The sequence below is a fragment of the Oncorhynchus clarkii genome, chromosome 18 (genome assembly GCF_045791955.1).
Source record: "Oncorhynchus clarkii lewisi isolate Uvic-CL-2024 chromosome 18, UVic_Ocla_1.0, whole genome shotgun sequence".
In the NCBI taxonomy this organism is placed as follows: domain Eukaryota; kingdom Metazoa; phylum Chordata; class Actinopteri; order Salmoniformes; family Salmonidae; genus Oncorhynchus; species Oncorhynchus clarkii.
This window is the reverse complement of record NC_092164.1, coordinates 23,987,046-24,275,403: the sequence shown is the minus strand read 5'-3', so window position 1 is coordinate 24,275,403 and position 288,358 is coordinate 23,987,046. Positions and strand designations below refer to the sequence as shown.

The following is a 288,358-nucleotide window of genomic DNA, read 5'->3' as shown; positions in this document are numbered from 1 at the left end:
AGAGATTGTATTTTGAGACGCAATCAGGTATTAGATTTTTTTGGGATGTGGGAACACTTGGGAACAGACTTACTAAATGAAACACATTTTTAGTTGAATTCCTGGTGATTTTACACTTCTGGGGTTGTTTTTCGTGGTTCAGGCTAGGCCCCTTAGTTCCAGTGAAGGGAATTCTTAACGCTACAGTATAAGTTACAAACATTCTAGATGATTCTGTGCTTCCAACTTTGTGGCAACAGTTTGGGAAAGGCGCTTTCCTGTTTCATCATGACAATGCCCCCATGCACAAAGCGATGTCCATACAGAAATGGTTTGTCGAGATCGGTCTGGGAGAATTTGACTGGCCTGCACCGAGCCCTGACCTCAACCCCCATCGAACACCTCTGGGATGAATTGGAACGCCGACTGCAAGCCAGACCTAATCTTCCAACATCAGTGCCTGACCTCAGTAATGCTTTTGTTGCTGAATTGATACAAGTACCCACAGCAATGTTCCACCATTTAGAGGAAAGCCTTCCCAGAATAGTGGCGGCTGTTATAACGACAAAGGGGAACCAACTCCATATTAATGCCCATGATTTTGGAATGAGATGTTTGACGAGCAGGTGTCCACATACTTTTGGTCAGGTAGTGTATATAAAAAAAAATAATTACTAAAAGTGTTGGGGGGGGGGGTCCAAAAGAAATAGCCCCAGCTCTAGGACAGGGGTCGACTTATAAAGTGAATGTACTCATCCATGATTCTTGCAAGGAATTTAACTATGGCGTTGTGTTTTGAATGGTGGTGGATAAAATGTCCTATAGGCCTACGCCTCATGACAATTTTTTTAGTAATAACTGATAATGCGCTCAATAAGTAAGAATAAGCTTGTTATTACTGGTCATAAGTGATAGGCACTGTTTGCTTCTTCCTGAGCTTTGTGTCTTAGAAGTGTTTTGCAACCCCAGCCCACAAAGCAAAGTAAGATGACCATCCCATTACTTCAGCATAAGAATGTGTGTGTATATACAGTTGAAGTCGGAAGTTTACGTACACCTTAGCCAAATACATTTAAACTCAGTTTTTCACAATTCCTGACATTTAATCCTCGTAAACATTCCCTGTCTTAGGTCAGTTAGGATCACCACTTTTATTTTAAGAATGTGAAATGTCAGAATAATAGTAAATAATTATTTATTTTAGCTTGTATTTCTTTCATCACATTCCCAGTGGGTCAGAAGTGTACATGCACTCAATTAGTATGTGGTAGCATTGCCTTTAAATTGTTTAACTTGGGTCCAACATTTTGGGTAGCCTTCCACAAGCTTCCCACAATAAGTTGTGTGAATTTTGGCCCATTCCTCCTGACAAAGCTGGTGTAACTGAGTCAGGTTTGTAGGCCTCCTTGCTCGCACACACTTTTTTTCAGTTCTACCCACACATTTTCTATAGGATTGAGGTCTTTTGATGGCCACTCCAATTACTTGACTTTGTTGTCCTTAAGCCAATTTTCCACAACTTTGGAAGTATGCTTGGGCTCATTGTCCATTTGGAAGACTCATTTGCGACCAAGCTTTAACATCCTGACTGATGTCTTGAGATGTTTCTTCAATATATCCACATCATTTCCCTTCCTCATGATGCCGTCTATTTTGTGAAGTGCACCATTCCCTCCTGCAGCAAAGCACCTCCACAACATGATGCTGCCAAACCTGTGCTTCACGGTTGGGATGGTGTTCTTCGGCTTGCAAGCCTCCCCCTTTTTCCTCCAAATATAACAATGGTCATTATGGCCAAACAGTTCAATTTTTGTTTCCTTAGACAAGAGGACATTTCTCCAAAAAGTACAATCTTTGTCCCCATGTGCAGTTGCAAACCGTAGTCTGGCTTTTTTATGGCCGTTTTGGAGCAGTGGCTTCTTCCTTGCTGAGCGGCCTTTCGGGTTATGTGGATATAGATACCTTTGTACCTGTCTCCTCCAGCATCTTCTCAAGGTCCTTTGCTGTTGTTCTGGGATTGATTTGAACTTTTCGCACCAAAGTACGTTCATCTCTAGGAAACGGAGCGCGTCTCCTTCCTGAGCGGTATGACGGCTGCATGGTCCCATGGTGTTTATACTTGCATACTATTGTTTGTACAGATGAACGTGATACCTTCAGGCATTTTGGGAATTGCTCCCAAGGATGAACCAGACTTGTGGAAGTCTACAAAAAAAAATTATGAGGTCTTGGCTGATTTTCTTTTGATTTTCCCATGATGTCAAGCAAAGAGGCACTGAGTTTGTAGGTAGGCCTTGAAATACATCCATAGGTACACCTCCAATTGACTCAAATTATAGCCAGTCAGAAGCTTATAAAGCCATGACATAATTTTCTGGAATTTTCCAAGCTGTTTAAAGGCACGGTCAACTTAGTGTCTGTAAACTTCCCAACTGACTGGAATTGTGATACAGTGAATTATACGTGAAATAATCTCTGTAAACAGTTGTTGGAAAAATTACTTGTCATACACACAGTAGATGTCCCAACCAACTTGCTAAAACCTATAGTTTTGTTAACAAGAAATTTGTGGAGTGGTTGAAAAACGAGTTTTAATGACTCCAACCTAAGTGTATGTAAACTTCCAACTTCAACTGTATCCTTCTGACATTTTGATTCTGTGGTCACGGAATGAGAAGTCCGTCTGCCTGACGGATGATGAATGGATGTGTAGGTGTCAACACTTCCTTATCCATAGGACCTAAATAAAGTCGAGGTGAGGTTTCCTAATACTACAAGACGGACTGCTTTTTATTCTTCTGTATGTCATTATTTCAGTACTAATGTATAAAATTTTATATTTAGCAGACAACTCTTATCGAGAGCGACTTAGAGGAGCAATTAGGGTTGAGTGCCTTGCACAAGTGCACATCAACAGATTTTTCACTTAGTCAGCTCTGGGATTCAAGCCAGCGACCTTTCGGTTACTGGCCCAACACTCTTAACTGCTAGGCTACCTGCCGCCCCTTCTTTGAAGAAGCATTTTTATCCTATAAGCTGTGTAATGTTTAACACCTCCATCAATGTTTGTCCTCTGGCATCATTGACATTTGAGTCATTAAGCAGACACTCTTATCCAGAGTGACTTATTTGTGAGGGGATACATTTTTGTACTGTTCCCCCCCCCCATGGGAATCAAACCTACAACCCTGGCTTTACAAGCGCCATGCTCTACCTCTGAGCCACACACGGTATTTCACTTTTCTAACCTTGTTGTTTTGTCTGTCTTTCTGTCTGTCTCTTTGTACTGTAGGTGTGACCCATGCGTCGGTTTGGGCAGCCTGTATCTCCTACCTGAGTGCCGCGGTGCCCCCAGCTCTGAGGACCTCTGCCCAGGGTATCCTCCAGGGTCTACACCTGGGGCTGGGACGGGGCTGTGGGGCCATGGTGGGGGGCGTCTTTGTCAACTATTTTGGTACGGCTGCGACAACAACGGCCCCTTTTGACAGTCCCATTTGAGTAATGAAATTTAGCAACTCTTGCCATACAGCCATGTTTTTATATTTTAACATGAGTTTGAGAACCAATGAGTTATGGTTTATTACATATTTATAAACTAAATAACCACTAATAAACTATGTATAAACCATTCATAACCCTATTAAATGACACCTTAAGTGTTAGCATTTATGTTTTTTGTGTATCTGTAAAGTGCGTCTTTCTTTTTCCAGGAGCTGCAGAGACGTTCAGAGGGATTGGAATGGCTTCCCTGGTGATACTCCTCATCTTCTCCTTCATTCAATGTCTGACTGGACAGAATGAGGAAAAGGGTGAGGGAGGGGAGAGAACCTCATTTTTATTTTTTTTACAGACCCTGTTCTGTATATATAGAATGGTTTAATGGATTGCTTCATATATTTCACTAAAACTAAAATATTTATACAACTGCAAACCACCCTTATTTTTCACAGTGTACCATACAATAATAACCTAAATTTGTATTCCCCTCAATAGAGGACAGGATGCTAGCAGAGAACATTCCGGTTCCTTCCAGTCCAGTTCCCATCGCTACCATAGATTTGATGCAGAGCCAGGTCAGAACTCTCCAAATTGTTGTACTCGTATACTGCTTCTTTCAGCGAAGCAATTTCCCATTGTGGGACAATGATATGTAATACTACTAATTACTACTACAACTACCAGGTTGGTGTGATGGTGCCCCGCCCTGACCCTAGACCCCCGGCTAAGAAGACCAAGCACCAGGAGGAGCAGGAGGATGTTAACAGACCGGCCTGGGTACTGAGTGGATCCCCCTGGGTCACCATAGCCTTCGCTGTCTGCCAGATCAGAGAGATGTACTGCATGGCTAAGAGTAGTCTACCCTCGGAGACACAGCCACTGCAGGTAGGATGATGGACGATAGTCCGTTTTTTTTTTTTTCCTTTTTTAAAGACGTGTCACATCTCAATGAGAACTCTTGTCCTCGGATGTGCAACTCGAAAGTTTAAGAATTTCAAGCCAATTCATGCTGTTTTTTTTTTAATAACCTTTTTTCAATATTTTATTTCAATGGGATTTATTTTTCTGTTCTTATATCGTACGATTAACAGTGACTATGTGAACTATTTCCCCCCCCACGCCTTCATGTGAACTAAAGAAAGGTGAGACTGTGTGTGCACTGTAGAGGTGAATTCGACACTGTCTTTGTGACGTGCTGTGGGGAATGTGGTCAAATGTCCTATGTGCCTGTGTTTGGTTTATTGCATGGTTTGGTTATATCTTTAGTGTATCCAAAACATTTTGTCACGATGGATCAGCCAATGATGTTCTATTATCTTGTCTGTTGCCAGGAGCAAAATGATCAGACCTCTTCTGAATACCAGGCAGTGGAGACTGAACACAGCACAGAGCAACAGGAGTCGCCACACCACCATAACGGTTCCCCAAGCAGTGTATCTAGCAAGGCCCACCCCGCAGAGCACCCCGAATCCCAGCCCTCTCCCCTACCAGACCAGGGGAACTCTGTGGCGCACCCTGCCTTTTTACCTGGTAATTTTGAGGCTTCACATCAACTGTCTAGTACAAACCCTTTCCGACAGTAGATTAAAGGCTTGAGTTGAGTTTAGAGACGGAGCAGGTACTTATATTGTCGCGGGTCTCCTTTTGGTTCCTGCGACATGTACAGCAGGGAAGAGGTACTCCACATCGATGACTGTGCTCTAAAAAAAAGTACAGCATGATTGCTTTCTGTGCGTGTGTCATCTGACATGGTGTAAATAGAATTTGATCTCGAAAGGGTCCAAAGGGATTGTTGCCTTCTAGAATGCAATGTATTTATTTCCTCTGTGTCTTCCTGCACGAGCTTCTGACAATCATGTTATTATTTTGACTCTTGGGATGAAATGATATGTGTATATACAATAAAAATGTATTTTGTAGATAAATCATTTAACTTTCACTGCTTTTTCTGGTGTCTCAATTATATTTTTGCTGTCTGTATTCCGCCATGTTTTTAAAAGCCCAAGAGTAGACACTTGGTGGCAGTAGTGTACCGTATTGACGTACTAACCCTAAGTGTGCGTGTTGTGTGAAGGTTGAGGTCAGGGTGTGCTTGCTGCTGATGGGAGTGCGTGGGAGGACAGTAATGGTGTTTTCTTCTGAAAATACACCACAATGCCATCTGCAACATCCCTTGTCTCGGCAGAAAATATAAGCTAATATTGATGTTGGAAAAGAGATTTAATTAATTGGACTTATTGTTTCCCCCAAATCGTCTTTGTTTTCAACACACAGAAATAAATAATGTAATTCATTATCATGATTAGTGTACTCTAAATAGTTATTACACTATAACAGTCTCAAGAGACAACACCTACCGTGGCAGCTGTCTTATCCAATATAGTTATGTTGTCTAAGGAATTAATCATTTGTAAATTTGACCTTAAGATTTCTCCATCAGCTGCACTCTATGAATCAGTTCATTTGAAGCTACCCCATGAATCAGTTCATTTGAAGCTACCCCATGAATCAATCAGTTCATTTGAAGCTACCCCATGAATCAATCAGTTCATTTGAAGCTACCCCATGAATCAGTTCATTTGAAGCTACCCCATGAATCAGTTCATTTGAAGCTACTCCATGAATCAATTCATTTGAAGCTACCCCATGAATCAGTTCATTTGAAGCTACCCCATGAATCAGTTCATTTGAAGCTACCCCATGAATCAGTTAATTTGAAGCTACCCCATGAATCAGTTCATTTGAAGCTACCCCATGAATCAGTTAATTTGAAGCTACCCCATGAATCAGTTAATTTGAAGGTACCCCATGAATCAGTTAATTTGAAAGTGCTCTATGAATCAGTTCATTTGAAAATCTAATAAAAAATGATATTCTCATGTTCTTTAATGATCTTATTGAGGCAAGCACCAGTATAATATTTGTTTACTCTTGACCACACGGACTCGCACATACATTAGTCCGCTGCAATGCCTTGTGGGTACGTATGGCTTTGCTGAAAGTGTTGAGTCATGGAATGGTCCTATTTATGCCTGTGGTGTGGACACTGACGTGATGGGACCAAACAGCTGCCATGTTCAGTAGGGCATCATGGGACTGTTGCAGCATCCTTTATTTACACAGTACACTGATAATGCTGCACTGATGAAATAGCTACACAATAGTCATGCTGATCATTGGAATGATAGGTGTGATATGGTGTAGGCCTAGGCGATCTTTTAAAAACACTCCAGGATAGTACAACATGTGCTATAGCGGAGAGGCAGTGAATTGATTATTGGAACGTTCCAACTGTGTTGGTTTCTCTCTGGCTGTACCATCGATGCCCTCTCCCTCCGCAGAAGCTACACTGCCTTTCCAATCCAAACTGCCTCAACTCCTAGCCTTTCATCCGAAGCCAAATAGAGATTCAATATCCATCTCTACCATCAATTTTAAATGTGGTGTTTGTTTCCTTTTGCTTTTTATGCGTTTTGAGATTATTTTATTTAACGAAAAGCGCTGTGCAAGTAAAATGTTTATTTGTATTATGTGTTTTGTGTATATTGTAGGCCTAGGACCTTTTGACAACATCTAGTAAATTTAAAATGCCTGTTTTTTGATTTCCAACGCAACTGATGCAGTTCTACACATGAGCGCTCATACAGTCAACAGGATTTAGATGGTGGAAAACGTTTTAAAACAGATTGAAAGCGATAGTCTAGGCCTACTAGCTGAATGTGTCAAATTAGAGCACAGATCGCTGCTCTCCGTTGCAGACAGTTTTGCTACGGTGTCTGTGTGCCCTATTAAGCATGACCCAGGATGCCCTGCAGAGTGAGGAAAAAGTGCCCTGTGTGACACAGTGCGAGCCTTTGTCTCTACCGTCGTCAATACAACCATACATAACGCCCACAGGGCCAGCCTCTCCGTGGGCTGATCAGTACAGCCCACAGCCCACAGCAGCCCCAGCCTTGGCCTGCAGGAGGCACAGCAGGGGAGCTCAGAGCCATGGTTACTCCCACCAATACCCTGTTGGGCAGCAAAGCCGTAGGATACAAGGAGCAAGAGCAGCGTGGAAGAGACGAATGACTTCACATCCGTTTAGGCCTAAGTACTGTAGTGGTTCATTGAGGTCTAAGCAGTTGATCTTTGACTTAAAACATTTCTGCACTTATATAATTAGTATGTCAGTTTCTTATCAAGTGCAGAGAAAGAGAGCGAGAAACAGACCCATCCTTTTGGTTTAAGTGCATATGATAAGTACTGTAAAGTACATGTGAGGCAGACTAAGTTGCTGAGGTTTTGTGATTGAGTCAGGGACTTGTTTTTGCGGGTGGGCGTGTGAGTAGGGGGGATCCTAATCCCTAGCGTCTGCTGTTGTTTTTCATGCCTGTTGGGTTGAGATCAAAAACTTAACGGCAATAATCATGCAAAATTGTCTGGCTTTCGCTTCAAAGAGAACACCAACATTAGTTTTACTCCTTTTCTTATTTGTGTAGTTTGTTTCATCACTTTCTACTAGTTTTTATAAAGGGAACTGGGTTATCTTTGATAGACTGAGGATACAATACAATGTCCCTGAAATAAATGATACATTTAAACTGTCATTTAAGAGCACATGAGTCTAGACTTGGCATCTGCATGAGGCGATAGTTAGAAATATCCCCCCCCTGCGTTAGCAGATTGAGCTCCAACACCATCAGAGCTGGTGTACAGTGGGGAAGATGTCCGAAGACTGGCAGAAGTGGAGAGCCTTTGTTGCTGCCCTATGAGCCAGCCCAGTCGTGATGGGGATAAGTGAGTGAGTGAGTGAGTGAGTGAGTGAGTGAGTGAGTGAGTGAGTGAGTGAGTACATTGGAAGATAATCTGACACACATTAGCTGGGCTAGGCGGTGGGCGGTAAGGGGGGTCTCTGGAACCTGCGTGATCGTAGGCCCACCCACATGGGTAAATCCCCCGGGGTTTAGAAATGTAATCTCGTTTCATTATGACTCTGAGAAGCCCACTACGGACCCTGAGTGTGGGTCGATCATTCCTAGCCTGCCTCTGTATTCGTCATTAGGTACCAGTTTGGTGTATCTGTTTTGTATAGACAGATTGCTATTTACTGGGAAAATTCACTGAATTTTCAGCTGCTCCATTTATGAACATTATAGATGCACAATCAACATAGTAACATTGATCTAATAATGTCCTGAAGGTATTTGTAGTAATTCTACCCCATAATTTCTAAGATTGTAGTACCTATTATTATTTTTTTCAGACAATCCCCACCCACACAAAAAACACCCACACACACACTTCCGCCCACACACACAGCACACTCTGCCACCCGCATACACACTTCCACCCACACTTAGCTCGCAGACACACGTTGACAAAGACATAAGATGCTCATGGCATCGAACACAGAAACACACACAAAGTAATGGGTTACACGTTACACACTGCTTAGGGTTCACCGACAAAATGTTATTTTTCACTTAATAACAAAATATTGAAAGTAAGCTATTCACTTTCCTAATGTAATCGTGTGTTAACACATCCATACGTGTTCATGTCTGTCAATATTGAATGGATCGTATTCTAAATGATGTGTTATATTCATGTCCTGCATCTTAACCATTTTGAGACCAGGAAGCTTCCTTTGTTGTGTGCGAGGTTGTTATCACAGGGTAAGGCGAGGGGATGACAAGCGCACACTTGCGTGCGTGTCGGTGAAATGTGTTTGTAATTGGTACAACAGTGAAAATGTTCAGAGCACTTTTAAAAAGAGCACGTATGTAAATCTGAAATACAGTACCGATAAAACAATCAGAGGCAAATGGAAAATATATATGTTCTCTCATCTCTAAAAGTGGACGTATTCAATGGAAGATATGTTATCTCATCTTTAAAAGTGGACATATTAAATGGAAAATATATAGCCTATATGTAACCCTGTAATAGGGTGCATGGCAGAAATGCCGGGTGTATTCGGAGAGTGTCTGTGTGGCCCTGCTGTCTCTGATGTAAGGCCCCCCAATCCGGTGTGTGTGTGTGTGTGTGTGTGTGTGTGTGTGTGTGTGTGTGTGTGTGTGTGTGTGTGTGTGTGTGTGTGTGTGTGTGTGTGTGTGCGTGCATGCGTGGGCTCTGACAGGTCAAGGCCATCCACAGACAGGATTAAAAGAGTGGGTGTGCTGCTGGAAACTATCTGGGCTGAACTTACCTGTTCCCTGTTACCCTCGCCCTGCCTGGCTGTATGGAAAACACATCTTTAAAACCACACAACAGCTGCTCCTATACTCTGTCTATGTCCCGAATGGCTACCTATTCCCTATTCCCCATAGGGCTCTGGTCAAAAGTAGTGCGATATATAGGGAATAGGGTGCCATTTGGGACGCATACTCTGACTCAATTACCTATCCTCATCATTAATCTTCTTCATAAAATATAACGTAGTAAACTACTGTAAATAGTAGCTAGTCGGTTTTTTTTATCTGTTCTCTGGTCTCATAGCTTCACAAGGATGGGAAATACAGTATATACTCCTCTACTCAATTATCCTGATAATTAATCTTCTTGTTAAAAAAAAAATAAACTTAGCAGCTAAAGTAGTGGCCTAGCACTGTAAATAGATACTCATAATTATACTTTTTCATTAAAAGCAGCTGAAAAAAGTAGCTCTGCAAATATAGACAGTAGTTAGTAGGTGTACCATGCTTCTGAGTCTCTTTTCTCATGAGTACAAGAAATGTGCGCTGAGAGTTTGTTCAGTAGCAGCGTGTGTAGATTCTAGATATTCTAGATCTATTTTTCAGGATAAAAACAAAGCCTCATCATCTCCCTAAGGCTGTACTGTGTGCTGTGGCTGCATGGCCTACTTGCCAGAAATAGCTCATTGATACAGAAGCAGATTGAGTTAATATAACAGTAAGCAGGAAGCTTTCTGTTGTGTCTCTAGAGAGAGCAAGCCTTCCTCCTTTCTATAATTTGTGATAATAATGTGAAAATATGAGTTTATATTCACAGGACAGTGAAGGACACAGAATGAACTTCTCATTCTGTGAGTTGATTATGTGTATTGTAGACAGTCCGCGCCCAAAGTAAAATGGGCAATGCACAAGTCTGAGAGTATATTTGGAAAGGGAGGACAAGGGGCTGGTGCCAGCCAAAGATTTGTGTGGGTGTGTGTAAGTCCTTAGAGAAATGTTTGTGGTTCCCATGCACACATAGGACAAAGTCCCCCTTCTCTCTCTGCCTATATTCCCACTTACTGCCTCAATTCTGAGAGTACTCTGATGGGTAAAACACAAGGAGACACTGAAGTGTCATGGCAAGAAACTCCAAATAAATGTGTGCGTAGAAACATCAATTTGCATATACTAATGTGTTTTATCCAAAGAGCGAAGGAGTAAAAAAAAAATGTAAATCAAGAAATTAAATGATCAAATAACCTAATTACATCATTGATGATATGAGACAATCCTTATTAGTCTATCTGAAATGTCAACAGTTTCACTTCTGTACAGTCATATAGCCTATAGGGCGTTTTAGGGTCTACTCTACTCTCAACTCACACAGTCCCAGTTGACCGGCGCTGCCTGCCTCTGCCACTGCTGAGATGTGGTGCTTGGTATTCCATGCAGAAGCCTCCCACGCCCCTGTCCGCCCACGCCAGGATTTGCGTCACGCAGGCGCGTGGGAGTGAGCACTGTAGCAACCGCGGAATATCCCAATTGCAATAGCCGAGGAGGAGGGGGGTAGGGTAGCAAGCAGGCAGCTCACATTCATCTAGTCTAGAGACGTTCAACACAATCTTATTTCTATTCAAGGAGGCGAAGGAGGGAAGGTAAACGTTGTCAAAGAACGCGAGGACTTTTTAGGCCAGAGAGCGCGCTTATTAGGAAATTAAAGAGCGTCTTTTGAATCTATCGATTTTTGTCCAGTTCATTCAGTTACAGTTTATGGCAGTTCAGGCTATACTGTAGTTGATACATTGAAACAACTAGATAAAGGAAACGAACGTGGTCCAACGTTCACCAGGTATGTAGCAATTAAAATACATAGTTGGAAGATGTTATTGGGCTATGACAATAATGTAACAAGTTGTAGCCTTGATACAATGTTGCAGCACTGTTCTATTATTGCCGACAATGGTATTTTTACTCGTCTTCCTGATGTGGATTTACTTGCAAGACCGGTTTTGAGTTACATTTAGTCTGGTGCTGGGTTACTGCATTTTGCGTTTACCTTTTTACGTTGTGTGTTTCGAAACTAATTTATTTTATTTTCTATTTAGCTCGATTGATTTGTGCAAGTATTCCATGCTCGTATTGTCTTGATTCGCCTGTGTGACTGTGATGTCTTGTGTGCCTCTTGATTTTTTCTCTGTTCTGTGGAAGGTTGAGTTTTATCAGGTTGCTTTGCATTTTTCCCCAGAGGTTCTGACAACAAGTAGTTGTAGGACTGCAAGTGCAGACCTGTCTTGAACTGAGGGATAGTGAATTAGCAGGTGGTGGTTGTGCAGTTGTTGGCGAACACTCTCTGAAATCACATTGATGATAAACAATCAAATTATTTTATTCACCTAACTAAAGGTCAATCAGCAATATCTAATTATTTGTGACATAGTCCTCTAACTTGCAAGAAATGCGTAGCTAACAATTCCTTGGCTAAAGCGAGTGGAGCCTATGTGTGTGAGAGAGATAGAGGCCACCTACGCATGCTGCAAAGGAGGATTGTGGCATGTGGTCCCATCAGTAACTAACAGGACTCTAACTGCTAACCGCCACTCTTCCTTCTGCAGCCCTAATACTGCAGAACTTACAAAGGAAACTCAGACAGAGTGGAGGGAGTGCCTCTTCCTCTCTGTCAGTCAGCCAGCCAGTCAGTCGCACACAAACACAAAGACACACACCCCCCCACTCCCCAAAACACACACACATACACCAGCACTCTCTTGTCAGGCAGAACCTCTTGCCCATCCCGTCTTGTGTTCTCTCTCCCAGGCATGGCGGCGGCGTTGCCCAGAACTCTGGGGGAGCTGCAGCTCTACCGAATCCTCCAGAGGGCCAACCTGCTGTACTACTACGAGGCCTTCATCCAGCAGGGAGGAGATGACGTGCAGCAGCTCTGTGAGGCCGGGGAGGAGGAGTTCCTAGAGATTATGGCTCTGGTGGGCATGGCCAGCAAGCCCCTGCACGTCCGGAGGCTCCAGAAATCCCTGCGAGACTGGGTCACCAATCCAACGTTGTTTAATCAGCCCCTGACATCTGTACCGGTGTGTAGTATACCAGTCTATAAGTTACCCGAGGGGTCACCCACGCCGGTCGGTGCGGAGCGAGGGGGTAACAGCAGCGCCCGTGGCGAGACCCATGTCAAAGTGCCCAAAATCATGGCTGCGACATGTCTGGATCCAGGAAAGCTGGATGTGGCCAGGGACAGAGTGTCAGGGGGGTCTCCGCTGCAGAGCGGCAGCGAGGGGCGCTTCTGGTCGGGTCACAGCAACGACAGCGAACAGAGCCTCTCTCCGTCCGACCGGGGGTCTCCGTCGTCCCCCCGAGAGGGTCTAGAGGCACTTGACGCTGCAGCTTTGCAGTCTGTCCTGGAGTGTGTAGACCGGATGACCCCGGCCCTGGCCAAGAGCGACCCCGCGGAGGTCAAAGAGCAGCTGAAGACCAATAAGAAACTTGCCAAGATGATTAGCCACATCTTTGATATGAGTGATGATGATCCAAGGAGAGAGGAGGAGGTCAGGAAGTATAGCGCCATCTACGGACGCTTCGACTCGAAGAGGAGGGACGGCAAACAACTGACGCTTCATGAGGTAGGGATAAGAGATGGGATCCTTTTTGCGGTACTAGGCTAGTCTGCTCAGTGGCGGGGCAATATAAAGTGACGAACCTCAGTTCCGCAAAAAAAGGTTAGAAAAACCACAAAAGGTAAATCATCTGAAGAAAATGCTTTGCTTCAGCCGTCTAAAAGTAGGTCGGCAGTAGTGGACGTTACAACGGAAGCGTTCACTGACAGAGTTGTGTATCAGCGGTTGTAGTTGACAACATGACTGTGTTCTGTCTTTCAGCTGACAGTGAACGAAGCAGCAGCCCAGCTGTGTATGAGAGACGTGGTGCTACTGACCCGTAGAGACGAGCTGTTTGGCCTGGCCAGGCAGATCTCCAGAGAGGTCACCTACAAATACACCTACAGGACCAGCAAGTAAGGGCCACTCTCCTCCACTGCACCTCACGCAACCTTGCTCGTTAGAGTTAACGATGCTAAGGGAAGCTGGGAAGCATGGGTGACTTATTTACTTGCTAAATACATTTTCTCCTCGTGGTTATTACTATGTAACTAATTACTGTAATGTGTTAAATTTTACAGACAAATTTTTAAGTTATGTAAATGATCACAAGTTATGATTAATGTCATGTTCAGACTAAGCTTTCCATATCTTTCAATGTTTCTCCGCATACAAACTGAATTTATTTTCTTCTCCACACTAGGTCTCGCTGCGGCGACAGAGACGAGCCGTCTCCTAAAAGAATAAAAACAGAAGAGAACCTCTTTGACATCCAGGAGGCTCTGCAGGCCATCCACATGAGACAGGGCATACTGAGGGAACAGCTAGCCTGTGCCAAGTCCAAAGGAGAGGAGATAGTTGGGAGAAACCTTCAGGTAACATGCCTGAAAAGTGGATTATAAAATGTAAACATGGGCCTCCCGAGTATCACAACAGGCCGTGATCGGGAGTCCCATAGGGCGGCGCACAATTGGCCCAGCGTCGTCCGGGTTAGGGGAGGGCTTTACTTGGCTCATCGCGCTCTAGCGACTCCTTGTGGTGGGACGGGCGCCTGCAGGCTGACCTCGGCTGTCAGGTGAACGGTGTTTCCTCCGACACATTGGTGCGGCTGGCTCGCAATGGGGAGCAAAAGGGGTTATATATATATTTTTTTAAATAAAGTAAACATTACAGAAGACACGTTTATTTTACACTGTCATTTCTGAAGCCATGTTTTTTGACAAGAGTAGGAGCAGTTGCTAACGAACTGTAAATGCATTGTGTTTTAACAGGTGCAGCTGGACCGTCTGTTAGCCAGACAGATGGAGATTCTCCATGATGCCGCGGTACAGGAGAGGTTACACGCTCTGGACTGGAGGATACCTGCAGGGGCTTTGAAGTACCACAGCGAGGCTCCAGGCACCAACGGCACGTCGGTAGACAAAAGCACAGAGCACCAAGGTAACGGTACTGTCCGTCTTCTGCGTCTCTCTTTGAAGTGCGCTCGTACATGAGTGCCGTCCTCGTGCTCCAAATTCACAGCTCTGTGAATCACCATTTCCAGCCTTCAAATCTTATTTTGTAAGTCAGGGAATAATTTTGTATCTGTTTTTTTTTTCTTCACACATGTCAAAGTCAGGCGGACTCATAGCTGTGTTAAGCCGTTAGCCAATCCTCGGGGACTCATCCCGCCTTCATCCTTTTCTCTCTCGCACGGCCCATACTCCTGACAGCTCATTATATTCATGTTACCCATAATTATCCCCTCTCTGCACCTGTCATTAACTCTCCCACGACTGTTTACTTCCCCCGCCATGTTGCTGCCCAGGGGCGTCTCTCTCTCTCTCTCTCTCTTTCTCTCTCTCTCTCTCATATCTCCCTCTCTCTCTCGCTCTCTTTCTCTCTCTCTTTGTCTCTCTCCTCTCTCATCCTGTCTCTCCTTCATAAGCCATTAAAAGCAACTTTATTCAAGTTGAATGAGAAGAAAAGTATAAAATAAATTTTTTTGGCACCGAGTGGCGTATAAACTCGGGCCCACAGCAAAGATTTTGAGAGACAGAATGTTAACGTCATTTTTTTAGATCAACTAAGCAGCTTCTTGGATGATACTGTAACAGCAGTGCCATTGGAATTGATTGTGTAGTATGGCAGCGTGCATCAATGGTTTATCCATGCCCTGATGTTTGTCTGTGTGTTTATGTGTATTTTCAGACGAGCGACCAATGAACTTGCGGGTGGCAAGTAAGAGTGTGGCGGAGGGGGAGCTTCCCCTGGGGAAGCAGCTAGCCAATGAGCTCAAACGTTACCATAACAACCATAACACAGATGAGGCCAAAGCACCAGCAACAGGTACAGCACCACTCAGGCAAATTTACATTCACTCTTGAGTCGCGTATGTATTAATATACATACACACTACAAACAGTGAGCGTTAGTAATGGTCTGTTGCATGCACACACCTGCCTGCATTCAAGCTACAGTGAAAAGGTATATGATCAGAAAACGCATTGCATGTTTTATTCTGAGGATATTTTCTTTGTGTTTTACCTTAGAAAATGGATCCTCGCATCAAGCGGCCAACCGCACTGACAGGAAGACCATTAAATCAGAACCAGAGGATTCCACATAGTGCCTCCCATCCTTCGTCTGTTTCCCCATCCGGTTTTAGTCTTCAGTCACTTTTTACAGTAAGCTTCTATCTCAGTCAAATCAATGGATACTAAAGCAAGCACAGCCACAGTAGAGCCTTAACAAACCAACGTTGCCTCAAAAAAAAGCATTTATTTTCTTTCATTTTGTCCTAAGGTTTTTTGCCAAAGCGTCAAGACTAGAGCATAGATTCAGTCACGGGGAAAACTGAACGGGGGATGTCCTTTCACAGGATAACTTTCATGCTGTATAGGTCTTTATGTATTTATTGATTGATGTACATGGTGTTATTTAAGAATGATGGGTAGGGATAGTAGCCTTGTACCACCATCCTGATCTCCTGAGCTTACACTCTGTTTCGCTACATGAATTTGAATGAAGTTAAGTGAAACAAGAGCGCAGCGGTCAGGATGGTGGATTAGGCTAAATGAAAAAAAATTGTATTCTTTTTACCCCCAAAGCTATTTTTGGCTTGTCGTGTTCGATCGGTGGGTGACTGATGTACTGTAAAGAATACAGTAGGATTCTGTTTTAACCAGAGGTGAAAAGAGAGAGCTATCTGTAGAGGAGAAATTATAGTTTGGCTTCCTGCTAATGTATGTAATGTATGTATTTATGAGTGGTACTGTAAATTAATCTGAGGCTGCAGAATATTTTGTGTATAGAACTCCAGTTAGAGTTCAGATCAGTGTTACGGGATAGGTTGGCCCGGGGACGGACTGGGAACAAAGATCAGCCCTGGCGTTTTGTTACTTTGAGGCCCCCACACCGGCCCATTTCTATCAAGGCCCCCATAACGGCCTATTTCTTTCTCCCTTATGGCCCCCATTATTAGCCAGATCATGATAATTATGCACAAAAAAAATTGTTTAGACAGGCCCACTAGGCAAAAAATTGAGCAGCCCATCTGGCATTTGCCCGAAATGGCCAGTCTGCCCCTGGATTGTCTAGACATGGAATGGGGCCTACAGTATGTCAATCAAATCGAGTTTCCTTGATAAGTCTGTCAAACACATGATCCTGTACTGTAAGAACGCACATTTGAACCTCAACACAACATTCATTGAGTTACCCATTTTATTGAGTAGGGCCCCTGGTCTGTTATTAGGGCTGGGAATTGCCAGGGACCTCACGATACAATATCACGATACCTAGGTGGCGATTCGATATGTATTGTGATTTGATACTGCAATTCTATTGCGATTCAATATTCCAAACACATTGTTCACCATGTCTGCTGCAGAGGGTCGAGAGAGCCATGAAAAAAGGTGTTTTGATCAGCAATGTGAATAAAAGTCCCAAAAGGATGTTGGCTCACCATTTTAAAAGACGGATAACAAGCTATATAGAAGGAAAAATACTGGAGTTTTTGCGCATATACAGCTAACAAGCACAAAAATGATATTGCGTTATTGGCCAAAAGAATATTGCGATATTGTCAAAAAATAATATCCCGATATGTAACTGTACCGATTTCTTCCCCTATCACTATCTGTTATATTGTTGCACTCCAGAATGTTGTCTTTTAATACATATGTCACTGTAGGATCGACAGGGCCAATTTGGCCTGTAGTATTACAATAATATTAGCCTAATCCCAAAAAGCAGGGTTTTGTCAGTGTAGTGTTGGTGTCAATCTCTATACAGTGTTTATGTGTGTAGAGCAAAAACCGAATAACTGTTGTTAGAGAAAACAAGTGAAAGTGTCTGGTATCATAAGATGTTCATGTTGCACAGCCTCGTAGTCTTAGATCCTAGCAGTGTTTCACCGGTGACCACCAATGTATAATTCAAGACGTTCGTATATTAGAATTAGCTCTCAGATGGTTGTTTAATGTTGTGTTACCAAATGTGTAAACCTGTCTTGCTCTAGAGTCTGGTCTTTTTCGGGGTCACCGCAGTCACAACAGTTTTGTAATAACAGTCTCTCTAGCTCAATAAGACTGCAACAAATGCAATACTTTTTGTAAGTGCTGTTTAAGTACTAAGTACATACTTTCTGGGCCCACTGTCTGTTCTGTTGTTCTGTGCTAGGTGACTTCCCCTGTCTTCTGTACTGGTTTGGTTTAATCAGTGTCATGTAATGTTCACAGATCAACGCATGTCCAGCAGTGTGATAGACAGTCAAGATGTTGATAGTACATTGATTCATATTCTTATCACTGTTATAGTCACCGAGTTAGTCCAGGCTTGCCTACACAGTAGATATGCACCTGTTTTTTTTTTAAACACTAATATATTTTATTTGTTATACAGCACATAAACATTATTAAACTTTATTTTTTATGGTGGTTGTTATTCTCATTCATGATATAATGTCTGATACAGAAAGAAAGAAAATGATATTTTCTATGTTGTCAGATTCTTACAAATATTTTATATTCATCTATTATTATTATGACCTGCGATAAAATAACATTTAGATTTTTTTTGTTATGATGTATTTTTTACAGCTAGACAGCTAAAATGTTCCATGGCAGAGAACCTACACTGGTATTTCTAAGGTGTAATAAGTGCTGACAGACAGACTGAAGGTGGTCCAGTCACAACACTTTCTCTTCTTAAAAAAAGAAAGGAATGATGAACCGCTGTCTGGGGTAAAGCATTTGCATCAGCGTCATATAAAAAATTCTGAAACTGCCCGATGACTCACTCTGCTCACACTGACGCAGGTCCTTTTCATACTTCACATCTCTCTCTCCTTCGCCCTCTCTCTCTCCATCTCTCACACACACACACTCTCCCTTGCTCTCGCTCCTCCCTCTACGCCTCTCATCTCTTTCTCACACACACAGATTTTCTCCTGAGATCAGGTCAACTCATCACTGAACACCCACACGTGTAGCTCCCTCCCATCCTCCCAGTCTCAGCCCTATGTGATGGCCTCCCAGCCAATGCAAGTCACTGATGTGTTGCCATGGCAATAGTGATTGTAGGCGGCGGCACTACAGGCAGTGGGAGGGAGCTCAGCCCGGCTGCTAAACTGCGTGGGTGTGATCTGGTGAACGCGCCATCACCCCCGTTTAACAAAGCATGAAACTAACTGTGCTTGAACAGAGGTGGGTATCAAGTGAATTATCCCCTCAGCTTCTCCAATAGTGCAACTAATAAAGGATTGATTAGTTAATTCTTTGTTTGTTTTTATTTTAACAGTTTTCATCAGAGTGTAAAGTCCAGGAGGTTGCTTTGTTAAAAGGGATAGTTCACCCAAATTACAGAATGACACATTTGTTTCCTTACCCCGTAATCAGTCAATGGACAAGGTTATGCTTTGGTTTTATTTCAGCAATGTTTCTCAAACTCGTGGCCCAATGTGGGGTCACCTCATTTGAAAATTAGGGTCGCGGGAGAAACTGGTTCATAGAACCAGGGTTACGCTAGAAGTGGTTGTAATAAACAGAGAGCTTTCTGTTTTCTTCCTACAAATGTGTCTCTATCTTTTGAACCGTTTACGCTACAAAATACTATTCTGTTTCCCTCTACAATGTCCACAAACCATGCAGGACTCATTAGAACAGAATGGACAAGACCAAGCACGAAATCAGACTGGGGGGTGGGAATGATCTGACGACCTGATGATCTTCTGAACTTCCCAATACTGTTCTGATGCATTTCAGTCACTTCACTTCACACATACTTCCTTCAGATTGAAATACTGTCAAAAGTACTGTCAGAATGATTTGTCAGGTGGAAATACTGTCAAAAGTACTGTCAAACTGACTAATAGACTGTCATAGCCCAAATGAAAAAAAGAAACATTGGCTGTTGATTACATCACCTTTTTCCACATGGTGGGGGTCACAATTTATTTTTATATCAATATTGAGTTGCGGTCCAAATTTTGGGAAATCCCTGGTGCACAGGGTAAGGAAACCAATATGTAATTTTGTAATTTGGGTAAACTATCCCATGACCTAATTGATTTTTTATTTTCTGCATGCATTTAATTGTCAGTGCTGATCTGTGATCGTCCTACTCGGCACCAACATCACATTGCTTTTTATTTTTTAAATGTTTTTTATGTGTATAGGCTGTGGAGAAGCTGGCATTGATGCTATTTCACTCATTGGCTGAAATATACATGTTGACCAGAAGGTGTCAGAATACAATAAAAAATGCTTTCATGAGCGAGATGAAAATTAGAGTACACAGAAAATAATTTCAAAGGATGGGTTTTAAACTTTTAGAAAGGTACATTATTCCTCTCTGGGCAATAGGCGGGATTAATGATTTGGGATGGTAGGCCTACAGCTGTCTGCACTATCAAATACGGGAAAGGTTTGAGAATGATTGGCCCATTTTAAGCTCAGATTCAGTTAACTTTTTAGTGAAAAGCAGCTTAATGTTCTCTACAAACAAATGGAACAACGAACTGGGCAAACATTGTTTATTCTGGTCATTGTACAAATGTGTTATACGGTGAACACTATACAAATCATTCCTACGGAATTGTTCTTAACTGCAGTATAGTATTACTATTCATGTAAGCATTGTTATTTGGGATATTAGTATTGACCGTGACCTTCACCCTCCTGTGATGTCATCTCCCAGGGCAGTAAAACGGGACACTTTCTCATGTTAAGTTGGCTATATCGCTCTCAGTATTCTACCGTTTGTACATGGCTGCTGTACACCTTTATTTTCTAGTTGAAAGTAAAGGCAATTAAAATTGAAACGTGCGTGGACATTCCTTGTCAAGTTACCACAAAATGCCACATGGGCAGACAGACATTACAGCAGAGAACAGACTACAGTTGACAGTGTAACAAGTGAAGTCGGTAATGCGGTATTTTATTATTATGCATGTGGTTCACGCTCTTTGGCATGGCATCTAAGTAATCTGTTTCATTGTAAAGAATATGCTAATACCATTTGTGTAGACGGCTACCCATTTGAGTGGTGTTATTTATTTGAGTGTGTATGGCTATTTATCACTGCACACGTCAATAAAACAACACAGGATTTTTGGGGGGGAATGCAATTACCGGTAGCCTACAATTCAATAACAAAAAATGCTGGTGTGTGTAGGCTACACGCCAACTGCCTACAAATAACCTAACGTAGCCAGGCATAAAATAAACTAGTGAAACCGTATAAATCCCCCACATTCTGGCCTTGACGAGAATAACAAAAGCACTGTCCGGGGAGTTTCTCTTCTGCATTGTTCCACCAATCCAGTAAATGTGGAGGAGGAGTTGAGATACAGTGTCCCTTTATTAAAATTCCGGATGGAAACAACTTCAGAGCGCAACCTAGCAAATAATCCGGCACAGTACACGCGCCATAATACCCATAAAATCTAGCAGTAAAACCCAGTTATGGTCTCAATCGTTTTTTCCTCATTAATTTTTGACTCTGGGATTTTAGAACTACTTCCTATAAGGTCTGTGTTTCGTGTAGGTTTACCCAGGCGTGACGTTTTGATGGCCATGTAATTCTCTCTCAGACATAGGGTGGTTTTGTCAGTATAGTCACCTCAATTTACTATAACAATTCAAAATGCTAATTATTAACAGAGAAGACCTCAGCAAGACTACACATTCCGGCAGGAATCTTCTGCACATCATCTCTAGCTGGCACTGTCAGCTACCGTTCACCAGCAAGATCAGAGACCTTTGTGCCCATCTATGAATGTATGTCCCCTTTCTCTGTCTTAGCTAGCCATTGACTACACTTTAGATAGCAGAGCAGTATATCAAAACAATCATTTTGTTTTACTAAGCCAAGATAATTGTTTGTACAGTATCTCGACTAGAGGTCGACCGATTATGATTTGTCAACGCCGAAACCGATTATTGGAGGACCAAAAAAGCCGATACCGATTAATCAGACAATTTTTATTTATTTATTTGTAATAATGACAATTACAACAATACTGAATTAACACTTAATTTAACTTAATATAATACATCAATAAAAATCAATTTAGCCTCAAATAAATAATGAAACATGTTCAATTTGGTTTAAATAATGCAAAAACAAAGTGTTGGAGAAGTAAAAGTGCAATATGTGCCATGTAAAAAAGCTAACGTTTGAGTTCCTTGCTCAGAACATGAGAACATATGAAAGTTGGTGGTTCCTTTTAACATGAGACTTCAATATTCCAAGGTAAGAGGTTTTAGGTTTTAGGTTGAAGTCATAAACAGCGCTGTGCTTGCGAAGAGCTGCTGGCAAAATGCACGAAAGTGCTGTTTGAATGAATGCTTACGAGCCTGCTGCTGCCTACCATCGCTCAGTCAGACTGCTCTATCAAATCAGACTTAATTATAACATAATAACACACAGAAATACGAGCCTTTGGTCATTAATATGGTCGAATCCGGAAACTATCATTTCAAAAACAAAACGTTTATTATTTCAGTGAAATACAGAACCATTCGGTATTTTATCTAACGGGTGGCATCCCTAAGTCTAAATATTCCTGTTACATTGCACAACCTTCAATGTTATGTCATAATTACGTGAAATTCTGGCAAATTAGTTCGCAATGAGCCAGGCTGCCCAAACTGTTGCATATACCCTGACTCTGCGTGCAATGAACGCAAGAGCACAATTTCACCTGGTTAATATTGCCTGCTAACCTGAATTTAATTTAGCTAAATATGCAGGTTTAAAAATATATACTTCTGTGTATTGATTTTAAGAAAGGCATTAGTGTTTATGGTTAGGTACAGTCGTGGAACAATTGTGCTTTTTTCGCAAATGCGCTTTTGTTAAATCATCCCCCAGCGTTGCATCGATTATATGCAACGCAGGACACGCTAGATAAACTAGTAATATCATCAAATTGATTGTTTTTTTATAAGATAAGTTTAATGCTAGCTAGCAACTTACCTTGACTACTACTGCATTCGCGTAACAGGCAGGCTCCTCGTGAGGCAGGTGGTTAGAGCGTTGGACTAGTTAACCGTAAGGTTGCAAGATTGAATCCCAGAGCTGACAAGGTAAAAATCTGTAGTTCTGCCCCTGAACAAGGCAGTTAACCCACCGTTCCTAGGCCGTCATTGAAAATAAGAATGTGTTCTTAACTGACTTGCCTAGTTAAATAAAGGTGTATATATATATTTTTTTAAATCAACTAAATTTGCGTCCATAAATACCGATTTCCGATTGTTATGAAAACTTGAAATCGGCCCTAATTAATCGGCCATTCCGATTAATCGGTCGACCTCTAATCTCAGTAGGGTTGAGATCAGGACTCTGAATGGGCCGCTCCAGAAGGCGTATTTTCTTCTGTTGAAGCCATTCTGTTGTTGATTTACTTCTGTGTTTTTGGTCGTTGTCCTGTTGCGTCATCCAACTTCTGTTGAGATTCAATTGGTGGACAGATAGCCTTACATTCTCCTGCAAAATGTCTTGATAAACTTGGGAATTCATTTTTCCGTTGATTATAGCCAACTGTCCGGGCCCTGAGGCAACAAAGCAGCTCCAAACCATGATGCCCCCTTCACCATACTTTACAATTGGGATAAAGTTTTGATGTTGGTGTGCTGTGCCTTTTTTTTCTCCACCCATAGTGTTGTGTGTTCCTTCCAAACAACTCAACTTTAGTTTAATCTGTCCACAGAATATTTTGCCAGTAGCGCTGTGGAACATCCAGATGCTCTTTTGCGAACTTCAGATGTGCAGCAATGTTTGTTTGGACAGCAGTGGCTCCTTCTGTGGTGTCCTCCCATAAACACCATTCTTGTGTAGTGTTTTACGTATTGTAGACTCCTCAACAGAGATGTTAGCATGTTCCAGAGATTTATTTAAGTCTTTAGCTGACATTCTAAGATTCTTATTAACCTCATGAGCATTCTGCGCTGTGCTCTTGCAGTCATCTTTGCAGGACGCCCACTCCTAGCGAGAGTAGCAACAGTGTTGAACTTTCTCCATTTATAGGCAATTTGTCTTTCTGATACTTTTGTCACCCTTTCCAGATTTTTGCAAGTCAACAATTCTTAATCTTGGGTCTTCTGAGATCTCTTTTGTCCGAGGCATGGTTCACATCAGGCAATGCTTCTTGTGAATATCAAACTCAATTTTTTATTTTTTTATTTATAGGGCAGGGCAGCTCTAACCAACATCTCCAATCTCGTTTCATTGATTGGATTCAAGGTTAGCTGAAGTCATTAGCCTAGGGGTTCACATACTTTTCCAACCTACACTGTGAATGTTTAAATGATGTATTCAATATAGACAAGAAAAATACAATCATTTGTGTTATTAGTTTAAGCAGACTGTGTTTGTCTGTTGTTGTGACTTAGATGAAGATCAGATCTAATTTTATGACCAATCCATGCAGAAATCCAGATGATTCCAAAGGGTTCACATACTTTTTCTTACCACTGTAGGTGTCAACACAATGTGAACGTCAGGTCCCAAACAGAGAAGAGTTACAAGGTGTGTTGAACGATAGTGTCCTGTCCTCCCAGGCTTCTGGCCTGGTGTAGGATCCGATAGGAGCAAGTAGTGGTATATTGGTGAGATTTTAATGGGTGTAAGGGTAGTTGGTAGGGCAATTTTCTTCCCTTTTCCTCATAAGTTTTCCCTTCCCTTTTTTGTGTCACAAAGTGTAATGAATTCACACTCTAGAACAGTAAGGGGAAACACATGGTTAGATAATGTACAGTAATAGGGAGGCCTCACACTCCAGTACAGTAGGTGGCGGTGTATGCACTTTTCAGTTGGTTGCAATCCTCCAATACAAATGTAAAGCAGAAGAAGGGCCCAAGCAACCAATGACAGAAGTCTGTTCAAGAACACCTGCTGTAAGGCAAAGAGGACCTGTACAAGGCAAAGAGGACCTGTACCCTGCTGACTAGACTGGAAGATGGCGGGGGTCAGTGATTAATATGTAAACCAGTTTGTCAATCCAGTTATTCCCTCTTTGTTCTCTGACACAATTGAACACAATGTTGTGTGTGGTTAGTTCCAGGAGCTTCATCTTTTGGAATATTTGGCCATTTTATGGATGTTCACAACAAGTTTGTGTCAGACTCCCTCAGGCAAACGGATGTGGGGGCCAAAGTCAGAGACACTGACCCAAATCGGGCACTCCCCCTCGTCCTGATGAACGAACAGCAGATGGAGTATGAAGGACTACAGATCCCTCTGTCTAGACCTCCAGTTCTGTTACCGGTAAGTACATTTGTATTTTTTAAGGAAGGTGCCTAAGAAACTGGGTGATATTTGTAGTTATAATTTCCTTTTTGTATTGTGGTAAGTGTTACAGTATTAGTAGTGGTGTAGGAAATTGTTGACACATCGTTGTGCATACTGGGGAGCTCTGATTCAGTGATTTCATCTGGGATAATGGACAGAGAACTGCATAGTTTTTCTTCTCCTTACCCACACCTGACTCCCCCTTTGGGTTATCCTGACTCAGTCTGAGGATGAGGGCCTTCAACTGTTGAATGACATGCTGAGGGAGAACAGCTTTGCGGGGAGAGGTCAGATTGGACTAAGCCTATGCATGGTCCATCTTCTCAGGTATGCTATAAGCATTATCACCTGTAGCCCAGCTGATGCAGCATAGTGGCTATAAATAAATAGGCTGATGCATTGGGTTGCCTATCTGCGTTTACCATGGGCATAATCATTAGCTAGATCTGAAATGTGATCTTTTAACTAGTGAACATTAATCAATACATGCTTTGTCCCTCCCAAAAATGCAGAAACACAGTGAATATAATGTAGGCCTACATGTTAGGATAACTTGAGGTAAAAGCCCCCCCTCCTGTTCTTCTCACAGAAACCACTTCATGTCACCATGCTCCTCGGAGCCAAATGCTGATGACGGGTAGCACTTTGCTGGGCAGATGGCATTGAAACCCCCTTGCTAGGCGAAAGGAGTTCCAATGATGGGCCTTAAGGTTATTATAGCTGGTAGTGGATGGTTGTCAAACTGAAAAACGGTCATTCAGACCAGCCTTCCTGATTTGAACTTTTGTAAACTACATTATGGATTTTGGAAAATGACCTATGTTTATGAAAATACAGTCATTGTTTTTAAATGCCAACCACAGCACCTTACATGCATTAAAGGGATGCTTCAGATTCTACATCAATTGGTTAATTGCAGATCCTGTTTATTTTTTTTAACCCATTGTTTAACGCCACTGTCCTCTTGTGCTTTTGTTTGCCTGCCTGGTCATGGTCAATGTGCATTTACCCTCAACACATGATTGTATCTTGTGCGCAGTGATCGGGTCGGTAGTGGCAGTGTTTTGAGATAATGTGACTGATCTGTGTGGTATTACAACATACATATCCACATGTATAGGCAGGTGTACATCGTTGGGTATTACTAATGTACACTGAGTGTATAAAATATTATGAACACCTGCTCTTTCCATGACACTGATCAGGTGAAAGCTATGATCTTTTATTGTCACTTGTTAAATCCACTTCATATGGGGAACCAAGTGAAATCTGTCCTGGAACATCAACTGTAACGTTTTCTCAAACATATTTCCCTAAATTGTTGACCACCTCTCTGCACGCTCAAAAAAGGAATAACGGCCTCCCGGGTGGCACAGTGGTCTAGTGCACTGCATCGCAGTGCTAGCTGTGCCACCAGAGACTCAGGGTTCGAGCAAAAGGATCTGCAGGTCCATGGGGCGACGCACAATTGGCCTAGCGTCGTCCGGGTAGGGAGGGTTTGGCCGGTAGGGATATCCTTGTCTCATCGCGCACTAGCGACTCCTGTGGCGGGCCGGGCGCAGTGCACGCTAACCAGGTCGCCAGGTGTACAGTGTTTCCTCCGACACATTGGTGTGGCTGGCTTCCGGGTTGGATACACGCTGTGTTAAGAAGCAGTGTGGCTTGGTTGGGTTGTGTATCGGAGAATGCATGGCTTTCGACCTTCGTCTCTCCCAAGCCTGTACGGGAGTTGTAGCGATGAGACAAGATAGTAACTACTAACAATTGGATACCATGAAATGGGGAGAAAAGGGGGTAAAAATCTATATATATATTAAATAAATAAATTACAAAAGGAACAACAGAGAGAGGAGGAGATGGAAACGCACTGTGGTGAGATATTCTGTATATCTCACCACAGTGCTAAAGGTAATGTCACCCAATTTAATTATGAAAATATAAAAAATGCCCTATTACTAGGCTACCTAAGCCATACTTGCACAATCAATGAACCAAAAGCATCGCCTAGGGCTATACGTTCTCTCCCAGACTTGTGGATAGAAATTTTGGACGTTAGCAAGTTGGGTACTACCAAAGCATGTCCAGAGTGAGGAGATTACCGTGACTCATGACATGGAATTTTACTGCCGACATCAAATCAAATCAAATTTTATTTGTCACATACACATGGTTAGCAGATGTTAATGCGAGTGTAGCGAAATGCTTGTGCTTCTAGTTCCGACAATGCAGTAATAACAAGTAATCTAACTAACAATTCCAAAACTACTGTCTTGTACACAGTGTAAGGGGATAAAGAATATGTACATAAGGATATATGAATGAGTGATGGTACAGAGCAGCATAGGCAAGATACAGTAGATGGTATCGAGTACAGTATGTATGACTCATGACTGCCGGTGTGGCAGTGAAAATGTCACCACAACAGCCCAAAGAGTGTTCCCAAAATGCAAATCTTCCATTAGAAAATGCCATAGAACAGTGTGAAAGAGGTAGCCAGACCTCTACCTTCCGGCCTGTAAACTTTGATATTACATTTTGCAATACAAGAGCCTCCACTATCCAAAGATGGCCATTAATGAGGTAGGGGGCCTTCCCTTGCAGGGAGGTGCCCAAAAAACATAGGGGTCATTGCCGCTCACAGGCGTTAAAGTTGTCAGTCAATGCGACTGATGCTGGACACAAATGGCGGAGACGCTCTACTAAATGGGAAGAGCGGCGAGTGTAACCATAAGCTCCAGGGCACGACAACACCGCTGCCGCTGACCTTAGACATAGAGGTGGGGTTTGGGTGCCAAGGTACCCAGGAGGAATCCAGGGCAAACTGAAGGCACGAACGGTGGACACAAATGGCGCATGTCGCCCACTCACTCGCTTTGCAGGCGTAGGGTAGACGGGCAAACACGGGCTAGAAAGAGAAATATTACATCTCCCTGCTTTCCAGCAGCACAAAGGCAACCAGATGAAAGCCCCAATGCACAATAGATTGTCCCATGTAACAGGCTAAAGGCTTGGAGACTGATTTTTGCGTAGGCTCAATGCGCACCCTCAAAACGACACAACCCTACTGTAACTGTCAAGGCCTTTGTAACAGGTGAGATACAGTAGCAGTTAACCCAATGTACCATCGGATTTATCTATTTCTTCTGCATCCGTAGATCGACCATCCGTTAGTCTGCGTGATTAACGGGGGCTAGGCTAGATTGGTAGCTTGGGGCCAGTTTTTTTTTGCAAAAGCTACTGTCGAGTCTGAATGGTTTGAGCTACAAACTATTGCAAGCTATATGTGAAAAGCTGAGAATTTCACAAAAATTCACGTTTTGCTTTATGACGCTCACAAGCTACACAAGAGTCATTAGATGGTAAGGAGTTCTTCTACATAGAAGATAATAGGAAGTCCCTTGACACAGTGTCTATAATACTGTAATAAGCTCACCGTTTCTATCACAAACTCAACTTTCTACACAGTCATTGATTAGTTGGATATTCATTTCCCAGTGAGCAAAACATTTCTGCACTTATTTTTGCTCTCTCTGACCTTATTTTGTTATTGATATTTGTCAATAAAAGTCATGAATGAAACTGTTTTATGTCAAATTGTTTTGTGTTCTACTTGTAGCCCTGGTTGTCCTGAAAGGTAAATGGTAAAACACTTAATTGTGAGGCTAAATGTAAGGGCTGGACATGCAGATAAATTCAAGTCTGTTCATTGAAAAGCCTATTTTTGCTCAGGTCTCAGGACTGAAAGGGTTAACTGGACCTTAGGAGATCTTACCTCTGTTTCCAAGGGATGATCTGTGTAGGTCACTCCACTACTCAAGAACTATACTGTGTCACCAAGCGGGGCATTTGCTTGAGATAGCTGCCAACGGAGTAGCTTAACTTCTTTGGGACTGGGGGGCAGTATTGAGTAGCTTGGATGAATAAGGTGCCCAGAGTAAACTGCCCGCTACTCAGGCCCAGAAGCTAGAATATGCATATTTGGATAGAAGACACTCTAAAGTTTCCAAAACTGTTAAAATAATATCTGTGAGTATAACAGAACTCATACGGCAGACAAAAATTCCAATATACTGTGTCTGTTGTCAGATTGCACTTCCTAAGGCTTCCACTAGATGTCAACAGTCTTTGGAACGTTGTTTCAGGCTTCTACTATGAAAGGGGAGCGAATAAGAGCTGTTTGAACCAGGGGTCTGGCAGAAAGCCTTTAGTTTAGTCACGCGCGCCGCCGTGAGCACGAGCTCTTTTCCCTTTCATTTCTAAAGGCAAAGGAATTGTCCGGTTGGAATATTATTGAAGATTTATGATAAAAACATCCTAAAGATTGATTATATACACGTTTGACATGTTTCTACAAACTGTAATGGAACTTTTTTGACTTTTCGTCTGGACTTAGTGCCCCGCCTTGTGCATTTGGAATAGTGAACTCAACTCGTGAACAAAAAGGAGGTATTTGGACATAAAGAGGAACTTTATCAAACAAAACAAACATTTATTGTCTAACATGGAGACCTGGGAGTGCCCAGTACATGAGGAGTGAGATGCCCAGTAGGTCAGGTGCTGCTGTGTACATCGTCCGAAGGCCAACCACCGCCATTCAGTTTCTGTCCCCGCATCTGTTTGTGGGGGTGGCTGCATCACCATCTGGGGCTGGCGACCAACTGCGTTACGCTGGTAGTGGGGCCATGGGTGTGTAGGGCTGGGCCGAGTGAGAGCAGCAATGTTCACGTGCACTTTGTTGTTCATCTCCACAAGAGGAGTAGCCATGTATGCCCAGCATCATGTTGGTGTGATGTTCTCTCAACTCAAAAAAATTGTGTGTGTGTATACACACATGCATACATACACACACAGTACCAGTCAAAAGTTTGGACACACCTACTCATTTAAGTGTTTTTCTTATTTTTTTTACTATTTTCTACATTGTAGAATAGTAGTGAAGACATCAAAATAATTAAATAACACATATAATAACACATAAAAAAATTCTAAAAATATATTTTTTACAAAATTTGTAATTCACATTTTCAAACAGTACATTTATATTTTCCAATGGGTTATACATTTGCGTGTGGTTTTTTTCACACCTGAGTAGCCTCGTTTCACTGCCAAAAATAAAATTAAACCATCTAGTGTTCAGCGAAATAACAACACGACGTCAAATTGTAACTGTTAGTAGGAAAGTAGGAAAGATCGGACCAAAAGTAAGTGTCCATATTTTATTGAAATATAACTGAACACTGAATACAAAAGAACAAGAGAAATAAATGAAAACCGAAACAGTTCTGTATGGTAAAACACAGACACAGAAAACAACTACCCACCACACATAGTGGGAAAACAGACTGCCTAAGTATGGTTCTCAATCAGAGACAACGATCGACAGCTGCCTCTGATTGGGAACCATACCAGGCCAAACACAGAAATACAAAACCTAGAATACACAACATAGAATTCCCACCCCAACTCACGCCCTGACCAAACTAAAATAGAGACATAAAAAAGGAACTAAGGTCAGGACGTGACACAAATACAGGTAGCCTAGTCAAATATTTAACATCCAATCACTTTAACCGTTACTCTCTCGCGGGAAACTTTCACTCTTGTGCAGACATTTAGAAACGAAACATGACAATTTGAAAAATAAGCCGTTGCTCCCGTGTATTTTCTGCATTGTGCAATGATAAGGGCAGCGACCATTGTAACGCTTTAACAACATACAGATGTGCGCTGGTTCTCAAGAGGCAAAGTATTGACACGTTTTTTTAAATTGAGAGACGAGCTTAAAGTTTTCTTTACTGACCATCATTTTCACTTGTCTGACCGCTTGCATGATGACGAGTTTCTCACACGACTGGCCTATCTGGGTGATGTTTTTTCTCACTTGATTGATCTGAATCTAGGATTACAGGGTCTCTGCAACTATATTCCATGTGCTGGACAAAATTGAGGCTATGATTAAGAAGTTGGAGCTCTTTTCAGTCTGCATAAACAAGGACAACACACAGGTCTTTCCATCATTATATGATTTTTTGTGTGCAAATGAACTCAAGCTTACGGACAATGTCAAATGTGAAATAGCGAAGCACCTGGGTGAGCTGGGTGCGCAATTACGTGGGTACTTTCCCGAAACGGACAATACAAACAACTGGATTCATTATCCCTTTCATGCCCTGCCTCCAGTCCACTTACCGATATCTGAACAAGAGAGCCTAATCAAAACTGCAACAAGCTGTTCTGTGAAAATTGAATTTAATCAGAAGCCACTGACAGATTTCTGGATAGGGCTGCGCTCAGAGTTTCTTGCCTTGGCAAATTTAGCTGTTAAGACACTGATGCCCTTTGCAACCACGTACCTATGTGAGAGTGGATTCTCGGCCCTCACTAGCATGAAAACTAAATACAGGCACAGACTGTGTGGAAAATGATTTAAGACTGGGACTCTCTAATACAAGCCAACATTGCAGAGTTATGTGCATCCTTTCAAGCACACCCTTTTCATTAACCTGTGGTGAGTTATTCACAATTTTTGATATATAAGTTTATACAAATAAGGTTTTATATGTAAGATGGCTAAAGAGCAACATTATTGATTATTGTTATTTTATTATTTGTGCCGTGTTCCTATATTAGCTCTTTGTCACATCCCACGAGCCGGGTTGTGACAAAAACTCACACTCATTCTTAAGTTTAATAAATGTATTGTGTAGTTTTTTTCCCAGGCCTATAATGATTGGTAAAAACAAAAATTGAGAGTGCGCTGAGCCTGGTGCTAGAGAGGGTACGCAGCTGGAGGTTTAATGTTTGAAGGGGTACGGGACAATAAAACATTTGGGAACCACTGCTTTAAGACATGAAGGTCAGTCAATCTGGAACATTCCAAGAACTTTTAAAGTTTCTTCAAGTGCAGTTGCAGAAACCATCAAGCTCTATGATTAAACTGGCTCTCATGAGGAATGCTACAGGAAAGGAAGACCCAGAGTGACCTCTGCTGCAGAGGATAAGTTTATTAAAGTTACCAGCCTCGGATATTGGCAATTAACTGCACCTTAGATTGCAGCCCAAATAAATGCTTCACAGAGTTCAAGTAACAGACACATCTTAACATAAACTGTTGAGAGGAGACTGCATGAATCAGACTTACTACTAAAGGACACCAATAAGAAGAAGAGACTTGCTTGGGCCAAGAAACACAAGCAATGGGCATTAGACTGATGGAAATCTGTCCTTTGGTCTGATGAGTCCAAATTTGAGATTTTGTGAGTCGCAGAGTAGGTGAACGGGTGATCTCTTCGTGTGTGGTTCCCAATGTGAAACGTGGAGGAAGAGGTGTGATGGTGTGGGGTTGCTGTGCTGGGGACACTGTCAGTGATTTATTTAGAATTCAAGGCACACATAACCAGCATGGCTACCACAGCGTTCTGCAGTGATGCGCCATCCCTTGTGGTTTGCGCTTAGTGGGATCATTTGTTTTTCAACAGGACAATGACCCAAAACACACCTCCAGGCTGTGTAAAGGCTATTTGACCAAGAAGGAAAGTGATGGAGTCCTGCATCAGATGACCTGGCCTCCACAATCCCCCGATCTCAACCCAATTGAGATGGTTTAGAGTGAGTTGGACCCCAGAGTGAATGAAAAGCAGCCAACAAGTTCTCAGCATATGTGGGAACTCCTTCAAGACTGTTGAAAAATCAGTCCAGGTGACAACCTAGTGAAGCTGGTTGAGAGAATGGCAAAAGATGGTTACTTTGAACAGTCGAAAACATAATATATTTTGATTTGTTTAACACTTTTTTGCATACTACATGATTCCATATGAGTTATTTCATAGTTTTGATGTCTTCACTATTAATCTACAATGTAGAAAACAGTAAAAAATGACTTTGGACTGGTACTGTATATATAGTGGCTTCTTCCTTGCTGAACGGCCTTTCAGGTTATGTCGATATAGGACTCGTTTTACTGTGGATATAGATACTTTTGTACCTGTTTCCTCCAGCATCTTCACAAGGTTCTTTGCTGTTATTCTGGGATTGATTTGCACTTTTCGCACCAAAGTACGTTCATCTGTAGGAGACAGAACGCGTCTCCTTCCTGAGCGGTATGACGGCTGCGTGGTCCCATGGGGTTTATACTTGCGTACTGTTGTTTGTACAGATGAACGTGGTACCTTCAGACGTTTGGAAATTACTCCCAAGGATGGACCAGACTTGTGGATGTCTCCAATTTGTTCTGATGTCTAGGCTGATTTCTTTTGATTTTCCCATGATGTCAAGCAAAGAGGCACTGCGTTTGAAGGTAAGCCTTGAAATACATTCACAAGTACACCTCCAATTGACTCAAATTATGTCAATTAGCCTATCAGAAGCTTCTAAAGCCATGCCATCATTTTCTGGAATTTCCCAAGCTGTTTAAAAGCACAGTCAACTTAGTGTATGTCAACTTCTGACCCACTGGAATTGTGATACAAGTTAAATAATAAGTTCAATAATCTGTCTGTAAATTTTTTGGGGAAAAATGACTTGTGTCATACACAAAGTAGATGTCCTAACCGACTTGCCAAAACTATAGTTGGTTAACAAGAAATGTGTGGAGTGGTTGAAAAACGAGTTTTAATGACTCCAGCCTAAGTGTATGTAAACTTCCGACTTCAACTGTAGGTTATGACTGATGGTTAGTTTATATAAGTGTTTTGAAACTTAGCATTTTCCCTTGAACATCCTGCTTCAGAGAATCTTCATAGTAATTTCCTATTTCCTATTTTTATATGTGGACCTGACAGAGACAGTGGAACATTTTGTGGTGTTTTGACAATTGAATGTTCAATATTTTGCCTTTGGAAATTAATTTAAAAATCTTTAATCATTGTAATGTCATTATTTCATAATGTTTTTAATGTAAAATAAATAAATAATCGAACACCGCGAATTTTTTTATCGAACCAAAACCAAAGCGACATCAAAAAGCAGTAATTGCTCAGCACTAGATGTCTGTCACATCAGAGAGGAAGAGGAAGAGAGAGCCCAACTCCACGGATAATCTGTCTCCCTCCAGCAGGTGGCGTTTTTCCAATGAAAGGATAGGCGGGAGCTAGACGGCCCGCCATGCTGATTTGTAGACAACGACTCCCATTGTCAGGGCGGCGGAGAGACATGTATCTTGTCAGTATATTCATAATCTTCGGTCACATTCACCTGGTACATTTGAAGCCATGATACACGGGAAATTAGCATGAATGACAGCCAACCAGACCAGCCAATCTGAGGATGATTTAAGTGCTAACAGGAGCCAATAGGAGTAGATTTGGGCGTGAATAGATGTTTCTTGTCCACTGGAAAACATTTAAGAATCGTGACTCTGACTGGACCATTCTTCACGACTAAAACCCAACGCATTTGGGATATATTGCTTCATATTTATTAAATATCTAGCTAGCTGAGTTATAAACCGTTCCACTATTTAGCTTGATAAGATTGAAATGCTACATTTTCGGTCTTCGGTAGTGCTCAAGGAGTTGTTTCAATCCAACCTGAAGCGCCCTTTGACAGGTATAGCCAGAAATACATCACCATCAGTCGCGTATTGCTTTAGCACCGCCTGTACAGATGTCAGATCTGTGCCCAAAGTAAAGTGTCTCCAGCATGCGGTTGGATGGAGAGATTCGCCATACACTACCAACGGCCACGGAACTCGGAAGCTCTCCACCAAGAGCGATGACGGTTCGGCCCCACCGCCAACGGACACCAAAAATGACACCGCCACCAGCAATGAAACCGCCACCAAGGAGGCAGCTGCCGAAAAGTGAGTACCGTTAGCTAGCCGGTACAGCTGATAAAGCTATTAAATTATACTTACCAGTGGGGATGTTCTATGCAGAATAATCACATGGACTGAGTCAAGCAAGCTAGATTGGTTTCTAATGAGCTGCAATACATTATGCAGGCCTTATTTGTCTACAGATGTTAACCTGACCTGTGTGTCCTGACAATTTCAGTTCTGAAGCGTCAAAGAGACCCATATTACATCAGTCCTGCACACCTGTGCAGCGTCTTTGCTTTTGGTGTTGATACAGCTAGGAGGCTGCATGCATAGATAGATAGGCCTCGCACCTCATGAAATTCATCACGCAGAAGGTTATGCATTAAATTCATTTAGAAGGTTATGCATTCATTTGGGATGTTATGAAATTATATTGTCTATGAAACAGCACCGTTATAATGTTATTATAACAGTAATAGCCTATAATAACATGACTTTAGAACAGTTCATATCTGGCATGAATAATTGTAAAGCCATGTATGCTCCTTCAGGCCTTAGCCTATATCAGAAAGGGATTTTCATTTTTTCATCAATGACACCTGGAGGTCGGTCATCAAGCGGTGATTTTTTTTATGTTTGCTGCAACTCTAGAGAAAGCTCTCCATCTGTTCTCTCTGTTGAGTGTCATTCTACATGAATACAGAACAGCCTCTGTCATTCTATAGTTTCTTGCAGGCTATATAGCATGGTAATAATGGCATGATAATAACAATTGTTGGGTGTTTCAACAACTTGTAAGTTCTGGACACATCGCTACATTGAAAATCTCCATTTGAGTTGGCATATCATGAGTATATTATCAGATAGTGAGTATTTGTTCTCGCCGTGTTAGGCCAGCTGATAAGGTAGGCTATTTATTTACTGCCCTCCTTTGCCAAAGGCAACTGTCCAATATTAGTGCTGTCCATGGTGGCAGGGACCACTTTGCTATTTAAAAAGACCTGTGTTAAGGGTAGGCTATTGAAGTCATTTGATCAAATCTCCTCTCAGCCAATCTTGCAGAGTCAGTCACTTTAGAATCCTAGAAGTCTATTACCATGGAGACAGTCTCAGATCTGCCACTGCAGACTGGGCAGAATGGTGCTTGCTGCATCGGAATGGGTAGCTTGGCATTTTGGATCTAGTGTGACAGTCAGTGGGGATTTGGGAATGGGGATGGACGTCATCTAGGGGGCTACCATTTTGGAATGGTAATGGATGTGGCTTTGCATAGGCTACAGTGTATAATCCCGATGACCGTCTCTTTGACAAAGGATCAGTTTCCTAGCATTTAGGCCTAGCTTTAATATGCTTGGTGGGATCTTAGGAATGGAGGGATCTTACACCCAATTTAGATGTGAAATCATTAGGCCATACCAACTAGTCTGATTGGGGTAATGTTAGTTTATTGCATAATTTCTCACTGCAAAAACATGACTCGCCTAACAATACACTGCTGCCAAAGCATTCCCATCCCCTTGTGCAGCTGTCACACGTGGGCATTGCTACTATTGCCCAAGTCAGTGGCTTTAATTTGAGCATCGTGTCATTGTCACCAATAACTCTTTGACCCTGGGAGAGCTGGTTACAGCGAACAGTAATACTGTAGCCCCAGAGAGGAACACGATAAGATAGTTCTCTCTCTAGACCCAGTTTCTAATCCTACATAACATTTGATGGCTCAATTTGATTCAATCTCCCACAGAGGGTTACAGGTATCCTATCCTAATCCTACTCAGTCAACTGTGTGCTGTGAATGGAGTCCCTCTTATGAGAAAAACAAAATAGTCACATGATAATGGGGACAGGAACTCCTGAGTTTACTCATGCATTTTACTGCAGATGGGTGTAGAGTCGGCCTAGGCTATTAATGCTGCCAGGAATAGGCTCGCTCTCTCCGTCACATCCAGTCAGTTTGATTTTTCACAGAAAACAAATGCATCTACTGGTAATGATATGCCTCATTGCCCACAGCTTAGCAGGCACCCTTCTTGTTTTATCCATAGTCAATTTGCTTTCAATGGTGTCAAACCAGCTTTAGTACATTATTGACAACAACAACATCCCGCGTCAGCTTAGGTTCAGTCACAGATACACAAACATTAGGCCTAGTCAGTCCAAATGGGTCCTCTGCTGGAAGGTAGCCAAGTCTATAGCTTTGTGCCTAGAGCAGAATTATCAATACACAGTCTGGTCAATTTAAAGGTTTTTCCTTTTCTGGTTTTGCCCTGGGTTGCATTGTGTTAACGTGTGCAGCTGCAGAATATTGTGAGTGAATAGAGATTGAGTCCTTCAGACACTGACTCAGATGGAGTTTTGTGGTTCCCTCCTGTCAACAGACTATTGGAGGTAGTGAAACCAGGCTGGTTTCAACATCTTGGAGGTAGTGAAACCAGGTTGATAAATTGGGTCGAATAAAAATGGTTGCCAAAATTACTCCATCAAGTTGGTTAATGTTTGTGTCAGGCGCAAACATATTCACCAGAGCTCTGCCTTGAAGTTGCAAGCATTTAGGCCTATGACCATGTGATTACTGTCATCTCAAGAATTACAGGCTAACCCACACATTAATTAAATAATTATATTTTGCATAGATTGTTCATTTCATTTGGTCACAGTTGAAGTAGTCACGCTGCCTTGTTTTTGCTTATTGAACTCAACTGAACTCCAGTGTATAAATAGCACAGTAGATGTAACACACTGACTGTAGGCATGTGCGGTTGGAGGCCGAGGGTTAGGCTATATGGCGAGCTCTGTGCAGGGCTTCCGACGAGGCACTCTCTCTACATGCTGCACACAGTTGAACTCACAAAGCTGCACGGAGATACAGGTCGAGGCAGTGGAGGGGGGAAGAGAGGGGAGGGAGGGAGGAAGGCCAGCTAAGTCTGGGTGAGAATTCATTAACGGAGCATCATCAGCACCAATCCAGATGTTTCACACCTCCTAGTAGCCTGCCTGTTGGGACTTCCTACTATCCTGGGTTGAGGGCAAGGGCTTGGAGACATGAAGCAGAGAGGGTGATGTCCATATGGGCAGTTTAGAACACAACACACATCCTCAGTTTAATGTTTTGTTTTACACTGTGCTTTGGGAAGGGTATAATAATTATTTTTTCAGGTTCTGCCATGCCATGGTTTTCACTGTTGTTCTGCGGTGTTGGATGTGTCCTAAATATTGAACTTGTGTGTTAATCCATGAATCTGTGTGTCTTATCAGTAGGCCGATCTGCTTGATGATGATGATGATGCACTACGTCACTTAGTTTGTTCTAATGCCACTCACTCACTCTGCATATTTTCTCTCCTTTTTCGTTTGATCCGCATGCTTTGCCTTGGTGTGTAAGTATATGTCTCAATTTATTAATTCATTCTCGTGTAGATGTACTGTGGTGTTTCCAGGCTAAGCCTTGCGGCTGCTGAGTGCTCTCTCTTCAATTCTCTACCTCGAAGTGTCCTCAGCCTCTACAAGCGACCGCGCTTGACTTCCCCAGCTGTCCCATCGGACATTCCTCTCTGGCAGGCATCAGCAATCAGAAATGACTCCAGAAATGGACCAAGGACCACAATCAAATAGGCCTTATCAAATCATTTGTCATGGAAATGATAAAGGATCGTAATCATTTAAGAGTAGGAGTCAAAACAAACGAATACGGCTTAAACAACCTCCAAACTGGAAGAGATCCTTTTAAACAACAACAAACTGAAAGATACAGTGCAGTGTCCGGAGTCTGAGTCATTCCTGGGTAGCTGATGAGGGCATTTGACCCTCTACCAAAGTTCTTTTTATCCGTTTTTAAACGTTGTGACGTCTTCTTAATCGCTAGGGCAGGCTACGGAGCTGGGTTACTATAGCTCTATTGCCTGTCTGTCCCATGATGCATTGCGGGACTGACTGAGCCTGAGCTCCCACCCACCTCCCTCAGAGATCCTATGGTGGATCATGATGAAATACATACATCTCGTTTAGGCCTAACGACAGTATTCCACCTATCTATCTACCTCTAACATACTGTACTAACTCTCCTCTCCCAGAGTGAGTGGAACGGATTTGGAGTTGCTATGCATAATACCTGTCAGTAAATGGGCCAATGACTCACTTCAAGCCCCCGAGTATTAGCTAAAACTTGACACTATAATTTGTAACTGATATGCATGTATTTAAATTGACATAAAACTATCAAAGTCTACCTTATTTATGATTGAAGATCCATGCAAACAAGATATTGTCTATAAAAAATTCTCTAAACTCTCCTTGAAGACTGGTGTTTTGGAAGCAGGGTTCAAACCCTTTCCTTAAATCTGGGGCTGTAACGTGAAATACTCACCACCTCTCCTCTACAGTATTATAGCTAGTTAATCCCGGCCCCCTGCTGCTGTTCCCCATTGCCTTTAGAGAACCCTGGCCGTTCCTCACTCTCTGTGTGTGTGTGTGTTTGTGTGTGTTTGTGTGTGTTTGTGTGTGTGTGTGTGTGTGTGTGTGTGTGTTTGTGTGTGTGTGTGTGTGTGTGTGTGTGTGTGTGTGTGTGTGTGTGTGTGTGTGTGTGTGTGTGTGTGTGTGTGTGTGTGTGTGTGTGTGTGTGTGTGTGTGTGTGTGTGTGTGTGTGCGCGCGTGCGTCAGGAGAAGGCAGGCAGGCATCCTGCCCAGTCTGGAGGATCTACTCTTCTACACCATCGCCGGGGGCGCTGAAAAAATCCCAGCTCACAAATTCACCACAGTGAGTGTCAGACCAGAGCCAAGCAGGCAGCCACATGGTTGGGCCAGATGGATGGTAGTATAGCAATGGTGCCTGCTGTGTCATGGTTACTGCCACAGCCTTATACGGTGTATCTGAATATAATGCTTGTTACTACTCTGGCTGTACCAGGAAGCAATAGCTCACTCATGTATGGCCCCTTGCTCGGGGTGACATTTATAGAATTAGATTCTTGTCAGATTAGAATTCATTCTATTTCTATGGTGAAATGTTGATCTCCTGCTATCTGGCATGGAAGAGCAGTTTATTCAATAGGCCTTATTAGTCTTGACATTTACATTGGATCCTTCAAGAAATATAGCGTAATATGCCATTCAATTGTCAAGTTATAACCTTGTTTATAAGCATTACAAACATAATAAATATTTGTAAATGTAATAAACATGATAATCGTCAGCCCCCTGACACGAGCCATGCTTTCTGCAGGCGCTGAAAGCCACAGGGCTTCGGACCGGAGACCCCCGGCTGAAGGAATGTATGGAGAACCTGAAAGTCATCATGAAGACCACGTCAGACGGAAACCTGGACCGACACCTCTTCAAGAAGTAAGACAGTCTAGTACTGGGATGTAGAACAGACGCTAGAAGTAATGTTTACCTAGACGTCTTCAAGAAGTAAGACACTCTAGAGCTGGGTTCTATATATAACAGGTTAGTTCCAGAACACTCTAGACACTCGACCTAGAATAGAAGGCTTTAGGGGTCTTTTGATATGTCAAGCACCGGTCATCATTTAGTCATTTGTATGCCTCCTTTATTTGAACACAGTTCGTGTAAGGCCATAACTTATTCAGGTTCCTTAGAAGTATTTGCTCAATGCATTTCAAGTCATGAATTATTCATAGTAGTTCAGGCTTTATAAGGACGCATGTCATAGCCTAGTCCTTTCAGACTGCCAAGGTCATATCAATCCCGTTCATTTTAAAATATCCTTGTTACAAAAATAATGAATGGCAATTTGTCAAGAGACTCATCTCTACGATCACAAGAACTGTCCTTTCCAGATCAGCTGATATTTGCTTTAAAAAGATTGTTCCTGTTTACATCCCAAGGACATACCATGTGACATAGCACACATAGCCCAGTGACCGCTTGAGAAACCACTCTGTAGGCAAGCCACCCTGCAGGATACAGATCACAAGACAACACACTAGGAGCTAAACAAACATGCTAGGAGCTGTAGTAGCTTTGACTGGAAGCCATCTGGGAGGCAACGATTTATAGGCAAGAGAAACCTATACAGTAAACACACCAGTGGGCGCATACAGTAGCAGGGATAGGACAGGGTAAATAGATATCTGATTCTATACGGTAGCAGGGATAGGACAGGGTAAATAGATATCTGATTTTATACGGTAGCAGGGATAGGACAGGGTAAATAGATATCTGATTTTATACTTTAGCAGGGATAGGACAGGGTAAATAGATATCTGATTTTATACAGTAGCAGGGATAGGACAGGGTAAATAGATATCTGATTTTATACAGTAGCAGGGATAGGACAGGGTAAATAGATATCTGATTTCATACAGTAGCAGGGATAGGACAGGGTAAATAGATATCTGATGTCATATAACATCTTATACAAATCTGAGCTAATTCCTCACCGTTTTCTATTCCCTGTATCATATGTACAATAACAATGTAGTAATATATTCCATTTAGCAGATGCTTTGATCCAAAGCGACTTGCATGCATAGAGTTTCTTATCGGTGGCCCCAGCGGGTATTGAACCCGTGAGTGACCCTGGCATTGCAAGTGCCTTGCTCTTCCAACTGAAGCACACAGGACTCCATGTGTTACACTAGTCATAAGGAGACTCTGGTACCTGACATAAACACCATTGTCTCCTTTTCTCTCCCAGGTGTGTCCAGAGCAACATCGTGCTGCTCACCCAGGCCTTCAGGAAGAAGTTTGTTATCCCCGACTTTGTGTCCTTTGCCTCCGAAATCGACGCTCTCTATGAGAATGCCAAAAACCTGGGAGGGGGACAGGTGAGTGAGGGAGAGGCCCCGGGGTCAGTGAGACTGCATGGTGATGGTGGTGATGATCATTTCCTGATTAAATGCCCTTGGGGAATGGTAAGTGTTGATATGTTGCCTTCTTTTTTGTTGCGTAGGTGGCTGACTACATTCCCCAGCTGGCAAGGTTCAGCCCGGACCTCTGGGCCGTGTCCATATGCACTGTGGATGGACAAAGGTACAGCAGCTATAGTCATGTTTCACATGCAGTAAACATGTAGTAGCCTACATTTGTGTTTCTACAGTTAAGATGGAACACTTTCCATTTGGATGTACAGTATAGTGTTCCTGTCAAACTGCTTACAGCAGCATTGTGACAATGGCATACACTGTAAAGTAGCTAATTAGTTACCCTACATAATGAGACATTCTTTCGTATTGTTTACATTTTCCTTTGCTTATTGCCTTTATCTCCTGGTCCTCTCCCCCCACTCATCCCCTCTCTCCATCCCTTCTGCTCTCTCTCCATCCCCTTCTCTCTCTCCATCCCTTCTGCTCTCTCTCCATCCCTTCTGCTCTCTCTCCATCCCTTCTCTCTCTCCATCCCTTCTCTTTCTCCATACCCTTCTCTCTCTCCATACCCTTCTCTCTCTCCATACCCTTCTCTCTCTCCATACCCTTCTCTCTCCATACCCTTCTCTCTCTCCATCCCTTCTGCTCTCTCTCCATCCCCTGCTCTCTCTCCATCCCTTCTGCTCTCTCTCCATCCCTTCTGCTCTCTCTCCATCCCTTCTGCTCTCTCTCCATCCCTTCTGCTCTTTCTCCATCCCTTCTGCTCTCTCTCCATCCCTTCTGCTCTCTCTCCATCCCTTCTGCTCTCTCTCCATCCCTTCTGCTCTCTCTCCATCCCTTCTGCTCTCTCTCCATCCCCTTCTCTCTCTCCATCCCTTCTCTCTCTCCATCCCTTCTGCTCTCTCCATCCCTTCTGCTCTCTCCATCCCTTCTCTCTCTCCATCCCTTCTGCTCTCTCTCCATCCCTTCTGCTCTCTCCATCCCTTCTGCTCTCTCTCCATCCCTTCTGCTCTCTCTCCATCCCTTCTGCTCTCTCCATCCCTTCTGCTCTCTCTCCATCCCTTCTGCTCTCTCTCTATCCCTTCTGCTCTCTCCATCCCTTCTGCTCTCTCTCTCCATCCCCTTTGCTCTCTCTCCATCCCCTTCTCTCTCTCCATCCCTTCTGCTCTCTCTCCATCCCTTCTGCTCTCTCTCCATCCCTTCTGCTCTTTCTCCATCCCCTTCTGCTCTCTCCATCCCCTTCTTTAGACACACAGCGGGTGACACCAAAGTCCCGTTCTGCCTACAGTCGTGTGTAAAGCCTCTGAAGTACGCCATCGCCGTGAACGACCATGGGACAGAGTATGTGCACCGTTTCATTGGCAAAGAGCCCAGCGGTCTGCGCTTCAACAAACTATTCCTTAACGAGGAAGGTGAGGGTCACACGTATAAAGATATAAAATACTAGAGTGGCTGGTGTCATAAAACCTACAGAGCTCCAGAATGAGATTCTGTAATTCTATGGGCGCAGGCAGCACCGGTTTGTCTGGAGCCCCCCTGCTCGCTGTTTGGCTGTTCATTTCACACGCAGAACGCAGAACAGAGGTGTTCGTTACAATGTAGTGCTGCTCAGGTGGTCCTATTTTACTTCAAACCTAGCATACCCTGTGAAAAGATTTTGTCCTTTCATAGAATCATTTATATATTGTATACATACATTGGACAAGGCAGTTGTCCGGGTTGATTGAGAGAACGTAGTCCCTCTGGGTGGGTTGTCATGTGATTCAATGCAAGGTGATCCAGCCTGTGGTGCAGTCTGTTGCCATGGTACTGTTATGTAATCTTAATGAGAGGTGTTGGTGCAGCCGGATAGAATCAGTACAGAATCAGTACAATGTCCACACGCTCTACTCCATCTGCAATAGTCTACATAGACCTGGAGAATAACACCAACCTCATGTATCATATTTTTGATAAGATCCTAGTTTAAAGCTGGAATCCGTACTCTGTGAAACGGCCACGTCCGCTTGCGATATTACAACAACAAAGAAGTTACTTCAAACAACGAACACAGTTTCATTCCCTCTGTCATCGTATGCAATGTGATCTTTTTTTTTGCCACTCGGTTTCATCAACGAAACGAAAGCAATGACAAGTGTCAATGTTTCACTTCCTGTGGATTCACATATGAAGCGCATGCAGAAGCTATATGGATATATGTCAAGCTCTCTCAAATCAAGCCTTGTCTGTTTCAAATCAAATCGAGGCAATGTAACTCATTGCTCTGATTGCTGTGTTGGTTGGCAAATGATGCTATCTGAGCCCTGTAGATTGTGACTCGGGTTTAGTACAGGGTTTCAGTAAATCCCAGTTCGGTTTTCGGTTTTGATGCACTCTCTCCCATTGGTCATGTTATCTAATCCGTTTATACAAACTGCTAGCAGTGGTAGGAATGTTGTTTCTTCCTGGTTTTTTTTGTGTGATTGCATAAGAAGATTGAAAGGGTTTAGGGGAAGGAAAGGGGAAGTGGCATAACACAAGAGACCTACAGTACAGCTAGTACTGGGCTGTGAGTTCATGGCTGTGTTCCTCAATATCACTAGTAATGGTCTTTAGACTACAAAAGGCAGCCGTGGTCCCATCAGCATTCATTCATTATCCATCTGATTTGTTATTCTGCTCCTTTCCTCACTTCAAGTTCAAAGTTAAATCAAAGTTGCATGATCTTTGGGCATATTTGCCTCTCACATTGAATGTGTGGAGTAGTGTGTGGTGATTGTGAAGAAAATGTAACCATGCTGTGTATTGAACGTATACTCTGTCCACTGCATTTGTAAACGTGTTGTAACGTAACATACACTGATTTCCACAGATAAACCACATAACCCTATGGTTAACGCCGGCGCTATCGTGTGCACGTCCCTCCTAAAGGTAAACAACGTTTGAAGTTCAGATAATAATGTATGTTTTTTTTGGAGGGGGAAACATTGGTTTCAAAAAGAAACGCTGACCCATGCCTTTGTTCAGTACTGTGGGTAGTTGTACCAATACTAGGCTACATAATACATGAGGTCAATTCTGTACGTACCTTGTTACCTCTGGAGTGACAAAGTTGCATTGAATTACATTTGAAATACATGAAATAACAGGGGGGGGGGGGACTGCATTGCTTTAGTCAGATTACCAGCTTGCACTGTATTGTATATGGAGAGATTAAGACTATAGATCATCCTGCTGAAAGGGGATTTGTTTGGTGAAAGCATCAGTGAGCTGCCTGCCTCTCAGTTATGCACACAGACAGCACTAGCGTGTCAGGCAACGGGCCTCAGATTGGTCTAACCAGCCCAGCCATATAGATAAAGCCATACATTTAATCATGGGTAAAACTGCTTTGGTATATGAATGAAAGATCAACATGTGGGTGTGTTCTGTGCGTCCATCGCCTGCTTAAATCTTGTGTTTTTGACCAGGCAGAGGCAAAGCTAACCAGGCTGGCTATTGGCTGAGAGGAGTAGAACATCTTTGCTATTGGCTATTAGTCAGGAAGTGATGTTAGAAATGGCTTACTGTACGGGAGCAGTGCACCCTCTGCTGCTGAAACTGTGATCAATTCTCTGTGTGTTTATTATGAGATATTGTAGGGTAAAACGCATTCACCTCCAACGCATTGTAGGTGCCTCGCTGAAGACTAGAACCAAGAGGTGACACATACATGTACGTCGTGTGCATAAGTCTTCTGTAGTGTTGTTACTACATAACCCAGCACCAGCCCATTTATCATATCAACGTGAGGAACTACGTTTGTTTCATACTAAACTTTCAACAGTCACATACCGCGAAAAGAAGTCATTTGGACAGAGTTTGTATCGTAAGCTTAGTTTGTATTCATTGTATTCAGAGAAATACTACTGTTAGATCTTCTCTCTTTTTTTCTCTGCAGAAACAAGGTTTCATCTCCAATAATTAGTAGCTCCAACCTACTGCAGATACTTTTTATCTTACTGTATGTAGCAAAAGCCCATATCTATAGCTCCAGGGGCTAATTCAACTGTCTGCCTTAGATGAAGACAGTTGTAGGCACTAGCTTACCACCTTCAAAACAAGACTAGCACTTTGTTCCATATTTCAACGTAACATGGCACATGGACCCAGATAGATGAGGCCTGGCTACTCATCAATCTCAACCGCAACCAAGCCAAGTTACTGAATGAAGCCTTGAGTTTTCCTGTCTGGTTTGATTTGGGGTTGAACTCTGATGGAAAGGTGCCGTATGGTTATCCTGTCTAAGAGTTTATAGGAGTAACACCTATACGGAATAACAACTCTATAGTAATTAGTGTTAACGATTTATTTTATTGATACTTGTATCATACTGTACACTATGTACTCAATATGGTACATAGTACAGTACATAAAATATTACACCTAATGATATACAGATGTAGGATCTTAATTTGAGCCGGTTTGCAACAGCAGGAAAATAATCCTGCAGCAACAGGAAATTATTATGTGAATTATAATTCATGGAATTGTTTTTGTAGGGGTTGATACAGTTTTTGTTCTGGCAAATCAAGTCTTGACATTTTAAAGTGGAAATGACGAACTTTAGAAGCCTTTTTAAACCTTTAATACACTACAAATTTGCATTTTTCCGGCAGTGAGTGATAAAAGTAAGATCCTACATCTGTAGCCTATTAGTAATTTGGTTATTTGGATGGCAGTCATTTGACTTGACAGGGTAATGATGTGGTATCTTTCTACTTCAAATCTTCATTATAACCTTAAACCAGTCACTGTATAGGTTGCTAATGGTGAGCTCAATAATCAATCCACTGATTGGATGCCCCCACATTCTAATTCTAATCTAATGTATTCAGTAATATAGACCAGATCTGTCTCTCAGAGTGTGGTTCCCGTATGGTAAATCTGGGACTAAACTATGGGAACGTTGTAATGTATTTTTGAAGCCTCGTTTGTGGTTTATTTGTTGTTGCATATTTTACAGCATTAAGATCTGTGGGAAATTATGACCACTGCCACAGGTCAATGACGTTGGTAATTGTTTTACTTAAATTATTTCCCCCATTGAACAACATCTGAATTTGTTAAAATAAGCTACAGTTGTAGTAGTTGCTATTTGTCACCTGCATTTTACAAACGGTTTACAAACTGCTTATAACCTGGATAATAAACAAAGGCAAAAAAACAACATGTTTTTCAAAATCATGATAGTACAAACATGCCATTTAGTTTTTAGATGATCGATTATTTGTGTTTTAGTGTTTGAATGTATTTAACTGGTTTATTTGCACTATTTGTATTATTAGAGTTAAATTAAACGTTTCCTTTCTGTAGTACCTCCTCTCCTCAGCTTACACTACATATCCCAGAAGTCAGTGTGTTCCACAATATTAAGGGAGGACATCACTAATTAATCTGCACATATAGATCCATAACCTTCTACATCACACAGGATCAGCCACACACTAGCAAACATCACTAACTTTCAACAGACACTCAGACACCCCTACAGTACATAGGCTACTTGCACTACTACAGATTAACTTCACGTATGCCTAGGACTAAATGTATTTTCTTTAGGGTACATACTGTTTTTGTCTAATGATTATTGCTAGGTTTTGTAATGATGTTGGTAATTTGATCTAGGAATCATTTGAATTTGTCATAAGGTATTCCCACTAGCTAGGCAATATACAATATACTGTACATCTAATGAATGTAGTCATTCATACTTATGTGATCTTCTGTTTCTCTTTTAGCAAGGGGCAAGCAACGCTGAGAAATTTGATTATGTAAGTACCGCTACCCAGTTCTTTGATGTTTAGACCGACGCTGCGCTGACTGTTTGAGATGATCGTCTTTGTTATGATGGGTACACTTTGACCTTTTGGACTTTGTATTGCAGGTCATGAACTTCATGAACAAGCTGGCAGGAAACGAGTATGTGGGTTTCAGCAATGCCACGTGAGTTCTCAAGATGAAGAACTGGGGTTGTGGTTTGGTTCATTACCTTGGGCTTACCACCATTGGCCAGGTGCCATGCCTTAGTTATTCATCAGTGTTGTTTTCATCAATCACATTTTTAGTACGATTATCAGTTTCAGACAGTACTTTATTCTGCTTTAGAATAACATCACAAAAACAACAACCATAGAGATAAATCTTGACCTGGACAACATCAAAAACCATAGGGGAAGTAGGGGTGCCTAATTCATACAATTCTCAAAAGTAGTCAACTGTAGTCCTGTGTTAGCAGACCGATATAGCTAGCGGTTTTTGTTGCACCGCCATCGCCCCCACCCCCAAACGCGGCTATGTCAACAACAAATAGCGGCTATGTCAACAACACAAATAGCTTTACTGGTTTGGGAAGTAGATTTGGATTCCAAATTGGAATTGAACTTAGTTGAAACAGAACTCGGATCTCTGAATGTTCCGGTTAACTAACAACACAACTCTCTGCACCCAGATTCCAGTCAGAGAGGGAGTCTGGAGATCGGAACTTTGCTATTGGCTACTACCTGAAGGAGAAGAAGGTTGGCGACAGCTGAAACAAGCGCACACATTGTACATCAATCAAATGTACCTTTCCTAGATCACTGAAGACATTTTTACTAGGCGTTGTCTGACTGTCAAATCAAATCAGTGTTGTTTCTTTCTAGTGCTTTCCAGAGGGGACAGACATGACCTCTATTTTAGACCTCTACTTCCAGGTGAGTATTTTTTTTTATTTGGCAGCAGCTACTCTTCCTGGGGTCCAAACACATTAAGGCACTTACATCACACATAAAACAAAAAGATAAAACAGTATTCACATAACATTATTACACCACTACATATCTACAGTACAAAATGTCTAATACCACCATGCAACAATATTACAATGTGCGTGTGGGCTAGCGTGTGTGTGTGTATTGCGGGTCTGTACCTGTGTGTGAGTCGCTTCACAGTCCCTGCTGTTCCATAAGGTGTATTTTCATCCGTTTTTTAAAATCTGATTCTACATCAGTTACCTGACTTGGAATAGAGTTCCATGTAGTCATGGCTCTATGTAGTACTGTGCGCCTCCCATAGTCTGTTCTGGACTTGGGGGTTGTGAAGAGACCTCTGTTGGCATGTCTTGTGGGGTATGCATGGGTGTCTGAGCTGTGTGCTAGTAGTTTAAAACAGACAGCTCGGTGCATTCAGCTTGTCAACACTTCTTACAGAACCAAGTAGTGATGGAAGTCAATCTCTCCTCCACTTTGAGCCGTGAGAGATTTACATGTATATTATTGATGTTAGCGTTCTGTGTACATTTAAAGGCTAGCCGTGCTTCCCTTTTCTGAGCCAATTGTAATTTTCTTAAATCCCTATTTGTGGCACCTGACCACACGACTGAAAAGTAGTCAGGTGCCTGTAGGACCTGCCTTGTTGATAATGTTATTAAGAAGGCAGAGTAGCGCTTTATTATGGACAGACTTCTCCCCATCTTAGCTACTGTTGTATCAGCATGTTTTGACCATGACGTTTTACAATCCAGGGTAACTCCAAGCAGTTTAGTCACTTCAACTTTCTCAGTTTCCACATGATTCGTTGCAAGATTTAGGGTTTAGTGAATGATTTGTCCCAAATACAATGCTTATAGTTTTTGAAATATTTAGGACTAACTTATTCCTTGCCACCCATTCTGAAACTAACTGCAGCTCATTGTTAAGTGTTGCAGTGATTTCACTCGCTTTAGTAGCTGACGTGTATAGTGTTGAGTCATCTGTATACATAGACAACACTGGCTGTGATGACAGTGTATGTATGTATGGTGAATTGGTGTGGGAATCGAGTGAGGATTTTTTTCTGAGCATGGTTCAAGTTTGAAGCTGTATCATTTCAATGGAGAAACATCCTGTTTGTGTTTTTCTCACTCTGTCAGCTGTTATTCCCGATGGTATATTAACAGTTTTCTATTCTACTCTAGCTGTGCTCCATCGAGGTGACCTGTGAAAGCGCTAGCGTCATGGCGGCCACCCTGGCCAACGGCGGCTTCTGTCCAATCACAGGCGAGCGCGTGCTGGGCCCGGAGGCGGTACGGAACACCCTGAGCCTCATGCACTCATGCGGCATGTACGACTTCTCGGGACAGTTCGCTTTCCACGTGAGTCTCCCAAGTTCCTTCCTTCAATACTTGTATTTGTTGATACGACAGAGACCATGTACAACAGACTTTGCACCAGATTTGAGTTAGAATTCCCATTTCCAGTCCCCTTATTTTCCTAGCCCCCCCCTAGTTTAGCATTGTTTCTTACTGTCTGTCTGGCCTGCTGCTCTTTGTCGTTGTTCCCACTGTGTCTCCAGTCTGCCACCGTTTAAGCATTACACATTACACTGCACTTCCTACCCCATGATGTTTGTCCATCCACTGCTGTTCATTTATTGCTGTCATGTTTTGACACTGTTGTCTGCACTCCCTGTTAACCTCTTCCTCTATGCTGTCTGGCAGGTTGGACTTCCAGCTAAGTCGGGCGTGGCAGGGGGCATCCTGCTGGTGGTGCCCAACGTCATGGGTATCATGTGCTGGTCCCCTCCACTGGACAAGCTGGGTAACAGTGTACGAGGAATCCAGTTCTGCACGGTACGAGAAACTGACAGTTTTCACTCTGTTGTCTCTCTGTCAGTGATCTAATTCATTGATTGATTGATGATTAGAAAACCAGCAGAAAGCCTGACAGGGATTTGCTCTGGTTCCAGGATCTGGTGTCCCTTTGCAACTTCCACAACTACGACAACCTGAAGCACTTTGTCAAGAAGCTGGATCCTCGCAGGGAGGGCGGAGACCAAAGGGTGAGTCGAGTTTTACTGGGAGCCTCTCGCTCCTTCTCCGCTCTTTTTCTACTTCCCTATGTTCACCAAGGTGCCTCCATGTACATGTAGCCCACGTATTCCCTTGAAAAGGCTGTCGTTGGACTGTGTTTATTTTTTAAAGCAACAGTGCCATCCACTGGAAGATGCTGATAGTGCTAAAGGAAAGTGGTTGACGTGCAAACTGACCCCAGCTGCCTCTCTGTTGTCTTTCAGGTGAAGTCGGTCATCAATCTTCTCTTTGCTGCGTACACTGGCGATGTGTCTGCACTGAGGAGGTACACAGCACTGCATTATCTCCATGTTGGCCAACAAGGCCTTGACAATAAGCCATGAAAGGAAATATGTCATGTTTTGACATCTTTGGAGAGTAAATTCCAAATCTGTCCCTGTGTCAGACCGAGACCTTGTGAGGTTTCCCTGTGTGTCTACTTGGGGACTAGAGGTGGTGTGTGCGCTATTTTGGCTGCTGTACTGTGCTCATCACTGTCCTTCTGTGGAATGTGTCCAGGTTTGCTCTGTCTTCCATGGACATGGAGCAGAGGGACTATGACTCCAGGACAGCCCTCCATGTGGCTGCAGCAGAGGGACATGTGGAGGTGGTCAAGTTCCTGTTGGAGGCATGCAGGGTCAACCCTGTTCCCAAAGACAGGTGAGTTTAGATTCAATGGCCCCCAAAGACCACCCAGTGTCTGTCAATGTAGCTGAGGTTCAATGTCTCCAATGGACGAGAAGACGTATTTACAACCAGTGTCTTGTCTGTAACCAGTTTTCCATCCCACTTTTTTTATGAGAGTACATGTCGGATAAGAAATGTCACGACAGGCCGAATGAAGACAGCAAATGTGTCAGGAAGCTTTACAAATGTCAACAAACCAAAAAATGCACACATTTTATTTATGCAGATTTGAGAATATTTGTATGAAAATCTGTCGCCAATTGGATGGAAACGTAGCTCATGTAAAACGTGTCCATTTAAGAGCCGTGTTTACAATGTCTCTTGTCTGTTCCATCAAGGTGGGGTAACACACCGATGGAAGAGGCTGTGCACTTTGGACACCACGACGTTGTGACCATGCTCCAGGACTACAACAACAAGTACAGTCCACCGGGGGGCGCCACTGAGGACAAAGAGAAGGAGATATCGGAGAAGAACATTGACGGCCTACTATGAGCCAATTAATACTCTTATCTATCCATAGAAATGAAATAACTAGAACGGACGTTCCCATTGAAATTATATATATACATGTGATCTGAGTGGCTTGGTTCTTTCCAGTCATTCTATTTCTATGGCCCCATTAACTATCTGGAAGACTTACTGTAAGTGTGTGGTCCATTTGTCACGTCAGTGGTAGGTCACGTCAGTGGTAGGTCACGTCAGTGGTAGGTCACGTATACTGTCGATAGTACTGTATTTTTGATTTTGTATAAAAGTATTGTATTTCTGTCATTTGAAAGACGACAATGTGTTTAAAATATATATATATATTGACCTTTGACTTTTTCCCAGATGTTTTTAGTTTTTTGGGTTGTTTCCTTTCGCTTCGCTTTTTTTATGTCGTACTGCGCAATTCTCCCTCAGTGTGTGTCGGCACTATGTGGAATGTATTTTCTACATTTTAAGTGCACAAAACATTTCTCTTTATGTACAACAGTGTGTAAAACCTGAACGTATGCATAAGATAACGTGTACATTTATGTATTGTGTATATCCCTGAAATTAATATAATATCAGAGGTAGATGGATTTAGTGTAAATACTATTTTATCTGTAGTGAAAACAAGTGACTCTCACTGGCACAGCTTTTGAAGTTAATGGGTAAAAATGGGTCCACACACTGTGCATTAGGCTTAAGTTTGTCTCCATTGATGAGGCAGAATGCATGACATAAACTATTCCACATGTTCACAGATCTAGGGAGCCTGGTTGCAAATCTGTTTGTGCTGTATATGACACTGGCTATTCAGTTGGCTATACAGGCCAGAGAGATCTGGGACCAGGTTATCTGTGATTTAAGACCGCTGGTCTTTTGATTTAAGCCCAGGAGCTTCATATGAATTCAAAGTATGGCATTATGTGGAATGAGTTTGGTTTTGTTGGTTTGCTATTCGACAGCTAGACATTTTTGGACCTTTTTCTCCAAAATAACAAAAACATTTTTTTTTGTTCTATAATCTTATTTTAATTTGGAGTAGAAAGGGGGTTATTTATTTAGGTTTCAGCCAAAGCTTTCCTGATAATAAAGTCTAGTCGGCGACTTAAAAAAACAGAGGATATCACACGCCTCAGGAGCAATACAATACAATTCAACCAGCAGCCAGACATGTTTCCCACCTGTGCTAAGTCAAATTTTAGGGCAAAACATAAAACCCTTCGAAAACATTGATTTATCACTTCATGGATACAGCCATGTGAATGGTGTTACTATTATGATTTGTTACACGTTTTATTTATTTGTCAGATGTATTTTTTTACATTGATTTTATCATCAGTTATAGACAGTGCATTACACTTTAATGAATGTTTTTGGTTCAGAACAACTCCACAAAGGTGGACTTTAAATCTCGCCATACTCACCCAAATGCCTCGTTTGGGTAGAGATAAAATAGTTATCCTTATGGGCCTATATGAAAGCAGAACACTAAGACGATCCTACACACAGCTAATGGAGCACTTTTATGCAGAGATGCGCATATTGATTGTTTAACTGTTTAGAGTGTAAAAGTGTAAAATAACGTAAGGGTATACTTGAAAAATCAAGTTAGTTTGGTGAGAACTAGTCTGTGTGTATTTGTTTGTGTCATTGACTATGGGAGGGACAGCGACGACAAATCTGGTAATGACAGAGGACATTGCCATCAAAATCTCAATTGCCATCAAAATCCCTACTCAATTGTGCTAAAAGTACCAAGGCAACCTGTGATTTGATGAACGGATATATTTTTATTGACTAACTCATCTCAAGTGTTCAGTGTTGCATTCATTGGATTTGACTTGACTTGGTCTCCCCAGTCCCTGTTGCACAGGAAGCCTCGTGCGTATGAGTGTTTATTGTTCCCCTGTGTAGGTGCAGGTCATCTTCAACATTAGCTAATTATTTTGAATGTACCACAGGTGTATACTGATGTCATCAGTTTGTTTGTTTTCATTCAAGTGTATCCGCTTCAGCTGAGTGTTGCAGGCAAGGGAGAAATATTTATTTCAATGATCAAACAATGAATAAATATATAACTTTAAATATGGATATCTCCCTTTACTCCCACTCTATATTCTTGAATAAAGGCATGTGAAGACTTGGGTATCTTCATTAATTAATTCCATAAATGTTACAAATCATCACCAAATTTACACCAAAGTATGAATTGTTTCCAGCACAGTTCCTACTGTCATTTTATTTACAGCGGCAGTTTATAATTTCATATATTTAAAACTTGTGTCTGAAAGAATTGTATTGTCTAAAGAGATAGCCTTGAATTGTACACAGCATCTCCCTCACTCTATCTTGGTTCTTGCAGGTGGCTGTGATCTCCTCAGACCAATTGACAGTACGCCCAGAACATTGCTCTGGGAACCAAAAGGAGTATCTCAGTTTCAAGTTCCGAGCCTTGAGAGAAGAAGCCTTGTCAGTCACATGCAGGAACCAGCGTTAATAATGAATAATGTAAATCATGCTTATATGACTTGTTTGTGTAGCAGTATATAATGACTGAAAGGAACGCCCTTTTCAGAGTTTTCATCAAGCTTGGAATGAGTTTGTGAACCTCAAAGGGAATACAGTTGAAGGTTTGTGTTCAAAAGTGATTGATGACTTATTTTATGTGTCACGTAGTTATGCTAATTTATGTACATCCGGTCCTGATGTTCTCACGCTATGGAGTGAATGCCTATGTAACCTGTTAAGGGTAAAGCATGTGTTTGCATTAAGGCTGTCCTGGTGATTGATGTATTGTTGAACTGTGGAATGTGTTTTCACATTCCACAGTATGGCAATGTTCTAGTGAGAATGGAGTATGGCAATGTTCTAGTGAGCTTATGTCTCTGCTGTTTAGTGATCTTGTACATGGTCAGTATAAGTAAAAGAGCTGTGAACACTACGTGCGACAAGAAACCTCAAGAGATTAACCACAGAAGACTCTAAAGAAGAAAGAAATAAAACATGACCAACTATCGATGTATTGTGTCCTTCGTGTCATGAACACAATGCCAAAGCCATTCTTTGTGAGGCTCCTGATTGTTTTAATGGTGGAGTGGATATCAGTGACAGACATATGGGTTACATTTTCCAACCAGACGATTCAACGGTGAAGATTTTCTTTCTGTCACGTTCTGACCCTAGTTATTGTGTTATTTGTTTGTTTTAGTTGGTCAGGACATGAGTTGGGTGGGCAGTCTATGTTTTGTGTTTCTAGGTTGGTTTTCTGTGTTCGGCCTAGTATGGTTCTCAATCAGAGGCAGGTGTCGTTAGTTGTCTCTGATTGAGAATCATATTTAGGTATCCTGGGTTTCACTGTTGTTTTGTTGGTGATTGTTTCCATGTCTGTTTTTCACCACACGGTACTGTTTCGGTTTTGTCATTTCACGTATTAGTTTATTGTTTTTGTATTTCATAGTGTTCAGTGTTTTTGTTATTAAAAACGAAATGGACACTTACCACGCTGCATTTTGGTCCGTTCCCTACTACACCTCTTCAGACGAAGAGGAGGAAAACCCTTACAGAATCACCCACCAACCTAGGACCTGGCGGCGTGATAACAGACAGCGGCAGCAGCAGCAGCGGCCAGCATCACAAGACTCCTGGACATGGGAGGAGATTTTGAACAGAGAAGGACCCTGGGAACAGGCTGGGGAATATCGCCGCACCAAAGCAGAGCTGGAGGCAGCGAAAGCTGAGCGGCGGCGATATGAGGAGGCAGCGCGACAGGTACGAGAGGCAGCCCCCCCCCAACACAAGGAGTGTGGCTAAGCCAGGTAGCAGACCTGAGCTCACTCCTCGTGCTTATTATAAACAGCGCGTTACTGGTAAGGCACCGTGTTATGCGGTTAAGCGTACGGTGTCGCCAGTACGTGCCCATAGCCCGGTGCGCTATAGGGAAGCCCCCCGAAACGGCGTATGGTGCCTGCTCAGCATGTCTGGTCGCCGGTACGCCGTTTCGGTCCAGGGTATCCTGCGCTGGCTCTGCATGCTGTGTCTCCGGGGCGCTGGGAGGGTGCAGTGCCTCCTATGCCTGCGCTCCGCTCGTGCCGGGCAAATGTGCGAGTGGAGCCTAAGGGAGAGGTGCACGTAGTAGGCACTAGATCTCCAGTGCTTACCCACAGCCCGGGTTCAACCTGTGCCTGTGTAGCCGGTGCTATACTACACCGCTGTAACTCTGCGTTGTGTGTGGTTGATAGAGACCATAAACGTGGACTTTGGAGATCAGGTAGTTTTAATCAAGCAGAATTGACTCTCTGCATCTTGCATCTGCATCCAAAAGGAAATAAAACATTTGTAGAGCACATCTGTTCTGAGAATCGTCGCCTCTTTCTCTCTCAGTGCATCAAAATGATTTTAAATACAAAAATTAATACACTCTCTCCTTATTATACATAACATATTTTACATTGATAAAACCACATACCTGCATCCAAAAGGAAATAAAACATTTGTAGAGCACATCTGTTCTGAGAATCGTCGCCTCTTTCTACAACAGATGCACAATAGGAGGGACTGGGATCATTCGAGGAGCTAGCCATCGTTCACACATACAATAGCCTGCTAATACCTTAGCTAGCTATTAACCACATGTTGAATTCAGAATATTGATATCGTCCTAAAAAGTACAATTACAAGTGCATCTTAACAATACCATTGTAAGGAAGTGCTATTTCTTATGCAGGTGACCAGCCTACTGCTATTACATTGCTATAACTGAGACAACGTATTTTCACAGTAAAACATGTTAGGTCCCATACAGGATAGCTCCCACACCCACACACACAGCACACACACATTACACACACTAACTGCCGAGGACACACAGATAAGACATACACCCACACATTGGGAGGAAGAGACAGCCTTGACTTGCAGAAACCAGCGCACACACCTAATCTCCTTTTTAGCTGAACATTGTGTGACAAAGAACAAGACTCAGAGGGATGACGGACGGCCCAACAGGGCCAATCCAAGAAGACTACACCTCAGCCTGAACCAACCCGAAGACCCGATCTCCTAGAATCAACCTACTTTCTGTTCTGTATATGAGACATGTGCACTCTGTTATCTGCGCTTCTTTTCTGCTGGTTCCTTAAGAACCGAATGAAATGGCCCGTATACGTTGTACCAGATATCTTTACTCATAATTAAACTGTCACTTGTCATACAATAGACCACCTTGTCTGAATCGATCCTTGACCGGCTCACCCTCCTACATATCCCATTATTAACACCATCCATTTATGAGTAACCTCTAAATATACATCATTATTCATGAACAAAACATTGTGTGTATGACTTTGTACTTAAAAGAATCAAACTTTTCTGAAGACAGAAAAAGCGTGCCTACCTCTCTCAGTGCATCAAAATGATTTGAGCACGAGCACGCCGGGCAAAACGTAAGTACACACTCCCCTTCTCCCAGGATGCAGGCATGCATAACAAATCAACACAACATATTGATATATGAACCTGGTGAAATTCACATAGTACTTCAACAACTGTTACACCTGCACTCTGGAGGGTCCGGGCTAGAGTAGTTATCCAGCCTGGGGGAGTGGTGCCAAGGCTGCTCACCAGAGCTCCAGTGCTCCCCTACAGCCCAATCCTTCAGGTGCCTCCTCCTAACACCAAGCCTCCTGGAGGTCTCCCCAGCCTGGTGGGTCCTGTGGCAGCCCCACGCACCAGGCTGTCTCTCTGTCTCCTCCCTACAGGTGCTCCCGTCTGTCCAGAGCTGCTAGAGTCTCCCGTCTGTCCAGAGCTGCTAGAGTCTCCCGTCTGTCCAGAGCTGCTAGAGTCTCCCGTCTGTCCAGAGCTGCTAGAGTCTCCCGTCTGTCCAGAGCCGCCAAAGTCTCCCGTCTGTCCAGAGCCGCCAGAGTCTCCCGTCTGTCCAGAGCAGCCAGAGCCGCCAGTCAGCATGGAGCCGCCAGTCAGCCAGAAGCCGCCAGTCAGCTGCCAGAGCCGCCAGTCAGACAATCAGCTGCCAGAGTCGCCAGTCAGACAGTCAGCTGCCAGAGTCGCCAGTCAGACAGTCAGCTGCCAGAGTCGCCAGTCAGACAGTCAGCTGCCAGAGTCGCCAGTCAGCCAGGAGCTGCCAGAGTCGCCAGTCAGTCAGGAGCTGCCAGAGTCGCCAGTCAGTCAGGAGCTGCCAGAGTCGCCAGTCAGCCAGGAGCTGCCAGAGTCGCCAGTCAGCCAGGAGCTGCCAGAGTCGCCAGTCAGCCAGGAGCTGCCAGAGTCGCCAGTCAGCCAGGAGCTGCCAGAGTCGCCAGTCAGCCAGGAGCTGCCAGAGTCGCCAGTCAGCCAGGAGCTGCCAGAGTCGCCAGTCAGCCAGGAGCTGCCAGAGTCGCCAGTCAGCCAGGAGCTGCCAGAGTCGCCAGTCAGCCAGGAGCTGCCAGAGTCGCCAGTCAGCCAGGAGCTGCCAGAGTCGCCAGTCAGCCAGGAGCTGCCAGAGTCGCCAGTCAGCCAGGAGCTGCCAGAGTCGCCAGTCAGCCAGGAGCTGCCAGAGTCGCCAGTCAGCCAGGAGCTGCCAGAGTCGCCAGTCAGCCAGGAGCTGCCAGAGTCGCCAGTCAGCCAGGAGCTGCCAGAGTCAGCCAGTCAGCTGCCAGAGTCAGCCAGTCAGCTGCCAGAGTCAGCAGTCAGCTGCCAGAGTCAGCCAGTCAGCTGCCAGAGTCGCCAGTCAGCTGCCAGAGTCGCCAGTCAGCTGCCAGAGTCGCCAGTCAGCTGCCAGAGTCGCCAGTCAGCTGCCAGAGTCGCCAGTCAGCCCGGAGCTGCCAGAGTCGCCAGTCAGCCCGGAGCTGCCAGAGTCGCCAGTCAGCCCGGAGCTGCCAGAGTCGCCAGTCAGCCCGGAGCTGCCAGAGTCGCCAGTCAGCCCGGAGCTGCCAGAGTCGCCAGTCAGCCAGGAGCTGCCAGAGCCGTCAACCAGCCTGAGCTACCCCTCAGTCCTGAGCTACCCCTCAGTCCTGAGCTGCCCCTCAGTCCTGAGCTGCCCCTCAGTCCTGAGCTGCCCCTCAGTCCGGAGCAGCCCCTCAGTCCGGAGGAGTTTGTTAAGTCCGGAGGTGTCCCTCAGTCCTGTGGGCCTATTTATTAGGGTTTCCAGGTCAGGGTCAGCGGCAAGAGTCGCTGTTTCTAGGAGGCCACAGAGGCGGACTAAGACTATGGTGTAGTGGGGTCCACGTCCAGCGCCAGAGCCGGAAGTGAGTTGAGTGGGCATTCTATGTTTTGTGTTTCTCGGTTGGTCTTCTGTGTTCGGCCTAGTATGGTTCTCAATTAGAGGCAGGTGTCGTTAGTTGTCTCTGATTTGAGAATCATACTTAGGTAGCCTGGGTTTCACTGTTGTTTTGTGGGTGATTGTTTCCGTGTCTGTGTTTTTCACCACACGGTACTGTTTCGGTTTTGTCATTTCCCGTATTCATTTATTGTTTTTGTATTTCATAGTGTTCAGTGTTTTTGTTATTAAAAACGATATGGACACTTACCACGCTGCGTTTTGGTCCGAACCTTGGAGGAGGAAAACCCTTAAATTTTCTCCTACGTTGCGGATGAGAGAATGGCTTAAGATAAGACTTGCTCTATGTCAGATCGAACTGGCCCTCCGTGGAACATCCCTGCCTGGGTATGCATTGGAAGAGGACGTCTGCGGGCGAGGTGATTTGAAAGCCATAATCTCTTCAGTGGCATATAGTCCGGACTCCAAAGTGACAATTTTAGGTTGTGCCGAATTCAATAGTTTAAATGCCAGCAAATGAGTTAGCTCGTATGTATTTTCAAAAGTCTGCACAGAGGTCAACTATTTTGTGCCTGTCTTTAGCTTTAGGTGGGGAGATTACTTAAAAGTCCTTGAAATGATCAAACTTTTGTAAACTCTTTTCCAACATCGTGAACATTTGCGTCGATGGGTACTTCTGTCTTCAAGACAGAACCTGGGCCTAAAGACAAGAAGGTTGATATATCATGGAAAAGAAAACATACGAAACCTGGAAGGCGCTGGAGATTAAGGGGGGAAGAGACAGTGACTGAACCGGTCATCTTGACAATGGGGATTTAGAGATGGATGGTGGTGGTGGTTTACTATATATCATTCCCAATGCCCTTTTCTCTAAGAAAATAATTACTTATAAAACATATATATGTAGGATTGTTCAGTAATAATGTGTAATATGTATGCATTTCGGTACTAAAGATTTTAAAAATGTCATTTACATTGAATGCAATCTCTCATTCTGACCAGGAAGTTATAATGAACACAGTCCTCTCAGTGGCACCCGCTCTATAATTAGTAATAATTATGTGGTAAAATGTATACTTTCTGACTTCCTACCAGGTCAGACCTGAGTACTGTATGTAAACTCTCTCTCTCTCAGAGATATGGCATGGTTCCTCCCTAGTTTAAATCCTAGGCTTATGACTTCTAGGGAGAGTTTCCTAGATGCTATGCTTCGGCATATGCATTGATTTGTCTTAGAATGTATTCTTTGCATGTGACAATTACAGATTGATTTGAAATACACTTCCAGGCTGTGTTTTGGCTATTTGACCAAGAAGGAGAGTGATGGAGTGCTGCATCAGATGACCTGGCCTCCACAATCACCTCAACCCAATTGAGATGGTTTGCGATGAGTTGGACTGCAGAGCGAAGTAAAACCAGCCAACAAGTGCTCAGCATATGTGGGAACTCCTTCAAGACTGTTGGAAAAACATTCCTTGTGAAGCTAGTTGAGAGAATGCCAAGAGTGAGCAAAGCTGTCACCAAGGCAAAGGGGGGTTACTTTGAATAATCTAAAATATATTTTGGGGATAATACGATTCCATATTTTTGATGTCTTCACTATTGTACTACAATGTAGAAAATAGTACAAATAAAGAAAAACCCTCATGTTCCTCATGTTCCAGCTGTTTCGGTGTCAGCCCGTTCATTTCATGTTCAAAAGTGGGAGAAGGAAAAACATTCACTTACTGACTATACTTGAAACACAGACCTGTAAATAGATGATCTATTACAGATTGAGAATAAAACACCTCACCTCTGTTTTTAAGAGTATTTTCCTTAAAGTCATTCTTGTCTTGAAGGTATTCCAGAGACGTTATATTCTGATCTGCTTCCTAGGGTTAGGTTCTTATTTTTTAGAGTAAGTAACTCACAGACTCTAGAGAAGCTTTAACCAAGTTTAATTCTGCCCAAAGGGTCTGTACAGCTGTAATTCAGACAACCCAACATTTCTCCCATCACAGATATATACAGTGCCTTGCGAAAGTATTCGGCCCCCTTGAACTTTGCGACCTTTTGCCACATTTCAGGCTTCAAACATAAAGATATAAAACTGTATTTTTTTGTGAAGAATCAACAACAAGTGGGACACAATCATGAAGTGGAACAACATTTATTGGATATTTCAAACTTTTTTAACAAATCAAAAACTGAAAAATTGGGCGTGCAAAATTATTCAGCCCCCTTAAGTTAATACTTTGTAGCGCCACCTTTTGCTGCGATTACAGCTGTAAGTCGCTTGGGGTATGTCTCTATCAGTTTTGCACATCGAGAGACTGGAATTTTTTCCCATTCCTCCTTGCAAAACAGCTCGAGCTCAGTGAGGTTGGATGGAGAGCATTTGAGAACAGCAGTTTTCAGTTCTTTCCACAGATTCTCGATTGGATTCAGGTCTGGACTTTGACTTGGCCATTCTAACACCTGGCTATCAGACTGTTAAACAGCCACCACTAACATTGAGTGGCTGCTGCCAACACACTGACACTGACTCAACTCCAGCCACTTTAATAATGGGAATTGATGGGAAATGATGTAAATATATCACTAGCCACTTTAAACAATGCTACCTTATATAATGTTACTTACCCTACATTATTCATCTCATAGGCATACGTATATACTGTACTCTATATCATCGACTGTATCCTTATGTAATACATGTATCACTAGCCACTTTAACTATGCCACTTTGTTTACATACTCATCTCATATGTATATACTGTACTCGATACAATCTACTGTATCTGCCTATGCTGCTCTGTACCATCACTCATTCATATATCCTTATGTACATATTCTTTATCCCCTCACACTGTGTACAAGACAGTAGTTTTGGAATTGTTAGTTAGATTACTTGTTGGTTATTACTGCATTGTCGGAACTAGAAGCACAAGCATTTCGCTACACTCGCATTAACATCTGCTAACCATGTGTATGTGACAAATAAAATTTGATTTGATTTGTTTATTTTTGAACCATTCCATTGTAGATTTTGCTTTATGTTTTGGATCATTGTCTTGTTGGAAGACAAATCTCCGTCCCAGTCTCAGGTCTTTTGCAGACTCCATCAGGTTTTCTTCCAGAATGGTCCTGTATTTGGCTCCATCCATCTTCCCATCAATTTTAACCATCTTCCCTGTCCCTGCTGAAGAAAAGCAGGCCCAAACCATGATGCTGCCACCACCATGTTTGACAGTGGGGATGGTGTGTTCAGCTGTGTTGCTTTTACGCCAAACATAACGTTTTGCATTGTTGCCAAAAAGTTACATTTTGGTTTCATCTGACCAGAGCACCTTCTTCCACATGTTTGGTGTGTCTCCCAGGTGGCTTGTGGCAAATTTTAAACAACACTTTTTATGGATATCTTTAAGAAGTGGCTTTCTTCTTGCCACTCTTCCATAAAGGCCAGATTTGTGCAATATACGACTGATTGTTGTCCTATGGACAGAGTCTCCCACCTCAGTTGTAGATCTCTGCAGTTCATCCAGAGTGATCATGGGCCTCTTGACTGCATCTCTGATCAGTCTTCTCCTTGTATGAGCTGAAAGTTTAGAGGGACGGCCAGGTCTTGGTAGATTTGCAGTGGTCTGATACTTCTTCCATTTCAATATTATCGCTTGCACAGTGCTCCTTGGGCTGTTTAAAGCTTGGGAAATCTTTTTGTATCCAAATCCGGCTTTAAACTTCTTCACAACAGTATCTCGGACCTGCCTGGTGTGTTCCTTGTTCTTCATGATGCTCTCTGCGCTTTTAACGGACCTCTGAGACTATCACAGTGCAGGTGCATTTATACGGAGACTTGATTACACACAGGTGGATTGTATTTATCATCATTAGTCATTTAGGTCAACATTGGATCATTCAGAGATCCTCACTGAACTTCTGGAGAGAGTTTGCTGCAATGAAAGTAAAGGGGCTGAATAATTTTGCACGCCCAATTTTTCAGTTTTTGATTTGTTAAAAAAGTTTGAAATATCCAATAAATGTCGTTCCACTTCATGATTGTGTCCCACTTGTTGTTGATTCTTCACAAAAAAATACAGTTTTATATCTTTATGTTTGAAGCCTGAAATGTGGCAAAAGGTCGCAAAGTTCAAGGGGGCCGAATACTTTCGCAAGGCACTGTATGTGACCAATAATTAAGGTTGCACATTTTGGGGATTTTTCAGAGGTGGAAACATTCTGTGGGAATTAACAGAAATATATGGGAATTAACATAAATATTTTTTAATTAATATTAATACCATTTAAATGTAGATTTTTTTGCATTGGATATACAGTATTTACCATATCATATGGAGAAAGAAACATTTTAAACCTTGTAAAAAAGGGAGTACCAGTACCAGATTAATGTGCAAGAGGTACAAAGTATTTCAGGTAGATATGTACATGAAGGCAGGGTAGGCATCAGGATAGATAATAATGTTTGTGTGTTTGTATTGTTTTGGTATGTGTGTGTGCGTATGTAGTGAATGTTTATGTGTATGGGTTTTGTGTGGGAGTGTCAATGTATTGTGTGTGAGTGTGTGTGTATATGGTGTGCATATATAGTCAAGTGAGTGTGCATAGGGTCAATGCAAGATAGGGTCAGTGCAGATAGTTTGTGTACTATTAATTGACTATTTAAATCAAATAAAATTGTATTTGTCACATGTGCTGAATATAACTGGTGTAGACCTTACAATGAAATGCTTACCTACAAGCCCTTAACCAACAATGCAGTTTTAAGAAAAATACCTAAAAAAATAAGAAATAAAAGTAACAAATAATTAAACAGCAGCAGTAAAATAACAGTAGCTAGGCTTTCTATAGGGGGTGCCGGTACAGAGTCAATGTCACCGGTGATGGTGTTCATGTGTGTCATGTCCAGCCTTTCAAAGCCCTTCATAATTACACATGTGAGTGCTACAGGGCAATAGTAATTTAGGCAGGTTAGCTTAGATCTTTTGGGAACAGGGACAATGGTGGTCGGCTTGAAACATGTTTGGATTACAGATTGTCATAGCCGCGGGAAGTAGGGGTGCTGCAGCATCCCCTGAAAAATCTGAATGAAAAAAAAATATATATACTTTTTTATTACACCCGCCCCCCCCGGTTGGTGGATTTAAAAAAAAAAAATCGCAGCACCACCCCCAAACTACTTCCTGCGGCTATGCAGACTGGGACAAGGAGAGTTTGAAAATGTCAGTGAAAATACTTGCCAGCTGCGCATGCTTTGAGAAAGCACCTTGGTATTCTCTCTGGTCCGGCTGCCTTGTTGATTGATAACCTGTTAAACGTATTGCTCACATCGGCCATGGAGAGAAAGATCACACAAGGCACAGTCTTATATTCCTTGAAAACAGGCATTTAGCTCGTATGGGAGATCTGCATTGCTGGGCAACTCATACAACTCATACATATGACGAACGTCGGAGCCAGTGTAATAGGATTCCACCTCCCTCCTTGTCCTTTTACATGTTTGATGTCTTGTCGGAGGTTGTAGCATGCTTTCTTGTATGCGTCCATGTATGTGTCCCGTTCCTTGTAGGTGGTAGCTACGCCACTAGCTTACACCACTAGCGCTAACTGCATCTTGCCATTTCACATCGGCTACACTCACCCCCCTTTTGACCTCCTCCCTCTTTCCGCAGCAACCAGTGATCCGGGTCAACAGCATCAATGTAACAGTATAGACTTTATGTCCGTCCCCTCGCCCCGACCTGGGCGCGAACCAGGGACGCTCTGCACACGTCAACAGTCACTCTCGAAGCATCGTTACCCATCACTCCACAAAAGCCGCGGCCCTTGCAGAGCAAGGGGAACCACTACTTCAAGGTCTCAGAGCAAGTGACATCACCGATTGAAACACCACTAGCGCTAACTAGCTAGCCATTTCACATCGGCTACACTAGCTCGGGGATTCAATCTAGCAACCTTTCGGTTACTGGCCCAACGCTCTAAAATCAAATCAAATCAAATGTTATTTGTCACATACACATGGTTAGCAGATGTTAATGCGAGTGTAGCGAAATGCTTGTGCTTCTAGTTCCGACAATGCAGTAATAACCAACGAGTAATCTAACTAACAATTCCAAAACTACTACCTTATACACACGTGTAAAGGGATAAAGAATATGTAGATAAAGATATGTGAATGAGTGATGGTACAGAACGGCATAGGCAAGATGCAGTAGATGGTATCGAGTACAGTATATACATATGAGATGAGTATGTAAACAAAGTGGCATAGTTTAAAGTGGCTAGTGATACATGTATTACATAAAGATGCAGTAGATGATATAGAGTACAGTATATACGTAGACATATGAGATGAATAATGTAGGGTATGTAAACATTATTTTAAGTAGCATTGTTTAAAGTGGCTAGTGATATATTTTACATCAATTCCCATTATTAAAGTGGCTGGAGTTGAGTCAGTGTGTGGGCAGCAGCCACTCAATGTTAGTGGTGGCTGTTTAACAGTCTGATGGCCTTGAGATAGAAGCTGTTTTTCAGTCTCTCGGTCCCAGCTTTGATGCACCTGTACTGACCTCGCCTTCTGGATGATAGCGGGGTGAACAGGCAGTGGCTCGGGTGGTTGTTGTCCTTGATGATCTTTATGGCCTTCCTGTGACATCGGGTGGTGTAGGTGTCCTGGAGGGCAGGTAGTTTGCCCCCGGTGATGCGTTGTGCGGACCTCACTACCCTCTGGAGAGCCTTATGGTTGTGGGCGGAGCAGTTGCCGTCCCAGGCGGTGATACAGCCCGACAGGATGCTCTCGATTGTGCATCTGTAGAAGTTTGAGTGCTTTTGGTGACAAGCCGAATTTCTTCAGCCTCCTGAGGTTGAAGAGGCGCTGCTGCACCTTCTTCACGATGCTGTCTGTGTGGGTGGACCAATTCAGTTTGTCTGTGATGTGTACGCCGAGGAACTTAAAACTTACTACCCTCTCCACTACTGTTCCATCGATGTGGATAGGGGGGTGTTCCCTCTGCTGTTTCCTGAAGTCCACAATCATCTCCTTAGTTTTGTTGACGTTGAGTGTGAGGTTATTTTCCTGACACCACACTCCGAGGGCCCTCACCTCCTCCCTGTAGGCCGTCTCGTCGTTGTTGGTAATCAAGCCTACCACTGTTGTGTCGTCCGCAAACTTGATGATTGAGTTGGAGGCGTGCGTGGCCACGCAGTCGTGGGTGAACAGGGAGTACAGGAGAGGGCTCAGAACGCACCCTTGTGGGGCCCCAGTGTTGAGGATCAGCGGGGTGGAGATGTTGTTACCTACCCTCACCACCTGGGGGCGGCCCGTCAGGAAGTCCGGTACCCAGTTGCATAGGGCGGGGTCGAGACCCAGGGTCTCGAGCTTGATGACGAGTTTGGAGGGTACTATGGTGTTAAATGCTGAGCTGTAGTCAATGAGCAGCATTCTCACATAGGTATTCCTCTTGTCCAGATGGGTTAGGGCAGTGTGCAGTGTGGTTGAGATTGCATCGTCTGTGGACCTATTTGGGCGGTAAGCAAATTGGAGTGGGTCTAGGGTGTCAGGTAGGGTGGAGGTGATATGGTCCTTGACTAGTCTCTCAAAGCACTTCATGATGACGGAAGTGAGTGCTACGGGGCAGTAGTCGTTTCGCTCAGTTACCTTAGCTTTCTTGGGAACAGGAACAATGGTGGCCCTCTTGAAGCATGTGGAAACAGCAGACTGGGATAGGGATTGATTGAATATGTCCGTAAACACACCAGCCAGCTGGGCTGCGAATGCTCTGACGGCGCGGCTGGGGATGCCCCTGGGCCCAAGCCCGTAGGGGGCCCGAAAGGCAAAACAGAACAAAAAAAACATAGGAGCCCGCTCTCAATGTTCAAAATACACCAGAGAGCATAATTTACCCACAGAGGATCACTCGTTTCAGAATAACTGTGGATTAAGTTAGATCAAAAGCACATACATGTAACTGCCAAAATAAAGGAAACACCAACATAAAGGATCTTAATAGGGTGTTGGGCCACCACAAGCTATCAGAACAGCTTCAGTGCGCCTTGGCATATATTCTACAAGTGGACCCAAACCATGCCAGGAAGATCTACCCCACACCAAAACAAATAGTTTCTATGCCTCATTTACTCAAGTGTTTTCTTTATTTTGGTAGTTACCTGTATCCCAACCATTTGGGAAGCATGCTAGCCTAATATAGAACAGCTTGTTGCATTGCCATAAAACCTATAGAAGGGTTTTGGAACCTCTTACTATGGCAATTTGACTGTTAAACTCATGGTACGCTAGTAATGGCTGCCAGTCCTGACTTGAATAGAAACTGTGATCTATGGATTATATTTATATGGTTTGTTGCCGCTGTCAGTTTGCCTTTTACACATTTCTAAATACAATTGCGGGGAAAACATATTTTTCTCTCACAAATCCCAACAGCAGCACTGTATAGGCCTACTTACAGTATCTTCATCATTGGGTGAGTCAGTGTGCCACTGGAAAGTTTATTTAGTAGCCTACTGTAACCTATAATATATATACTGAACAAAAATATGAATGCAACGTGTAAAGTGTTGGCCACATTTTTCATGAGCTGCAATAAAAGATCCCAAAATTTGTCCATACATTTTCCAAAAAGCTTATTTTTCTCAAAAACTGATGAGTATTTCTGTCTTTAGTGAAGCCCTTTTGTGTGGAAAAACTCATTCAGATTGGCTGGACCTGGCTCCCCAGTATGTGGACCTGGCTCCCAAGTGTGTGGGCCTATGCCCACCCATGGCTGCACCCCTGCCCAATCATGAGAAATCCATAGATTAGGGCCTAATTAATTAATTTAAATTGACAGATTGTTTTACATTGACAGAAACTCAGTAAAATCTTTGAAAATGTTGCGTTTATATTTTTGTTCAGTATAAGCACAAGCATTTCGCTACAATCGCATTAACATCTGCTAACCATGTGTAAGTGACAAATACATTTGATTAGATTTTTTTATGTGTTCTCACTTCATTGAGCTGGGCTATTCTTTGAATGCAGACCAAATCGTTTTTATTGATCTCAGTTTGTCAGTGTCAAAGTAGACAATCATTATATATATATAAAAACTATGACTTATAAATCGGGCCATGCCCATTTCCCCAGTTTCAGCAGAGGCTCCAGCTACTTTCACTTTCCCTGAAAACACGTGGTAAACACTTGGCTGTTCTGATCAGTGTCCTCCTCCTTCTGAACGGCAGCAGATAATATAGTATTTGCTTTAGATGGTTTGCTCATGTTTTGGGGAAATTTGCGACGCGTCAACAAATACAAACATGTAATCTATCTTTGATTACAGTTAATGAAAACTGAATTTGACCATTGTCTTCTAATATCCACGAAAATACTTCAGATGGACGGCGAAGGACATCATGGGAGGTTGTTAATCTATCGGAACAGCCCTGTCCGGTTTTGTCTGGCAGCAAAGTCTGCGTCTTGATTGGCTATCGAAAAAGAGTCTGAGTAACCCTGATCATATGCGAAACTCCTATTGGAGAAGACATTCTTCTGCATATGGGCGTCATCATCAGACTATAATGCTACAGATAAAACCATAAGATTCGTTTTAAAATATATATTTGGTTACGCTGTTTGTTGTAAGTGACCTGATTGTACTTTTGTAGCGGATCTGCAACAGGAAACCATCATCTCTTCAAGTCTTTAGTTCGTGATTTGTTGTCCATAGGCAAAGTAAAAGGTAAGGCGATCTATAATTTATAACAGTGTTGATGACAGCCTCTATATCATCTCATTAGAAATTAGAAGGAAATCAACTACTTGCAATCTGTGTTTTGAAACGAGGAAGAACCTTTTTTGTTGAGAACGGGGAAATTAGGTGGTGGTCTGAAGCTAAAAAACGTGACGTTGCGCGATCCCCGTCGAGGGAGGAGCTGATGTTTTGTATATGACGGTAAAACATGCTTATGGTGACAATACAATGTGTTGGCACCTTCCATTCTTGCACATTTTCGCATAAAAAAACAATATTTCAACAGTCTGCGCAGGCAAATTTGCCGAACTGCTAAACTTGGAACCAATCACAACTCCCATAAATTTCCCTCGTGATGAAGGCAGCCAATGGCCTGCTTCTATTTTCGATGTAAACACATCCTCTTGTGCCAACCTCAAGCTGCTGCCTTGAACAGATATAACTATCTCCCAAAGACTGAAACAGGATAAATACACATCACCAAAAGTATGTGGATACCACTTCAAATGAGTGGTTTCGGATATTTCAGCAACACCCGTTGGTGTATAAAATCGAGCACATATACAAACATCGGCAGTAGAATGGACTAACTAAAGAGTTCAGTGACTTTTAACGTGGAACCGTCTTTTTTTTTTTTTACTTGATTTAACTAGGCAAGTCGGTTAAGAACAAATTCTTATTTTCAATGACGGCCTAGGAACAGTGGGTTAACTAGTGTCTAGTTTGAGAAACAAATGCCTCAAGTCCTCAACTGGCAGCTTAATTAAATAGTGCCCTCAAAACACCAGTCTCAACCAACAGTGAAGAGGTGACTCTGGGATGCTGGCCTTCTAGGCAGAGTTCCTCTGTCCAGTGTCTGTGTTCTTTTGCCCATCTTAAATATTTTATTTTTATTGGCCAGTCTGAGATATGGCTCTTTCTTAGTAACTCTGCCTAGAAGGCCAGCATCCCGGAGTCGCCTCTCCACTGTTGACATTGAGACTGGTGTTTTGAGGGCACTATTTAATTAAGCTGCCAGTTGAGGACTTGAGGCATTTGTTTCTCAAACTAGACACTAATGTAGTTGTCTTCTTGCTCAGTTGTGTACCCACTCTTTCTATTCTAGTTAGAACCAGTTTGCACTGTTCTGTGAAGTGAGTAGTAAACATCGTTGTACGAGATCTTCAGTTTCTTGGCAATTTCTCACGTTTTGTAGCCTTAATTTCACAGAACAAGAATGGAATAACGAGTTTCAGAAGAAAGTCCTTTGTTTTTGAGCCTGTAATCGAACCCACAAATGCTGATGCTCCAGATACTCAACTAGTCTAAAGAAGGCTAGTTGCATCTTTAATCAGCACAACAGTTTTCAGTCATGCTAACATAATTGCAAAAGGGTTTTCTAATGATCAATTCAGAGTCAGTGGAAAGGCCTCTTTAGTGTCCTAAGTTTTCATAACTGTGTCCTTAATTGCCTACCATATGTAAGCTGTTAGTGTCAACCGTTCCACAGGTGCATGTTCATTAATTGTTTATGGTTCATTGAACAAGCATGGGAAACAGTATTTAAACCTTTTACAATGAAGATCTGTGAAGTTATTTGGATTTTTACAAATTATCTTTGAAAGACAGGGCCCTGAAAAAGGTTAGTATTTTATTTATTTATATATGTATATATATATTACACAGTTGAAGTCGGAAGTTTACATACACTTAGGTTGGAGTCATTAAAACTCGTTTTTCAACCACTCCACAAATGTCTTGTTAACAAACTATAGTTTTGGCAGAAGAAAGTAAAAGTGCAATATGTGCCATGTAAGAAAGCTAATGTTTAAGTTTCTTGCTCAGAACATGAGAACATATGAAAGCTGGTGGTTCCTTTTAACATGAGTCTTCAATATTCCCAGGTAAGAAGTTTTAGGTTGTAGTTATTATAGGAATTATAGGACTATTTCCCTCTATACCATTTGTATTTCATTAACCTTTGATTATTGGATGTTCTTATAGGTACTTTAGTATTGCCAGTGTAACAGTATAGCTTCCGTCCCTCTCCTCGCTCCTCCCTGGGCTCGAACCAGGAACACAACGACAACAGCCACCCTCGAAGCAGCGTTACCCATGCAGAGCAAGGGGAACAACCACTACAAGTCTCAGAGCGAGTGACGTTTGAAACGCTATTAGCGCGCACCCCGCTGACTAGCTAGCCATTTCACATTGGTTACACCAGCCTCATCTCGGGAGTTGATAGGCTTGAAGTCATAAACTGCGCAATGCTTGACGCACAACGAAGAGCTACAGGCAAAACGCACAAAAGTGCTATTTGAATGAATGCTTACGAGCCTGCTGCTGCTTACCACCGCTCAGTCAGATACTTGTATGCTTGTATGCTCAGCCAGATTATATGCAATGCAGGACATGCTAGACAAACTAGTAATATCACCAACTATGTGTAGTTAACTAGTGATTATGATTGATGGATTGTTTTTTATAAGATAAGTTTAATGCTAGCTAGCAACTTACCTTGGCTTACTGCATTCGTGTAACAGGCAGTCAGTCTCCTTGTGGAGTGCAACAAGAGGCAGATAGTTATAGCGTTGGACTAGTTAACTGTAAGGTTGCAAGATTGGTTCCCCGAGCTGACAAGGTGAAAGTCTGTCGGTCTGCCCCTGAACGAGGCAGTTAACCCACCGTTCCCAGGCCGTCATTGAAAATAAGAATGTGTTGCCTAGTTAAATAAAGATTAAATAAAGGTGTTTAAAAAAATGGCCAAATTGGTGTCCAAAAATACAGATTTTCGATTGTTATGAAAACTTGAATTCGGCCCTAATTAATCGACAACTAGTTTGAGGATCTGAGGGCCATGCCAAATCTTTTCAGTCTCCTGAGGGGAAATAAGCGTTGTCGTGCCCTCTTCACGACTGTCTTGGTGTGTTTGGTGATGTGGACACCGAGGAACTTGAAGCTTTCAACCTGCTCCACTACAACCTCATCGATGAGAATGGGGGCGTGCTCGGCCCACCTTTTCCTGTAGTCCACAATCATCACCTTTGTCTTGATCACGTCGGGGGAGAGGTTGTTGTCCTTGCACCACACTGCCAGGTCTCTGACCTCCTCCCTATAGGCTGTCGTGTCGGTGATCAGGCCTACCACCGTTGTGTCGTTGGCAAACTTAATGATGGTGTTGGAGTCGTGCTTGGCTATGCAGTCATGAGTGAACAAAGAGTACAGGAGGGGACTTTGCACACACCCCTGAGGTGCCCCTGTGTTGAGGATCAGTGTGGTAGATGTGTTGTTACCTACCCTTACCACCTGGGGGCGGCCTATCAGGATGTCCAGGCTCCAGTTGCAGAGGGAGGTGTTTAGTCCCAGGGTGCTTAGCTTAGTGATGGGCTTTGAGGGCACTGTGGTGTTGAACGCTGAGCTGCATAATGTTGGATGCATTGGAATATAATATTTAGGTGGTTTAATATATTAACCTTCCCACTAACCTTCTAAAAGTTGACGATGCCAAAATCTAGTGTGAGACATGTTTCCGGTAATGTTTGTTTCATGTATATACATTTGAACAAAGCACATCATCACAAATAGTTTTTCACCATTTATTGACTATGGAGACAAGTAGCGAATGTGGCTTAGGGAGTATTTGAAGTATCTAAATATAGTGTAACTTACCAATCAATGTAGTCTATATTAAGTACCGTGGAGGGAACAATCTTACAATGTTGCCGTCCATACATGAGCGCTTTACCATCTATGCCAGAAACCCGAGCCTCTGCTAGAGACTTGAACTGTCGTCAATGCATGATTCGGTATTACCCCTTCTCTAGGAGCATTTGTGTGCCCAGGCCCCATAGGCGTATCAAAGACCCCACCCCACCCTGGTCACTAATGTAGATAACCGATGTAGAGAGAGACAACCTTAGCAGAATGCAATCTAAAGCTTGTGTGGTCTAGAGACGAGAGCTCTACCATCTATGGCAAAAGCCTGGGCTGCTGACGACAACAATATAATTCTCCCCATTGCATGTTACAATAGTAAAATGGTCTGTTTTGTCATGTGTTAAACTGATTCTACATTGAATTTAGTCTTTGAAATGTTCAAACAACCAGATGCATCTGTCGTTGGTGTTCTTCAACTCCAAAATGTACTTGGACTGTGTAAGACAACCCACAAAGAAAAGACAACAGGCAAATATACACATGTGGTCTCAATGTCTAAATAGTGACTGACGGCAGGGCGAGTTCAAATGGCAGCACTTGGTGAATAGATCAAAGGAGATAAAAGTGAGAGACGACAATGAATAAAGATGCTCAAACAAGCACATGTATCTGTGGTGGGTGTTCTTCAACTCTAAAATGCCCTAGACTGTCCAAGACAAAATCCACAAAGAAAAGACAACAGGCATATGTGGTCCCAATGTCTAAATAGAGACAGCAGGGCGAGTTCAAACTGCAGTAGGATGGTTCTCCTCACAGGTCCGTGAATCAGCCCATGCTTGGTGAATAGCACTTGGTTGATCTCTGGGAGCAGGACTCATGAGAGCTGAATAGATAAAGTGAGAGACCAGAATGAATCAAATCCATCATCACAGCAAAGGAATGTATTTTGTGAGCTAGAAAATGAACATTCTGACAGTCTGAGGCAGGGTGCTCTGCAATCATCCTAGTCCAGCTATTGACAGGGATAATGTGGCATTTCGTATTTGTCAGTATGAATTAAATGAGTGGGGCCTGCCTTGATGACTGTATTAGATGTACACTACTTGTCCAATAGATTTTTGTGGCCTTGAATTATTACTCCCGGAATGACATGCTAGCAAGTGATAAACCTACAGTATCTGCTCCTGCTAGCTAGCAACATATCTTCTTATTAGCAAGCTAGCTATATTGCTAAGGTTGCTGTGTTCTAAGTTGGGAGTCGTTTTACAGCTTGCATTGACGGTCTCATGTTTCTATAACTAAATAGTTCAAAATAAATAGACTTGATACCCGATAGCAGTTTTGTCGGACGAAGATTGCTCTCGAGATGTCACCAGCTGTCTACTACCTTAGATACGGACACTGTGACTGGCAGACGTGATCAGCAGAGAGAGTACCATGAATAGTACACACGTTTTGAGTTTAGTACTCTAGCGAACATAAAAGGTATGTATTTAAATGTTTGTGTTCAGAAGAGAAAAAAAACACTATGTAAAAACCAGCTCCTCCCTCGACAGAGATTGATCATCTCGAAAACTTAAGCAGATCCTGTCGCTTGCTACGGGCCATCACCTAAAGGGGTCCAGAAGGACCTTTACCTAGAACAGCAAGCTGATACAGGCCATATTGTAACCAAATACACGTCTCAAATCTAACGGTTATTGCTACCAGGTGCATTGATCCATGTTATAGTAGTTCCTGTCTCAATCTTAGACAATATGAATATCTTCATTTATTTCATTGCCTCATTTCATAACTCACTGTTACTCCTCCTTGATCAGATGGCCCAGTGGTGCCAGCTGCAACTACTGGAGTCTAAATACCTGGAGCAGGTCGACCAGCTCTACGATGACTCCTTCCCCATGGACATCAGACAGTACCTCAGCAAGTGGATTGAGAGCATCGACTGGTAAGCAGTGACGGGAGGAGAGAGTCTGCTGTATTTAATAGATAAATATAGATTCTATTCTACTATATTTGGATCTATGCCATTCTATTTTAGTGATGCTGAGACGCTGCTGTATAATGGATCTATAAAGCTCTAATCTCGCTACTGTTATCTATTCACATAACTTCATCCAATCTCTTCCCCTGTGATTGAAACCCTGTAGGGAAAATGTGGCTGTTCAGGACTCCTTAGCAACAGTACGTTTCCATGACCTCCTAGCCCAGCTGGATGATCAACACAGCCGCTTCGCCCTGGAAAACAACTTCCTGCTACAACACAACATCCGCAAGATCAAGAGAAACCTCCAGGTATAGTATGAGCTCAGTCACGTCTGTGCCAGTGGCCTTCCATACTGTATTGCTTGTATGCTACAGTAATGATCTATAATAACTTTTTTTAGTATTATTCTGGTTATGACCCCAGTGTCTGAATGGTTTTTGGGATTTATAGTAATAAAGTACACACTTTCACAGGACCACTTTCAGGAGGACCCCGTTCACATGGCCATGATCATCTCCAGAAACCTGAAGGAGGAGCAGAAGATCCTGGCTGCTGCCAAAAGCATAGAGGTGCCCTACATTGACTTTTATTGACATGCATTGTAATTAATAAAATCACCACACTATCCACGCTGTCAGATATTGTAGGTGATACATAACTGTATATTGGAGCGTTTACATGCTTTAACTGTGAGGTTAAATGAACAGTATTTTCTTCTCAGACCAACAGAGAAAACACACAGACTAGCATGGTTCTGGAGAAACAAAAACTGGACAACAAAGTCAAAGACATGAAAAACAAGGTTCAGGTGAGTGATCGTTTCCATCATTATACTACACTGCTCAAAAAAATAAAGGGAACACTAAAATAACACATCCTAGATCTGAATGAATGAAATATTCTTATTAAATACTTTTTTCTTTACATAGTTGAATGTGCTGACAACAAAATCACACAAAAATTATCAATGGAAATCAAATTTATCAACCCATGGAGGTCTGGATTTGGAGTCACACTCAAAATTAAAGTGGAAAACCACACTACAGGTTGATCCAACTTTGATGTAATGTCCTTAAAACAAGTCAAAATGTGGCTCAGTAGTGTGTGTGGCCTCCACGTGCCTGTATGACCTCCCTACAATGCCTGGGCATGCTCCTGATGAGGTGGCGGATGGTCTCCTGAGGGATCTCCTCCCAGACCTGGACTAAAGCATCCGCCAACTCCTGGACAGTGGTGCAACGTGGCGTTGGTGGATGGAGCGAGACATGATGTCCCAGATGTGCTCAATTGGATTCAGGTCTGGGGAACGGACGGGCCAGTCCATAGCATCAATGCCTTCCTCTTGCAGGAACTGCTGACACACTCCAGCCACATGAGGTCTAGCATTGTCTTGCATTAGGAGGAACCCAGGGCCAACCGCACCAGCATATGGTCTCACAGGGGGTCTGAGGATCTCATCTCGGTACCTAATGGCAGTCAGGCTACCTCTGGCGAGCACATGGAGGGCTGTGCGGCCCCCCAAAGAAATGCCACCCCACACCATGACTGACCCACCGCCAAACCGGTCATGCTGGAGGATGTTGCAGGCAGCAGAACGTTCTCCACGGCGTCTCCAGACTCTGTCACATGTGCTCAGTGTGAACCTGTTTTTATCCGTGAAGAGCACAGGGCGCCAGTGGCGAATTTGCCAATCTTGGTGTTCTCTGGCAAATGCCAAACGTCCTGCACGGTGTTGGGCTGTAAGCACAACCCCCACCTGTGGACGTCGGGCCCTCATACCACCCTCATGGAGTCTGTTTCTGACCGTTTGAGCAGACACATGCACATTTGTGGCCTGCTGGAGGTCATTTTGCAGGGCTCTGGCAGTGCTCCTCCTGCTCCTCCTTGCACAAAGGCGGAGGTAGTCGTCCTGCTGCTGGGTTGTTGCCCTCCTACGGCCTCTTCCACATCTCCTGATGTACTGGCCTGTGTCCTGGTAGCGCCTCCATGCTCTGGACACTATGCTGACAGACACAGCAAACCTTCTTGCCACAGCTCGCATTGATGTGCCATCCTGGATGAGCTGCACTACCTGAGCCACGGTTGTAGACTCCGTCTCATGCTACCACTAGAGTGAAAGCACCGCCAGCATTCAAAAGTGACCAAAACATCAGCCAGGAAGCATAGGAACTGAGAAGTGGTCTGTGGAGAACCACTCCTTTATTGGGGGTGTCTTGCTAATTGCCTATAATGTCCACCTGTTGTCTATTCCATTTGCACAACAGCATGTGAAATTTATTGTCAATCAGTGTTGCTTCCTAAGTGGACAGTTTGATTTCACAGAAGTGTGATTGACTTGGAGTTACATTGTGTTGTTTAAGTGTTCCCTTTATTTTTTTGAGCAGTGTATATGTTGATTCCGTCAGTGATTTGCAGTACGTGTTCATGCATGTCAGGTTTGCCATCTATCTGATCCAACGCGTTTATCTCACTTGCTAGGAAGCGGATCAGAATGTAAAGTCTCTGGAATACCTTCAAGATGAGCATGACTTTAAGGAAAATACTCTTAAGAACAGAGGTGAGGTGTTTTATTCTCTATCTGTAGTAGATCATCTATTTACAGGAATCTGCGTTTCAAGTATAGTCAGTAAGATGTTTTTCCTTCTCCCACTTTAGAACATGAAATGAACGGGCTGACACCGAAACAGCTGGAACACGAGAAGCTGCTGATTGCAGAGATGTGTTTGAAGCTGAAGATCAAGAGAGGGGTAAGAGGGGTCAGGATGAGGTTAAACGGTGACGTTTTATCATGACATTGTACTGTGAATATTAACCGATTTGTTTACGCCTCAATCACCACTAAAACTACATGTATTTTAGTCATTCAGAACAGTTGCGACTAAGGGGGCTTTCACACCAAATTGGTTTGGTGCATTTGGACTGGTGTGAACATTATATCCGCACTTGGGAGGGCACTAAACAATGCACAGGGGTTCACTCAAAAAGGGTGGTCTCGGTTCAATTCAATTCGTACAACTGCTGCGGTTCGCTGCAGGTGAGAATGCAGTCAGCCAAAACACAGGAAAAGAGGTTGCGCATTATTTTTGATTGTTTGACAGCATTTTATTTAATGCTCGCAGCATCATCACTTGAGGTCTCTGAAACATTTTGTGAGTAGCAACGCATTCGTGAGTGCATCCAATGCAGGTTAGGGGAGCCGGGGGGCTATACCGGGGGTATAGCTGAATATAGCCTATTCACCTTGCAGTTAGAGCGGCTATTGCGCTACGTTTCCTCCCTCGTGTTGTTGGAAGACCAAAGCGAAAGTAATATGAAGATCGGGACACACAAGTGATGCTTTAGAATAATCAGAGATGGATTTAACGTGAGCATTTAAACAAATGACTTTTATGGATACATGGTTTTGTTGAGGAATTTTTTGTTCGTTTGACATTTGGAAATGTGAAACCAATCGGATCAAATAGGAGGGAAAAGACAATGTTAACAAATAGATTAGAACTATATCTCAAAACTATATGTGAAAACGCCCTTAGTGTATTATCCAGCAATAACCAGCCTACTAACGTTGAAGAGTAGATAATAACTGTTCTTTGTGTGCATGGGACTTTACTTAATTTCCCCAACAGGAAGTGGTTGGCCAGTTGGCGGAGGTGCTCAACATGGCCGAGGCGGTCCAGTCAGACCTGATCTCAGAGGAGCTGGCGGAGTGGAAGAAGAGGCAGCAGATCTCCTGTATCGGAGGACCACCCAACGCATGTCTGGACCAACTGCAGAACTGGTGAGGAGGCTAGTTCATTCTTTCGGGCATCTCTTGTCTGATCAAGCAAAAATATGAATTTAGGAACCCAACAAATAAAGTAATCTTCTTATTCGGCTTCATCTTCTTCTTCCCCTGTAGGTTCACAGCGGTGGCGGAAAGCCTGCAGCAGGTGAGGCAGCAGCTGAAGGAGCTCCAGGAACTAGAGCAGAAGTACACATACGACAACGACCCAATCAAACAGCAGAAAGGCTTCCTGGAGGGGCGGGCCCTGACACTGTTCCGGAACCTCCTAGAACAGTGAGTGACACCACATTTGTATTCCAATGTTAAAGGACCATTCTGTGTTTTTCGCTGGTGTGACCCATGCCGCCGCATGGGTCTCAGCCGGCTGTGACATAGCCTGGGGTCGAACCTGGGTCTATAGTGGCGCCTCTAGCACTGCTATGCAGTGCCTTAGACCTCTGAAAGTATTCAGACCCCTTGACTTTTTCCACATTTATGGAAACCACCAGTCTCAACATCAACAGTGAAGAGGCAACTCTGGATGCTGGCCTTCTAGGTAGAGTTCCTCTGTCCAGTGTCTGTGTTCTTTTGCCCATCTTAAACTTGTATTTTTATTGGCCAGTCTGAGATATGTCTTTTTCTTTGCAAATCTGCCTAGAAGGCCAGCTTCCCAGAGTCGCCTCTTCACTGTTGACGTTGAGACTGGTGTTTTACGGGTACTATTTAATGAAGTTGCCAGTTGAGGACTTGTGAGGTGTATTTTTCTCAAGCTAGACACTCTAATGTACTTGACCTCTTGCTCAGTTGTGCACTGGGGCCTCCCACTTCTCTTTCTATTCTGGTTAGACAGTTTGCACTGTTCTGTGAAGGGAGTAGTACACAGCGTTGTACGAGATCAGTTTCTTGGCAATTTCTCGCATGGAATTGCCATCATTTCTCAGAACAAGAATAGACTGACGAGTTTCAGAAGAAAGTTCTTTGTTTCTGGCCATTTTGAGCCTGTAATCGAACCCACAAATGCTGATGCTCCAGATACTCAAATAGTCTAAGGAAGGCCAGTTTTATTGCTTCTTTAATCAGATCAACAGTTTTCAGCTGTGCTAAAATAATTGCAAAATGGTTTTCGAATGAGAAATTAGCCTTTTAAAATTATGAACTTGGATTAGCTAACACAACATGCCATTGGATCACAGGAGTGATGGTTGCTGATAATGGGCTTCTGTACGCCTATGTAGATATTCCATAAAACATCTGCCGTTTCCAGCTACAATAGACATTTATAACATTTACAATGTCTGCACATTATTTCTGATCAATTTGATGTTATTTTAATGGACAAAAAATGTGCTTTTCTTTCAAAAACAAGGACATTTCTAAGTGACCCCAAACTTTTGAACGGTAGTGTATATATACTGTATATTCTACCCATTTGTTCTTGAAGAATATCTTAATGCCTCTATACAATATATCCCCTCTAAATTCCTTGTGTCTATGGTGTTTCTCAGTTCCTTGGTGGTGGAGAGACAGCCCTGTATGCCCACACATCCACAGAGACCTCTGGTGCTGAAGACACAGGTGCAGTTCACTGTCAAGCTCCGGTAAGCACAACACAACAGCACCTCCCGTCTGTAGTTCCTCCCGTCAGTAGTTCCTATGAATCTGTCCAGACCTGGTTGAGTTTTGATTAGCATTTTCTCTCTAGATTTCTTGTGAAGCTCCAGGAATTCAATTATCAACTCAAAGTGAAAGCTTTGTTTGACAAGTAAGTTGATGAGTGTGGTAAAATATGTGTTTGTCCGTTGTTATGCCCTGCTCTTGAATTTGTGACGTGAATACATAACTAAAGAAGGAATGCACATTGCGTTTTCCCTCCAGGGACGTTACAGAAAAGAAAGGGTTTCGTAAGTTCAACATATTGGGCACCAACACAAAAGTTCTGAATATGGAGGAGTCAAATGGAAGCCTGGCTGCAGAGTTCCGCCATTTGGTAAGCTGGCACCATTTACAACTGGCATACAGGGCATTACACCTGAACGAGTTGTCCCGATTTTCCATTTGGACCTGCACTGTCATCACTCCTTACAGTTTATTCTCTGGTCTCAACACAGCAACTGAAAGAGCAGAAAGTAGCCGGCAACAGAACAAATGAGGTGAGAGATTACCTGGGTTATATGACTGCCCTATAATGACAAGGTGATCAGTTACAGTCAATTCATTCCGATAGATATGAGAAGTGCTAAGTACAGCGTGGCACTGAGTCCTAGGGTGGGTCACAATGATATCTCTTTTCTCCTGAAGAGTGCACTCGTTCACCACTTCCCACATATGTTAAAGCATTGAATTGGTATGGTTCGGAGGGAGTTTCCATCATATTTCTCATACCAGTCATTTTCCTTTCAAATCAGGGAAGTGAACAAGTGCAGACTTTTGGAGGAAGGCAAGACAATTGGGACATAGCCCCTAATGTGTTACTGTCTGACCGTGTTATTCCAGGGACCTCTCATTGTGACAGAGGAGCTGCACTGCATCTGCTTTGAGTCTGAACTCAACCAGTCAGGTCTGGAGCTCAAGCTAGAGGTAAGTGGTCTGAAATATAGTTCAGAAAGGAAACACCAAGTAGAATTTTTTAAATATTTTTTTTTACAATTGATTTAAGAATGAATAATGCAAGTGGTGGCGATATAGGCTCTACTCCTTCAGGGTAGCTCACTGCCGATGCAAAGCGTCAATATCTAAAATGACCTACAAGCAGGAAAACAGAACCTAACAGGTCGAGGCTGGGGTGATGGTGGGAGTAAAGAAGCAAACGGATACTAGCAGGATGCAGGCAGCAGGATGTGTTAGCAGAATCAGTCATCCTTAAATAGAACGCCAAATAAGGTGAAGGGGATCGTTACTAGCATCTAATTGGTGCCATCTCAGCTGATGCTGAAGCGGGCACTCGGCTTCCTTTTCTGAACTGGCTTCGCTATATTTCAGAAAACAAACACCACATAGAAATATGTTTAACCATTTATTAAATAATGAATATTTCAAGTCTTGGCGATATAGGCTCTGTTACATCAGGGGAGCTCACTGCAACAAGCAAAGCGTTAATATATCAAATGACCTACATGCTATACCAATCCCCCAAATCAGCAGAACCATACACCATACACACTATGTGTCACTACTGCAGAAAGTGCCATTGAGACATGATCAAATAGACCAGCTAGGTCATCCTACCATTACAAGACTATACAATGTGTGAATATGAACCATGTGTAGAATGCGCTGTGCAACGTATGTCTTGTACAGTGCCTTGCAAAAGCATTCATTCCCCCTTGGCGTTTTTCCTATTTTGTTGCATTACAAGCTGTAATTTAAATAGATTTTTATTTGGATTTCATGTAATGGACATAAACAAAATAGTCCAAATTGGTGAAGTGAAATAAAAAAATAACTTGTTTCAAGAAATTATAAAAAATAAAAAACTGAAAAGTGGTGCGTGCATATGTATTCACCCCTTTTGTTATGAAGCCGAGTTCAAACAGGTGCAGTTAATACAGGTAATGAGTGGAGAACAGGAGGGCTTCTTAAAGCAAAACGAACAGGTCTGTGAGAGCCGGAATTCTGACTGGTTGGTAGGTGATCAAATACTTATGTCATGCAATAAAATGCAAATTAATTACTTAAAAATCATACAATGTGATTTTCTGGATTTTTGTTTTAGATTCCGTCTCTCACAGTTGAAGTGTACCTATGATAAAAATGACAGACCTCTACATGCTTTGTAAGTAGGAAAACCTGCAAAATCAGCAGTGTATCAAATACATCCCACGGAGCGCCATTCAATCCATTATTAAAAAATGGAAAGAATATGGCACCATAACAAACCTGTCAAGAGCGAGCCGCCCACCAAAACTTACAGACCAGGCAAGGAGGGCATTAATCAGAGAGGTAACAAAGAGAGAAACGATAACCCTGAAGGAGCTGCAAAGCTCCACCGCGGAGATTGGAGTATCTGTCCATAGGACCACTTAGTACACTCCACAGAGCTGGGCTTTACCGAAGAGTGTCCAGAAAAAAATATATTGCTTAATGAAAAAAATAAGCAAACACGTTTGTTGTTCGCCAAAAGTGGGAGACTCCACAAACATATGGAAGAAGGTACTCTGGTCAGATGAGACTAAAATTGAGCTTTTTGGCCAAGGAAAGCGCTATGTCTGGCGCAAACCCAACACCTCTCATTACCCAGAGAACACCATCCCCACAGTGAAGCATGGTGGTGGCAGCATCATGCTGTGGGGATATTTTTCATCGGCAAGGACAGGGAAACTGGTCAGAATTGAAGGAATAATGGATGGTGCTAAATACAGGGAAATTCTTGAGGGAAACCTGTTTGTCTTCCAGAGACTGGGACGGAGGCTCACCTTCCAGCAGGACAATGACCCTAAGCATACTGCTAAAACAACACTTGAGTGGTTTACGGGAAAACATTTAAATGTATTGGAAAGGCCTAGTCAAAGCCCAGACCTCAATCCAATTGAGAATCTGTGGTATGACTTAAAGATTGCTGTACACCAGCGGAACCCATCCAACTTGAAGGAGCTGTAGCAGTTTTGCCTTGAAGAATGGGAAAAAAAATCCCAGTGGCAAGATGTGCCAAGCTTATAGAGACATACCCCCAAGGCTTGCAGCTGTAATTGCTGCAAAATGTGTCTCTACAAAGTATTGACTTTGGTTGGGGGGGTGAATTGTTATGCATGCTCAAGTTCTGTTTTTTTTTTTTGTCTTGTTTGTTTCACAATAAAAAATATTTTGCATCTTCAAAATGTTGTGTAAATCAAATGACACAAATCCCCCAAAAAATCCATTTTAAATCCAGGTTGTAAGGCAACAAAATAGGAAAAATGCCGGGGGGGGGATACTTTCGCAAGCCACTATAGTTCTCATATGACACTGGTGACCCTTGCTTGAGGCAAGGTGAGCTGTTATCTTAGGACAAATATACTATCTAACTAGCACCTGTAAGCAGTACGGACCCAACCGCCCTGGAGACGCACCGCCGGGTGCTCACACTGAAACTAAATAAGTAATCATCTGACGGGTCAGCATAAGGAGATATTTTTATCTAACAAGCAAACGTAAGCAATATGAGCCAGTCTACCACCTGCAGCTACAGTGCCTTCAGAAAGTATTCAGACCCCTTGACCCCTAGATGTTAAAATGTGAGTGTCCATAATGCAAACAGTACTTAAGAGATAATGCAAGATTAAAGGGAAGGAGCACTTAGTGTATCTCAGACTGAGGAACCCATAAATCCATCATACTTTGGAAAAGTGCAATGCAACTACAACACTTTTGCCTCAACTTGGACTCAAACTTGTGCTACTGAGAGAGAGAGAGAGAGAGAGGCTTTTCCTAAGGCCATGAGAGTAGCGGAAAGGTTGATCCTGATTAGACTGCGCACATAGCATAAAACAACATGCAGGTGCATGCACGAGAGTGCAATGGGATAGTGACATGATCATCTAAAACCTAGGTCTACAATATAGTCTACTTGAAGCCCTGAGAGAAGATAGATGATGACCCGATAACAAGAAGAAATAGACCAAATAGATACTGAAATATGCCTGCATATTAGTTAGCTCAGAACAGAAGCGGCAAGTATAGCTATAATTGCACACTATTTCAGACCTGCACGTTAAATTGAGTGTTTTTAGCTAAATGTATAAGGGAAGGTCCCAGAATGATTAACCTACAGTCAGAATATGTACGGAATTATAAATGTGACTGGAAGACACCGTAAATGTATAGCTGATACTATAGTGTCTTGCAGCGGTCTGGTGTCCCGCGCGACACATAATAGGCTACTATCTAGACTGCGCTAAACAAATTTGCGGCCGCATGAGACCAAATACTATCAAATCGGCGTGATAAGCACCAACCTGCTCGTGTCATCAAGAAAACATTGGTACTCGCTGTATATCGACGCATAAAGACTAGTGTAGGCTACTTCCTCCTGTATAGGCGAGTCAATTTCTATGTGATGGGGTGTTAACCAAGCGCACAGACCCTACCCGATACTGGCATTGGAAATAAAAACAAATAAAGTATACAATACTCCCGAGACAAATCTACGAGCTAGCTAGTTGTAGCCGCTATTGACAACAGCAGAGCAGCGACGTGGATTGATCCTCGCAGCCAGACATGCCACATGAGCATATTGAATGAGGTTCAACCACAGCTAGCAAGCATTCGCAAAGAAAATGCAAATCAGAAAAACGTAGCATAGTGAGAAGCGGCTAGTTACAGCAGCAGAGTCAATGCTGCAAAAGAAGCAAACGCATACTAGCAATCACAGCTGAGGCGGGGGACTCAGGTTCCCTATCTGAACTGGCTTCTATTTATATTAGGCCTACACTCCCATTTTCATAAGGTCCAACAGCACACTGACCTTATTTAATTTGACTTTCTCTGGCCTCTGGTCCTTCTTAGACCATCTCCCTGCCCATCGTGGTCATCTCCAACGTCAGCCAGTTGCCCAGTGGCTGGGCCTCCATCCTGTGGTACAACATGCTGACCAGCGAACCCAAGGTAGAACAGTGCATTCATTCAATTTAACCTTTATGTATACATGTTATTTGCATTGAGATCAAATCTCATTGTAAGAGAGACCTGTTCAGAAGGCCAACGCATTAGCCAGTCTAAATCAGATTTTAAAAAATTGACAGTACACAAACGCACTGCTCTCCTTTTCTGTCTCGCTCGTTTTCCCTGGTCTGTCCCAGAACCTGAAGTTCTTCCTGAGCCCTCCTGCAGCGTCCTGGGGTCAGCTGTCTGAGGTGCTGAGCTGGCAGTTCTCCTCTGTCACCAAGAGGGGACTCAATGAAGAGCAGCTAGGCATGCTGGCCGACAAACTACTGGGTGAGTCATGATGGGGGGGGGATTGGCTTTTGTTATGTTACCATACTTCTAATAACGTTGCTGGTTGATTCCCGATACTTCATGATGAGGTTAACCTAGATACATTTTCTAACAGGCCAGAAAGCACAGAGGAATCTTGAGGGCCTTATCCCCTGGACCAAGTTCTGTAAGGTAAGTCATGACTACAATATACAGAATACAACATCTTTACAGTTGTAATATAGAAGGACCTAGTAATCCATCTAGACATCTGAAGACACATTGTCTACTGTAGAGTCTCAGTGAGAAGAGCTTTCCCTTCTGGCTGTGGATCGAAGCTATCCTGGACCTCATCAAGAGACACCTGCTGTCCCTGTGGAACGATGGGTGAGTTAGTTCTTTATCAGTCGGTTGAACATTATCATTATCTGCATTAGCAGAATGGTGTCCATAGCTGCAATTTCTCAGCACAAAAGCAAACAACTACACTGTTAAGCTCTAGTAAGCTGAGGAACCCTCAATTCGGTTCTCTTATATCGAGGCAGAGTTGTTTTGATTCAATTGATTGGACATGATTTGGAAAGGCACACACCTGTCTATATAAGGTCCCACAGTTGACAGTGCATGTCAGAGCAAAAACCAAGCCAAGAGGTCGAAGGAATTGTCAGTAAAGCTCCTAGACAGGATTGTGATGAGGTACAGATCTGGGGAAGAGTACCAAAAAATGTCTGCAGCATTGAAGGTCCCCAAGAACAGATTGGCCTCCATCATTCTTAAATGGAAGAAGTTTGGAACCACCAAGACTCTTGCAAGAGCTGGCCGCCCGGCCAAACTGAGAAATCGGGGGAGAAGGGCCTTCGTCAGGGAGGTGACCAAGAAACCAATGGTCACGTTGACAGAGCTTCAGAGTTCCTCTGTGGAGATGGGAGAACCTTCCAGAAGGACTACTATCTCTGCAGCACTCCACCAATCAAGCCTTTATGGTAGAGTGGCCAGATGGAAGCCACTCTTCAGTAAAAGGCAAATGACAGTCTGCTTGGAGTTTTTCAAAAGGCAACTAAAGGACTCGAAGACCATGAGAAACAAGATGGCGCCAGAGAGGATGGCTGCCACTTTATTGGATCTTAACCATCCGTGCCATTTTTTTTTTTTCACATTGTAAAAAAAAAAATCTTACCTAATGTTGCTGCTACCTTCTCTTATGACCGAAAAGAGCTTCTGGACATCAGAACAGCGACTACTAACCTTGAATTGGTTCATTTATGAGTTGGGCGAGAAGGATTTACTCCAGACACCCGAACAGGCCCTCATCCCCGTAAGACAAGGCGTAGCGGTCCATGTATATTTGTAAACAACAGCTGGTGCACGGTATCTAAAGGAAGTCTCTCAAGGTTTTCCTCGCCTGAGGTAGAGTATCTCATGATAAGCTGTCGACCACACTATCTACCTAGATAGTTTATTTGTATTTTTCGTAGCTGTCTACATACCACCACAGACCGACGCAATGAGCTGTATACCGCCATAAGCAAACAGGAAAAATGCTCATCCAGAGGCGGCGCTCCTAGTGGCCGGGGACTTTAATGCAGGGAAACTTAAATCAGTTTTACCTAATTTCTTTCAGCATGTTAAATGTGCAGCCAGAGGGGATAATAACTTTAGACCAACTTTACTCCACACACAGATGCGTACAAAGCTCTCCCTCGCCCTCCATTTGGCAAATGTGACGATAATTCTATCCTGATTCCTGCTTACAAGCAAAAATTAAAGCAGGACGCACCAGTGATTCGGTCAATAAAAAAGTGGTCAGATGAAGCAGATGCTAAAATACAGGACTGTTTTGCTAACACAGACTGGAATATGTTCCGGGATTCTTCCGATGGCATTGAGGAGTACACCACATCAGTCACTGGCTTCATCAATAAGTGCATTGATGACGTAGTCCCCACATTGACTGTACGTACATACCCCAACCAGAAGCCATGGATTACAGGCAACATCCGTACTGAGCTAAAGGGTAGAGCTGCCACTTTCAAGGAGCGGGACTCTAACCTAGAAACTTATAAGATATCCCGCTATGCCCTCCAACGAACCATCAAACAGGCGAAGTGTCAATACAGAACTAAGATCGTACTACACCGGCTCAGATGCTCGTCGGATGTGGCAGGGCTTGCAAACTATTATAGACTACAAAGGGAAGCTCAGCCGAGAGCTGCCCAGTGTCACAAGCCTACCAGACGAGCTAAATAACTTATATGCTTGCTTCGAGGCAAGTAACACTGAAACATGCATGAGAGCATCAGCTGTTCCGAACAACTGTGTGATCACCCTCTCTGCAGCCGATGTGGGACCATCATAGTCCCTGTGCCCAAGAACACCAAGGTAACCTGTCTAAATGTCTTCCGCCCCGTAGCACTCACGTCTGTAGCCATGAAGTGCTTTGAAAGGCTGGTCATGGCTAACATCAACACCATTATCCCAGAAACCCTAGACCCACTCCAATTTGCATACCACCCAACAGATCCACAGATGATGCAATTTCTATTGCACTGCACTCTGCCCTTTCACACCTGGACGAAAGGAATACCTACGTGAGAATGCTATTCATTGACTACAGCTCAGCGTTCAACACCATAGTGTCCTCAAAGCTCATCACTAAGCTAAGGACCCTGGGACTAAACACCTCCCTCTGCAACTAGATCCTGGACTTCCTGACAGGCCGCCCCCAGGTGGTAAGGGTAGGTAACAACACATCCGCCACGCTGATCCTCAACATGGGGGCTTTTAGGGGTGCGTGCTCAGTCCCCTCCTGTACTCCCTGTTCACTCATGACTTCATGGCCAGGCACGACTCCAACACCATCATTAAGTTTGCCGATGACACAACAGTGGTAGGCCTGATCACCGACAACGATGAGACAGCCTATAGGGAGGAGGTCAGACTCCTGACCTCGTGGGGCAAGGACAACAACCTCTCCCTCAACATGATCAAGACAAAGGGCACAACAAAACATATTCCCCCTCGGGAGACTGAAAATATTTGGCATGGGTTCTCAGATCCTCAAGGTTCTACAGCTGCACCATCAAGAGCATCCTGACGGGTTGCATCATTGCCTGGTATGGCAACTGCTCGGCCACTACAGTGGGTAGTGCGTACGGCCCAGTACATCACCGGGGCCAAGCTTCCTGCCATCCAGGAATCTCTATACCAGGCGGTGTCAGAGGAAGGCCCTAAAAATTGTCAGACTTCCAGTCACCCTAGTCATAGACTGTTCTCTCTACTAACGCATGGCAAGCGGAACTGGAGCGTGAAGTCTAGGTCCAAAAGGCTTCTAAACAGCTTCTACCCCAAAAACATAAAACTCCTGAACATCTAATCAAATGGCTAACCAGACTATTTGCATTGCCCCCCCTTCTATGCTGGTGCTACTCTGTTATTATCTATGCATAGTCACTTTAATAACTCGTATCTACATGTACATATTACCTTGACTAACCAGACTAACACATTGACTCTCTACCGGTACCCCCTGTATATAGCCTCACTATTGTTATTTTACTGCTGCTCTTTAATTATTTGTTACTTTTATTTATTTCATTTTTGGGGGGTATTTTAACAACAAACTGCTTTATTGGTTAAGAGTTTGTAAGTAAGCATTTATTTGTAAGGTACACCTGTTGTATTCAGTGCATGTGACAAATGAAATTTGATTCGATAAAACCAAGATTGAACACTTTGACCTGAATGCCAAGCGTCACGTCTGGAGGAAACCTGGCACCGGTGAAGAATGGCGGTGGCAGCATCATGCTGCGAGTATGATTTTCAGCGGCAGGAACTGGGAGACTAGTCAGGATCGAGGGAAAGATGAACGGAGCAAAGTACAGAGAGATTCTTGATGAAAACCTGCTCCAGAGTGCTCAGGACCTGAACCAGACTTGAACCCAATCGAACATCTCTGAAGAGACCAGAGACCTGTAAATAGTGACTCTCCCCATCCAACCTGACAGAGCTTGAGAGGATCTGCCGAGAAGAATGGGAGAAACTCAAATACAGGTGTGCCAAGCTTGTAGCATCATACCCAAGACAACTTGAGGCTGTAATCGCTTCCAAAGGAGCTTCAACAAAGGGTCTGAATACTTATGTAAATGTGATATTTCAGTTTTTTATTTGTAATCATTTCTAAAAACCTGTTTCTGCTTTGTCATTATGGGGTAGATGAGTAAAAAAAACAATTGATTCCCTTTTAGAATGAAGCTTTAACGTAACAAAATGTGGAAAAAGTCAAGGGGTCTGAATACTTTCCAAATGCACTGTACATTTACCTAATTTTTGGACAATGTGAATTTCCCCTGTCAAATAAACGTAGAGGTTAAGAAATGTTTATTTTCTTTTTCTCACCCACACAGTTGCATCCTGGGCTTTGTGAGTAAGGAGAGGGAGAAGGCCCTGCTGACTGGGAAGTGTCCAGGCACGTTCTTGCTGCGCTTCAGTGAGAGTAGCAGAGACGGAGCCATCACATTCACTTGGGTGGAACACGACCAATACGGTGAGTCTGTGAAAACACACACACAGCGGCCCTGTAGCCAATTACAATTAAAAGGTTGATATATTTTGATGTGTGTTTTCACAGATAAGCCTGTATTCCATGCAGTGGAGCCCTACACCAAGAAGGAACTGTCTGCCGTCTCTCTGCCTGACATCATCCGCACCTACAAGGTGATGGCAGCTGAGAACATCCCAGAGAACCCACTCCGCTTCCTCTACCCAGACATCCCCAAAGACAAGTCCTTCGGAAAGTACTACGCTAGGGCCTCAGAGGGTAAGCAGCCAGTGACCACTTTGTTTTTCAATCCTCTGCGAATATTATAATAAATAATATATGCCATTTAGCAGACACTTTTTTATCCAAAGCGACTTAGTCATACGTGTATACATTTTACGTGTGGGTGGTCCCAGAATAGAGAAGCATTACTGAAATCTACTTCCATTGTCCCACAAAGAGTGGCTGAAAATTCTTCTCTCTTCAGTTTGCTCCTCAATCATTCACCTTGGTAGCGATAGTGTTATTTTTGATTTACACAAAGCCCCTGTAAGGACCCGGATGTCTGTTTGGTAGACCATCGGGGTTGTGTTTTATGACCAACCTCTCTATCAATCTATTTTCTCTGTATAGCATTGAACGACCATAGGAGTTGGCTATAGATCACAGACAGATCTGGGACAAGTGGTCTTTATATCACTGGTCCACCATTTTAAATTTTTCAGCATCGGAGCCCATGGATGTGGAGAGCTCCAGCAGCACAGGGTACATGAAGACAGAACTCATATCAGTGTCAGAAGTGTAAGTCTCGAGTATCCTTCATAATACTCAATATTAATTTCGTTAAAAGGTAAAGATGCTATAAAATTCTTTATTTGTATTTGCAATAGTCTGGTTTGAGTATGATTTTATAATCTGATTTAACTGTTATTTTCACAATGTGTTCTAGTCACCCATCTAGACTGCAAGACAACATGATGCCCATGTCGCCAGACGTGTTCGGAGAGCTGAAGAGGAGCGTTGCACCAGTGTTCCAGTGTTGGACTGGTCCTAAGGAAATTGATGCTGTGGTGAGTCAAACTTCCCCTCTGGTGTTTATTCAATTCAATTCAATTGCAGTCTGATGCCAAACACTAAGAATTGAACAATGCATTAATTTGGGAATATGTCCCTTGAATTTCTCGTCCATTGTTGTTCTTTATCATACTACTTGCCTCAGACGTCTGATCTCGGAGAGTTTTTAGCTGAAGACTTTCAGGTATTGTGAATGGTATCGGTTTCTCCGAATAAGCATGCCTTTGCTAGTAATAACAGGCTGTGGGCGATGTTTCAATAGTGCCAAATAATCACTGGTACCTACTGTAGTAACCTGCGGTACAATTGTTTTGTGTTTTCAGCATGAGGCTCATGTATGCATGATTGTCTGTAGTCTGCTACATTTCCTAACCAGTACGCAAACATCCTCTAAAAATCCTTCAATCCCTTGAGATTGGAATGAATGTGTGTGTATTGCAAATTCAATTTCATCATGGTGCCATTTATTTTGTCCCTCTGACCAATGGTAGTTTTGCATCCATAAAGACATTTTGCTCATGTTGACATTTTATCCATCCCTCTGTAGATGTTTGAGAACACACCTGACTTGGACCGCAACTGAGCCAACAGACATGTGGGACCTGATCTTTTAGTTTTATACTGAAGCCTATTTCATTTCCATCCTTTACCCTCCTTGAACTTCAGTAGTCACGTTCCAGAACAAATACACTTTTTGTTTGTACCGAGTCAGTTTTAGAAATATACATTACACTTATAAATTATTAGAGAGAGATATATATATATATATATATATATATATATATATATTACACAATGAATAATTTGGTGATAATGTGCATGAACATAAAGCACTTAGCTAACTACTGTAACATTTGTATAATGAATGAATAGGGACTCCTATGTCTTTCCATGCCAATATTCAACAGCATACAGTCCCGTGTGGTTAACTTGCGACGCCGTGGCTATGGGATTGATTGTCATGGGGGAGCAGTTAAAAGTGTGAAAATGTATGCACTCACTACTGTAAGTCACTCTGGATAAGAGCGTCTACTAAATGACTCCAAAAAAGGAATAAAGGGAGATCTCATCCATCTTTAAAATGATATCTTTATTGTTTGATCATTGAAATAAATACAGTACCAGTCAAAAGTTTGGACACACCTACTCATTCCAGGGTTTTTCTTTATTTTTGACTATTTTCTACATTGTAGAATAATAGTGAAGACAAACTATGCCGCACCAATGTGTCGGAGGAAACACCGTGCACCTGGCAACCTTGGTTAGCGTGCACTGCGCCCGGCCCGCCACAGAAGTCGCTGGTGCGCGATGAGACAAGGATATCCCTACCGGCCAAACCCACCCTAACCCGGACGATGCTAGGCCGACCTCCCGGCCTCCCGGTCACGACAGAGCCTGGACCTCACTGTTTTCTCATATCTTTTTCATCGCCCCAGTCTGAGGTCCTGTGCGCTCTGGAGCAGGTTTTCATCAAGGATCTCTGTACTTTGCTCCATTAATCTTTCCCTCGATCCTGACTAGTCTCACAGTCCCCCCCGCTGTAAAACATCACCACAGCATGATGCTGCCTTTCCAAATCATGTCCAATCAATTGAATTTACCACAGGTGGACTCCAATCAAGTTGTAGCAACGTCTGAAGTATGATCAATGGAAACAGGATGCACCGGAGCTCAATTTCGAGTCTCATAGCAAAGGGTCTGAATACTTATGTAAATGTATTTTTTAATTTTTTATTATTATAAATGTTCAACAATTTCTAAAAACCTGTTTTCACCTTGTCATTATGGGGTATTGTGTGTAGATTGATGAGGGGGGGGGGACTATTTAATCCATCTTCGAATAAGGCTGTAATGTAACAAAATGGGGAAAAACTCAATACTTTCCGAATGCACTGTATGCTAAAAAATGGCATAAATAAAATCCATATTGTGAAGCCGAACATGATTCACATCAATGCTATTAAACTCACCAGATGCTGATTGTGAAGTTGTACTATCAGCCAAGGTTCCACAGTTCGATTCAACTAGATTTCCAAGAACATGGACCAATGAGCTTCCACGACTCAGAATGGCTGTCTTCAGCGGTGTCAAATGATTGAACTGGACAGACGACAGGCAGCCAATGAAACCCTTGGATCCTGCCCTAAGCACGTGATTTAAAAACGGAGTAATGGCTGTCATAGGAGAAAACTGAGGATGGATCAACAACATTGTAGTTACTCCACTATACTAATCTAAACGACAGTCAAAAGAAGGAAGCCCATACAGAATAAAAAATATTCTAAAACATGCATAAATATGGCAAATAAATGTAATTAACTTTATGGCCTGAATACAAAGTGTTATGTTTGGGGCAAATCCAACACAACACATCACTGAGTACCGCTGTTCATATTTAACCATAAGATAAAGTTCCTTGTGTTGTTACCATAATTTTTGTAAATCTTCAAAGGAAAATTCAATTTTCCAAACAGTTTGCTTCAATGGCTTATTAGTTTTGAAGATTATTCAAATAGAATTGAAAGCAAGTTGATACAATGGGTACATGGATGATGTATAGTGTTATTGGGTCAAGGTAATTCAGAAAATCATGGCTGAATTTCACTTATAAAGTGTTTTACTATATTACTATTTGGTGCCTTTTGTGGCGACGCCCATGGCCTCAACAACCGTGCCCATGACCACCATCGCTATCACTTTTCCATACCACTACCATGACCGTGATGGTCTCTACGACCAGGGCTACCGTGTTTAACGCCACGATCTCCATGGCAACCGCGGTGATCACCATGGAAACCATGGTGACCATCACCTCTGCCACCAGGGCTGTGTCTGCCACCAGGGCTGTGTCTGCCTCCATGGTCATCACTGCCTCTGCGGTCTGGAGGGGTAGCGACCCTCTGAAGGCCCATGGTCTCGTCCCCCCCCAGAGTGGTGGTCCTTATCCCCAGGAGGACAGCCCCCCGGTCCCCCTGGACCACCATGAGGCTGTTTCTGCTGATCTAATTCATACCCTGAGGGGTGACGACCCCCTAGATGAGACAAGCAGTCAAAAATAAAATGATCATTAAAACACAGCTAGGCAAAATATGTTCATAAAATGTTATATGTCGAGCAGACAAAACATTGAGGGTATTTTACCTGAGCTGCTGTCAAACATTTCCGGCGATTAAATATGTTACTTTGATAAGAAAATTGCAACAAAGGATTACGTTTTTTTTAACCACTGTTTTATCATATTAATATAAGGCTATAAAACAGATTGACCTGCCCAAAGTTCCTTGTTCAAAGCCTAAAGGTATTCCAATACATTACATGTAATCAAAAGAATAATGAATACTCATTTGAGATATGCAAATACTGAATATGTGCCAGAAAGATAAAATAAATCATGCATATTTTTAACATAGAACCCAGATTAAATGAAGAGTGTACACACCTGTAACTGGTATGTATAAGCAGCTCTCGATTTCTGTCCTTTGTCTTGTGTGAAGGATGTTCTCTTACTTAAAGGAACTGGATAAACTACAACCTTTAATTCCCGTCATGTCGTCCTGCCTGTTGTACTACACAGGTGGAGCTGAGGTATGGGCGGGGTTCATGTCCCGAGACACACCTTGCATCACTTTGTCATTCAGAAGCAAATAATACTACTCTATCATCATAGCTTCACGTGGAAGAGAGAACACGAAACATTGTGGTACTATTGTATTTCATGTGATTTAGAACACTTTGACTGTGATATCTTGGCTTGGTGTCAGCTGCTGCTATACGGTACATTACGCAAGTGTTTCTTGAATTCCTAACAAAGCAAAGGAGTACGACTGAGGAGTAGTTGATCAAGCATTTATTTGAGTGAACCCAGTTTATTTTGTAAAGTGTTATGAGAATTGATGGTTTTGAAAGCCTGGTTTGAGGCTTAGGCAGGCAGTGGGTGGTGCTTTGGTAATGTGGTAACTTCTTCAATCTTTTCTCTCTGCAGCATCCAGGACTGCATTAGCACTCTCCCTGGCCTCAGTAAGCAGAGCTGACGCTCTCTGTTGAGTCTGCAAAACACAAAACATGAGTGTATAAGTGTAACTATGAAATAACTGTATAACAATGTAATAATCCACTGGCTCTCATCAAAATCAAGCCGTTTTTGTTGTTTTGATTCATTTTCCAGTATTGATAGATTACCTACGTTGTAACCTAGGCTACATCATTTTGGAGCGAGAAAGACCTATAGGCTACATTGTAACTTACAGCCACTTTGAAGGACTCATCTGCGATATCCTTGAGGTTAATCGCAACGTTGTAGTAGGCTCCAAACACTGCTGTTTCCAGGGCTTTAGCTGCTACCTGCAACACCACAAATAATAACCATATAAGGAAGATGTTTTGTAGGCTGTCTACAGTACAATGCATGTCATAGCTCTGGGGCATCTGTCAGGAAAACATTTTGCAACCAGACTAAATAGAGACACTTATGGGTGTCCTGGTGTTTTGAGATGCTGTTTTACGGTATGCCAGTAAGATGGTATGTGTAGATAAGCAGTTGGCAGGAATCAGAATGTTCCACAGTTATGTCATTAAAGCATTCCACTCAGGTGTGCTTGCAAAGCTGCAATGCAAAGTCCATAGACAAGACAGGGACTCTGTTCACGGTTTCAGTCACGATACCTGGAGGTCAGACTTGCAGGCCACGTTTCCGTAGAGCACCATTTCCTTTAGACAAGGCCACAGCAGGTTGACTCGTTCAGCCAGAGACAGTGGGACCGCCACGGCTTGCTTCAGACCCTCCTGCATGGCATCTTCCCTCCTGGGGCAGGAACAGGGATAGGGGTAATGGTAAGGCAGGATTAGGTAGGGATAGGGGAAGAGGCAGGTCAAAAGCAAGACCAGGATTATGGGAAGCAGGATTATGGGTGGGGATAGGTATAAGGTATAGGAAAGAGGAAGAGTAGAGAAATTAGATTTGGAGCATGACAAGACGACACCATGACTACAAGACTACACCTTACATACTATTAGATCAGGTGAGCTGACAGTAAATGAACTACAGTTAACCAGTCTTTTTTGGGAAAGCCTGCTTTACATGTTTACAGGGATAGGCCAGGTTGCTTGCCAGGTAAAATGAGGTGAGGGCGGGATACAGGAGAATGTACAGTAATGAGTTTCCATAGATGTCAATCTGAAGTAAAGATGGTTTGAAACAGTTCCAACATGCTGTGCTGTTTAAAGGTGTGTGTGTGTGTGTGTGTGTGTGTGCTTAATTACACATCTACTTTAATGACATGCTTCTCTGACATCTTGGATTCGACAGAACTGCCACATGTTGGTAGCATGGCAATCACCTTTTGACTTCATCTGATGTGTTTCTTGGCATCTTCAATGCAGCCTGAAAACGAGAAAGTTCAACCTAATAAAACATCAAGATCTTACCTTGGGTCTAACCTTCAAAGTAAGCATTTACAAGGAACAAAAACATAGTTTTTATCACTCGCTCTTCACCTGAACTTTAATCATCTGAAATATTCATCATATTTTGTGCGACTCTCCGCTTCGCTAAAAGGCAGGGTTGCGTCAGGTAGGGTCGCATCGAGCGGCAGGTAGCCCAGCGGTTAGCTCATTGGAGCAGTATCCGAAAGGTCGCTGGTTTGAATGCCCGAACCGACAAGGTGAAAAATCTGTCTGTGCCCTTGAGCAATGGCACTTAAACCTAATTTGTTCCAGGGGCTCCGTACTCCTATGGCTGACCCTGTAAAATAACACATTTCACTGCACCTATCCGGTGTACGTGACAAAACTTCTTTTTTTTTTTCAAGGCATAAGTTTAGCTAAGTATTTTTTTTCTCAGCTTGGAATCCAATCTGAATTTGCTCTGAAACAGAATAAAGTGAAACAATAGTGAAAAATATTCAGTTAGGATTTCAGTCTCTTTTTCCTGTATAGTTCCTGCTTTCACTAGCCCGGTTAACCCAGACTGAAGGTTTCCATGATATGTTTTCCTCTCACCATGTAGCGACTGAACGCCTTGGAGTCTGCGTCCACCATGACCAGCAGTTCATTCATGGCCTGATGAAAGGGAGGGATGAGTCTCCGCATGATGCTGTCCAGGCTGTCAAACTGCCTCTTCCCATAGGTCATCTGACCCACCATGGCTCCCAGAGCAGCCCCCTGAAACACACACACACACACACACACCTTTGACTCCTTGTATTGTACATACTTTATATTGGTTTATTCCTATGTGCTGGGCAAGGTCATACGGGGAATATAGTCATCTACATGATATTAAAGATGGTTGTACCATTGCAGCGACGGCAGCAGAGACTGACCCTCCTCCCGGAGCAGCGGATCTGGCCCCCACGCTGCGGACAAACTGCTGCAGAGACAGAGACACCAGACGCTTGTCCTCCTCAGTCCTCTCCACCATGTACCTAGAGTCACAACCATAGAAATAGATTTGAATGACTAGAATGGGGAAAAAGTCCCTTAGACCATGGAAATTGTGCACTCATTGGTACTCACTCTATGATTCTCTCTTTGGGGTCGAAAGGCCCAAGTGAATCGAGCCCAAGTTTACTGATGACCAGACGGACTTTGTGCTCCTCCTCCACAATGAAGAGCCTGTCTCTCTGGATGTAGAAGTCGGCACAGTCCAGCACGGCTCTCAGAGGCATGATGCCTACAATCTGAGAGCCCACCACTGGCAGGTTCAGGTCCTGGGGGGAAGAAGGAAGGAAGGAGAGGTGTCAAACTGGCTGAACGTTTTGACAGTATTAGTTGTCCTTATGTCACTGGTTCAAACCACCAGATCAGTGCGAGGGTTTTGTACAAAAATGCTGTACTGTTTTCAACTGTGGTTGTTGTTGTGTTGTTGTACCTTGGCAGCGCTGCAGATCTCTTCGTAAACAGTGTGGACGGGCGTCAGCTCAAAGTCCAGGATGTTGGTGGACACCTGGGCTATGTTCGCCTCTTCCAGGTACCAGCCCATTCCCTGCACCTTCTTCAGCAGACCCGGCTACAATACAAATCAATCATGTTGCTCTCTTTGGAAGCAGACAAGGCATATGACTCAAAAATAGGCCTTTATTAGTTCAGCATCAGTTATAAAGATGAGGAAAACAATGATGTCTCAGAAAAATGAGTAGAATCTCTTCCGAAGCCAAAGTAGCTGTGTGTCATTCATCTCTGACATTGGGCGATCAAGATGTACAGTAGCGAGCCTACCCTACCTGGTCTTTGCTTCTGCCCTGTTCCCGGATATCTAGTGCAATCCGATGGGCTTGTTCCTTGGTGCTGAGTAGGTTTATGTTGTAGGCAACCAGGAATTTGCGAGCGCCTGCTACTGTAGCTCCCCAGGAGGGCACGAAGGCGGCAGGGCCATAGTCAGGAGACCACTCTGTCCTCTTCAACTGAGGACAATAGACACATCGGTATAATTTAGTGCTTCCAACCCCTCTTAAACATTGTGCGTTTGAGCTACAGACTTTGTTTTTTTACATTGGATTTGTCTATTTCTTCTGCATCAGCCGTTGCCAACAATTAGCCTGGGAGTTGAACTAGAGCAGTGTTAGCGAGACAAGGGCGGATCCAGAAAATGGTTCTTCTCACAAAAAAACGTCTAAAGTAAAGTACCGCTTTTCATTTTTAGCTTATTTTTCACAGATCTATGCTCTTTTACAACGAGGGAAATGTTGCCCATAGGGTACGAACACAATGAAGTTAGGTCAAACTCACTTTCTCAGACAAGGCCTCATACTCCCCTGCCCGGACAGAGGGAAGAGATCTCCTGTTCTCCTTCCTCGCTGCTTCTCCATAAAGATACACTGTGGAGAAACGACAATGTGTCTTATTCACCTTTATGTGGCTTTCTGAGAACAATACCATTATTTTACCAGGTAAGTTGACTGAGAACACATTCTCATTTACAGCAGCGACCTGGGGAATAGTTACGGGAGAGGAGGGGGATGAATGAGCCAATTGTAAGCCAGGGATGATTACCATATGAGAAAGAATACACAGAGTCAAGGTGCACTGCAATGAAACTGACCCTATGGCTTTGTCCACAGCAAAGTAAATGGCCAATATGTTAACTATAGGTCAATAGGTCAGAGAGGAAAACCTACCAGGTACATGCAGCACATCTGTTAAGTGCTGGGCAAATATGTTGGCACAGTTGACACAGTCCTCCATAGTGACATTCTGGACAGGGATGAAGGGACACACGTCCATGGCGCCCATCCGTGGATGCTCCCCTACAACAAACGTACATATTATTCCAATAAACACACTAAACAACTTATCAACAGTACTTAGCCACCCTTTATTTGCACTTAAAAGTGAGGTCAGGCAGCAGGTAGCAGGTAGTGGTTAGAGCGTTGGACTTGTAACCGCAAGGATGCAAGATCGAATCCCCGAGCTGACAAGGTAAAAATATGTCTTTCTGCCCCTGAGCAAGGCAGTTAAACCACTGTTCCTAGGATGTCATTGAAAATAAGAATGTGCTCTTAACTGACTTGCTTACTTAAAATAAAGGTCAAATAAATAAAATAAAAGTCATGTGGGATCTTTGAACATAACTGTTTGACTAAGTCATGTGAGAGTCTCTCTTTTTATCTCTCTCTCTCTCTCTCTCTCTATCTATCTCTCTCTCTCTCTCTCTCTATCTCCTACCTGAGTGTTTGGTCATATCAATGAGTGGGAAGGCAGTGCGTGCAGCGTTCAGTGCACCCTCCACCACAGCCTGTGGCGAGCCTACAAAGGTGTAGACTGTACGGTTGGTGGAGGATCCAGGGTCCACGTCGAGCAGACTGCATCCCTCCGTGCTGGAGATGGCCTCTGCTATGGCATCAATCACCTGGAATGGGAGCAAGTCACATTGACTCTTATAGCTTGTTTCTGTCCACATACAGTTATTCAGAAAACATTTTGTTGGTATCTCGAGATCATATTCAGGATTGAGATTATACTTTAAAAGTGTTTGTTTGCTTAGGTATTCACAGTCTCCTTGAGCCCCCCTTGATTCCAGACACACTGATCTCGTAAAATATAGAAACATGTCAAATAAAAATGATGTCATTGGTAATCAAGATCGATGTTTCCGACAGAAAGTCTTCTTACATGACGAATATAAAGCTATCATGTGTGTTGTGTTAATCACACCACAGACTATTACTAACAGCTTCCTTCTGCTGTGCCAACAGGTAACCCACTTTCTGTATCTCCCACGCCCACTCACCTTTTTGTTCCGGCCCTCTGAGAAGTTGGGCACACACTCCACCAGCTTAGCCATGATGCGTAATAGTCACAGAGTTGGGTCGTCCGAGACAAGGACTCAGACCAATTTAAGGCAGAAGTGTATTCCCCCTTTCTCTCTGCTCCACGAGCACACACCAACCCATCCAGTCTGTCTCTTCATCCCCCAAAACGGGACATTTAAGCAGTCTGTCCCTCTGTAACACTGGTTGAATCATTAACTTGCTCCACTGTCCTCTTATCCAGGTCAGCTGGCATTGATTCCCATGCTGCTCTAGTCTAATATTTACCAGGACCTGGCGCTGATGTTGCCAGCCTCACATGAAACATTCGCAGACACTAATCCCTGATTCCCCGTAGGTTAGACTTAAATACAGGAGCACCGGATGCAAATGGTGAAGGAATGAATCTAGTATGATCAAAGGAGGTATCCAGGCTGACAGACAGATAGCTGGTGAACTCTCCACTCTAGCTATTACCTCGGCTTTCTCACCACAGCCGTAGTAAACACTTGGCTAAATCCTATTGGATGATATCTCAGGATCAGAGATGAGAATGAGAATTCCAATAATTATGACTGAAATGTGAAGTAGTGCACAGATCCGCTGCATTATCATATAGCATTCATTGTGTATTCATGTCTTGTGTTTATGGTACGCAGAGTTTCTGAACATTTTGGGACCAGTAACACAGTTTCATAAATAGTACACATAATATGCACTATCACCAATAGGATTTCTTAAATCTGAATCAAAGAGCTTCGTGTTGGTTATTATTAGCTATGGCAGTAGTGGCTCTGTTATAGCCTCTGTGACATTTGTCCCAAAGGATTGAACAGTCTCGAATGGTCAAACATCCTCAGCAATCAGCATTGAGCTAGGTGATCAAAGCATTACTCAGCTAAGTAGCAATCAAGTTGGCCGATTCTTATTATGTTTTTAATTTTTTTATTTTATTGAACCTTTATTTAACTAGGCAAGTCAGTTAAGAACAAATTCTTATTTACAATGATGGCCTGCCAATTGACAGATCCACATTGACATATCGGCCAGTTTATATTTATACAAAGATGTAGCCGACTTCTTTGGTCTTGATACACTGAAGATGCAACCACTGAGGCTGTAGGCTGTGCTATCTAGCCCAGTGTTTCTGAAACTTTTTCTGGCCAAGGGACTGTGTTCTAGCCAACTGTTGAAGGATTAACTAACATCAATTAATGAACACCCATCTATGGTTGCATCACATCATCCCCCCCAAAACAAAACAAACACAGTTGGCTGGGCTGGTTAATGAGTAATGCTACAGAGGAGATCTGGATGGACTGAGATGCATTTATAGAACTGGGCACTAACAGACAAATCTTTTAGCGCTTATTGGTGCAGTGGAATAATCCTCCTGCTACCTGGTCCTATTAACATACATTGGTACTATACATGGCATTAACTTCAATGCCTATGAATAAAAACAGATAATCGTTTAAGTAAAATGAAAAAGTCTAACTCCTTGTTTCACTCTGTGCTCAACCCAATCTTTAGTTGTTCTGTGTGTGGGATGCAGATCATCAGAAAAGGGTGTTCATGTTATGTACACACATCACAAATGTGAGTATAATAAAATTGAATATTATCAAAGATTACCACTCTGACATTATTTATTATTATTTTGGGGCTCCCAAGTGGCTCAGTGGTCTAAGACACTGTATTTCAGTGCTAGAGGTGTCACTACCGACAACGAGGTTTGAATCCAGACTGTATCACAACCGGCTGTGATTGGGAGTCCATAAGGCACAATTACCCCAGCGTCGTCTGAGTTTGGCTGGTGTAGGTTGTAATTGCAAATAAGGATTTGTTCTTAACTGACTTGCCTAGATCAATAAATGTTACATTTAAAAAATATTTTTTGTAGCTAAGGTTTATATTGTAACGACCATGGGTTTATATGCACGAAAATCGACTATGCCACACGAGCATGCTTTTGAGGCACAGTCGATAGCGCGCCGGACCAAGGGGTAGAAGGTCGAAGGTTCGAGATCTGCTCCCTGCCTGTTTTATTACAATATTTAGGCATGTCGTAATGGGATATTATAGCTCATTTGAGAGCATGTGGATCAACACCCTCGTTTTTCTATGGACCCCAAACTCAAAATTCGCAAAAACGAATGCCTTCATGAAATACACCAGTAGATGTAAATTAATCCACAAATACCTATATAATTATACATATATAGCATGTATCGTTTTTTCATGAACTGGATGATGTGTTGGAGAGCATCAAATCCATGTCGCATTGTAGGTAAATGGTGACTGACTGAATTATCTACAAATAATAATGAGTAGTTATTTATGGTGCTAAATTATTTGTATATCTGTCAGTCGGTCGGCTGCAATGTGCATAATATTGAAGTGGTCATTAAGGAAGTTTCCTTTAAAATTATTCATAAATATGAAGAAGTTTAAGGAAAACATCAACTCAAATTGCTCCTTTTGTAATGACCACCCAGAAACAGTTTTGCATCTTTTTGGGCATTGTATGCATGTAAGAAAACTGTGGCAAGACATAAGTAGGTTTATAATTGAACACATTTATGAAGATTTTACACTATTGTGGAGAGATGTACTGTTTGGATTCTTTACATACAATAGAAATAAGCGGAAACATTTTGATGTAATTAATTTCATTATTCTTTTGGCCAAATTTCATATACACAAATATAAATTTACAAACAGAAAACCAAATTTTCGTACAATACAAAAAGAAATTGAACTGTATTTTAAGACGGTTAAATGCTCTACTAACAAAAAAGCTGTTAGAATTGTAAGTATATGCATATCCCTTAAGGTCCTTGTGTAATTGTAATGTGATATTGTACCCCCTAGCTCGATTGTCTATTGTTTGTCATCTATGTATGCTTATGTTCCCTCATGTGCTTTATGTATTGATTTGTTGTTAATAAAAAAAATACAAAAAAAATATATATATATTGAAGTGGTCAAAAACAGAAAAAGACGGAAATAGCCACGTCACTTTCCCGGCGTGTCACACGAGGCAGGTCTGAGTTCAAAGGTGGAACGCAGTTGCGCTCTCGCGAGCTTCGTTCTCTGTTTTCACAACATAACACATTTTTAGATTTTACTAGACGTTTTTCGAAAATATCCAAGCGCTGCATAGAATGCTGGCTACAGGAGCAGTAAGTACACGAAATCGTTGCTAGCGTTAGCTAGCTAGGTTAACAATAGTTAGTAGCTTTTGTTTTTGCTAGCACAAGGCCAATCCCTGGCCTGTATTTGGCCAGCAGTACAGTTGCTAGCTAACTGTAATGCTGAACTTGTTACAGAGCTGTTTTGAACCCCTCATGTGGCAAATTGTTTGGATAATATTCACATTTTAAATGAGCCAGCTACTAGCTTAGGTAGCTAACTACTATTTGTGGGAAAGTTACCGTATCCACGAAAGTAACGTTAATTTACATATTGTTGTTGACCGTTAGCTACCGTTTCGGTAGCCAGCTAGCACTAGCTACCTAGCTAACTCATTCATTCATTAAGGTGGCAAGAAACACGTTAACCCTTTTGTAAACGGAATAATTCCAACACAATGTCAGTTTAGCTCACGGTGTCCACCTCTCCTGTAAAACAGGCTGTAACCACGGCTCTGGCCCAAGTGGATAGGGAAAAGATATACCAGTGGATCAACGAGCTGTCCAGCCCAGAGACCCGCGAGAATGCCCTGCTTGAACTCAGTAAAAAACGGGAGTCCGTGCCAGATTTGGCTCCAATGCTATGGCACTCCTGTGGAACTATAGCTGCTCTCCTGCAGGTAAGATTGTGGATATCACTCACTGGCTAGTCTCTAGCCGGATGTAGTATGGTTTTCCTCTCTGTGAGTGTGGCTCTAAACTTGACAATGACCCTCTTCTTATTCTTTCACAAATAGGAAATTGTCAACATCTACCCCTCAATAAACCCCCCAACCCTCACCGCTCACCAGTCCAACAGAGTATGCAACGCATTAGCACTTCTGCAGTGTGTTGCCTCTCATCCAGAGACAAGGTGGTTCACTTGATTTTCTATCATCATGATTGAATTTTGCAGTGAAATTAACAAAAACAGTCTGTGTTTTCTTCTATATGATGCGAAATGTCTAACTTATTTACTGTTGTCTTTCACAGATCGGCATTTCTGGCAGCGCACATTCCTCTATTCCTGTACCCCTTCTTACACACTGTCAGCAAAACACGACCATTTGAGTACCTCCGACTCACCAGCCTAGGAGTCATCGGTAAATCATCTTTATCATTTTTTGTGGTTCTATTGCTATGAGGCCTTCTCTGTATTTTCTTCTCTCTCTCTCACTCTCTGATGTTGTCATTGCCTAAGTAATGAAATGATCCAATTACTTTGACTATACAGTATGTGTCATGTATGTTTCTCTATAACTTGTTCCTGTTTGATTGGCAGGTGCCTTGGTCAAAACAGATGAGCAGGAAGTGATCAACTTCCTGTTGACAACAGAAATCATTCCCCTGTGCCTTCGCATAATGGAGTCTGGCAGTGAGCTTTCCAAAACGGTACATATCTCTCGCTCTCTGCATCTCGCTCTCGCCCTCTACCTCTCTCTCTCTAAAGATACATGTATTTCAACCCTCATTTTTTGTTCCACAGGTAGCGACTTTTATACTACAGAAAATACTCCTTGATGACACAGGGCTGGCATACATTTGCCAAACGTATGAACGCTTCTCCCATGTGGCCATGATACTTGTAAGATCAAGGTTAACCGATATTCAAAATATTATACTTTTCTAGACATTGGTTGCCCCCTAAATTGTTTTTTATACAACTGTCTTTTTCAGGGCAAAATGGTTCTTCAGCTCTCCAAAGAGCCCTCTGCTCGTCTTTTGAAACATGTTGTCCGCTGTTACCTACGCCTGTCAGACAACTCCAGGTATTGAAATCAACTCTTCGACCCGCTGTTGCTTGTCTCATTTAGTCTGTGTTCAATCCTTCAGTGTTTTGAAGCAATTTTTCAGGAATTACTAAACAAAAACATATTGGGGAAGTGATGTTGGGAACTCTGAAAACAGTGGATGTGGTCATGGTCTTATCTTGATAGATAATTGATTCTGCTGAAAGTGGCTTACTCACTATCATAACTAACATGACTTTGTTTTTCTCACCTCTGCCCCCACACCAGAGCCCGAGAGGCCCTCCGTCAGTGTCTACCAGACCAGCTTAAAGACACCACGTTTGCCCAAGTCCTGAAGGACGATACCACCACCAAACGCTGGTTGGCACAGCTGGTGAAGAACCTACAGGAAGGCCAAGTCACAGACCCCAGAGGCATCCCTTTGCCCACACAGTAGCTCCCCTTACCTTTTCAGCAGGCTTGCACAATATGGTAACTTTCCCATGATTCCCACGTTTACCTAGACTTTCCTGGGAATTTTCCAAATTAGATTTATTTAAAACCTGGGAATTTTGCCAAAGTTACTGGAATTTTGCAACCCTACGTACCATGCAGCTGCACTGAGTGACACCCACCAGCAAGGACCCAGCTTCCAGAAACAGGAAAAAGCCACCAGTTTGAATGACGAACGGACTCATAAAGGGGCACTTATTTTGTGAAGAAAGACTGTATTGAATGAAAGCTCTATACTCAGCCGTTTTCTTACAGTATCTTTCATTCAGATCAAACCGCCTGCCCGATCTCCAGAAGTGTATGAATGCGTTTTCACTTGGTCTCAAACTATTAGTTATATATATTTTTTTCTCAAGGACATTTGGAGTCTTCACTTCACTAAGTGTTCTGAAATTGAAGTAGACGGCACAATAAAATGTTACACCTTGACATATGTGATATGTGGCATACTTTCTCTTGTGTAATAATTAATTGTAATAACATATTACAAAGTAACTGCTTTCTAGTTACATGGATGTGTTATTGATATACACATCTCAAATAGGCTAGTGTATGGAAATGAACTGAAATCAAGCTGCTTCTGTATTGTGTAAATTAGAGGTTCCAAGTAAACGTGTTGGTGTGCTTCAGTGTTGACAGATTAAGGGACCCCCCCCATTTGAGCCTTGGCCCTGTCTATCTATGTGAAACCTGAGCTGCTGCAGTGCATTATTGATGCTCTGGATCCTGAGTGGAGACTCGGTCAGAAAGATAAGTTAATGTTCTCAGTGCTCAACTGTAGAGGTAACTCCGGCCTCAACACAACCTTGTTCACTGTCAGTGGCAAAGCATGTGAACTTGGGGTGGAAGGTAGCCTCGTGGTTAGAGCGTTGGGCCAGTAACCAAAAGGTTGCTGGATCGAATCCCCGAGCTGACATGGTAAAAATCTGTCGTTCTGCCCCTGAACAGTTCCCGGTAGGTCGTCATTGTAAATAAGAATTTGTTCTTAACTGACTTGCCTAGTTAAATAAAGTTTAAAAAAACATTGAGTAATGTGTCTTTGTTCTTTAAACTCTCCTCTGACCCACGTTTGGTTTATGCATTGTTCTAAAAACACTGACCTGATGTATGAGCATCTTTGAGGATGTACTTGGCCCCTCTGTTGTAGGCTTGAAGCTTCTTTGTGTGGGTTCACTTGGGCTCATTGCAGCAGGTTTAATTGTCTTTGTCTTGAACAAATCTCAAATCATTTCAAAGCGTTAACATGGTTAAGTTCTGTTTTAAAAGTCCTTAAACAGTGTGTATAAAAAATAAGCACAATGATGTGTGGTATACTGTAATGTTGGTAACATGGGGTTAGTCATTTATGGAAAAGTATGACCCCAGTTGTTCAGTTTGGGGCACCTACATAAACTTTCACCTCATTTATGAATGAATAGTACCTTTTTTAATTTATCAAAAGAAGACCTGAAATGTGTAGCTGAAGCTTAAAGTAATAACATATTGGCTGTTGGCTCAGGTACTTGATCTTTGTACATCTCATTACATTTCAAACTGACTGGCCATTTAACACTAAAGAGGACCCTTTGAATGGAGAAAAAAAAAAGAAAAAAGATGAGGTTGGATGACTGGCGGGAGGGAGGGATAGAGGGTGTGTCAGAGTGTTGTTGGCGACTGTTGACTCAGTAAGGATCAGCTATCCCTGCCTGCCTCTCTCTCAGCGCTCTACAGCGGCATGCAGAGTCAGAGCTGACCCAGACAGACAGGGCCAGCTCCCCTCCCTGTCTGAAGCTCCAGAACCACAACAGGCACAACACCCACCTGGACCCAGCTGAGATGCCCCTCCACCGGGTGAGTCAGTAGCTATCCTTGCTCTACCTGCTGTCCCTTCATTTTATGTCTGTAAATACATTAATTCCTCCACGTTTGCTAGCCTACTTACTGTTGTATGTACTTGACTGTAATATAAGCCTCAATTTGTAACATTTAAATGTGTTGCGGAGTTCTTGGTGAGGATGAATTCAATTATTTGTGATAAATGGTTTTGTTTTAGTTTTTCTGAACCCAGTGAAATTATGTGGTCAGACGGTTTGACAGAGAGATTTAGAAGACGAAGAAGAAATGGAATCAGTGGAGAGGATAGTTTGGACTACAAAATGTATGTGTGTGTGTGTGTATACTGTACATTGAATTTGAAAAATGTCATCTAATTTCAACCAGCTTTGTAAACATAGAAATTAGGCTAAAACTTAAACTGAAATACACTGACTTAACCTGACTAACAGGTTGTTACATTAATCACATTTCATAATCATCAGAACTATGTATATGTTGAAATTGGGTTGAAAATTCCAAATAGAAACACAAAAAAAATATTTTGGATTGTATATTCAATTGGGTGATTGAAATTCTGTTGAATTTTAGATTTGATTAGTCATATTTTATTTCATCTTGTTTCAATGTTGTAGTAAAATGGAATGTTTGAATAAACGTCATTGTTTCAACCTAAATGAAGAGGCATATTGAAATAACATGTGAAGACGAAGTCCAACGATTTCTGCCTAAACTGGGCCTCCTACTGGTATGTGAGGGGTAATGCATTTCAGTGAGAACAAGTCCACCATCCAGATGACCTACCTCTATGTACCCTGTTTAGCTTTGGAAACAGGCTGTGTTCGTTTTAGCTGAGCTTTCATCTCAACAGATTTTGACATTGATCAACTTTCATACTCATTTGTGTTGACTACCTAAATAACGTTAAATCGTTTTTAAAGTAACTCCTCTAACTTTTCTAACACGAGCTGTATGTGAAAGTCAATTCGGAGTGAGGCTGAGTTTATGTAGGCAACATTGACACCTGATTCGCCCAACAAAGGACACTGGCTGCATTTACACAGGCAGACCAATTCTGATATTTTATTCTCACTAATTGGTCTTTTTTCCAATTAGATTAGCTCTGAAAAAGAGCTGATGTGATTGGTAAAAATAACAGTTAGTGGAAACAATATCAGAATTGGGCTGACTGTGTAAATGCAGCCCATAATTTCAACATGTAGCTAGGTATACTATCATTCATCCACGGTTGATTGGATCTTTGGAAGTAGTTACCATTAGCCCTATAAATAGGATGCCAAATTCATTATATTGATAATTCACTTTTACCTTTGGATATTGTCTTTTATATGAAGGATGGTTGATGGATTTCTAATTGAATCTACAAATTATTAATATGTTGGATTAATGTTGCCATCTCAACCAAACATCTAAGTTGAAGAATAGGACCAAATCAAACTTGATGTGAAGTTCATTTAAAGTTTGATTTGATGTAGTGCTATTCTTCAACTTAGATTTTTCGTTGAGATGGAGATGTGAATCCAACATATCAATTGCGTTCACAATTCAATATCCAATTTCTCTACAAATGAATGACTGAGATGTTAGGGCTAGGGTTATGTAGGTAGTCTGCGCAAACGAGTATGGAAGCTGATCAGTGTCAATCTGCGTTGACATAATAGCTCAACTGAAACGAACACTGCTTGTTTCCTAAGCTGAGTACAGCCCATAAACACAGCAAAAAAAGAAACGTCCTCTCACTGTCAACTGCGTTTATTTTCAGCAAACTTAACATGCTTAAATATTTGTATGAACATAGCAAGATTCAACAACTGAGACATAAACTTAACAAGATCCACAGACATGTGACTAACAGAAACGGAATTATGTGGCCCTGAACAAAGGGGGGCTCAAAATCAAAAGTAACAGTCAGGTGTGGCCACCAGTTGCATTAAGTACTGCAGTGCATCTCCTCCTCATGGACTGCACCAGATTTGTCCGTTTTTGCTGTGAGATGTTATCCCACTCTTCCACCAAGGCACCTGCAAGTTCCCGGACATTTCTGGGGGGAATGGCCCTAGCCCTCACCCTCCGATCCAACAGGTCCCAGACGTGCTCAATGGGATTGAGATCCAAGCTCTTCGCTGGCCATGGCAGAACACTGACATTCATGTCTTACAGGAAATCACGCACAGAACGAGCAGTGTGGCTGGTGGCATTGTCATGCTGGAGGGTCATGTCAGGATGAGCCTGCGGGAAGGGTACCACATGAGGGAGGAGGATGTCTTCCCTGTAACGCACAGCGTTGAGATTGCCTGCAATGACAACAAGCTGAGTCCAATGATGCTGTGTCACACCGCACCAGACCATGATGGACCCTCCACCTCCAAATCGATCCCGCTCTAGAGTACAGGCCTCGGTGTATCGCTCATTCCTTTGACGATAAACGCGAATCCGACCATCACCCCTGGTGAGACAAAACTGCGAATTGTCAGAGAAGAGCACTTTTTGCCTGTCCTGTCTGGTCCAGCAACGGTGGGTTTGTGCCTATAGGCGACATTGTTGCCGGTGAGGTCTGGTGAGGACCTGCCTTACAACAGGCCTACAAGTCCTCAGTCCAGCCTCTCTCAGCCTATTGCGGACAGTCTGAGCACTGATGGAGGGATTGTGCGTTCCTGGGGTAACTCGGGCAGTTGTTGTTGCCACCCTTTACCTGTCCCGCAGGTGTGATGTTTGGATGTACTGATCCTGTGCAGGTGTTGTTTCACGTGGTCTGCCACTGCGAGGACGATCAGCTGTCTCCCTGTAGCGCTGTCTTAGGCGTCTCACAATACGGACATTTCAATTTATTGCTCTGGCCACATCTGCAGTCCTCATGCCTCCTTGTAGCATCCTAAGGCACGTTCATGCAGATGAGCAGAGACCCTGGGCATATTTCTTTTTGTGTTTTTCAGGGTCAGTAGAAAGGCCTCTTTAGTGTCCTATGTTTTCATAACTGTGACCTTAATTGCCTACCATCTGTAAGCTGTTAGTGTCTTAACGCCCGTCCAACAGTTGCATGTTCGTTAACTGTATATGGTTCATTGAACAAGCATGGGAAACAGTGGGAAACTTACAAACCCTTTACAATGAAGATCTGTGAAGTTATTTGGATTTTTACGAATTATCTTTGAAAGACAGGGTCCTGAAAAAGGGACATTTCTTTTTTTGCTGAGTTTAGATGTAGCCATCTGGATTGTTGACTTGTTCTCACTGGAGTGTGTTTCCCCCTCATATACCAGTAGGAGTCACTGTTTAGGAAGGAATCGTTGGACTGTGCCTTCACATTTCATTTCGATATACCTCGTCATTTAGGTTGATGGCATGATGCTGAAAAGATTGAGGTTGATTCAAAAATACAATTTTACTATCAACATTGAAACAAGGTCAAGTAAAATACCGTCTATCAAAAATAAAATTCAACATAATTTCAACATAATTTCAACCACCCCAATATATATTGAATGAAAATGATTTTGTAATGTTTCTACGTTTTCCACGTTGATTCCACATCACAATATGTTGACAAATGACATTCCAACAACGTTGATTGAACCAGTGTATGCCCGGTGGGCCGTGTGATGAATCTCTGGCTCTGTGTGAGACTGAGATGGATGTCCCGTTCACTTAGACTGATCCCAGATCTGTACGAGTTGACAAGACGGCACAAACAGATCTGGGACCAGGCTACTGTTGACTGATATTGAGCGGTTGCCATAATGTATGTCAGGACAGGACAGTAATCTGGGCCTTGACTCCTACTCGACTTCAGCCCCTGACTCCTACTAATGTGTCTGATCAGGTATCCAGGGCGATGACAACCTCCAGTCCATGATCGTTGGCACGGTGATGAGGAAGATTAAGTCTCGCACCTGGAAGAAGCAGCGCTACTTCAAGCTGCAGGAGGACTGCATGCCCATCTGGTACAAGTCCAAGAAGGCCGGGAACACCCACTCCACATGTGAGTAGTGACATTTACAGTACATGCTTAGACCATGTTTAGACAACGTTTAGACAACATCACCTACTGACAGACACACATTTTCTTACATTTGATACATATTATATCATTGTCCACATCAAGATTATGTTCGGCAGCAGGCTATATACTGACTGTACAAAACATTAGGAACACCTTCCTTATGTTGAGTTGCACCCCCTTTTGCCCTCAGAACAGCCTCAATTCGTCGGAGCATGGACTCTAGAAGGCGTCAAAATCGTTCCACAGTGATGCTGCACTATGTTGACTCCAGTGCTTCCCACAGTTGTGTCACGTTGGCTGGATGTCCTTTGGTTCGTGGACCATTCTAGATACACACCCGAAACTGTTGAGTGTGAAAAACCCAGCAATGTTGCAATTCTTGACACTCTCAAACCAGTTCATTCACCCTCTGAATGGCACACACACAATTCATGTCTCAATTGTCTCAAGGCTTAAAAATCCTTCTTTAACCTGTCTCGACCCTTCATCTCTACTGATTGAAGTGGTATCACTGACCAGTGATACCTGGTGATACCTGGTCAGTGACACCTGGATTCACCTGGTCAGTCTATGTCATGGAAAAAGCATGTGTTCCTAATGTTTTGTACACTGCTTTGAGTAATTTTGTCGTTGCAGTGCTCTAGTTTTATCATCACTGAAGTGAGTGATAATATTGGGCTATAGGGTTCACCGTGTACCTAAAGACTTGACTTATTCCCTTTAGCCTAAAGAGATACCTAACTAGATAGTATTCCGCTTCTCTTCTCCCTTTCAACAGTCTCTGTGAGTGACGTGGAGACGGTGCGTGAGGGCCACCAGTCAGAGGTTCTGCTAAGCATCGCAGACGAGTTTCCCTCTGGCCGCTGCTTCACCCTGGTGTTCCGTGGTCGCCGTGGCAACCTGGACCTGGTGGCAAGCTCAGCGGATGAGGCCCAGTCCTGGATCAAAGGCATGAGTAAGCTGATCGAGAACATGGGCGAGAGTGAGAAGCTTGACCAGTATCCTTTCTGACAAGCTAAACCAATCAATCAAATGTATTTACAAAGCCCTGATGAATTTGTTCTGTTCCACAAGATGCTGACCCAGAGAGAGGACGTTCTCAGGGTGTTCCAGGACTACTCTGGCGACTTACAGAAGCTGTCTCTGCGGGACCTGGAGGAGTTCCTGAGAGATGAACAACTGGAGGAGGTGGACGGGGTTCAGCAGCTGGCCATGGAGCTCATCGAGCGCTACGAACCCTCTGACACAGGTAGTACTGACCTCTGACCCTGGCATGATTTGTGGCTATAGCTGACCAATCACACCCTACGAATTATCAGGTCAATAGCCATATCATCAGGTCAACATCATGGTCAAGCAGTTCTTGTTATTTCAACCAAGAACAAATATATTTTAATGAATATCATGATGGATGTAATGAAAAATAAAAATATATGGTTTGAACTGATTGCAATTTTTGTTTTTTTGTTTTTTTGTTTTTGTGTTCCATAGCCAGGATGCTGAAGGCTATGTCTATCGACAGTTTCCTGATGTACCTGGCATCGGCTGAGGGCTCCATCTTCCACCCCAGACAACAGAGCTTGTGCCAGGACATGATCCAGCTCCTCAACCACTACTTAATCTCCTCTTCACACAACACATACCTGATGGAGGACCAGCTTCGAGGACACAGCAGTGTCGAGGGATACATACGGTATGTACTCTACACCAGTGGTGGCTGATGGGAAGGCTTAGTAGGCCGTTCTTGAGAGACGATCTTGATCTCTGTCTTGAGGTGAATTACGACACAACTTTTGGAAGACAGAATCTGAGGGATTGATCGTTGTCCATTCAAATGAATATACTCTGGGACAAAGTCCAAAAATGCTAACTTGTTTCTTCCTCGTTAGGGCTTTGAAGCGAGGCTGTCGGTGTGTAGAAGTAGACTGTTGGGACGGTCCCAATGGAGAGCCTATTGTCTACCACGGACACACTTTCACCTCCAAGATCCTCTTCAAAGATGTTGTGAACGCACTGAGAAACTATGCCTTCAAGGTATTTATTTAAACCGAAGAAATTGTAATGACAAGATTAAACCTCTTTGCATGGTATGCCTCACAGGTATTCTCTGCACTATCATGACATAATGTTTACATATCAGTACAGAATACAGGGGTGTTTTTTTTTTTTTTAGCATTTTCATGGTGCATTTACCAGTGCAGTACTTTACACACAGGAATCCAAGACACATTGGTGCGGCTGCCTTCCGGTTTGGGGTTGGATGCGCGCTGTGTTAAGAAGCAGTACGGCTGGTTGGGTTGTGTATCGGAGGACGCATGACATTCAGCCTTCGTCTCTCCCGAGCCCGTATTGTTGTAGCAATGAGACAAGATAGTAGCTACTACAACAATTGGATACCACGAAATTGGGGAGAAAAAGGGGTAAAATACATTAAAAAAAATTTAAAAAGTAGTGCACTGCATAGGGAATAAGGTGCCATTTGGGATGCACCACTCATACAGGACAGCCCAGAATGTAGTGGATGGACTACATAGAGGGTGCCGTTTGGGACACACTCTCTGTCTGTCTGCAACTGGATGGTGGTCTGGGCTGCTCCATGCGACCCCTGTCCTGTCTGCCTGAGTGGAGAAGCTGCTGGTAGCAGGTACAGCCTTTCTCCTCACACTGAGAATGCTGCAGTCCAGTGTTGAATTATTCACTCCCCCCTTCCTCCCAGGTATCAGAATACCCGGTCATCCTGTCAATTAGAACCACTGCGGTGTTGTACAGCAGCGAGTCAGGACCGAGTTTGGGAACCCTGCTGTAGAGTGAGTAGAGACTGTCTTGCTATCTACCTTTCTGTCAGTACTGCCCGGGCCATATGATCTGTGCTGTAAGGTGCAACACTGGCACCGTGAACTATTAAAAAGCCACAGTGTTGTTCCCTCAGCACCGAATAGAATACGATTGATTGTTCTCTCAGCCTGGTCTTTCGACATTGTATTGGGCGTGACCTGCAGGTCCATGTAGGACAATGAATGCAAAGACATTATATGCCCTGTATCTCAATGTAAAGACTATGATCTGTCTGTGCATGATGTATATTTGTTCTGCCTCAGTGATTGTAGAATACTGTGCCCACAATCACTAAGTATGCAGGTGACTCTAAATATCTATTATGTTCCATTATCAATAAGCAATAGAGAGATGGGTTGAGAGAGAGGTGCAGTCGAGAGGCTTTCTGAAGCATGCCCTGGTACAGAAGCATGATATCTATTCCCTGGTGATGAAAAGATCCATTGTTCTGACTAACAGGAGCTGAAGGGGAAGATTCTTCTCAAGGGGAAGCGACGAGGACGACGCGGCTGACATCGATGAGGACAGCCTCCATAGCAACAGCCTCCGACGCATGGCCAAAGTAGGCTACTGGTGTGTCTGTGTGGGTGTGTGTGTGTGTGTGGGGGGGGAGAGAACCTCCGCAGTGGCAGCCAAGGTGGGCTTTTTTTCATTAATTAGTCTATTTTCTCTTGAACCATGTGGTCTATCTACTAGAAACTCAAGGACAATATGGACACAGGCAAAACAAAAAACAATTTATACTATATATGAATATATATACTTTTAAGTTATTCAAGTATAAATTACCAAAGTTACGATAGATTGGCATAGATGTTCTGTTAATTACCAAAATTACTGAGGATTCCGGTAACTTTGGTAAACTACCGGTAGCTTTGCAATCCTAGTCCTGTCACTAAACTCTGGGCCTGCCATGATGTAGTTGTATATATTTCAGTCACTCCTTCTCAACTCCATCTCCCGCTCTCATATCCACTTAGCAGAAGACGTCAGTCACTCACTTCTCCATTGTCCCTCAATTCCATCAGGGCAAAAGTGTATTATCTTAGTCCGAATCTGCTGATGTGTTGACTTAACCAAGTTATAACACTGTTATAGGACTGATATTGTCCAAGAGTTGCATTCAACTCTGACATCGCTCATGAAAGATATAGGGCTAAAGCCAGCGACTAGACCAAGTGAGCCTCCTAATGGTGCCATGCGAACACCAGAGATAGCCATAGACAGAGAGAGGACGAGGGAGCCGACGGCACCAACACCCTTTCAAGACTGTACTACTGTCTTGAGAGAGAAGACTGACTGACTGACTGACTGACTGACTGACTGACTGGCTGACTGGCTGACTGGCTGACTGACTGACTGGCTGACTGGCTGACTGACTGACTGACTGACTGGCTGACTGACTGTTTGTTTGTTTGTTTGTTTGTTGGGTGGAAGGTTGCGGGTAGAGGTAGAGAGCCCTCTAAAATGAGACACTTAAATTGAAGTCAGGGATCACCTATGTAGCTAAACACTGAAGCACCTCTGACTTTATTATTGGTTCTTTCACGATATCGGTCAATAAGAAGTAGTGGCCATTAACAGATTAGATGGGTGTCCATGGGTCTAAGAGATCATTTAACATTGGCACTCTATGTTTAATGAACGGCATAAATTAGAATGCCATACTAGGGATGACATGGTTTGATCAATATGGCAATCAGGGGTAAAGCCAGTAGTCTACAGGAGCAGTGAGCTCTGGGAGGACCTTGACTCTGATGATGGCTGTCCTGTCCTAAACACAGACTGTAGCTCAGAGTCTCTGTTTGTGTTCGGCCCCGGATCTGCTTTCATACAGAGGCAGCCCAGGTGTGCACTAGGACTGGGATGCCTGGTTGCATTGCTAATTAGTCTGGCCGTGTGCCCGCCTGCATACCTCAACCTTACGGTCATCGAAGCCTGATTGGCACTGGCAGACCTACTGTGGTTGGCTTCATAGTGAAGTATCACTTACTCCATATTGGGGTTGTCCCGGGTCCACTTGCAGCTTTCACCCATGGCTAGCTACACTCCACTCCTTCTCTCGAACTTTACGAGTGCCACGTTGCTCTTATCGCACAGCCTTGTCTATTGTCAAAACTAGGGTTTTACTGTATATATCCAATCCTCCTAGTGCAGTTGCCCCAAGCCATTGCTCAATTTATATGTAGTTGAATTGAAGGTAGCTTAGTAAGGTCAACACTCCAATTTCCCCGCTGTGGATCAAACAAGCTTATTCAATTCAACTCTCCTTCTTTTTTTCAGAAAAATGAAGCAGCATCTGTCAAGGGAGCTGTCGGACTGCGTGGTTTACTGCAAGAGTGTCCACTTCAGCAGCTTCAAGCACTCCCGCATTCACTCCAAGTTCTACGAGATATACTCCTTCACAGAGTCCAAAGCCCGCAAACACTTGAGAGAGGCAAGTGGGGCTTGAATCCCTACAGTAACTCATGACATCATCAGTCAGGGTCAACCAGTCACTAACTCACTCAGGACAGTTTGTGTCGTTCTGTTTGGACCGCAAAACAGAAGCCAAAAGTTGTTGATTTACTAAAAGGAAATGTTGTCTGATTTGTGGGATTTAGTCAGTTATTCATTCAGTGGCAAGGGCCGAAACAGAGGCAGAACGACTAGAAGACACAGTGCTTTGTCTGTGTACTGTTCAATTGCATGGTTCCTCAAGCTCATCTCATGTATGATTAACTGCCTGTCTCTCCCAGGGGAAGAGTTTGTGCATCACAATGCCAGGCAGCTGACCAGGGTTTATCCCAGTGGCCTCAGAACAGACTCCTCCAACTTCAACCCACAGGTGATGTGAAACACAGGGACTCAAATAGGTAGGTGAGGGCCATTTTAGATTGTTCTAAGGCACGACACAATGATTAAACAAAATATAAATGTCCAATTTCCCAACATGACTTTTTGAAGCTAGTTAAGTTAAGCTCATATTTCTGTTCATTTGGATCAGTTGGTTAATGTCTCTGTTTTCCTTGCTACCTCAGTTGCGTTGAATTTCCAGACGGCAGGGGTTGAGATGGACCTCAACGATGGACTGTTCAGTCAAAATGGCCGCTGTGGCTATGTCCTCAAACCTGACGTCATGAGGATGTCAGAGAGGAGGTTCGATCCTGAGGTTCCACAGAACCGGGAAGGCTACCAACCCTGCAGTCTCTGCTTTCAGGTACAAATAACAAACGGAGACCTACCTAAGACACAACCTGAGCTACAACAGAAAAACGACAGCAACCAAGTGGAATGCTAACCTACCCATCTGACCTCAAGCTCTCTCATTGTGTGTGTGTGTATATATTTGTGTGTGTTTTCAAGGTGATCAGTGCACAGCAGCTTCCCAAAGTGAATATCAAGGAGAGCTCCGTTGTGGACCCGTTTGTGAGAGTGGAGATCCATGGACTTCCTCTAGACCAGGCCAAGCAGGAGACCAGATACATAGACAACAATGGTAATATATAGACCCATTAAATCCCAACCGCATAAATGGTTATAATGTAACTTTTCACAGAAATGCTGATACAAAAAGCAGTATATTACAGTATTATATTATATTATTTTATATATTAATGAATTGTGTTTGCTCAGGGTTCAATCCAGTGTGGTATGACACTTTGCGGTTCACCATCCATGTGCCTGAACTGGCCCTGGTACGCTTTGTCGTGGAGGACTACGACAAGGCGTCAAGGAATGATTTTGTCGGACAGTATACCTTGCCTTTCTCATGTATTCAGCAAGGTAAGACTCATCCATGTATTTAAGCATTTTGTACAAACTCAATATATAACCTCCTAATATGACAGTCATACACTACCGTTCAAAAGTTTGGGATCACTGAGAAATGTCCTTGTTTTTGAAAGATTTTTTATTTTTTTTGTCCATTAAAATATATTCAGAAAGATTAATCAAAAATACAGTGTAGACATTGTTAATGTTGTAAATGACTATTGTAGCTAGAAAGTTTATCATTTTAAAAGGCTAATTGATCATTCGAAAACCCTTTTGCAATTATGTTAGCACAGCTGAAAACTGTTGTCCTGATTAAAGAATCAATAAAACTGGCCTTCTTTAGACTAGTTGAGTATCTGGAGCATCAGCATTTGTGGGTTTGATTACAGGCTCAAAATGGCCAGAAACAAAGAACTTTCTTCTGAAACTCGTCATTCTATTCTTGTTCTGAGAAATTAAGTCTATTCCATGTGAGAAATTGCCAAGAAACTGAAGATCTCGTACAATGCTGTGTACTACACCCTTCACAGAACAGCGCAAACTGACTCTAACTAGAATAGAAAGAGGAGTGGGAAGCCCCGGTGCACAACTGAGCAAGAGAACAAGTACATTAGAGTGTCTAGTTTGAGAAACAGACACCTCACATGTCCTCAACTGGCAGCTTCATTAAATAGTACCCGCAAAACGCCAGCCTCATCGTCAACAGTGAAGAGGCAACTCCGGGATGCTGGCCTTCTAGGCAGAGTTGCAAAGGAAAAGCCATATCTCAGACTGGCCAATAAAACATATATATTAAAATGGGCAAAGGAACACAGACACTGGACAGAGGAACTTTGCCTAGAAGGCCAGCATCTCGGAGTCGCCTCTTCACTGTTGACGTTGAGACTGGCGTTTTGCGGGTACTATTTAATGAAGCTGTCAGTTGAGGATATGTGAGGCGTCTGTTTCTCAAACTAGACACTCTAATGTACTTGTTCTCCTGCTCAGTTGTGCACCGGGGCCTCCCACTCCTATTTCTATTCTGTTTTTTTGTTGCTTTTCTTTCAAAAACAAGGCCATTTCTTACTGACCCCAAACTTTTGAACAGTAGTGTACATAATAGCATGTAATACAATGGGATCAATTACCTACTACAGCTGTTTTACTCCCTTTTCCAGGATACCGTCACATCCACCTCCTGTCTAAGGACGGAACCAGTATTCCCCCCGCCTCCTTATTTGTACATGTTAGAATCACTAACCTTGTATGAGCTGAACGTTAGAGATTCCAGTCGCTGCTTACCTCTCTGGCATTTACAAGACTTGTAGATAGAAAACACTGAAGGTGAAAGACGCTGAAGGCGGAAGACGTGACTAAAAGAGAACAAGCCATCGTTCCGAGTTTTACCAGACAGTTTTGACAGTCAAGAGCTAGTTTCACAAACTATGTAATGAATACTTCCTGTAGCTACTTCCTAGAAATAGTATGTAATGTTGTGCATATACTAAGCCAAATGTTTTTTGTAGGTATTAATGTACTTTTAGAAAGTATGATTGGTGTGGTTTTCACTTGTGATCTACAATTCTATATTTATAGTGTCTATTCCCAATCAGATGTATTACTGAAGAACTGGCTCTGGGATGATTCTGTTTTTCCAACTCTATGTCATCAAATGCTAGTCAACTGTATTTGAGATCATTTTTTGTTTTGCTGCAATGATATGTAGCGAAGAAGTGTGCCTCCACTTGTCAAGAGTGATGACACATTTCAACATAATTTCAGTCAATCTTCTTATCCACACCACATTATTTTCTATGAACCAAGCTCCTCAAGAATGTAACATTGATGAGGCTGTTTGGTTAGAGTTGCCTAGGCTTACTGCAGGACACATTTCCTCCCTCTTTTTCCCATTGGCAAGTTTTGGTTTAAAATGGGTTATGATGCCAATTAAAACAAATATACTCCATTCCTCATCTCTCTCGCTCTCTCTCTCTAATGCATATTATCATTTCCATGAACATTATTTGGAACAACCCGTTTAGTATAAATAGCAATTATAGCGAAACTCAAAAATGCCTCAACTCGTATCATCTGTTTTGGATAATTTTATAGATTTAAATATTTGCTGCTGGGTTAACAGTTGTATATTTTTGTACACACACTGTGTGTGTTTGTGATTTATAGCAGGGGTCTCCAACCCTGCTACCATACTGTAGATTTTCTCTCCATTCCCAGTTGTAACTAACAACCAGCTTTATCAATCAGCTAATTATTAGAATCGGGTGTGCTAGATTAGGGTTGGAGTGAAAACCTACAGGACGGTAGCTCTCCAGGAAAAGGGTTGGAGAGCCTTGATATATAGCCAATTGTATTGTGTTATAGCATATCTATTAAATCTTTTTTTGTACTATTGTCCAGTTCAGACTTCATAGACCTGTATTATGTGTATATGTATTTAGCTATGTATGCATGTTAGTTATTTGCCATGTTATTTGCCATATCCATTTGCAAATAAAGATGATTTTCATTTATCTAAGGAGTTCAGAGGCTGGTGAGATTAGATCATGGATCTATATACAAAGATAAAGTACATATGACATTTTATCTTAATAATTTAGATATACGGTCTTGATTTACTTCACCCATTTTGTTTTCTTGTAGGCCTATTTTTGGGGGGTCACTCCATCAGTCACTGCGGGACTTTGTGAGGATAAGGCGGAACTATAGTTTGCACAAAATTGTTTCCCCCGGTCACATATCAGAGGGACGCACATTTTGTTGTTGTCAAAAGATTTTCCACGTTGTTAGCTAGCTCGAGCATGAGTGTGGTTTCGGAGACAGATTGTATCATTATTTAACTCAGTAACTAAAAGGCAGTATGGTTGGAAAGATAAAGCGGGTCCGTGAAAAGCTTCATCAGGCTGCGGTTAAACTTGACAGTCCCCCGTCCGGTGGCGCAAGATCCACAGATTTAGAAAAGGCACCTATTCCTGTGATCACAAGTGGTTCATTCATCTTCGATGTAAACAAGACAAACAATGCACAGCTGCACATAAAGAAGGATGAAAACGCGAAGGTATTTTATCAACACATAATTTAACGTTCCCTTGCCAACTCCCGTCTCTTTTAGATGGTTTAGCTAACGTTATAGCTAAAGCTGTTAGAACAGTTAACGTTAGCTAGCTAACAGTCAGCTATTTCACTTGCTAGCTAACGTTAGTTGTCAGCTAGTTAGGATCACAATGTATACATCTAGCTGGCTATAGAGAAATTAGTATGAAGCGTGTATTTTTTTGCATTATATTTATGTTGGGTGTCAATGTGGATGTTCTCTTCGAACAGAAACCACTGAGTTCCTTTCCAAGTGGAATCTTTGCTGGCACACAAATCAGCCCTGAAGCCCTCGTGCAAACTCTGAAGTGTGAAGAACCATCCAATGACACTGGTACACCTGCACAGAAAGGTAAATACACTTTTATTGTCAACCAAATATTTAGCTCGTTAATCCGTGGAAATCTGCACGAGAGTACTTGTCTGTGTGTCTCAATAACGAATCATATTCTACCTTCAAGTACATGCATTTCATTTTCGTGACGTTTTAGCTCCCCAAAACGCCCCGGAGACATTGTTTATTTCCAGCAAAATCAACCAGGCACATAGTATTTTTCTGTACACATTATGTAATTCTCTCCTACCACAAGAGGGCAGAAAATACAAAGGGATCACTCGACAGAAAGTGACTTGTGATGTGAGGATGGCAACAGCTCAAGTCTATGCAGTATATTGCTTACCATTGGTATAAAAGGTGTAATGAAGAAAAGTAAGTATGATGGTAACCTATAGATAAGAAACTAACCATCCAAATGATTGCTTATATGGAGGCTTATTAGAACCCTATTTCGTTTATTCAATCTTATTCAATCTGGCATGTTTTTAACAGTGTATATTTTTCCGTTGATGTTTCCATGCTACATGCACCTGCCAACCTCTCCCCTCTTGAATCCTAGGCTCTTTCGAGTAAGTTTAAGCCCAATGTTAGTCAGTCAGAGTGGCTACTCCAGCTGCAGTGGCAGAGCTGCAGCAAGAAGCCCATCTTCCTTATTCGACAACAGAGAACCGGTTCTATTTATAGCCTCTCTGCAGCATAAATAGTTCATGCATGAAATCAAGGTTCAGTTCAGCCGCCAAGCTCCCCTGAATCAGTGTTTCTCCCTGACTAGATGAGTCGTGGCACCGCTGACGCACAGAGGAGGCTGATGCTGCAGGGTGTAGTTCTCTTGGTAGGGTACCTCGCTGCGGCCCCATGGGAAAGCATCAGGTGGTCCTGTCCCTTGTGAATTACAGTGTAACAGTGATGATGTCGATACACGGTGTGTAGTAGTCTGTCCTGACTCTTTGTCAGAAAGACTGTTGGAGAGATGTATTGAGTGTCACTTTTACGGTTTGGATTTCTCATCAAGGTTGTTCCAATGTCTTGTTGTCTCTTGCTTGTTTAGGCTTTTGTCTGTAGTGCATGGTGGGAGAGGTGTTCAGGGGTGCCCGGTCCCTGGCTCGCTCACTCAACCTCTGCAGATGGTGCCTGGCTGTTCCCTGTAGCTAGTGAGCAAGTATTTAAATAGCTTCAGTTTCTGCATCCTGCTGTTTCTTTCCTCTTCTTTCTCTCGTCCTCGCTTGCAGACGCACACACACTGCTAATGAGTACTCACTCTTCAGCCTTTTCTTGCATTGAAGCTAAAAGCGTGTTTAATACGTTGGATGTGTGTGATCTATTAACGACGGGTATATTTAGCTGTGTCTATTGATTAGGCTAACTAATTAAAGCAAGTGCTTTCCTGGCTGCTGACAAATTTATGAAATAAAAAAAGGACAGGGCAATGAGATGCAGTATTCCATCTGTTGCCATGGTGAAATGCTTGTCAGTGTGCTCTTGTTTTCCCAAAACAGTGTCTGTAGACAATTATATTGACCTCTTTGTGAAATGGTTGGTAGGTTCTGGAGAGCAAAATCTAATTTGACAGTACGTTAGTGGGAAAATAAAATTAAAGCGATATAAGTAAGGGTTTAATAAGAAGGCTGTTTTTAAATCCTGTCCATGGAAATGGTATGAATTGGATTTTTACCATCTCATCTAAGCAGACAGACATTGAGAACTGTAGGCTCTTCTAGCTGTGAAAGCTGCTGTGATTAAAGCACTGCCTCCTTCTACACATTAACAATAGAGAGCAATTATTTTAGCCTACAGCTTATCATTTCAGCTAAATGCTGTCAATTTGTCGTGTTAATTGGGGTATTTCACCTGAATTATCCCAAATTCACTTTCACTGATTCTACTACATTAATATTACATTTTTTTTTGGTTCGTCTTCGCGAGCACCCCGTCCATGGCGCTGTCTTGTCTCTGCCCACAGGGATTAAAGCCCTCTGGTTTCTGTTCAGGCGTCTATACAGCTAGCCACTCTACTATGCTGTTAATTATAAAATACTCTGTTCTCTCAGCCAGAGCAGAAAGAAGCAAGCAAATGCTGTGAGTGTGTCATGTCTTTTCATCCATTGCCTCTTGTAGTATAAGGCCCCCCTGGGGGCTTTTATCCGAGCAGATATAAACTCTTATCTGCCACTTTTAATTCGATTGATTTAATTAGTATTATTATGCACACTTACTGTTGGTGCTTGGTATGTTCATTGGCAGCAAATGCACACTTTGTGTGTGCATGTTTGTGCTTGCCTTTTGCCTAGTTAAATAAAAATAAAGAATTCCCCATCCCGCTGACTGAATATCAGTCTCTGCAGTTGATTTTTTTATTAGGCCTATTCAATTGCCTTAGTTCATAGTCTTCACCAGGGCTCTACACTGACTTTTTTTTAAATGTATTTTTTTTACAAGGAGCCCGTGTGCACCTAAGTTAAACAATTTAGGAGCTCAATTAAAAATATTTAAAGCAACAAGCTCTTTTCTTTGTAGTAGTGGTGCAAGCACTCAGTGTATCCTCCAAAGCTGCGGTACAGTGAAGTAATCATTGCAACAATTGTCTGGGATATTTTTATTTTCTAGTCACACTGGTGCGCCTAAATTAAAATTCCAGGTCGCACAGCAAAATATTTAAGCTCATTATGCGAGAAAAACGGTCACGCTGCAGAGCCCTGTTCACTTCCACATGTTCTGTGCTACATTAGTCTTGACCAGAAAACTCTGTTTCAAAGAGCAGAACTCCTTGCTGCCATTCCACTGCGTGATGTTCAAAGTGATGTCTAAGGCAATCGATCATTCAGTGACCACCTCTGTTTTGACAAAGAGCCCTCTCTGCATTTTTTTAATAGGGGATATCCGTATCTGAGCTGGGACCCTGTGAAACCACCTCTTCATCTTTTTGTCAGCTCCCGAAAGGCACTACACCTCCTCTCCTCCGCCTACCAGAGAGCTGCCTGTCAATTATCCCGGAGAAAAGGGGAAAGCGGAGAGGCTAAGCGGGGGCAAACCCAAGCAGGAAAGGAAATATGGAACTTTCCCAACCACTCATAATAAAGCCTAATCAAGTTTCACGTTTTTGTCACGTGCACTAGTACAGTGAAATGCCTTTCTTGCGATCTAATCGGTGCTATCTATTTCACTGTGTGCGGAGAACCCGATCCTCTCTGGGGGTACAGGGAAGACCAGGGAGGTGGTAAGTAAGGCTCTCTCCCCACCACAAACAGCCCCAGGTCGGGTTGGGTTTCACCCATCAGCAGTCCAGGGCCAGGGCTGTCAGGGACGGGGATGCAGCAGGAGTAGAGATGCCTATCTGGCCCCTGTACCTCTGCTGCTACAGCAGGACAACCCATGTTGTTGACACCGCGGTGGCAGATTAAAGATTGGACCTGGCAGGAAGGAACTAACTGCCCTGTGATGAAAGGTGGTGTGTGTGTTGCTGCTGGAAGAGCTGTATCTGAGCCTGGGCTGAAGATGCACGTAAAAATGAAAAGAGAGCGATGAAAATACTTTCGCTTGGTTTGATAGTTAATTTTATGCCACCATGTTTTGGCTTGAGATAAACACTGTGATATTGAAGCCGTTTCCGATATAGGGTTAGAGATGACACATTTTCTGCAAGGATTTATTATTTGCCGTGATACACCCCAGGGGTTAAGAATGACCCTGATTTGTGATGTGGTGGCGGGGTCTTGTCCTGGCCCGTCTATCGCCATGGCAGCAGCAACAGCAGTGTGGGTGGCTGGGAATTGGTGAGGTCATCCTGTCAGTGAGAAGCGAGTCAGTAACATCAGTAGATGTTCGGTGTGGCTCAGTTGGTAGAGCGTGGTGCTTGGACCGCCAATTATCGTTGGTTCCATTCCCGCTGGGGGCCGCCCATATGGAAAATATATGCAAACATGACTGTAAGTCATGGGATAAAAGCATCTGCTAAATGGCATATATACAATATATGAGGTTAGTTGGAATCAGTGTCACACTTTGTCTTCCAAAGTAGTAGTGATGGGGGGAAAAAATCTATACAGTTACATGTCGCATGTGTATATTATTTTGGATGATAATTGTATCGATACTTTGACTCGCAAGTATCGATTTATGAAAACAGCTATTTTGCTACGTAGAGTTACCCACATGAAAAAATACTATAGTATAAATACTGTAGTGTTACTACATTTATATATTATAGTATTCGCTGTAGTGTTTTTTTGTTGTTTTGTTTTTGTCTTCGGTCCCCTAAACACTACAGTGAATACTGTATTATTTACTATTGTGTTTTTGTTTTATCTTTGAAAGAGCCACCACTTCTTTCTCACTGACGAAACCTACGAGACAAATACTAAACAAGCACATTTTTCAGAACCTATAAGTAGGTAGGACTGGAGTCTGAATGGATAGTTCAGAGCTTCTGCTCTTCTATAACCTGTAGGGAACACAACATACTTGGCATGTAGGTTTCTCAATCATGGGTGCCACAAATTGGGGGAGGGGAATAGGTGGGGTATATGCAAATTAAATCCTGTTTTAGTATTACTGTAGTTAGTGTAGTGTTTTACTGTCGTATTTACTAGTGTTTTTTTGTGTGGATAATACTGTAATAGTTACTATAGTATTCTATAGTGTACTACACAATTCTATAGTAAGCATTACAGATTTGACGGATACTACAGTGTATAGTATACTACAAAATTATATAGTAAGTACTACATATGATCAAGGTGTGGAATATAGGGCGGCAGGTAGCCTAGCGGTTAAGAGCGTTGGCACAGTAACCAAAATGTTGCTGGTTCGGATTCCCGAGCCGACTAGGTGAAAAATATGCCGGTGTGCCCTTGAGCAAGGCACTTAACCCTAATCCAGAGCGATTTACAGGAGCAATAAGAGCTTTTGTGTGAAATGGCCTTTTAGAAGTGCTTTGGTGTACTTATGAATGCACGAGTCCCCTTTCCCCCCACTCGTATCGATTTTTAACCTCACAATTTTTATAAAGTCATACGAAGGTTTTACTATGCGTGAAGTTTCTAATTCATCCTGAATGTGTCATGTATTTGAAAATAAAATGTAAAAAATGAACACACATTAGATTAATAAAATATTTAATCAGTATTTTATTATTTTTTATTTTATTTAACTAGGCAAGTCAGTTAAGAACAAATTCTTATTTTCAATGACTGAATTGTTCAGGGGCAGAACAACAGATTTTTACCTTGTCAGCTCAGGGATTCGATCTTGCAACCTTTCGGTTACTAGTCCATCGCTCTAACCTCTAGCCTACCTACCGCCCCAGTCTTACAACTGAAGTGTGTCTTCCGTATTTAACCCACCCCTTTGAATCAGAGAGGTGCGGGGGGCTGCCTTAATCGACATCCACGGATTGAAGGGATGATGATGATGATGCATTCTTTGCAAGAGGGAATCTAATTTCATTGGTCCTCAACTCACAGCTCAAACACTTAATTCAGGGTAAGTGGAGTTAGCCTGCCCCACAGCAGGTTAGTTCTGAAGGAGGCTGAAGAAATACGGCTTGTCACCAAAAAGACTCATACACTTTTACAGATGCACAATCGAGAGCATTCTGTCAGGCTGCATCACCGCCTGGTACGGCAACTGCTCCGCCCACAACCATAAGGCTCTCGAGAGGGTAATGAGGTCTGCACAACGCATCACCGGGGGCAAACTACCTGCCCTCTAGGACACCTACATCACCCGACGTCACAGGAAGGCCATAAAGATCATCAAGACAACAACCACCTGAGCCACTGCCTGTTCACCCCGCTATCATCCAGAAGGCTAGGTTAGAACAGGTGCATCAAAGCAGGGACCGAGAGACTGAAAAACAGCTTCTATCTCAAGGCCATCACTGTTAAACAGCCACCACGAACATTGAGTGGCTGCTGCCAACATACTGACTCAACTCCGGCCACTTTAATAATGAAAGAATGACTCATCTCATATGTATATACTGTACTCGATACCATCAACTGCATCTTGCCTATGCCGTTCTGTACCATCACTCATTCATGTATTTTTATGTACATATTCTTCATCCCTTTACACTTGTGTGTATAAGGTACAGTGGGGCAAAAAAGTATTTAGTCAGCCACCAATTGTGCAAGTTCTCCCACTTAAAAAGACGAGAGAGGCCTGTCATTTTCATCATAGGTACACTTGTGGAGAAATTGTTAGGTTAGATTACTCGTTGGTTATTACTGCATTGTCGGAACTAGAAGCACAAGCATTTCGCTACACTCGCATTAACATCTGCTAACCATGTGTATGTGACAACTAAAATTGGATTTGGATTCGCTGCCATAGACATTTACCTGGCTAAAAGGTGACCCACTTTCATGTCTCCAGCTAGGCTATCACGAGTTGAACTCATAAGTGGTCCAAAGTTAGTTCACTATCTAGATTTGTAGTACACAACTCTTGTCTCTTTGTGAACCAGTTGCTGCTGTTATCCTAAGGATGAGCTTTGGTCGGGATCCGTCAAGTATTTACTTCCCGGGTAAAGAAGCAATGAGAGCAGAGTACAATTGTCACTCTACCGATCAATACCTTACATAACTGCTGCTTGCCAGGCCCAATGGTTTTATCCACATTGCTCATCAACCGCGGTCATTGAAATGGCTGTAATTCTATTTGTTGGCAGACTGTTGTTTAACCTTTTAACCTTGTGGCTGGGACAGCAGGAGATCAATAAGGGACAAAGTAGAGCGCAGGCCTATGCAGCAACGCACTCACCCACCATGAGCACTTTTAACCATGTTAGCTAAAGCATGACTCGGATATGGAGGACATTACCTCGATGTAGATTATTCGTCAAAGTGAATCATTCCCCTGGGCATAATTTACATTTTTAAATACTATTGTGAAAGGTATTATTGGACAGTCTATACCAGTGTTGGGGTCCATTTCAATTCAGGAAGTACTCTGACACCTTCCAAAAACATTCCAGTGCGTTTCAATGAAAAAAATGTGTAATCTGATTTTGCTTTACCTTCTAAATTGATTGGAATTGAAATGAAATTGACCCCAACCCTAGTCCATACCATAATGTTTGTTTGCATAAAGAGAGAAGCTGTAGGATGTTTGTAATAGCAGTGGATAGGCGAGGAGGTGGCAGGGGAAAGATACACTATGAATTCCCTCACGTGTGACTGACTCCCGCTGTCCCACACTGACAGTTTCATTGCCGCAGAATGATATTAGCTACCACCACACAACCCGGACATCCCTGCCAGCTCTCCCTGCCAACCACGCTGCCCACTCCTCTCCTTTTAGTTTTTTCCTTCTTGCTATTATTAGAGGAGAGTCATTCCCCCCCAAAAAAATCCTTTACAGTGTGGACACTGTATTGTATTATAACTACTTCTTTCCTCCTTCACTTTTCTTGATAAGCCATATCCGTTTTTAACACGTTACGGTACCTAGTCAAATACATTCTACAAGGCAGCTAGATTCAGAGATGGACAGGAACAGTACAGATGATTAGTAATAACTAGGTGGGATCAACTCACGCTGAGACACTCTCTGAGAGTGGGGTCATGGCCAGTAACGTAGTAGCTACACTCAACCCAGTACAGTGATTAGGACCCCAAGGCCAATTCCAGCACACACGCACATTCCCGTGTGTTTCTAATGTCTGTCTGTTGTACCAAATGTCTGTTTTCAGAAATGCAACGCGAGGACTGTGTTTTCAAAGCTTACATTTCAACTGGAAGTACCTTTTTAAAGCCAGAATCCTCAGTTGCTACATCCATTTTTGGACTTAATATAATGAATGCTGTACCCATTGAAGAATATAACTTATGAGCTTAGTTCAACTATCGTACCCCATCAGAACCCAAAATATAAGCTTGTTTACTCCAATGTTTGTAAAGAATGTAAACATGAACAAACACTGGATTGCCTCAAAACATGGTTAAAACAAACTAAGAAAAATGATAGTGAATGGTCAGCCCTTGCATCCCTAGCTCTGTCTATGCGTTTGAGAGTGGTTACATTTCTCCAGGCCCATCCCTCAGTGTTTTACCAAAACAGAGGCGGGTGCAGCTTTGTTATTTTTTGATTGAACGATTCTAGCTTTAACAGAATACTTTGCTGATGCACCCCATTTTCAATGCCTCGTACCACCTGTCTGTCGGCCTCCATATAGGCTTTATCCAACATCCTTGTTCTATCCTGCTGCCTGCTCATCTAACCCAAGCTCATCTGGGTCTTTAAATGAGATGCTATTGATCGGGGAGGTGAAGGGAGTGGTGCCCCATTAAACAACATCTCTAGGCTCTCTGTCTCTGCACTGCACAATGCTGTAATCTCAAGTTGCCATTCAATGATTGGAAGTTTCTAATTGAACACTAATGATACAGTTGAAGTCGGAAGTTTACATACACTAAGGGTGGAGTCATTAAAACTAATTTTTCAACCACTCCACAAATTTCTTGTTAACATAGTATAGTTTTGGCAAGTTGGTTAGGACATCTACTTTGTGCATGACAAGTAATTTTTCCAACAATTGTTTTCAGACAGATTATTTCACTTATAATTCACTGTATCACAATTCCAGTGGGCCAGAAGTTTACATACACTAAGTTGACTGTGCCTTTAAACAGCTTGGAAAATTCCAGAAAATTATGTCATGGCTTTAGAAGCTTCTGATAGTCTAATTGACATCATTTGAGTCAATTGGAAGTGTACCTGTGGATGTATTTCAAGGCCTACTTTCAAACGCAGTGCCTCTTTGCTTGACATCATGGGAAAATCAAAATAAATCAGTCAAGACCTCAGGAAAAAAATTGTAGACCTCCAAGTTTGGTTCATCCTTGGGAGCAATTTCCAAACGGCTGAAGGTACCACGTTAATTTGTACAAACAATAGTACGCAAGTATAAACACCATGAGACCACGCAGCCGTCATTCAGTCTCTCAATGTGCAAAACTGATAGAGACATACCCCAAGCGACTTACAGCTGTAATCGCAGCAAAAGGTGGCGCTACAAAGTATTAACTTAAGGGGGCTGAATAATTTTGCACGCCCAATTTTTCAATTTTTGATTTGTTAAAAAAGTTTGAAATATCCAATAAATGTCGTTCCACTTCATGATTGTGTCCCACTTGTTGTTGATTCTTCACAAAAAAATACAGTTTTATATTTTTATGTTTGAAGCCTGAAATGTGGCAAAAGGTCGCAAAGTTCAAGGGGGCCGAATACTTTCGCAAGGCACTGTATATCTCCAGTAAAACAAGTCCTATATCAACATAACCTGAATGGCCGCTCAGCAAGGAAGAAGCCACTGCTCCAAAACCGCCGTAAAAAAGCCAGACTACAGTTTGCAACTGCACATGGGGACAAAGATCATACTTTTTGGATAAATGTCCTCTGGCCTGATGAAACAAATATAGAACTGTTTGGCCATAATGACCATCGTTATGTTTGGAGGAAAAAGGGGGAAGTTTACACGACGAAGAACACCATCCCAACCGTGAAGCACAGGGGTGGCAGCATCATGTTGTGGGGGTGCTATGCTGCAGGAGCGACTGGTGCATGTCACAAAATAGATGGCATCATGAGGAGAAAAATGATGTGGATATATCGAAGCAACATCTCAAGACATCAGTCAGGAAGTTCAAGCTTGGTCGCAAATGGGACAATGACCCCAAGCATTCTTGACCCCAAGCATTCTTCCACAGTTGTGGCAAATTGGCTTAAGGACAACAACGTCAAGGTATTGGAGTGGCCATCACAAAGCCCTGACCTCAATCCTGTAGAAAGTGTGTGGGCCGAACTCAGTTACACCAGCTCTGTCAGGAGGAATGGGCCAAAACTCACCCAACTTATTGTGGGAAGCTTGTAGAAGGCAACCCGAAACATTTGACCCAAGTTAAACAATTTACAGGAAATGCTACCAAATACTAATTGAGTGTATGTAAACTTCTGACTCACTGGGAATGTGATGAAATAAATACATTCTGAAATAAATCATTCTCTCTACTATTATTCTGACATGACGCATTCTTAAAATAAGGTGGTGATCCTAACTGACCTAAGACAGGGAATCTTTACTAGGAATTGCGAAACTGAGTTTAAATGTATTTGGCTAAGGTGTATGTAAACTTCCGACTTCAACTGTAGATACTACATCTAATGATGATGTAATGTGTTTTATCTTAAAGAGCCTGGATGAATTGGCCTAGTTATTGATCCATCATCATGGTTATTGTCATTTACAGAGTAAAACAACATCTATCAAACTAAACACATCCCCTTGTTTAGTTTGACAGGAATAATATATTATCACTGAATAGGCAACCACAAAGTGCTGTAGGATCCTCAGAAAATGTTGTCCCAGTTTACAATGTAGCCTATTCAGAGAAAATCCGTTGTGGCACTGTGTGTTGACATAAGGAACATGAGAGTAAGAAAAGTCCCTACTAGAGATGCTGTAGCGTTTGGGTCCCATTCAGTTCGACTTTATCCTCCTCTCAGACATGCCAGTCAAGGACTGCTGCATTGCTAATTACAAAGCCAATTCCGTCAGTAGGCTCTGCTCGCTATATATAGGGCCAGGCTGCAACACTGACACTTAATTTTCCCAAAGTCATGGAGCAGCGCATCGATCCTGTTTCTCTCTCTTTCGTCAACAGAGAGTAAAATCACAGTGGGGGATTAAAAAAATAATTTACATTTAAAAAACGCAACGCAAAATACTGTCACCTGCCCTTTCAGATATCAAGGTAGTGTTTTGTGTTCAAAGCAATTCAACCGTTGTACTGTAGATTTAAATGAGTGATTTGCTTTTCATTACCAACTCCATCTTATTTTCTCTCTCTAAAATGTATACATTTTCCACTAGACACTCCAGTGATATGGTAGAGTGTGATAATACGCATACTGTCCAGCATCTGTTATTGTCATTGTCCTACAGGAAGCAACTGTCTGTGTGATAACCTCTGCTCTTATCGCCCATTGTCAGTGACAACTCTTTCTTTGTCAGGAAGGGCAGAGATGGGAACAAATGCTCACACACACACACACATCACAAACACACACACACACACACACACACCACTGGGGCTACCCTATGCACAGGGGGCCTCAACGTGGTTGTCCCAATCGCTGAAAACATTCCATCCCAGGACAGGATGTTTTTCTAAAGAGGGAGAACTAGATATAGTGGGTAGTGTTTTCTGTTCTCAACCCCCTCCCTCTGTGTCTCTCCCCTTTCTCCATGCCTTTGAACCAGGAAAGACAAGCCACGTGTCCTGATCTTAGCCATATCTTCTTCTGAGGCGCTCACAACACTACTGTGATTACTTTCTCCCTTTTGAGCGTAATGTTTTTATCCATGGTTTGTTTTCAAGATAACATGTTACAGGCTTTTATTTTTCCTGTCAAGTCAAGCTCTCGCTGGGAAATTTCCATATGTTTTTTTTTACACCCCAAACTCAAATCTATTATTATAATTCTATTCAACTGTGAATTATTTATTTGGCAATCGGAAACATTTGACTGGTTCCAATTATCTTGTGGATAAAGATCTGGCACATTTCAATTTCCAAAGCATTATAAAAAGTCGTCACTCTTCCTTTATCGTTAATGAATTGAATTGCTTTGAATGTCGATGAATTGAATTGCTTTGAATGTCGATGAATTGCTTTGAACGTCGATGAATTGAATTGCTTTGAATGTTATTTTCTATTGTTGATGATGACCTCTTCACATACCCACGAGGAGAAGCCGCAATGCATGTTTTCTCTACTGAATGTGTGAAGTACCAGTGCAACATTGTGGATGCACATCCACTCACTCTCTTGTCTGTCTGTTCCCAGTCCCGGAGGAGAAGAAGCAGCAGACGAAGAAAGAGAAGATGAAGGAGAGGCGAGACAGGTGGCTAAACAGTGAGTATTACCACAACTTAACATAGATCTGACTCGTACTGTTTCTATGAGGGAGACCCTCCTAATTGTCAGCAGGAATAAGGCACCCTCGCAGAGAGTTACACATAATCGGGAACTTTATTTGCAGGAACACGTGTCTAATTTGGTTCTGTACAAAGAGAGATGATGAATGAATTTACTGTACATAATAAACATATGATAATGAATGAATATACTGTACATAATAAACATATGATAATGAATGAATATACTGTACATAATAAACATATGATAATGAATGAATATACTGTACATAATAAACATGATAATGAATGAATATACTGTACATAATAAACATATGATAATGAATGAATATACTGTACATAATAAACATATGATAATGAATGAATATACTGTACATAATAAACATATGATAATGAATGGCTAAGCAGATACACCATCACACATGTCCACTTGGAGAGTGACTGAGGAGGCTCTGAGCAGGCCAGGGGACTGAGTCCGGTTCCATAGCAACCACCAGACCCTAGCAACCGATCAGTGGCCTAGTCACAGAGGTCAATAGGAGAGATTGGGGAGCCAGTACATGACCCCCTGATCTCTGGAACTGTTTGGGGACTGGTGGAGTGAGCTTCATTAAGTGATAGGACTCGCAGGCGGGGGAAATCTATTTTTATTTGTCACGTGCTTCGTAAACACCCGGTGTAGACGAACAGTGAAATGCCTACTTAGAAAGAGCGTAAGAAATTGAAATAAAAATAATAACTCAAGTAATAAATACACAATGAGTAACAATAACTTGGCTATATACACAGGGTAACAGTACAGAGTCAATGTGCAAGGGTACAAGGTTGATATGTACAAATAGGTAGGGATAAAGTGACGAGGTAACAGGATAGATAATAAACAGTAACAGCAGCGCATGTGATGAGTCAGAAGAGTTTGTGCAAAAAGGGTCAATGCAGATATTCAGGGTAGCTATTGGTTAATTATTTAACTAACTATTTAGCAGTCTTATAGCTTGGGGGGTAGAAGCTGTTCAGGGTCCTGTTGCTTCCAGACTTGGTGCATCGGTTCCGCTTGCCATGCGCTAGCAGAGAGAACAGTCTATAAATTGGGTAGCTGAAGTCTTTTAACAATTTCAACCTTCATGTTTTTACCTTTCGACACTCCCTAATCCCGACATTGGTGCTCTCTCCCAAAAGCGTTTGAATTGATCAAATGTAGGATTATGCCTTTTGTGTTCAAAAATGTTTGAAAGGCAAGACATAGATGCCTTCGGGACATAACAGCATTAGGTTGGTGCAATGAGGAGCCCCATCCCCACTGATCTCTACTGAGAAGCTGAGGTTTCTGCGCTGTGCCAGTCCAGCCCGGGACAGAGCTAGCTGTGTCTATGTAATTACAACCCCTTTTAAAGCTACAGTCTGGCATTTGTTATCCAGCAAAACCAGCAGCCCTCTGAAATGACCATTGAACAGATTCCCAGATCCCAGATTGGGCTTTTAACACCACCACCTACTCTTCTAGAATTGTGATCACTTAGTAACCCAATCTGCTGATCCAATCAATTCTCTGTGTAACACAAGATGTCTCCTCTGTGCATATCATTAGGCTCTAATGGTCCTTTTGACTCCGTCTGAAATTAGAGACAGGCTGTGAGCCTCAGACCTCTGCAGTTTTCGGAAATTAACAAGGAGGAAGAAAGAAAAAAAATCGGATAATTGCTTTTCTGTCGTAGACCAACTGTATTCCAGGAAGAGGCAGGGCTGTCTGTATCTGCAGCATGGCGTCCTCTGGAACTCTACTGATGAAGATGTGCAAAATATGTGTTGACGGATAAGGGTTATTATTCAGACTGTATATTCCAGAGGTGATTTAATGCCCAATGTGTTCCTTCCTTTAGCCTAAATAAGAGACAGATGTGGCAATTCAATCAAAGCCACATTGCACGAGTATCTATTCTACAGTTCTGCACAATCTGGAAATAGCCTAAATGACATGAACAGTGAATAATTTTTCAGCAGACATATATTTATTTAAATTTTACCCCCTTTTTTTGCCCCAATTTCGCAGTATCCAATTGTTTTTAGTAGTTACTATCTTGTCTCATCGCTACAACTCCTGTACGGGCTCGGGAGAGACGAAGGTCGAGAGTCCTACGAAACACAACCCAACCCCAACCAAGCCGCACTGCTTCTTAACACAGCGCGCATCCAACCAAGGAAGCCAGCCGCACCAATGTGTCGGAGGAAACACCGTGCCCCTAGCAACCTGGTCAGCGTGCACTGCGCCCGGCCCCCCACAGGCCCGCTAGTGCGCGATGAGACAAGGATATCTCTACCGGCCAAACCCTCCCTAACCCGGACGCTAGGCCAATTGTGCGTCGCCCCGTGGACCTCCCGGTCGCGGCCGGCTGCGACAGAGCCTGGAAGCGAACCCAGAGTCTCTGGTGGCACAGCTAGCACTGCAATGCAGTGCCTTAGACCACTGTGCCACCCGGGAGGACCTTTCAGTAGACATTTTAATACCTTCAACACATCCTGTTTATGATCTGATCGTATCCACTAGAGTCAGAATTTATACTTAAAGCCATAAAGTTTAATGACCCTCAATTTTCAACTGTTCACGAACTGTATGTCTGTACCGATGACATCTGGTTTGAATATTCCTCCCTGGCTCTGATCACAGTATTTATTCAAGTCTGTGGTGATGTAGGGTTTAGTGTTTTGCTGATGATACTCCAGTTGATACTCACAGTCAATTACATGGGCAAGTCTGCACATAAGAAACCATATGGCTCATAGTCATCATAACTCATGGCTGAAATGGGATCAACACCACTCTATGATGAAAGCCAAGAGGCCCAAACCACCATTGCTTTTAACCATATTTTTTAAATCTCAAGTGAGATTCTCCTCATACTTTTGTATATAGTGTATGTGGACACCCCTTCAAATTAGTGGATTCGACTATTTCAGCCACACCTGTTGCTGACAGGTGTATAAAATTGAGCACACCGCCATGCAATCTCCATAGACAAACATTGGCAGTAGAATGGCTTTACTGAAGAGCTCAGTGACTTTCAACGTGGCACCGTCATAGGATGCCACCTTTCCAACAAGTCAGTTCATCAAATTTCTGCCCTGCTAGAACTGCCCCGGTCAACTGTGAATGCTGTTATTGTAAAGTGGCAACGTCTGGGAGCAACAATGGCTCAGCCGTGACATGGTGGGCCACACAAGCTCACAGAACGGGACCGCCGAGTGCTGTTGCACGTTCCAAACTGCCTCTGGATCAACGTCCGCTCAATAACTGTTCGTCAGGACCTTCGTGAAGTGGGTTTCCATCTGAGCAGCCGCACACAAGCCTAAGATCACCATGCGCAATGCCAAGCGTTGGCTGGAGTGGTGTAACGCTCTCCGCCATTGGACTCTGGAGCAGTAGAAAAGCGTTCTCTGTAGTGGACAAATCTAGGTTTGGCAGAGAACGCTACCTCCGACTACGAGCCAGGCCTAATTGTCCAACCTCAGTGCCCGACCTCACTAATGCCCTTGTGATAAATGGAAGCAAGTCCCTGCAGCAATGTTCCAACACCTAGTGGAAAGCCTTCCCAGAAGAGTAGAGGCTGTTTATAGCAGCAAAGGGGGGCCAACTCCATATTAATGCCCAAAGATTTTGGAATGAGATGTTCGTGTTGGTGTCCAAATATTTTGCTCATGTAGTGTATCAATGCCATTCTACAAAGAGTTTTAGGTAATCTTGGTAAGGCTACTTATTGTTGCGGAGGCACATCGTTGACATACATTAAGTCTCTGCTGCTTGTGCCATGATGGAAACATAGTAACCTCCCTGAACCATCAGACAAGCAAAGCGTCAATACAGGATTAAAATGGAATCCTACTACACCTGCTCTGACGCTCGTCAGATGTGGCAGGGCTTGAAAACTATTACGGACTACAAAGGGTAACCATGGCGCGAGCTGCCCAGTGACACGAGCTTACCAGGCGAGCAAAATGCCTTTTATGCTTGCTTCGAGGCAAGCAACGCTGAAGCATGCACTGGAGCACCAGCTGTTCTGGATGACTGTGTGATAACGCTTTCGGTAGCCGATGTGAGCAAAACCTTTAAACAGGTCTGCAATCACAAAGCTGCGGGGCCAGATGGATTACCAGGACTTTTACTCAAAGCATGCGCAGACCAACTAGCAAGTGTCTTCACTGATATTTTCAAACTCTCCCTGACTGAGTTTGTAATACCTACATGTTTCAGCATGTTTCAGAAGACCACCGTAGTCCTTGTCTCCAAGGAAGCGAAGATAACCTGCCTAAATGATTACCGCCCCGTAGCACTCACATCGGTAGCCATGAAGTGCTTTGAAAGGCTCACATCAACAGCATCCTACCGGATACCCTAGACCCACTCCAATTCGCATACCGCCCCAACAGATCCACAGGTGACGCAATCTTAATCACACTCCACACTGCCTTTTCCCACCTGGACAAAAGGAACACCTATGGGAGAATGCTGTTCATTGGCTACAGCTCAGCATTCAACACCATAGTGCCCACTAAGCTAAGAACCCTGGGACTTAACACCTCCCTCTGCAACTGGATCCTGGACTTCTGACAGGCCGCCCCATGGTGGTAAGGGTAGGTAACAACACGTAGGCCACGCTGATCCTCAACATTGGGGCCCCTCAGGGATGTGTACTTACTCCACTCCTGTACTCCCTGTTCACCCACAACTGCGTGGCCAAACACGACTCCAACACCATTATTGAGTTTGCAGACGACACAACAGTGGTAGGCCTGATCACCGACAGCGATAAGACAGCCTATAGGGAGGAGGTTAGAGAACTGGGGTGCCAGGACATCAACCTCTCTGTCAATGTGAGCAAGACAAAGGAGCTGATCGTGGACTTCAGGAAAAGGTGGGCTGAACAGGCCCCCATTAACATCAACGGTGCTGTAGTGGAGCGTGTCGAGAGTTTCAAGTTCCTTGGTGTCAACATCACCAACAAACTATCATGGTCCAAACACACCAAGACAGTCGTGAAGAGGGTACGACAAAACATTTTTCTCCTCAGGAGACTGAAAAGATTTGGCATGTGTCCCCAGTTCCTCAAAAAGTTCTACAGCTGCACCATCGAGAGCATCCTGACCTGTTGCATCACCGCCTGGTATGGCAACTGCTCGGCATCTGACCATAAGGGGCTACAGAGGGTAGTGCGTACGGCCCAGTACATCACTGGGGCCAAGCTTCCTGCCATCCAGGACCTACAGTTGAAGTCGGAAGTTTACATACACTAAGGGTGGAGTCATTAAAACTCATTTTTCAACCACTCCACAAATGTTTTGTTAACTAAGTATAGTTTTGGCAAGTTGATCTGAACATCTACTTTGTGCATGACACAAGTAATTGTTTACAGACAGATTATTTCACTTATAAATCACTGTTTCACAATTCAAATGGGTCAGAAGTTGACTGTGCCTTTAAACCGCTTGGAAAATTCCAGAAAATGATGTCATGTCTTTAGAAGCTTCTGATAGGCTAAATTACATCATTTGAGTCAATTGGAGGTGTACATGTGGATGTATTTCAAGGCCTACTTTTTTTGTATACCTCCACAAGTCTGGTTCATCCTTGGGAGCAATTTCCAACCACCTGAAGGTACCACGTTCATCTGTACAAACAATAGTACTCAAGTATAAACACCATGGGACCACGCAGCCGTCATACCGCTCAGGAAGGAGACGTGTTCTGTCTCCTAGAGATGAATGTACTTTGGTGCGAAAAGTGTTAATATATCCCAGAACAACAGCAAAGGACCATGTGAAGATGCTGGAGGAAACCGGTACAAAAGTTTCTATATCCATGTAAAACGAGTGCTATATCGACATTCTTACCCACTGGGAATGTGATGAAAGAAATAATAGCTGAAACTAATCATTCTCTCTACTATTATTGTGGTGGTGATCCTAACTGACCTAAGACGGTTAATTGGTGGTGTCAGAGGAAAGCCCATAAAATTGTCAGTCTCCAGTCACCCAAGTCATAGACTCTTTTCTCTGCTACTGCACAGCAAGTGGTACCGGAGTGCCAAGTCTAGGACCAAAATGCTTCGTAATAGCTTCTACCCTCAAGCCATAAAACTGCTGAACAATTAATCAAATGGCCACCTGACTATTACATTGACCCCACCCCTCCATTTGTTTTGTACACTGCTGCTACTCGCTGTTTATTATCTATGCATAGTCACCCCTACCGACATGTACAAATGACCTCAACTAACCTGTATCCCCACACACTGAGTTGGTACCCCCTGTTTATAGCCTCGTTATTGTGTAACTTTCTATTATGTTTTTTACTTTTGTTTATTTGGTAAATATTTTGTTAACTCTTCTTGAACTGCACTATTGATTAAGGGCTTGTAAATAAGCATTTCACGGTAAGGTCTACACTTGTTGTATTCCGCACGTGACAATTCGTTTGATTTGATTTATATGCATTTTTTTGTGTGATATTTAGAGATCAGCTCCATCAAGCTGGCCAAGGAGCAGCAAGTGGCCCAGGCTAAGAGGGCGGCCATGCCCGTTGTGGGTGACATGAGGCCGCTGGCAGACGCCCTGCCAGAACTCTGCCAGCTCATCCCCGCCACCACCAGGACCTCCAGAAAGGCCTCCAGAAAGAATAGGGTGTAAGTACACATCCCTGTGGAACACCCCAACAATACTATGATTTCACACCATCCTCTTTCTCCTCACACCCACTGACTCTTCTTACAGCTGTTGGTTTGTCTAGCAGGCCTTGTTTCATCCATGAAATGGGTCATCATTTTCTTTACCGTCATAGTTTACGTTTTTGGCACTCTGTCGTCTCCTCACACTGTCCAACCCTTCCTCTGCCTTTGTCAAGTTGAGTTTATCCAAGTGAATTTCAATCCTCTGTTTTAGGTCTTTCTTAGCATTTTTGTAAGAGGAATACGTGAGCTCATAATGTCCCAGTGGTTGGTCTCAGGCGCTGTCACTGGGGTTAATGAGCCATGATTTTCCACACAGTACATTATGACAGAGTGTCACAGCACACAATACTACCCTACCTCTACAGTATGGCCTTCAGCACAGAGTTATTCAGACGTTAGTAAGTCGTTTTGAGGTGTAGAGGACAGATTTAGCTTCTGTGGCAGGGTTGCACATATTAAGGAAGCAATTGACTTCCATTCAAAACAGGAAGAAGGAAGAGAATTGGGGTGTATTCATTAGTTGGATTCCATTGCAAAACATTTGGTCAAAACATTTTGCAACAGAAACCGTTTACTCGAAACGGAAAACGTTTTGCAACAAAACCTTTCTATTAGACAAATGCAGGTAGGTCCCTCCCTGTTTCATTCCATTTGGTTCCTAGCGTAAACGGTAAACACACCAAGCATTTTGCAATGGAATTCGACTAATGAATACACCAATGGGTTAGATTATGCCGTAAAATGCACTAAATAAGAGGGGAAGAAATCGCCTCCAACGGCAATCCTGCAAGTAAATGAAGTCTGGTATTGTTCTGAGGACATTTCAATTGTGCATTATAACACTCCTCTTTGGTTTCTGGATGCTTCCAGGGTTATTTATTGCAGTCAAATTCAGCTCGGGAAAGCCTCAGTGGAGCTTGTTTATTGTGATGGGCAGTTTTTCACTCACTCATAAATGTCTGTATGACTTAATGCCTTGCTTTTGTTTTTTAATGCGCTACTGAAGCTTTCTCTCTCTCTCTCTCTCTCTCTCTCTCTCTCTCTCTCTCTCTCTCTCTCTCTCTCTCTCTCTCTCTCTCTCTCTCTCTCTCTCTCTCTCTCTCTCTCTCTCTCTCTCTCTCTCTCTATCTCTATCTCTATCTCTATCTCTCTCTCTCTCTCTCTCTCTCTTCAGCTTAAAGATAAAGTAAACCAAGATGGCGAGCTCAGCTGAGCACACATTGTTACAGTTAGGAGGTAGCCCTATCAGACTCAAAAAAGCAATGCACCTTATAGGTCGTATAAAAGGGCCCTTTAGACTGTTCCAATACATGTAATTAACTTTTTGGTTCTTACAAAGCCTTCCGTCAGAGTCCACGGAGACATGGTTGCTAGGCAGTGGCGAGGTTAGCTCACAAGTTCCTTCTTTCAGGAGTCCGAAGTAGCAGGCACTATAGAGAAGGTCAAGAACAAGTCTCGGAGAAAGGTTATTTTTTGATGAAAGGCAGTCTTTTGATGAAGACCAGGAGCTGGATGTAGAGTATTGCTTTTGTACCCGTTTTTGATATGCCTGTTGTATATTCATACAAGGAAATCATGTGAGGCTTAATACTCGTCTCTCACGCTGACATATGGATGTATTTAAAGTGTGAAAACAGGGATCCTAACATAAGCCAAGGCCAGAGATGTCAGCAATGACTATAAGTGTGTGTGAAGTGTGAACAAGACAGACTTATGACCACCGGCTGTGTGACACTGGAAATCCTCCCTGACTGAAGTTAGAATTGTGGAATTCTCCAGAGTGGATAAAAACAGTACCAGGCAGATCATGTTAATGGAATGGAACATTTGTGCTTTTTCCATTCTGATGATTTGTTTGACTTGATGTCAGATTAATATTCCTTCAATTCCACCTTTTTATCAAAATCCTAAAACGTCTTTATGTAAAAAAAAAAAAATGGAATTAAAGGGGACCTGTACCTGAACTTTCACCCCCAGAGGAAGGTTGTTCTTCTTGACACTGACAGACACCTCCTAGAAGAAGATGGGGGTTGTGTGGTTCAGAGTGCAGATGGCGCCGATACATGCTGGCCTACCCATGACAACTTGGACCCTCTTGCCGTGTATGTGGTAGATAGAATGTTTGTTAGGAAAAAGATGTGTATGTACACTGGGGTCTGAAGTTGTTGACACCCTTGATAAAGATGAGCAAAAATGACTGTGTAAAAAAAATAATCAAAGAGATTTTGTTTAACAAGTAAGGTGTGGCGCAGCGGTCTAAGGCACTGCGCCGCATTGCTTGAGGCGTCACTACAGGCCCGGGTTCGATCCCAAGCTGTGTCACAGGGGCGTCCGGCGCACAATTGGCCCAGCGTCGTCCAGGTTGGGGACAGTTTGGCTGGGGGGTTTACTGTACTTGGCTGGGGGGGGCTTTACATTACTTTACTCATCGTGCTCTAGCGAATCTTTTTGGCGGGCCGGGCGCTTGCAGGCTGATCATTGGTCGTCAGTTGAACGGCGTTTCCTCCAACACGTTGGTGCAGCTAGTTTTCCGGGTTAAGAGGGCTTGTGTTAAGAAGTGCGGTTTGGCAAGTAATGTTTCGGAGGACGCATGACTCGACCTTCGCCTCTCCCGAGTCCGTAGGGGAGTTGCAGCGATGAGACAAGATCGTACTTGAAATGAGGAGAAACAGGGGGCAAATAAAAAGAAATGACAAGAAATCATTTTTTTCTCAAGAAGGTAGGGGTCAAAATGATTGACACTCCTTTTTTCAATACCTTTCAATACCCCACATTGCGAGGATAACGGCACTGACCCTTTTTATGAAATGCTTTATGAGTTGGAGAACACATTGGGATGGCTCTTAGACCATTCCTCCACACAGAATCCTTCCAGATCTTTGATATATTTTGTTTGCGCTTATGGACGGCCCTCTTCAATTCAAACCACAAGATTTCAATGGGTGTCAAGTCTGGAGACTGAGATGGCCTTTGCAAAATGTTGATTTTGTGGTCAATTAATAATTTATTTGTGGATTTTGATGTGTGCTTGGTGTTATTGTCTTGCTGGAAGATCTAAGTGTCAGTCTCCTGGCAGAGGCAACCAGGTTTTTGGCTAAAAATGTCCTGGTACTGGGTAAAGGGCATGATGCCTTTGACCTTAACAAAGGCCCCAGGACCAGTGGAACCGAAATAGCCCCATAATATCAAAGATCCACCACCATATTTTACAGTAGGTATGGGGTTCTTTTCTGCACATGCATTCTCATTTCGAAGTCAAACCTACCACAGGTGTGCGTGGCCCAAGATCTATATTTTCATGTCATCCAGAAAATGTAGACGCCCAGAGTTTGCTAAACGGCGGTTAGCCGAGGTTTGAAATGAGACTGTATGAGCAGAAAAGAGCCCCATACCAACCGTATAATATGGAGGTGGATTTTTGATGTCATAGGGATGCTTTCTTCCACTGGTCCTGGGGGTATTACTTGTTAAACTAAATCTATTTCTCTGTGCAATTGTATTAGTATAAAATAATCTAATTTACCAATTTTTTTAAGCATGCAATATAGATCAATATTTTAATTATTTACCTCACACAAGCCTTGTGAGCATAAAAATCGTGTGGCCTCCCTCGTGACGGCGAAGAAAATTTTTCCCGTTTTAAGTTAACTTCCTGCAATTCTACACATTTTGATATGGGGCGGGAGATAAGATTGTCACGCCCTGGCCTTAGTATTCTGTGTTTTCTTTATTATTGTGGTTAGGCCAGGGTGTGACATGGGTGATAATGTGTATGTCTTGTCTAGGGGTTTTTGTAGATTGATGGGGTTGTGTTCAGTATAGTATTCTAGGTCTATGGTTGCCTAGAGTGGTTCTCAATCAGAGGCAGATGTTTATCATTGTCTCTGATTGGGAACCATATTTAGGCAGCCATATTCTTTGGGTATTTTGTGGGTGATTCTTTCCTGTCTCTGTGTTTTGCACCAGTTAGGACTGTTTTGGTTTTTCCACGTTTTCTTGTTTTGTATATGTATATTGTTCACGTTATCATCTTTATTAAAGATGTTCAATCATAACCACGCTGCATTTTGGTCCTCCTCTCCTTCCCAGGAAAAAAAACGTAACAAAGATTATGCAATTTTACAGCGAATTTCCTGCAATTCTACACATTTTGCCATAGGTTGGGTGCAAATGTTTGCCGTTTTTAATATCATAACTGATGATGAATGGGTCCCAACCCGGTCGGTAATTCGACCATGCTTGCTACAAGTTTAGATAGCTGGCTGCTAGACTAATTTACCAATACATTTTTTTTGGGTTGACATGGGCTAATTGAGTGACTGCTGATGCACAACCAAATTTTGAAATTGCACCCTGTGTATTCTATTATTCTAACTCTCAACAATAAGTTGAGACCCCCACTGAGTTGTTTTTGTTTAAATTGGTCCGCAGGCCTACAAAAGTAAAGTGGTACGGCCCATGGGCCGCCAGTTGCTCATCCCCGCTATAAACCAAAGCCTTCAGGCATTATTGACTAACTAGCTATTCAGCCAACACATTCTCTCTTCAGTTGCCAAATATATCAAGTTTTCAGTTGTGTTCCGTCTGTGTTATTATGGGCAGAGTTGATATTTATGATAATATTTGATTCATTCCCTAGTTGAACTCTTGTAGCTGTCCTTGATGGACCTTTTAGACTAGACTGTGTTTACTGTAACTCCACAAGGCTGTTTTCACCTTTGACCTTTGGCTTCCCCACTGCCTCCAAGCTAGCTGCAGTTCCCATGACCCCTCTGGTGAAAAACACATTTCTTGAGATTGAACTAGTTTTAATTCGCAAGCAAATCCGTGTCTACCCATTTCACTCTTGTCTGTCAAACTTGTCACAACTCGCAAGAGCATATGTTTTGTCCAGTCATGCTCTTGTTATGTCTTTGCTGATGTGTTTGGTAAACTCAACATCCATTTTGCCATAGAAAACAAGGTTTTTCTGTACATCACAACTTGGCATGGTTAATTGTTGGACAAGGCCAGAATGGATAATTGGGGGATCAGCTCAGTTGGCTGGCCTCCATCTCTGTCTGTTGTTAATAAATGAAGTACTCGTCTGTCTGGCCCCAATCCTAAATAACTAAACACATACAGGAAAGTCCCAACTATGGCACTGCCTGGAACGATCGCACATGGACAGCACATTGTGCTGCCATTTATTTTTGACCTGTATCTTGTTTTAACCATAATCATTCCATATGAAATCAGTCACCTTTTGACCATCTTTATCATTTTGTCTTTCCCTCTCAGGCCAGTGAAGAAGAAGCCAGAACCAACAGACTTCAGCCTGATGAAGCCAGCACAAAAACGCAAACTCCTGTAAGACCTCACATTGACCTGTACCCGACCATGGCCAAACCACCACTGATGATCACATGTCTAACTTATTATTCTCCATGAGAAAATGACATGAAGCTAAAATGAAAATGTTATCCTGCTGATTATCAGAGCAACCAAGATAATAAACTGCCCATCTGCTATTTACTTTTACCGTTATTATTACTCTTTTTTTTATTTTTTTATTACCTTACAACCTACGTGTTTTGTTTTGATCTCAGGGAGAGTGAGACCAGCCGGTTTAGTGAAGCTGTGAAGAACCTGGCACACAGCAAGACTAACCCTCTGGCAGCTATTGGTGAACATCTGAGGAAGAGACTGAAGCAGGAAGAGGAGCAGGGGCCTAGCTAACCTGTTCGACTGGAGACGCCATTTGGATCTGCAGTTGAGCATCCCCACCCAGAGACAGGGATCGTGTTTGAGATCGACTACGTTGCAGTCTGCAACTGCAGACTAGCTGACTGATCTAGAAATAACCTTGCACCCTAAATAACTACTTATTATAATTGGTAGATCAGTCATAAAATTGATGCTTTCGAACACGGCCATGACACAAGAAAACCCCTGCCTTTTTTATTTAAGGGCAACCCTGATGCCTGCATCCCTGTTCCCTGTGCCCAATCTACCAAACCTGCCAAAATCAATGAGATCTTTTGATTGAAGTGGTTTTGGTCATTGTGCACTATACCAGTAAAACATCAGAGGACTTACAGGTTGTCTGAGTAACGGCGATGTTTACGACACCTAATTAGATCATGCCCCCAGTTCTGGAGAAGTTGAAAATGAATAGTTACTTTTGTGAATGAGGAAAAATAAACTGATGTTGTAAATGTTGAGATTAGATCTGTCATCAAAATGACTCCTTTCAATTTTTGTACAGTATCTCTTCCACATTTCTTTTAGGCGATATTAAAAATTCAGTACGGTACATTAAAACTTGCCTTTCATTTTGTATAACACTATGTATGTGTCACGTCGTTGTGATATTGATGAATATGAATTTAGATCAGATTGGAAGTCATGTTCTGAATTCATTATATTCAAACTGCGATCTGTAATCCCAAGGCCTGAGGCTCAGAACAGCAGCATATCCATGGAAACCAACCCGTCATAAGTAGCAACGGCGGTATGCTACGCAGGTCCAGAAATAGAAAGGAAACATCTTCAGCCTAGAACTGATGATAAACATGGACGTAGATGGACACTTCAGACTGTTAGAGCCACAGAGGTTACATCCCAAATGGCCCTCTATTCACCATTGCGCTACTTTGGGCCCAGGTCAAGAAGAATAGTGCATTATAGTGAATGGGATGCCATTTGGGATACAGCCAGAGGCTACGGAGAAGATTAAGAGGGAACGAAGAAAGAGATCAGAGATGGGGGGGGGGGGGGGGTGGGCCTAGAGGTTCATTGCCCATTCAGGCACCAATCTGATTACGTTTGAGAGAAGAAGAAATAGCCAATTAATAGAAGGTATGTTTATTGCTGGCACAGGCCATTAGCATCCATTAGTAATGCATGATATGATTGGATGAATATCTATAGACAATAGTGCTGGGTGAGTCCTAATCAGAGTTGTGTAGCCGATACATCCTTAGTACTCTGCATGTAACAGGGACATTCTGTCCTTCATATCAACACAGGTTGAAGACTGATAGCCAGTGGACCTACAGTAGATTGATCCTGTGGTCCTCTGGAGCTCAGTTGGTAGAGCATGGCACTTGCAATGCCAGGAAAGTGGGTTTGGTTCCCGAGACCCACCCGTATGTAAAATGTATGCACGCATGACTCTGTCTCTGGATAAAAGCGTCTGATAAATAGCCTCTATCATTATGATCTGTTGATGGAGGGAGTAGGTCTAGGTTACTCCATTATGAATCATGTCAGCCTCTATGGCGTTCAAGGAAGCATTAATGCAGTTTATAGTGCAAATATCAGTCCGCTATTACCCCCCGGTTACAGGCTAATGTTTTAATCATTACAGTGCAGGCAATTGCACTACCATTCAGCACCACCTATCCATCCTGTTTTAATTTCAAATACTGGGCATGACCTTGTAACAAGAAGCAAAGCTGTTCAGTTCCCCACTGCCTATTTCAAAACGATACATGGAATTTTTGCTCTGTACATGTCAGTAGGGTTACACTAGTCTCTTGTAACAGAGGTTCTCGGTGTGAGGTTAGGGTTACTCTGACAGCCTTGTGAGTGATTGCTCTAGTCTTCCGTCCAGTATAGGGGCTTTAAATGAGCAGTGCTTCCACTGGTACTCTGGGTAGCAGGCTGTTGTTACTGTGATGGCCAATGTCAGTGGGAGAGCATAGTGTGTGATATGTTTTTCAACTAAACTGCAAATAATGATCTGTTGCTCTCCACTCTACATGAGTGATGTCTTGTCTATTCATTTTCGTGAACACATATCCTTGGGTGGTTTGTAGATGTTTTTCTAGAACCGGGGACGTTTTAATGTCTGTCTGTTGTATATTCTGTCTGTTTTGTCTGTATCCGTTCCTCAAGCCCAGCTGCCCTATTTCTCATACATGACCCAGACTGTAGTTTTATTGTGCATCTGCAGTACCATCCATGACTGTTTTATTAGGCTCATGTTCTACACAGTCATCTGCTAGTAACCTACTCATTAATGAGGAAATTGTGCTTTATTGAATACAGCACCATGCAGATTTACTCCATCAGCGATAAAGAAACTGCAGTATTCCCATATCCCCATGTCTTTAGTGGATCTGATGGTTAACTAACTAGAAGTGACTGTTAGCCTCAAATGCTCTGTTGTCGACTGCAGTCTTCAGGACATTGGGGAGTGACTCACCATACACCAGAGTGCAGCTATTATGTGATTCATACAGGAAGCCAGCGGTGTTGTGTGTGTGTGTGGTTTGAACACATTTTCCTTGCTCATCAGTGTTTTGGCTGGCTGGCTCCTGTGGAACGTCTTCAGGGCTGTTTGCAGACATGACTAGTCGCTAAGTCGTTCTCCCTCCAGGCAGGTGAGGTGAGTCAGTGAATCTTAGACACACACACACTTATTCTGTAGTCTTTATTTATCTGCCCTTTATTTAGTGATTTAATGTAAATATTGAAACATGCAAATCGGCCTACTGCTTTTCGTAACAGGATTCACCGAGTACATTCACTGTTCAGTGCAGTGAAGACCTGTCTATAATGAATGACATAGCAGAGCTAGAAAAGTATCACATTTAAGGTATATTGTGATTGCCTGATCATGTCACGTTTGTCGTATAGAGGAGACCAAGGTGCAGCATGGTAAGCGTACATCTTCTTTAATGAAAGAGAGAACACTGAACAAACTATACAAAACAACAAAACGAACCGTGAAGCTAATATGAAAAGTGCAGAACAAGCAACTAAACATAGAATAAGAACCCACAAACTACCCAAGGAATATGGCTACCTATGGTCCCCAATCAGAGACAACGATAAACAGCTGCCTCTGATTGAGAACCAATCTAGGCAACCATAGACATATAAACACCTAGACTACTAAAACCCCTAGACATACAAAAACCCCTAGACAATACAAAAAACTAAACAAACCACCCTCGTCACACCCTGACCTAACCAAAATAATAAAGAAAACAAAGATAACTAGGGTCAGGGCGTGACAGATGAATTCTATGCGAAGGAGATGTTTTGCTTGATGTAAATGGTGCTCACACCAGATACTGACTGGTTTTCTGATCCATGCCCCTACTTTTTTTTAAAGATACACTACCGTTAAAAAGTTTGGGGTCACTTAGAAATGCCCTATTTTTCCATGAAAACATACATGAAACGAGTTGCAAAATGAATAGGAAATATAGTAAAGATGTTGACAATTTTATAAATAAAGATGTTTCATTGAAATAATAGTGTCCTTCAAATTTAGCTTTCATCAAAGAATCCTACATTTGCAGCCTTGCAGACCTTTGGCATTCTAGTTGTCAATTTGTTGAGGTAATCTGAAGAGATTTCACTCCATGCGTCCTGAAGCACCACCCACAAGTTGGATTGGCTTGATATGCACTCACGTACCATAAGGTCAAGCTGCTCCCACAACAGCTCAATAGGGTTGAGATCCGGTGACTGTGCTGGCCACTCCATTATAGACAGAATACCAGCTGAATGCTTCTTCCCTAAATAGTTCTTGCATAGTTTGGAGCTGTGCTTTGGGTCATTGTCCTGTTGTAGGAGGAAATTGTCTCCAATTAAGCGGCGTCCACATGGCGTTGCAAAATGGAGTGATAGACCTTCTTCAAGATCCCTTTTACCCTGTTCAAATCTCCCACTTTACCACCACCACAGCACCCCCAGACCATCACATTGCCTCCACCATGCTTGACAAATGGCATCAAGCCCTCTTCCAGCATCTTTTAATTTTTTCTGCATCTCAAGAATGTTCTTCTTTGTAATCCGAACACCTCAAACTTAGATTTGTCTGTCCATAACACTTTTTTCCAAACTTCCTCTGTCCAGTGTCTGTGTTCTTTTGCCCCTCTTAATCTTTTCTTTTAATTGGCCAGTCTAAGATATGGCTTTTTCTTTACAACTCTGCCTAGAAGGCCAGGATTCCGGAGTCGCCTCTTCACAGTTGATGTTGAGACTGGTGTTTTGCTGGTACTTTTTAATGAAGCTGCCAGTTGAGGACTTGTGAGGCATCTGTTTCTCAGACTAGACACTCTACTTGTCCTCTTGCTCAGTTGTGCACCAGGGCCTCCTACTCCTCTTTCTACTCTGGTAGAAATAGCTGGTTCGAGCCTCTGGTTAGAGCCAGTTTGCGCTGTTCTGTGAAGGGAGTGGTACACAAAGTTGTACGAGATCTTCAGTTTCTTGCCAATTTCTCACATTGTATAGCCTTAATTTCACAGAACAAGAATAGAATGACGATTTTCAGATGAAAGTTCTTTGTTTCTGGCCATTTTGAGCCTGTAATCGAACCCACAAATGCTGATGCTCCAGATACTCAACTAGTCTAAAGAAGGCCGGTTTTATTGCTTCTTTAAACAGGACAACAGTTTTCAGCTGTGCTAACATAATTGCAAAGGGTTTTCTAATGATCAATTAGCCTTTTAAAATGATAGACTTGGATTAGCTAACACAACGTGCCATTGGAACACAGGAGTGATGGTTGCTGATAATGGGCCTCTGTACGCCTATGTAGATATTCCATTAAAAAAAGTCATTTAGTCATTTAGTCATTTAAAGCATTAACAATGTCTACACTGTATTTCTGATCAATTTGATGTTATTTTAATGGACAAAAAAATGGGTTTTCTTTCAAAAACAAGGACATTTCTAAGTGATCCTAAACTTTCCAATGATAGTGTATCTGTGTCCAACAGATGCATATCTGTATTCCCAGTCAAGTCCCAGTCAATTGACTGATTTCCTTTATATGAACTGTAACTCTGTAAAGTCTTTCAAATTGATACCTTCGTATTTTTGTTCAGTATACAATCATTTATGCCTGATCTCTTCAAAGATAGCCAATTATTATAAAGAAGTGTAGTGTTTCACTTAAATTAAACTGAAATAAATTGAATGTCAAAAACTCTGTTTTATTCAGTGTCACTGTTTAGGAGACTATTGCTTCACAGTACTAAATGTTCCATTCATTGAGTGGATGACAGATACAGTATTTGGGAGATTATGAGGAGGGAAGGGAATTTTGCCATTTTGCGCATGTGCCTACATGATTGAGAGGATGCCTCACTTAAGAATGATGTTGAACCATAATTAAGATTAACACAGCCATGGCAATGGAATAAATATTTGTGCCTAGGAAGTTCTTGACATTGAAGGACTTTACACAAAAATTCAGAACGTTGACTATTAACTATTTAACAGTCTGTTACCACTTTTTTTTCCAGCCAGGGAATAATGGTCCCAATTAATGAAGCATTCATAAACCCTTTATAACCTTTTATGAGGCTCTGGGCTAATTGGCTCTGATAAACCATAGCATGCCTCAGAATATACATAGGTAATTGTCTATGCTCTTATGAATGATTTATATATGATGACTTTGCTGACAAATTATTTTCGAAACATGTATGTATAGTGCATAAAGCCTTTATCAATGATCTATACAGACATTTAATATCAGAATAATTTAAATAGTTACACGTTTGAAAACAGTCAGTGATGAGGATGATTGTGTCCAATCGCCGTGCGCAATTCACTTGTCAAAGTTCACCAATCTTGTCCAATTTATTCGTATCCACCTCTTTTCTCCTATCCAATCGGGACACGCATCGTCTGACTTGTGTCCAATAAGGAAGCAACAGCATCGCTCCAACATTTCCTTATCCAATGAAGTCGGTGCTTCTCTTAATTTTTATTTCTGGCTGCGTAGATTTTTTTTTGCCTGCCAAGTTTCGTTGCGGTCCATCACCATTGTTGTGCTCAGTGGTATTCAGCGTAATCGCGCCTGGACACACATCACCCGTCAAGTGTCTAGTGAGCGGGTTTTGACAGAGGACGAGGGTCTGTAGATTGAGCAAGCTGTGTGAGGAACAATTCCTTTCTGGTTGCCCCAGAAACTGTAAGTACCGGCGTCTTATATGATGTATTGCATACGAGATCAGTCATGTTTTATTATATTATCCTACGTAGGCTATAGTTTACCGTCTACATGTCTGTTCAAATAGCCATTCTGGTGAATTGCAGTAGCCTAGGCTACACGCTTTGTTTATATTAATGTCCTTTAATAAATTGCATAACCCCCCCCCCCCAAAAAAAAACGTGTGTATTTTGGATTTCACATCGCATGCAGTGTTAATTAAGGTAGTTATTCCCATCACGACAGAGATGGCATCCCCTAGCATCACCATGGTGATCATTATGCCTATATTCCAAATAAAATAACTGATATTAGGCCTATTAGAAACTTTCAGTCTAATCTCTGTGATCATGGGATGGTTTAATTTGATTTGAAAGGAACCTTGCTACACCTCTTCACCACATAACAGTTCTCTGATACCAGAAGAGGTCACAATTATTAGGCTAAATGGCAATTGCGTTTTGTAGTTTGACTTTCCATAAGGGCAGGTGTGGACAAGGGCATACAAGTTGACATGTTCCTAAATAGGCCACAGTGCTGTATACATCCACGACTAGGACGCTATGGCAATGTTACTGGGGGAAAAAATATTTTGTCACACATACACCAAATAGGTGCAGTGAAATATGTTGTTTTACAGGTCAGCCATAGTAGTATGGCACCCCTGGAGCATATTATGTTTATGTGCCTTGCTCAAGGGCACACCGGCAGATGTTTCACCTTGTAGCAATGGGAATTCAAACCAGCAACCTTTCTGTTACTGGCCCAACACTCTAACTGCTAACTGAAAGTGATTGCTGTCCTTTAGAAAGAATCACTAAACATATGTCAAATGTGTTATTACTAATGTAGACTATAGCATGTATAACTCTGCTGAATGCCTCTTCTCTTTGGTCCAGGAGTTTTTGTTGTTGATTCAAACACTTTTCTTGTCTGTTATTTAAATGTTTTTTTGATTTCATTCCCTATTAAGTTCAATGTTTAGTACATTGAAATGAATCTTTACACTTTCTCCAATTTTCTTTCCTCAAAAACATGATTGGCTCGTCTTGGGTCGGGTTTAAAGTAGGAAATGAAGACATTACATACGGTAAATAGTTTCACAGCGCCACACTCCAAACAAAGCACCAGTGGACAAAAATTGTATGTGTTCTCAATCAGTCAACCTATTGGCCTTTTGATGGTTAGTGGTTAATGCCTAGGGCTCCAAACATCCTCAATTGACTTATTTGGTGTTTCAATGTGTTACCAAGGTCAGTGCTCTATGCAAACTTTGTGCGTTTATAAACCTGGTTTGAATCTCTGGTTGTTGTTGTGTAGACTAGTTAGATAGCTTTTAATTCTTGCTTTTGTTAAATTGCGTCTTTGATTCTTTATCGTTTCAGTAATGAGATGTATCTTTGTTTGTTTTACGTCCATAGACCTTTTATGAGGTTTTCACTTTGAGCGAAAATATGATCTTTTGATGAATAGTACTGGGATCACAGATCACTGGAAACAATGCCATCAAAGATGTTTGTGATAAAAAATATTTAAAAAAAATAATTGTTTAAATTCTTTAATTTATTCATCTTGGTTTATTGTAGATTGAAGTTGTATTTCATTTTATATTTTTTCTTTTAATAGGGAGTAATGCTGAGACCAAGGTCTCTTTTACAGATGAGCCCTCTATACACATCAAAATACATATCAATATACACTATACACATCAATATACACATCAATGCACGAAAAGCAAAACACAAATCATAGAAAACAAACAAATTCTTCATTAAAAAGGCCCACAATCAGCCTTTTGAATTACACTAGAGGCACAAATTCATAACAATTTTGAGAGACTTGGAGATTTGAACGTTTGATAAAAAAAAATATATATATATATATATATATATATATATATATATATATATATATATATATTAGAGAATATAGACTTGTAGTTGTAGTTTGAAAACATGTTTTGAAAAGTGCTCAAGCTCTCCATCGATAGGCACAGACATGGCCAGCTAAAAGTCCACCACCTACATTCGAGAGGCCTTTTCTATGATTCTATAAGCCCCTTCAAAGCAGACTAGTGGCAACAAATGAGTGATTTTGGAGGAGAAGGATGCTTTGGACAAGTAGGGATTAGGGGAGGGGAGAGTGTAGTCAGAACTAGAGGTTATGGATTTGAGGGGAACTTGTTGTGAAGCCTCTCCATCAGTTAATGTGTCTCTCTGAACTTTAACCTCCATAGTAAGCCATTTCTAGTCCTCATCATTATTATGAGACTATCCCCAATATGGGGACCTGCTACTGTGCTGTATAAACTGTTTTATGGAGGAGAAATGATTATTCACGTTGCTGGACAATTGTGCGATTGTTAGGGAGACAACGATACATTTGTCATGTATGGTGTTATTTGTTGACGCCCCGATAATGCAGAACACATGTAGGTATTTACAGCTTATAGACCCCGGCTTTTATACAGTAAATTCATTAAGTCTCCATTAGTGCTGGGAATACCCAGGGACCTCACGATACGATATTATCACGATATTCACAGTATGTGCCGATAAGATATGTATCGCAACTCTCACGATTCTACGTGTTGTAATTTGATTGCGATTTGATGCTCCAAACATATTGCTCACCATAAGTCTGCTGCAGTGGGACAAGAGAGAGAGCCATGAGAAAATGTGTTTTGATCAGTCATGGAAATAAAAGTCCTGAAAACAAATGGGCTCTCTATTTTGAAAGAAGAAGGGGAACAAGCTACGCTGGAGTTTTGGTGCAGGTGCAGCAAACTAGCGCAAAAAAAATGACATTAAGGTATTGTCAAAATGATAAGATACATCATCAAAAAGAATATCCCGATATGTAACTGTATCGATCCCCCCCCCCCCCCCCCCACATCACTAGTCCCCATTAACTGATTATAATGCACTGCAGCATTTTTAATTCTCTGGGCGTAATGTAGATTTCCTCTTTATGTCCTGGCATGATCTCCTCTCATGTCAAATGGATAAAGGCTGTGTTGTGTGCCGGAGAAAAGACACAACTACTGGTCAAACGGCTGAAGCATTGCGTGAGCACATGGAGTGATAACAGGGTGTGTTTTTCATGCGGTCCTTGGGACCATTTTGCTGAAGTCATTGATGTATTTGTAGCTGTCGAGAGTGAGGCGACTTGGGGCTTTTTTATTTAGGCAAGTCAGCTCATTGTAACCTTTCAACAGTCTTGCTGATTTGAGGGTGAGGCCAGGCATGGCAGACACACGTTAATGGACGGACACGCACGCGCGCATATACACACACACACACACACACACACACACACACACACACACACACACACACACACACACACACACACACACACACACACACACAGCAGCGAGCAGTAAAATGTGATGAAGAAAAGCCGTGTTGTTTTCCACCCTGTCACTCGTTGTGACATTTAAATGGCAGGAAATGATTTGTGAGAACAGAACAGTGAATCCTTTGTAATTACTGATAAGAGCTGGGGTTTTGTGCGAAGGAAAATACTTGGATCCATTTTTTTGGGGGGGGGGGGTCTAGGCCAAGGGCTACGACTATGAATTTCAATGTGGTCATATTTCTCAGCATCAGGCCACAGTGTTGTAGGCTTCTTCCAATCATTTCTCATTGTGTTTTGGAGGGATTTAAGGCAACATTCACTCTTTCATTGTTGTACACTGTTAATAATTTAATATGTCATACTACTAGAATCAAGGTGACTTGTTTTCTCTCCATTTGATTGTAATTGGGGATTTGTGTGTGTGGGTGGGTGTGAGTTAGTGTTGGTGACAACAACAGATCTGTTGTAAAGGAATCAATTTAAGCCTCATGAAGATTAGTGTCGCTTGTTAGCATATTAGCCTGTCTGCCTTGTTTTACAGTCGTAATAGTGTACAAATAGAGTTGCTTATCTGCAGGGCTGTACTGTGCGGTTCTACAGCATGGCTCACTGCCTCTTTCTATAGCGAATCAAATGTGCCTCCCTCCATTATACCGTCTTGCCAATTCAATTTAAGGGCTTTATTGGCATGGGAAGCAAATGTCTACATTGCCAAAGCAAGTGAAATAGATAATAAAACATTTACTGTAAACATTACACTTACAAATGTTCCAAAATAATAAAGACGTTTCAAATGTCATTATGTGTATATATACAGTTTGTAATGCAAATAGTTAAAGTACAAAAGGCTCTTCACTTGAGAGCCAGGTCTGCCTTCGGCAGCCTTTCTCAATAGCAAGGCTATGCTCGCTGAGTCTGTACATAGTCAAAGATTTCCTTAATTTTGGGTCAGTCACAGTGGTCAGGTATTCTGCCACAGTGTATTCTCTGTTTAGGGCCAAATAGCATTCTAGTTTGCTCTGTTTTTTTTGTAAATTCTTTCCAATTTGTCAAGTAATTTTATTTTTGTTTTCTCATGATTTGGTTGGGTCTAAATGTGTTGCTGTCCTGGGGCTTTGTGGGGTCTATTTGTGTTTGTGAACAGAGCCCCAGGACCAGCTTGCTCAGGGGGCTCTTCTCCAGGTTAATTTCTCCATCTATCTACCCCTCTCTCTCTCTCTACTCCCCCTCTCCTCCTCTCTCTCTAGCTATCTATCCCCCCTCTCTCTCTCCTCCTCTGTCTGTCTCTCTCTACTCCCCCTCTCCTCCTCTCTCTCTAGCTATCTATCCCCCTCTCCCTCCCTATCTCTCTCTCTCTCTCTCTAGCTAGCTATGTAGGGGCAGCAGGTAGCCTAGTGGTTAGAGTGTTGGGCCAGTAACACAAAATGTTGCTGGATCAAATCCCTGAGCTGGTAAAAAATATATTGTTCTGCTCCTGAACAAGGTAGTTAACCCACTGGTCCCCAGTAGGTCGTCATTGTAAATAAGAATTTGTTCTATCCTAAATCTATCCTCTCTCTATCTCTATCCTCCAAGCTCTCTCTCTTTATCTATCCTCCTCTCCTTTTTCTCCAATAAACACCATCACTTGCCACTGCAAAGAGAGAATGACATCACTTCACTTATTAAAAGTGATAGTGGCCACTTTGTTCTATTGCTATCTGTGGAATATCTATGATCGTATATGGCTGTCATGTTAACAGGTTATGAGAGGAAGGTACACCAACATTGATGGGTAAACGAATGGCAAATATGATTTATTTGACAGATGCCCATTGTGTGACATTTTAGTAGGGTTTTTCTAAAATGACCAACTGGCTAGTCTAACAATGTATCATCAGTGCTGTGGACGGTGGACTAGACAGAGCTTGAGACGGGGTGATCATATAACCCTCTCAGGACAGGAGCAGTGTAGACCTCCCAACCTCTTGCCCTTCACCAGAAAGTTTCTCCCCATTGCAGCAAAGAAAAGAGAGGTGCTTTTATCCCTTCCCAGCCCTTGGACTCTCAGCCTTGTCATCAACATAACACAGCCTCTCACTTTTATCCCTCCCTGAGCTTCTGTCCAGTGTCCTCTCTCACCTTTCTAGTTTAACTCAAGTCCCTCTTCACATACATGTAGGCCTAGCTAGGGGTTCTAGCTACGGGTACTAGCTACGGGTACTAGCTACTGGTACTAGCTATAGGTACTAGCTACGGGTACTGGCTACGGGTACTGGCTACGGGTACTGGCTACGGGTACTGGCTACGAGTACTGGCTACGGGCACTGGCTACGGGTACTAGCTACTGGTACTAGCTACTGGTACTAGCTACTGGTACTAGCTACGGGTACTAGCTACGGGTACTAGCTACGGGTACTAGCTACAGGTACTGGCTACGGGTACTAGCTACGGGTACTAGCTATGGGTACTAGCTACGGGTACTAGCTACGGGTACTAGCTACGGGTACTGGCTATGGGTACTAGCTACAGGTACTAGCTATGGGTACTAGCTACGGGTGCTCAATGGGCAAAATGTTTCAAATCAAATGTTATTGGTCACGCACATATTTAGCAGATATTATTGCTGGTGTAGTGAAATGCTTTTTTTTTTTTCATACCGTCTAGATTACTGAAAGGCAAAATTAAACCAATATGCAAATATGCCTGTTTGTAATATTCAGTTTATATTCCAAACAAACTGCTTCGCTATTCCGGTACCCTTGACTTCATTAACTTGCTAATAGGGAGCGAGGGCTCTTCTCTATTTGAGGCAATCACACAGAGGAACGACGCAGGCGCAGAGCTACGGAATGACTGACTGACTGACTGACGGCTGAGTTGATCCTGTAATTCTCTGCCAGGCTACACAGCCCGTGGGTCATTTTAAAAAGAATTTGAATTTCAAGTAACCTTGAAAATATTCTACCGGAAATGACTGAAAAACACTTCGATCCACAAGGGCGATTTGATCATTATGTGAGTGATCATTATGTGAGTGATCGTTATGTGAGTGATCGTTATGTGAGTGATCGTTATGTGAGTGATCATTATGTGAGTGATCGTTATGTGAGTGATCATTGTGAGTGATCATTATGTGAGTGATCGTTATGTGAGTGATCGTTATGTGAGTGATCGTTATGTGAGTGCCTGGTGAGAAAAGTTGAATAATAGAAGTCACTGTGTAGTACGTTGTTGTCCACTGTTCTCCTCTTGGTTGAGGACTGGAGTTACTGCCGCCAGTCACCAGCTCGCTTGGGTTTCGGAGGCCTCTCTCCGAAGACCGGCTGTGGTCCCACTCTTCCCTCCCGTTCTCTCTCTCCCTCTCCATTCCGCCTTCATCTCTCTCCAACACTTGAATCAACCCGGGGAACAAAGGACACTGGTTCATTACTAGACTCCTAAATGTTATCCCTGCCTGCTGGAGATGCTTGGCCCAGAGCCAAGAAACCACAGGATGCCTTTAATGCTGTTTCAATAGACAGGATCCCCCTGTACCTCTCATTTGACCACCGCGGTTATTACCAAACCAGCACCTGCTACAGACAACAAGTACGTCAGTACGTCGTCACAGTCGTTTAGTGGGCGAACATAGGCTCGACGTTATTCCTTTCACGCCGTTGTCGTTTTTGTCTTGGGGGGGGGGGGGGGGGGACTAATATGTTCCGTTTCGATATCATGCATGCATAATCTGACCACCTTCACATAATGAGACAAGCAAATGAGTGTCCTGCGTCACCTCTTCCCTCCTCCCCACCTGTAACATGGAGCCGGTGCTGCTCACTTCCTGTCTGTCCCCCTGTGTTATTGTTCTAACACAGGGGTCGTGCCCGCGTCTGTAATATGGTGCTGTGGTCCGTTAATGATTCATAACCGGTCTCTTTAATAGAGATAGTGAACAAGCCGGAAGAGTGTGTGTGTGTGTGTGTGTGTGAGTGCGGGGAACAGGCCAGGAGACACGGTGCTCTTAAAACAGATCCTCCACACACCGCTCAGATCAACACGGTGTAATTCCCTAGCATCTCAGCAGGTGTTCCTCACACTGTCTGTGTATGTGCGTGCATGCCATTGGGTTTGTTTGTGATGGAAGTGGGAATAAGAACAAACAATGGAAGACATGCATGTGCAAATTCCTGCTATCTGTATACTGTATATCATATGTGGTGTAAAGCCGTTAATAAATTATCCTCAGTATGGTCTCCCTATAATTCAGTCTCAGCATTCTGGTCTGGCCTCTCTCTCTCTTTTTCTATTTCTCGCTCTCTTTCTCTCTCCCTTCCTCTCTCTCTCCTGTCTCCATCCCTATCCTCTCTCTCTCTCGCTCTCTCTTTCTCTCTCCCTTCCTCTCTCTCTCTCCCTTCCTCTCTCCTGTCTCTCTCTCTCTCTCTCTTTCTCTCTCTACCTCTCCGTAGCGCTGACTGAGAAGATTAAGTATTATAGGCTAGCCCAGCCGGATCCTCTGTGACACGGGGAGAGCGATGGCCTCCTGTTCTGTACAGATCCCTCACAGCTGCCCCTGCACTTGTAGCCATTCAGCCTCAATGAATTATATATTATGTTGGGCTGGTATTAATAAGGCCTTTGAGTCTGTGGCAGGCAGCTTGTCTGGCCCCCCTGTTTCAAACAGACAGTGTATGGTATCAGAGGACATGTTGGTTGATGTATCCCAATTACAGGGAGATGAATGGCTGATAAGACACCACTGTCTACACTCTTTGAAAAAAGGGTTCCAAAAGGGTTCTTCGGCTGTCCCCGTAGGAGAACCATTTTTGGTTCCAGGGAGAACCCTTTTTGGTTCCAGGTAGAACCCTTTTGGGTTCCACGTAGAACCCTCCGTTCAAAGGGTCCAACATGGAACCTAAAAGGGTTCTACCTGGAACCAAAAGAGTTCTTCAAAATGGTTCTCCTATGAGGTCAGCCGAAGAACCCTTTTAGGTTCCAGATAGCACCTTTTGTTCTAAGAGTGAACCTCTGAGACTGGTTCCGCTTGAGGTTTCTTCCTTCTAGGGAGTTCTTCCTTGCCTGCCACTGTGCTAGTGCAGGGCTACATCCACATTGCTCAAATAGAGAGCGGTGCAGAGATGTAGGTCACTGTGACCAGGACTGTACCGTGGGACTGGTGCAGTGTCGTCACCGCTGCAGGTCAGGTGCAGTGCAGTGCAGAGCCAGGTCAGGTTGAGTGCTCAGCTGGCGGTGCTGTTTCCTGGGAGGGAATCAGCCAGGATACCCCATACCTCCACCATATATCCACAGAGGGTGAATGACTGACACAGTAGCACTACCCGAAAAGTTAGGCAACACCCTCTCATTTGGCAACCGACGCAGTAGATATAATAAACAACAATCAACGTTTGGACAGCGAAGCTGCCGTCATCAGGGTTTCGTCACGGTCACATTACCAGCCAGATGTGTCTCTGATTGGGCTTGCTGCTCAACAAGGTAGAACATCGATCTTTTGTTTGCCGCTAGTCTGACCCGTCAGTGCTGTACCGGTGCCGGGCATCACGTCGGCAAAGAGAGTAGTAGACCCACTGGACTTGGTGATTGTGTGTCTGTCTTTGTGGTTGCTGTTATGTCCATCAAATCCTAATCTTGTCCTGGAAGCCAGTTCCACTGCTTTTTTTCCATTCTTCCCCTCTAATCGGGGACTCATTTAGACCTGGGACACCAGGTTCAGTGCAATTTCATTATCAGGTAGAACAGAAAACCGCTTTTATTTGTCTTAAAAGGGGCCGCGTTGTCTTTTGAGGCAGGTGAGAATAAGCTACGAGGGTAGCATCATGTCTGATTCTCTGTAAAAACGGTCGTGGTTTCTTGCATCAAACAGCACAACAATATTTTCAGTCACTTCCTTGTCTGAAGGACAAGTGGATAAACAGGTTCATGTCAAGCCCTCCATGTTTTTTTTATTTTCTTCAAAAGTCTCATGGAATGTAGGCCTACATTGAACACCACACATTGGCTGCTACTGTAGACTGAATGATAGATTAGCTATTTCCAAGTTATGGGAAGATTTTTCTCCATTGTTTTTGATGGTAGGCCACTCTGGTAGGCCTACATTAGGATCAGATAGCCACAGTAGCCAACTTGGCCACTGTCAAAACTGTGACTTAAACGCGGGTATAGCCTCAGTGTTCACAGTAAGCACACACTGGAATTTGCACAGAATTTTCACAACGTTCAAGTTTGAGCTCAGTAGACCTGAAATATGCTCAGTGCCGAAGAAATTTAGAGGGAACATTGACATGAGTGTCAATCCTGTCTAAAGTGGTTATTTTAGTCCCACTCTACAGACCTGCACTCTCCCTAGTCCCTCCCTTGAGGGGGATGTGAAGTGGCCAGCAGAGTTATCAGAGTATTAGCCTGGCACTATTCTCTCATTACCATGCCCTACTTTACCAATCTGTATTAAAACCCTCTTTGACAAACTGAGCTGAGTGAGCCTGGCCACCATGCTTAAGGGCATTACAGGCGACGGAGGTTCTACCCAGCAACCCCATTGTTCTCTGAGTTCTCATACAGATGTAGGATCTTAATTTGATTTCTCTTTTGTTGCTGAGAATTTTCCTGCAGCAGGAAATGCAAACTTGCCCTAACGAAAAATGTTATCAACCCCTACAATAAATGTCAATTTGCTATAATTCACATAATAATTCACATTTCCTGTTGCTGCAGGATTAGTTTCCTGCTGTAGCAAACTGGCTCAAATTAAGATCCTACATTTGTATAGGTCAGAGGCTCTAGTTTAGCTGGCTACTAACGCCGTTAACTTAACATTGCTGTGTTGCTCTTTTACAGGGATGAACTGAACTGGCAGAACAGTGAGTAAACTGATTGATGACCCTTGACCCTGATCTACTTACTGCTTCTCTTCTCCAATATACTGTGAGTAGCTAACATATCATCTGTGGCTTTATGAAGGCTTTTCAGACCATAAAAATCGAATTCATAACCGACAGTTATTTTCTCTGGTTCAGACTGTGAGAGTAAGATACTGTAGCAGTAAGATAGAACGGTGGTTGCTAGGAGCTGCTTAGTTCTAGGTAAATGTCTGTGGCAAATGCATACATTTCAGAATGGAGTTCTGTAGTTCCATTGTAATTCAACACTCATTGAATAATTGTTGAGGATCTGTTGAATGAGATCGCTTTCCTGTGATGAAGTGAAGAAATCCCTGCTTTTTGGTTTATGAGAATGTGCCGTCACACAGGGGTTACTTTGGTGATGGATTATTTAGACAAATCCGTTGTTGTCTTTGCCCCCTTAGACGTGGCACATTTGGAAGAGTCTAAATACCCTGTTTCTCAGTGTTTACACCTCTTAGTAAATCTTCGTGGGTGGCTCTGTACCCTCCTATAGCCATTTATCTGGTACCACTGTGGTTCAGTACCAGGCTGAAGGCACCACGAGGGCCCCCCCCCACGTGACCAGGGTTCCTCTACTTAGACACAGGGTCCTTGAGGGCTACCAGTGGCCAGAGCAGCCTCGTATCCCGGTCCCCTTAGTCAGACCAGTGGGACTCAGATGAGAGGGGGAATAAGACACGTGACAGGGTAGCGTGCAGCTCTACTCTGCCCTGTTGGAGAATGCTAGACTTGCTGAGTCAAACTCCCCGTGTCCACCTGCCCTCGACCTCCCTGCCCCGATTTGGATGGCGCTGAGTCATTGCGCCGCACCCCTAGCCCTCTGGCGGGAGGAAGGGAAGGAGAAAGGGAGGGAGGGAAGGAGTTTTCGTGTGCGCTGTGTGGCGTTACTCAGTGGTGGCCTGGGTAGAGTCATTATTCTCCACCAACACGCTAACCTGACCGGTCACATTCTTCCGCTGGCTCTGTCCCCCAGCTGAAAACGTTGCAGTACAACAAAGGGACTTAGCCTAATGACGCGGCTGTGAGTTAGGAGTCCTCTGAATGTCATTTCGGGTAAAGCATCTAGTTAAAACTAATAACTGAATTCTATAGTGCAGTAATGTAACCGGAGTTGCTCAGACAGACTGTTTTACAAAAGTAGCAATTTGCTTACCGCACATTTCGGTGTCCCTGACAGTCATCCTCTAAGAGTGTTGATAGCCTTCTTTAACTGTATGAGGCTAGAAATCTGAGCAAGTCAGCAACCATCCATAGCAAGTTTTGCTTCACTGCACGTTTTTCTCCCTTCCTGGTGAGAATTGTGATGAGTGTGAAACACCTCGACAGCTTAAGTGCTGTGCTTAACTGCCTATGAAACGTATTTCATCTTCCGAGGTGTGGATTCTCATTTGAATTAGGCTACTGTCACAATAACTCAAGGCTATTGGGTGTAAGAACAGGAAGTGCCTCAGGCATCCTTGTGTCAAAGCCACTGATTGGCTGACCAATATGGCTAATATAGGCCTACACAGTCATTAGTAATAAAGTTCTCTGCTGTCTACAATCATTAGTTTATCCTTCTATTCAGGTTGGTTATTGAAAAAAACTGCTAGCAGGAGCTCAACTGAGCGGTTGGCTTCAGATGCCATCACCCGCTAGTACTTAATGCTGATTGTTAAGGTCCTGACTCAATACAGGCTGTCCGGCGAGAATAGTACGGATGCTTCACAGTTTTATCTTCGTCACCATCACACATTCAGTGGCAAGAAAAATAATGTGAACCCTTTGGAATTACCTGGACTTCTGCATAAATTGGTCATAAAAATTGATCTGGTTGGCCGGTAGGGATATCCTTGTCTCATCGCGCACCAGCGACTCCTGTGCCGGGCCGAGCGCAGTGCACGCTAACCAAGGTTGCCAGGTGCACGGTGTTTCCTCTGACACATTGGTGCGGCTGGCTTCCGGGTTGGATGCGCGCTGTGTTAAGAAGCAGTGCGGCTTGGTTGTGTTGTGTATCGGAGGACGGATGACTTTCAACCTTCGTCTCTCCCGAGCCCATACGGGAGTTGTAGCGATGAGACAAGATAGTAGCTACTAACAATTGGATACCATGAAATTGGGGAGAAAAAGGGTATAAAAAAATAATAACATTTATAAAAATTATTAAAAAATAACCTCAACCAAACGTTTTCTGTAGTTGCGGATCAGACCTGGACAACGGTCAGGAGGAATTTTGGACCATTCCTCTTTACAAAACTGTTTCAGTTCAGCAATGTTCTTGGGATGTCTGGTGTGAACCGCTCTCTTGAGGTCATGTCACAGCATCTCAATCAGGTTGAGGTCAGGACTCTGACTGGGCCTGTCCAGAAGGCATATTTTCTTTCTTTCTTTCTTTCTTTCTTTCTTTCTTTCTTTCTTTCTTTCTTTCTTTCTTTCTTTCTTTCTTCTTCTGAAGCCATTCTGTTGTTGATTTACTTCAGTGTTTTGGGTCGTTGTCCTGTTGCATCACCCAACTTACATTGTAGAATAATAGTGAAGACATCAAAACTATGAAATAACACATATGGAATCATGTAGTAACCAAAAAAGTGTTATTTTTCTGAGAAATGAAGGCTCTGCAATTGCAAGAAATTGCAAAGAAACGGAAGATCTCGTACAACGCTGTGTACTACTCCCGTCACAGAACAGCTCAAACTGTCTCTAACCAGAATAGAAAGAGGAATGGGAGGCCCCGGTGCACAACTGAGCAAGAGGACAAGTACATCAGAGTGTCTAGTTTGAGAAACAGACACATCACAAGTCCCCAACTGGCATCTTCATTAAATAGTACCTGCAAAACACCAGTCTCAACGTCAACAGTGAAGAGGCGACTCCGGGATGCTGGCCTTCTAGGCAGATTTGCAAAGAAAAACCTTTATCTCAGACTGGCCAATAAAAAGAAAAGATTAAGACACTGAAGAACACAGACACTGGAAAGAGGAACTCTGTTTCAGAAGAAAGTTCTTTGTTTCTGGTCATTTTGAGCCTGTGATCGAACCCACAAATGCTGATGCTCCAGATACTCAACTAGTCTAAAGAAGGCCAGTTTTATTGCTTCTTTAATCAGGACAACAGTTTTCAGCTGTGCTAACATAATTGCAAAGGGTTTTCTAATGATCAATTAGCCTTTTAAAATAACACAACGTGCCATTGGAACACAGGAGTGATGGTTGCTGATAATGGGCCTCTGTTCGCCTATGTATATGTTCCATTAAAATAATCTGCTGTTTCCAGCTCCAACAGTCATTTACAACATTAACAATGTCTACACTGTATTTCTGATCAATTTGATGTTATTTTAATGGACAAAAAAAGTGCTTTTCTTTCAAAAACAAGTAAATCTCTAAGTGACCCCAAACGTTTGAACGGTAGTGTGCATATCTACATCAAATAGTTCCTCTCTTATTTCACTGGAGCCAGTACATCACTGGGGCTGAGCTCCCTGCCATCCAGGACATCTATATCAGGAAGGAAGGAAGGCCCAGAAAATGGTTAAAAACTCCAACCACCAAAGCCATAGACTATTCTCTCTGCTTCCGGTGCATCAAGTCTGACAACCAACGGGCTCTTGAACAGCGTCTATCCCCAAGTAATAAGACTGATAAATAGCTAACAAAATAGCTCCGCGTACCATCTGAGTTGACCATGTATCTTTATTGACCGTTTATTTTTATTTTTGCACTGTTTCTATTAGAGGTCAAACGATTAATCGGAATGGCCGATTTAATTAGGGCCGATTTCAAGTTTTCATAACAATCGGAAATCGTTATTTTTGGGCGCCGATTTTCCCAAAAACATTTTAATTACAATTATTTTTGATTTTTTATACCTTTATTTAACTAGGCAAGTCAGTTAAGAACACATTCTTATTTTCAATGACGGCCTAGGAACGGTGGGTTAACTGCCTCGTTCAGGGGCAGAGCCTACACGCTTACACACTCACTCACTCCATCACCTGCTCACTCACACGTAATATGCACATACATTTACACTGACTCTACACACAAGCACACCCACTCTCGACGAACAGTTCTTGTGCTTCTAGAGGCAGTTCGGAACTTGGGAATGTGAATGTTGCAACCGTCGCTCCTAGATGTTTCCACTTCACTATAAAAACACTTACAGTTGACCGGGGCAGCTCTAGCAGGGCAGCAATTTGACGAACTGACTTGTTGGAAACGGTGCCACGTTGAAAGTCACTGAGCCATTCTACTGCCAATGTTTGTCTATGGAGATTGCATGGCTGTGTGCTCGATTTTATACACCTGCCAGCAACGGGTGTGGCTGAAATAGCCGAGTCCACTAATTTGAAGGAGTGTCCACATACTAGTGTCCACATACTTTTGTATATTCAGTATGGTGTATTTCTCGTGTTTTTATTTATTTAAATGTTCTTATAGTTATACTATTTGGATATTGAATACTGTACTGTTGGGCAGGGCTCGCAGGTTAGGCATTTTTACTGTACTTGTGACTTGTGACAATAACACTTTTTTCCCAGCGTTTTATTTACTGCTCTCTGTCAGCTTTCATTTGTCCAGCTGGACTGGACATGGCTGGACTGCTTTGACAGAACAGATTGAATCCTCACAAACAAAACACGCTCTACCTCACTCTCCTGTCTCTCAGGGATTGACGGTGGTTCTGCTTCATTGCGCCACCTGAGGGGAGAGCCATTCTCTGTCTCGCTCCCCTCTCTCCCTGTCAGTGTGTCGGAGGCCTGTTTGTCTGCGGCCTCCATCGGCTGCAGGCAATGTGGACTAGACAGGCCTGGGACTGGAGCTCTTCCGAGGGTGTGAGCTACTGCATCCCACTGCTGCCCTGTCGATCACGATCATCCGCCTCCAGCGTGTGTGTGTGCGCTTGCGTACGTGCATGTGTCCGTGCGCGCGCGTGCGTGAAATACAGTGCAGATGTGGGCCGTGGCAGCAGACAGACAGACGACATAAATAGTAAATAGTGTCTCAAGCAGTACGTTAGCAGATGTTAGCCTCTTCTTCCAGCCTGAGCTGCTTAGTGTCGGGTGTGTATGTTGTCCAGACATCTCTCTGTCCGCCAGGGATTCTGTTGCTCCATTCACCACCCCTTTCTGATTTATAACACACCACACATGGTATCGGTTCAGCATGATTTTTTACACTCCCTCTGCATGGTTTGTATATTTATTAAGTGCTATTTTCACAGCTGTAGGACATTTTGAACTTGGAGGTGTGGTGGTGTCACCCTGGGGTCTTTTCCTGATCTGCTTGGTAGTCAAATGTACTGCCTGCTTCTACAGGCGTGTCCTTGAGAGAGTGTTTAGCAGCGTTTAAGTCTGTCCAGAAGAACATTGAATTCCGACCTGCTAGAAAAGCTAAATCAAAAAAGGGATAGGGTCTTTGGGGGCGGCAGGTAGCCTAGTGGTTAGAACGATGGGCCAGTAACCGAAATGTTGCTGGATCGAATCCCCGAGCTGACAAGGTAAGAATCTGTCGTTCTGCCCCTGAACAGTTAACCACTGTTCCCCCGGTAGGCCGTCATTGTAAATAAGAAATTGTTCTTAACTGACTTGCCTAGTTAAATAAAGGTTACATTTATGTTTTTTGGTCCAGGGCCATGTTTGCATGATTGCTTAACACTCCCTGCAATGGGAGCACATCATTTTCTAGAATCTTATTCTATTGTAAGTTGCTTTTGGATAAAGAAAGTATCTGCTAAGTGGCATACGTTTTTCAAAGTTAACGGCTCTGCTTGTGTCCTTAATTTGATCCCTCTTTTAAGGAAATGCACATTTGTAGTGCATTAAGAGTTTAAAAAAAAAAAAGCTTCTAAAGTTGGTAATTTCCCACTTTGACATTTCAGATGTGATTTGCCCTTAACGAAAAATGTATCAACCCCTACAAAAAAATGTCAATTAACTATAATCCACATAATAATTCACGTTTCCTGTCGCTGCAGGATCATTTTCCCGCTGTAGCAAACTGGCTCAAATTAAGATCCTACATCTGTAGCAAGGCAGATTTCATGGCCTGGCTCTTCGTGGTCCCAAGACAGGGCGAAATCTCGCTTTCATTTCTCTGAGCTTTTCTCTTTACGGCCACTAAAGGTGAATGAGTCCCCAGAGTACGGTAGAGTTACATGGAGACCGGGACCGCTCGATGCGTTGTCTCTTAATGCATCAGAAACCATCTGTCTCAGTGGAAGCACTGTTGTTTGTATTGACAGAAGTGAGTCAAATGACTCCAAAGGGACACTTTGCTGCCTTTTGGATTCTGGTTTTGAGAAGGAGCACAAGTCTAAAGGTATTTATAAAGTGTAGGAGTGGTGACTTTTTAGATAACAATTAATACAATTATCTGGACAGGGGAGACCTGACCTAGATCAGCTATACTCTTAGGCTGCGTTTACCAAGGCAGCCCAATTCAGATTTTTTTTCTCCCCACTATCTGCTCTTTTCACCAATCACATGAGATCTTTTCACATCAGATCTTTTTCAGAGCTGATCTGATTGGTCAAAAGACCAATTAGTGAAAAAAAAACATATCAGAATTGAGCTGCCTGTGTAAACGCAGCCTTAGACAGTGTCAATACAGACCAAGAACTCAGACCTCCCATAATACATGATGTTTGTCAGAAGATAGGTCAATAGGAGTCAGTACCTTGTCTCACAAAGTAGCCCTTTCCTACAGTCAAATGACCAAATCACCCTCTAGTGGCCTCATAGGTGGAATAGGTTATTCATATTTTTCATAATTTCATAAATAATAAACAAAACAAAACAAAAAGAAATTACGATGAAAATCTGGTGTTTCTATGTCAAACGGTTTTGTTATATTTCAGTCTTCTGTGATGTATATAAAGTGTAATATTGCAACGCAAACTCAAAATGTAATACAGTTCAACTCTATATCTGACATGGTACAGGCTTTTTACTCATACCCACGTCTGTGAGATTTATACTTTTGTTTCAAAGTATTTGTTCAAGAGTACCAAGAAACACTCTGTGTGACCCTGATTTAGCCCACTGCAGTAAAAGGTTAAAGGTGAAAAATCTCCACCACCTGTGAGGTGAAGAAGAATGTGTACTGTACTCCCTGCCCCTATAGGACTTGTTTTTTTCCCTGATGGTTAGTGAACTCAGGAAATAGACAGGGAATAACACAGAAAGGTGACATTAACATCATTTCAGAGGCCTGTCTGTGAGGTTTTTCTGGTGTTGTGTAAACGAGCTCTAGGAAGTTTAATAAACCATGCTTCAGTTCCTACGGTCATTATTCCGGCTATCACATATTAGGAGTGATGGCTATTGGCTACACCTTTTTCCACATAATCATTTAAATATGAGCAACAAAGGATGTTAAAGTATTCTGATACAGTGGGGCGGGCATCCTCTCCTGGATCTCTCTATTATTTCTTCAAGGGCAAATTATTTATTTCTGTGTGGATTATTTTATTTTGCCATCCCCCACTGCAGGTGCTCATCCTTCATACAGTAGGCCCAGTAATATAATCCCCTGAATCTTAATCTCCTCTCTTGGAAATTATTTTTGGAAAACAGATTAAATGCAGAGAAACCAGGAGAAGCGCCATCTGGCCCCGTGGGCCCCACCCTGATAGGAACATGCTGATCTGTGCACTATAGAGATATAGTGTGCAGGGAAGGCATCACCCTTACTGTGTTGAATCGGTTATGTATGTATCCCTACACTAAAGGGGTTACCATTTTCACAGTAGTTTACAGGCAGCTCGGTGGCAAGTAGAATTCTGTATTTCATTTTACAGTACACCTACTGTAATATAAATACGGCATCAGAGCAAGTACTGTGTAATGACACAATGCAATACCGTAAAATGTACTGTATTATACTGTAAAAAAGTTGACGCTACCTTAATCAGAATGAATGGATGCGATTCATTGAGGGTTTGTATTTCACAATATTTTACTGTAATTACAAGCGGTTGGTGCAAGCAGGTTGGCTGCTAGGTAAAGTGTTTACACATTACACCATATTAATGAATATTCGGTGGCACTTCTAGAGGCCTTAAGGCTTCCATCTTGGCAGCAACTACAGGGCAAAACAGAACAAAAGGACATGGGAATTTGCTCAACCATTTAAGGTTTAAGACTTGCTGCCACCCCAGTCTGTCCCCTATACAAATTGATGGGGCACTATAACCACATGAGTTAAATTGGTTACAGAATTCTCACTCACGGGTACAACAAATATAGCCTCTTACAAGGCACACCTCACAATATGTTAATAATGAGCCAGAAACAACAAACCATGCAACTACTAGTGGTCAAAAGGTTTTTGGCTCTACAAAAATACGGTGCGGGACACTGTATTCTGTGGGGTTGATTACAGTGCCATTGGAGATACAGCAATTATTTCCCTGCCCACAACCTTTTCCCACAATGCACCATAATTTACAGTATGCTGCAGTAAATCATTTCAGAGTATTTTACTGTTGACAATACTCAAAATGACTGTATAAATGACAGTTTTCCGTTACAGTGGATGAACAATCGATTAGGCATGTATCGTGTGTACAGTCGGATATGTATGTAGGCCTGTCCTATGATGATTACACCACACACAGTGGTAGTGGATTATCAATGACAATATAATGGTGTTCTAGAAGCTTTAGAGCGTGGGGCCAGTAACCGAAAAGTCGCTTGTTTTGAATACCCGAGCCGAAAAATCTGTCGACGTGCCCTTGAACAAGGCACTAGGGGCGCTGTACTACTATGGCTGACCTGGTGAAACAACACATTTCACTGCACCTATCCAGTGTATGTGGCAATAAAACATTGAAATATTTTGGGTATGCAGAATATGTATTGCCATATATCTCCATCAGTACGCCATCGTCATTTCAAAGGGACGTTACCGGGGGTGAATAGATGAATAGGGATTTTACTCTTGTGCATGAAATAAATCCGTAACATGTCATGTACGTTCCACCGCTGAGAGCAGTAAAACTGGTTTGATGGTCACAAGGGAGTCATTCTCTGTAGAGACTGTCACCTCAGGGATTTATTGGAGCCTGTGCATCAGCTCAGTATCGTAAACCCGATTGTTAAAGGTGAAATCTGTGATTGCTGCATCAGTTTTTGTACTTTTAAATTCACTATATTTTTGAAGAATACACTTTTGAAGAATGTAACTTGTAAATTCCTCATAAGCTTAGTTCAGTTGTCTTACCCAACCAGAATCCAAAATAATTAAAAAAATATGATTTTTTTGTATTTATTTAACTCAGCAAGTCAGTTAAGAGCGAATTCTTATTTACAATGACGGCCTACACCAGCCAAACCCAGACAACGCTGGTCCAATTGTGCGCCGCCCTATGGGACTCCGGTTGTGATACAGCCTGGATTCGAACCAGGGTGTCTGTAGTGACACCTCTAGCACTGAGATGCAGTGCCTTAGACCACTGTGCCACTGTATAGCCTTAAAACATGGTTAAAACTATCATATTCATCTCAGATGGGCAGTCCTTTCATCCATAGCTCTGTCTATGAATTTTAAAGGGGTAACATTTTTCCAGTCCCATCCCTCATCTGTTTACCAAATCAGAGCTGTTGGGCGACCGCTTAACTGCAGATTTCCCCGTAAAAAGATTATTGTATACTTTTTAGCCAGTAGTTCTGAAAATAGCAATCACGAGCCAAAAGTGGTCCCCGAAAATTGCGTACTACATCATATATGTGTGCCACATCATCTCTCTCTCTCTCTCTCTCTCCTCATTGGATAACGCTGGGCAGACCTCTTGCCAGCTGTCGCTAAAATGCGAGGGGCTGAACCTCATTGGATAGAACTCAAATTGCTAGAGGGCTTGCCAAGGTGGGGGGAAATGTAGGGAAAATGGCATGGCACAGCTTCAAGAAAACGGTCGCTTTCAAACTAGGGATTTTGTGGCTAATTGAGGTACGACAGTAATTATGCTCGTAGATTATGCATGTATGAACTACACATTGACACATCCAGCCCAAAGCGGGAGGTTTACAAAATGCTTTCTCAGTCGCTAAAGTACCAGAGAATGCCTTTAATGTTTCTCTCTGCTTGTAAATTAACCGTACATCGGCTACTGTATAAGTTTCACACAGCAATACTTAACAGTGAAAAAAATAAATCGCTCATCACAATGTAGCGTCAATGTAAGATTAATGTAACATGAATTCCATTAAGTGAAACTGTAATGAAATAGCCGTATATACACTAAAACCCACATGTTTAAAAGAGCCACCCCAGACTGCTCATCATCAGGACTGTCCGAAAGCAAAGCACTCTGACAGTGAGTCAACATCACCGGTTCCTTACTCCACGCTCCCGTCTCACTACTGTACTACAGGAATTGGTTTTGATTTCCATACATGAGTTGTGAGGATGGGCTTGCCCTGCTCATTCAAGAGGCATACAACTGGAAGAGTTTGGACAAGTGTACTGGACCGGGAGGGAGGCGTACAGGCCAAGGGGTCGGAACAGACGAGTGAGGAAGTGAACTCCCCTCAGGAAGAAGGTGGGGGAAAATCCATGGGCTCATCGTCACACAATACAATGTGCATGTGTGTTGTTAGCTGCAACCTTCTACCTGCCAAAATTGTATTCCTCCTCTCATTCACTCTCATTCTGTGGTCTGGTTGTGGACAATGATAGCTCTATCAGCCCTTTACGAGGGCCACCTTCAGAAAGAGACCCTCTCAAACAGACTTTGGGAATGTTTGGTTTCTCTGCATGGTTCAGTGAGGAGATATCCAGTCTTTTTTTAAATTGAGCTAGTGCAGGTGCTATTTGCATGTGGCTCCCACAAAAGTGCTCTAATTATTATTTTTTGTGTCATATTTCCTTGGCAATTAGAAGCACCATGGACTCTGTAAACTGTACCAATACTCTGTCGAACACACTGAGTTTTCAAACCATTGTCACTCGTGACCACAGTCATCAGGCACCATAAAGCATCAAATGGAATCACTGGTGCACCAAATTACCCTCAGCACATGTGGGTCTGCCTGAGTAACCTACCCCATGGCCATGTGTTCCAAATGGCACTCTATTCCCTATGTAGTGCACCACTTTTGACCAGAGCTACTGGCGTACAGGACACCCCCTGCAGCCCCTGCAAGGTGTGGGGGGGCCATGTGCCTGTCATCGATGTCTATTTGTTTTTTTTTTATCCTCAAAGTCATTCATAAACCTTTTTCATTTCCATATGCGCTAGGAAGCTTAAGCATTTGTTTATTGGGCTTCAAGAATGTGACTGATCAAAGTGCCTCAGGCCTTTAAATATAAATAATTGATTGAAAGTAAAGGGGATATCGGTGAACAAATGCCGTGGTAAAGGCTACGACGGTGCCAGTGGAATGAGTGGCGCTTACTCACGGGTTCAAAAGCACATGTCTGGCCGAGAGTTTCACGCATTGTTCTTAGGTAGAGTTTTAGTTTAGAAAACGATCTCTCCGCAGAAGTGACAGAATGGTAAACAAGAAAACTTGATTGCCGTAGCAACATCAGGGAAACTGGGCAGAAGGGAGTGGTGCTTCAAACGCAGCAGTTCTGGAACATCTTTAATTGAGCCTTGCGCATTCTCCCTTATTTTCCCGCCTCAACACATCACGGAAAGAGATGAACTGTATAGGACGCTCTGGGATATGTAGTCTGGATACTGGACAGGCAATTCATTGGCAAATGCAAACAGATCATCTTTAGTGGAGAACAGTTCTTCAAGGGCTTAAACAAACCAAAAAATATGGGTTGCTGATTAGTGTGCTGTGTTTAATTTCATTAAATCATGGCAGCTTTGCGACACCATGTATAGCTTCGTGAAATGTTTGGCTTAACATGAGAAAATAATGACCAAATAGGCCTACCAATAGATATATATCCATTAGCTAAAGTATGAAAATGCTGTAAGGTGCTCCGGATAATAGCGTCTGCTAAATGACTCAAATGTAAAATGCCTAAAGCAAGGCTAAAGGCTACATGCCCTGGTACCACAGAAAGACTATCATCGATGTAAATCTAGCTGACGCATTCCACATTTGTTTTTTATGGAGGGGGGGTGCCTTTAACCTTGCGGGGGGGGGGGGGGGGGGAGTCAAGAAACCTGTGTTACGCCAAAACTAGTGCACTGGGTAGGGATTAGGATAGGCGACGTTTGGGACGCAGCCCCAGAGCAGGTTGGATGTTGAATGGGCTGATTACTCCCCTGTCCCTAGTATTTTGATGTGCAGGGGGAGAGAAATGATGCAGCTGACACCAGCAACTGATTAACCTGTCAAGATATTGATGAAACCTGTATGCAGATAGGATAGTGAAGGAGGGGAAAGAGCAGGACATTTGCTATAGAGTGCCTTTTCTTCATCACCACTTATCTGCAGATTACCTACCTTCTGTGCAATGCATCCCAGAATGCTTCCATGGCTTTATAATGAATAACTGTTTTGAGGAATGACCTGGAGTGGTCTATGATGAAAATCGAGCCAAACAAGAGATTCGGAGCTGTTTAAGTAAATCAATTAATACATGTTGGGGTTGAAAGGGCCAAGAGAACACGAGAGTGCGTCCTGCTTAAACATCTGAACCATGGCACAAACCATGATGCCGTAAATTAAGCTGCAGCTTTAGAATGAGGCATGCAGTAGACCTGTGAAGGAACGGAGGACCTCGTTAGCATTCTTCTGGAGCCGTGAATGCCTACAGCTGTCTGTAGAGGAAGTGGTGATGTGTCAAAGGAAGTGCTTCTCTGTGATGTCCAGCGGGCAGCATCTGTACCCTTGAGTTAATTGCAGATGTTGTGAATAAGATGCGTGCGCTTGATTCGCGGGCGTAACAAGAGCACACACTGCGTTCGACTTCTTCGCAGAACACGAGTGACGGTACCCTGTTACCGTAGCGATACCAATGCTATGTTCAATTGTTCTCGTTTTCGGATGAATGTGGCCGGCCCTGGCTCCCTGCACCTGCAACTGTTACTTTGACTTTGAGTTCTGTGGGCTGCCAGAGTAGGCTGTAACTGTGTTGATATTAGATAAGGGGAGAGTGTCATTCTGTCCAGTACTTAGTTCATTTCTGGCCTGTAGTTTCAGGTTGGGGTTAGAGGCAGCTCTGCTGTCAAGTCAGACCGGCCCCGTGGCACACTGACAAACCGAGCAGTGAGCGGGGTCCCATACACTCACCCTCCTAGTGCGTCCATTTCTGATCATCATCACACACCTTCACGTGCACTCTGTTTGTTACCGTGTGTTCTCAACAGGATCGGTCAGCCACTGAAATGACCCTACTGTCGTGTGGGCCTATTCCGTGCTGTGTTGTCAGAGGTTGGGATCTAGCCCCAACTCTGCATTAACGGTGTGATTCAGCATCATACTGCAGCTGACCAAGGAGCATGATTAATGAATGTGCCCTGTGTGGCTTCCAGACACTACACCACTGCATTTCAATGTGATATACCAAAATGTCATAGAAAGCTAAAATGTGAGTAGTTCAAGAGTTCCATCTAGTGGGTGTTTGATGCTACTACATGATTGTCCACTGTTACCACAGCCAGAGGACTGCAAAGGCTTGGCAGAATGAACTGTACAGGTGGTTTACTTACTATTTTTATATATATTTTTTTCTCCAGATCACTGGATCCACCAATTACACCCAGAGCCCTCAGCAGGTATAAATCAGGTGGGTGACCCTTTTTCTAATTTGATTGACTTTTCATTTCATTTTCAGGCCCAGGGCCGGCCCGCTCGTTAGGCAGGATTAGGCGACTGCCTGTGGCAGCTGTTGGAAAAATTGCATCGCTGCTGCGCTCCACCAACATTTCATCCAGAAAAACAATGGAACGTAAATCATGTATCAAGTGAAGCATATGGTAGAAAGAATATGTGGCCTTTTCTGTAGCCTACAGGCTGGAGATAGAATGGATGACAATGTAATGAGACAGAAACGTTAACATCATGTAGGTTTCTCAGATCAAATTGCCGACCCTAAAAAGGCGCCCAATCAAATAAAGAAATTACGCTGACATGTTAACAAACAGTATATCCTAGAAACAGGACAGGTCAAAGTGAAATGGACAATATGGAATGGACAAGCAGGCTACTCACAACTGATGTCCAGGAGTTTGATCCCGTGGGCTAAATAGCCATGATCAGGAGTTTCAAGTATTTTTACGAGCTGTTCATAGCGAGAAAAAAAAACACTGCTACATTTCCCGCTGTGTAAACACATTGCTAATATGTTCATGTAGCTGATGTTCAGAGCTTAAATAGCCAAATTGATTAAAGCCAAGGCAACGGCCTGTTTTACAAACGGTGGGCCTACCACATAGATGGGCATTCATAAAATTCCACTGTGGCCAATATGGTAGACTACACTCCGTCTTTTAGATGTCCTTTGTTTGGTCCTGACCGGATCGGCCGTCCTTTTTTGTTGTTGTGTTTTATAGAAGGTAGGCCTACCACATAGATGGGCGTTCCTAAAATTCCATTTCAGGCGACACTGTAGGCTATACCTCAGTAAGCACGGACTGACACTGATGTCTTTTTTTGGTGCAGTCCAGACCGACCTTGATTTGCACGTCCAAGGACGTCGGTTTTTGGTCCAGTCCAGATAAAATCTGAACCAATCATAGACGTCTATTTGTCCGGTCTGGACCAGCCTTGATTTGGCTCAAGCATAGAAGTCTATAAATGATGTATTTTCAACTTCATTCAGAACTGAAAATGAACCTGGTTTCAATGCCCGGGAAAATACGTCTTTTCACCTTTCATTTAGAACCTAAATTGAACCTAACTTCAACGTTTGGAAAAATCCATATTTTTTTTTATGTCTTTTCAACGCAATTTTGCTTACTTGGACTATTCTAGTAGTGGCTGCAGTTTTTTGTCTTGCTAGGGTGGCAGAACGCCCAGGACCGTCCCTGCCTCAGGCCACACACCTGTTGTCATTTTCTCTATGGATTAACAAAATAGCAGGCGTTAAAAATATATATAAATACAAAATGGATTCTAAAAAAAGTATTTGTGTCCCGACTTTGGCATTGTATAGCCAACTTTATATAGAGAAATGTTTTGTTTACAAGCAAATGTCATGTTAAGTGATACATACGTGCATCAAAAAGCCCTGTAGCAGAATAGCTATACGCTGATGTCCGGACATTGACAAACTTAGCAGTGAGTGAATGATTGCTGTGTAAACGCACAAGACTGATTAGCTATGCTCAACAAGTATGTTCTTCTTCTGGCTTTATCTATTGCTATTTGTGATATTTTACCTTGGCTTGCTGGGTAATCAATCATCCGTTGTCATCTGCAATGTTGTAGAGGATAACCATCTTATTGCATATTGGTTAACCCTTTAGACTTGTGTGGAATTGGCCTATATGGATAGGGATGAATTGAAATGTTTCTTACAGAAGAACTATGAAATGCATAAGCATGCACACAATAGAAAGTGAACCGTTCGGAGATTACGGGAAAATGATTAGGACAAAGTTGAGGACACACATGAGACTCATTCCAAACATTGACTGTACTTTTTGCCGCATTTTTTGTTGTTGATAACAACATCTGAAAATGCTCTGGATACACTCAGTAACATGATAAGAATATTCCTGGGAAATGTGGGGTAGGTGCAACATATATATATTTTTTTTAAATGACAAGGCTTTGAGTGAGAAGACAAAGGGTTTTAGTGAGACGTGGCCACACACCTCACCAAAGTGTGCACAGTTCCTATGTCATTTCAATGCACTTTTATGACTCAAAGAATAGTCTTCCGGTGCTTTTTTTGAGGACTCCTAGCTGTGCCCGTTGAGGAACTAGAGCAAGCACACTTGTAGTTGTTTTGTTTGGAAGACAACCCTGCACCCCCCCCCCCCCCCCCCCAATCACACAATTACTTTTGTTGTTCACGCAATCGAAAAACGGCCCTTTACAATCGCAATCTGGCTCAGGCGGGCATCATTGGAAAGCTTGTTCTATTGCCAACATGACTAGTTAAGTTATAAAATACAATCTTACAGTGATAGGCTTTTCACAAGGCAATTCAGAGAAACAAATTGTCATTTTGGTGCGCATAGAAAGGAGCCATGAGTGCATTCAGGTGCGTGTTCTTCACAATAGACAAACCCAGGCTCATTCTGTTCAGAACAACCCAGGGTATGACGCCATGTCATCTTGTAACTGTACATCAAACATACGGATCATGAACGCTGACACTGTATTTGACATGAGTCATGATTTGGAAATGTGAAGTGCACCTTGCTTGTATGACGTCAAAGCGGTATTTATTATAATCGTCAACGTCTCATCTTTTAAATGACGTTGAGTCCTCTTAATATACAGCATTTCCATCACTCAGACAACAAAACATTAGCAAAAGTTGCCCAATTAGCGGAAGAGATGGGGGGGGGGGCAAATTCTTCATGGGGTGCATAAGTTTAGAATGTCTGTCAGTCAAAACCCATACAATGCTGTGAATCGCAGAGCCTGAGATCAGACGTCATTGATAGTATGTTAGTGTACAGCCACTGTGTTCCAATTCAGGCGCTTATTAATGCCCAAATCTGCCATTTTCAACCCGTATACAGGTACAACTATATTAACTGACAACTTTAGATGCAGTTTATGTATGTGTTCATATTCCCCTCAATGTAAACAAGCCCCTTTCTGATTCTAAACGGCGTGCACCTTTTCATGACGCGGCCCGGGAAATAGGTCTATTATGATGTTGTTCAAAAATGGGCTTGGTTCATTTGTGGTGATTACACCACTCCAAGACATGCCACAGGGGGGCAGTGTAGGCCTGAGAACCTGTTTCTCATCTGGCGTTGGTACAGCATACTGTCAGTAGATGCACGTCATCGCGTCTAACTGTGCATGTGCAGGCCGTCAAATAAAAGGCACTCCTTCGATATGAAGTTGTTTTTCGTCGAAAATGAAAACGTGTTAGTTTGTCACTTTCACGAGGTTGGAGTAATAGCATGTTCAACTATGTAAGACATTGGCTATAATCGAGGTTGTGCCTTTAGATTTCGAGAAAAGTAACAACTCAGGTAGAATTCCTCACTTCTCTCATTGACTTCTCAAACCCAAAACTCCAACCTGGTCTGTTTGGTCTGTTTCGCAAGCGCTCCCGGAAGTCTCGCGATGTTGTGCCTCTTGGGTTTAGAAACTCTGTGATACCATGTCAGGTTTTGGTTCCAAAATATCTGGATCGCGTTCACTGTTCACTGGAGGGAGACAGAGGTCCACTAGTAAGTTATACCGTCTTTTTTTGTGTTGTCACGAAACCCACAATGCACTACTTGTATTTTCTTACTGTATGTGTAATTAATATACAATTACAGCTCATCTCCCTCTCTTTATGAGGGCGAGGAGTTCCATAATAACCCCAGGCCAGATTTAGCTGATGCCTGAATGATAGTAGACATGGACACTAAGTGGTGTGGCGCTTCTACAGAGACCCAGCCAGGGAGCCACTGGTGCATGTCAGGACAATAATTACCCCCAGGATTAGAGAGGCCTGGATGGGGGACAGGTGTCAGGCGATACCTGAATGTGACACTGGGGTAACTGTGACACCATGACAGCAATGGGACAATATAGATCCTTTGAATGTGACATATGTGACTGTGACATGTGTCTCCTCAGATCACGGGGTTCCGTAAGGAGAGGGCGAGTATTGGCCACCACTGGAGTGACGTTGGTTCGTTTTACAGCATTCATATAAAAGTACCGGCTGGCAAAGCTCATGACATCTGAGGGTGTGAACGACAGACAGGAGAGAGAGAGAGAGAGAGAAAGAGGAGAGCAAGAAAGAGAGGCATATTTTTCTATATTCATTTGACAGCTGTTTACCATGCTGGATCAACATGCCAGACATCACCCTCCTCCTCCTCCACTGTCATAGCCTGACTGCACCTCCTCCACTTATTCCTCGCCCTTCCTCCTCCTCCCAAAGTTGAGTGTGAGGGGAAGGAGGGAGGGTCTGCGCCTGGTGCCTGTACAGTACTTAGCGGAGTGAGAGAGGGAGGGGAAGTGCAGTGCCTCCTAGACTCTCCAGGCTAAAGAGAGCCTAGGGGCAACAGGGCAGCCTAAGGGGTAAAACGACTGCTTAGAGGCAACAGAAGAGCCCTGTTTGGCATGGCTCTGTTTCTGGATAGCTCCCAGGCCATGGGGACCGTGGGGGCCTATTACTGCTTGATCCGGAGGAGGTTCAAGAGGAGGCGCAAGAAACGCTCCGAGCGCAAAGGTACTCCTCTCCAGGATAGCTCGGAGGGATAGGCATTGTGTGTGTGGAGGGGAGTGCTCGTGTGGACTTGTGTGTCTGTAGGTCTGCGATTTTTTTTTAATGTCACTGTATGTAACATTGATGTACTATTGGTTGATTGACGAATGCAAGGATTGCTCTTGTGTGCTTGTGTATTTGGTATTTACGGAGTTGTGAGCGTTATTACTGCACATGTGTCTGAGAATGATGCCGGCAGTTTTCAGATATTGGAAATATGCCATTGAGTTTGTGATAACAATATGGTGGAGAATTCAGGCATAGAAATGTACAATGTTGTGGTTGAGCGCCTTAAATGCACGTTAAAAGTTTGAGGCAAACCTGTATCTGTAGTAGAATAGTATTACTTTATTTTCCACAGAAACATATATTTGTGTTGTGGTATTTGTGTTAGAAGGATCAAGAACTGTGTTTATGTCACATATAATCTTGCTTACTTGGACTATTCTAGTAGCGGCTGCAGTTTTCTGTCATGCTAGGGTGGCAGACCGGCCCGGCCTCAGGCCACACATCTGTCATTTTCTCTATGGATCTAGCTTTTCCCCTTTAAACAGCACTATAGTTGTCGTACATTCAACTCTGAACCGTACTGTCAGTGCCACTCAGACTTCACACACCATACACAGTACGGGTTATGTATTCTGTCATTGTCTATGACAGGATACAGGCTCAGCCCCTTGCTTTGGGTGATGGCAATAGGCAGATATATTATCTTTCTGCAACGATGGGGGAACCGGTAGTCTATTGCAAGACGAGCAGATAGGAGTTTCAATTCAGAGAGGTGTCCATGCGGAAAGTATAAACCCTCCTTCCACTCCTGGGCTTTAATCTCTGGAGCGTGGATACACCATGGTGATAGGCAGTTTTGTCTCTTTGCATACTGTAACGTGTCCCCGTCATACACAGTCTTTGAGAGCCAAAGCTCTACGAGAGAAAGGAGAATCTGAAAGGAGATGAGGATTGTGATGGTTAAGTTTAAAAAAATGATCTGATGTGTTTGATTAATAAAAATACAAATCTTATAATATTCCTGATGTGGAGGAACTCTTGTGCACTTGTTTCTTCAGTTGTTCACCCTGTATAGAGTCTGGAAGGTATAGGGAGAAATAGCAGTAGTGTCTCTCCGCCATGCCTCGTTGGTCAAAGCCTTTGGGGAAATGAATGTGTTTTGGGGGGGATAAATGCTAAAAATAAGGTCTATGGTAAACAAAGGCTGAGGATATCTTCTATGTTTTGTTCTATGAGATAATCTTCACCAGCTAATGTTACTTTTTGTGAATTTTTAAGCATTTCTGTTTTAAAAAGCACGTAAAGAACATAAAGGCTTCATAATTCATAAAGTCATGTTAACTGACAGATATTGTCTCATAGAACAAAACGTATTAGATCTCATAAGGCTGTGTCAATCTCAGGCCTTATTTTTGGCGTTTATGCCAAAACCCCATTCTTTCTCCATTCATTTTCCCCTTAGGAATGGCTGAACAAACCAGAGGTAACTCGTTTCCGTTTTTTAGGAAAGGGAAAGGGGGATACCTCATCAGTCGGACAACTGAATGCCTTCAACTGAAATGTGTCTTGCGCATTTAACCCAACCCCTCAGAATCAGAGAGGTGCGGGGGGGTTCCCATAATCGACATCCACGTCTTCGGCGCCCGTAGAACAGTGGGTTTAACTGCCTTGCTCAGGGCGACAAGCTGGCGAGCGCTATAGACAATGTCTAACTTTATAAGGAACTAGAGGAATCGAGTTTTCCCCAGTCTTCCAATGATTTCTTGGAAGTGCTTGGTCTGATTCCTCAGAGCTACAAAATCATCTATCTGTTGATGCATTACGAGGAAGGACGCCAGTAGGGATTATTGCTTTGTTGCTATAATAGTCTGTCAAGAGGTAAACAATGAGCTGCCACCTTGGCATATTAATCATATGAATGAATTAAAGGGGAAGTTCAGCAGAAGCTTTTAATTATTAGACACGTTTAATATTCTGGCATAAAGCCGCCTCCCGTGACTGAATGAGTAAATCAAATCTATTGTAGTGGAACATTTAGTAAGTATATTTGGGACTGAAGATATTGTTGTCTCGCATTATCTGTAATGTGCTGTGCTGCTTGCTGAAGTCATTTTTGTAATATTCTCGCTTCGTTGGCTTTTGACACGATTGCCAATGGCTGCTAATATTTCGGGGGCTAAATAACTCTGACGCTTACTCAGCACAACCCTCACATAATATTTGAATGCAGATTCCCTGTCTTCTTGAAACACTGAAAAGGCAACGCAGCAATTACTTTGGTCTCATTCTGTCCCATGTATAAAATACATAAATGTAGCTCTAACCCATTGTAAAAAGGTAAGTAGTTAAAAAAAAAAACTAATATTAAAATTAAGATTTTTCCACTGTTTACAACCTGCACACTGGGAAGCTATGCGTACCGTCATTTCCGCTGAACCTTGATGCTAACTGGCGTGCGGCGAGGTGAGGTGAAGTGTGAGTGGAATCTACTGGGGAGGAAAGTGAATTCCAGACGAGGTAAGCGGACGGACGGAGCACACGGCTGCTCTGTGAGACGGTACCTGGCTGCCCTGGGATGCTAAAGGATGTGCCTGTCTTGTCTGCCTGAGCCGTACGCCATGAGCCTCTTGTCAGTCAGTCAGACGTAGCAGTATCCTCTTCTCTGATAGGTGGGGGTTGATAGTGATACTTGATAAGTGGCCGTGCTGTATCCAGATGATCCTGGTATCCAGTGAACCCTAAGATAGCTTGCATTCCATTCTAGGTGGTTCTAGGTATACGATTTAATGAACCTAGGTGGGGTTGTAGCTTTGGTACCACCGACCGCTATAATCAGTGGGTATAATCTAATTTTGCACACACTAAATAAATTGGCCCACCCAGCGAAGGAAAGGCACGCTGTGTGAAGAATTCGATGAGAAACAGTGACATGCACTAAATGACCTAAATTGATCAACCCCATATTGGTCTCTAACAGTCAGGCCAACCCAAGCTGTACTGTGCAAGTAGGCTACTAGTAGGTCTGCTATTGAAATAGATACATGAGGCTGTCAACTGAGTCCGAATATACGCCGGTGTCACACTGTTTCAATAGAAAAACAACATAAGCGGATGTTCCAAGTCCACAACAATGCTTGAACCACATCAGGAGACCACCTTTGAGGTCAGATTTTTTGTGTGTCATTACCCTTTAATTGAAGTGTGCAAGCACCTCGCACTGTTTGGTTAGCGGAAACACTGTTGCACATGAGATCGAGTTTGCAAAACAAATGGCCACTGGATTAATGCAAATAATCAGGATATCATTCTGCCAGGCGTAGGCTACTTTGTAGTTCACATTTAATTGAGAAGGTTTTCGGGAAAACATTTTCATTTATCAGAAGACGGTTAGGCCTGTCATTAGCGTCGCTATTTTGCCTGTTCCGTAATTGTTTGAAACCTGGACGTTTTACGTCAGATTATCCTACAAAGACATTTTACGTCAAAGTAGCCTACAGCGTAAATCCCACCATAGAAACGAGGAAGCAATTATTTTAGAAAGACGGCCTCATTTGCGTTCTCCTGTTCTGTTGGTTCTCTTTAAACCTTCTTTCGCTGTCTAGAAGGCATTATCCTCGTCATATTAGCAGCCCGTGATAGTTGTTGCATCTTTAGATCTCCCCTCTTTCTACATTTTGAATGGATATTTCCGTCTATGGAACCACTTTTAGAACACGTGTTTTCTGCAAATGTTGAAGAAATAGTAGTTTATCAACATTTTAAGCTAAACATTCTGATCTATCAGCCTTATTAATGGATACGGCATATACCTCCACCCACGCTACCATGACACGCATCCTGGGGCTTAAGAAGTGAGCATACGCAATGCCCACTGAAAAATAAATGGGTATACATTCAGCGCATGTCACTGCGTATATAACCTCCACTACACCACTAACTATAATGTTACATGCAGCTGACCCTCTCAAACAGGGGCCACCTCTCCCTCCCCCATCCCCCACCTCGCCCCTCTCCTGGGTAGTCGGCCTGTCTGTCAACATTACCTCCAGACCTGGTTAATCCAGGAGCCGTGAGGTGTGAAATTCAACATCTTACCCTTCCCTTCTCTCCATTCCCTCCCTTCTCTCCCAGAGATAGAGGAGCACCTGGCCCAGCCTTGACGGCAGCGGCAGCGGGGGAAGACAGCGATAGTCATCTGTTGTGAGCTACGGGGGTAGTGGTGCGGAGAGAATGGCTGGGGATGGGAAGAGAGCTAAGGCAGAGCTAGGCAGAGCTAGGAACCTGGAATCGCTCATCTGTCGTATACCTACCTGCTGAGCACCTGAAAAAAAATGGTGTGCCTCCTCAATGTACGGTGTGGGAGAGAGTACAAAATCACCTGCCTGAGTCTAGGAAGGTAACTGGCTACATGTGACACAGTTGGACCGTCACATGCAGGGCAATTTACACAGTAGCAATTTTCAGCACTGGAGGCCACAGGGCAACCCGTGATGGCGTTAAATGGATTTGATCCAACTGGCAGTCAGCCAGCTGGTTAGGAAGGACGAGGGGCTGCTTCGGTGGGTTGCATCAAGGTTTCAGGACTCTGGGCAGCTAGAAGAATTTAACAGGAATATTGGCTTCCAGTCTGACCTGGTATTCCCAGAAAGATCCAATAATGTCAACTTGTGATTATGATTGTGTGTTCTGCCTTTGTCGTCATCAGGCCTGCAGACCAGAGGCTGAGAGATATAAGCCTAAGGTTAACCCTTGTTAACCCTTGGTAACCCTTGTTTACCCTTGTTTACCCTTGAGCATGACAGTGACAGACCCCTCTGCTCTGCCTAGCCCTTAGAGTGCAGGTGAGAGGTGATGGCGTAGTGTGTGTTTGTGCCTGCGTGCGCGAGTTAAGAGAGAGAGGTGACTGAATACTGCGTATGAATGCCAGGCTGTCATCAGCATAGATCTGGAGACTTCTCTCCCATTGGAGAAGACCCACAGGGAAGGCTGACCCCCCTCCCCCTGACCCTAGCCTGTTAAGTGACACTGATTAGTGTGTAGAATATATACAGCTTGCCTGTTGTCCCCTGTGCCATCATAAAGATTTAATTAGTTCCTATGGGGAAAATGGTAAAGGGACCGAAGTCACTTAATGTCCTTGAAGACCAGGAAATATTTTATTAGCTGTGCAGCAATGGGAGCACTGATCTATATTAGCTAAGGCTACCATTTACAATAAAATGGACAGGACTCACCCTTACTAAGAAGGTTGGGGGAAAAAAACTCAAATGTATTCCAGGTGACTACCTCATGAAGCTGGTTGAGAGAATGCCAAGAGTCTACAAAGCTGTCATCAAGGCATAGGGTGGCTACTTTGAAGAATCTAAAATATAACATATATTTTGATTTGTTTAACACTTTTTTGGTTACTACATGATACCATGTGTGTATTTTTCATAGTTTTGATGTCTTCACTATTATTCTACAATGTAGAAAATAGTAAAAAAAATAGATGAAAGCCCTCAAATGAGTAGGTGTGTCCAAAATGTTGACTGGTACTGTATATCAGACAGATTGATATATACTGTAATGCTTTTTGATTTATTGCAGTTCAGTTTCAGCCCATTTCAAGGTTTTGATAGGTATACTTTCTTCATTTGAGTTACATTTGTAACTGACAACCTGAAAAAGGTCAACCAAAAGGGTTGATTTACCCGATTGCATTATAAGGTCAACAATTGTGGAATTTTAATAACATGTCATTGTTACATCTTCAATTAGCTCCCTCAGTTTGTATACTATTGCGGATGAAGAAAATAAGAGGAAAAGCTATGAACTAGCCTACTGCTCAGTTCCCTCTTGATCTGGTAGTTGATTGTGATTCATTTCATAGCCAATGAGGTACTATGTACAGTAGGAACTCTAGGAACAGGTACTATGTACAGTAGGAACTCTAGGAACAGGTACTATGTACAGTAGGAACTCTAGGAACAGGTACTATGTACAGTAGGAACTCTAGGGACAGGCACTATGTACAGTAGGAACTCTAGGAACAGGTACTATGTACAGTAGGAACTCTAGGAACAGGTGCTATGTACAGTAGGAACTCTGATGATTTGGTTGGAGGTTTGGTCTTCTAGTTTGATACATCTTATGTTTGGATTGTCTCTCTCAACCTGTTGTAGGAAGGCAAATAAAAAGTAGTGAGGTACAGACAGCTCCCGAGTGGCGCAGTTGTCTAAGGTACTGCATCTCAGTGCTAGAGGTGTCACTACAGACCCTGGTTCGATTCCAGGCTGTATCACAACTGGCCGTCCAATAGGGCGCCGCAGATTTGGCCCAGCATCGTCCGGGTTAGGGTTTGGCCAGTGTAGGCCGTCATTGTAAATAATAATTTGTTCTTAACTGACTTGCCTAGTTAAATCAAGGTTACATTTTCTTTTTTTTTTAACAGAGTCTGTTCCTTTCCGCTCTCACATGCCTCCGTCTCCCTTCCACCATCTCATCTCATCACCTCACCATGGCACATCGATAAGTCACGCCTGTGGCTTGACGGTGCCTGGTCGAGGGTCCTATCCAGCGTGTCTAAAATGATATTTCACGGAGAGAAAATGGAGGGTGTGAGAAAGAAATATATGCTGCCGCTGCTGCCGCCAATGTTCAAGGAAGCTTTTTGTGCCGGCAGCGACACCTTATTTCCCCCCAGTCCGCCCAAACCCTGTGGATCGATCCATCTGCATTAGACCACCGAGGGGTGGCTCTGACAGTTGGTTTCAGAATTCCCCTCCAGCTGTGGTACTATTCCACTTCTAGAACCAGAACTTTCCCCAACTTTACATTCATCAGTGTCTCCTCATGGGTTGTCTGGTTAGCTCTGACACCTCTGGCTGGTGTCTTCCTCACAGCGTCTCCCATCATCCTCATCATGAGTTTAGCATTATTTTCCTCTCTGATTGGATTTGAGTCAGCGGTTTATGGAGTGTGTTACCGGCTCTTGACAAGGGTTGATGATGGTTGACTGCTGATTGAGAGCAGGGTACCAGGTGGTTAAATACATATTGTGGTGAACTTCATAACATTACATTTCATATTTCCACATTTTCCCTCGCAAAAAATTCAAGTTGTTCTTTTTCATCACCAGAAAGCATGGAATGGGTTTATCCTATCTTATCAGGGGACAATACCTCAGGTTTTTAGGAAATATCGTTTTTATATTTCCATAATAATAATAATATTCTTATTTTCTCTTATTTTCATAGGTGTTGTCAGCAAAGCAATGACAGAAGGTATGTTGCTCATATTGTCTCGTTCTATGCCCCTTCAACACACTTGAATGTGGTCCTGCCATTTCACCGCATGTGTGTGTGCGCGCTCACGTGCAAGCCTGCTTGTGTGTACAGGATACTATGAGCACATAACAAGAGTTGTAAGATATGTTCCGACCTGTGTGCGGTGATGCGTGAATGTCTATGTATGTCGGAGACACGAGTGTATTCTTTGAAGGCGAACGACATTGGCAGACATGGTAACTAGGTGTTGGACTCTGGGGCCCAGGCTTGTGTGAAATACTGTCTGTTTCTCCGTAGGACGTGAATGACAGGCTTCATACAGATCTATGTATCAGACATACAGCTCCAGACTCTCCTGGATTCCCTATTAAACACATGTCTACACAACACAGACGGCATACGCTGCTATAGATACGGTACTGGAGAACCACATATTTGATGGTGGATCAGCAATGTAAATATGGCTGTAGCAATCCTTTATGGCTTTGACATGTTGGTCTTTAGGATGAAATAGTGTGCTCGCATTGATTGGTTGATATTCATAGTCCTAAGACTCCCAACATTGATAACTTGAGGGATAGGGAATGTGGATAGCAATATGCTCAGATGTGTTGATGCTACATATCCTTGTAAACATACAGTTGAAGTCGGACGTTTACATACACTTAGGTTGGAGTCATTAAAACTAGTTTTTCAACCACTCCACAAATTTCTTGTTAACAAAGTATAGTTCTGGCAAGTCGGTTAGGACATCTACTTTGTGCATGACACAAGCAATTTTTCTAGCAATTGTTTACAGACAGATTATTTCACTTATAATTCACTGTATCACAAGTCCAGTGGGTCAGAAGTTTACATACACTAAGTTGACTGTGCCTTTAAACAGCTTGGAAAATCCAAGAAAATGATGTCATGGCTTTAGAAGCTTCTGATAGGCTAATTGACATAATTAGAGTCAATTGGAGGTGTACCTGTGGATGTATTTCAAGGCCTACCTTCAAACTCAGTTCCTCTTTGCTTGACATCATTTGAAAATCAAAATAAATCAGCCAAGACCTCAGAAATTAATTGTGGACAGGGGAGGCTTGCAAGCTGAAGAACACCATCCCAACCCGTGAAGCACGGCGGTGGCAGCATCATGTTGTGAGGGTGCTTTGCTGCAGGAGGGACTGGTTCACTTCACAAAATAGATGGCATCATGAAGCAGTAAGATTATGTGGATATATTGAAGCAACATCTCAAGACATCAGTCAGGAAGTTCAAGCTTTGTCGCAAATGGGTCTTCCAAATGGACAATGACCCCAAGCATACTTCCAAAGTTGTGGCAAAGTCTAAAAACGTGTGGGCAGAACTGAAAAAGCGTGTGCGAGCAAGGAGGCCTACAAACCTGACTCAGTTACACCACCTCTGTCAGGAGGAATGGGACAAAATTCACCCAATTTATTGTGGGAAGCTTGTGGAAGGCTATCTGAAACGTTTGACCCAAGTTAAAAAATTTAAAGGCAATTCTACCAAATACTAAACTTCTGACCCGCTGGGAATGTGATGAAAGAAATTAAAGCTAATTAAATAATTCTCTCTACTATTATTTTGACATTTCACATTCTTAAAATAAGGTGGTGATCCTAACTGACCTAAGACAGGGATTTTTTACTAGGATTATATTGTGAAATTGTGAAAAACTGAGTTTAAATGTATTTGGCTAAGGTGTATGTCAACTTCCGACTCCAACTGTATGCTAGCTAACTTCAATCGTGTTTTAATGTGAAACCTTTTAACATGAATGGCTAACAGAGGCTATACAGGCTGTGGATACAATCCAGTGTTGATATCTGTGAGCTTTGACAGTGAACAGAATGCCACTCCAAATCCTTGAAGTCTGTCTCCCTACTTCCTTTTTCTTCAAACGTGTGTCCACAAACTCACTCACAGATAACTACATTTGTTGACATTTTCTCATTCCCGCCCTAGCTAAATTCTGTCGCCCATTATCTTTGTGAGCGAATGACAACCTAAGCCTTGGTCTCCGTCAATCCAGCACACACAAAGCACGCAGCAGGCATTTCCAGCGAGGCGCCAGGGCTCGGCGGCCTGATAACATTGTCAGCGCTAATGTTCGGGAGGAAGGAGTTGAGTGGCGGCGGGGGTACAAGGCCACTTCTTGTCACGCGGAGAGACGAGATTACACTGTTCAGGCTGAGAGAGAGGCTGGTTTGGTTAACACAAAAGCCAGCTCTGGTCTTCGTACAACCAAAGCCGCTTAACAACAAGGCTTTCTTGGTTCTACTTGGTTCACTTATGTGATTTACTTACTATGGTGTGCACCGTTCACTGTTGTGTGTATAATTCTTGTGTGTTGTCCTACTAAGACTCTAAAACCAGGCTCTTAGAAAAACCCCTGGGAAAGCTGACTGCCATAAAGAATATAGGAGGCATATGGTTAACAAAAGCACTCTGTATGTAGCACTGTGCAATACCATATGTGTCAAAGAAAGGAAGGTAAAGACCCTTTTCTCAGCCCTGTCCACCAGCGCCTAGCACTAAGAGCAACATTCATATCCTGCTGATTTCCCTTCCTGGAATGTGCATTGACCACCCTGCTGATTCTGGTTGTTGTTGTTCCCCTACATTGAATATTAGCTCAGCTGTGGCCCCTAGCAGTCTACAACTATGTATGTGGCATAGGAGAAATATAGAAATGGGCACATTACCACACCATATGCTTATTGCTATGGTTCTGGCCAATTCAGTGGCCTGCTGTGCTAGGAGCTGTGCAGCACTAGCGCTGTCCATGGTGCTGACTGCTGACAAAGAGCTACTATATTCCTAATGAAACCTATTCTGGAGGCTATGGCAGCCATGGCCGCTGCCCTTTCTTTAATACCCATCTGGCTCCCTGTGCCTGGCCATTATGAATCTGACACATGTTGAGCCAACAGCCACGCAGTTGCCTCCAGCACCATGTTAGTGGAATAGGACGTGGTGCAGCTGGGTGGCTGTAAGGGGTCTGGATGGATGATACCATTATAGCAAGGTTGGATATCACTAGCTACAGACACCTTGTTTCAGCGAGAGCTCATTTTGGCGCTGACACATGCTTCATCACTCAGCTAAACTGATCTGTTCATGCAGGGTCAAGGCAATATGAAACATCATAGACCTGGTGCTTCATTCAGCATTTGTCCACTTGAAAGTGAGAGCAAACCAAACAAAGATGACATTTATACAAAGTAATGAGTAAGACTGTAACTTAACCCAGACCTCCATTAATCTTCAGTGATGCAAATATGACACTTCCTCTCCCTTGACCTCGGACACCTGTCATGGAAAGGCCACTCTCCAGGAAGTGACCGTTCAGTCACAGCCAGGAAAGCAAAGTCCCTAATCCCTAGCTAAGAGTGTCACAGTAAAACCTTCCCGTCAACGTTTGTTTCAGCCCAGAAAAGCAGCGATGATAATTATCTGGTCATTCATTCATTCATACGTTTCCTGCCTGCTGGATGACATGTAGAGTGGCAGTTTGGTGATTAACCTAATGTGAATAACAGCAGCGTCGCGCCCCTTATCGTCCTGGAAGGCGAGCGCTGCTGTCTCACGGTGAGCGCTACAGCTTAAGACGGTAGGGGGGGGGGGGGGGGGTTGCTAGGGAAGTGATGGCTCTCTGACAGGCAGGCAGGAAGGGGTAGGCAAAAGGGGTATAGGAAGAAATGTGAGCGATGTCATTTAATAGCTTAGACTCACTTCCCTTCATTGACTACAGCTCAGCGTTCAACACCATAGTGCCCTCAAAGCTCATCACTAAGATCCTGGCACAAAACACCTCCCTCTGCAACTGGATCCGGGACTTCCTGACGGGCCGCCCCCGGGTAGTGAGGGTAGGTAGCAACAGATCTGCCACGCTGATCCTCAACACTGGATCCCCTCAGGGGTGTGTGCTCGGTCCCCTCCTGTACTCCCTGTTCACCCACGACTGCGTGACCAGACACGACTCCAACACCATCATTAAGTTTGCAGACGACACAACAGTGGTAGACCTAATCACCGACAACGACGAGACAGCCTATCGGGAAGAGGACAGAGACTTGGCCAGGTGGTGCCAGAGTAACAACATATCCCTCAACGTATGATGATTGTGGACTACATGAAAAGGAGGACCGAGCACGCCTCCATTCTCATCGACGCGGCTGTAGTGGAGCAGTTTGAGAGCTTCAAGTTCCTTGGTGTCCACATCACCAACAAACTAGAATGGTCCAAACACACCAAGACAGTGGTGAAGAGGGCAAAACCTATTCCCCCTCAGGAAACTAAAAATATTTGGCATGGGTCCTCACATCCTAAAAAGGTTATACAGCTGCAACATCGAAAGCATCCTGACTGGTTGCATCACTGCCTGGTACGGAAACTGCTCGGCCTCCGACTGCAAGGCACTACAGAGGGTAGTGCGTACGGCCCAGTACATCACTGGGGCTAAGTTTCCTGCCATCCAGGACCTCTACACCAGGCGGTGTCAAAGGAAGGCCCTAAAACTTGTCAAAGACTCCAGCCACCCCAGTCATAGACTGTTCTCTCTACTACCGCATGGCAAGCGGTACCGGAGCGCCAAGTCTAGGAACAAAAGGCCCCCCCCCCCCGCCAACCACTCTTTTACACTACTGCTACTCTCTGTTTATCATATATGCATAGTCACTTTAACTATACCTACATGTACATACTACCTCAATCAGCCTGACTAACCGGTGCCTGTATATAGCCTCGCTACTGTTATTATTCACTGTCTTTTTACTGTTGTTTTTTATTTCTTTACTTTTATTTTTGTTCACCTAATACCTATTTTTATCTTACAAATTGCACTGTTGGTGAGGTCCTGTAAGTAAACATTTCACTGTAAGGTCTACACCTGTTGTATTTGGCGCACGTGACAAATAAACTTTGATTTGATTTGACTCAATAAGGTGGCAGTTGCAGAAGCGCTGTCTAAGTGAACGGTTTCTATTATCTACTATTATCTACTCTGCTTTCAGGTTGACTACAACAACAAACGTGCCCGTTTGCTCCCAAATAGTATTGTCTTTTCTCATTGTCATTGAATGAGAAAAGTTGTAAAAAAGCGAAAACTTTTCAGTTGGACATTTTGATGTGTTCTATATCTAGTTGTGTCTGCACCCGCTTCCTCTTGAAAGTGTCATTACCGAAGGGATATGGAGTCTGTGTTCCTCAATCACTCCGTCTGTAGTGGCTGGCCTGATTGGATAGATTTAGCAGGCTGCTTTTCTGTGGGAATGCTTATCAAATGCAACCGCTTCAAGGCAACGGCACCAAATAAATGCTTCTGCGGCAATCACAGATCATCTCCATTCAATTCCCTCCCTTTTCTCTCATCTGCAGGAGGACTTAGCATTTGGTTCCTTTTGAGAGAGGGGACACCAATTATACTGTCCCGGTCTATGTGAAGTATTTACATCAAAATATTATTGTTTCTATTTGAAACCCTCAGTCATTTATTCCCCCCCCCCCCCCGAAATTAAATAAAGTGTGTCGAGATTACTCCAGTAGTGTTTTGAAATGGTATGTTTGAGCAATAGGTGCTGCTGTGGTCCTAGTTGGATATATCCACTCTCTGAAACTCTGAAAATGTGCATTAGAAATCTCTGCTTCTTTCCGGGCCTATTTGCAATTGTCCTTCAAGGGTCTCTCCCCTCTCTTCTGAAGAAGAGCTGTGTGGACAACACTGAGTTTCTGTGGCCCGCCACTGCAATTGCTTTTCCCCGCTCAGTGTTCCTATGAAGTTATTGCATCTCATTCTGTTGGCTACTCTTCCCTCTACAGAAGTGCTATGTTGTTATCGCCACACCACAGAGGGGGGCACAGAATACAAATCTAACACCCTATTTAATCCCACAGGGAGGAATAGAGAGAACAGGCGACTACTTTTCCACGTTTCTTGGCTTTGGTCAAGATAGATTTTGGAGATGAGTATTGGGGAAACGACAGTATGCCCGATACAATACAGCTTGTATTGACTGACGTGTAAAACTGTAGATTCAGTCACTATTTCATTATATGATTTCCTCGGCAAACGAATATGTGCAACAGCTTCCTTATTAATGCTCTGTGACTGTAGGGTTGATTGGCTGGAGAAATGCCCCGTGTAAAATTGAACAGGTGAGTTCGATTAGCTTAAGGCTGTTTCTCTGTTTTACAATTATGATATTGATTTACTCTCTCTCTCCTTTCTCCTCTCCTCCTCCCTCTCTCCGTTAATTATTCGCTCCGTCTGTTTGTGGGTTGATATAGTATCTGAGATGAACACCATGAACGGTAGTTTCCTCCCGATGGCAGGGGTATATCGCTCGGCCCCATTGCTTGCTACAGTTGCTATCACTGTCATGCACATTTGTTCGGGTTACACTATTTTCAGACATCCAATACTCCATTCCGTCAGTGGGTTTCAGTCTTATACACTGTAGTATTGATACTGTATTTTTAACATTACTTTTTTTTTCATGGCTGTCTGGGGAAATATAATTGAGGTATTATATTTCTGGAGGACTTCCTGTGTATTCTCAAATGAACAACATTGGCTACTGTACTGTGTAGTGTGTGAACTGCAGCATTTTCCAGAAGAGCTAGTTCAGGGTTTCCCCAACAGGGTTTCCCCACCAAGTTATGTAATCAACAGCTAATGTTTACTTAAAACATTTTTTTGGGGGGGGCTATGACAGTTCATTACAAATCAGCCTGATAGTACTTTTGACTATTTCAATCTGAAGGAAGTGACTGAATTGCACCGGAACAGCATTGGGAAGTTCAGAAGATCATCAGGCCGTACTTTTGTATGATCTTCTGTGTAGGAAAGAATGCGTCGTTCTTTTCCCCGCTGTCTGATTTTGTGTCTGGTCCGGTCCATTCCGAGTCCTGTGCGACTTGTAGAGGGAAACAGAAGACAACTAAGTGTTCCTGAGAGTCTTACCTTTCAGGGACGGGGTCATAATATTTTCTAGCTTTAAACGGTTTTAAAAGATAGAGACACATTTGTAGGAAGGAAACAGGAACTTCTCTGTTTATTACAACTGTGTCTAGCGGCTCTATGAACCAAGCGCAATTGAATTGATTTTATTTCAGTATGGGAAACGCTGAGCTAGTCAAAACCAAGCGATAATGGGACAGATATTAAAGTCACTAAAGACTGCCCAGACCTATATGGTCAGTCGGCATGGACAGGATTAGTCCAGATGCTGAATATGGACAGTACCAGTCAAACGTTTGGACACACCTACTCATTCATTTGTGGAGTTTCTTTCCTTCTTAATGTGTTTGAGCCAATCAGTTGTGTTGTGACAAGGTGGGGGTGGTATTCAGAAGATGGCCTTATTTGGTAAAAGACCAAGAACAGCTCAAATAAGCAAATAGAAATTAGAGTCCATCATTACTTTAAGACATGAAGGTCAGTCAATGCGGAAGATTCCAAGAACTTTGAACGTTTCTTCAAGTGCCGACACAAAAAAACATCATGCGCTATGATGAAACTGGCTCTCATGAGGACCGTTACAGGAAAGGAAGACCCAGAGTTACCTCTACTGTAGAGGATGAGTTCATTAGAGTTACCAGCCTCAGAATTTGCAGCCCAAATAAATGCTTTACAGAGTTCAAGTAACAGACACATTTCAACATCAACTGTTCAGAGGAGACTGCGTGAATCAGGCCTTCATAGTTAAATTGCTGCAAAGAAACCACTACTAAAGGACACCAATAAGCAAAAGAGACTTGCTTGGCCCAAGAAACACGAGCAATGGACATTGGCTGGTGAAAATCTGTCCTTTGGTCTGATGAGTCCAACTTTGAGATTTTATTTTAGGTTCCAACCGCCGTGTCTTTGTGAGACACAGAGTAGGATGATCTCTACATGTGTGGTTCCCACCGTGAAGCATGGAGGAGGAGGTGTTATTGTGTGGGGGTGCTTTGCTGGTGACACTGTTAGTGATTTTTTTTAAATTCAAGGTATACTTAACCAGCATGGCTACCACAGCATTCTGCAGCGATACGCCATCCCGTCTGGTTTGCGCTTAGTGGCACTATCATTTGTTTTTCAACAGAACAATGACCCAAAACACACCTGCAGGGCTGTAAGGGCTATTTAACCAAGGAGAGTTATGGAGTGCTGCATCAAATAACCTGGCCTCCACTATCCCCCGACCTCAACCCAATAGAGATGGTTTGGGAGGAGTTGGACCGCAGAGTGAAGGAAAAGCAGTGTTATTTCATAGTTTTGATGTCTTCACTATTATTCTACAATGTAGAAAATAGTAAAAATAAAGAAAAACCCTTTTAACTGGTACTGTATGTATAATATATACTCTAAGATTAACCTTAAAGGAAGAGTAAATAAAAACAGAAATACCTTATTTACATAAGTATAACGACACTTTGCTATGAGACCTGGGGAAGGTTACCAAAACATTTCTGCGGCATTGGTGGTCCCCAAGAAGACAGTTGCTCCGTCATTTTTAAATGGAAGAAGTTTGGAACCACCAAGACTCTTCCTAGAGCTGGCCACCCAGCCACACAGCAATCGGGGGAGAAGGGCCTTGGTCAGGGAGGTGACCAAGAACCCGATGGTCAGTCTGACAAAGCTCCAAAGTTCCTCTGTGGAGATGGGGGAACCTTCCAGAAGGACAACCATCTCTGCACCACTCCACCAATCAGGCTTTTATAGTAGAGTGGCCAGACGGAAGCCACTTCTCAGTAAAGGCACATGACAGCCAGCTTGGCGCTTGCCAAAAGGCACCTAAAGGACTCAGATCATAAGAAACAAGATTTTCTGGTCTGATGAAACCAAGATTGAATTCTTTGGCCTGAATGCCAACCATCACATCTGGAGGAAACCTGGCACCATCCCTACAGTGAAGCATGGTGGTGGCAGCGTCATGTTGTGGGGATGTTTTTCAGCGGCAGGGACTGGGAGACTAGTCAGGATCGAGGAAAAGATAAACGGAGCAAAGTGCAGAGAGATCCTTGATGAAAACCTGCTCCAGAGCGCTCAGGACCTTAGACTGTAGCGAATGTTCACCTTCCAACAGGACAACAACCCTAAGCACACAGCCAAGACAACACAGTTGCTTCAGGACAAGTCTCTGAATGTCCTTGAGTGGCCCAGCCAGTGCCTGGACTTGAACTCGATTGAACATCTCTGGTTAGATCTGAAAATAGCTGTGCAGTGACTCTCCCCATCCAACTTGACAGAGCTTGATTGCATCTGAAGTGAAGAATGGGAGAAACTCCCCAAATGCAGGTGTGCCAAGCTTGTAACGTCATACCCAAGAAGACTCAAGGCTCTAATCGCTGCCAAAGCTGCTTCAACAAAGTACTGAGTAAAGGGTCTGAATACTTATGTTAATGTCATATTTCAGTTTTTATTTTTAATACATTTGCAAAAAAAATCTAAACCTGTTTTTGCTATGTCATTATGGGGTATTGTGTGTAAATTGATGAGAGGAAGAAAAAAAATCAATCAATTTTAGAATAAGTCCAGAACGTAACAAAATGTGGAACAAAAAGTCAATTGGTCTGAATACTTTCCGAATGCGCTGTATAGCAGGATATCTCTTGATTCCTTTCGTGTGTGTGTGTGTGTGTGTGTGTGTGTCTCTCTCTCTCTCTCTCTCTTACAGGTCGAGCTGGTGTGAAGCAGCCCCGTAACCAGCCAAGGTTCTTCACCATGGAGGGAGATGAAGAAGAGAGCATGAGTGAGTTTATTTCACTACACTGGTCCCTCTGCTTGCTGTAATGTTGTTTTGCTTGTGAAGTGCTTACACATGCTAATAGTAGAATATCCCTAGTTGTGCAAAATTATTTACCTGGTTATATGTTTTCAAGTTGGATACTGTTACCAGTAACACCACATTATTGGAAGGAATCCAGGGAGGAGAATTGTAGGCCTATAGATGTATTAAATCTCCTCTTCCTGATTGGTTTGTGTGGGATTGACCTTGAGAACGTGTCATCAGACTGGGTTTCCTGGCTCAGGAGGGTAGGGGATATCTCCTGCTCCTCTTCTCAAAGCTACTAAAACCCCACGGAGTACCTCCTTTAGGTTCCGAGAGCAGTTATAGTTCCCCCTTAAACTGCCTGCAACAAGCCTGGGAGGGTTATTGAGGAAAGGTTGCTCTTTCTATAGTCAAAGTACAGGGTTTGACAACAAAACATTTTTCCCCCCAAGCCCAATGAGGCTTTCTCATGTTGTAAGGTACTGAGAGAGTGAGGGGCTTTATGTATCTATGCCCACAGTATGGAGCAGATGTTGAATTCAGTACTTTGGCCCAGGAACATCATGCGGATCCCATTACACACTTGACAGTTATGATGTTAGGACATGTTATGGGTTAGGACAACCCTAATCCTCCCACTTCCCTGTTACACCAAGCCCAACCCAGACGGGGGCTCACTTGGATTACTGTGTTGGTCAGGGACGTCCTCGCTGCAGGGAGGGTTGTTGGCAGGCCGACGGGCATACGTTGCCAAGGTTACTCAAGGGCTTTCTGGTGGATGTGTTTGTGTGTATGTGTGTCTGGGTCAGAACTAAGCATGGTTGGCGACGGACAGTGTTGTCGTGGCGTGATCAATCACAATGCTCTGTTGTTTAAAAATCTCTTTCCCAACGGGGTTGTAATCACTACTCCCCTCCTGTTAGCCGCATTGTGTTTTTCACAGTTTATATTTTCTCTTGCATGGTTGTTATTTACTTTACCACAACCACCAGCCTAGTCATACAAAACAATCTGATATATATATATATATACTCTGTAAACTTTGTTTTAGAAAATGATGATATGCAACTTGATCCAGAGCTAAGTAAAATGAAAATAAAATTATTATTTGAATACATTTTTGACTGCAGTGGTGCATGAAAATCCCAGAAAACACTTGTTTGTTTGTCTCCATTTTGGGGAGGTGGCGATATCCTTATGTTGTCCCTCTTCTTTCCAAGCCCCTTGTCGCTACCTTCTTCTCTCCTCCTGCATTTTGTCCAAGGATGTATTTAATCCCTGAGCGCCGAAAGGAGTAACCTATCGAGCTTTTGCTGGAGGATGTTATAAATGAAAATTTACACCCAGTTCCATCAGCTTTATAATCAGGACGTGGCGATATGTGTTCCCTCAACCACAGCTACACCTAATTTATTGATACCATGATTAATACAAGCCGTACAGTTAAATTGGTCATGCAGCCCTTCACGGGACATTTCTAGATGTTTTCAGCCCATTCTTCAATAACACAGATGAATAGATTAACACTGAAATGTTTAGACATTTTGGCGGGGCTACTTTTGTATTTACGCTGCCCATGTCTTTGGTAGTGCTTATTCTGAAAAATACAGAAAAAAACTATGAAGATTTTCCTCAGAAATCTGTCCTTTCCTCAAGTTTTTTTCAGGCCCCCCTTGGATTGTATTTAAGGTTAATGTTGATACTAATATTACTGTGTGTTTAACATACACTGTTTTCTGTAATGACTGCTTTGAAAATCTAACATACAAAGGAACACACATCACTTGTCCAGTTACAAAGAGAGATAAAGGAATCTATAAATTTTACATTTACAAGATCCTGCAACGAAGGCGTTGTAAGTTACTCTTTCTGGGCACCGCAGGTTCCAGCAGCACCGACGTTAAGGAAAACCGCAACCTGGACAACGTGGGCTCCTCCTCCAAGGAGGGGTTGGGGGGTGAGGGGGCAGCTCACCTCCCTAATGGGGGCAGTGCAGGTTGTGGAGGGGGCAGGAAGCGTCCCTTAGAAGAGGGTAATAACGGGCATCACAATAACAAGTACAGGCCCAAGAAACGTAAGAAAATGCCCGGGCCCATTCTGCCCAAAAATGCCCTGATGCAGCTGAATGAGATCAAGCCTGGACTGCAGTACAAGCTGCTGTCTCAGACCGGTCCGGTCCACGCGCCCGTGTTCGTCATGACTGTGGAGGTCAATGGGCAGCTGTTCGAGGGCTCCGGCCCCACCAAGAAGAAGGCTAAGCTCAACTCAGCTGAGAAGGCTCTGCGGTCGTTCGTTCAGTTCCCCAACGCCTCCGAGGCGCACATGGCAATGGGTCGGACGCTAACGGTCAACACAGACTTTACCTCCGACCAGGCTGACATCCCGGACATGTTGTTTAATGGGTTTGAGACCCCGGCCCCTCCGGAGGAGTCCTTCTACCTGGGTTCTAACGGTACCAATGGCTCCTTCAGCTCCCTGGGACTAGTAGAATACCCCCTGCTAGGGAGCTCAGGTGCTACCGGCCTGAGTCAGTCCTCGTTGGGCCCACCACTCACCGCCTCCGTCCCGGCCTTCGTCTCCCCCGCTATTGCCAAGAACCCTGTCATGATCCTCAACGAACTACGACCCGGGCTAAAGTACGACTTTGTGTCAGAGAGTGGAGAGAGCCACGCCAAGAACTTTGCCATGTCCGTGGTGGTGGACACACAGACATTCCAAGGCTCAGGGCGCAATAAGAAGCTGGCCAAGGCCCGTGCGGCGCAGGCTGCTCTCTCTGCCCTCTTTAACATGCAACTAGACCAGACACCGTCCAGACAGCCCATACCCAGAGAGGGCCTGCAACTGCACCTGCCACAGGTAAGAACTACTACTCCCAACATCACGTTCACTCAGAGACTGTTGGATGACATGCTTGTTTCATATGGTTATTTGAAAAGCTTTACTTTGACTCTATGGCACAGAATAGCACGTAGTAAACTCATAACGCAGGACAAACTCCCTCTCCCCATCCAACATCTTGTGGAGCAGTAGAACAATTGTAGTAGTATGCAGAGACTCTTCTTAACTCTATCTGGGTGGTTTAACCCCATGAAATAAGAGGGCAATGGTCACATATGTCAGTTTGGTTCATCCTGCATTGCAGGCAGTATTCAGTGTTCACTTCCTATGAACTATTCTCAGTTTAATTGACCTAATGGTTTAACCAGCTCATTATAAGCCTCTGACAGGGCTTAATTGAAACGGGAGACGAGGCTTTGAGAGACAGTGGTGCATTACAGCCTTGAGCGTTCCACGTTGCATTGTGTACACTCAAATCTATTTACACGTCACTTAATCCCGTACCCCTAATCCCTCCTGCCTGAGATAGCGACTGACGAGGCAAGGTAAATTAAACTGCAATCTTAATTAACATCAGCTCCCGAATGCTATTCAAACATACCTATTGATCAGACAAGCTGCCTGCTCCGTTGGCCTGTTTAAGAACAGATCAGTCAATGAAGCGGACGGATGATTTGCGTTGCAACGTTTAAGCTCCCGGGTGTCTTGTCTGTCACTCATCCCTATCTAAACCCTTTTATCTACAGTAGGTATGTGTGATCCCTGAAGAAGTAGGCACCTCGAATCTATTATACTGCACTAGCCTGTCTCCTGTTCTGCTACCTGAGCTTCAGTTTGAGAAAGCAGTGTCTCTTAGGAGTACCCTGGGTTGTCATCGCCTCTGTGATTTCTAATGTACACATTCGTGTGGAGGTTGTGGTTAGATTTTCAATTGATTATAGATGTTTCATCAGAGCTATATGATAAGCCAGAAGGTGATCGTCGTAACGTTTAAACTTTTCTATTCTGTCGAGGTTTAGTCTCTGGTTTTATGGCCTTGGTTTTTCTTCTGATGTTATGATGCAGAACCTCGGTATCTCATGCTCTGCTTGGTGGTTATTTCAGGTTCTAGCTGATGCTGTGTCCGGTCTGGTAGTTGACAAGTTCAGTGAGCTGACGGATAACTTCACATCCCCTCACGCACGACGGAAAGTCCTAGCAGGCATTGTCATGACAACAGGTACTGTTAGAATAACTTTCTTTTTTTTACTTCAACCTGATTGTTAATCTCTGACTCTCTGTCAAATCGAGAGAGCCCCGCTGGTGCTGCATGGATCACAACGGGGGGTTTCATTAGAGACTGATCACAAAAGATGTTTGTGTAATTTACATTGTGGATTAGGTATCAATTCACATTTCCTAGTTGATTTTATCACTGCATCATGAAACAAGAAGAACAAATGATACACTGTATTCAGTAGACAATGTCGTTGATATACCATTTTAAACCATTTTTGTCTCACAATCCACACATCTCACCCAGGCACCGATGTCAAGGAGGCACAAGTGATCTGTGTTTCCACGGGGACCAAGTGTATAAACGGCGAGTACATGAGCGACCGCGGCCTGGCTTTGAACGACTGCCATGCTGAGATCATTGCTCGTCGTTCCCTCCTTAGGTACCTGTACGCACAGCTGGAACACTTCCTCAGGTAAGTCACTGTAACCACGGAGACTGGGTTAGTAGAAACTGACTGGTCAACAAGACTCAAAAAAAAATATTTTTACCGGAAGAAACAAATGCCAATGTAGAGAAACGGTTACCCTTTTCTTACCACGCGTCCGTCTGTCCCGTCTGTCTGTCTGTCTGTCCGTCTGCCATAGTAACAACAGAGAGGAGCAGCAGAAGTCGATATTCACGAGGTGCGAGAACAAGCAGGGCTTCCGTCTGAAGGACAACGTGCAGTTCCACCTGTACATCAGCACGTCGCCCTGCGGAGACGCACGCATCTTCTCACCCCACGAGGCTGCCTTCGAGGGTGAGACTTCTCCCTAGGTGGCTCTTCTTCTTCTTCATTTTAAACATGCTTCTTCTTATTCCCTTTCCATTTCATCCACAGATCAGGGAGACAGGCACCCTAACAGGAAGGCTCGTGGTCAGCTGAGGACCAAGATAGAGTCTGGGGAGGGGACCATCCCTGTGAAAGTCAGTAACACCATCCAGACCTGGGACGGAGTACTGCAGGGAGAGAGGCTGCTCACCATGTCCTGCAGTGACAAGATTGCCAGGTCTGTGTCTCTCTTTGACACCCTTCTTTTTTTACTTTGTCTACAGTTCGACAACCAGTCAAACTGTAACCATACAGAAGGTGTCTAGTCATTTTCATGGAATGAAGATTTACATGTGATATTCATAAAAACACCAACAATGTAAATCTACCATTTATTCCATTATTGTGAACTTTGTCCGACTTTTCACAAGTCAGAGACAGCCGCAAAGGCTTTTGCTTGAGCAAATCACATGGAGAGAAAAAGGCCCAGAGAACAAGCCTTGAAGGAACAATCTAACAACCTTTACTGAGATCTAAAGTGTGTAATCAACAATATTGTTCATGATTACACACCTGCAGTTTGACGAGCTGTTACAGTTCCTAGGGCACTCCCAGCAGGGAAGCCATTTCCGTGGAGATTAATCAAAGGGCTAATCACGGCTCTAGCATAATCACACCTGTAGCACTGCTCTGTTGGCAGAATGATACACAAGTGATTGGGACTTGAGCGAGGGTAGCTAGCCTGAGGAATGCACTAATCAGAATCATTTGAATAGCATCTGACTCCAGGCAATAAACACCCTTCATCACTAAAAGTGGAGCTTAATGTTCGAAAAATAGAAAATGTCCAACTGAGAGGCTATTACATATTATTTTCTTCAACCCAGGATGCATTATCAGGTGGTGAAAAACCTGGTACAAGTAGACACTTTCAAATTCAACCTCTACGTTCAGATTGAGCAAAATGTTCAGGGTAAAATCCGAAATGTCAAGAGTTTTTAAACTTAGCCTTGGGTCTTAGTCATATCTTGCGCTCGGGAACGTCTGTGCTTTGTGGTGGTGAGACTCAAAAGGTCATGTGACTCAAAAGGTCATGTGACAACAACAAAAAAGCAGTGCCTCCCTATGAACACCACTTCTCGCTGCCGCCCTTCTCTCAGGTGGAACGTAGTAGGGATCCAGGGCTCTCTGATGTGTTACTTCACAGAGCCCGTCTACTTCTCCAGCATTATCCTGGGCAGCCTGTACCACGCAGACCACCTCTCCAGAGCCATGTACCAGAGGATCGCTGACATTGAGGACCTGCCTCAGACGTTCAACCTCAACCGGCCACTTCTGAGCGGTAAGGGGTCTGGCTGTCGTCCTACTCCTCCTACATCCTCCTCCTACATAGTTTATGTCAGACAACAGCCCCTGGACTGTCCTGAACAACATACAGTGCCAGTCAAAAGTTTGGACACACCTACTCGTTCAAGGGTTTGTCTTCATTTGTTCTATTTTCTACATTGTAGAATAATAGTGAAGACATCAAACCTATGAAATAGCACACATGAAATCATATAGCCCTTACGCTGCCTGGAGGTGTGTTGGGTCATTGTCCTGTTGGAAAACAAATGATAGTCCCACTAAGCGCAAACCAGACGGGATGGCGTATCGCTGCAGAATGCTGTGGCAGCCATGCTGGTTAAGTGTGCCTTGAATTCTAAATAAATCACTGACAGTGTCACCAGCAAAGCACCATCACACCTCCTCCGTGGTACACGGTGGGAACTACTGTACACATGCAGAGATCATCCGTTCACCTACTCTGTGTCTCACAAAGAAGGTGGTCCATTGCTCGTGTTTCTTGGCCCAAGCAAGTCTCTTCTTCTTTTTGGTGTCCTTTAGTAGTGGTTTCTTTGCAGCAATTCGTCTATGAAGGCCTGATTCATGCAGTCTCCTCTGAACAGTTGATGTTGAGATGTGTCTGTTACTAAAAGTCTGTGAAGCATTTATTTGCGCTGCCATTTCTGAGGCTGGTAACTCTAATGAACTTATCCTCTGCAGCAGAGGTAACTCTGGGTCGTCCTTTCCTATGGCGGCCCTCATGAGAGCCAGTTTCATCATAGCGCTTGAGGGTTTTTGCGACTGCACTGAAATTTTCCACATTGACTGACATTCATGCCTTAAAGTATTGATGGACTGTCGTTTCTCTTTGTTTATTTGAGCTGTTCTTGCCATAATATTGACTTGGTCTTTCACCAAATATGGTTATCTTCTGTATACCATCCCTACCTTGTTACAACACAACTGATTGGTTCAAACACATCAAGAAGGAAAGAAATTCCACAAAATAACTTTTACCAAGGCACACATGTTAATTGAAATGCATTACTGGTGACTACCTCAAGAAGCTGGTTGAGAGAATGCCAAAAGTGTGCAGAGCTGTCATCAAGGCACATGGTGGCTACTTTGAAGAATCTCAAATATAAAATTACCTCATGATTCCATGTGTTATTTCATAGTTTTGATGTCTTCACTATTATTCTACAATGTAAAAAAATTAAGAATAACCCTTGAATGAGTAGGTGTGTCCAAACTTTTGACAGGTACTGTATATCTCACAAAGGAATATTTTTATGTCATTTTCTCTTCTCTGCAGGAATAAGCAACGCAGAAGCACGGCAACCGGGTAAAGCGCCTAACTTCAGTGTGAACTGGGCTGTGGGAGACCAGGGGTTGGAGGTTATCAACGCCATGACAGGCAAGGACGACTTGGGACGGCCCTCGAGGCTCTGCAAGCACGCCCTCTATAGCCGCTGGGTGCGCCTATACTGCAAGGTAGGCTACTTAACCCCCACAACACCATATATACTCTCTTGTAGCTGTTGCTGTGCATGGCTGGGTAGTTGGGACTTATTATGTTCCAATAACTCAATTTAAATGGTTTAGCATTCTGTTTGTTCACTTGATCGTTGAATCATTTCTTACTGTGTTTTATTCTTGTCCAATTAAAACCTCTCTCTTCCTTTTAGCTTTCACAGACTCTGAGAATCAAAGGTGCCAAACCCAGCTTGTACCATGACGCCAAACAGGCAGCGTTGGAGTACCATGCTGCCAAGCAGACTCTGACCAAGGAATTCCACAAGGCAGGACTGGGAGCCTGGGTCAAGAAGCCTATCGAACAGGACCAGTTCTCACTCCAGTCCTGAGTGGATTTTTTTTCATAGAAATAGAATAACTATGTCGTTCTAAAATTGTTGTCACGGGAGGAAGAGGGAGGCTCAGATGACGATACTACTCCTACCAGCTGTTTCGACTTTATTTGTTCTGTGTGTGGACGACACTCGCCCAACCCTTGTTCCCTCTCCTGATCACTCCACTTTTCACCGTTAAGACATTGAATTTTGTCTTGTTGTTTTTCTCAATGACTTACTGTAAAAAGCCTTGTTTTCATTATTGTTTGTGTCAACAGAATGATTGTTATCGATGTTTTGTTAGTTTAATGTCGTTCATTCCACTTACACTAGTAACCTAACATGTGATATACGACAGCTGTACAACTGGAAACCTGGGATTTTTTAAACGGATTTTGTTGATTACATTTTATAAATCAATACATGCAAAAAATCAACTGAAATCAGTTGGCTATCTACAGACAAACCTTGTCTACACTCACTGTATGATTATGCCAAATATATAGAAAGCGTTCAAGCTTACCTCCCAGTAGTGGTCATAACAATAACTATTTTGCTGTCTTTTTCCTAAGTATTAGTGCTGTGCCCGTTCCTCTTGTCTTGAAGGCTGATGTCCTCTCTTGCACTTTTCATGTGCAGTCTTTTCTTTGTTTCCGCTGTGAGATGTAAAAGCATTGCACTGTCTGAGGACGATATGCTCGTTTGTTTTTGAATAGTGATAGATACGTTTGTCTTTTGATTCCAAAAATCTGATTGAGAATGCTCTCTGATAATGACATGTTTTTATCTATCTGAAGTAGGCCTAATTAACTTCTGAAAAATGTTTGATTCCTTTTTCCCTTTACAGTGAATGACGTAAATTATACTAAAGTGCATATGGCCTTTGACGTACATTTCTATGGATATTCTTGCAGTGCGGTTATTTGCTATGCAATTGCAGAATGGCTCATACTCTTGTGGTTGCCAGACAGATGCAGTGGACTTTATGTACTGCTTTTTTATTTGAACACACAGACAACATTTTGCTATCATCATGTAGCATTTGTTGGGAGCTTGACAAAAAAAAAACGACTGAAATTATTTTAGCTCATATTTAGCCATGAGTGTTGAGGTAACTTGAGCTAATTTTCTTTGTCTGTCATCATAAGCCTTACCTCACCAAAGACAATTTTTTATTTGCTTTTTGTTTCTTTAATCTGTAATGTTTGTTTTAACTAAGTTTTTAATCACTTCATTTTGATTCCTGTGTTTTATACTGCTCAATGTCATCTCTTTGGACTATTTATTTTGAAATGAATTGAAATCTCTGTGTTTAATGTAGCAATTTAAAAGTATGAAACTGTAGATAATTTTGACCTGTTCTGTGTCGTTTTTAACAATTAACATGTTACCAAAAAAAGAAAATATACCCAAAATGTATTTCTAACAGGCTCGGAAATGTTCATGTACAGTACTTTATCTAAGTATACTCATTGGAATCAGACAACTCTCGTGAAAAAGCCCATTTTGTAATTTTTTCCCCTTTTGTGTTGTCACACTTCTCATCCGCACTTGGCATGTTTTCTTATTTGTTTATTTTGAATAGAGTTGTAAAGAATCCACAAGAATCAAGGCAATTGCAGTTTTTGAAAGGGGACCAAGCACAACTTGTGATGTAAAAAAAAAAAAAAAAAACTTGAACTGCATCAGAAGTGAATGGCTAGTCAACCATTGTGAATAACTTTTGATCACTCCCTCCCAACCTTTGGGTGTTATGAGGGGTCTGCTCTACGTATGTTTGCTTTCTCTGACCAAGTTGTGAGCGTTGACTGTGAACTTTGACCGGGTCTTTTGCCGTCCTATAATGGTTCATGCACCGTTTGATTGATGTGCCCAGTCCCCTGTAGTCTCTAGAATAAGGGCCCTAATGCATGAGCTCTCGCTATAAAGCATGAGGGAAAATCAAATAAAACAAACCAGATAAACAAAAATCATACATGTAGAAAATGAGAAAAGACCTATAAATGAGAAATATAATAAATGGTAATATAGGTAGATGTTGTATATAGTTGTCTTTCTTTATTTCATACACTATTTTCTACCAAGTTCACTGCATTAAGTCATTTCTTATTTAATACAACAAAAAAAATTGATTGACAATACAATACTTTTAAAAAATGTGACAAATGTATGAAAAGTAAAAAGTGGCACTATGATGATTTTATAGAAAATAGTGTAATAGCGATGGTGTTAACACGACGCTAGGCAGCTGCTCTGTTTGCATTAAAGTAACTATCCAGTGAAAATCAACATTTAAAAGCTTATATTCTGTTTGCTCATACCCAAATAATGTTGTTGACTCGTCCTTGTAGTTGTGGACAAATAATACATTTCAGAAAACCCACTCAGTTAAACCCCATCTTAAAAAATGCTTGAAATTTGCTTGGAGAATGACATCATCCTCCTTGGCCGGGACAGGCCTGTCTGTGATTGGTCCAGCAGCTTTTTCCTTTTAACCCCCAAATTCTATGGGAGGGCGCACAAGCGGCTAGTGTTAGCAAACAGGACAAACGCCTATACAACAACTATCTCGCCAGTCACTTCTATTTCAAATGTTGTGGTTTGTAAGAGTTGGCCTGCTGGCTGTTTAGAATCGGTAAGCTAACGTTAGCTATCGAGACTAATTTAGCTAGCTGTCTAGCCAACAAGAAAGCTAGCCAAAGTAGATCCTCCACACAACAACCATCTCGCCGTTCCCTTCTATTTTAAATCCTGTGGTTTGTAGTTAAAAGTTGGATGTCAAGAGGAAACCTAGGTAGCTGTGATTGACTGATATATGTAGCAGCAGCAGTTAGTTAGCTAATTTACAGTAGCGCCTAGAAACCACAAACAAAAATACAGTAATAGTGAAAGCAATGGACGGAAACGACTCACGCTTGTAAAAAAAAATAATTCTGCATTTATTGCTGTTATAGTAAAGTGAGGCTGTGCGCAGCCCTGCCCCATGTGGATTTGGTAGCAGCTACCTTTTATATCCAAGTGTATGCTTTTTGTTGTTGTTGCCAAAACCACTCTGTTGTTTCCACTCAGGCCAAGCAGGGGCACATAGAAAATCTGCTTTTTAACATCCTTATTTATAATCTATTTAATGTATATTTTAATTAAAGGTGGACTCAGCGATATGACATATATGCAGAAAGTAAACTGCATAGTGGGTCAATTTCTGCAACAACTGAGAGCGTTGAAGCGCGAGGCTCAATTTATCCGCTCTTTTGGTCCTGTGGCTACCACGCTTTACACAATGTGAAGCGGACCCGTGCAAAGGCGCAGATACTGTGTGAGAGCGAAGTGTTGCATCTCGCTCATCTCAATAGCTCTAGTGCTGTTTGTGGCAACGTCATTTCATTGAGTCTATCTTTAATTTTAGGTAAATATTTCATAGAAATCTGGAACGCTGGACAGAGACTTTAAATGTTATCTGGACAATCCCTAACACTATCTCCACATGAGGTGGTGCTACTTTGTGTCATATCAGCCTCTTGCACCTGTGCTTACATGAGAGCCAGATAATCTCCGCGTGGATTACCTGTCCTTTCTGCCTCAACAGGGAGCAAAACAAACAGAAAATAGAGTGAGAGAGACCTTCTCAAGAATCAGGTTCCTTGCCAATTCAGAAGTAAATGTGTGTTAGATGGAAATGTGGCAAATATGTTTTTTTTTTGCCCATTACAGTTGTAAATTAATGAATGAATGAAAATTGACAAATGAAAGAATGATGCTGGGAAGTGGCTCTGTGTCAAGGGGAAGTGGGATTAGTGGAGAGAGCTCTTCATACTTTCCCCACTTTCATGTTGTATCTGCAAATTATGTTTCAGGAAGTTAAGTCTCTAAAAGGTGAAAAATAAAACGGTTCTCCCTTCATGACCTTGACAGTCTATTTCAGTTCATGGTATTGCAGAGACAATTCTCCAAAGTCCAAAACGATACATCAAGTTATATTATTGTAAAAGACAAGGCTCTTAAATTAACAACTGTAAATATACAGTATTATTTGGTTGTAGAATACGGTCAAAATGGAAGCTACTTTCTTGGCTTTCCAATAATATTGTGTCTATTCAATTGCACGACATTGATAATACAACATGGACATAAACTTACGTTCATATAGCTTCAATTTATATTTGTTATACCTGGTGCATACTTTTGTAACATCCTCCCCCCTTTATTTCCCACCTCCTGACTTGGATACAGTAGTGGTCCATCCTTTTGAACATCTTTTTCATTTATCACAGCTCATTTGCCCTGACGATGATGATCAACCTCCATTACCCACCTAATGGAGCGGTGGACCCAACGTACATCCAGCACTAGTCCTTAACAGATGGTAAGGAAACAGACAGAACCCTACATCAGCAGTGTTTATCCTCCCTTCCTAGCCCCAGCCCCATGCCCTGCACAATAAAAACTAAACTTGAGTTCCTAACAACATTCAGTTCCTATAGCAGCATTCCTAAGAGCAGAAGGACATCCTCATCAGCAGTATACCATCCGCACTATAACCATGCTGCTGTGTTGGCCTAATGTTAGTTTTGGGAGCATCTCATTCTCAACTGCAAATAGTGGTGATACAATGCTGACTTCTACACAGTACTTTGGTCATTGGTCAGCAAAAGAGAAAGCCACAACAGAACGAACCAGTGTGCCATGCAAATAGCCTTAGATTAGATATCAGATGGCACATTACGCGTTGCTTAGTTGTTTGTTTCATAGAATACGTCTCCTGAGACTTGAAGAACCGCAGCCAATGCCAGGCTTTCTGCTGAGGCTGCAGAAAGAAACACATTTATACCATCAGGCCACGTGGAACAGATGCCACTAAACTGTTTCATTTAAAATACAAGGACAGCATTAAAAGCTCTTTAGATTAATTAACTGACACAAACTGAAGATAGGCGACTTGCAGTAGAAACAATAAAATACAATAAAAAACCTGCATCATTGAAAAAAAGATTATACAATCCCCAAGTAAGTCTTTTTTTTTTTTACAAAGAAGGATGCCAAATTCTACGTTGCAGAGCTGACCTTGGCATGAGGTGGTGTGAATGTCAGCTCTTGGCATTTGCAATCAGGAGGTAATTGTTTGGAGACATTACGTGGCATTTAACAACATTTCAGATAACAACATGAGGTTAATTAACTAGTTCTTTGCAAAATATCTTACACTTTTAGAAGTGTAAAAGTAAATATTTAATGAGACAACATTGTTTTTCTCGAAATTTGAAGACATTTATTTATATGGCCCAATGTCTTCTTATATGGTTGTTGGTAATGGTGGTTATCCAATATCCAGTATCCACTTCGCTCATAGGTATCATTCTATAGGGACCACCCATCTACCATGAATCATTGATCTAAGGCTGCATTTACACAAGCAGCCCAATTCGGATCTAATTCAGATTTGTTTTCACTAATTTGTCTTTTGATCAATCAGATCAGCTCGGTTCTATTCCAACAATATCAGAATTGGGCTGCCTGTGTAAACACAGCCTTATGTCAACAGGATTGGGCTACCTGTATGAACTCCAGTCTACCTTCCACAGGGAGGCAGGTGATGCCTAGAATGAATAAGGCCTACATAAATTCTCTAGCTGGATTTGAAAGCCTCACAGCATTCACACATACTCTAGGGATAACATATGGGATTTCATAGATTGTTCGGCTATATCCAATAGTCTCAAGTGGTTGTTTACTGTATCTGGCCACTGTTCTTTTCAACACCACATTGGCCAATAAGGGAGACATCAGGTAATGTACAACATTCATATTTTTTTTTGCCTGGCCAAAAGTCTGAAAAGAAGCAGACAGAATAATTAAAAAACAGACCGTCTATTTATTCACGAGTATACTGCATGGGTGATAGTGTGGCGGCCAAGATTTGCATTTTGACCTTCATGAGACAATTACAGGTTTGCCCTTTCTCCAGTGTGGCTGTCCAGTGACAGGAGAAAGACATCAAATGCCACCAGCTTGCACCTGCTCATGTGTAAGAGGTTGACAGATATCCTTTTAATCTCTTTCTTACTAACATTATTATCTTAGGGCAGAGTGATTTTCAAATGTCCATACTGTGTTTAGGTCTATGGAATGATGAGTAAAATTAATATCTGGAAGTCATTGGAGGCTGCTGAGGGGGGGGACGGCTCATAATAATGGCTGGAAAGGAGCGAATGGAATGGAATCAAACCATGTGTTTGAACAAAAATATAAATGCAACATGTAAGGTGTTGGTCCCATGTTTCATGAGCTGAAATAAAAGATCCTAGAAATGTTCTATATGCATACAAAGCTTATTTCTCTCAAATTGTGTGCACAAATTTTGTTTGTATCAGTGTAAGTGAGCAATTCTCCTTTGCCAAGATAATCCATTTAACTGACAGGTGTGGCATATCAAGAAGCTGATTAAACAGCATCACCATTACACAGGTGCACCTTGTGCTGGGGACAATAAAATGCCACTTTAAACATTTGCAAAGTATTTGACTTTTCTCACATTTTGTTAGGTTACAGCCGTATTCTAAAATGGATTAAATCGTTTCCCCCCTCCTCAATCTACACACAGTAACCCATAATGACAAAATCTAAAACAGGTTTTTAGAAATTTTAACAAATTTCAGCAAAGTATTCAGACCCTTTACTCAGTACTTTGTTGGAGAACCTTTGGCAGCGATTACAGCCTCAAGTCTTCTTGGGTATGACACACCTGTATTTGGGGAGTTTCTCCCATTCTTCTCTGAAGATCCTCTCAAACACTGTCAGGTTGGATGGGGAGCGTCGGTGCACAGCTATTTTCAGGTCTCTCCAGAGATGTTAGATCGGGTTCAAGTCTGGGCTCTGGCTGGGCCACTCAAGGACATTCAGAGACTTGTCCCGAAGCCACTCCTGCATCGTCTTGGCTGTGTCCTAACAGTCATTGTCCTGTTGGAAGGTGAACCTTCGCCCCAGTCTGAGGTCCTGAGCACTTGTGAGCAGGTTTTCATCAATGATCTCTCTGTATTTTGCTCCGTTTTATCAGAGAATCTTCTTTCTCATGGCCTGAGAGTCCTTTAGGTGCCTTTTGGCAAACTCCAAGTGGGCTGTCATGTGCCTTTTATTGAGGAGTGGCTTCCTCCCTGACCAAGGCCATTCTCCCCTGATTGCTCAGTTTGGCCAGGCAGCCAGCTCTAGGAAGAGTCTTGGTGGTTCCAAACTTCTTCCATTTAAGAATGGAGGCCACTGTGTTCTTGGGGACCTTCAATGCTGCAGACATGTTTTGGTACTCTTCCCCAGATCTGTGCCTTGACACAATCCTATCTCGGAGCTCTACGGACAATTCTTTCAACCTCATTGCTTGGTTTTTACTTTGACATGCACTGTCAACTATGGGACTACATATAGGCAGTTGTGTGCCTTTCCAAATCATGTCCAATCAATTGAATTTACCACAGGTGGACTCCAATCAAGTTGTATAAAAACCTCAAGGATGATCAATGGAAACAGGATGCACCTGAGCTCAAATTCGAGTCTCATAGCAAAGGGTCTGAATACTTTTGTAAATTTCAGTTTTAAATTTTTTATACATTTGCTAACATTTCTAAAAACCTGTTTTAGCTTTGTCCTTGTGGGGTATTGTGTGTAGTTTGATGAGGGAAGAAATGTATTTAATCCATTTTAGAATAAGGCTGTAACGTAACAAAATGTGGAAAAAGGGAAGGGGTCTGAATACTTTCCTAATGCACTGTAATTGAATGTTAATTACTCTACCATAAGCCTCCTCCAATGTAATTTTTGAGAATTTGGCAGTATGTCCAACCTACCTCACAACCGCAGACCACGTGTACGGCGTTGTGTGAGTGAGTGGTTTGCTGATGTCAATGTTGTGAACAGAGTGCCCCATGGTGATGGTGGGGTTATGGTATGGGCAGGCATAAACTACGGACAACAAACATAATTGCATTTTATCGATGGCAATTTGAAGGCAGAGATAACATGACAACATCATGTTATCTCAAGACATTCACCATCAGCTGGTGAATGTCTTGTCATTCACCAGCTGCCATCACCTCATGTTTCAGCATGATAATACACGGCCTCATTCGTGCACAATATGTGCACAATTCCTGAAAGCTGAAAATGTCCCAGTTCTTCCAGGGCCTGCATACTCACCAGACATGTCACCGATTGAGTTTGTTTGGGATGCTCTGGATATACGTGTACGACAGCATTGTCCAGTTCCTGCCAATCTCCACCAATTCGCACAGCCATTGAAGAGGAGTGGGACAACATTTCATAGACCACAATCAACAGCCTGATCAACTCTATGCGAAGGAGATGTGTCGTGCTGCATGAGGAAAACAGTGGTCACACCAGATACTGACTGGTTTTCTTATATGAACTGTAACTCAGTCAAATCTTTGAAATTGTTGCATGTTGTATTTATATTGGTGATGCCATTCCAATAATACTGCTCCAGTCATTACCACAAACCTGTCCTGCCCAATTAAGGTGCCACTAACCTCCTGTACAGACGTTTATCATTTTGAGATAAGGTTATTGAGATTTATAGCAGATGGCTATATTCAACTGAAGCAAGTTTGACATATCGTGGGTCAAGATGCTCATTGCATCTTGCTTTCAATAGTAAAAATCTCAGTAATCATAATAGCTTTAATTCACAAACTATTCTTTGTCATATTCGACTGCAATAAAATGATATGGAACGTATTTTTAAGGTTGATGTGTTAGGTTACTGGAACTCAGAAACCAAACTCGCCCATGTCAGAGAAAAATCTGTCTTCACCAATCAAAATCCAACATGAACTATGTTGCTTTATTTTATTGGTTGGAACCGTCCACAATAAACTACTTTACTTCCGCGCGTTTGGTTTGAAATTTGGGAACTGACATTTTTGGAGAAAATGCATATGGTGCATATGTTATGGCCAAACGTTATTGTAGGAAATCTATCTTTTGTTTTGTGGAACATGCAAAACGTGGCTAACTAGTTAGCAACGTAGATTGCTAGCTAGCTAACAGTAGATAGTTATCTAGGTAGCCTATGTGTTCAACATCACTGCTATCTCAGCTAGCTAGTAAAGTAACCTATTTTCACTCCTGCAGGTGGAGAAGAGATGGCACAGGTATTACAACTATGTGTGTTTGTGTGTTGTCATGGTGGTCTCAAAGGGGGACCAAGTAATTCGATAATCCCATATAACGTTGAATGGGGGGAGGGTACAGTAGGAGGCTGACACACCGACAAGTCTCCTGTCAAATAGAAGATGGAGCCAGAGGAACGCTTAGAATTTCTCTATCTCGTCAGGAACAGACAGGGTGGTGTGTATAGCCTAAAGTGAATAACATACTGAGGAAATGGATAGGGAGAACACAAATGCTGTGTTTCATTCAAGAGACAAGACATACGTGTTTCTGTGGACCTACAGCCAGTTTCAGGTAGATCTCATATTAAACATTGTATGAATTTTTTTAAATAATTGGGAACAATTTGCATCATACTGCATCCTTTGTGTGTTGTATTGTAATGGACTGTGTGGTGGTTTTTCTGTGTGTTTGGACCTATCAGCAGGAGCAGACAGAGTGGGATGCTGTGAACAGACTCCTCCAGCACCATGGGTTCAAGCCGGTTCACTTTGCTGATCCCGTCGCGAATAAGAACCTTGCAGGTAATGGTTTAGTATGTTTTTGTATCATCTTCTTGCTGTAACATTCTGAACTGGCATATCTTAGCTAAATGTCTTAACTCACTTCTTGGATCATGTTGAACAAGTCTATAAGGAGGAGTATTAATGCTTTAGATTGCTGGACATTCTACTGTCTGTCTTGTGTTTCTGTGTGTGCAAATAATGAATAATTATTGGTTCTAGGTGTGTATGGTCTCGTCTAAGTTAGCACTCAAACTCACCCCTCTGTGTGATGAGCCTTTTCCCAAAGGGAAACCATTCGGCACATGCATTGCTCCTATTCTACTTACTTCTATTTCCAGTAGGCTGCCAGCCAGGGTCTCAATGTTTCTGGCTAGTTTTCTCAATGTTATTTAGTGAGGCAGTGGTCATGGTACCCAAACAATATAGGCCTATAAGTAAAAAGAACTGGAAGGAAAATGGACAATAAGATATTCTACTTTAATGTGTGTCGTCTTGCTCATAGACTTGGTTCTTCTGGAGAAGATGTCGGCCTGTGACATCAGGACTATGCTGCGGGCGATGCTTACAGACTCGGAGAGGAGACAGACCTTGATTCAGGAGCTCATCGAGTCCAACAACCAACTTAAGTAAGTAGTTATAAAATGTATATTAATTAGTTATATTTATCATTTTAGACACTCACGTACAGGCAGTACATTGCTTTTCCAGTATGTAGGAAACCTCACTTCTTGGAAGCCTAATATTTTTTGAACCCCCAGTTACTTGATCCTATTTCTAACCTCTCAAAACATTCCTCCATCACACCCATCACCTTATATGATTTATTAGAATAATCTCCATGTCAGAAAGAAATATGTTTTTGGCAAGTCTGTTGTTCATCCATCTACCTAATAATATAGACCCATGATCATGTTCCTGCCAGCTGTTGTCACACAATAGTCTTAGTGGACATGAGTAGTAAGCCTAATACAGTGAGACAGAGAGGGGCGTAAGAGGTAGACATGGGGCCGGCTTACACCAGCTGCTCAGCCAGCAAGTGTTAACCATTGGGGCGTGACAGAGGGAGATCACCTGGCCTGAACATCAATCTATCACCATGTTAAGCCTGTCTGTCAGAGACCCTCTCTTTAGCCTGGAATTCAATCTGATATGGTATGTTTTCCCAAAACATCAGTTCGGATTCCAGGCTACCTCACTTTAGCTTCTCTCCTGGAAAGATAATTGATGGTTTTTGACTATGTTTTTCTAGGACAGGTTATTGATATATCTGACGAATCAATATATGATTAAAAGTTGGATTTTATATTTCATATTGCCCAGTTGATCACTTGAATAATTATGTATATTCTCTTAACCATTATTTCCTGCGAAAGATCTTCTGTTTGATATGTACTAATCCCAATTAGTTCAATATGGCCCTCAATTTTTATTATCCAATAAAATAGGAGGGTGGCAGGTAGCTTAGCGGTTAAGAGTGTTGGGCCAGTAACCGAAAAGACACTGGTTCGAATCCGGAGCTGACTAGGTGAAAAATCTGTCTGTGCCCTTGTGCAAGGCACTTAACCCTAATTGGTCCTGTAAGTCGCTCTGGATAAGAGCGTCTGCAAAATGTTCAAATGTAAATGTAGGATTACATAGGATTTAATAATCCTGTCTAGCATTTAGTAAGGGTTAATTGTGTGTTCCAAAGGAGTAGTAGCAATGCATCGAAGTGTGACATTTCTGTCTTTGTGTTGCTTTACAATTATCTGTATTGTATCAAAATCCATTAGACCTGCCAGCTTTAAGTAAAGTGTTACCGGTGTTTGTTCCAGAGAGGAGGCTCAGCAGCACGTTAGCCGCGCTGCCCGTCAGTCCCAGAGGGTGAACGAGTTGGAGGGAGTTCTGGACGGGGTGAAGAACAAGCTGCAGGACCTGGAAGACAGTTACATTGGCAAGGCCACGCAGCAGCACAGCAAAGTGCACCACCTTCAGCAGGACAAGAGAGATGCACAGGTAGGTGGTGCCCTGGAAACAGCCAGGGCTGGTTTACCGGCAGATACAGATTAAGTCTAGTCCTGGACTAAAAAGCACTTTCAATTGAGATTCTCTATTCACCATGCTTTTTAGTCCAGGTCTGTGCTTAGTCCAGGCTTAATCTGTGTCTAGGGAACTGGCCACTAATATTTTTTTCCCGACAGCACATGATATCCCCTGATTATACTGTAACTTTCTTGTTTTGTCTTTTCTTGTTGTTGTTTTGTTTGTCTGCTCTGCCGCTGGTCGAAACGATGCCAGGGCCTGGAGCAGAAGCTGTCTGAGGAGAAAGATGTGGTTTCCCAGCTGCAGAGGAAGCTCTACTTCACTGTGACAGAGGAAGAGAGGCGTGTTGCTAGGCAGAACCAGGTGTTTTGGCAGATCCACAAGAGATCAGCTCGGCCCAACTCACCAGTGGACCAGCAGTAAGATAAACCGCTGCTGTTGTTAAGACCATAGATTGGGATTCATAATACAACATTTTACCCTTGCTTAACTAACTTATTACAGATTTATGGCTAGAAGTTATAGGATTTCAAAGACCTTTCTTTTCCATCAGGGTGTTGGATGTAATTGACATCTATGAGGCCCAAATGGAACAGCTCTGCGATGATGTCAAGTAAATATTGTATAGACAATCTTATTTTCAATGTTTTGCATCATTTTTATGACAACACCCTTTCTCACTGTAAGACTAAAGAAAAGTAGACGGATGTCACTAACCAACCTTTACTTCTTCCCTCAGGTCCCTCAAAGCAGATTCTGGGGGATCACAAACATCTGACCAATCGCAGAGCAGCATGAGAAGCACCACCGGGGTCTCCCCCAATCACAAAGCTCTCCTGAAGGTGACTTCCTGTACTTTTCTAACATGATGAACACCAGAACTCTTCATGGTTCTGGATGACTTGTCTTGAACAGTGTAACAACTGTTCCTCTTCCCCTTCATTCCATGATCTTAGTTCTGAATCTTACTTCTCCCCAATAGTCCTATCAGGAACAGTTAATAGACACCAAAGCTCAGAGGGAGGAGCTTAGGAATGAAATTCAGCAGTTGAAGCAAGACTTGGAATCTAGACCCACAGTGAAAGAGCTGAAGTCCTACAAAGAACAACTGAGACGCATGGACAGACTTATTCACCAGAGTAACATGAAGTGGGGAAAAATGACTGTCATTCTTCTTGGATATGACGAGCACCACAGCTTAACCTCCTAGTTAACCCCTTCCTTACCTTAACCTAGAATGCTGCCTGTCCTATTGGTAGTCATATCTCCTTTACCTCCACCCCAGGTCTGCTCAGGAGTTTCAAGAAGAGGGGAGGGCTGCTCTGAGTAACCAGGAGGTGGCGAAGGCAAGGGCCTTGGCTGCCAGACACGAGAAGGTACTCCGTTTATCTCCCCTCGTCTAAAGCGGGAGCGAGTATCAACTCACTTTACGTTTTTGATTCAGACTTTGCTGGACTATTTATCTTACCTGACTTTCAGGTTCTGAATGACATCAGAGCGGTTTTGACTACTTCCGGGGCTCCACTGAGGCTCCATAGACCGAGGCCATCAACCAGCCATCCCCTGTCCAACAGGGCCTCAAAGATGGTCGAGTTTGACGAACTCCTCTCCACTCTGGAGATGTGGGCTGACCAACTGGCTTCACTGAAGGTGAGAGCTGACTGTCTATAAAGCGCATCGAACATGTATGCAGCCAGGTCCAATGGTCCAGTGTCAACTTGCCCTGTCATTGAAAGCCAGAGTTTAAGAACTCTTCATATCTACAACATCTGTTGTCTGTGATATGTATGGCTAGAATAGACTTCTTTAACCACGTCTGTTTATCATTGTCTAGAGACCTACGTCTTTACTTGTCTCTCTCTCTCTGTGTGCTTTGGACCTGCACTGTGCCCTGAGTAAGTTGATGCTGAGACTGTTACCATGGGATCCAGCTGGCGCTACTAGTCTTATGGAAAGTGTTCGAGTGGAGGACCTTATGCTACTGGTGGACAGTCTGCTAGAGGAGACCAACTCTGGGGAGGATACGGTTGGTAGTCCTGGCTTACAGCAGTGGATGGAGTAACCATGGAAATTACATCTCAACTTTAGATTAGGCAAAACATTATACCTCAGATCATTTCTCATGTACAGTGTTTGTGATACAGCGATATTCTCCAATTATTTTTCTTTACAAAAAATGTATGAAAAGTTGTGTATAGGTGAAAGTCGAACTATGTGAAACCATGGTGTCCCACTTCCAGAAGCTGTTTGATATAACCTCCCTCAGCGGAGTGTCTCCACGTATGAACGAGGTCTACACCAGGCTTGGGGAGATGACCAACGCTATGAGGAACCTCAGGGACATCCTGGCCCTGGGTAGGACTGTCTGTCTACAACTCATTTGAGCTATTCTACAGCACCATTGGCACATACTGTACTGGTCAATTCGTGTTCTCCAGAACATAACACTGAACAAAAATTAAAATGCAACGAAATCATTCAATTGAAATAAATGAATTAGGCCTTAATCTCTGGATTTCACATGACTGGGAATATAGATAAGGTATCTGTGACCACCAGATGCATAACTGCCCATTTTAAGGTGCACCTGTATAATGATCATGCTGTTTAATCAGCTTCTTGATATGCCACACCTGTCAGGTGGATGGATTATCTTGGCAAAGGAGAAATGCTCACTAACAGGGATGTAAACAAATGTGCGCACAAAATTTGAGAGAAATAAGAATTGTGTGTATGGAACATTTCTGGGATATTTTATTTCAGCTCATGAAACCAACCCTTGACATATTGCGGTTTATATTTTTGTTCAGTATACTTGGTTGAGGGATGTAATTCCTTTCCCACTTCTAACAATTTAATTTCAGATGACAGAGCACCCCTTAGTGAGGTGGTAAACCAGGTAGCCAGTCTGGTCAACTCCCCAGAGGCCACGAGCCCCACGTCCTCCTGGGAACCAGTGATATTGACAGGTACAAGCTGCACAATTGATTTTGTTTTATTCTGAGTAATGTTGTGTTAATGTCATAAAATGTGCCTATTGCCTGGGGTTAAATATGTGTGTTGGTCAGTATTATTTTGAAGGTAAAGGAACATGCGGTGTTCTTCCCTGCATTCTACTTTTTGGTTCAGGAGCTGCTCCAGACTCTAGGTAGGGAAATGTTATTACCATCCAATAATGCATTTGTTTGAAATCGTTTACTGATCATGTGGTTATTAGTACATCTATTTTGGTTGATCTTACAGATGTTGACCGTCTGGATGACATCATGCCTGTTCTGAGGTCACTAAAGTCAAGAGCAGAGTAACACCGGTGCTTTGTAATTAACAATGCCTTTATGTTTTGTGTATTTAATTTGCAGTGATTTTATGGCGTTCTACTTTTGATGTGTAAATTAACATGAATTAATACCTCTTCCAACAAGATCTCAATTCATTAGTACAGTGAAATAACATGACATGTATGAAAAAAACATAAGTTTTATTTTTTTAGTGATATAACCCTTCTTTCTCCACACCTAAGAACAAACCTCAGTTCATATGAGAGTTAAGAAAAAAGCTGTTGACAAAAATATTGCAGGTAAAAGTTATTTTCAAAGCTATCCATTCTGAGAGGGGGGGAGTTTGGTAATTATCATTCCACACGCACGACAGTTCTTTACAAAGTCAAAACCACTTGACCTAGTGTTCCATTTAGATAGATCATTGAGCAACAAAAAAAACATGGTTTCACTCTTCAAAAATGAATTCCCATGTCAGCAGCTGCTTCATTCTTTAGCATTTGAATAAAATTCTAGTAAGGCACATAAAGGCATAAAATAAGTGTTTTTAAAAAGTCATATCAATAATACCTCAGTAATTGGAATGTAACGTGCGGTGGGTATAACTTAGCTCTGGTCCAGGTCGTTGGTGCGCGTTCCTCCACTAATGTAACATGAGGTGAGGAACGTGTACTAATGTCCTGGATCAGAGCTAGGTATTTCTAAACATGGAATCCATCCAGAAACCCACGAGTCTACAATAATAATGCATGGAATAAATATAAAGCTATATAAAACACACACTACTGGTGAATATCATATTTAAAAATACATGCAAATATATATTCTGCTATCTGCAGAATTAAATGAAGGTTTACAAAACATTATCTGATATCACATTTAAAGTGAATACTCAAGACAACCCGGTAAGAAAACCAATTCCGAGATTGGACAATTAAATACATCTTGAATGTCAAACAAATTGTATTTCTGTTTGGTGTAAAGTACAGTATTTTCAAAGGATGACCTTGATCATTTGGCGCCCTCTAGCTGTAGAAGTGAAAAGTAAAGTAATACAAAAGGGTTACCAGTCTTAAAAAGAGCCTTATCAAATACTCTGGCTGGAATTTAACTAACATTTGTGATTTGACTAATAAGGCAAACAACGACGACTATCGGTGAATGTATTCCATTTTGTATTTATTTGTCTTCTGACTGATGTGAGGGGGTCTTTGTCCATTTATTTCTTCACATGAACCCAGAGCTAAAGGAGACCCAACGAGAGAGGAAATATAAAATCACTCATTTGCGAAATGTGTCAACACATCTATACTCCTTAACTAAGCTTTCCTATCAACTGTCAAATCAATAGTTTCCTCTTATCTAAAAACACAAACTGACATTTTCTTTATACCCTATGTCCCTCCCTATCGTCTCACTGACTTCACAGGTTTCTGAAGCAACAGTTGTGGTTTTGGTTAGTAGCCTCGTCACAAGTCAAGTTAACATCCTTAGCTTCCATTTCTGGACTCCTGTCAATCAGAAATGCAATCACACTGATTAACTAAAATGGCTGTATAACGCCTGCAGTCCACACACAAAATATATAATTCTGGTGTACATTCATTTTTGTTAGTTTCTGCAAATGCATCATGAAATTGAGAGGGAAAATAAAGTTTGAATAGGGGAAATAAGTTAGGATTGAATGTGATTGACAATGTGTAATAGAGCTTTGAGCTGTCCCAAAACATTTCGGGAATTAAACAGCCGTCCTGAAACGTATTTTACAATATCATACTTCTTGCGGTCTTTGTTCTTTTTGCAAACATTTAGGCCTGTGTGATTAAGTATCAAAACTTGTATCTTACTTTTTACGGTCTTTGTCCTTCTTGAGGTTGGCGTTAGTGTTGAAGGACTGGCCTTGGAGCAGCTCGGCAGCTGCTTTCTTCTTGCTGAAGGTGTTGATCTCGTCCTCCAGAGACCTTCTCTTCTCATCCAGCTTGCTCTTCTCCTCTGAGTGCAGTCTCTTCAGCTGCTCAAACTTACCTTGCAACTGAGGGAAAACGTCAGTGTTTTTAATACCTCAAATTTCTAGTGCTTTTCTAAAAACCCAAAGACGCTTCTCACATGGATCTCTTCAATCAAAAATACATTCATTTATTATGAAAGATCATTGAAGATGGTTTTTCTGTGATGACTTCCACTACATTTTTTTTGTTACAAATCATTAGTCTGAATGTCACGTCTAGGCCTATACAGTGCCTTGTGAAAGTATTCGGCCCCCTTGAACTTTGCGACCTTTTGCCACATTTCAGGCTTCAAACAAAGATATAAAACTGTATTTTTTTGTGAAGAATCAACAACAAGTGGGACACAATCATGAAGTGGAACGACATTTATTGGATATTTCAAAGTTTTTTTAACAAATCAAAAACTGAAAAATTGGGCGTGTAAAATTATTCAGCCCCCTTAAGTTAATACTTTGTAGCGCCACCTTTTGCTGCGATTACAGCTGTAAGTCGCTTGGGGTATGTCTCTATCAGTTTTGCACATCGAGAGACTGAAATGTTTTCCCATTCCTCCTTGCAAAACAGCTCGAGCTCAGTGAGGTTGGATGTAGAGCATTTGTGAACAGCAGTTTTCAGTTCTTTCCACAGATTCTCGATTGGATTCAGGTCTGGACTTTGACTTGGCCATTCTAACACCTGGATATGTTTATTTTTGAACCATTCCATTGTAGATTTTGCTTTATGTTTTGGATTGTTGTCTTGTTGGAAGACAAATCTCGGTCCCAGTCTCAGGTCTTTTGCAGACTCCATCAGGTTTTCTTCCAGAATGGTCCTGTATTTGGCTCCATCCATCTTCCCATCAATTTTAACCATCTTCCCTGTCCCTGCTGAAGAAAAGCAGGCCCAAACCATGATGCTGCCACCACCATGTTTGACAGTGGGGATGGTGTGTTCAGCTGTGTTGCTTTTACGCCAAACATAACGTTTTGCATTGTTGCCAAAAAGTTCCATTTCGGTTTCATCTGACCAGAGCACCTTCTTCCACATGTTTGGTGTGTCTCCCAGGTGGCTTGTGGCAAACTTTAAACAACACTTTTTATGGATATCTTTAAGAAATGGCTTTCTTCTTGCCACTCTTCCATAAAGGTTTGTGCAATATACGACTGGACAGAGTCTCCCACCTCAGCTGTAGATCTCTGCAGTTCATCCAGAGTGATCATGGGCCTCTTGGCTGCATCTCTGATCAGTCTTCTCCTTGTATGAGCTGAAAGTTTAGAGGGACGGCCAGGTCTTGGTAGATTTGCAGTGGTCTGATACTCCTTCCATTTCAATATTATCGCTTGCACAGTGCTCCTTGGGATGTTTAAAGCTTGGGAAATCTTTTTGTATCCAAATCCGGCTTTAAACTTCTTCACAACAGTATCTCGGACCTGCCTGGTGTGTTCCTTGTTCTTCATGATGCTCTCTGCGCTTTTAACGGACCTCTGAGACTATCACAGTGCAGGTGCATTTATTCGGAGACTTGATTACACACAGGTGGATTGTATTTATCATCATTAGTCATTTAGGTCAACATTGGATCATTCAGAGATCCTCACTGAACTTCTGGAGAGAGTTTGCTGCACTGAAAGTAAAGGGGCTGAATAATTTTGCACGCCCAATTTTTCAGTTTTTGATTTGTTAAAAAAGTTTGAAATATCCAATAAATGTCGTTCCACTTCATGATTGTGTCCCACTTGTTGTTGATTCTTCACAAAAAAATACAGTTTTATATCTTTATGTTTGAAGCCTGAAATGTGGCAAAAGGTCGAAAAGTTCAAGGGGGCCGAATACTTTCGCAAGGCACTGTATGTCTCTTGCTGACCTGTATAGCATGCTGTCACAGTAGGACACTGTGTGTGTGTTCAGTACCTCTCGCTCGGCTTCCTTCAGCTCAGTCTCCTTTTCCTTGACTCTCTGGACAAACATCTGCCTCATCTCCTCCTCTCTCCGCTGCAAGTCTCCCAGGAACTCGTGACGCTTGGCTTCATAGGTCTCCTGCAGGCTGCAGACACAATTAAATACAAATATACAGCCTTCTCTCGCTGTATAATGTTAAATGTTTTTTCACAGACCTTTTGAATCTATGCAGCTTATCTAGTTATCACAGCCCCAAAATGATAACTGTACGCGCACACACTGCTCTCCCCGTACCTGACTGGCTTGCTCTCTGGGTTTGTGTCCGTGAATCCCATCTCCTCCAGTTTGCAGCGGCGGTAGAGCTCGTAGTGGCGCGTGTGGGTCTGCTCCCTCAGGTCCTCCATGTTCACACAGATCAGCATCTCCCTCAGCTTCACAAAGTCACAGTGGTTCTCATTCTCCACTGAAACAAGGACAGGCAGACATACCTTTACCCCCTGGCATTTGTACTGCAGAGCCATAGACACTTCACTTCAAAGAAAGACAGCTGTAAGCCTGAAGCCTACATGGTCAAACAGGTTTATCTACCTTGCACCACACCCCAGGGATACTGCCGAGCTTTGACCATTTTATTTCCAATCTTCACCTCCTCGGAGCTCCCCACAACAGCAAAAGGCAGGATACCCTGACATTAGCAAATAGATCATAGGCATAGAAGACACTGAGTACATTTATATGCACACTCAATATTAAACAGATTTCGGCAGTAGGATAAGTATGGCATTAGTCATGTAAACACCTTACTCTGCATATCTTAAATCGGAGTACGGTCAAAATTGAAGCATACAATAGGGTTGGGCGGTATATTCTAATTTACTATATACCGGTATTGATGGATGGACCGTTTACTTTCTTCTATAACGTTGTTTCAATGTTTGGTTTGTTAAATGTGATATGCGACTCGTCACTCTCCCTCCCTCTCATCAATATGTCGATGATAACGATGCTGCTTTCCACTTTGCTTCTTAATATTAATCAAAATAACACAATTGAATTTGTCACATCCACAAGCGTTCTATAATGACAACTATTTGTCTGTATATATTACTGTCTGCAAATGTTTGTTAGCCGCTGGCTAGCTAATAAATGTACTGAGTCAGAGAAAATATAGCTAGCTAATACACCCTGATACCAGTGCTGTGGTAGGCCTAAATCAGCATGTAGTTTGTGCAACAGTATCTTCTAAATCAGAGAGTAATAGGCGAGGTATGAATAAGTTATCTGCGCATGTGCTAGCACCAGCCGATTGAGCCTCCCTCTTTAGCGTGAGTGAAGTGAGTTTGGGGAAAAAAATGAAAGTAGGAATATTTGAAGTAGTTCTCATACAAACTTTAGAAGTCCGAACTCTTTCGGGGAAAAAAAAAACACGTCACTGTCGTGGAACATTTATTTTTATTGCATATATTCTGTATTGATCAAAGTCCTATCAGGTAGTCCATTAGGGAAATCGTTCTTCTTGCAAAGCATGTAAATGTTTTCATCAAACTATCCACAATAATCATGTTACTGTGTGCATGTAGCCATACTCACAGAGGTGCACAGTCAAATTCACCACTGTGAGGAATGGAATTGGGCAGAGATCCTGAAAGATACCAAGGGAGTGTTCTACAACTCACATTCATGGCAGTGTTGATCTTGGAGACTGTCTCGTCGTCGGTAGGGAACTGGTAGATCTGGACACCGTTACTGACCAACTCACTCATGATCTTGATCTTAAACTTGTGGAGCTCGCTCTTGGAGATGGTGTCTGCTTTGGCGATGACAGGAATGATGTTGACCTACAAAAAGTACACAATTTGTCTTATAAATAATACATTTTCTTTCTAAATTGACATTCCCTCAAGAATCAAACAGGACATAAAATTCATATTACAAGAAAGAACAGTACTGTAGAACACGACTATGGGGCTCCCGAGTGGCGCAGCGGTCTAAGGCACTGCATCTTAGTGCTATAGCCATCCCTACAGACCCAGGTTCGATAACAGACTGTATCACAACCGGCCGTGATTGGGAGTCCCATAGGGAGGCGCACAATTGGCCCAGCGTCGTTAGGGTTTGCCCAGGGTAGGCTGTCAAGAATTTGTTTAACTAGGCAAGTCAGTTAACAACAAAGGTTAAAAAAAAAAAATACATACAACTAAAGCACAGTCAGGACAGACTTCTGTGATTGCCCAATGTCAACATTATGCTCTGTCTGACTTGTTCAGTCCTGCCACACTAACACAGTAGTAATTACTCATCATGCAAATCCCAGTTTTTACCAACAGCCATGACACTTCCTAAACTGCCCAAATACTCCATAACACTAAATAAAATTCTAAACGGAATTATACATTTAAACACAACAACAATTATGAAAAAGTTTATATTTGTAGACTAATGCTGTATAACTGTGCCAGAAACAAAATCAAAAGAGAGAAAAAATGCAATAGTGACAGCTTCTTTTAGTTTTAGGCCCTCACCTTGCTGTCCAGTTTCTTCATGGTGACCAGGTCTAGGGACTTGAGAGAGTGTCCTGAAGGGGCGATGAAGTAGAGACAGGCATGGATACGGGAGTCGTGGTAGTTGTGAAGGGACCGCTTGATCTTCAACTCCTCCTGTAGATACGACTCGAACTGGGTGTCAATGTAGTCCACAACATGCTGGTAGCTGCCAAAGGAAACATTCAGAGAGGACATATTCCATCAAAAGTTGTGTAGCATATGTGGTAAAACAAGTGATTTGTGGTGGATAGAAAGACATAATAATGTGCTTTGTTTTGTCATTCAGCATCAGGGTCATTATTCATTCGGGCATAGGCTACCGTAGCAAAACGTTTGAAACGGAACACTAAAACAAGGGTTTCTTAATTAAGTTATTGGACAAGTTCAGGTAGGCTGTTAGGTTTGGTGCCTAATGAATACGACCCCAGGTATATCATGACTGCACTTCTCTCACCTCTCCTGCTTGTTCATCTGGTCCCCAAAGCCCACTGTGTTGACGATGGTCAGCTTGAGTCGCACGTTGCTCTCCTGCAGGTCATAGGTCTGCGCTCGCAGCTTCACCTTGGGCTCGAAGTGAGACGACTCAAAGTTCTCAAAGTTAGTGTTGAACAGTGTGTCCATTAGGGTGGATTTGCCAATACCAGTTTCGCCTGCATAGTGAGGGAAATATTGTTTGCTAATCTTAGTGATAACATTGCTTTGTAAAATTAGGGTCAAACTTGAGGAAAATGAGAGAAAAAAAACAACATTTTAGAGAGTTCCAAAGACATTGAGGATTCTGGGCATAAGTCCAGAATAAATTTTAGAAATGAATTTAGAGGAAATGGGCCAACATTTTTTTCCCCATCTAAAAAAGGGATACATACTGGTCTGCTGGCTGAACTTTTAATGTAACATCACAACGATACTCACCAATACAGAGGATATTGAAGCAGAAACCTTGACATGTTGATTTGTTGACCAGCTGGTGAGGTAGGCTGTCAAATCCAACATGGCCAGACAAGGACAGGGGCCGGGCATTTTTGTCCTGTTATAGGAAGACATAGCCTAACATTAGACCAACTCAGTATATGATGATATCTGACTGTCTACAGCTTGAACTGGTTAACTAGGTACATAATCTTCTATTCCTATGTTTTCATTGTCTGTACACTACTTACCCATACAAGGCTAAATGTGTCTACAGTACACACAAACATTTATCTATTTCTATGAATGACACCCTACCTGACCTGTACCTTTCTTTACTGACACAGATTGTGGATAAACCTGGAAAGGCTGGAGATAGATGGCAGATCAGTTTAAGCAGCATACATTTGACTAGATTTTGTAGCTAGCACACAAAGTTAACTTTCACTGGCTGCCACATCGGCAAACTAACCCATGCGTTGGCAAACTAGCTAGACAGATCATGGCTAATTGTGGTCTATATGTATTTCATTTATTCATTCTTGCTCAAAGGGCGTAAACAAAGCTCCGACAGTAAAACCCTACTTTTTAGAAACTCTGGTTGGAGCTACGCTGTTAGCCACATAGCTAGCTGGATAGTGAAAAAGTTACTGAATCCGTTCCAGGTCGTCTTATTGCAATCCTGCTGTGCAGTCGGTCAGATCTCACAACGCCAAGATAAGTTTTTACCTTTCAGGATTACGCAGCGCGACATCAATAAAGACGACCTGGAACATAACCATGCTAACTCGCAAGCTAAACGTGCCGTAAGTTTTACAACTGTAAATATACATTATTTAGCGATTAAATTAAACAACAATTACCCCCTGAGCAATATCCGACGTAGTCATCTCGGAATACAGGAGCTAATAGCTACAAATACTAGCAAGTTGTACAGAAAATAGCCTCAACTAAAAACTTTGAAAAATCGACTACCTACGTAGCCATGAAAGGAATGTAGGCTTGCAAACTTTTTCCATGGCTGGGGATAGACGACTGACAGTTTGTGTTTAACAATAGAAACGATATATCTTACAAACATATGAGGTACTACATGTTTATGATTTAGTAATATGTATTTATCAAATTCTGAGTACATAGTAGTTATTTTGAACTGCAAGATTGTTTGTTACCATATAGCGACCCCCATAGAATGAATGGTATAAACCAATTTTCCGGAAATTCGTTGGACATACATAGTGTGAAACTAAGTAGACATTTTGGTTTTTGCGCGACTTTGACTGAAGGGCCGCCAATTTAGATTCCAAAATGGCGTTTCAAGGGTCACAGTTTCCCAACGTAGTGGTTGCTAAGAGGCGTGGACAGAGATACCTTTGAGGAGATGGAAAACGTCATTGGAATCGTATAACGTTCATTGTGTACGTTGCCCATGTTTCGACTATGGGCCGCGCGGTGCATTCCTGGGATTCTGGGACAAACAGTGAATGGGAGTCGGCTGGGCGCTAGCTCCAAAACACAACATTAGCATGAATTTAGTGAACAATAAGTATTTTCCGATATGTGAGAATTATCTTGTTCTCTGCAATATCGTAAAGCTTTGGAATCGTGACATTACGTACTTTTAAGGAACATAGGCAGGTTTCTCGAATCACCCTGATTTTGTGAAGGGATTATGAGAAGATTAGTTTGCAACCAAGTGATGCCGCATTACAAGTGAACGCGGTCGTTTGACAGTCTGCTGTTGGGGCGTTATGCCGCGTTCATGACAACGGGGAACTCGGAAATATCCGACTGATTTAGACGCTTTCAAAGCAACTGGGAACTCGAGGGGAAAAACAAGCTCAGACTGGGAAAATTGATCTGAAACAGCCATCGAACTCGGAATTCCAACTCTGTCTCGAGCTCTGACTTTCCGACCTTAAGATCACTGACTTCATGATTTGAGGTGGCAGGTAGCCTTGTGGTTATAGCCTTTGGGCCAGTAACCGAAAGGTTGCTAGATCGAATCCCCGAGCTGACAATGTAAAAATATGTCATTCTGCCCCTGTACAAGGCAGTTAACCCACTGTTCCTAGGCCGTCATTGTAAATAAGAATTTGTTCTTAACTGACTTGCCTATTTAAATTTAAAAAACAATTTGATCGCGTATTTTTCTGAGTTCCCATGTGTCTTGAAGGCTGCATTATACCACAGAACAATGAGACAGATATTAAACCGGATGTATAAAATTCTCTAACGAAAATATGCAAATATATGCTACCTCCTCGCTCGTTCTGCCCACCATGATTCATTTTCTCCCATTGGAAACGACAGGCTCTGGTCTATCTTGGGTTAGTGATACGTTCCTCCATTCATTGCCCAACATGATTCCTATCTCCTCCTTTCTCTAACATCTCTGGGGTGGATCGCTGTGACCGTATAAATAAAACGGATAGACAGGTCTGCTTGCAAAAGAGGGTCCTTCCCAACTCAACTCTGGGTGGGGTGACGATTATATTAATTTATATTCTGTATCAAAGAAGCACAACAAGGTCTGTGAGGATGATGTGATGGGACAACACCAACCAGAGCAGGTGAAAACCGTAAATGTACGGGCTGATTCAACTCCAGCAAATTTATAAACATAAAAGGGAAGATAATTTGTAGGTATATTAGTGGTTTGCCGATGGCTACTATGTATTTGTTTTAACCAGCTAATCTAACGTAATGGCGACCGAGTGCACCCAAGAAGCGGTCGTACAATTTCTGACCGAGCGAGGAGGGAGAGTGAAAAAACAGGAATTCGTTGACTATTTCAAAGCTGTTTTCCCGGAAGACCCTGACCAGAAAGCAATTGTTCGGGAGAAATTCAAGGGATACGTGGACAACGTCGCATTTGTAAAGTTGGAGAATGGAGTGAAATGTGTATGTTTAAAAAATAAGTATCGAGTGGAAAAAGACAGCGCGTGCAATGGCAACGAAACCGGCACCTTTTTGGAACAAGATAGGAGCACCCCTGTCCTATCAAAATCATATAAGAACTTGATAGAAGATTGTGCACCACAACTGCATCTGTCAGCATCTTCTGCTGGGGGTGTGCGCTCTTGTGAAACCACTGCAAACGAGGAGGCACAACAAGAAATTTCACCTGGCTCGGGTTACGGAACTGACAATGCCGCAGGAGCGAGACCGCCTGACATTTCAGGAATTATATTGGAAGGTAACATTTTAGAAAGAGCTGCGTCAACAAGGTCTGTAGTTCAGAACAATAGTTTACCAGACATTATGGGAAATGCGTTAGGCCTTGGTGGCAATGGAGAGCAGAAATTGACCAAGGAGGACCTTCAGACATTGCAACCGCACGACATACCGCAAATTGCAGTGATTGAGACGTCACCTTTACCTACAGCCGCGGGTGGCTCTATGTTCCACTTACCAGGACGTCAATTCCCAACTAATGCACAGGACAGCCTGCTGTCCAGTCACCCTTCATCAGAGGACGGGGCAGACGAAGGCCATAATTATGATTCGCTACTGAGCAAATCGGGGAGTGACAGCAACACACCTAAAAGTAGCCATAACAACTTTATTGAGCTCATGATGAACAGCTCCCCCCAGGTGCGACGCAGCATGGTGTTGAGGAACTCTGTCTACCTGTCTACAAAGTACAGGGACTGTGCCCGGAGCGACAGTGACTCTGCCTCTGTGTTTTCTTCTACTACAGACGAAGACAGAGCTTCAGTCACTCTGGACCCGTTGGAACACGAATGGATGATGTGTGCATCCGACGGCCAATGGGAGAGTCTCCACCGCCTCCTTTCCTGTGAACCGAACCTTGCCATGAAGAAAGATTTTGTGACTGGGTTCACCTGCCTGCACTGGGCTGCCAAGCAAGGCAAACAAGAACTGCTGGCACTTATCATGAACTTTGCCAAAAAACACACAGTACCCATCAACATCAATGCCCGGTCAAGTGCCGGCTACACACCACTACATCTAGCAGCAATGCACAACCATGTTGAAGTGGTGAAGTTACTGGTAGGAGCCTATGACGCAGATGTAGAGGCCAGAGATTACAATGGGAAAAGGGCGTGTCAGTATCTTACGAACAGTGTGGCCGTTGATATCCGTGACATCATCGGGGCGGGTGGTGGCGCCGACTCGGACTCAGAGAACACAGACGATGGGGGGCATTGGCGGTTGTCTAAAGTTCTCCAGTCTAATCTGATGCCCCTCAAACTGCACAATCACAGTGAGGAGGACACAGGTGATGGAGCAGGGCAGGCCAGGCAGAAACCCTTGCGAAGGAAATCATCCCTTAGCAAGATGAGGCCCAAACTTCAGAAGATCCGCATCAGATCTTCGCAGATAGTTCACAGCACTTCGTTCCCAGCACACTGTGAGACAGAGGAGCTTAACGGGTCCAGGAAAAGCTCATTTAAATCCAGACCCATGTCAAATCTGTTTGGCTGAAGAATAGCCTTTAAGTACACTCGACAAAGAGCAAATCAACTACTACAGTGCAGAATGACTGACACAATGCGGTATAGTCTGATGTTACAAGTGTTTTGTTTTTTTGTGGCATAGGCCAAGTCTGTTGTTACACATACTTAATGGTTTTTACCCCAGGCATTATATGAATATGCTGAACTAACAGAGTACGGTATTACATGATCTATTGAGTAACTGGCCAGATTGCTACCCCTGGTTAGGCTAAATATTTCTTAATCCTCTTATCATGCCGAAGTAGCCAAGGAGGTTTTACAGTTCGTCTGCTTTAACCCTTAACGTACATGTAAAGCTGCCTGCAACCAACTGGGCAAAGATGTCAGTTCAACGTCTAGTTTTGATTTACATTTCGTTGAGTTTTTAACTAATGTGAATTCAATGTGAAATCGACTAAAAAATGACACCATGTCATTGGATTTGGGTTAGAATTTGGGTGATTTTAAAAATATTTTTTTAAATATGAAATTATCTTCCATTGAAGATCAGAACCAAGGAGATCAGAACAAAAAATATTTTTTTCATATCCAATCAGTTTCCCACGTTGATTTGACGTCTTCATATTACATTTTTGGGGGTTGAAATGGCATGGAAACAAGGTTGACTCAACCTGTTTTTGCCAAGTGGGAAGTGTTTAAACTTCCAAGTTATTTGACCACATGGTAGAAACAATGTAATTGATTTCACAATGCTTGGGAGCAATTCTATCTTATTACTGTCAGACTGTTAGTGATGCTATGAATTTATTCTCCCTTTTATATTTAAAGTTGCTTTAAAGCACTTTGATTTGAAAGCGTTATTGATCCAGCTTTCCTGCGGTGGATGCCATTCAGTCCAGCTGAAATACTTGAGATGGGAATTTACTTCCTCTTTGTTTTCAAGTGGAGGATTGGAGGCCAATGAAAAGGCCTCTGGTCCTTTAAGTCTGTAATCGGGATCAGTAGAGGAGCCTTCTGTGTCACAAGGTGCGCTTTTTGTTGAGCGTATGGTAGGCCTGCTGTGTGTAGTGCTATGACGAAAGATCAGGTTTCATAACAATTCTCAGTCCACCTTGAATTACGCTATGCAGTTATACTCACTTTATGACCCTCTGATCATAGCTCCTTATTTTGAGTTGTCTACGGCTGCAGTTGTCTGGTGTTAAGTTGTAGGCTACCCTCTGATATGTTATGCACCAGTGGTTTTCTATCAAGCTCCAGCTTGCTGACCCAGGAGAGCCTCTACACACAATAATAAGAATGTGAAAACATGTTTTTAGAAATGTTTGCAAATATATTGAAAATTAAATGCATAAATATCTCAATGACAAAAGTATTCACACCCCTGGGTCAATACTTTGTAGAAGCACCTTTGGATGCGTTTACAGCTGTGAGTCTTTCTGGATAAATGTCTAAAGAGCTTTCCACACCTGGATTGTACAACATTTGCCCATTTATTTTTTTCTAAATTATTCAAGCTCTGTTCAAATTGGTTGTTGATCATTGCTAGACAACCCTTTTCAGGTCTTGCCATAGTTTTTCAAGTAGATTTAAGTCAAAACTGTAACTCGGCCACTCTGGAACATTCACTGTCATCTTGGTAAGCAACTCCAGGTTAGATTTGGCCTTGTGCTCAAGTTTTTTTTTTAAACCTTTATTTAACTAGGCAAGTCAGTTAAGAACAATTTCTTATTTTCAATGACGGCCTAGGAACAGTGTGTTAACTGCCTGTTCAGGGGCAGAACGACAGATTTGAACCTTGTCAGCTCGGGGATTTGAACTTGCAACCTTTCCGTTAAGGGCTATAGGGAACCTATTGGTAGATGCGTAAAAATAAAACAGCAGACATTGAATATCCTTTTGAGCATGGTGAAGTTATTAATTACACTTTGGATGGGGTATCAATACACCCAGTCGCTACAAAGATACAGGCGTCCTTCCTTACTCAGTTGCCGGAGAGGAAAGAAACCGCTCAGGGATTACGCCATGAGGCCAATGGTGAATTTAAAATGGTTAAAGAGTTGGTAGGAGAAAACTGAGCACGGATCAACAACATTGTAGTTACTCCACAATACTAACCTAATTGATAGTCTGAAAAGGAAGCCCGTACAGAATAAAAATTATTCCAAAACATGCATCCTGTTTATAACAAGGTACTAAAGTAATACTGCAAAGAAAATGGCTAAGCAATTAACATTTTGTCCTGAATACAAAGTGTTATTGGATTTGCCTGAAACATTACTGAGTACCACTCTCCATATTTTCAAGCATAGCATCTCAGTGCTAGAGGCGTCACTACAGACCCTGGTTCGTTTCCAGGCTGTATCACAACCGGCCGTGATTAGAAGTCCCATAGGGCGGCGCACAATTGGCCCAGCGTCGTCCGGGTTAGGGTTTGGCCTTCATTGTAAATAAGAATTTGTTCTTAACTGACTTACCTAGTTAAATAAAGATAAAATAAATAGCCATGGGAAGTAAAGATGCTGCAGCACCCCCTGAAAAAATCTGAATAAAATGTTTAAATAATAATAAAAAAATGGAAGAAAAATGTATTCTTCACAGAAGTGCACTGGGCCTTTAATAGTCCTATATTTGCAGACTGATATAGCCTTCTCCAGTGCAGGCAACAATATTTGTTTTTGTGCAATGTTGCACTGAATTGTAACACTTTTGTTTTTTGCTAATATACAGTGCCTTGCGAAAGTATTCGGCCCCCTTGAACTTTGCGACCTTTTGCCACATTTCAGGCTTCAAACATAAAGATATAAAACTGTATTTTTTGTGAAGAATCAACAACAAGTTGGACACAATCATGAAGTGGAACGACATTTATTGGGTATTTCAAACTTTTTTAACAAATCAAAAACTGAAAAATTGGGCGTGCAAAATTATTCAGCCCCTTTACTTTCAGTGCAGCAAACTCTCTCCAGAAGTTGAGTGAGGATCTCTGAATGATCCAATGTTGACCTAAATGACTAATGATGATAAATAAAATCCACCTGTGTGTAATCAAGTCTCCGTATAAATGCACCTGCACTGTGATAGTCTCAGAGGTCCGTTAAAAGCGCAGAGAGCATCATGAAGAACAAGGAACACACCAGGCAGGTCCGAGATACTGTTGTGAAGAAGTTTAAAGCCGGATTTGGATACAAAAAGATTTCCCAAGCTTTAAACATCCCAAGGAGCACTGTGCAAGCGATAATATTGAAATGTTCAAGGGGGCCGAATACTTTCGCAAGTTACTGTAACTGGAGTGTATATTTTCACATATTTAGCTAATCGTTGTCTCACATGTACTAGTCTAATTGTTTGTCTAGATTAGATTTAAGGTATAGTACTTATGGCATTGACTGTTTTGGGGGAATATGTTTTCTCAGTCAATGGTTTTTATCACTGAATAGCCTACAGTAATGCTACATAGTTTACATCTGATTTTGCTACTTGATTTTATTGTACAGTTTTGTAGTCTTGCCAAATTAGCTCTTACCTTTTTTATTCTGCAATTTCTTTATGTTTTTAAATCAACCACCTGCTGCTAATTATGATATTCAAAGGGCTGGAACCGAATTTCTCTTGTCTGTCTGTACATTACATTATATTATTTTATAGCCCTCTAATCTTTTCGATTATCTAACAAAAGAATGTTAACCTATAAAATGATTGTGAGGTGTCAGATTTTGTGTCTATGTTCAATACTCTGTCTTCAATAATGTACGCAAAGCTAAAGATTGTGTAGTTTGCATTTTTATCATTTGGAAACCGGAAAATAGCTGTGCAGCAACACTCCACATCCAACCTGACAGAGCTTGAGAGGATTTGCAGAGAAGAATGGGATACAGGTGTGGCAAGCTTGTGGCGTCATACCCAAGAAGACTCGAGGCTGACAAAGGTGCTTCAACAAAGTACTGAGTAAAAGCATAAATGTGCTATTTCAGTTTTTTTTATTTGTAATAGTTATGTTAGCCTGTGCTGGAAACTGTTCTGATTAAAGAAGCAATAAAACGGTCCTTCTTTAGACTAGTTGAGTATCTGGAGCAAACAGCATTTGTGGGTTTGATTACAGGCTCAAAATGGCCAGAAACAAAGACTCTTTCTTCTCAAATTCTTCAGTCTATTCTTGTTCTGAGAAATGAAGGCTATTCCATGCGAGGAATTTCCAAGAAACGGAAGATCTCATACAATGCTGTGTACTACTCCCTTCACAGAACAGCGCAAACTGGCCCTAACCAGAATAGAAAGAGGAGCGGGAGGGAGTAGGGTTCCATTTGGGACGTATCCCAGGCGATAGAGCCCAGACAGCAGAGAGAGAGTTGGAGGTCATCAGAGAACACAGGACTTTGTGGAATTGCACAGAGTGGGAGTTTGAAGTTGAAACGGCTGACGTGGAATGTGGATCAGAATGAGTCACCAGAGGCACTGCGCCCTTGCTACTCTCTTGCTATCTCTGTATTCCTCTCTCTCTTTCTGTCTCTTTCTCTCTCACTATCTATGTCTGTCTGTCAAAGTATGTTTACCTAGCTCAAGGCTGATTATCTCACAGGCCAACCAACAGGGTCAGTGTGACACAGCCTCTCTCCACATATCTGTTTATGATTCAGGTTTTAAGCCATGTCTAACATTTTCCACTGGATTCTGTCAGACCGATAAGGTCTGGCACTGAATGGCCGATAAGGTCTGCCAGGATCCAGTGGAAGGTCCTTGATATGTTGAACGTCATTTTACGTTTGCTCTCTGTTCAAGCCTCAGCCTGCACATCTCATTTGAATTACCAGTCCAATGCGTTAAATACGATGTTTGGGCGTTACCTTAATAGTCTACTCCACCTACATGACTCAAACCATGTGTTTTGGTTACCTCCAAATACAGACTTCCATCTGCTTTTCTATACCCCTGAAACACTCTTTACCATATAAAGTGGTCCATAAGACCTCACAGCCTTCGTTTTGCACAGTCCAAGGTTACTATGCTCAGAGGTTTTTATGACCTATTTTACAAGTGAAACTGTTATAGTTGACATTTACAGTGAGTTATAAATCCGACCTTGAATTGGTGCATTCTGAGTAAGACACTGAACTGCCCTAGCAAGTCCACTAGATGGCACTGAATGGCTAAACCATTCTCTATCCCCTCTCACTCGGTTTCTTTCTTCCCACCCCCTCTTTCCTCTCTCTCTCTTCCCCCTATCTCTCCCTCTGTCTGTCTCTATCCCCTCTTTCTCGCTGGTTAATATCATAGATGAGAGTGTATCATAAATTCAGCGGGATGTGTAATAAATCCTATGTGGCTTAGCCTTCACATTGTCACGTACAGTCGCTAGCTGTGTTAATGAGGACACTTAATCTGACACTGCTGGGGATTGAAATGGGATGTGGGCTACATGAATCAACCGCTCTGGCTAGATGGATCTGCATCCCAAATGGCACCCTATCCCCTATATACTGCACTACTTTTGAGGGCTCTGGTCAAAAGTAGTGCACTATAGGGAATAGGGTGCCATCTGGGATGTTCACTATGACCCTGACTAGACAATGGAGACTAACTGAGCTATACCATATGCCCTTATTTGATTTAATCGGATTCAAGTCTCTCTGAGATAAAAATACAATTTAATTTGTTGCCTTCTACCAATGTGTCCCATTCAAAATGGCAGACTTAGCATTTGGCAGACGAGGCAATTGCCTCAGGCCTCACATCATCAAGGGGCCTCTTGAGCTGGGCATAAAATAAAATAATTTCTCCGCTTGAGGCTCCCCCATGATCCACTCGAGGCATAATAAACAAATCATTTAAAAAATCCTGGGCAGAAAAATGAATGGATGTGAAAGGCCATTTAGGTATACAGGTAATTCCAGGATAAAAATGATTGTACTTTTTTTCTGAATGTTCTTATATCTCTCAAATATAGGATAAACACTTCAAAACATACTTCCTTTTGATGACATGTTTAACTATCTGTTTTTCCATGTGTGAATCTGTTATTAAATGTGTTTCTATGGGCTAATAGCAGTAAGGCCAAAATTCAATGTTTCGTCCAATACTTCTTTGTATGATTTTTTTTTTTTTTAAATATCTACAGGGGTTCTACAATTCTAAATCAAATAGCAAAATGATCCTTGGTATGGCCATCTTAAAACAATTCCATACGTTAGCTTATTAGTAGTCTCACGTTGCCATACCTCCAAAATCACTTCGCTCTCACGCCTTTGAATGGTACAAAGATTATGATTGGATGTTACATTTCAAGAACCCTCCCCCACACACGCCCGTTGGTGCTATGATATGTTCGTCATTGTTGTCAGACTGGGAAGGACACAGTTTGCAGAGAGATAGTCCAGATGCTAGTTTGCAACATTGCAGAAAATTGAAGAAAACCTGAAGGAAAAACGTAATTGTGTTTCGTCAGCCGTGTGCTCGAAACACACATTCCACATACTGTACATGTCGCTCTTGCTGCTGGTGATTCTCTGATCCACCTCTACGCAGACAACTCCATTCTGTATACTTCTGGCCCTTCTTTGGACACTGTGTTAACAAACCTCCAGACGAGCTTCAATGCCATACAACTCTCCTTCCGTGGCCTCCAACTGCTCTTAAATGCTAGTAAAACGAAATGCATGCTTTTCAACCGATCACTGCCCGCAGCCACCAGCCTGACTAGCATCACTACTCTGGACGGTTCTGACTTAGAATATGTGGACAACTACAAATACCTAGGTGTCTGGTTAGACTAAACTCTCCTTCAAGACTGACATTAGGCATCTCCAATCCAACATTAAATCTAGAATCGGCTTCCAATTTCGCAACAAAGCCTCCTTCACCCATGCTGCTAAACATACTCTCATAAAATGGACTATTCTACTGATCCTTGACTTCGGCGATGTCATTTACAAAATAGCCTCCAACACTCTACTCAGCAAATTAGATAGTCTATCACAGTGCCTTCCGTTTTGTCACCAAAGCCCCATATACTACCCACCACTACGACCTGTATGCTCTCGTTGGCTGGCCCTCGCTTCATATTCGTCGCCAAACCCACTGGCTCCAGGTCATCTATAAGTCTTTGCTAGGTAAAGCTCCACCTTATCTCAGCTCACGGGTCACCATAGCAACACCCACCCGTAGCACGCGCTCCGGCAGGTATATTTCACTGGTCATCCCCAAAGCCAACTCCTCCTTTGCCTACCTTTCCTTCCAGTTCTCTGCTGCTATGACTGGAACAAATTGCAAAAATCACTGAAGCTGGACACACATCTCCCTCACTAACTTTAAGCACCAGCTGTCAGAGCAGTCTACTGATCACTGTACCTGTACATAGCCCATCTGTAAATAGCCCACCCAACTACCTCATTCCCCAAATTGTTATTTATTTTTGCTCTATTGCACCTCTACTTGCATCTCTACTTGCACATCATCATCTGCACGTCTATCACTCCAGTGTTAATGCTAAATGATGGCCTATTACTATGGCCTATTTATTGCCTTACCTCCCTAATCTTACTACATTTGCACACACTATTTATAGATTTTTCTATTGTTTTTTTTCTATTGTGTTATGTTTTATTGACTGTCCGTTTGTTTATCCCATGTGTAACTCTGTGTTGTTTTTGCCACACTGCTTTGCTTTATCTTGGCCAGGTTGCAGTTGTAAATGAGAACTTGTTCTCATCTGGCCTACCTGGTTAAATAAGGGTGAAAAAAAATTGTGACTGTAAAATGAATCGTCACGCACTGTTGCACCTACGATACTAATCTAGTGAGCACTATTAGAGCGCAGGACAAGCAAGGAATTTGATTGGTTTGATGTGTTGCGAGGCGTCACTGATTTACACCAGGTCTACACCCCAATCTGGTTATTTTTCTGCCATGAACGTTCCCAGGCTTACCCATATTAGGAAAGCCTGGTACTCGAAGAGGCTAGCTTAGTAGAAACCCAGCCTCAGGGTCCTTAGACTTTACGGCAGGGTTCCCCAACTACAGAATTTTATTTTATTTGCCCCCCCCCCCCCCCAAGTCTTCTGAACAAAAATAAATACATAATTAAAAATATATATATATATATTTACACAGTGCATTTCGAAAGTATTCAGGACTCTTGACTTTTTCCACGTTGTTACGTTACAGCCTTAATCAAGTCTAAAATTGATTCAATTATTTGTTTCCGGCCTCCCGGGTGGCGCAGTGGTTAGGGGCGCTGTACTGCAGTGCCAGCTGTGCCACCAGAGACTCTAGGTTCGCGCCCAGGCTCTGTCGTAACCGGCCGCGACCGGGAGGTCCGTGGGGCGAAGCACAATTGGCCTAGCGTCGTCCGGGTTAGGGAGGGGTTGGCCGGTAGGGATATCCTTTTCTCATCACGCACCAGCGACTCTTGTGGTGGGCCGGGCGCAGTGCGTGCTAACCAAGGTTGCCAGGTGCACGGTGTTTCCTCCGACACATTGGTGCGGCTGGCTTCCGGGTTGGATGCGCGCTGTGTTAAGAAGCAGTGCGGCTTGGTTGGGTTGTGTATCGGAGGACGCATGACTTTCAACCTTCGTCTCTCCCGAGCCCGTACGGGAGTTGTAGCGATGAGACAAGATAGTAGCTACTAAACAATTGGATACCACGGAATTGGGGAGAAAACGGGGTAAAATTTAAATGTTTTTTTTTTATTTGTTCCCCTCATCAATCTACACACAATACCCCATCATTCCAAAGTGAAAACAGAAGAAAAAAAGTATTCAGACCCTTTGCTATGAGACTGAAAATTGAGCTCAGGTCCATCCTGTTTCCATTGATCATCCTTGGGATGTTTCTACAACATGATTGTGGTAAATTTACCTCTGGTAAATTCAATTGATTGGACATGATTTGGAAAGGCACACACCTGTCTAAGGTCCCACAGTTGACAGTGCATATCAGAGCAAAAACCAAGACATGAGTTCGAAGGTATTGTCCGTAGAGCTCCGAGACAGGATTCTGTCGAGGCACAGATCTGGGGAAGGGTACCAAAAAATGTATGCAGCATTGAAGGTCCCCAAGAACACAGTGGCCTCCATCATTCTTAAATGGAAGAAGTTTGGAAACAACAAGACTCTTCCTCGAGCTGGCCTCCCGGCCAAACTGATCAATTGAGGGAGAAGGGCCTTGGTCAGGGAGGTGACCAAGATTCCGATGGTCACTCTGACAGAGCTCCAGAGTTCCTCTGTGTAGATGGGAGAACCTTCCAGAAGGACAATCATCTCTGTAGCACTCCACCAATCAGGCCTTTATGGTAAAGTGGCCTGATAGAAGTCACTCCTCAGTAAAAAGCACATGACAGCTTGCTTGGAGTTTGCCAAAAGGCACCTAAAGGACTCTCAGACCATGAGAAACAAGATTCTCTGGTCTGCTGAAACCAAGATTGATATCTTTGGCCTGAATGCCAAGCTTCACATCTGGAGGAAACCAGACACCGCTCATCACCTGGCCGATACCATTCCTACTGTGAAGCATGGTGGTGGCAGCATCATGCTGTAGGGATATATTTCAGCAGCAGGGACTGGGAGACTAGTCAGTCTCTGGGAGACTAGTCAGTTTATGGGACTCCACCCGGAGGGGCTGGTCCCGAGTGCAAAGCCTTACCCTCTGCCCGAGCTGATAGCGGGGAGCAGGGGTCTGGTGGCGATCCGCTTGTCACTGATACCTGTATATGGTCTTCAAAAGAGTGTCACAGGCTCTCTTCCAGGTACGGCGACAGCGGTGGATGAACAGAGGCAGAGGGTATACTGACTTCTTCTTGCTCAGGGAAGAGCAGGGGCCCAAGGAACACTCGAAGGGCGAGAGAACAGTGGCCAAGCAGGGAAGGATGTTACAGGCGTATTCCACCCACACAAGTTAATGGCTCCAGTTGGTGGGGTTGGCAGAGACGAGGCAACGAAAGGCCGTCACAGTGGCCAAGCAGGGAAGGGTGTTACAGGCGTATTCCACCCACACGAGTTAATGGCTCCAGTTGGTGGGGTTGGCAGAGACGAGGCAACGAAGGGCCGTCTCCAGGTCCTGGTTGGCTCACCCCGACTGGCCGTTAGATTGGGGGTGGAAACCAGAGGACAGGCTGGCTGACGATCCACTGAGGGTGCAGAACGCCTTCCAGAACCGGGACGAGAACTGGGGACCACGTTTGGAGACCTTGTCGACCGGAAATCCATGGATCCAAATGAGGGGAAGGGGAATAAAATGGGTGGCTTTAGAAAACCTATCCACCACCGTCAAGATAGTAGTGTTGTCGTATGATGGGGGAAGCCCTGTAACAAAGTCCAGGGATATATGGGACCAGGGGGGTTGAGGAACAGGGAGTGGTTGAAGATGGCTAGCCGGAGCTTTCTGCTGAGTCTTATTTTGTGCACACACAGTGTAGGCATTGACGAATTAGGAGACATCCGGCACCATGGAAGGACACCAAAAGCCTAGTCTGGATGGCAGGTCAGTCTTGAGGAATGTGCCCATTCCAGCACAGGGACAAACATCCGGTTAGCCGGACCCCCTTCGGATTTCGGCTCGGAATGCTGCGCCTTTCAGACCAGGCTCTCTATACCCCAGTCGACTGCAGCCGCTAGACAGGAGGTAGGGAGGATGGTCTTGGGGTCAGATGGAGTAGCAGTGGGGCAATACAACTGTGAGAGTGCGTCAGGCTTCACGTTCTTGGACCCCTGGTGGTAGGAGAGAGTGTAATTGAAACGGGTGAATAACAGGGCCAACAAGCCTGCCTAGAGTTGAGGCGCTTGGCAGTGTGGAGATATTCCAGATTCTAATGGCCTGTCTACACTAAGAATGGATGTTCCGCGACGTCCAACCAGTGCCTCCACTCCTCCAAGCCATCTTGACGGATGAGGAGTTCTCGATTTCCCACATCATAGTTCCTCTCAGCAGGGGTAAGACGATGGGAGAGGAAAGCACAGGGGTGCAGCTTTTGGTTGTGGGCTGGATTTAAGATGGGGGCTGTAGTAAATCGACATTTGAAGTCCGAGAACGCCTGGTCAGCTGCTGGAAATCATGTGAAGGGAACCCTGGGAGAGGGGAGTGCTCAGAGGAAAGAAGCCAGGATGCTGTAACCCCGGTTGAAGCTGCGGTAGAAATGAGTGAACCCCAGGAAACATTGCAGCTGCACTCTGAATGCAATCCACCACCGTTCCCACCTTGTCTGGATCCATCTGTATATGTCCTGCAGCGATGACGTATCCTAGGAAGGAGATGGTGGAGAGATGGAATTGACACTTCTCAGTTTTAATGAAAAGCTGGTTCTCCAGGAGACGCTGAAGGACTTGTCGGACGTGTTCTTGAACTGAAAGGGAAAAGACAAGGAGGTCGTAGAGGTAGACAAACAAGAACTGGTTGGAACACCGCCGGAGTATTGGTCAGTCCGAATGGCATAACTAAGTACTCATAGTGCCCGCTAGCCGTGTTAAAGTCTGTTTTCCACTCAACTTCCTCACGTATCTGAGCCAGATAGTTGGCATTCCAAAGGTCCAATTTATAGAATATGGTCATTCCCAGAAGACGTTTGAAAGCAAAGGAGATGAGTGGTAGAGGGTAACAGTTTTTAACCGTGATGCCATTAAGGCCCTTGTAGTCGATACACGGTTGCTGAGTTTTGTCCTTCTTCTCCACAAAGAAGAACCCTGCGCCGGCAGGAGATTCCGATGGACGAATACTCCCTGCAGTGAGAGAGATCTCAATGTACTCCTCCATAGCCTTCGTCACCGGACCCGACAGGAAGGAAAGCCACCCCCGAAAGGGTGTGGTGCCCGGGAGAAGGTCAATGGCGCAGTCGTAGGGTCGATGCGGAGGGGGAGAAGTAGCGCGGGCCTTGTTGAAGACTTCCCAGAGGTCCAGGTATTCTGCGTGAATGGCAGAGAGATCCGTGGCTTTTCTCAAGCATGCAGGAAGACGTCCCGGGGCAGGCAGGGTCGACCTAAAACAATGAGCATGGCAGAACGGGCTCCAATCCACGATAGATCCAGTAGCCCAGTCGATCAGGGGATTGTGCTTCTGGAGCCATGAAATTCCCCAAAGCCATGGGGACATGGGGAGATTCTATGAGCAGGAACTGCATACACACACTGTGATTTCCTGATACTCGTAGGTCGATTGGAATCCTAGTGCAGGTGACTCTGCCGATAGAGCGCCCATCCAGCACTCTGACGTCTATGGGAATGGAGAGGTGTTGAGAGGAGATGCCCAGCCCGACACCATGGTAGTATTGATAGAGTTCTCATCAGCCCCAGAGTCAATGAGCACCCGGAGTGATTTGGCCTGGCCACCCCACAACAGGGTGGCATGAAGAGGGGTGCGAGTAATGTTGTAAAGACTCGAGGCTGTAATCACTGCCAAAGGTGCTTCAACAAAGTATTGAGTAAAGGGTCTGAATACTTATGTAAATGTGACATTTCAGATTTTTATTTGTAATAAATTTGCAAACATTTCTAAAAACCTGTTTTTGCTTCGTCATTATGGGTTATTGTGTGTAGATTGACGAGGGAAAAAACAAGGCTTATTCTAAATCCATTTTAAAATAAGGCTGTAACATACCAAAATGTGGGGTCTGAATACTTTCCGAATGCACTGTATATACAGTACCTGTCAAACATTTGGACACACCTACTCATTCAAGGGTTTTTCTTTATTTTTACTATTTTCTACATTGTAGAATAGTAGTGAAGACATCAAAACTATGAAATAACACAGTAACCAAAAGTGTTAAACAAATCAAAATATATTTTAAATTTGAGATTCTTCAAAGTAGCCACCCTTCGCCTTGATTGATGACAGTTTTGTACATTCTTGGCATTCTCTCAACCAGCTTCATGACGTAGTCACCTGGAATGCATTTCAATTAACAGGTGTGCCTAGTTAATTTGTGGAATTTATATTCTTAATGCATTTGAGCCAATCAGTTGTGTTGTGACAAGGTAGGGGTGGTATACAGAAGATAGCCCTATTTGGTAAAAGACCAAGTCCATAGTATGGCAAGAACAGCTCAAATAAGCAAAGAGAAACAACAGTCCATCATTACTTTAAGACATGAAGGTCAGTCAATCAAGAACATTTAAAGTTTCTTCAAGTGCATTCATAAAAACCATCAAGCGCTATGATGAAACTGGCTCTCATGAGGACCGCTACAGGAAAGGAAGACCCACAGTCACATCTGCTGCAGAGGATAAGTTCATTAGAGTTACCAGCTTCAGAAATTGCAGCCCAAATAAATGCTTCAGAGTTCAAGTAACTGACACATCTCAACATCAACTGTTCAGAGGAGACGGCATGAATCAGGCCTTGATGGTCAAATTGCTGCTTAGAAACCACTCCTAAAGGACACCAATAAGAAGAAGAGACTTGCTTGGGCCAAAAAACATGAGCAATGGATTTTAGACAGGTGGAAATCTGTCCTTTGGTCTGAGTCCAAATTTGCGATTTTTGGTTCCAACCTACGTGTCTTTGTGAGACACAGAGTAGGTGAACGGATGATCTCTGGATGTGTGGTTCCCACCATGAAGCATGGAGGAGGAGGTGTGATGGTGTGGGGGTGCTTTGTTGGTGACACTGTCAGTGATTTATTTAGAATTCAAGACACATTTAACCAGCATGGCTACCACAGCATTCTGCAGCGATATGCCATCCCATCTGGTTTGCACTTAGTGGGACTATCATTTGTTTTTCAACAGGGCAATGACCCAATACACCTCCAGGCTGTGTAAGGGCTATTTTACCAAGAAGATGAGTGATGGAGTGCTGCATCAGATGACCTGGCCTCCACATTCCCCCGACCTCAAGCCAATTGAGATGGTTTGGGATAAGTTGGACCGCAGAGTGAAGGAAAAACAATCAACAAGTGCTCAGCATATGTGGGAACTCCTTCAACTGTTGGAAAACAATTCCAGGTGAAGCTGGTTGAGAGATTGCCAAGTTTGTACAAAGCTTTTATCAAGGCAAAGGGTGGCTACTATGAAGAATATAAAATATGAAAAACATTTGGATTTGTTTAACCGTTTTTTGGTTACTACATGATTCCATGTGTGTTATTGCATAATTTTGATATCTTCACTATTATTCTACAATGTAGAAAATAGTACAAATCAAGGAAAACCGTTGAATGAGTATCTGTGTCCAAACTTTTGTCAGGTACTGTATATATTTAAAACATATTTTATTGTTGGACACAAAAGACTGTAAAAACACCAGCAAATCTGTTCCAAAGTACACCCACCCATACTAAAGAGATAAACAGTATGTGATCTTATACAAATGTAAGCAAGGTTTGAAATTACTAGTTAAATATATCAGTTTGGGCTTCTTGCGGCCAATTTGCAGTTGACAAATTATTTGTAATTATGTTCAGGCCCCCTGACCAGCCCGCAGCTGAATCACCTGCCGTAAGCTACATACTATACATTACGTGTGAAACATTATATAAGGATACAAGACACATTTCTTTAGTGAAAAGACGGGTGCTGCTGATAATACTGCCATCGTCGTCAAGGCAGAAGACATTAATGAGATTAGATGATACAGTTGAAGTCGGAAGTTTACATACTTAGGTTGGAGTCATTAAAAGTGGTTTTTCAACCACTCCACACATTTTTTGTTAACAAACTATAGTTTTGGCAAGTCGGTTAGGACACAAGTAATTTTTCCAACAATTGTTTACAGACAGATTATTTCACATATAATTCACTGTATCACAATTCCAGTGGGTCAGAAGTTTACATACACTAAGTTGACTGTGCCTTTAAACAGCTTGGAGAATTCCAGAAAATTCTGTCATGACTTTAGAAGCTTCTGATAGGCAAATTGACATAATTTGAGTCAATTGGAGGTGAACATGTGGATGTATTTCAAGGCCTACCTTAAAACTCAGTGCCTCTTTGCTTGACATAATGGGAAAATCAAAATAAATCAGCCAAGACCTCAGAAAAAAAATTGGAGACGTCCACAAGTCTGGTTCATCCTTGGGAGCATTTTCCAAACACCCGAAGGTACCACGTTCATCTGTACAAACAATAGTAATCAAGTATAAACACCATGGGACCACGCAGCCGTCATACCGCTCAGGAAGGAGAAGTGTTCTGTCTCCTAGAGATTAACGTACTTTGATGCGAAAAGTGCAAATCAATCCCAGAACAACAGCAAAGGACCTTGTGAAGATGCTGGAGGAAACAAATACAAAAGTATCTACCTACATCCACAGTAAAATGAGTCCTATATCGACATAACCTGAAAGGCCGCTCAGCAAGGAAGAAGCCACTGCTCCAAATCCGCCATAAAAAAGCCAGACTACGGTTTGCAACTGCACATGGGGACAAAGATTATACTTTTTGGGGAAATGTCCTCTGGTCTCATGAAACAAAAATAGAACTGTTTGGCCATAATGACCATCATTATGTTTGGAAGAAAAAGGGGGAGGCTTGCAAGCCGAAGAACACCATCCCAACCGTGAAGCACGGGGTGGCAGCATCATGTTGTCGGGGTGCTTTGCTGCAGGAGGGACTGGTGCACTTCACAAAATAGATGGCATCATGAGGGAGGAAAATGATGTGGATATATTGAAGCAACATCTCAAGACATCAGTCAGGAAGTTAAAGCTTGGTTGCAAATGGGTTTTCCAAATGGACAACGACCCCAAGCAAACTTCCTGTCACGTCCTGACCTTAGTTATCTTAGTTTTCTTTATTATTTTGGTTAGTTGAGGGTGGTATGTGTGTTTTTGTCTTGTCTAGGGTTTTTTGTACATCTATGGGGTTTTGGTTTGTCTAGGTATATATAGGTCTATGGTGGCCTGAATTGGTTCCCAATCAGAGGCAGCTGTTTGTCATTGTCTCCGATTGGGGATCCTATTTAGGTTGCCATTTTCCATGTTGGTTTTGTGGGTTATTGTCTATGGTTAGTTGCATGTCAGCACTTGTTAAATATAGCGTCACGGTCGTTTTGTATAATTTGTTCAGTGTTCTCTTTCATTAAAGAAGAATGTATTCATATCACGCTGCGCCTTGGTCTCCTCGTTACGACGAACGTGACACTTCCAAAGTTGTGGCAAAATGGTTTAAGGACAACACAGTCAAGGTATTGGAGTGGCCATCACAAAGCCCTGACCTCAATCCTATAGAAAATTTGTGGGCAGAACTGAAAAAGCGTGTGCGAGCAAGGAGACCTACAAACCTGACTCAGTTACACCAGCTCCGTCAGGAGGAATGGGCCAAAATTCATCAAACTTATTGTGGGAAGCTTGTGGAAGGCTACCCAAAACGTTTGACCCAAGTTAAACAATTTAAAGGCAATGCTACCAAACACTAATTGAGTGTATGTAAATGTGATGAAAGAAATAATAGCTGAAAAAATCACTCTCTACTATTATTCTGACGTTTCACATTCTTAAAATAAAGTGGTGATCCTAACTGACCTAAGACAGGGAATTCTTACTAGGATTAAATGTCAGGAATTGTTAAAAACTGAGTTTAAATGTATTTGGCTCAGGTGTATGTAAACTTCCAACTTCAACTGTATAACCCATGTAGCTGATGCTGTCTGGCCAAAAAAGAGTATGGCATGTCACACTCTTTTTGGCCAGACAGCATCAAATAAATGGGTCACATATAGTAAGACTGGGGTGCTGTTTCGCTTGCTCAGATGCTTTCTCCACTGAGGTAGTTTCAGCCACTTGCGAATTGACAGAAAGTTGGCGGGTGCACAGTTCGGATGCTGGATTTATTTGGGATGAACGTGCGAAGGTAACTTTTGATATTATTTGTTTGGCAATCAGATGAAAACATCATGACTGGCTGTGCTTATGGTACATTCAAAGGTAATACATGTTTTCAGTTGTTTTAGGGGGGGGGGGGGGGGGGCTCAGACTGGCCTCTGCCTGGGCTACCAAATTACTAAATCCACCCCTGCCCATTCATCATGAACTCAGCTAAAAAAGAAACGTCCCTTTTTCAGGACTCTGTCTTTCAAAGATAATAAAGGGCTTAAACACTGTTTCCCATGCTCGTTCAATGAACCATAAACCATTAATGAACATGCACCTGTGGAATGGTCATTAAGACACTAACAGCTTACATATGGTAGGCAATTAAGGTCACAGGTATGAAAACTTTGGACACTAAAGAGGCCTTTCTACTGACTCTGAAAAACACCAAAAGAAAGATGCCCAACGTGAACGTGCCTTAGGCATGCTGCACGGAAGCATGAGGACTGCAGATGTGGCCAGGGCAATAAATTGCAATGTCCGTACTGTGAGATGCTACAGAGAGACAGGACAGACAGCTGATTGTTCTCGCAGTGGCAGACCAAGTGAAACAACACCTGCACAGGATCAGTACATCTGAACATCACCCCTGCGGGACAGGTATGGGATGGCAACAACAACTCCCGAGTTACACCAGGAACGCACAATCCCTCCATCAGTGCTCAGACTGTCCGCAATAGGCTGAGAGGCTGGACTGAGGGTGTGTAGGCCTGTTGTAAGGCAGGTCGTCACCAGATATCACCGACAACAATGTCTCCTATGGGCACAAACCCACCATCGCTGGACCAGACAGGACTGGCAAAAAGTGCTCTTCACTGACGAGTCGCGGTTTTGTCTCACCAGGGGTGATGGTCGGATTCGCGTTTATCATCGAAGGAATGATCGTTACACCGAGGCCTGTACTCTGGAGCGGGATCGATTTGGAGGTAGAGGGTCCGTCATGGTCTGGGGAGGTGTGTCACAGCATCATCGGACTGAGCTTGTTGTCATTGCAGGCAATCTCAACGCTGTGCGTTACAGGGAAGACATCCTCCCTCGTGGTACCCTTCCTACAGGCTCATCCTAACATGACCCTCCAGCATGACAGTGCCACCAGCCATACTGCTCATTCTGTGCGTGATTTCCTGCAAGACAGGAATGTCAGTGTTCTGCCATGGCCAGCGAAGAGCCCGGATCTCAATCCCATTGAGCACATCTGGGAGCTGTTGGATCGGAGGTTGAGGGCTAGGGCCATTCACCCCAGAAATGTCCCGGAACTTGCAGGTGCCTTGGTGGAAAAGTGGGGTGACATCTCACAGCAAGAACTTGCAAATCTGGTGCAGTCCATGAGGAGATGCACTGCAGTACTTAATGCAGCTGGTGGCCACACCAGATACTGACTGTTACTTTTGATTTTGACCCCCCCTTTGTTCAGGGACACATTATTCCATTTATCTTAGTCACATGTCTGTGGAACTTGTTCAGTTTATGTCTCAGTTGTTGAATCTTGTTATGTTCATACAAACATTTACACATGTTAAGTTTGCTGAAAATAAACGCAGTTGACAGTGAGAGGACGTTTCTTTTTTTGCTGAGTTTAGTATCAGTGGGGGCCATAAATGTCTAACCTAGGCTCTGTGTATGTCCATTCTGCTCAAACCACAATGAGACCAATTCTGTGTTCAGGCCTGCCCATGTTCATGAATTATTCTGTATCTTCAGAGGCATCATTCGTTGGCACAGACTTCTGTACATCTACCATGACCTTCCCTTAACCTTAGTCGTGAACATAACGGACATATTGGATTATCTGTGAAATGTTCTCTTACACTGATTTTGGCAGAAACCAGAGCTATGAGAAGGACGGATGCTTCTTTCCTCTAGGCTTGAGAAGGTTCTGAGGCTGACTTACCACATAAAGCCCGCAATGTGCCTGTACTGCATGTTCACGAAGAGACAATGCTGTGGCTGTCACAGATGATGTGTACATCTATTCCCTGGATAACGAGAAATCCTATTTTACCGTCTGGCCATGCCGTATTGAAATATCTGCCGAGACACAATCCATTTCCTCTGAAAGGCATCACAAGGGAGAGTGGTGTGTGTGTGTGTGTGTGTGTGTGTGGTGGATGGGATTTCCAAGAACAGTCTTTCAGCCACAGAATAGACTAGACCCATTATTTACATGAGCAGATGAATTGCTTGTTGCATTACACATCTAATTTACTTTAAATAGACCCTCTACCCAGATGGATAATGGATCATCTTAGATGTATATATTACACAGACTAAGTATGCTAAATTGAATCATGAGCTGACATAGTTAAGTAAATCTCCAGTGGTTCAAGAGAACATTGCATAAATGGGAAAGGAAGCATGTGAATGGCTGTGTCTGGATTGTTTCAATTAAGGTAGAGTGTGTGTAAGTAATTGCAATAGGAAACAATGCATTGTTGATGTAATTAGTGAGAAAGAATGCTGTTTGTGTGAGTGTGCTTGTACAAATATGACAGAGTTTTCTGTTTGAACATAAACACACACAGTTGAAGTCGGAAGTTTCCATACACTTAGGTTTTTCAACCACCACACATTTCTTGTTAACAAACTATCGTTTTGGCAAGTCGGTTAGGACATCTACTTTGTGCACGACACAAGTAATTTTTCCAACAATTGTTTACAGACAGATTATTTCATTTATAATTCACTGTATCACAATTCCAGTGGGTCAGAAGTTTACATACATTAAGTTGACTGTGCCTTTAAACATCTTGGAAAATTCCAGAAAATGTCATGGCTATAGAAGCTTCTGATAGGCTAATTGACATCATTTGAGTCAATTGGAGGGGTACATGTGCATGTATTTCAAGGCCTACCTTCAAACTCAGTTCCTCTTTGCTTGACATCATGGGGAAATCAAAAGAAATTAGCCAAGACCTCAGAAAACAAATTGTAAACCTCCACAAGTCTGGTTCATCATTGGGAGCAATTTTCAAACGCCTGAAGGTACCACGTTCATCTGTACAAACAATAGTATGCAAGTATAAGCACCATGGGACCATGCAGCCCTCATGCCGCTCAGGAAGGAGACGCGTTCTGTCTCCTAGAGATGAACGCACTTTGGTGCGAAAAGTGCAAATCAATCCCAGAACAATAGCAAAGGACCTTGTGAAGATGCTGGAGGAAACCGGTACAAAAGTATCTATATCCACAGTAAAACGAGTCCTATATCGACAAAATAGATGGCATCATGAGGGGGGAAAATTATGTAGATATATTGAAGCAACATCTCAAGACATCAGTCAGGAAGTTAAAGCTTGGTTGCAAATGGACAATGACACCAAGCATACTTCCAAAGTTGTGGCAAATTGGCTTTAAGGACAACAAAGTCAAGATATTGTAGTGGCCATCACAAAGCCCTGATCTCAATCCTATAGAACATTTGTGGGCAGAACTGAAAAAGTGTGTGCGAGCAAGGAGGCCTACAAACCTGACTCAGTTACACCAGCTCTGTCAGAAGGAATGGGCCAAAATTCACCCAACTTATTGTGGGAAGCTTGTGGAAGGCTACCTGAAACGTTTGACCCAAGTTAAACAATTTAAAGGCAATGCTACCAAATACTAATTGAGTGTATGTAAACTTCTGACCAACTGGGAATGTGATGAAAGAAATAAAAGCTAAAATAATTAATTCTCTCTACTATTATTCTGACATTTCACATTCTTAAAATAAAGTGGTGATCCTAACTGACCTAAATCAGGGAATTTTTACTAGGATTAAATGTCAGGAATTGTTAAACTGAGTATAAAAGTATTTGGCTAAGGTGAAGAGGAACTGAGTTTGACTTCAACTGTATATAAGCGTAATTGTTCATGCAATGGTATAACTTATTTCACTAGAATTGATGAAGAGGCCTCTTCTAACATGCTCTTCTTTAAACACATTGGGGCCGATTCCAACCCGAGTTAAGTGCAAGCAAATGGAACATACTTCCCTTTGTTTATTCTGACCTTGAATTTAAACGTGAGAATAGCATGCATGCTATTCACCCGCTCTTCCTTTTGGGTGGAGAATGAATAAATAAAGGCGTGGCGGAGGTGTGTCTACAGACACGCTATATTCTGACCTTGACTTAATTCCCTAATAATTCCGCCACCTTTACGCGTGAGGAAACCATGAATAAGGTCTAGCGAACGTATCCGTTTCAAGTGGGAAAAAGCATCTACTTAATTTTCCCCAATAGAAATAACATAATTCTCCATGCACTGTAATTTACAACTTGATAAGAGCTATTGATAAGAGCTAGGTAAATTAGTAATCTGTTTGGAGAAGGGAATTGGAAATATAAATGACACTGTTTTAGATCTATTTGACATGTGAAAACAGTCATATTGGCAACAAACTGAAGCATGTTTGGTTAGGAGCCCGTAAAACGGCAGCCATCCCCTCTTGCGCCATTATATACAGTGCATTGCGAAAGTATTCGACCCCCTTGAACTTTGTGACCTTTTGCCACATTTCAGGCTTCAAAAATAAAGATATAAAACTGTATTTTTTTGTGAAGAATCAACAACAAGTGGGACACAATCATGAAGTGGAACGACATTTATTGGATATTTCAAACTTTTTTTACAAATCAAAAACTGAAAAATTAGGCGTGCAAAATTATTCAGCCCCTTTACTTTAAGTGCAGCAAACTCTCTCCAGAAGTTCAGTGAGGATCTCTGAATGATCCAATGTTGACCTAAATGACTAATGATGATAAATACAATCCACCTGTGTGTAATCAAGTCTCCGTATAAATGCACCTGCACTGTGATAGTCTCAGAGGTCCGTTAAAAGCGCAGAGAGCATCATGAAGAACAAGGAACACACCAGGCAGGTCCGAGATACTGTTGTGAAGAAGTTTAAAGCCGGATTTGGATACAAAAAGATTTCCCAAGCTTTAAACATCCCAAGGAGCACTGTGCAAGCGATAATATTGAAATGGAAGGAGTATCAGACCACTGCAAATCTACCAAGACCTGGCCGTCCCTCTAAACTTTCAGCTCATACAAGGAGAAGACTGATCAGAGATGCAGCCAAGAGGCCCATGATCACTCTGGATGAACTGCAGAGATCTACAGCTGAGGTGGGAGACTCTGTCCATAGGACAACAATCAGTCGTATATTGCACAAATCTGGCCTTTAAGGAAGAGTGGCAAGAAAAAAAGCAATTTCTTAAAGATATCCATAAAAAGTGTCATTTAAAGTTTGCCACAAGCCACCTGGGAGACACACCAAACATGTGGAAGAAGGTGCTCTGGTCAGATGAAACCAAAATTGAACTTTTTGGCAACAATGCAAAATGTTATGTTTGGCGTAAAAGCAACACAGCTGAACACACCATCCCCACTGTCAAACATGGTGGTGGCAGCATCATGGTTTGGGCATGCTTTTCTTCAGCAGGGACAGGGAAGATGGTTAAAATTGATGGGAAGATGGATGGAGCCAAATACAGGACCATTCTGGAAGAAAACCTGATGGAGTCTGCAAAAGACCTGAGACTGGGACAGAGATTTGTCTTCCAACAAGACAATGATCCAAAACATAAAGCAAAATCTACAATGGAATGGTTCAAAAATAAACATATCCAGGTGTTAGAATGGCAAAGTCAAAGTCCAGACCTAAATCCAATCGAGAATCTGTGGAAAGAACTGAAAACTGCTGTTCACAAATGCTCTCCATCCAACCTCACTGAGCTCGAGCTGTTTTGCAAGGAGGAATGGGAAAAAATGTCAGTCTCTCGATGTGCAAAACTGATAGACATACCCCAAGCGACTTACAGCTGTAATCGCAGCAAAAGGTGGCGCTACAAAGTATTAACTTAAGGGGGCTGAATAATTTTGCACGCCCAATTTTTCAGTTTTTGATTTGTTAAAAAAGTTTGAAATATCCAATAAATGTCATTCCACTTCATGATTGTGTCCAACTTGTTGTTGATTCTTCACAAAAAAATACAGTTTTATATCTTTATGTTTGAAGCCTGAAATGTGGCAAAAGGTCGCAAAGTTCAAGGGGGCCGAATACTTTCGCAATGCACTGTATTAGCCACCATCAGTATCAACTGTCAGTAGGCCTAATAACCAAACATATTCAACTGCCAATTTACTGTTAGTTCCCTTCAGCTGGTATAGCCTACATTCATTTGCTTCCTCTGTAAACGCGGTCACTGACGTGTGACTGTAGATGAGGTTTATTAATAAAAGTTGATAGTATAAAAAACAACATGTAGTCTAATGAAAATGAAGCGGAGCGAAGACCAATCCGTGACGGTTTAAACCCGATGCATGGCGGTGTCATCACACAGTTGCATTGTTAGTGCAGGCAGTAGACAAGGGTATATTCTTGCTATTATAATTCTACACTAATTTTCAAACATTACCCTGGGTCGAACTGAAAGTAGCAAAAAAATGATTCATTTTCAGAATGAATCAAAAAGACTCGTGTGTAAAGGCTCTCCGAACTTGTTTTTTTATGATTCATAATTACTTTCCTGAACCTAAATAATATACAAGATAAGAGTATTTTTTCTTCTAACAATTGGTGCTGAAACAAAGACGAATATGCATATATTTAGATGGCTTTTTGTCATTGTCATACTCTGAACCCGTTCTCTCGATATGTTCTAGTGAGTCTGTCGGCAAAATTCCAGCTAAAAGGTACACCGTATTTAAAGGGATGGCTTAAGAGAAATGAACTGGAACCACTATTCAATGAAAACTTCATGAGAAAATCTGTTACCAGCAAGTGGGAGGGTTTGCTGTTGCCAGCAAGTGGGCGTACATTACTATATCTGAATCCCCCCCCCCCCGAAGTGTTTTGGTACACTTCAGCTTTCATCAATTTAGCATTCACAGCCTGTTAAAAGGGCCTGTATTCTGTTCCTATGACTATAGGCTGTCTCCAACACAAGAATGTACTTAGTTGCCCTTTTTAAAATGGGATTAATCGTAATATAGATAAATTAAAGGTTCAGTCGTCAAAAAACAAGTTAGGGTACTACGAGCGATGCAGCTAGAAGATGGTTATTTGATTTGGTTTTTTTCCATGACAGAAAATATTAATATAATCATTGAAGCCTTTAGCACAAGCTCGTTTGAATAATAAGAACATCACGGTAGCTTCAAAACCCACAGGGATCTTTCTCCCAACTCTGCTTCATTTTCTGCTTGATTTTAATCTCACTCTTGGACAAATATGAGGAATGAATCAATAAAAAGCCTGAATGAATAGCACAGGGTTTAATCAGTCCTATGCTCTCACTAGGGCTCAAATACAACCTTGCTCTTGCTGTTTTGTAATTAAAAACATTAAATTGGACACAACAGCCATTTTAATAATCATTAAACCAACAGCCACACAATACATCAGTACCCCTTTCCTGCAGTCAAATGACCTAGTGGCCTCATGGGTGAAATGTTATTCTTTTTTCTTTTTTTTTAAATGCTCAAAATCCAGCGTTTCTATTTCAAACGGTTTTGTTATATTTCAGGCTTCTGTGATGTATATAAAGTGTAATATTGGGATGCAAACTCAAAATGAAATACCTTTCAACTCTATATCTGACGTGATAAAGGTGTCTTCTTGTTTTTAAGCCCATAATCGTGTGTGTGAGGTGTATACTTCTATTTCAAAAAAGATTTGTTTAAGACTACCAAGAAACACTCTGGGTGACCCTGATTTAGCCCACTGCAGTGAAAGGTTAACAGGTTGAGCAATTCATGATATTCACTACACTCTTTGCAGGTATGTACTGTACCACTTAAACCTTAAACTATATATCCCTTACCCTAATCCAGCCACATGGACAATGCATCACCTTTTTTTCCCTGGACTTTCCTTGTGCAAGAAACCTAACCGGTAGAAGCACAGGGAAATGGAATCCCTCTCCTAACTTAAACCTAACCCTAGATCCCTGTCCACTTCCCGGTTTAACCCTAACCCTAACTTCATGTCCACATCCCGGTTCAGCCCTAACTTCATGTCCACATCTCGGTTCAGCCCTAACTTCATGTCCACATCTCGGTTCAACCCTAACTTCATGTCCACATCCCGGTTCAACCCTAATTCATGTCCACATCCAGGTTCAACCCTAACCCTAGCTTAATGTCCACATCCAGGTTCAACCCTAACCCTAGCTCCATGTCCACATCTCAGTTAAATCTAACACAAGCTTCATGTCCACATCCAGGTTCACCTCTAATCTTAGCTCCATGTCCACATCCAGGTTCAACCGTAACCCTAGCTCCATGTCCACATCCAGGTTCAACCCTAACCCTAACTTAATGTCCACATCCAGGTTCAACACTAACCCTAGCTCCATGTCCACATCTCAGTTCAACCCTAACCCTAGCTTCATGTCCACATCCAGGTTCACCTCTAACCCTAGCTCCATGTCCACATCCAGGTTCAACCCTAACCCTAGCTCCATGTCCACATCCAGGTTCAACCCTAATCCTAGCTTCCTTTCCACATCCAGGTTCAACCCTAACTCCATGTCCACATCCAGGTTCAACCTTAACCCTAGCTCCATGTCCAAATCTCAGTTTAACCCTAACCCTAGCTCCATGTCCACATCTCAGTTAAATCTAACCCTAGCTCCATGTCCACATCCAGGTTCAACCCTAACCCTAGCTCCATGTCCACATCCAGGTTCAACCCTAACCCTAACTTAATGTCCACATCCAGGTTCAACCCTAACCCTAGCTCCATTTCCACATCTCAGTTCAACCCTAACCCTAGCTCCATGTCCACATCTCAGTTAAATCTAACCCTAGCTTCATGTCCACATCCAGGTTCAACCCTAACCCTAGCTCCATGTCCACATCTCAGTTAAATCTAACCCTAGCTTCATGTCCACATCCAGGTTCAACCCTAACCCTAGCTTTATGTCCACATCCAGGTTCACCTCTAACCCTAGCTCCATGTCCACATCCAGGTTCATCCCTAACCCTAACCCTAGCTCCATGTCCACATCCAGGTTCAACCCTAACCCTAACTTAATGTCCATATCCAGGTTCAACCCTAACCCTAGCTCCATGTCCACATCCAGGTTCACCTCTAACCCTAGCTCCATGTCCACATCCAGGTTCAACCCTAACCCTAGCTTCCTGTCCACATCCAGGTTCAACCCTAACCCTAGCTATGTCCACATCCAAAATCAAATCAAATTTATATAGCCCTTCGTACATCAGCTGATATCTCAAAGTGCTGTACAGAAACCCAGCCTAAAACCCCAAACAGCAAGCAATGCAGGTGTAGAAGCACGGTGGCTAGGAAAAACTCCCTAGAAAGGCCAAAACCTAGGAAGAAACCTAGAGAGGAACCAGGCTATGTGGGGTGGCCAGTCCTCTTCTGGCTGTGCCGGGTGGAGATTATAACAAAACATGGTCAAGATGTTCAAATGTTCATAAATGACCAGCATGGTCGAATAATAATAAGGCAGAATAGTTGAAACTGGAGAAGCAGCACAGTCAGGTGGACTGGGGACAGCAAGGAGTCATCATGTCAGGTATTCCTGGGGCATGGTCCTAGGGCTCAGGTCCTCCGAGAGAGAGAAAGAAAGAGAGAATTAGAGAGAGCATATGTGGGATGGCCAGTCCTCCTCTGGCTGTGCCGGGTGGAGATTATAACAGAACATGGCCAAGATGTTCAAATGTTCATAAATGACCAGCATGGTCGAATAATAATAAGGCAGAACAGTTGAAACTGGAGCAGCAGCACAGCCAGGTGGACTGGGGACAGCAAGGAGTCATCATGTCAGGTAGTCCTGGGGCATGGTCCTAGGGCTCAGGTCCTCCGAGAGAGAGAAAGAGAGAAGGAGAGAATTAGAGAACGCACACTTAGATTCACACAGGACACCAAATAGGACAGGAGAAGTACTCCAGATATAACAAACTGACCCTAGCCCCCCGACACATATAAATACAGCATAAATACTGGAGGCTGAGACAGGAGGGGTCAGGAGACACTGTGGCCCACTCCGAGGACACCCCCGGACAGGGCCAAACAGGAAGGATATAACCCCACCCACTTTGCCAAAGCACAGCCCCCACACCACTAGAGGGATATCTTCAACCATCCAGGTTCACCTCTAACCCTAACTCCATGTCCACATCCAGGTTCAACCCTAACCCTAACTTAATGTCCATATCCAGGTTCAACCCTAACCCTAGCTCCATGTCCACATCCAGGTTCACCTCTAACCCTAGCTCCATGTCCACATCCAGGTTCAACCCTAACCCTAGCTATGTCCACATCCAGGTTCAACCCTAACCCTAGCTCTATGTCCACATCCAGGTTCAACCCTAACCCTAACTTAATGTCCATATCCAGGTTCAACCCTAACCCTAGCTCCATGTCCACATCCAGGTTCAACCCTAACCCTAGCTTCCTGTCCACATCCAGGTTCAACCCTAACTCCATGTCCACATCCAGGTTCAACCCTAACCCTAGCTCCATGTCCATATCTCAGTTCAACCCTAACCCTAGCTCCATGTCCACATCCAGGTTCACCTCTAACCCTAGCTCCATGTCCACATCCAGGTTCAACTCTAACCCTAGCTCCATGTCCACATCCAGGTTCAACTCTAACCCTAGCTCCATGTCCACATCCAGGTTCAACCCTAACCCCAACTTAATGTCCACATCCAGGTTCAACCCTAACCCTAGCTCCATGTCCACATCTCAGTTCAACCCTAACCCTAGCTCCATGTCCACATCTCAGTTAAATCTAACCCTAGCTTCATGTCCACATCCAGGTTCAACCCTAACCCTAGCTCCATCTCCACATCCAGGTTCAACCCTAGCTCCATGTCCACATCCAGGTTAAACCCTAACCCTAGCTCCATCTCCACATCCAGGTTCAACCCTAACCCTAGCTCCATGTCCACATCCAGGTTCAACCCTAACCCTAGCTCCATGTCCACATCCAGGTTCAACCCTAACCCTAGCTCCATGTCCACATCCAGGTTCAACCCTAACCCTAGCTCCATGTCCACATCCAGGTTCAACTCTAACCCTAGCTTCATGTCCACATCCATGTTCAACCCTAACCCTAGCTCCATGTCCACATCCAGGTTCAACCCTAACCCTAGCTCCATGTCCACATCCAGGTTCAACCCTAACCCTCAACCTTAACTCTAGCCCTACACCAAAAGTGAAATAAGAAAATAACAGCATTCTTAATAAGACATCTGTCTTTCCCCCGCATATACCTCTGGAGTTGGCTGCTATTTCAACCACACAATACGAACGAAGCTGACAGAGCCAGATGTGCTTCCCTGTGGCCCTGGCTACATTGCTAATGCTAACTTGCCCCCAGTGCCTAAGCCCTGTCACTTACCCCATTTTTACATTTTAAAGCTCTTCTACAGTACAGTTCACAGAGGCAAGTTAACTCTGTGACTGCTAAATAGTTAACTAGGGGACACTCTTTATGGCCAAACGATTGGTCTCTGAATTAGTTTCATATGGATTTTATCGTTATTCAGATACATACCACGTGTGTATAATCCCTGCGGCACTTGAACCCACAACCTTTTGCGTTGCTAACGCCACACTCTGAGCCACACGGGACCACATGGAGCTATTACCTAGCTGAGGTGCCCCAGGACCCGGTTTTATCTACGCTGACTAACAGGTCTGCTGGAACAACCGCAGGGAACAAAAGGATGTCCTGTACATATATAACTAGAAATAGCTGACTTCCCCCAAATCACTGCAGTCAAGGAAATGCTATTCAGCACTCACTATATATCACACATAAACATAGAAACACATCTGAACACAGGGTTAGTGATCTTGCGGCTCTTAATTATTTAGCTATCTGTTTGAGACTATAATAAATTGCATTGGCGCAAAATAAAAGTGCCAGAAAAAGACGCAACCTGATGCAGAGCTACGGGTCGAAGCGGTGTCTCCGTAACACACGCATGGGATCACAATGACTTTTTTTTTGCTCAGACCGGATGCAATTCTTTCTTAAAAAAAAAAAATACATCAAAAAAAAAAGAGGAAGATAAAGGAAAAACATGAGGATAATTGTCTCTTCATCCTCTGGCCATTGAGACATGGGCTGTGCTGCTGAGGCCGGCCCCAGTATAGTTTAGATTCACACTGCTTTAAGACTCTCCTCTCTCAGCATGGATTTATAGAAGAGCCTTACCCAATCTCAGGAATAATATGTTAACAGAGACATGGTAAAAAAAATCCTTGTGTAACTCGTGAATAAAACATTCCCCAATGTGTGTGTGTGGCCAACTCTACTCATGGTGCCTGAAGAGCACAGTGTTCTAAGCCGTCCTCTTTGACACACATTAGGTATGACGCGCTAGCCTGAAGAAGGACAGATTGGTTTGTCAGATGCTTCGAAAAGACTGAGGCCCTGCTTGCAAGCTGTAGGGTTATTACTTCCACACAGTAACATAATAAATGTCATGGCCTGTCCACGACTCTGTGTGTGTGTGTGTGTCCGTGGTTATGAGAGTAACTGGATCCTTCTTACTTACCTAAACGTCTATACACAGAATGAATATCCTTGAATGAATCATCTCCCATCATTGACAGTGCCTGTGTTTGATGTGAACCAGACCCCCCCCCCACACACACACACTATTGTCAATATGTTGAAAATTATAATACAATTTTGTCAACCATTTCGCATTACTGTACACAGTAGATTTAAGATAATAGGCAAAACAAAGCTGGGGATAGCAATTCATTTACAATAGATTTTTATTTAGACTTGTGTCCAATGTGGACATCCTTCTCTATGCTATGAGTGAGGACAACACAGTCACATCTAAGAATCACACAATGACTAGAAACGCAAATGAATAACTACTTAATGAATTAGTACAGTACAACTAAAAGAGAACTTGGAAAGCAAGGCATCGTTCACAGTGATTGTGGTAAATCAATGAACAACCAAAGTACTTCAGATTTAAACGTCCTACTGAAATGTTTACACCTTGATGTATTATATTTCATGTTTACGGTGTTTATTACGTGTTATTCTTATCTCTTACTTTTCTTCTTTTTAAATAGTTATTTTCTTAACTGCATTGTTGATTAAGGGCTGTGACAAGTAAGCGTTTCACTGTATTCGACACATGTGACGAATAACATTTGATGTCTCTTATGTCTGCCTTTATCCAGCATTAGGACTCATAACACGTGTTGTATTATAACAAAAGCAGATGGAAGCTTGGAGAAGAGTCCTCTTCTCTTCAAACCTTCCTCATTAGTATTCTAAGGAGCATTCGAGTATTGGCACTGTTGTCTTGGGCCATGTACAGAACTGAACCTTACACTGCTTAGGCACGCATACAGTGCTTGAACACAAAACACTTTAGACAAAACACTGCCGATATCCTGTGTGAGAATGTTGACACGCACACTTAGAATGGATTGGCGACACCTAGAAGAGGTGTTAGATCATCTTCATTAAATAGTTAGATCATCTTACTTAAAAAGATGTCATAGCAAGTGTTTGTAATTCAAGCGGCCATCGAACCCGAGCACACATTTCAGGTAGCGCCCCAAGTTAGAACTCTCTACACTAGAAACCTCTTATCATGAGAACCACTTACAGTCATTTAAAGATTCTGAATCTTCTAGTCAGATGAAAATGCCAAAGACATTTAAAGATGAGCATCGTTTTGTTATCACAGTTTGGCACAGAGACATCAAAAATCACGACAACATTTCACATCAGTCACAGTGAAGTGGAGATAGCAGGGCAGAACATCCCCTTTGGGCACAGTAAGTCAAACAAGGCAAAGGCATCTACTGTACTATTAGGAAGCTTGCTGTCAGTTCTTGTCCTTGATGATTACAACAACAAGGATTGGACACACGCATTAAACGAGGCAAGTGCAAATTAAGCGGGAATAAGGCTAACCAAGTTCGAGTCTCATGTTTGTCATTGTTAGCCCTTCACCAAAGCATATTTGACATGATATTTTTGATCACAGCTATGAGGCGGCACATCTACAGATATATGGTCCAGTCCTTGATGGGAGTCAGGGTTGGACTAGGACCAGGAATTGCCTCTGGCATTATTCTAACGCAACAGACTATTTTTTTTCCTTGAGGCCCCCCATTATTAACCAGATAAGAAAAAATGTGTTAGATAGGCCCACTAGACTAAACATGGACCGGCCCATCTGGCCTTTACACAAAATGCCACATGGTCAGTCCGCCCCTGATGAGAGTCCAAGTAGAAGAAAGAAGAATGGACAGAGGGTCCTATTTTAGGCAGAAAAAAAGATGGTGCTGTTTTGAAGCGATATTACTAGCTCCGAGGCACTACTAGCTCTGATGTTGTTCCTTGCGTCCTTCAATGTTTTGTTATCTGCGATTCCAGAAGAGGGAGCTACAGTACCAAAGCTTCATCAATTTGGCAGCGGGACTGGTATTGCAATATAACAAACAAATTCCATCACTCAATGTGCCGTTCAGCATGTGTTTAATAGTGCTTGTCGCAATGGTAGAATGGACGTCCTCAGAACTGTCTTTGCGGAGGAGAAGATATGACGAAGAGTCGATTCCAATGCTGATGTGTTATGCAGTACTATGAGGACAGAGGTCAAGAGAGGACAGTTACAGTAGAGGCAACAACCAAAGTTGGTGCTGTAGCTAGATGTTGCTAAGTAATCAGGAAGCCTAAGTCCACAGGCTGTCGCTGTATATAGTGCTGGCTGGGGCTGACTCGGGCTGTATCCCGATACTACTAAAGTACGCACTTGTGCTCTCCTCCCCATGAATTTAAAAGCATTGGATTGGTGTCAGGCCAGAGGGACTGGTCTACCATATTTCCTATAGCAGTGTTTTTAGATCCATGAAGGGAAGGGAACAAGCGCACACTTAGGGCCGAAGGGAAGGGTTGAGAATTGGGACGCAGCTTGGTTGTTGTTGACGCTGGAGGGAGGTGTCATGCCGTTGATCTTGGCATATTTCTAAGATCATGGTTCCTGGTTCCTCCTCTAGGCCTCCTGAAGACCAACCAGCACACAGCTCTGTTTCCACAGCTCAGCCCTCACGTTGTGATCGTAAGTAATGTCAGCGGATTCAGTTCTCTCCCCGTTATAGAAGTAGCAGCCTCCGACCCCCTCCAGCTGCGACGCAGTGGCAGCCAGGATAGCTGTAGACGCTCCCTCGGCTGGGGTCTGGAGATGACACAGAAATAACACGTTAAAAAAAGAATGGCAGGGACAGGCATGTTCTTCAGAAACATAGTGGTCCTCTGTTCCATTTTCAAAATTGTAAACTGAAAGCCCAGTTCTGTCAATCATTTGAAACGGCAACACTAACGCTTTCATAAACAGGATGCAAGTACATTTCACATCTGACTTGCTAAGCAGGTTCAGTCAGTTACACCTCGTACCCAGGCTCAATTGCTGGAGAGGCGGCTGGGCGGACGAGATTAGAATTAGGCTATTTAGATACACGACAAACAGTTGTTACAGCAATCTAAGGCGTCTGGGAGCTCTCAGGTGAACTAACACGTCTGTCTGGCAGCAGCAGCCTGTGGTGAGTGATGTGCAGCAGGCCGGGCAGCAGCAGGCAGGTTAAGTGAAAGAGGTTTAGAGAGGAGGAAGCAGAGCCAGACTGATCTATTGCAGGCCATGCCTACTGCCCTGGAAAGCCTGGAGCTTATATAAGGCGCATATGGCGGCTCCTAAATGGGCCCACTGCACTGGAGGTGAAACAAATGGCAACACAGAGCATTTAAACACTACACTCGCTGCCCGTGGGAATCTGAGTTCACGCCCCTCGTTTAAACACACAAACACAATCAACAATGATTGTGAATGTCTTTGCTGATGTCTTTGCTGATGGGAACTTCGAAGAGTTCAGAAGAATTTGCTCCCCACAATATATTTGGTCGAGAGGTGAGGTTTTTTGTAATCCCAATTGTTGTATGGCCTAAAACAGAGTCAATGTGATTAGACACTGAGGATGTTCCTTGAAAGGAAAATGTGAATGAACACACTGGCAGACAGGCCGGCTTGATTTTCGAAACAGCAGATGTTGAAATAGCCCCAAATGAAATCCTTCGACCACCAGTCCGGAAATGTGTATACATGTCTTAGACAGCACACATAGATGTCTCACTTATAAAATAAAACACTCGTAGAGAAAGGAAAAGTGACTGACATTGAACAAAACAATATTTCATGCATGTTCAAATTTCTTAGGGTGATCATCACTTGCGATATGGACATAGGATTGCGCAACCATCTGTGGACAGTGGGCATCACATAGCTGCCCTCCATAATGCAGTCTGTTGGCAATACAAATGCTGCAATACAAATGCTGCAATACAAATGCTGCAATACAAATGCTGCAATTACAATCCAAACTTCAGTGGATATGAGACATCTTTCCAAACACACAAAACCCGATCAGACCGATAATGAAATATGATTCGGCACTAGACCCCAGTTCCAAGATAAAAACCTCCAAAAGGAAATTATGACTGAGATAAATATCAATATCTGACAATATCAACTCTCATTATCTTTGTGGAATATGAGTATTGAGGAAATGAAATTCAGATGTTTGTCAGGCTATCTTTATATTGTCACCCTTGAAATACTGTATATTTATTTTGAACACTTAAAGCCCAACTAGGTAAGGCTTAATCTCCCAGCACATTTCTCTGTGTTAAAGAGGACACAGTCATCTTAAACTATTCAGGCAAACAAGCTAATTGGCTACACTGTCCCTATTAGAATGTCCTAATACAGAATGAATCTGTGACCATGTAATGTGACATTTTAGATGCAGATTCAAGGGTGATTTAAATAATACAAATAATTTAAAAAAATCATTACTGCCACATGCATTTTGCTTGCAGTTAAACTGTTGATTGCCCTAAAATTATAAGCAGGTTGAAGTTTATTGGAACGAGTCTTGTCTTGAAGGCAGAACTGAGCGATCTCTGCTAGATGGTCCAGTTGCAAAGTCAAAATGGTTTATTTTTGTTCTCAATTTAAGGTTAAGCATTAGGTTTAGCAGTGTGGTTAAGGTTAGGGTTCGGTTTTAAATTATTTGATGATTTTGTTCCAGCTAGTGACCACTCCAGAACAAGATTGATGACGAGAAACGCTAACCTGCAAATTAGAATGAGAATTATTATGTGCCATTTGCACAGGTTTCTCACAAATTGTGATGTAGTTTTCAGAAATACACACACCCGCTCACCAGTGGAGGCTGGTGAGAGGACGGCTCATAGTAATGGCTGGAACAGAGCGGAATGGAATGGCATCAAACACCTGGTAACCATGTTTGATGCATTTGATACTATTCCACCTATTCTGCTCCAGTCATTACCACGAGCCCGTCCTCCGCAATTACGGTGCCACCAACCTCCTGTGCCTCTCACTCACGTGTGGTTATGAATAAATTGACCACCCCATTTAACACACCCTTTGATGTGACTATAATTGACATGCTTTTATTATCTCAGAACCCAAAGATTGCAATTATAATCCTTTTTTTAAAACACATGGATTCCACGGCAATATGATCAACAGAAAAAGTCATTATGAAGCCTGAGCAGTAAAAGGCTGGACCATTCCACATGTGTTGCACCTTATTAGTATTCTCATCAATCACCGCTGTTAAGCTTTGGTCAAGCGTAGAAGCTTCTCCTATTACCATATCTATCTTTGGTGCATTTATTTCCCCCTCAAGTACGCCAAATTCCTAAGTACTTGTAAAGGTTGTTCACCGTACCCTGAACAGTCTTACAGAACTGTCAGCATAGTTTACGTTACCCTATAGTGAAGTATACGTCTGTTAGGTGGAATATTATGACACTGTTGTTAGTTTCGTGAAGGAATAAGGCGAAACCTACACTTTAACAGTGACACATCACGTGGCCCATATCTATAGTATATTTCATGCATTTTGTCTCAGGTTCCTAACCCTAAGCTGACCTTTAAATATTTGAATGGTCATCTAGATTAAGATTCTACTTTACCCTAAACAGCATTTTGGCAACAGGTTTCTTTGCTGCCTGGGCTGGAATACAGAGGTTGTTGTACAGGTCAGTGTCCACCATGCCTGGGTCTACTGCGTTGGATGTTACTGGGAGCCCTGCTGCTGTTAGCCTCTCCTGCAGATGGTATGTGAAGAGGACCAGGGCCAGTTTACTCTGAGAGTAGGCACCATGCGCACTGTAGCAGGACCTGGAGGGAGGGAGAGAGTGGGATGGAGAGAGAGAGGGAGAGAGAGAATTGGAGAAAGAGGGGGAGGGCGAGAGAGAGAGAGAGAGAGAGACCGTTTATCTCGGGTTAAGTCATCCTTTATAATATGATAATTTGGCAGTTTAGTTTGTCCAAAAAGCCTAAGCTAATTAACAAACATACAGTGGGGCAAAAACGTATTTAGTCAGCAACCAATTATGCAAGTTCTCCCACTTAAAAAGATGAGAGAGGCCTGTAATTTATCATAGGTACACTTCAACTATGACAGACAAAATTATTTTTAAAAATCCAGAAAATCACATTGTAGGATTTTTAATGAATTTATTTGCAAATTATGGTGGAAAATAAGTATTTGGTCAATAACAAAAGTTTCTCAATACTTTGTTATATACCCTTTGTTGGCAATGACAGAGGTCAAACATTTTCTGTAAGTCTTCACAAGGTTTTCACACACTGTTACTGGTATTTTGGCCCATTCCTCCATGCAGATCTCCTCTAGAGCAGTGATGTTTTGGGGCTGTTGCTGGGCAACACGGACTTTCAACTCCCTCCAATGATTTTCTATGGGGTTGAGATCTGGAGACTGGCTAGGCCACTCCAGGTCCATGAAATGCTTCTTACGAAGCCACTCCTTCGTTGCCCGGGCGGTGTGTTTGGGATCATTGTCATGCTGAAAGACCCAGCTACGTTTAATCTTCAATGCCCCTGCTGATGGAAGGAGGTTTTCACTCAAAATCTCACGATACATGGCCCCATTCATTCTTTCCTTTACTTTACACGGATCAGTCATCCTGGTCCCTTTGCAGAAAAACAGCCCCAAAGCATGATGTTTCCACCCCCATGCTTCACAGTAAGTATGGTGTTCTTTGGATGCAACTCAGCATTCTTTGTCCTTCTTTGGATCATCCAAATGCTCTCTAGCAAACCTAAGACGGGCCTGGACATGTACTGGCTTAAGCAGGGGGACACGTCTGGCACTGCAGGATTTGAGTCCCTGGCGGCGTAGTGTGTTACTGATGGTAGGCTTTGTTACTTTGGTCCCAGCTCTCTGCAGGTCATTCACTAGGTCCCCCCGTGTGGTTCTGGGATTTTTGCTCACCGTTCTTGTGATCATTTTGACCCCACGGGGTGAGATCTTGCGTGGAGCCCCAGATCGAGGGAGATTATCAGTGGTCTTGTATGTCTTCCATTTCCTAATAATTGCTCCCACAGTTGATTTCTTCAAACCAAGCTGCTTACCTATTGCAGATTCAGTCTTCCCAGCCTGGTGCAGGTCTACAATTTTGTTTCTGGTGTCCTTTGACAGCTCTTTGGTCTTGGCCATAGTGGAGTTTGGAGTGTGACTGTTTGAGGTTGTGGACAGGTGTCTTTTATACCGATAACAAGTTCAAACAAGTGTCATTAATACAGGTAACGAGTGGAGGACAGACGAGCCTCTTAAAGAAGAAGTTACAGGTCTGTGAGAGCCAGAAAATCTTGCTTGTTTGTAGGTGACCAAATACTTATTTTCCACCATAATTTGCAAATAAATTCATTAAAAATCCTACAATGTGATTTTCTGGATTTTTTTTCTCATTTTGTCTGTCATAGTTGAAGTGTACCTATGAAGATAATGACAGGCCTCTCTCATCTTCTTAAGTGGGAGAACTTGCACAATTGGTGGCTGACTAAATACTTTTTTGCCCCACTGTAACATACGTATTCAGTATGTTGTCTACGACCCTGTTGTTCCCAAAACAATGCCCCCTACTAAGCTATCTGCATGACTAAACCCAATGACTATTATACAGTGTCTGTATTGTGCTGAATAGATAGACTTATTGTTAACACCATAAACACTGTTCAAAAGCAAAATCAACTTGTCTGTACAAACGCACCGTGAAGGTCATAAGAGCATCAGACTGTGAAATACCCAATCTATAATGCGTTTCCCCCCGGTTTCTTTTTCTTACAGCGTGAGATTGTTTCTAGGTGGCACCGTTGCAGCTAGACGTTGTAGCCAGCAGCTTCATCCACTCATTTCTCCCAGATGTGACGAAGCCATCTATCACATCTAAATTCGCAGGTTAGAAAGAGAGACACCGCTGTTCTTGCCCTTGAGGCAAGGAGCCTCTCAGTACAGATTGTATAATAATGGTTTATCACACTATCCGTCATCAAAAGGAATAATTCTTTCCTGGTAAGAACGTTTCCGAAAACGTAAATATTTTTTTATTGAGGTAAATCTTTTAAGAGTATCAAAAAAGGAAGTTATGGGAATCAAGAGGCTTTGTCGGTCAATGAGATTCATTGGATATGGCGTGTATCTTGAATTGAGAATGACATTCACCCGTAGCCACCAGATAAACACTACTACCATTGGTAATGGTTTTAAATGTGCTTCTTGAATGTCCATCAACCATGACTAATACCAACGAGATTACAATACCAAGTCGGGATTTTGATTTAGAGAGATTGATTCAATTTCAGCACTCAATTGGACACCTGAGATCAATGTTGGACGCCCTGTACCAAATAATCTGGGTCTGTATTCATAAAGCGTCTCAGGGTAGGAGTGCTGATCTAAAATTATTCTGAGATGCTCTGTGAATACAGGCTCAGGTCCTGGTCCCCTACCTGCCCTGTAGGTCTTCCATATTGAGTCTTCCAACGTGGTGTGTGGCGGAGGACATGGTGACGACACGGGAGCAGGCGTCGTGTCTCCCAGACCTCTGCAGTTTGTCCAGGAGGAGGTTTGTCAACAGGAAGTGTCCCAGGTAGTTCAGACCAAAGTGCAGCTCGAAACCGTCCTCGGTCTTTCCCTCTGGAACCAGCATGATGCCGGCTATGAAGGACAAGCAATATGACATTTCAAACTAAGTGCTTTACAAATACCCAGCCTAAAAACCCCAAAGAGTGAGCAATGCAGAGGCAGAAGCAGAGTGGCTAGGATAAACTTCCTAGGAATGTTCAGTCAGTATGTCAATAAGATATAACAGCTGCCTATGCCGATATACAGTAACATACTTCTGTTGAGTGATTGTGAATGGATAAATTCATGGAATCGCTAAGGTCGTGGGTTCAATTCTCAATTCAAGTAAGACTTACAGTACAGTGAGTGCATACATTTTTAGTTTGTGTAGGCCTAAATTCCCTTATTACGTGATCATTAAAAACAGTCCCTCTATAGACGACTGACCTCTCGGTGTGCCGTAACACTTACAGACGATGGTCAACAAGACCTGTCTGCAGATCAGTCTATGGTCTCTCAAGCTTCCCCTAATGCAGATTGAAACAGCTCATTACTCAAACCTCAACACCATTGGCTACATGGTAATGGAGGTTACGACGATGTGTTTGTCAATAACACTATTGGACATGCCATTAGACGGCTAAAGTGAAAGAGAGACAAGGCGACATTAGGCCTTGCTTAGCTTACTAAAGCCTAGGGCATAGACAGAGAAAACTCACGCCGTGATGAGGGGGGGGGGGGGGGGGGGGGGGGAATTCAGGGAAATCAGAATGCTATAGGGTCCTGCGTCCCAAATGGCACCGTATTCTGTATTTAGTACAGAACATTTGACCAGAGCCCTACGGTTCCCGGTCAAAAGTAGCACACTATATAGAGAATAGGGTGCCGTTTGGGACCCATCCTGGGTCTGTGTAGCGATGACCTTTCCCTATCATTACTCTCTCAATGGGACGACACTAACGTCTGCCCTATGTCCTACCTTCGGCATCTACTATCCATTATCTATCAGCCGGGTGTGATATGTGATGTTAGCTGCTGAGAGCATCTTGCAGACTGGTGAATTATTAATTCAGCCTGTTTGTGGGCAGAGAGCGGCTGACTGTTACCCCAAGCCAGTCAGTACCGGAGTCTCCAAAGACCTTCTCTCAATAAAAGCTATTTTGTTCAAGCAAACTGCCCTGGAGGACTACACAATAGGGCTTCGCCTGAAATGGCACCATATTCCTATAGCAGAGCACTACCTCATAGTGCTATGATCAAAAGCGGTGCGCCATAGGGAATAGGGTGCCATTTCGGAGGCCCCCTAGGACCATGAGACACTGTATTTTCAAGGGTTGACGACAACCAGTGTTTGCTTGATTTTTCAGATGAAATAATTATGCTACGATTCTCTTTAAAGGTGAATATTGTGGTGTATTGAATAAAGAGGTTGTTTGGTGTATAAGTACCATTGTTCACAAGGACGTGAAGTGGTAGAGCCCTGGCTTTAAACCTTTGGACAAACTGCCGTACCGACTTTAGGGAACACAGGTCCAGGATCAGAAATTCCACTGTGAACAGAACCCAAAAACACACAAACAACATTAACATTCTTCTATTCCTAAATATACCGGCATCTAACTTATAGCATCAACAAATCACAAACAAATATTACAATTTAACTATGCTAATAATGCTATGTCTGGTTAGCTACAGTAGTACTAACACAGGTCAGGACATCATCCTTTCATTTAGTTTTACATCAACCATTGACAGACAGTAAAGTGATCATACCAGTCCATAAACTGCAAGACAGATTATTGCAAAGACTTTCAATGAGTAGAAGTACATTTTAAAAAAGCAGCACAACATTGCTTAGAATCAAGGGCAATGGTGACATCATTGAGGACCTTTAAGGTTGCAGTGACACATCCATAACCTGAGCGGTAACCAGATTGCACACCAGAGAGAACACTATAGGCATCAAGAAAGCCAGTGAGTTGATTATTGCTAAGTTTTTCCAACACTTTTGATAAACAGGGCAAAATAGAAATAGGCCTATAACAGTTGGTATCAGCTTGATCTCCCGTTTAAATAAAGGACGCACTGTGGCTGGCTTCCAAGCAATGGGAACCTCCTCAGAGAGGAGAGAGAGTGATTAAGAAGGTCAGAGACAGGCTTGGCGATAATAGGGGCAGCAACCTTAAAGAAGAAAGGGTCTAAACCATCTGACCCAGATGTTTTTTGGGGGTTAAGTTTAAGGAGCTCCTTTAGCACCTCGGACTCAGTGACCGTCTGCAGGGAAAAACTTTGCAGTGGGGAAAAAGAGTCCTCTCCTGGGTTTTAATATCTCAGGAATCCTAATTATGCAAATCCTAATCTTTTACTTCCTTTCCCCCTGAAGGATTAAGCAGCTGTATGATAAGCTATGGTCTCATTCAGTAGTACACTATAAACCGTGAGACAAAAACTAAAACACAAGGTAGATTACATTATGGCAATACACTCAGTAACCTGGCATGAATTAAACACGATCTCATCGGCAGTTGAATAAAAGAGCACAAAGCACGGATAGATGTATATCTAATATTCCCTGGTATGGAAACTATAACCGCCGAAACGTTGTTACAAGAAAAGGTGGAGAGTTAATTGTGTATGCAGGAATCATTCTTATGGGCCAAATGATAGCGTGTTTATTTATCACCACAGGAAGTGACAGAGTGGACAGAGAGCTTGACTGAACTTTACTCATCTGCATAACAGTGCAAGGGAAATAAATACACTTCTTGACCACGGCTCCATCATAAAAAGGGCCACATTAAATCCTAATTACAGGAAGTCAAAGCATTTTAAAAGTCAACGCTATAATGAGACAGGAACAAGAATGTCATGACTGAAGCTAGCTCTACGGCTAGGAATCCAGAGTTTTACACAATAGTATTGAGTAATGACATTAGCGCCCCCCCCCCCCCCCCCCCACACACACACACACACGAATCAGAATGTCATATCTCTGAACCACTTGGCACAGCTTGTGGCGTCCCCGAACTGAGTGCTCAAGCACATAATTAAACTAATTTTGTCCCATAATTAGGTATTGTCCCATAATTAGGTAAATTACTCTGCATTACACTAATCATGGGACTCTTCCCCACTGAGTGTAAAGAGTGAACAGTGTTTCAAGCATTGTTGAGCTGCCATATAAATGGCTCCAGAAAATAAGACTAGAGAAAGCTAGAGAAATCCGCTATAAATGTAGATGTTCTGTTGGGAAGGAGAACTACAGATGAAAAGATATTCAGCAACTCTTGGTAGGAAAATGGAAGTTTGCTTCAAAAATCAACCTTTTATTGTTAAAACCATTCTGAAAATAGCTTCATAAGGGTACTAGAAAAGACCCATAGGCGATGCGTGTGTGTGTGTATACTAACAACCCTTAACTGTAATGTACAAATATGTGTAAAGCGAGGGGTCAAAGAGGTCAATGGACAGAGGACATCTCTCTGTAATAATCAGTGTGTTGTGTGAGTCAACAAAGGCCTTGCTAGCTAACGATCTTGTATCTTAAGTGGGAGATAACAAAAACATGCCCCCGGCTAATGGCTTGTATAAGGTCATCCCAAGAGACCGTGATTTACTAAGAGTAGAAAGTGGAGAGAGGCTGTTCTTTGTCCCTTGTATGAGTAAGCTAACTATATGGTGGTTATAGGCTTCAATTAATCTAATACCGTACAAATATCCCAACAAATGCATATTTATTCCCTTTCTCCTCCGTCCTTTCTTCCTCTCAAACACTTCAACTCTCGAAAATATCAAGCTCTTAGGATTTTACGGTGAATTTATCCTCCGAAAATGAACATATCCATAAAAAATAAAATAACTTCACTGAGAATGTGTGAATCCCCAATAAGCGCTCTCTATTCTAATCACTGTTCAATATTGACCAATATTTGCATAGATTACAATAATTCATTGGAAAAAATAGCCATACTGTAGTAAATATTCTTCCAATCCATCTCTAGTGCCAGAGCTTTGTCACGGTGCCAGACCTGTCATGAAGGAAAGTAGGGTATCCTCTAGACTAGTCACAGTGCCAAAGAGCCAGCTGGAGGACGCAGACTAGAAGGCGTCGTGCCATCTGGAATATCAACAAAGACGTCTCATCCAAAGACGTGTTGAAATACTGCCATCTTCCTGAATTACATTCTCTCCCTGACCAGTTCCAACTGCTGCTGTACATAAACAAACTGACCAGCTGCTGTCCAATAACAGGACAGAGGACTGGAAACAGGCTGGCTGCTAGTTTGACCGTCCGGCTGCAACTCTGATAAGAGATTGATCGTCCACAATTATTTATAGGAGCTTATAGGATAGATTGATGCTGCTCCGAAAGAGGAGGAGGAGAAGGCAGATTGGATGGTAAATCAGCAGGATGTCTATTGGCATGAGATTCGTCTCTCACTCTCCGTTGCAGAAAGGAGGTATGGAAGTCAGGAAGTTGTTAAAGGAGATGGATGCAGCCACTGGTGTCGCAAACTAAACCGCTGGGCTTTCTGACACTTTCAAAAAAAAAGTCACCAACTTTTATTGCTGTGACACGGCAATGATCATAAAACACCAGCAGATACAGCACGTTTCTAGATGACCGTAAACAACAGGTTGATTGTACAGTGGTTGTGGTCCAGCAGTATCACACCAAAATGTGTCATATGGACAAAGGCTCAGACACGGCGACGACAAACAGCTAAAAGCAGCGGTGGATGTCCTGTCTTTTGCCCACATCGCGGTGTGTTATCGCGCTCACCTGCTGGGTTCTCAACGAGCTATTTTTGACGTTTTGTAGAATCATCGGGAAATCGACTGCTGATATTCTGGTCAGAGGCACGCGGCCGTCCATAGTTCTGGGCCCGGCTTCCCAAAACCATTGAGGTTAAATTCATTGTTAGAACTTTGTCGGATCATCTTTAAATCTCGGGACTGTTTCACAAATCCATCGTCACTACAGTTGCCATTGAAAATGCTTGTTATTTATTGGGAACAGACAACAGCACAAAGGGCAAGAAGGTAGAGACAACAATACATCACGCAAAGCAGCCCCAACTGTCAGTAAGTGTCCATGATCGAGTCTTTGAATGAAGAGATTGAGGTAAAACTATCCCGTTTGAGTGTTTGTTGCAGCTCGTTCCAGTCGCTAGCTGCAGCGAACTGAAAATACGAGCGGCCCAGGGATGTGTGCGCTTTGGGGATCCTTAACAGAATGTGACTTGCAGAATGGGTGTTGTATGTGGAGGATGAGGGCTGCAGTAGATATCTTAGACAGGGGGGAGTGGGGCCTAAGAGGGTTTTATAAATAAGCATCAACCGGTGGGTCTTGCGACGGGTACAGAGATAACCAGTTTACAGAGGAGTATAGAGTGCAGTGATGTGTCCTATAAGGAGCATTGGTGGTAAATCTAATAGCCGAATGGTAAAGAACCGCTCGGGAGCACCCTTACCTGCCGATCTATAAATTACATCTCCGTAATCTAGCATGTGTAGGTAGGTCATCTGAATCAGGGTTAGTTTGGCAGCTGGGGTGAAAGAGGAGCGAATTACAATGGAGAAAACCAAGTCTAGATTGAATCTTTGCCTGCAGCTGAGAGAAGGCCAGTGTACCATCTAGCCATACTCCCAAGTATTTGTATGGAGGTGACTACCTCAAGCTCTAAACCCTCAGTAATCACACCTGTGGGGAGAGTGGCATTCTTCTTACCAAACCACATGACCTTTGTTTTGGAGGTGTTCAGCACAAGGTTAAGGGAAGAGAAAGCTTGTTGAACACTAAGAAAGCTTTGTTGTAGAGCGTTTAACACAAAATCCAGGAGGGACCTGCTGAGTATAAGACTATCATCTGCATATAAATGGATGAGAGAGCTTCCTACTGCCTGAGCTACAGTGGGGCAAAAAAGTATTTAGTCAGCCACCAATTGTGCAAGTTCTCCCACTTAAAAAGATGAACGAGGCCTGTAATTTTCATCATATGTACACTTCAACTATGACAGACAAAATTAGAAAAAAAATCCAGAAAATCACATTGTAGGATTTTTAATTCATTTATTTGCAAATTATGGTGGAAAATAAGTATTTGGTCAATAACAAAAGTTTCTCAATACTTTGTTATATACCCTTTGTTGGCAATGACAGAGGTCAAACATTTTCTGTAAGTCTTCACAAGGTTTTCACACACTGTTGCTGGTATTTTGGCCCATTCCTCCATGCAGATCTCCTCTAGAGCAGTGATGTTTTGGGGCTGTTGCTGGGCAACACGGACTTTCAACTCCCTCCAAAGATTTTCTATGGGGTTGAGATCTGGAGACTGGCTAGGCCACTCCAGGACCTTGAAATGCTTCTTACAAAGCCACTCCTTCGTGGGCGGTGTGTTTGGGTGTGTTTGGGATCATTGTCATGCTGAAAGACCCAGCCACGTTTCAATTTCAATGCCCTTGCTGATGGAAGGAGGTTATCACTCAAAATCTCACGATACATGGCACCATTCATTCTTTCCCTTACACGGATCAGTCGTCCTGGTCCCTTCGCAGAAAAACATCCCCAAAGCATGATGTTTCCACCCCCATGCTTCACAGTAGGTATGGTGTTCTTTGGATGCAACTCAGCATTCTTTGTCCTCCAAACTTGACGAGTTGAGTTTTTATCAAAAAGTTATATTTTGGTTTCATCTGACCATATAACATTCTCCCAATCTTCTTCTGGATCATCCAAATGCTCTCTGGCAAACTTCAGACTGGCCTGGACATGTACTGGCTTAAGCAGGGGGACACGTCTGGCACTGCAGGATTTGAGTCCCTGGCGGCGTAGTGTGTTACTGATGGTAGGCTTTGTTACTTTGGTCCCAGCTCTCTGCAGGTCATTCACTAGGTCCCCCCGTGTGGTTCTGGGATTTTTGCTCACCGTTCTTGTGATCATTTTGACCCCACTGGGTGAGATCTTGCGTGGAGCCCCAGATCGAGGGAGATTATCAGTGGTCTTGTATGTCTTCCATTTCCTAATAATTGCTCCCACAGTTGATTTCTTCAAACCAAGCTGCTTACCTATTGCAGATTCAGTCTTCCCAGCCTGGTGCAGGTCTACAATTTTGTTTCTGGTGTCCTTTGACAGCTCTTTGGTCTTGGCCATAGTGGAGTTTGGAGTGTGACTGTTTGAGGTTGTGGACAGGTGTCTTTTATACCGATAACAAGTTCAAACAGGTGTCATTAATACAGGTAACGAGTGGAGGACAGACGAGCCTCTTAAAGAAGAAGTTACAGGTCTGTGAGAGCCAGAAAATCTTGCTTGTTTGTAGGTGACCAAATACTTATTTTCCACCATAATTTGCTAATAAATTCATTAAAAATCCTACAATGTGATTTTCTGGATTTTTTTTCTCATTTTGTCTGTCATAGTTGAAGTGTACCTATGATGGAAATTACAGGCCTCTCTCATCTTTTTAAGTGGGAGAACTTGCACAATTGGTGGCTGACTAAATACTTTTTTGCCCCACTGTATGTTGTTGATGTAAATTGAGAAGAGCGTGGGGCCTAGGATTGAGCCTTGGGGTACACCCTTGGTGACAGGCAGTGGCTGAGACAGCAGATGTTCTGACTTTATACACTGTACTCTTTGAGAAAGGTAGTTAGCAAACCATGCCAAAGACCCCTCAGAGACATCAATACTCCTTAGCTGTCCCATAAGAATGGAATGGTCTACCCTATCAAAAGCTTTGGCCAAGTCAATAAATATAGCAGCCCAACATTGCTTAGAATCAAGGGCAATGGTGACATCATTGAGGACCTTTAAGGTTGCAGTGACACATCCATATCCTGAGCGGAAACTTTGCATACCAGAGAGAATACTATAGACATCAAGAAAGCCAGTGAGTTGATTATTGACAAGTTTTTCCAACACGTTTGATAAACAGGGCAAAATAGAAATATGCCTATAACAGTTGGGATCAGCTTGATCTCCCCCTTTAACCTCTAGCGTCAAGCAAAGCCGTATCCGGGAGCGTAATCATAGCCTCAAGCTCATTACCATAACGCAACGTTAACTATTCATGAAAATCGCAAATGAAATGAAATAAATATATTCACTCACAAGCTTAGCCTTTTGTTAACAACACTGTCATCTCAGATTTTCTAAATATGCTTTTCAACCATAGCTACACAAGCATTTGTGTAAGAGTATTGATAGCCTAGCATAGCATTAAGCCTAGCATTCAGCAGGCAACATTTTCACAAAAACAAGAAAAGCATTCAAATAAAATAATTTACCTTTGAAGAACTTCGGATGTTTTCAATGACGAGACTCTCAGTTAGATAGCAAATGTTCATTTTTTCCAAAAATATGATTTTTGTAGGAGAAATCGCTCCGTTTTGTTCATCACGTTTGGCTAAGAAAAAAATCTGAAAATGCAGTCTCTACCACGCCGAACTTTTACCAAATTAACTCCATAATATCGACAGAAACATGGCAAACGTTGTTTAGAATCAATCCTCAAGGTGTTTTTCACATATCCATTCGATGATAAATCATTGTGGCAGTTGGGTTTCTCCTCGGAAGCAAACGGAAAAATACACGCAGCTGGAGATTACGCAATAATTGCGACGGAGGACACCAAGCAAGCACCTGGTAGATGTAGTGTAAAATGGTCAATCGTCCAATGATATGCCTACAAATACGTCACACAATGCTGTCGACACTATGGGGAAACAACAGAAAGTCTAAGCTCATTCGTGGCCCATTCACAGCCATATAAGGAGTCATTGGAACACAGCGCCTTCAAAATCTGGGGCACTTCCTGTTTGAAATGTCATCTTGGTTTCACCTGTAGCATCAGTTCTGTGGCACTCACAGACAATATCTTTGCCGTTTTGGAAATGTCAGTGTTTTTTTTCCAAAGCTGTCAATTATCTGCATAGTCGAGCATCTTTTCGTGACAAAATATTGCGCTTAAAACGGGAACGTTTTTTATCCAATAATGAAATACCGCCCCCAGAGTTCCAAGAAGTTAAATAAAGGACAAACCGTGGCTGCCTTCCAAGCAATGGGAACCTCCCCAGAGAGGAGAGAGAGTGATTCAAAAGGTCAGACAGGCTTGGCGAGGATAGGGGCAGCAACCTTAAATAAGAAAGGGTCTAAACCATCTGACCCAGATGTTTTTTGGGGGTTAAGTTTAAGGAGCCCCTTTAGCACCTCGGACTCAGTGACCGTCTGCAGGGAAAAACTTTGTATCGGGGGAAAAAGAGGGTTGAGCATTGGGGCTAGTCGCATTAGAAGTAGTGGTAGATCAGGAAATGTTGGAAGGGCAAGGATGCATGGCTGAGTCAAATAGGAATCCTGACTTAATATATTGGTGATTAAAGAGCTCAGCCATGTGCTTCTTGTCAGTAACAACCACATCAACTTTAAAGGACACAGGCAGCTGTGAGGAGGAGGGTTTATTCTCCAGGTCTTTAACCGTCTTCCAGAACTTCTTGGGGTTAGACCCACAGAGAGAACTGCTCCTTAAAGTAACTAACTTTGGCCTTCTGGATAGCGTGAGTGCACTTATTTCTCATTTTCCTGAACGAGAGCCAGTCAGCCTGAGTATGTGTGTCGCCAAATGCAATTCTTGAGGTGGAGTATCTCTGCATAGATTACATAGGGTAAGCATTATAATAAGCCGGCTAAATATTTGTAGCTATAGGTCAGGGATCAAATAGATTTTTTCTTGAGTGGATGGTCGTAGGCCAGAACATAATTACAAATCATTTGAATGCTGCAAATTGACAAACATATATATTTGACTAAACATAATAATTTCAAACCTTGCTTACATCCCATGGCTCTGTATTATGTGTGGGAATACTTGGGAAAATATTTTTAAAATTAAAATCACCTGGAGCTGATTTCCTGGTGGTTTTAGTCATTTATTTATTTGTTTGCTCACAAATGAAAGCACCCTCTGTGCGAATGCCAGTCGGGGAACCCTGCTATAGGTTGTATTTCATAGGCTGTGATCAACTGTCAGTATTGTGGAATAATTCTACAATTAAGGTAAGATTTGAAAGGGAGAAAACTGATCCGAGAGCAGCGCTGCCTTTCATTTGATCCTATCAGTAGACCGTTCTCTCTGCGTGGGGTTTTGGGAAACACATGTTACATCGAGTGGAGCAGCGGTTAAAGGCACTGCATCTCAGAGCTGGAGGCGCCCTGGTTCGAATCCAGGCTGTATCACAACCGGCCATGATTGGGAGTCCCATAGGGCGGCGCACAATTGGGCCAGCGTCGTCCGGGTTTGGCCGGGGGTAGGCTGTCATTGTAAATAAGAATTTGTTCTTAACTGACTCGCCTATCTAAATAAAGGTTAAATACGTTCCATCACTACGGGAAACCGGGCCCTGGTGCGTTTCCCCTCTTATGCAGAGACGTCTTTAAAGCAGACAGTCTTGAATAAGGAACAGGGTTAAACTGTTGAGGGGGCAGAATAAATTAGGCTTAATAGGACCTGAAGCTACTGTCTCTAAGCATTGTCTTGCCTGGTTGGCGATTTAGCAAACACATTCTGACAACACACAAATCTGTTCTACTGTCTCCGTATGCTGCTGATGAAGCAAGGTTAGACATTCTGGCCCTACAAAAGTCAGAGGAGAATTCCTGGTGACATGCCACACAAACATTTTCTCAACCATCCAATCTTAGACAGCAAACACAGTGATATGGATTGTATGTTGGGTGACGAGGACAAACTGACATATAGAGCTAATACCAAACGTGCTCAGATATGGAGAGGGCATGAAATACACATATACAAAAAAAATTAGCTCAGAAATGCATCTCTGTGGCAGACATTGTTATTGGCTCTCAGGCCTACCAGTACACACTATATAAGACAATCAGATATCCTGTTTATGTCGGAACTCTAACCATTTTGCCTCCCACACAACTTGTTAAGAGGCTTGCTAAACACTGCTTGCCTGACAGTGCATGCCAGGGCTGGGGCGGATTCAATGCACCAGGGCGACATTTCCTGTTCTTAATACAAACAGGCCCATTTCTCATTCCCACGTCTGTCATCATTACTCTGTGTAGCAGGGCGTACATAACAGTGATGTTACCCTGGCTGACTGGAGCTGTGCTATGATCAGTCATTTCAGCACCAGAGAGGAAGGGAAGAGAGAAGCTGCCTGCTTGGGATCAAAAGATGCTGCCTTCCCTTCTTTCCAAACAGCCTCTTTAAATCACATCTGCATGACAATGAAACTGAGACTGGTTGGCAGCAGTTTGCTTTCCTCCTCGTACTCATCAAACACAAGCACAGACAAACATCTCCCTCGCCTTTCCCCTGCTCCCACTCGAGACACGGCTTTGCTTTTATCAAAATAAATGTAAAAAGTACATTTAAGGGAAGGGACGGGGGAATAAAAATGGGAATTGAAGAGAAAACCTGCTACCTTTAGATAATTGCTTTTGGAATGGACTCTGGCGTCCAAGCCGCCTCAGACAAGGTGCAGGTGAACAGACATCCTCCCTCTGTTACAAAGCAGGAGAAGTGGTTTACTCTTACCAGCACGAACCCAATTTTTTTACCCCGGAAAACACAGTTAAAAGTCAGGGCACTCATGTACATTGGCCTATGTCTGAATAGCTTACTCCCTGTGTATATACGAGCAGACCTATTTGAGAGGTAGCCTATTTATTCTGCAATGGCTGTGTGGAAACGATAGAGAGACAGAGGGAGAGAGATAGAGCGGGAGAGAGAGGCTATAAGGGAAACAGTCATGAGAAAATTACCTTTCCCCTCGCTGCCCTCTTCGTGGATCTTCTTCACAGCTTGCAGGCCTTCCTCTTCAGAGTTCCCAGCTGGAGGAGAGGGGAATGATTAGGGGAAAAAAATAGGATGGATGGAGGGATGAATGAATGGGGTACTCTGGAGCAGCAAGTATCCTTCCCTCATCATAGAGACCAGGGAGAGCAGAGTGAAAGACTAAACCTATACTACTGATTTGGGTTTCATTGAAGCAGTGCCACTATTATGTCAATAATGATTTCTTTGCAAAACCCTATTAAATTTGATTGAGGAGTCAAATTTGATTAGGTTAGGAAATAACTGCCTTAGGCAGGAATGTGTTCACAACGTATCAAAGATTCCCTATGTACTGTAGTGAAAATCAGTGCAACTATACTTAGGCTACAATTCAACAAAACATTAACCTAAGGATGTTAGCACACAGGCTTCAACTATGTTGGATTGAGCAATTTAGAATGATTTGGGAGATTACGGAGTCATGACCAAAGGGTGTGTGTACAATACCTATAACCACATGCATGCCAAGGCTTGCCAGGTGTCTTGCAGTCTCATAACCCATTCCTCGGGCACCCCCCGTCACTATGGCAACCCTTCCATTTTGTTTGGGCAAAACTGTGTGAGGAAGAGAAAGAAAACTAAGGTCCATATGTTGCCATCGCCTTGCAACACAATGGAACATCTATGGGATGATACAAACAGGCGTATTTATTCCATCCAGTCCAACATATCACTGAGAACAACACAATTACGGGCAATCAAAACATAATTCCGCTGACTCCATTTTGTTTTGCCCATTATAAAAAAACACACAGTACTTCCATTTCGGGGCAATTTGTGTTGGGTCAGAGATTACATTGGGCTATAATCTGCAGTTATCAAAGTGTACGGTGTGGAGTCGGACTGAAGTTGAGTGAGTCACTGGTAAATAAGTCCGTAACGACCTCTAGTCCTGAAACATGAAGGGAGAAGGAAGAGCTCTTCATTATCGATGACACATAGATCCATTTTGCTTGACAACAACAGTTCCTGCCCCTGAAGATAAAATGACTTTGTGCAACAAGCACACAAAGCACAGCTTGCACGCGGCCAGACAGCTTAGCATTACTAAAATTAGAGCCACAGTAGTTATCGATGCACCGAGGGTAAACAGGACGGTTGAGATTTCAACTCTATTACATTTCTGCCAATCAGATTTGTATCACATTTGCTGTGGCGGCTGGTGAGTGGTTAAATGAGCAGTTCGTTGCTCATTTAGTTTCCAAAAAACTGTAACACTGAGGAGAAGCCTATAAATGCAAGTTGATACCTTCGTAGTACCATCAGGACTCATCTGAGGAAGTTGTATTGGACACATTGAACACAAAATGAACACGAGCAAGCAGAGATTCAAGTTATATAGGATATACTTTATGTTCTTCTGAGAGTTCAGTACAGATAACAAAGCTTGGCACATCAAAGCTAATCTCAAACGTACTGTAAAGACATCTAAAACAGTCCAAGGACTTCAAAGAGCAAAGCAAACAATGACTCAGAAATGACTTGAACATTGGGACAAAAAAAAGCCATTTAGCCCTACATCAAATAGTTAATTAAATAAAATTGCAGCATGATCAGAAATAGAAAATTGACCAGATGTTACACTCACATAAATCCTTTTTTACTAGTAAACAACTAAATGCCCTCAGTATATATTATTTTGATAAGTATTTCCTTTAGGATTAGGGTATTGTAACTGTTTGGTAGTGGGCAGTGGCCTGCCCAGTTATTCCATGGTCTGACCCAGAGTCCTGCTCCAGTCCCAAGCCCCATTCCCCTGAGTCATCCTCAATAGGTTCAGCCTCATTGCAGCGCCGTGAGTTTTCATAGAGAAACACCTGTTGGTCTACATGTGCCGGGGTGAGGCGGTTCCTCTTCCCACAGAAGAAAGTCCCTGAGGAACTGAACAGTCTGTGGGAGGGGACACTAGTGGCGGGGACACACCAGTACTTCTGGAGCACCTTGGGGAGAGTAGGGAATAAGCCCATACGGTCCGACCACCAATGGAGAGGGTCTTCGTTGAGACCCAGGATCTTCTGGGATTTGAAGTTGCTCAGCTCTTCCACGACCTGAGCGTGTAGCTCTTCTTGGTTCTCGTCATTGCCTGACTGGCAAAATATCACAGCCAAAGGGTTGCCTGCATTGCTACATGAAGGAGAGTGTTTGTCAAGAGTCTGTTTTTTGTTGGGTGGCTCATCAGAAAGAGGAGCCAATTCATCTGTGACCACATTCTCATTCCTCTGTTTCTCAAGAATGGCTTTGGCCTCCTCAATGACTTTACTCTCCACTTGGGAGCGGTCGTGGGGGGACAGGAAAGGAAGCCTCTTGTAACGGGGATCCAGGAAAGTGGCAACGTTGAGAAACATTGCAATCTCAGACGTCTGCGGGTAGGTGCTGGACAACACCTTGGAGATTACCTCTTTGGCCATGCCAACCTCTTTTGCGTCCCCTTCTTTGGCCTTGAGGGTTGTGTTCAGCAGCATGTGAAGGACAGGCCTCACCATACTAATGGTCGGATACCTACAGTCTGTTATCATGTCAGCTACCAGTTTGAAAGGTTGCAGAACTCCAATCAAGCCCTCAACCATGTTCCATTCACTGTCCTTGAAACTCAGCTGATGGTTGTCACTGTCCTCCATGAGTACCACACTGATAATGGCCTGCTGCTCTTTCAGGCGCTGGAGCATAGTCAGTGTGGTCACCCAGGATCGGACCCTGTCTCTGATGAGGACACACTGGGCTAAGCCTTGCTGCCTCTGCTTCTCTCGCAGCAAATACATAGCCATCACGGACTGTTGGAAATAATCAACAAGTTTGCGGCAACGTCCCAAAAAGCAGTCAATTCTGGGCAGCTGAAAGGCCTCATCCATCCCTCGATTTATAGTGTGGCCAAGGCAAGGCATCTGCACGGATAGATCCAGAAGAGAGCAAGCTTTCACAATGTCCAATGACCCGTTAGTGGTGGCACCGTTGACTTTGTGAGTTATCCCCCATTCGACAAATGCTTCGTACAATGCTCTGGTAATATTCTCAGCGGTATTGTCCTCTGGAACTTCAAAAGTTTTCAGGCATTTGGTACTCATGGAGAAACCAGAACCTAGTCCGTTTTGGTTCAGAGAGTGCATGGACAGGGAGATGTAGGTCCTGTTCTGGGTTTGGCTTTGCCAAAGGTCAGTTGAGACACCGCAGTTCACCACCCCTGCCACCTCACCCAGCACTGCATCTCGGATCTGATTGTACCTCTGTGGTAGGGCCTTCATTGCTACGTCGATTCTGCTAGGGGGCAAGTATCTTGGATCTGCAGTCCTTAAGAGGGCCTGAAAGGTGGGTTCTTCCACCACAGACACAGGGTACATCCCTTCACAGACAAAGCTGATGATCGCAGACGTCAGATCATTATGCCGTCGGTTGATATTTTCAAACGCTGGGCTCTGCTTCAGGATGGCTTCCTGACATTGCTGCTGCATAGGTTCAGTCTTTATCTTGGAGTAGGCCGTTGCGACCGCCTCACGCATCTGCTCCGTGTTGCTCTTCACAAACTCACAGAACTCAACTGGGTGGTTCTTCTCCAGGTGGTACGAGAGATTGGAGGTGTTCCCGGAATATGCTATCTGAGTCATACATATGCGACAGTAGATCCTCCTCCAGTGTAGTATACACCCGTCTGCATCGGTGTCAAAGCCAAAATACCTCCATACTTTACTTTTTGCCCTTGGATGTGCAACAAGGTGGAGATTAGATGAGGAAGCACCTTTGGCCTCCATTTTGTTCCTTTGACAATGATCCTTTTAGGTGCCTTCACTCATTACTGAGTACCTAACAAAGGCAGTGAGATAAAGGTAGCATGAGATAACAAAAGGTCAACAACAGGAAAAGAAAATGTCAGATAGTGGCTTTTACCTCAGTAATTAATAGGCTATAACTACGTTTTTTCTTATTTGTAATTCAACCTATTCTCTAAATAAAATATTCTAAGAGCCAGTACAGAATGAGCTTGCCTCTCCACTGCTGTGGAGGACATTGCGTCACCTTAAACATAAATCTAGGGGACACAATGCAATCTGCTTTGAGTATTGACAATTTTGTTGATCCAATCATCTCTCTAATTACTAGCCGGTCTTATCTTGATTGGGATACTGAAAATTGCCTGACCCAGTCTCTCACCATAAAGCCTAGGGTCCAATTACACAAGCATCTTTTGCCAAGGCTAAAACTAACTTCAGTACAGCTTAGGACCTAAATGACGCAACTGGATTCTTTGCATGCTTAGGTATGTTTGAGAGGTTTAGGCTAATTGGTCTTTTCTATAACAAGACATAATACAACACTGCTATTGTGTCAGTACAGGCTAAGCTACAAGTTCACATGAGAGGATTTCGACATTCTGATGTGATGTGAATAAGGGGGAATCTGGGCTAAAGGTCATTGATTACCCCTATCCTTCCAAAAGCACTATAGTTCACAGAAGGCAATGAAGACATGTAGTGAGATTATCATGACGTGTGATTCACTTTACAAGGCATGGTATTATGGCACACTATGAATTTTGAAAATGTGCATAGGAAAATATCAAAAACCCATTCCCATTACAGACATAGGCTACTATTGTGGGAGAATCCGTGAGCATGCAAACACTATACTCAAATGTATGATTAAAGTAGCCTAGGTCTGGGGTTGCCATTTGTGAAATGGAATGCTGATATATAATTAATATTTTGTGCTGGAAAATACTGGTTATGGAAAGCAGATCATATATCCTAACAACATAAAGGCTATAGGTAAATTACAGTAGCAGTCAACTATCGCATAACACTTACAGCTTAATTTTATGACAGTTATTTCAATTCCTTAACAATTTGTTAAACAGTGGTTGCATTTTGATATTAATTCGTTTGCTAGTCAATTCTCAGTCAAATTGGCTATTGTTGTTGAAAGCCTTCACTAGCTAGCTAAGTAGCTAACGTTAACAGGCAGCGCTAGCCAGCAGCTAACGTTATAGGCTAGGAGAAGTGATAATCACAGCTGCATTCAATATCTGTAATGAATACGGGGATGAACAGAAAAGTCTAACCTGGTAACGTAAATGACTTGTTGAACAGTTGATACAGAAGAACTTTAACTCCCACTAAATACAGCCTCAAAATTGGTAAAATGAAAGACAGTAGCCACATATCTGTGCCAGGTCTCTTCGTGTGTTTCAGTCCTTGGATTCCGTGCTACTCTGCACACTTGTGCTTCGCTTAAGTTCCTCCTGCTCTGTGAGTGCGCCGAAGCGCGCTCCGACCCTTGACATTAGTTCTGCCCCCTCAAATCTGTATCACGAGTAGGGCACGCAACTGGCGGAGAGAGAAAAAAAAGGCCTACCCTTATTAATCTCATCTCACGGTCTGTACAGTGCATCAAATATAACATCGTCAGTATTGATTTTTTTTAGACTTCTTACTTCACAAATCCAGTTATACAATATTAGCCCGATACATTTTTATAAATCATTTTTAAAATGAAGCATTGGCTTTGATTGTAAGGCTTTGACTAGTCGAAAATACTTGAGGTTCACTTCTGTTATAGGGGAGAGTGGGGTAAATTGAGCCAAATGGGTAAATTGACCCACCCTTGCTTCAAGGAAACCATACACAAAATTAATCATTTGACCAAATATTAAGGAAGAGGTCATAATTTCACGGAGTCTGCGAAGGAATTAACCACATTAAACTTTTTTTTTCAAATGTCAAATGAATGTATTGTGTTAGAGGTTTCATGATGCTTGTACTGTATCTAAACCAAATTAGATACTTTAAGATTGTTATATACATCAGGTGGGGTCTCTATAAGCTTCTATATGAGGTCCTAAACCTAACATGAAAGTGCATCTTTGTAGATGTGTGGGCTAATATAGTCTAAATGAGCCAATGGTTGAGCCAATGGTTGAGCCAATGGCAAGTTGAGCAAATTGAAGTGCTTTCTTCCTAAGCGTAATGCAAGGCATTATCACTGGGATATGAGGTAACAACAGGGCTTGGCCTATGTTGAAAGTGTTTTTAAAAAAGTACAAAGTGTTTGTTAGGTGTTAGGTGTATCCAGTGATACATAACATCCTGAAATATATGTAGATATCTTTGTTAGAAAGAATACTATGTTTCCCTTGGCGGTGTGATGCTGAATGCAAAAAATGGCTCAATTTACCACACTATCATCGAAGGAAGGTTTCATGTACATAATATTGCCTAAGGCCCAAGGCGTTGTGGCAACGCCAAGATTTAGGCTTTTGCTCAGTCCAACAAAGTCTTGAGTCAAGCAAACCACCTGGACTGATAGACCCTGTCGGTTTGCCTACATTGGTGCCGAGATCACACAGGAGTCTATCAGTTTATCCCAGCGTTTCCCAAACTAAGGGTCGCGATTTGTCTGATTTGAAAATGGGGTTGCGAGAGAAACTCTAAAATACGTTTTTTAATCATTGCGCATGGTTCATAGAACCAGGGTTACGTCAGTAACCTCTGGTAGCCACTAGATGCAGTTGTAATAAACAGAGCGGTTTCTGCTTTCTTCCTACAGTACAAATGTGGCTCTATCTTATGTGTCTTCTGTTTCCCTCTACAATGCCCACAATCCGAGCAGGACTAATTAGAACAGAGTGGACAAGACCAGGCACCAAATCAGACTGGGGAAAAAAGTAATTTATCAATGATGATGTCCTTTTCTACAAAGAAGGTCATACAAAATAATTGTCTTCTGAACTTCCCAATACCATTCTGATGCATTTCAGTCACTTCAACCCCATACTTCCTTCAGATTGAAGTCATGT

At 42.9% G+C, this 288,358-nt stretch overlaps 11 protein-coding genes and 2 pseudogenes across 26 annotated transcripts in view; 10 read left to right on the top strand and 3 right to left on the bottom strand.

The window, feature by feature from the left end:
* Positions 1-5,416, top strand: part of LOC139373248 (major facilitator superfamily domain-containing protein 6-A-like) — a 17,010-nt gene extending 11,594 nt beyond the window's left edge. Inside the window, exons 7-11 of the mRNA XM_071113550.1 lie at positions 3,272-3,433; positions 3,690-3,788; positions 3,973-4,052; positions 4,162-4,362; positions 4,809-5,416. Of these exons, the coding sequence (XP_070969651.1) occupies positions 3,272-3,433; positions 3,690-3,788; positions 3,973-4,052; positions 4,162-4,362; positions 4,809-5,060 (794 nt within the window). The 3' untranslated portion in view covers positions 5,061-5,416. The remainder of the gene's footprint in view (positions 1-3,271; positions 3,434-3,689; positions 3,789-3,972; positions 4,053-4,161; positions 4,363-4,808) is intronic.
* A 5,624-nt stretch (positions 5,417-11,040) lies between these two features.
* LOC139373247 (NGFI-A-binding protein 1-like) lies at positions 11,041-18,154 on the top strand. 2 transcript variants are annotated; one of them, XM_071113548.1, is made up of 7 exons: positions 11,041-11,484; positions 12,450-13,267; positions 13,523-13,656; positions 13,944-14,115; positions 14,512-14,680; positions 15,431-15,568; positions 15,772-18,154. In XM_071113548.1, exons 2-7 carry the CDS (start codon positions 12,452-12,454, stop codon positions 15,846-15,848), a joined length of 1,506 nt encoding a protein of 501 aa, XP_070969649.1. In that variant the 5' UTR covers positions 11,041-11,484; positions 12,450-12,451; the 3' UTR covers positions 15,849-18,154. The 2 variants fall into 2 exon arrangements, with proteins under 2 accessions (XP_070969649.1, XP_070969650.1); XM_071113549.1 differs by lacking the exon at positions 11,041-11,484 and having other exon boundaries at positions 12,283-13,267.
* Positions 18,155-34,337: 16,183 nt separating this feature from the next.
* LOC139373246 (glutaminase kidney isoform, mitochondrial-like) lies at positions 34,338-53,676 on the top strand. Its single transcript, XM_071113547.1, has 17 exons — positions 34,338-34,814; positions 39,429-39,525; positions 39,991-40,109; positions 41,428-41,557; positions 41,683-41,762; positions 42,845-43,008; positions 44,448-44,506; positions 47,356-47,388; positions 47,502-47,560; positions 48,066-48,132; positions 48,259-48,309; positions 49,551-49,727; positions 50,073-50,204; positions 50,321-50,413; positions 50,648-50,709; positions 50,943-51,083; positions 51,449-53,676. Exons 1-17 carry the CDS (start codon positions 34,492-34,494, stop codon positions 51,603-51,605), a joined length of 1,944 nt encoding a protein of 647 aa, XP_070969648.1. The 5' UTR covers positions 34,338-34,491; the 3' UTR covers positions 51,606-53,676.
* A 14,663-nt stretch (positions 53,677-68,339) lies between these two features.
* LOC139373245 (signal transducer and activator of transcription 1-alpha/beta-like) lies at positions 68,340-92,303 on the top strand. Of its 2 annotated transcripts, XM_071113545.1 has the most exons (24): positions 68,340-68,591; positions 74,060-74,187; positions 74,390-74,534; positions 74,700-74,795; positions 74,948-75,034; positions 76,705-76,783; positions 76,882-76,973; positions 77,853-78,004; positions 78,125-78,283; positions 79,495-79,587; positions 79,692-79,751; positions 79,865-79,976; positions 80,098-80,139; positions 80,483-80,566; positions 84,470-84,568; positions 84,763-84,898; positions 85,014-85,069; positions 85,173-85,264; positions 89,281-89,420; positions 89,505-89,693; positions 90,140-90,215; positions 90,364-90,484; positions 90,634-90,672; positions 91,036-92,303. In XM_071113545.1, the coding sequence occupies exons 2-24, from the start codon at positions 74,060-74,062 to the stop codon at positions 91,069-91,071; spliced, it is 2,313 nt and encodes a 770-aa protein (XP_070969646.1). In that variant the 5' UTR covers positions 68,340-68,591; the 3' UTR covers positions 91,072-92,303. The 2 variants fall into 2 exon arrangements, with proteins under 2 accessions (XP_070969646.1, XP_070969647.1); XM_071113546.1 differs by lacking the exon at positions 90,634-90,672 and having other exon boundaries at positions 68,356-68,591; positions 91,036-91,626.
* A 2,017-nt stretch (positions 92,304-94,320) lies between these two features.
* LOC139373244 (formimidoyltransferase-cyclodeaminase-like) lies at positions 94,321-100,075 on the bottom strand. Its single transcript, XM_071113544.1, has 13 exons — positions 99,715-100,075; positions 99,150-99,333; positions 98,603-98,731; positions 98,214-98,302; positions 97,709-97,888; positions 97,357-97,494; positions 97,002-97,195; positions 96,781-96,910; positions 96,486-96,647; positions 95,825-95,868; positions 95,151-95,289; positions 94,734-94,829; positions 94,321-94,534 (listed from the first exon to the last, which is right to left on the bottom strand). The coding sequence occupies exons 1-13, from the start codon at positions 99,766-99,768 to the stop codon at positions 94,451-94,453; spliced, it is 1,623 nt and encodes a 540-aa protein (XP_070969645.1). The 5' UTR covers positions 99,769-100,075; the 3' UTR covers positions 94,321-94,450.
* A 2,675-nt stretch (positions 100,076-102,750) lies between these two features.
* LOC139373243 (CCR4-NOT transcription complex subunit 9) lies at positions 102,751-106,177 on the top strand. 2 transcript variants are annotated; one of them, XM_071113543.1, is made up of 8 exons: positions 102,751-102,918; positions 103,368-103,547; positions 103,665-103,780; positions 103,900-104,009; positions 104,189-104,298; positions 104,393-104,491; positions 104,584-104,675; positions 104,925-106,177. In XM_071113543.1, exons 1-8 carry the CDS (start codon positions 102,901-102,903, stop codon positions 105,091-105,093), a joined length of 894 nt encoding a protein of 297 aa, XP_070969644.1. In that variant the 5' UTR covers positions 102,751-102,900; the 3' UTR covers positions 105,094-106,177. The 2 variants fall into 2 exon arrangements, with proteins under 2 accessions (XP_070969644.1, XP_070969642.1); XM_071113541.1 differs by having other exon boundaries at positions 102,781-102,918; positions 104,913-105,336.
* Positions 106,178-106,478: 301 nt separating this feature from the next.
* LOC139372277 (1-phosphatidylinositol 4,5-bisphosphate phosphodiesterase delta-4-like) lies at positions 106,479-118,822 on the top strand (annotated as a pseudogene).
* Positions 118,823-120,325: 1,503 nt separating this feature from the next.
* LOC139372538 (ribosome biogenesis protein SLX9 homolog) lies at positions 120,326-147,399 on the top strand. The gene is made up of 6 exons (XM_071112274.1): positions 120,326-120,628; positions 120,895-121,015; positions 132,847-132,915; positions 139,444-139,612; positions 144,938-145,006; positions 145,246-147,399. The coding sequence occupies exons 1-6, from the start codon at positions 120,431-120,433 to the stop codon at positions 145,373-145,375; spliced, it is 756 nt and encodes a 251-aa protein (XP_070968375.1). The 5' UTR covers positions 120,326-120,430; the 3' UTR covers positions 145,376-147,399.
* Positions 147,400-151,343: 3,944 nt separating this feature from the next.
* On the top strand, positions 151,344-207,254 carry LOC139373242 (double-stranded RNA-specific editase 1-like). Of its 8 annotated transcripts, XM_071113535.1 has the most exons (13): positions 151,344-151,580; positions 161,775-161,861; positions 175,466-175,515; positions 187,374-187,400; positions 197,072-197,146; positions 199,050-200,023; positions 201,110-201,224; positions 201,528-201,696; positions 201,869-202,023; positions 202,105-202,273; positions 203,196-203,377; positions 204,677-204,855; positions 205,050-207,254. In XM_071113535.1, the coding sequence occupies exons 4-13, from the start codon at positions 187,391-187,393 to the stop codon at positions 205,224-205,226; spliced, it is 2,205 nt and encodes a 734-aa protein (XP_070969636.1). In that variant the 5' UTR covers positions 151,344-151,580; positions 161,775-161,861; positions 175,466-175,515; positions 187,374-187,390; the 3' UTR covers positions 205,227-207,254. The 8 variants fall into 8 exon arrangements, with proteins under 8 accessions (XP_070969636.1, XP_070969637.1, XP_070969638.1 ...); XM_071113536.1 differs by lacking the exon at positions 161,775-161,861 and having other exon boundaries at positions 151,399-151,580; XM_071113537.1 differs by lacking the exon at positions 187,374-187,400 and having other exon boundaries at positions 151,402-151,580.
* Positions 207,255-214,598: 7,344 nt separating this feature from the next.
* Positions 214,599-220,218, top strand: LOC139373240 (centrosomal protein of 70 kDa-like; annotated as a pseudogene).
* Positions 219,642-228,571, bottom strand: LOC139373241 (septin-10-like). 4 transcript variants are annotated; one of them, XR_011627547.1, is made up of 11 exons: positions 228,394-228,571; positions 227,534-227,648; positions 227,076-227,271; positions 226,601-226,787; positions 225,755-225,916; positions 224,667-224,763; positions 224,373-224,541; positions 224,091-224,223; positions 222,039-222,223; positions 220,554-221,434; positions 219,642-219,859 (listed from the first exon to the last, which is right to left on the bottom strand). XR_011627547.1 is itself a non-coding variant. In XM_071113530.1 (10 exons), the coding sequence occupies exons 1-10, from the start codon at positions 228,418-228,420 to the stop codon at positions 221,419-221,421; spliced, it is 1,287 nt and encodes a 428-aa protein (XP_070969631.1). In that variant the 5' UTR covers positions 228,421-228,571; the 3' UTR covers positions 220,378-221,418. The 4 variants fall into 4 exon arrangements, 2 of the variants coding, with proteins under 2 accessions (XP_070969631.1, XP_070969632.1); XR_011627548.1 differs by lacking the exon at positions 228,394-228,571 and adding an exon at positions 227,849-228,341; XM_071113530.1 differs by lacking the exon at positions 219,642-219,859 and having other exon boundaries at positions 220,378-221,434.
* Positions 228,572-229,047: 476 nt separating this feature from the next.
* LOC139373239 (ankyrin repeat domain-containing protein SOWAHC-like) lies at positions 229,048-234,768 on the top strand. Its single transcript, XM_071113529.1, has one exon. It carries the CDS (start codon positions 230,237-230,239, stop codon positions 231,980-231,982), a length of 1,746 nt encoding a protein of 581 aa, XP_070969630.1. The 5' UTR covers positions 229,048-230,236; the 3' UTR covers positions 231,983-234,768.
* A 26,714-nt stretch (positions 234,769-261,482) lies between these two features.
* LOC139373238 (polyprenol dehydrogenase-like) lies at positions 261,483-286,847 on the bottom strand. Of its 3 annotated transcripts, XM_071113527.1 has the most exons (8): positions 286,625-286,813; positions 282,022-282,129; positions 281,502-281,570; positions 271,163-271,264; positions 269,600-269,807; positions 266,758-266,965; positions 263,731-263,935; positions 263,481-263,699 (listed from the first exon to the last, which is right to left on the bottom strand). In XM_071113527.1, the coding sequence occupies exons 1-7, from the start codon at positions 286,722-286,724 to the stop codon at positions 263,753-263,755; spliced, it is 978 nt and encodes a 325-aa protein (XP_070969628.1). In that variant the 5' UTR covers positions 286,725-286,813; the 3' UTR covers positions 263,481-263,699; positions 263,731-263,752. The 3 variants fall into 3 exon arrangements, with proteins under 3 accessions (XP_070969629.1, XP_070969628.1, XP_070969627.1); XM_071113528.1 differs by having other exon boundaries at positions 261,483-263,935; positions 286,625-286,847; XM_071113526.1 differs by lacking the exons at positions 263,481-263,699; positions 263,731-263,935; positions 266,758-266,965; ... (2 more) ...; positions 281,502-281,570; positions 282,022-282,129 and adding an exon at positions 282,903-285,369 and having other exon boundaries at positions 286,625-286,819.
* Between the last annotated feature and the right edge of the window lie 1,511 nt (positions 286,848-288,358).

Coding starts and splice junctions, on each gene's coding strand:
- LOC139373247 (XM_071113548.1), top strand. CDS start 12,452: ATGGCGGCGGCGTTGCCCAGAACTCTGGGGGAGCTGCAGCTCTACCGA. Junction 13,657..13,943: donor TACACCTACAGGACCAGCAA/GTAAGGGCCACT, acceptor TCTCCACACTAG/GTCTCGCTGCGGCGACAGAG. Junction 14,681..15,430: donor CAAAAGCACAGAGCACCAAG/GTAACGGTACTG, acceptor GTGTATTTTCAG/ACGAGCGACCAATGAACTTG.
- LOC139373246 (XM_071113547.1), top strand. CDS start 34,492: ATGCTACATTTTCGGTCTTCGGTAGTGCTCAAGGAGTTGTTTCAATCC. Junction 40,110..41,427: donor GACCGACACCTCTTCAAGAA/GTAAGACAGTCT, acceptor TTTCTCTCCCAG/GTGTGTCCAGAGCAACATCG. Junction 50,205..50,320: donor GAGGAATCCAGTTCTGCACG/GTACGAGAAACT, acceptor CTCTGGTTCCAG/GATCTGGTGTCCCTTTGCAA.
- LOC139373245 (XM_071113545.1), top strand. CDS start 74,060: ATGGCCCAGTGGTGCCAGCTGCAACTACTGGAGTCTAAATACCTGGAG. Junction 79,588..79,691: donor CAGTTCACTGTCAAGCTCCG/GTAAGCACAACA, acceptor TTTTCTCTCTAG/ATTTCTTGTGAAGCTCCAGG. Junction 80,140..80,482: donor CCGGCAACAGAACAAATGAG/GTGAGAGATTAC, acceptor GTGTTATTCCAG/GGACCTCTCATTGTGACAGA.
- LOC139373244 (XM_071113544.1), bottom strand. CDS start 99,768: ATGGCTAAGCTGGTGGAGTGTGTGCCCAACTTCTCAGAGGGCCGGAAC. Junction 98,732..99,149: donor TGATATGACCAAACACTCAG/GTAGGAGATAGA, acceptor CGTTTGTTGTAG/GGGAGCATCCACGGATGGGC. Junction 97,495..97,708: donor AGGGCAGAAGCAAAGACCAG/GTAGGGTAGGCT, acceptor TTTGTATTGTAG/CCGGGTCTGCTGAAGAAGGT.
- LOC139373243 (XM_071113541.1), top strand. Junction 104,299..104,392: donor GCAGTGAGCTTTCCAAAACG/GTACATATCTCT, acceptor TTTGTTCCACAG/GTAGCGACTTTTATACTACA. Junction 104,676..104,912: donor CGCCTGTCAGACAACTCCAG/GTATTGAAATCA, acceptor TTCTCACCTCTG/CCCCCACACCAGAGCCCGAG.
- LOC139372538 (XM_071112274.1), top strand. CDS start 120,431: ATGGTTGGAAAGATAAAGCGGGTCCGTGAAAAGCTTCATCAGGCTGCG. Junction 139,613..144,937: donor GCCTCCAGAAAGAATAGGGT/GTAAGTACACAT, acceptor TTTCCCTCTCAG/GCCAGTGAAGAAGAAGCCAG. Junction 145,007..145,245: donor GCACAAAAACGCAAACTCCT/GTAAGACCTCAC, acceptor TTTTGATCTCAG/GGAGAGTGAGACCAGCCGGT.
- LOC139373242 (XM_071113533.1), top strand. CDS start 179,982: ATGGCTCTGTTTCTGGATAGCTCCCAGGCCATGGGGACCGTGGGGGCC. Junction 200,024..201,109: donor TGCAACTGCACCTGCCACAG/GTAAGAACTACT, acceptor TGGTTATTTCAG/GTTCTAGCTGATGCTGTGTC. Junction 204,856..205,049: donor GGGTGCGCCTATACTGCAAG/GTAGGCTACTTA, acceptor TCTTCCTTTTAG/CTTTCACAGACTCTGAGAAT.
- LOC139373241 (XM_071113530.1), bottom strand. CDS start 228,420: ATGACTACGTCGGATATTGCTCAGGGG. Junction 227,272..227,533: donor CTTCAATATCCTCTGTATTG/GTGAGTATCGTT, acceptor CTCACTATGCAG/GCGAAACTGGTATTGGCAAA. Junction 225,917..226,600: donor TGAAGAAACTGGACAGCAAG/GTGAGGGCCTAA, acceptor TACTTTTTGTAG/GTCAACATCATTCCTGTCAT.
- LOC139373239 (XM_071113529.1), top strand. CDS start 230,237: ATGGCGACCGAGTGCACCCAAGAAGCGGTCGTACAATTTCTGACCGAG.
- LOC139373238 (XM_071113526.1), bottom strand. CDS start 285,317: ATGGAGGCCAAAGGTGCTTCCTCATCTAATCTCCACCTTGTTGCACAT.